General features: G+C 44.1%; 3 protein-coding genes and 1 long non-coding RNA gene across 10 annotated transcripts; 3 read left to right on the top strand and 1 right to left on the bottom strand.

The window, feature by feature from the left end:
• Positions 1-27595: 27595 nt before the first annotated feature.
• On the bottom strand, positions 27596-60951 carry C13H1orf159 (chromosome 13 C1orf159 homolog). Of its 3 annotated transcripts, none has more exons than XM_019494033.2 (11): positions 60768-60951; positions 48920-49027; positions 43726-43881; positions 43480-43570; positions 40222-40297; positions 38063-38167; positions 37075-37143; positions 35136-35270; positions 32132-32157; positions 31604-31634; positions 27596-29960 (listed from the first exon to the last, which is right to left on the bottom strand). In XM_019494033.2, exons 4-11 carry the CDS (start codon positions 43549-43551, stop codon positions 29863-29865), a joined length of 612 nt encoding a protein of 203 aa, XP_019349578.1. In that variant the 5' UTR covers positions 43552-43570; positions 43726-43881; positions 48920-49027; positions 60768-60951; the 3' UTR covers positions 27596-29862. The 3 variants fall into 3 exon arrangements, with proteins under 3 accessions (XP_019349578.1, XP_006277855.1, XP_019349579.1); XM_006277793.4 differs by lacking the exon at positions 60768-60951 and adding an exon at positions 49694-49756; XM_019494034.2 differs by lacking the exon at positions 60768-60951 and adding an exon at positions 49358-49654.
• LOC109284724 (uncharacterized) lies at positions 50002-74695 on the top strand. The gene is made up of 3 exons (XR_002092294.2): positions 50002-50065; positions 55578-55736; positions 74219-74695. It is a non-coding gene; the product is annotated as an uncharacterized LOC109284724 (long non-coding RNA).
• Positions 74696-92742: 18047 nt separating this feature from the next.
• Positions 92743-247909, top strand: TTLL10 (tubulin tyrosine ligase like 10). 4 transcript variants are annotated; one of them, XM_019493909.2, is made up of 16 exons: positions 92743-93042; positions 198286-198436; positions 198960-199166; positions 199989-200178; positions 206139-206806; positions 223238-223403; positions 225025-225143; positions 226041-226161; positions 227729-227785; positions 228267-228352; positions 229732-229903; positions 233389-233560; positions 237149-237289; positions 239564-239677; positions 245640-245733; positions 246674-247909. In XM_019493909.2, exons 1-16 carry the CDS (start codon positions 93019-93021, stop codon positions 247453-247455), a joined length of 3264 nt encoding a protein of 1087 aa, XP_019349454.2. In that variant the 5' UTR covers positions 92743-93018; the 3' UTR covers positions 247456-247909. The 4 variants fall into 4 exon arrangements, with proteins under 4 accessions (XP_019349454.2, XP_019349452.2, XP_014465581.3 ...); XM_019493907.2 differs by having other exon boundaries at positions 92744-93042; positions 239561-239677; XM_019493910.2 differs by lacking the exon at positions 92743-93042 and adding an exon at positions 155997-156275 and having other exon boundaries at positions 239561-239677.
• A 190-nt stretch (positions 247910-248099) lies between these two features.
• Positions 248100-266984, top strand: LOC102563151 (probable pleckstrin homology domain-containing family N member 1). 2 transcript variants are annotated; one of them, XM_019493913.2, is made up of 12 exons: positions 248100-250798; positions 256079-256157; positions 256423-256482; positions 256884-257030; positions 258124-258210; positions 260589-260661; positions 261037-261173; positions 263331-263477; positions 264219-264305; positions 264789-264864; positions 265593-265669; positions 266519-266984. In XM_019493913.2, exons 1-12 carry the CDS (start codon positions 250725-250727, stop codon positions 266588-266590), a joined length of 1116 nt encoding a protein of 371 aa, XP_019349458.1. In that variant the 5' UTR covers positions 248100-250724; the 3' UTR covers positions 266591-266984. The 2 variants fall into 2 exon arrangements, with proteins under 2 accessions (XP_019349458.1, XP_019349457.1); XM_019493912.2 differs by having other exon boundaries at positions 248100-250808.
• The last annotated feature ends 599 nt before the right edge of the window (positions 266985-267583 follow it).

Below are 267583 nucleotides of genomic sequence, written 5' to 3'. Positions count from 1 at the left end.
TATTTACCTTTTATAACTGGTCAGAGCCAGCTGGACACGGGGCATAGCACTTGTGCAGTGCACAGGAACCGAAGTAATTACTTTGCGGAGGTATGGACAGAATGTTCTGAGTCATGAGCCATCGAGATGGCTGGCATTACTGACAGCAACAGAATAAACCCTGCAGCAACTCCGGTCATAATTGCTCGACTATGAAAGGGACTAACAGCAGGACTAACGAGCCAGCATTGTGCTGACAATGGAAGCAAGGGTGGAGACCAAGATGGATCACTTGTTGCATTTCCAGGTGCCCTCAAGGCCGTCCCTTTAGAGGCCATGTTCTTTCAGTGTTACTCACCCCCGGGACCCATGTGGCAGCCACCTGAGCTTGGAAAACAAACTGGGAATGCAAGAGGGGAGAAGGACGTATTTTCAGGGATGCTCTGGATTTCTTATGTAATAAGCAACCTGCCACCCAGTGGCCAAAATTTTCCTCTTCACCATCTCAGACCTGCTCATATGTAGCAGGAGAGTCTGGTCCCACTGATTTCATAGACATTGGGGGCTAGAAGGGACCTCATGAGATCACTAAGTCCAGCCCCCACGCCAGAGGCAGGAAGTCAGCTGGGATCAAGTGATCCCACCAAGAAATATATCCACCTGTTTTTTTTTTTAAAGAGTCCGGAGTAGGTGAAGTTTGTCAAGTCAATGCTTTCTCTTCCCCGCCCCCTCTCCTTTTTATGGGGGCTGGGTATTTTAAACCCAAACTGATGGAAGAACTTGTCCAAGTTTGGAAAGTCAAAGGTTTTCAAACCTGCACTTTAGAAAGCAGAAAAATGCCAGAATGACATTTTTTTCCCCAAAAAGAATGGCCCTTTCTTACACCAATCACTGCAAAAAATGTGCTTCCCCTAAGCACTACTGCCATACAAATATGACATGCTAAAGCAAGGGGGGGCAATTATTTCAGGCGGAGGGCTGCTTACTGACTTTTGGCGAGCCATCAAGGGCTGCATGACAGGCAGCCAGGAGCAGATATATAATAATTTTCTAAATTTTTTAGGGACCCCGCAGGCTGGATAGAATGGCCTGGCGGGCCACATCCGGCCCATGGGCCACATTTTGCCCACCCCTGCACTAAAGGCTATGGGGGCAAGCTCACGTTAAATGCCCTGGGCAGGGAATAATTTATATTTTGTATCTCTGGAGTCTGATGGATGGGTGAGAACCTAGTAGGTGTACTTGGGGTTTTTCCTGGGGGAAAAATACCCAACACTTGATCCACTCAAGTACTGAAATAGCATCTTCCATTGTACAAGCCTATGAGATGCAAGGTTTTATTGGCATCCCCATAGCTAAGTGCAAGCATATTTTTTGTTGGGGGAAAGGAAAGTCCTACCACATCAACTCTACCTTCAGATGGCTGGAAGAATTTTAACATGGGAATCTCAGGACTTTTTAGCTCATTTTACCTGAAACATCCATGTTTGGGAGAGAAGACAAATCTCACATAAAGGATTCAATCTGGGGCTGTCTGCAGCCATTATACATCCATTTTTCATCATCGCCTACTTTCTATTGTTTTACTGAAGTTCAGTGCACTCTGCAAAATTGTGTGGATGGTTGTCTGCAGGAGTCACCATCAACCCTGCCATTGCCTCCCCCTTTGAGACCCTTGCCTGGCCATCCTCTGGAAGCACTTTTAAAGACCTTCTTATCTGAGCAGGCATTTAGCAGGCAAGGCTAAATTAGGATATTGTTTGGGGAGGGGGCATGAGGAATGGAGGTGTCTGCTCTGAAGGTTGTTGTAATACTTTATTGATTTGTAGAAGGTATTTTGTGTCTCCTTTTTTCATAGTTTCATAGTTGGTAGGGTCAGAAGGGACCTGAGCAGATCATCAAGTCCTGCCCTGGGCAGGAAAGAGTGCTGGGGTCGAACGACCCCGGCTTTTATTCTCTTATTGCCTTGTGTTATAAGTAAGTTATTTTGCTCTCTTCTGTAAGCCACCCTGAGTCTTCATTGGGAAGGACAGCATCATATAAATCTAATAAATAAAATGATGGCCTTTATAAAAGATCTAGATACCAATGTGAAGTGGCAGTTGTATGAAGCTGTTCAGCTAGAAGACCCCTGCAGCAAAAATCCTCCAACAAGGAACACCCACTATGCTTAAGCCTCTTCTGTTTTTTGTCCCAGTGCCGCAAGGAACTGCTCTGGGGATGTTGAGACCATTTGGCCCTTGACAAGCCGGTGTTTGTACAGACAGGACAATGTCTGCTTTGTCCTGTTGAACAGACCCCCCTTTCTTCTCACATGTAAATACGCCTATAGGTCTCTGCCGCCCAGGAAAAGCCAAAGCCTCAAACACAGATACAAACTGCAGAGTTAGAAAAGGCACCCCCGTTAGATGCTAGAAGAATAGCAGAGGGGGCTGGGCAGCAGCTATTTAGATGTTAAATAATGCACAACTCCCTCTTTTCTATGGAAATGTGTGCTGCACTGGCTTCAGGGAGGAAGCCTATCTACTTATGAAGGGCTTGATCCCTGCAGGCCCTCTCCAGCCTTATAGAGATCAGCAGGCACCTGAGGGCACTCAGGACATCAAAGGAGTGCTTGGAGCCTTGCATTGAGTCTTGAGGTCGCTCTGCTCAGCCAAGTACTTGAGCACATGCAACAGCACTTCGGTGAATAAACACTTGGTGTTAGAAGACCTGGACTCTAATTTGCACCCGGTTGAGTCGCATGCGCTCTCTGCAATCTCTCTCTCTGTAAAGCAGGTCTAATGCTTTGCACAGACCTGTGCAGGACTTGAGAGCCTAGGGAAATAGGGCTAAATACTTCACACCCTGCCTGCCCTACTTCCACTGAACACTACCGAGTGGCTAGTGCTAGTAATATGTACAATAGGCACAACCGAAAGTGCAGCTACCTATTAAGGGTGCCTTGCAGTCTTCATTATGACACCCTGGAAAGAGAAGCCAGGCAGGGAATGGGAATACTATGTGGTCATGTAATGGGTGTCACAATGCCTTTCCATGAGGTTGCAAAAGAAGCCTGCATAGGAAACCTCCATTTTTATTTTTACATTTCCTCACCTTTGGGGGCTTGACAATATTTAACATTCTTTTTATGAAGGGGGTCTTTCTTGGAGAGTAGGGACATAAGGGGGTTGACATATCTATAAAGCAAAAATCCTCCTTTCTGCACTACAGAACCAGATTTTCAGGCCTCAGCTGGACTCTGCAGTCCTCATTAGCTTGTCTGCATAGAAATAAAAAAAAAGGAGTATATTCTTTGTTAGCTACTACATCCTTGCTACTATGAGCGAGGGCAGCACCTTTTCTCCCATAGAGAAAGCTTCCAGCAGTGAAAAGGGTCAAAATGACACTGGTCCTTCACACCATAAACTCCTTCCTTCATGATACAACTCTCACCCACTCCACTCTTCCCTTCTCTGCAGTGATACGACCCCTAGCTCCTGCTGGAGTCCTCTCCTCGCTTCCCAGAAATAAAGAAAGGAAACCCACAAACAAGAGAGCCCTCTCATTTCTGTTTCTCCCTAGCACCCCTTCACAAAAGCAGCCTTCAAAGACCTAACCCCAAGCAGATCCTCTCCCTACTAGCTTCTGACCAGTGGCAAATCACTCTCTTTCCTTCCAGCCTCACTCTTTATACGTGAAGCCAAGTGCCCTCTATCTGCAGTAAGTAAGTACTAACTGGCCACAGGTGCCTTGGGTTTGCTAATTGTCCAGGGCAAGCTAACCCCCTTGCACACAGCAAGCTCTGTTGACTTGTTCCAGCTGGGAGGAGAATGGGCAAACAGAAAAATAGCAGCTCATTGTAAAATTGCCTCCCTACTCACACTGAGCTTCTTTCTCTAGAGCTCTTTGTCCCTGGCTCTGGATCCTTTCCACTGCTACCCTCCTGTTTGCATTGCTTTGGGGAGAGTGATTGTGCTGTTATGGGGTAAGTGCATTGGGTCATGCAGTATGCTTGCTCTCCCCTTCTCTCGCACACAAGCACACACAAGATCCTGCCTCTCTGAAAACTCGGAGACAAGCCTGTTGACTTGGACTGTGCTACTTCCCCTTGGTGTAATCGGTGAGAGCCTAAAAATTTCATAGATTTCATAGACATTAGGGCTGGAAGGGACCTCGGAAGATCATCGAGTCCAGCCCCCCGCCCAAAGGGCAGGAAGTCAGCTGGGGTCATAGGATCCCAGCAAGATAAGCATCCAGTTTCATCTTGAAGGTGTTCAGTGAAGGCGCTTGAACAACCTCCGGCGGCAGGCTGTTCCAGACCTTGGGGGCTCGGACAGTAAAGAAATTCTTCCTTATGTCCAGCCTGAAACGATCTTGTAGTAGTTTGTGACCATTCGTCCTCGTCATCCCTTGGGGCGCTCTGGTGAACAAACGTTCCCCCAGATACTGGTGGCCACCCCTGATAAACTTGTAGGTGGCCATCAGATCACCCCTGAGCCTGCGCTTTTCCAGGCTAAAGAGCCCCAGGGCTCTCAGCCTGTCATCGTAGGGTCTGCTTCCCTGACCTCTGATCATGCATGTGGCTCTTCTCTGGACTCTCTCAAGCTTCTCCACATCCTTTTTGAATTGTGGAGCCCAAAACTGGACGCAGTACTCCAGCTGCGGCCTCACTAAGGCCGAGTACAGGGGGAGAATGACGTCCCGGGATTTGCTTGAGAAGCATCTATGGATGCAAGCCAGCGTTTTGGTCGCTTTACTAGCCGCAGCATCGCATTGCAGGCTCATGTTCATCTTGTGGTCAATGATGACCCCCAAGTCTCTTTCTTCCATAGTGCTAACCAACATAGCACTGCCGAGCCTATAAGGATGCTGCAGGTTTTTCTTCCCAAGGTGGAGAACCTTGCATTTATCGGCATTGAACACCATCAGATTCTCGTCCGCCCACTTGCTGAGCCTGTCCAGGTCAGCCTGGATCACCCGCCTGTCTTCTGGTGTGGATGCTTTGCCCCAAAGTTTGGTGTCATCGGCGAACTTGGCCAGTCCGCTTCTGACTCCAGTGTCCACATCATTAATGAAGATGTTGAACAGTATGGGTCCAAGGACAGAGCCCTGGGGGACCCCACTGGTCACAGGACACCACGATGAGTGACTTCCATCAATTACTACCCTCTGGGTCCGACCCCGGAGCCAATTTTCCAGCCAGTGGATCGTGGGGGACCCAAGGCGACAATTGGCCAGTTTCTCCAAGAGACGATCATGGGACACCAGATCGAAGGCTTTTTTGAAGTCAAGATATATGACATCAATCTCATCTCCCTTGTTCAGGTGATAGGTCACCTGGTCGTAGAAGGAAATGAGATTGGTCAAGCAAGACCTACCCGCAACAAACCCGTGCTGGCTATCCCTTAAGATGTTGGCGTCGGCCAGTCCATTAAGGATGGCCTCCTTAATAAACTTTTCTAAGATCTTCCCCGGGATAGAAGTCAGGCTGATGGGCCTATAGTTAGCCGGATCCACTTTCCTCCCTTTCTTGAAGATAGGCACCACGTTGGCCTTCTTCCAGTCTTCGGGCACTACACCAGAGCGCCAAGAGTTTTCAAAGATCCGCGCTAGAGGCTGGGCTATGATGCTCGCCGGCTCCTTGAGTACCCTGGGGTGAAGATCGTCAGGGCCGGCTGACTTGAAGGTATCCAGCTTCTCAAGATGTTCCTTCACAAAGTCAGCATTAATGGAGGGCAGGGGATCACCCTCACCCGGACTTCCCGGCCCTGTAGCGGGCACGGCCGTCCCATGGGGCTGATGAAAGACCGACGCAAAGTACCTATTTAATAGGTTGGCTTTTTCCTGGGCGTCAGTTGTCAGTTGCCCCATCTGGTTCAGCAGGTGTCCAACGTTGCCCCTGCTTTTCCTCCGGCTCCCCACATATCTGAAAAAGGACTTTTTATTATCCTTGATGCTCAAAGCTAGCTGGAGTTCAGTTGCAGCCTTGGCTTTCCTGGTCTGCTCCCTACAGGACCGGACCAGTGCAGAATAATCCTCCTTGGAGGTGACTCCCATCCTCCATCCTTTGTAGGCCTTTCTTTTTAGCCTCAGGAGGTCTGCTAGGTCCCTGGAGAGCCAGGGGGGCTGCTGTGCCCTCTTGCTGCCTTTCCTCCGAGATGGAATAGACTTAGTTTGTGCATTGAGGATCGCTCCCTTGAGGAGCAACCACTCTTCTTGAACTCCCCTCTCCCCGTGGTCATGGTCCCTTAGGGCCTCACTGACAAGCCTCCTGAGCTTGTCAAAGTCGGCTTTCCTGAAGTCAAGGACTTGCGTGTTGCTGACCGACTTGCCAGCTTTTCGGCGGATGGTGAAGGTGATCAGCTCGTGGTCGTTGTCACCCAGCTTCCCATCGATCACTAGGTCGCCAACTAGGTCCTCCCCAGTAGCCAGCACCAGGTCGAGCAGCGCTTTGCCTCTCGTTGGCCCATAGACTTCTTGAGTCAGGTAGAGGTCATCCACGCACGAGAGGAAGCTCTGCGACCGCTCAGATTTTGCTGAGCGATCCTCCCACGAGATGTCTGGGTAATTGAAGTCACCCATGACAACCATGGTCCTGGAGCAAGCTGCCTCAGCCAGTTCCTGGGCAAACTCCTGGTCTAGCTCAGGACTTTGGGTGGGAGGTCTGTAACAGACTCCCACCATTGTGTCCCCTGTGCCGTGTTCCCCACGGATTTTAACCCAGAGGGTCTCCAGCCGTCCACCCTGGTCGCCAATATCGGCTTGCAGGGATGCGTAGCTTTCCTTAACATAGAGAAAATAGCTGGTTTTAAATCAAGGGGGGAAAAAACCCCCACAATTCTCAAACTGCCTACACAGTGTTTTTATTGTCAGTGTAATACCCAACCCTCCACCTCCAGTTATTTCTCCTAGAGGGTAACCTCATGAATTTAAGACCCAACTGCCCTCCCCTTTCAATCTGTAGACTCCCTCTGCCTGACTTTTCACTATGACCCAGTTGTAACGTGCACACATACTCCAATACTCATACATCCATGTGCACATGCCCCGTCCTGGCAGGTTGTCCGTATAACTTGAGAATCGCAGTTCTGGCTGGAACATGATTTTGCTGCTCCAGGGGAGATTTCCTGTCTGCCAGCTGGAAATGGTTGGTTTTGTGTTTACCTGTATAATTCAAGGGTTATAAAGAGAGAGCTCTTATCTCTTCCAACTGTTGCGGTTCAAGAGAATTCATTCAAGAACTGATGCAGTTCTGTATTTTTAAGAGAGATAAACAAAGATGAGTATCTCTGACAGCCTCTTTCCTGGGATTTAGCTGTAAACTTGTTTGCAAGCTGATTTTACCTCTTTAAGACTGATGAGCATGCTAAGCAGAGCCTGACTGACAGCTCCTGCGAGGAGCCCGGCTGCTAGCTTGGGGTGTCGATTGGTTCGACTTGGTGATGTGGGGAGCAGAGACTACAGCACGCTTGGTCTTACCTGCCATGGGGCGTTCACAAGGCACCCTCCGTCCCAGAGGGCAGCAATGGAAATGGAGGTTTGCTTCCCCCCAACCCTGCTTTCATTGCAACTGGATAGAATAGGGGAGGTTAAAGGTTATGAGTTATAGCTATTTCTAAGATAACCCAACTGATGTCACTGGGGTTTGGAGCTGACACCCTGGGCCATCAGAAATAATGAGCTGGTAGACCCAAATCTGTAGTTTTTTCCCTAAAATGATGAAGCTGGGATTCTCTGTCCTTTGCTTGCCTCTTTCTGAGCTTTTTGCAGTACTCCACTCATGTTTTCAAACTCTTTTCTGCAAGAGCTAGACACTTTCCCCACTCTAAATGAAAGCAGAGGTGCGCACTTCATCCCTTGCCTTCAGACATGGTGTGTGAAGTCAACACAACTATCTTGGGAGTTAGTAACCCTGGGAGTTTTTTGGGCAGAAAACAGACTCTGGAACCAAGGTTGTTTAAAAATGATTGGTGAATTGATTTGAAAACTTAAAAAAGAGGCCTGTATTCTCAGAGCACTCAGCCCTGCAGGAGACTCCAGCACCTTTATGGGCTCCCAAGCTGGGGTTCTCCAAAAGTGTTCCTTAGAAACCTCGGCCTATGAGTTTTGGGGGTAATGGGAATCAATCACCAAAGGGCTTCTCTCACCACTTTCCTCCCACAGCCCAGCCAGATAGATCCTGAAGCAGCAAGGATATGGATGGCTTTCTATGAGTGACTAAACATGCCGTGATTATTGACAGGAGAGTTAGTGAAATTCCTCCGGGGAGAGTGAGAGCTATTCAAAGTTCGCCTCCCTGGACTTTGGGTCAACTGGCAGTAAATAGCTTGGTCCCCTGTGTGCCGTGCAGTAAAAGAGCCCGTCAGGATATCCCTCCTCCACAAGCCGTGTTTATTGTGCTGTTGGTAAAAGCCAGAAAAATCAGGCAGGCCCTGCAGATAATTCCCGAGGCGGCGGAGACTGCATCACACAAGAAAGAGCTGCAGATGCTCTCTGCATACGACAGCAGGGGAGAACAGTCCAGGTTACCAGGCATTCGGATACCTGACATAACCTCCGCTGTTGTGGGCTCTGATTAGTCACGTGGGGAAGTGTTCGCCATGCAGAAGGTGTATTATAGGCAGCAAATGCTAATGCAAGCCAGAGGAAAATAGGCCTCCAAGAGGTGCTCCTGTTATCCCAGACCGCACTAAACCCACTCGTGCACTAAACCCAGTGGGCACACAAGACAGAACTGGCACAGTAGGACGGTTGTTGTTGGGTGTCTGGTAGCTGGCGAAGGGATGGGACAGGATGCCCAGACCTATGCAAGAGATCTGCTCACAGATGACAGAGCCCGGGGAAGAACCTGCTGCACCGGTGGGAGGATTTCGGAGAGGCAGGACAAGCAGATCTGCAAGTTCGGTGGAGCACCGCTCTATGCCCCTCTCCTCAGTTGCACGCGGGTAGGGACGGGGTACGCAGATCCCAGTGTGGACTCTGAGTGTAACATCGGTCCTCTGCGAGCGGGCACTGGGACAAGGAACAAAGTGCTTCGTATGGGGCAACAGGCAACTTAGAAGATACTTCACCTGCAGGTAAATCAGCACGGATCGGGAGGAAACCACGGGAAACGGATGCGATCCCTTCTAAAACTCCATGTTCAAACCAAAGCACAGGCAGCTCATTCGATAACCAGCTGTCGCCTGTCCATGCCAATGAATTCACGTGGTATTTGGTAGCCAAGAGGATCCTGCAGGTTGGCATTTGAAGAAATGGGCTATCTATCCTGCAAGCCCCTTAAATAATACAGTAACGTGGCTCTGTGCTGCTCCCTGGGAATCCAAAGGATTAGCAACAGCCTGCTCCTGTGACTTGACATAAATATTGAGTTGAACACCTCAGCGGCAGGATTTTCTGAGCCGAGCCCTGGCCTTTAGCTAAATCAGCATGAGGTAACATTTACTCAAGCACCGTGCCTTCTTAACGCAGGTTTCTGACAATAACCCATTTCATAAGAGCATCAAACTGCTTGAAGGGTTACTCTGAGCCATCGCGCTGTCTCGTGCATGCTCCATCAAAGGGGAAAGGGCCGTGAAGCAGCTCGTGCCATTATTGCGGGAGCATTCAAGTCTCGTTTGAGCTGGAGCTAATGAGTGTGCTGAGGACAGTCCCCTGTACAAATCTGTAACAGTGCAAGGCACTGAAAGGTCAGGTCCTCTCATAGATCAAGGGCCCTAAGAGTTCACACTGCAGAGGAAACCCATGCTTAGTTTGGGGAGGGCTGCAGACTTGAGTGTGTCCCCCTCTGAGACAAGGCTGGGTGTTTGGCTTTGTGCTCTTATTAGTGCACACGCTATGTGCTGCGCCCTTGGGTTTATCATGCGCTTTAAATTTCCTCGTGGCACCCCAAACACATTAGCGGGGATATGCACCATCTTTCGCTACCGAGTTAGCCAGGATCTTTGTGCAGAGGGGAGGTGGGAAAAGGCCTTTCTTTGAACTCTCTGCGATCTCTAAGGCACTAAAGCTCCCAAGGGCAGATCTCATGTTAGAGGCCAAATCCAGTTCAGCGGCAGAAACCCAAAGGATACAAAAGGGAATCCATTTTCTGTGGGCGATGCCTCCAAAACCAAAGGTGACCTCTGAGAGAACTGTTGTTGAATGGGCAATATCCCTGTACACCAGGGCTGGGCAAAATGCGGCCGTTGGGCCGGATGCAGCCCGCCAGGCTATTCTATCCAGCCCATGGGGCCCCTAAAAAATTTAGAAAATTAATATTTATCTGCCTCTGGTGGCTTGTCATGCAGCCCTCGATGGCTTGCCAAAACTCAGTAAGCGGCCCTCCTCCCGAAATAATTGCCCACCCCTGCTGTACACCCACCCAGCACTGAAGAAGAAGCAGGGTTACTCAGAAAGGGTGTCAATTGTATCTCTACTTCTTTTAGCACAGATAAGCAACCTAGTAAGGTGATTTACCTCTTTGGACATCCTTGGGCAACCCTGGTGAAACTGGACTCTCCCTAGAAAACCAGATGTGCTGGGTTTTGAACCAGGTCTCCTGCCTCAGCTCATCTGCAACATTATGTGCATCTGAACACCTGGAAATGAACATCTGTACCAAAGTAACTATCTGTTGTTCATCTCCCTCCTCTCGGGGTGTGTCTACACAAGACGCTTAATGCACAGCAGCCTAATAATGCTGCGCAGTAGTGTGCCGGGCCAAAACCATGCTAATATGCTACTGCGCAGCAGTATTAAGCTACTGCGCAGTAAGAGTCACCAAAAAAAAAAAAAAGTTTGCCAGCACTACTGCTCGGTAACTGTAGCCACTGCACATTTAGTTAGTACTTCCTTAAGCAAGTACTAAACTAAATGCACAGTAACTACTGCACGTTAATTAATGTAGATGTGCCCTTGGTGTCAAAATTCATTATGCCTGATGAGTCTAACTGAGGGAAAGATGTCCCAAATTTTACCTCTGACTTCACATGCTCAGAAGAAGGGAAAAGACAGAGGGAGAGAGAGAGAAATGAGCATCTAAAAGCTGTCTGAACCCAGCTAGGTTGGCCAGAATGATATCTAGCAGAAATAAGATCCACTGGGTTCTGGGTTGGGGAGTGAGAAAATGTTTCCTCGCAGCAAGATGGAGTTTGGTCTTTCAATTTGGTTAGCTGCTTCTTTGTTCTTGTGTCCCCTGATGGGGCAAAGAGCAGACACTTGTCTCCATCCTCTGTGCACCGAGTCCAGACAAGCGATTCCCCTGGTCTGCCCTGCCCTATGCTGGCAATACGAATGTTAAAGCTGGAGCCCCATCCCCTGTGGGGGAGCCACTGCATTTATTACTATTCATTTCATCTCAGTCTCTGATGAAGTGAGAGAATTGCTAAGTGCCGCCGTGATAAGGCGAGCTCGCCTGCCTGCTTTATAGATAACAATGTGGGCATTGAGTAAATTGCAGGCACTCACAATTAAAATAGAAAGGCTGCCGCATGCTCGGTGAGTATGGAAGCACCTAGGAGAAGGATACAAACCTCTGGCCCTTTGCAGAGAGCCTTGTAAATCAGGGAAAAGGAGTCAGCATTTCTGCAGGGGTAAATTATAGGCTTGCAGGGAGCCACCTGCTGCATCACTGCCCGCCACGGAGGCCCTGTCAACACACCTCCACCTCCATGCAGACCTGCAGCTTCCCCTGCTCTAGCAGCTCTACCCCTCCAGTAGCTCTAGCAGTCCAGATAATGAGCACTCCTCCTCAGCTCAGGCCCACACACAGCATCGCCAATGCACTTCATCCCGGGCCTTCAGCACAGGCCACCAAATTCTTCCAGACTTTGGTCTGCCCATTAGAGCTGCATGGATGATGACCGATGGCTTTCTGGAGCACCTTTCCAGGGAGGGAGTGTGAGCACAGCTGTGTCACACACACCATACCTTGCTGAGGGGGGCAGGGTGTGCGAGTGGGGGGGGGTCACATCAGCACCTGCTGGCTGGTTATTAGGGTTCAGCTCTGTGGTTGCAGTTCATGCACCTTCATAGGAGCCGCTATCACTCCACAAAACCCTTCAGATCCAATGAAATACCACTGTCAGGACATTTTCATCAGTTCTGCTGTCTGGTTATGGCCCCTCAGCCGTGCCCTGGAGCATGCAGTCCTGCACCCAGGGCTAAGGGTAACTTAAAAGTTGAAGTGGAGTCCTCCTCTCCAGGGTCTGCTTGTGGATCGCTCTGCTTCTCTGGGTAAGTAAAGAGGGGCACCCGCTGCTTAGGTCACACCACAAACCATCCACCCCATGCAGAAGGGTCTCCAGAGGATATCTGGGGAGAGCCGCAGCAAACTGTCTTTCAACCAGGCCCTTTGAGGAACTTGCAATGCAGCTAAAATACAGCCCCAGGGTCTGGACCGGGGTGGGCAAAATGTAGCCCGGGAGCCAGATGCGGCCTGCCAAGCCATTCTATCCAGCCCGTGGGGTCCCTAAACATTTTTAAAAATTAATATTTATCTGCCCCTGGCTGCCTGTTGTGCGGTCCTCGATGGCTTGCCAAAACTCAGTAAGTGGCCCCCACCCCAAATAATTGCCCAGCCCTGGTCTGGACTGTGGAAAAAGCTGTAGAGCCACACCGAGGGCTGCTGAGGCAGGAGGATCTGGGGCCAGTGTACAGGTAGCTAATGTCCATGACGATGACCCCGTACATCCAGTTAACTCAACACAGCCTGTTGGCTGGGGGGTGGGATGGGAGCCGGGACACACAACCTCTGCTTTTCTCAGGTAAGGCTGTGAGTAATGGCATCTGTTCAGTGGAAGAAATGGAGTGACCTGGAAGGGGAACTTCACCAAGTTCAACCTAAAGCCCCCAGGGGCAGATCCAGAGCGGGGTGCAGGGCTATGGTCTCACCTCCCTTTCTCTGTGCCTCCTCATGAGCTCTTGGCCCAGGGTCTAGCCTAAGTCCAGGGGGCGAGCGCTGCTGCCAGGTGCTGAATCCCACAGGGAGGAAGAGGCAGGGGAAGGATGAACAGCAGCATCTCACCTCCAGGCTTCAAAGCTGCATGAAAGCAGGGGCTCCAGGCAGACCCCACCTCAGTCAGCTGGTGAGCTCGGGGCTCCCCGCTCACACGGAGATCTGGTAAAAAGGAGTTGGGGTCAATTCGCTAGATCTGGAGAAGGCTGCCTGCTTTACAGTAAATGTTTAATTAAACTGGTGGTGCCATGCCCCATCATTTAAAGGGGAAAGATTCTGGCTGTTTCTGATACAGTGAGACTTGCTTTATTGTTGCCTCTATTAATTAAGCAGCAGAAGCGTTTAAAAGGCTAAAAGGCAGCGGCACGGCACAATGCATTAAGGAGATCTGCTCACTGTGCAGCTGTGGGGAACCAGGTTGCGTTTAATGGATCATCTTGCTTTGTGCATTTAAATAGCAGCATTAAAGGCAAGGCCCAGTGCTTCAACTCCTTTTAGAAGGGCCAGACCAGGAAAGGGAGCTGCGGTGAGGGGAAGACAGCTTACACCACGATGCTGTCCCCACAGCTACACAGGCGGCTTTGCTTCCCTCTGCAGTACAATCCCATCAGACCCGAGGTACCCAGAAGCGGGAGGGAGCATCCTAGGAGGAGTTTCAAGGAGGGATGCAACTTTCCTCCCATGGAGAGGAAAGCTCTCTTCCCCGCCTTGAAGATCAGTTACAGTTTAAGCACAATTAATAAGCTGCCTTTGCAGGGTTTAGGAGCTGGATTTGCATTTAAGCCCCTGCCTATCATTCTCCCTTATCCCTGCCTGTTTTTCTCAGGTCCAGGGCACGCTGCAGCAGACTCCTTACCTGGGATCTCTCTACAGGAAGAGAAGAGCTGCCCTCCAGAGAAGGGCTCTCCGCAGGCCTGACCTCCATTGTTTTCCTTACTGCTAGGATTCACTGCAATAATTTTGGCCATGGACAATGGATTTTCCTGGTCTTGTCATCAGGCTTGAAACTAGCACAGCTGCCCGCTTGCCCTCTCTGTTGGCGCATCAGCACCATTGCTGTTCCATGCTTGCATGCAGTGATGCCATGTCATGTGGTCTGGGCTGGTCCATGGCTAAGTACACATCCCCTGGGCGTGCATGAGATGCAACGTTTTGCCTGGCAAACCCCCTGGCAGTTGTTAGGGGTCAAAGGATCTTCCCACATTTGAGCCCCAACAGGTACGGGGTAGGGACCTTCACCCAGGAACCCCAAGGTCTAGGTTCCCCTTACCCAGCGAGGGTGTGAACCTGCCTCTCTTGATTTCCCAGCACAGTGCTCCCCAACCACCACACTGCAGGTGTAGGTATTATCCAGGCCCCTCTCCAGCCCTCTCTTTGAAGCTGGCTTCAAGGGCAGGCAAGAGAGGGAGATAGATATGTGGGAAGAGGGAGGGAAAGAAAAGGAGGTGTGAAGAACAAGCCAGAGGCTGGGATGGCTCAGTGAGATGGATGCGGCTCTGGAAGGGAGCAGCCCTGCATGCTAGTTTGGACCATTGCTACAGCAGAAACTCCCTTGCTGAATTCAAGAGGCTGCAGGTTAGGTTCAGAAGTTAATGCCTGACCTGGGATTACAGCACGGTGCTGGGAAACCCAAGAAAGGTAGGCTTGCCTCTTGGTGGCACAGCCCTAGATGCTGGATCTCCTGCTTCCCTAACCACTCAGCTGTCGGGATTGAAACCAGACTGGGCTCTGCCCCATATCAAGCAATTGGCTATACACAGGAAACCTCTGGTGGCCAAGGCAAGGGAGCTAACCACTGCCCTTTTCTTCCTCTCCATCCATGCCCGCAGGAGGGGATGCTCCTTGTACCCCAGGAGAAGACGTCTGGGGCGCCAGGCCTGGTTGGTGCCATGCAGTACACACATGAATGCTTGTAGCTTCAGGTTGTGTTTAAAGACACCGGTTAGACCCAGTGATAGTTTCTATCAAACAGCTCAGCCTTCCCCAAGCACATCCATTCTTTTCATTACTATAAAGTCCCCTCAAAAATCCTTTTTACCAGTAAGAATAAAATCCCAGCGTGAGTCCCTTTACAGTTCCTCATTGCTTTGCCTTTGTGGCTCCCTGAAACCATCCAGGAAAGTTACAATGGCAGCAGATGTCAGCTCACTTTTCAGGTAGTATCAAAGCAAAACCCCCCTTTGCAATCTCTCTCTCTCCCTGTGGAAATAAATTAAAGGCTGTAATGGTGCATGTTTAGAGGATGGGGCATCAACGTGGGCTTTGAATTTCCTGGTCTGTGTCCACGTGCGGCGCAATCTCAAGGAAGCGCAGCGCTAACAAAGAAGGGCTTAAAATTTAATTTCCCCATTTGAGGTTGTTTATTTAACAAGGAGGAAGAAACAAACAAAATAAAAAAAAGGATAATTCTCTAAGTGCTCCAGGTTATGAAATACCCAGTCTGGTTCAGCGCTCCCTCTAATCTGTCATGCAATTACTTCGTTAGGATCTCTGCCATTCTCTTTGGAAATTGATGAAAAATAATTAACTGTGGCTGTTCGGTTCGTGCAGCTAAAAGGTGCCAGGATGACTGACAGCTCCCAGAGAATTAAAGGTCCTTCCATTTACTGAGGAGCAACAGTATAAGCAGCACCCATTGCCTTGCCAATGCACCCAAGGCTTTGCTTTAGGAGTGAGACAAAGTTGGCATAACCTACCCCATCATTGCCAGGGCATGAGCAGGGGCACGAGCCCAACAAGGGCATGAGCTAGGGCAATTCTAGATTTTGGGTGGTAGAAAATTCATGTTCTCCTGCGGTTCCCCGTGTACGTACTGGGCAGCGATGCCCCCTGACCCGCTGTGGGCAGGTTTGTGAACTGGTGACCAGAGGTAAAAGGCTCCATGCCTTTGAGCTGTAGTGCCCAGTGCGCTGATGGAGTTTGATGCAGGCCATAACTTTCTGCAGGACACACAGACCACGTTCCCAGCCAGCCAAACCAGAGCCACAGCACTTCCACTCACCTCTGCAGGTGGAGACGGCCAAGCTACAGGACCTGCAGCTACTAGGGAGAAGTCAGAGTCAGAGGAGCGTGCAGCAGAGAGTCTGCCATCTGCATTAGATGACTCCTTTTGGCTGAAGGGCAAACCCAAGACAGCCCCACACAAGGCTTTGGAAGGACTGTTAATTAGGCAGCATTTCTATCTGTGTCTTTAATTAAGCCGCCTTGCCTTTATTGGATTTGAAAGGCAAGAATCTCTATGGGACAAAGGATCCACTCATGTGAATCCTGAGGTTAGGAAGCTAGTCGGGCTCCCACCCGCCCCAAAGGAAGAGTTTCAGTGCAGCAGGGGAAAAAATGAGTCTGTCACGATACGTTTTGCAAGGGTGAGTGCCGTATTTTCCGACATAGAGCACATCCTGGAATAAAATATTCACCTTGTATTTGAAAGGCAGAATGAAGGAAAAGAGATCTTTTCGTGTAGGAAGCAACTGAGTCACCGCAGCTAGGGAGTCAGCTCTGCTCACTCTTCTGCCGTCCGTGAATCCCGTGCAAAGTTACCTTTGCTTTTGCGCAGCAGAAGCTTTAGTGGCAGAAGCTGTTGCTACCGTAATTTCTCATGTATTGTGTGCACCGCAATTTCCAGCCGCTGGTTTTCAGCTAAAAGGGGTGTGTCGCATGCAAGAAAATATAGCATTTTACCCTTCAGGGGAGTCCTCACGCCCCTTTTGTTCACTTTTCCAGCCTGCTTTTGAGCCTGGGAATATTAAGCCGGGGTATGGATGTACATTTTCAGTTTGAGGGAAAAGATATGCCCATTCACCTGGAACGCTTGAAGTAAACTTGTTACTGTGCACAACCCAATTGGCTTCTTAAGGAGAAGGGCCCAGATTGTAATTGTCACTGGAGCCATGACCAAATATTTCAGTTTAAGTCCATTTTTTTAATGCTTTGTCTTGCAAGAAATGCAGGCACTCTGGGGAGGAAATGGAAACCTTTCCAGAGCCAATACGATCACTGAGGAAAATAGGGCTTGGACAGGGTTTAGAAACAGCAGGATGTGTCTACTTGAGATTAGAAATGAGCCTTGAGCCTTTGTGTACAAAAGCAGTAATTCATGCATGAATCCAGGCGCACGCATAAACAGTCCATGGGGAGAGATTGAAAGCCAAAAGATAGTTCAGCTGAAACACTGTGCTTGAAAGGGAAGCCACAATATTTGGAAGAAGCATGATCTTTTTTTGAGCCTTAGCATCACTTCAGAGCCGAGAGTTTGACAGTTGCATCGTGACCTGGTCCCGCAGCCAGCTGGATGAGCAATCGCAAGAAATAAGTCTCCAGAGCACGATTGTCAGCCAAATACGAGAGAAATGGGCATGGAAAAGATCCAGCCTGGGGAAGAAAAAAATGTAAAAGCACAAAAGGAGAGCTGGTGATTTTTGCAAGAAAGGGTTTGATCAACAGTTCACTGAAGTTAATGGCGAGATTCAGCCTGCTTTGGAACAGGTTGTGAGAAGCAAATGCATCCAAATACACGAGCAGGTTGGGTATCGCAGGGCAAACACATCCACAGCCATCTAGAGCTACACTGAGTTTTACTTTGACTTCACCTGGTGCTCTTTGGTACTTCGCGGTGACTAAGGGAGGCAGACTTCTTCTCCTCTTGCTCAGAGAATTTGCCCAGCAGTACAGGGCCTAGCATACACAGATGAGCATTACAGGAATGCATGAAGATGGCTCATACACATGTACATACCTTACTCATTACCAGGGAAAAACAAGGAGGAGGAGAAAGATGCCACTCAGGAAAAGCATGGCAGTGCACAAGGAAGCCCTTAAAATCTCGCATGTTTAGACGCGTTTTGCGCTAAATTGACCTCTTTGCACTTTATGCAAAAGCCACTACGTCAGTGCTCCTCGCCGAAGATTTCCAGCTCACAGATTCATGCAAGAACCAGCCAGAACCAGGCTCTTTATCTGAACAGCCCTTAATTAATTGGCATGTAGGTACAGGGCAAAGGAAGGAAGGGACAGCTTGGATGGTGTCCATCTATAGACAGGCACCAGAATCACAACAGCCAACAATTACTGCTTTTCATTCTGACAGCATTTGGTTTCACAGGCTCTGCCTAGAGGGATCGCCATGAGTCAGGCCTCACTCGGTGGTAGGTTACAGGTTCAGGGGCCGAGACAAGCTGCGACACATTCAGCACAGCGGACTCGTCCATTTGGCCGTCCGATTAGAGCACATTGCTAGCAATCCGTGAATGTACCGTGTCCCTGCTGTGTCAGGGGCCGCATAGACAAGGCAGAGGCTGCAATTTTTTTTGCTTGCTGTGAGTTTTGCTCAAGTGTAGACTGCACGACCCGGCACGATGTGTCAAGGCCTACAAGCAGTGGGAGGTTATTGAGGTATGCTGTGTATGTGGCACCAGGCTGCTCAACGTGCGAATGCATTGCAGATTGCCTGCTAACTCCCCGGTGCCTGTACTCACACCTCAGTGCTGGGATGTAAATAGCTTTGTCTTATTTCTCTCTATTAAAATAAGTATCTTCTGTTCCAGGCCAAAAAAATTCCTCCGCAAAACACTTTCTGGCTGATTGCTCGTGTTTGGAGGAACACATGGTTGTGAAAGGTCCTCTCCTAGGCAACCATTTGCAAATTAAACTTAAAATTGGCTTTTAGCAAGTCCTCTTTGTTCACAGCCATGGCCAAACCCCATCCTGGACATCTCGTGGGCAGCAAAGTGGGTCATCCTGGTCCGTGGTGTTCCCAAGAGGAGAAGCAAGCCCCAGCCATATTAACTAAGACAACCCTATTACAGCCTGAGCCCTGTGCCACAATTTGGTTGTAAGGCTTAGTTATCTATCAAATTCTCAGGAGTTAACTTCATTCCCAGGTGTACACTTCAGTGCCTAATTCTCTTAAAGCTCTCTTCAAAAGTTCAGCCTTAAACTTTACCAGCATCAGTGATGACATTTACACTGCATACAATGTTCTGCATAAAACCTAAACCCCTCAAGCCCCATTTACGTATGCAGTACTCCATATAAACTCCGAGGTTTTTCCAAAATCCTGGGCAGGAATCTGGAAAAGAAGGAGAGCCCTTTGTCAACAAGAGACCAAGAAGCTTTAAATAGCACAGAGCACGATATTGAAATGAAACCAAGTAAGAGACGTCACAATGGAGACACTATTTAGAAATAGAGAAGTTCACTGGAGAAAGAGACCATCACATCCATCTTGCTGGGATCATCTGATCCCAGGTGTCCTTCCTGCCCACATTCAGAGGGGCTGGACCTGATGATCTGTAAGGTCCCTGCCAGCCCCTAACAACTATGAAACTATGAATCACACAACCTGTGACCGGTGTCAGTACAGATTGACCAGCACCATGCGAGAGGGGCAGATTAGATGCACAGAGTAATGGATCTAGTGTGTCATGCCTGTATTACATCAAGGATAGTTTGTCTTTGTTGCTAGAGCAATAGCGATGTTGTTACATAACCATCATGCAATCCCGTACTCTCCTGCTCTGCCTGGTTCTTGAGTTACACATGCAGTAAGCCTCATCATCAAATGTGCATCAGGGTTGGTAATATTTAACCTTCACTGATTCTTCTGATATTCTGCCAACCATCCTGACTGCCCAAATGGCAGGCTGAGCCCCTTTCCTGAGAACCCAGCTGCCTTTGGCTCCCATAAAAACTTTTGTCAACACAATTTGTCATCGCCAGCAGCAGAGAGTCGACTCGAAGCGGATCCCGCAGGCTGTGCGCGAGAGGCAGGTTGGAATACAGTCTACCTGTTGCTATCTGGTCCCTTGGCCCCACTGAGTCAACACCACAATGGGACAGGGATTGTGTTCCGCCTCACTTGCCCGTAGTATAAGCTGTCACCTGCGTTGCAAAAGCAAACTCTTTGTTACTCAGGGCAACATGAGCAGAACAAAAAGCAGTGCTCTGGCTTTAGCAGCAGTGAACAAGGGGGCTTTTGACTTGTGAGATAAATGAGTTTGGAATCACAGCAGTAGAATAAATAGGGAACCATGTCACATCACTTTGCTCACTACAACTATGCTTCATTTTGAACCTGTCAAACCACTGCAGCCATAATTAAGGCTTTTTTTGAGCTCTCTTTTAGCAACAGTTGCATGAAATAAAGGCAATTCCTCTCTCTAAGTAGCAGATGAGATGCAAGGCAGCTGTCAGGAGAGGGAAGAGGAGATGCATACGGCATCTCTGAGGGCTGCCATGTTCTGTGCAGCGCAGGGCACTGAGATGCCTGCCACACGCTCCGGTACGTGGAGCCAGTAGATGGATATTTCACTCTCTGAAGTCAGGGGAGGTCCATGAGCATAGAGTTAGGCCTCAATTCAGGAGAGCTTTTAAATACATGCTTATAACACACTGTGCTGAACGTGGTCTGAATTTGTATCCGGCCCCAAATCAAAAATTGAACAAAGCCATCAACATGAAGGAGCTTTTTTTTTCAGCAATCATCCAGAAGCGTGCTTTGTGGTCTGAGCAGCACCAGTACTCCCTCATGTTAGCAGGCCCTAAATAATTAAACAAACCTGCCATTTCCCCATGGGTACGTACATGCCCGTCCGGTCTAGCCCAACTGGATTTCTTTGCAAGCGTCCTTTTATGAAACCACCTCCTCCTTTTGGGTGGTGAGCAGGTAAGGAGAGATGGTGGTGACTTCTACTCCTGTAATAAAAAAAACATTTACTGCAATTTATAAGCCAGTTACGCGGAAAGAAATTCCACGAAGTGAAGGAGGTTTATTGGAGTTAGTGACATCAATCAAATCTTTTACGGGCACCCTGAAATGGAAAGGTTATAAAAAGATGACAGACGCTTTGAACTGACGTGGTAGCTTTATTACGGCCGTTCAGCTGGATCAGATAGTTATGAAAACTACATGGCAGATCAGAAATAAGGAAGGGGAAAGGAGATAGGGTGCTGATACCACTTTACATCCCTCCTCTAAGACAAACAGAATTGCCAGGCATACGTTGGTCTTGCGAAACAGGCAGCAGGAAACCATTTGATGCTTGGATATTGCAGATGATGGCAGAATAAAGCAGAACTGAATGAGATGGCATTCATCAGGGCCTCGACTCCACACCTAGCTACCGTCTTGATTAGAGCATTACAGCTGGGGAACTGCCATGAATGCCAAATGGAAGGAGAAGGTGGGGACAAGGATTTGGGGCATTTAGTAGAGCTAGCAATAGGCTTCGTTTCAACATGATTGAATCACTGCGACTCTCTGGGTCCTGGGGAAGGGCTTAGGCCCTGGCAAACATTGGAGATAAAGCACTTAAATCTGCATTTGCTCCTCGTATAGTTAACAACAGTTTCCTTTAGTTTTCCTCTAATGCTCACTTCCTGCCTCTGTTGCAGGTTGCAGCCCTTCCCTGCTGCATCTTCCGGGTGTGAAACATAGTATCACCACATTACCAAGCATCTGTCAGCCAGCAAGCTCTCTTTGGACTGTTGACACAGGTTTTACACTGTATAGTGCAAGCTGGGACATGCTAGGGGAGCAGCGAAGGAGGCTGGCTGTGCTCAGGAAGGCACAAGTTGGAAGTCTCACTCTGGTCTGGTGTCAGGGGCTGCCCCAAGTCAACCCAGATGGTCATTCAGGCGGGACTTCGTGCCAGCCATGTCACTCGCTTGGATGCTGACAGCTAGAGAACTGTCATGCTTTAACATTGCTATGTATGGCTTGAGTAAGCCTTTATCTGATACAGTGCAAGTGCTTTATTGTAACTTAGCCGTGTTGGTCTAAGGACATAGGCAGGCGAGGTTCTTTGAGTAGATGTGGTATCTTACTATCTTTTATTAGACCAACTGAGTAGTTGCAAAAAAAGTTCTTAGCAAGCTTTTGGGTGCAGCCACCCTTCATCCGGCTTAGGGAGTCTCCGCTGGTCTCCAGCTTCTCTCCTTCCTTGGAGTCTCAGACCAGTGAGACTCCCTAGGCCTGAAGAAGGGTGGCTGCGCCCGAAAGCTTGCTAAGAACTTTTTCCCTGCTACTCAGCTGGTCTAATAAGAGATATCGCATCTACTCAAAGAACCCTGTCTGCCTTATTTCTAACTTACACACTTGACAGCCTCTCTTGCATCAATGTAGATACAGGAGAGCGAGAATGCAACATGATTTTTCTCTTGTTAGGCTCGTATAATAGAGAGGGATGGCAGGAGTGAAGAAGGAGCTTGGAAAGGATCTTTAAAACATTTCTCCTTGACCATCTTCACTCCTCTCTCTTCTGCCTTTTAGCCTTCTTTTTTCTCTGTGTCCCAACATTTTCTCCCCATGCATTGTTGGGACTGGGACTACACGAGTCCCCAAGAGACTTGATACTGAGTCGAACTCATGGAACAGAAAATAACACGCTTCTAAGGCATCAACCCTGCCAGTGGGGAGCATATTTATACCGTACATTTTCCAAATGTATAAATATATACTATATAGCTAAGTACAGCAGGTTTCCAAACATGCTTTTATTATACACACACGAAATAAACTGTATGATATGATTCTGGTTGTGTTTTATTTTGGATCTGCCTAAGAAGCTCTCTGACTCTTTATTAAGTCATTAGTCACAGCTCCGGGGATAAGCTTATCAATATTTCCTAAAACACTTCCGCATCTTTATTACTCCTCTCGCTATTAACAGTTGTGTTTGCCCCTGCCCCTTGTTTCTGATCTCTACAGCATTGTGCAGATCAGAGAAGCCAGGATGAAAAGTTCAGAAGATAAACCACTGAACCATATCTGGTGTCAAGTCATTAAATCATGGAGCTATTGTGCAACTCCTTTCTGATACAACATTTTTTGCATTATATCAGCTCTGAGATGGGAGCACAGAGGCAAGAGTCATTTGTTGCAAAACTCATCTCTAAAAGCTTTCAGGTATATTTAGCTCTGATGGACACGCACGCTGTGAAGGCCACCACACGTTAGCAGGCATTATGTCATCTGCCAGCAACGCTTTGGCAATCAGAACCTGTGCTTGCAGCATTCACTTGACTATGAGTTATGCTTCAGGGTTTAATCCACTCTTCCAATTAGTTCACTTAAAAATAGAGACTCAAATGTGTTGAGACACATTATTCCTAAAGGTATCAGTGCTGTACAAAGCACAAAAACTTGATGCTTCCTGTCCCAAAGAAAGTGACAACCTAAAGGTAAAAGCCTTAATAATATATTATGGGTTTGCTATTTTCATGATCGTGAAGGGGCATAAGTGGTATCCTTGGAGACTAAGGGTCTGCTCCTCTCCTCCAGCATTTGTAGCAGTTTAGATCCATTATGTTATTTCCCAGTTATACAGAAAGGTAGAGTTAACCTTGTTCGTCTGAAGTCAGGCAGAAGGCAACGTAGATGATATGCACCTTATAGAGTAACTGAGATACAGAGTTCACAAAAGCTTATACTTTATTTTTTTTTATCTAGTTCATCTAGTCTATAAGGTGCATATTTACTCTGGATTTCCCATTTATAACAGCATAAGACAGGCTATACCCCCTCCCCCCCCACTCTTGGAAGAGCCACCCGCATGATCAGAGACTTGCAAGACAAGCAGTGCGAGGAAAGGCTGAGGGACTTGGGACTCTTCAGTCTAAAAAAGAGAAGGATGAGAGGGGACTTGGTAGCAGCTTACTGCTACATCAGGGGAATATGTCAAGGGCTCGGTGAACAACTGTTCACCAAGGCATCCTTGGGGAAAACCAGGAGTAATGGCCACAAATTCCTGGAAGGCCATTTCCGGCTTAACACTAGGAAAAACTTCTTCACAGTAATGGTGTCCAGACTGTGGAATAAATTCCCGCCAGAGGCGGTGCAATCATCTACCCTGAAAATCTTCAAGAGGAGACTGGACGGTCACCTCGCTGGGGTCACCTCACCCCAGTTGTCTTTCCTGCCTAGTGTGGGGCCTGGACCCGATGATCTTGCGATGTCCCTTCCATCCCCTTACAATCTATGAATGCAGAAGCTGCTCCCCCAAGCTCTCAGTCCAGATCCACAGGGTCTGCCTTTCCTGATAAAAGCGCATCTTGCATTCATTCTTTGGCCGCTCTGACAAGCGTGCCAACCCAGGTGCCAGTCACAACCAGCCCTGGCGGGGAGTTGTGACACAGGTGCTCATTCATCAGGAAATTGACTCAGTCTGTCAAGCACATTTCACACCAAGCAGTCATCAGATGGCAACGATTTGCAGTGAGCAATGGTTTGGGCTGGATGCGAATCGTCAGCAGATGCTGAGGAAGGCTCTGTTTCTCATTACAGTACATCTCATTACAAATGCCTTGAGCCAACTAAGCCTTACTATTTATGGCTCATTTCCCAATGCTTCACGTGTTGGTAGCTTATTACATAACATGTAGAACAGCTTGCAAACAAGAATTCCTTTCTCTGGATAGCCATCTCCAAACTTCAGTGTTGTCAGGCTATGTGCTGTTAGACATTTTTATAGCACGCTAAATGGCCTTCAAAGTGCTTGGGAAATTGCAGCCATTTAGATGCAACGTCACCTCCAAACCTCCCAACAAAGGCTCAGAATTTCATATGCAAGGCTGGGAATTCAGAGTAGAATGGAGTGTATAAAGGCTCCATTTTCGGTCCATATTTCTGGGACCACAATGAACAATTTTTAGGAACCAGAATGAATATACTTGGGTAGAAAGAGTAGGAGCAAGAGCCATAAATAGGTTCGTGGCCACAAAAGTGATTGTGATATTGTGATGTTGGTGTGTTAAGGGAGCAAATTGAAATCAAAACTTCATAGGCAAAACGGTACAGGCAAGAACATCGTGGCATAGCCGTTTGATAAGCCGACAAAACGTCCTGCAGTGCTGTGGATCAGTCTGAGCCCTTCAGGAAGCAGTCCCCTGTTGGTTATAGCCGTGTTGGACAAAGGATAACACTCCTGCGGGGATCAAGGCAGTGAAACGGAGGAGAACATTATAATGTGATGGATGGGATGGTGGAGGCACAAGGGGCTTCCGAGGAAGCGAATGATCTATTTATAAACGATGCTCATTATACAAAGAACCCAACAGGCGTCCGACTATCTAATCCCTCCTACGTTAGTCCCATTACAAAGATACGGGCACATCATAAGTAAAGTCCAAGTTGTTCGTAACAAAAACCTCTGAGATGCACATCCACATTTATTGAAAGCTATTGTTTACGAAGTTGGTTTTTTTTCCTTTTAGCTCTTTGGCTAAAGATACATGAATACTGGGCGCTGAGCTAGGTAATGTAATTATCTGAGCCGCGTTTTATCCAATCGGCATGTAATAAAAAGCATGTCAAGGAATGGATTTAAAATGATAAAGTTTCTACCATTTCATTTTTCTTCGCTTGCTAGGGAGCATTAAAAATAAATGACAAAGATGCAAAATAGTTTTTTTGCCATGCTAACAGGCCTCACCGCACCTTGTGGCGGTAGGTTTGCCAGCATAATTCAACACGGTTAAAGATGCAAGGCATGTGCCTTCAAACAGTCTTATACCCACAGCAGCACTAAAAGTACACAGGCCCAAACGCATCCCCAGGTGTGAGTCTTATTGAAGCCAATAAACATTGCAGAGACTCATTTTGCAGCAAATATGCTGTGGCCCGCCTGCCGACTAGGCTTGGGGAGCTGCATTTGATAGCATGTGCTCATGGTCATGTCACACTCTGCTGTCAGAGCCATTCCAGTGTTACATGGCGCTTTATGAATGGGGAGGGCATTGGACCTGGTACCATCCCACGTAGATTCAGTATCCCCCCCATCCTGCCAACTGTCCATCCGCATATCTAGAATCCCATCCTTTGTGATCTCACGCAGGGATTAAGGAAGCAAGAAACTGGATGGCAGCTGTAATGAGGTGATAAGTCATAGGCATGCCCTTTATCTCATGAGACAAAGGAACAGTGACTTTAAACTTTGTCCTTTCTTTTCCCCACCTGTGCAGTCTCAAATTATAAGGATGTCTTTTTTCCCCAAAGACAACTTCCTCCCGTCCCTGAACTTTTCTGTTGAGGAAGTTTTCAAAGACCTTTGAAGTCACCCATGTTTTTTCCCCAGAAATACTCCCCAGGAAACTGTCTTGTACTTGTTCCTCCTACTGAAAGGCTCAAAAAGCCATTTCAGGATACACAAACACCAGTAACCCAGGTCCAACCTCACTCTGGGCTTTAATCCAAGGGGACGAGCCTTATCAACTTATTGCATGAGCTGCCACTGCACTTGACGATAGCTCTGTGCAATGTCATTCCTGCATTAGTTAGCCTAAGCAGCAGGACACTGGCATCTGCGTTTGCAAGAGGACATAATTGGGAATCAGATTTTAGTAAGCCACAATGGCTTATGCTTTAAAGCCAGCCAGTCAATCTGTCACATTCTCTTCACAGTGCAATGTGCACTCACCTTCAGCTGGTGTCATGTGTGTATCTTAGCAGGGAGACAGCTCCTCTCAGGTATGCAGAATATGCTGCCTCAAATTGTCCTCTGCTGTTGTACATTTGCTTGGTTACTGCTCTCCTCGGTTCACTTGCCTCCCATTCCATCTATTGAATTCAGTCGGGTGGCTAATGGCTCGGGCACTGACACTTCGTCTTCAGGAGCTGGCGGCATTTTCAATGTGCACCGTGGGCAGAGTGTGGTTAAGTGAGAAATCCTCTTTCAAACTCCTCCCCACCTCAGTCCCAGTGGAATCATTTCAGTGTCGATTGCCCTTTATATGATGCACTGTCATCTTTGCTTTGACAACACAGTTTATTGGCGTTTTCACAGTGCATAAACACCAGGTATCAGCATTTGGTTTAGCTTTGCTAAAAAACAGCATGATTTCTCCTCTGTGGGGTCTCTTCTCCATTACTTTAACTTGTGCTTTGCGAGGAAACAAACACCTTTGTGCTTTCACTGTCTGGAGTTTAGATGTCTCACAGCACACTATGCTTTCCATTTGGCGCAGCTCTTGCTGTTGCATCGATTATTTTGCAAAGCAAGTTTTAAGGACACAAGAATATCTTTTCTACTTCTGCACCATATTCCTTTGTCAAAGGAAGCTCTTTGCTACTAAGGAACAAGAGATGGGGAAAAGCCTACTTGTAGTTAAGTGAAGTCTATTGTGCAGCTGCACAACTATTGATCCGATTCACAATTAAGCAATACGCTGCACCCCTTCCTTGTGTGCGTTTGTGTGTGTGTACACATGGGAACTACTTTTATCCTACAGCCTTGTCACGTTATTTTTTGTCCCCTTGGCATGAGATTTGAACCAGCTTATATCAATGCAGGGATGTGCAACTCTACTGTCATTTGCATCAGCCTCAAATTCTCTGCTAGCATAAATACATTGCCTTCAGGAGGAGTGAATGCCAGTAGAGAATTCAGGCTTAAGTGGTTCTATCTTCCAGTCCTTGTAAATGAGTACTTATGATGGTAAGCAACTTAGAGAAGACAGAAAATTTAATGCTTAAAAAGAGATTGTCGGCTAGTGACAAGGAAGTCTGCCTTCCTCTTACTATCTCTGCTATCATAGCGCATAATTAGATGGGAGCATTATGAAGATTTTTTACTTTCTCCTGAAATCTCCAATCTGGTAGAGGCAACATGCCAAATCAGATGGACTAGCGATCTGCTTTATGTGCTAATTTTGTCCCTTTCATCCTAGGCTTGGAAAGGAAATACATACGTGACTTCACAATGGTAAAAAAAGACTCAAATATGTTTATTTTGGCACAATTTAAAAATACCCCAGTACATTAAATACCTTCCCGTGTCCTCGAATTAACCCATTAAGTTCAAGACTCAGAGAGTGAGTGTTTATTAAAGCCAGCTGTATGAGGGGTAAATTAAAGACCCAATGCCATAATATATATATAAAATAACACCATAAAGAAAGACAATAGTGGATTCTGCCTGGGGAAACAACTGGGTCAGATGCATTAATGAAATCAGAGCAGTTTCTGAACTGCCAATAAGAATAAAATTTACTTCATTTGAACAGAACTGTCAGCACTGAGAAGCCTGAACTCTTATCTTCAGAAAAAGGTTCTAGTGCATCAGATACTTGCCCACTTGAGGGTCAGGCAGGGTTCACTGGACAGACGTCTACGTAGGAATGACGTGGGTGACTTGCAGTCCCAACACGGCAATGAAATGGATGACCCAATGATTTATGTAACGAAAGAATAGATAAGCATCTATGCAATTTTAGCGACAAACTCAAGAGGAAACGCCCTGCCTTCAAAAAGATGCAATTTCTTTGCACTATATTATTGCATAGTTACTTCTTTTCCTATAAGGTTAATTCGGACTTTGTCACTTAATAGCCGTTACGTTTTCCTACCGCCTCAAACACTCATTTGTACCAGTGATAAATCCTATTGATATGAGGAGGAAAGATGACAGACTAACACTGGCAAAGCTGATGTCACCTGATCGGGAAACAGGCAAACAATACACGTAGTATTTAAGAGTGAAATCTCTCCCTCTCATCAGTGCCCCACATTTGCTGTGGCTATTCAGTTTGAGCAGATGGAACAATGTAAAGTAGGTGCAATTTAATCATAGTATGAGTCAAAGTTTTATATTTCATAATTCAGTTTTTGTGGTCAGCAGGCCCCACTCCATCACGAATTCTCTTTACCCCACTATCTTGCTTCTGGCTGAAAGCTCTTAAATAAGACTGGCAGCTCCTCCTTGGCTCTCCCATGAAATTTTACTGTATGACTTTGAACAAGTCTCTGACCTTGGGCAGAAAGGAATCTGGATCTAGAGGTTTGTATTGGCTCGAGACAGCTATTCTGGAGATAGCGAGGGTGTGCCCTTATTAACTCAAACCAAATCACTACGTTCCCCAAATCCTGATGGCCATACCACCAGCTGATGACAAAGCTGACCACAATGTTTTCATTTCATCTCTGGATGTAGAAGGCCAATTCTGGTAGTGAGGTTCAAACAAGTGCAGGTGGTGAATATGGAAACCCAAAGGCTGCCAAAATCTGCTGACTTGTAGGTCTACCACACACTAATGAAGGGCTAGTGTGAAACATGTTATGGTACTGTCCAGTATTCATGACAGCTCTGATTGAAATCAGTATGTGGACGCCCACTGAGATGAATAAGGATCATGCAACCTACCCAGGGAGATCTGCCTTTCCTTCCCCAGCCCCAGCCACCCTCAGACATGCTAGAATTCAGGCAAATTGTAGCAGGAGGGAGGGATGAAGTGAGTCAGAAATAGTAGCTTATCAACTGCAAAACCACAGCAAATGGTCTCAACCAAATTCATCACTGGAAAGTCTCCCATTAGCCTGGATCTGACCCATACCAATCACAGCCTTCGTCAGCACCTAAGACGACAGTACCCTGATAATAAATCTAGGTTTGGACCCCAGTTGAAGAACCATGGTGCTCTGTGCTTAAGAGGTTGAAGATGATGCTTCTGAAGGCATCAGTTTTTGCATTGAAAAACACTGCATTGGAAGGTACATTTCTATTTTCTTGCAGCTTTAAAGTCATGGCACTTGGTCTTAACACCGACACGTGAGTCCTTTACAACAAGCCCTCCTCACTGAGTAACCCCAATACTCTTCATTGGACTGTGGCATCAAGGTCTTCAGCTCCAAAGCCAGAGATGCAATCACACCGCAGGAAAAAGGAACTCACCAGAACAGAGTGTACCAAAAAAGGCAGATTCTTTACAGGATTTTAACATAACATCAATTAGGAGACACATGAAACCATAAAACTGAACAGTGCATTTCAAACCCAACAAAGCAGTTCACAGAACTGGATTTGGCCAAGCATCTTTGCATTAGTCTGTCTTCCTTGGTCTGCATTTGGCACACGCCCTTCTGACACAGTAGCATTTACTCAGTTGCTTGCGATGCTTTCCTGGCACTTCTGTAGACGTAGAAAGTTTCTTTGACATTACGGACACTTAAGAAGTCCTCCGGTAAGTACTGAAGGCTAGACATTGCTGACCCTGGTTTCTGCAGAAGAGATCATGGCAGCAGACGCAGACATCACTAGTGACCGATCTCGCCTGACGTAACGTGGCTTTCGAACTGAAAAGATGGTAGAAAATAAAATTCTATATATGGCACAATATTAGAAAATGAAAACAGACTACTAAATATCCCTTCTTCTGAAGAGAACACTTGCTTGAGAGATCAACAGCTCCAAATCTTGTAGATCTTTCCAGTCAGCCTTACAGTGATAGGCCAGATATTATTCACATTTCATAGTGCCCCTGCTTATGTTTTCTGCAGATAAGAGTATTGCCAAAGGGCAGGCAGGGCCCGGGTATCAAGAGCTAGAGCTAGCCTTAAAGACACAGAAATTCCAGCTTCAGAGCAAGTTAGACTAAACCTGAAGGAAGGCCTAAAAATGAATCTTATCAAAGATTCAAAATCTTAATTCTGGTACCTCATTTAAAAAAAAGAATCTACACATACAAATTAAAAATAGAAAATCAGTAATTTAGCTCATTTAGAAAGACATTTCATCCAGTTTTTGCAGTTTGTTCCGTCTCCCTTTGAAGTAGATTTGAATTTTGTCATTTTCTTCAAAAGACCAGGCATTTAGGAGTCAGCTAGTTTTTTTTTCCCCTTGTACTGCAGTGATTATACTGCTTTGTAGCCAATATAAAAGTTGCTTTGATAACTTGATGCGAGATTGGCAGGTACAGTTTTGAAGCATTTATAAGCTGTATTATGTATAACTGGCTTTTAAAAATAAAAATAAAATGTTGCTGTGTTTTCAGAAATGTGCAGAATGCGAGAGAAAGCTTATTTCTCCCTTTCACAATGAGATTGAATTCCCCTTCATTCCCATGGAATGAAGAGGTAGCCATCAGGGTCTCTGCCATTGAACTTTCTTGTTTGCATGTTAGCAACCTTGAAAACAACGTTCGTTAGTGTGTTGCTGTCTTTGGTGGCATTTGTAAGCACTTGCTTTTTTCTCCCCTTAGTGCTTTTTTTCTTTTAAATTAAAGCCATATCCCTAGAATGGATGATTTAATTATACACTCAGTGCTACTTGTATGAAGTGCTTGTTAGGGGAGAGAGAGACCAGTTAGATGAGCTCCTCTCCAGGGAACAGGTCGCAGCCTAAACTCTTCATGCTTATTAAAAACTGCCTTGCCAAAAATCCCACAATTTTTGTGTTCCAAACAGCACAAGTGTCATTTGTTTCAGGAAGGGTGACATGCTTCAATCCAGTGAGCCTGAAAATGAGCCATCCAGGAATCCTCAAGATGGTTCCAGCCTAAAAATATGTTCCAGCCTGAATAATTCATTTTTTTGAATACCTCTGAAAAAATACCATCGTGCTAAACTCTCACTCATCTACTTCTAAGCCATCTCTATCTTAGCTGTCAAAGCCACCATTAAGGAAAGCGTGCTTTTTACGAAGTAATATGGTATGCCTACGTTAATGCCTCCAGTTATACCCAATTAAGAATGATAATAATTCAGGCATTGCCAGAATTTGTACCCTCAGCTGCCTTCATGGTTTGATTTCTGGAGGGGTTCTTTTCTTTGGGGCTTGCTGACTCTTCTTGATACACCAAGTATTTCAATATTTTATGGAATATCTTTTAATTACTTTGTACTTCTTACCTACTTTTAATCAAAGGAGGAAAACAAAGAAATGAGGCAAGTCATTTGACATGAAAATATTGGTTGTAAAATAGGGAACAACTGCCTACCTGAAGAAGTAGGTGGAGGTATCATTGATGCCTGCAGAATTAATAAGGAATGAGTGAGATACAAAACACCTTTGTCTTTACAGTTTCTACTATAAAAATTAAAAGTTGATACTGTAAGGTTACAAAAATGCAATGTTCAAGAAGTGTCATAATAACTTTCCAAGATACGAAAAGCTAATGTGATTCTTAAAAAATCCATTTTCTCATTGTGAAATGCTGCCTTTAACTTGGTGTTTTTTCCCCTACATGCATAATACAAATACTAATGATGCTCTATTTTCTGATCAATTTTACTTCCAGTTTCTTACATGTTCATACAGGATAGCAACCCACTTTTCCACATCCAAAAGGGAATGTTTGCTCGGTTGACAGGATTCTTTTAAAGTAATTCAAGGACCTTTCTTATGGGTCTTACATTTTGAAAGGAGTTTCACTTTACAGAATCTAGATTTGGGGCTGACCTAGCCCTGTATTCAACCCCGTAAAGAATGACATCGGTGCACATTAAAAAAAAATGATTTTACTTACTGTTTCACTGGGCTGCAGAACAGATGCTAAGGGGGAAAGGAGAGAGAGACAGAGAGACCATCACTGCTTTAGAAGGTTAGAGCTGCTCATTTCAATTGTGTAGATACTGTAGGAAACAGTTCTGTAGTAAAAGTGAAAGAATTATTTAAATCTTTCAAACTGAATAATCAGATCAGCCCAATATGCCTGAATTGAGGCAGAAATCTCTTGCGTTGTTTTGTGGGAAGCAACAACTGAGCCACATTTGAACTCTTCATTAATAGAGCTCCTTGCCCAAATAACTTTTTCAGCATTACAGGGTTACAAAGCCCTCCAAAATATATATATCATTCTTACAGGGTTCATCCTGTTCTCAGTTTGCTCCCAGAGCTGCCAGAAAAAGGAACACATGGCAGCCTTACTATGCTTAGAACAAGCTGCAATGAAGAAAAGCAGCAGTAGCCAGCTCTCAGGAACAGAAGGCAGCGAAACAGTTTGGAGAAAGCAGCAGATACAGGATCATACCAACCTTTCTGCAGACTATGAATTGTGTTTGTGGGCAGCATGCCAAATATTAACCCCCAAAAGTTAAAAACCAAGGCACCTCTAAGAAATTCCTTCCAGGGGGCCATAATTCTCCCTCAGTGAGAAACCACTGTTTCAACTACTTGGGCTTCTTAGGACAAACAAAGGAAAAATTCTGCTCCACATACCGTTGAACCCTCTGTGCTACTTTGCTGCCCTGCCAAGATTAAAGATGTCACAGCATGGAGGCTCTTGACCCACTTACAAACCCAAAAGCGAGTCCCACGTTAACTAAATCCACTGAAAGGGACACCTAAGAGCAGCCTGCAGATTTCAATTTGTCCGTTATTGTGACATGCAGTTTCTTTAACACTAAACCGCTTAGACCCTAGGTATCTATTATTGTACACTTTATATTAAGAGGCATCACATTCACTGGAACTGCAATATATAATTAAGTTACTATGGTTATGTGGAAGATTTCTGAACTCATTTTTGAAGACCTGTTTTTCTTTGCTTGTTTGTCACTCTTATTTAGTGATTTCTGTGTGGAAAGTTTGGTTCTGAATTGGCTCCGTTTGTACCTAATTGGAGGTGAATGGATTACCAAGCTAGTTAACAAGGTACTGAAACATATACGTTTGCTAAGACAGAAGCAGCTCTCAAATAGTAACCACTGCACATGGGATTGACAAGGAAAGTGCTGGGGAGGCAGATTCTTTTCAGCTTCTTTTTTTGTCTCTAATGGTACCAAAGTTACTGATCAAATATAACACATTTGTTCCCTAGCTTTGAAAGGCTGGAGTCCAATAACATTCAGATGTGTTACGTAAATCTATTGCAGCAGAAGCAACTGAAACAAAAGCCCAGTAGATACCATAACAGCTAAATATTGGGGAAGTTTGCCCCCCTGTGTAGTACTATTGATTTCAATAGAGATACTGCAGGAACAATTTCAACTCATTGCATCTTAGCTATACAATTGAATTTCAGATTTACATTGCTTCCCAACACTGTTGTAGAAAGGCAGAAGCAGGAAAAAAAAGTCTTGCCATAAGAAACAAACAAACAACAAAATAGTGGTGGGTTCACGCTATAATTGTCAGGTGATTGATTCCTGAGAGTCCCAAGTCACCCTACACACAGGACAGGAAGATGCAGAGGAATGGTGGATTCTACCCCATTTTACTACTGCTACCTCATCTTTGGTAAATCCCATTGCTCTTCTGTGCTTGTTTTGCCTATTTGTAAGAACAAATAATGCAGCAGGGTGTTGAGAGGGTCAGTCAATGTCTGAAAAGTATTTTGAACACAATGGGATGAAAACTAGTGTTATACAGAATCACAGAAAGTTAGGGTTGGGAGGGACCTCAGGAGGTCACATCTAGTCCAATCCCTGCTCAAAGCAGGACCAGCCCCAGCTAGATCATCCCAGCCAAAGTTTTGTCTTGCTGGGACTTAGAAAACCTCCAAGGACGGAGCTTCCACCACCTTTCTGAGTAACCTGTTCAGTGTTTTACTACCCGCCTAGTGAAAAATTTCTTCCTAATATCCAACCTAAACTTCCTTACTGCAATTTGAACTTATTGCTCCTTGTTCTGTCATCTGCCACTACTGAGAACAGTCCAGCTCCATCTTCTTTCAAACTGCCCTTCAGGTAGTTGAAGGCTGCTATTAAGTCCCCTTTCAGTCTCCTCTTCTCTAGACTCAATAAGCCCAGTTCCCTCAGTTTTCTCTCATAAGTCATGTCCCCCAGCCCTTTCACCATTTTCATTGCCTTCCACTGGACTTTCTCCAATTTGTCCACATCCTCTCTGTAGTGGGGGGGCCCAAAACTGGACAAGGTACTCCAAATGTGGCCTCACCAGTGCTGAATAGAGGGGAATAATCACTTCCCTTGAGCTGCTGGCAATGCTCCTACTAACGCAGCCCAGTATGCCATTAGCCTTCTTGGCAACAAGGGCACACTGCTGGCACATATTCAGCTTATTGTCCACTGTCACCCCCAGGTCCTTTTATGCAGAGCTGCTGTCCAGCCAGTTAGCCCCCAGTCTGCACCGGTGCATGGGATTGTTCCGTCCTAAGTGCAGGACTTTGCACTTGTCCTTGCTGAACCTCATGAGATTCCTTTTGGCCCAATTATTCCACAACAACACTCTCTGTACAGATAGCATCAGCTAATAAATCTGATCTAGAATGTTTAGTGACATCTAACGTGAAGTGCTGGATTGTCAGACCCCTTTGCGAGCTACAGACCATAAAAGAACCAACGTTAACCTAGGACAAGACTGTCCTGCTGCACTACAAAAGTATGCACAGCCAGTGGAGTGCAGATAGTGTTTATTCATTACATTTTGCTTTGGCTGGACAGCTTACAACAGCTACATAAAAATAATTTAGAATGCCGAACTCTGGAAGTTATGGAAATGGGGTTGGCCTTTGCTAAATCTGCTTGCTAAACTTAAGATGAAACAGGTAATTATTTAGAGAGATTATTTACCTTTGTTTCTTCTGTAGAATATATTTGGAAGTTTATTGGCACGTTTGAGGTAGAAGAATGAAGCCACACACAGAATTAGGAATAAACTGATGAAGAATGTCCCTAAGATGAGCGAAGCTGCCACTTCTGGACCCGCTGTGAAATCAGAGGAAATAACCTATTATTCACTAGAAATTGCTCACGATACAAGGGGCAAGGCAATTTATTCTCTCATTGCTGTTATGGAAACTATGGAGTAACTCCCTCCTATTTAGAGGAGAACAACATTATCTTTGTATACCAAAATCTCTCTCATGAAAGCCTTCTTGAAATGGTTAGGAATCATCTTCCAATACTAATTTTACCACACTGCAGCCTGAACCAACAACCAATGCAATTTTGTTTTTCTGAAAACATCCATATACTTTTGTTCCAAATGTTTCTGCTTTTATGCTTTTCAAAACCAGTGTTGGCAGGCACTGAGCAAAAGCATCCAAAATAAAAAAAAGCATTTTAGATAAATTTAAGTTGCTTCATACAGAACTGGCCAAACTACAGACTACTTGTCCACTATACCTAGAAGCAGCCTACATGCATCTCCTAGGAACACTAGTAAAATTTTTCTTCCAAAAGACTTGCTCTATTTGCTTCATTTTTCTTGACTGAAGTCATTATCACATGAATAGGCAACAAATTATTTTAAGCAAAGGAATGCTGAAATTCTTGTTGTGATTAGGACAAAGAAACAACAGATACACCACCTCCAGTGTTTACTAGAAAACAGACTTTTCTGCATAAAGAAACCTCTGTGGCATCGCTCTATTTTCAATTTTCAATCTGCATTCTGAATCAGGGTGAAAGACTGTTTAGTGAGATTTCTAAACTGCAAATATTTTCCGAAAAAAATCTGTATACATGTGACTGCACCTTCCAATGCTGGTTCCCAAAAATTTGCAATGTGTTATGAAGAATTTTCTGTTAACTCTTCATTTTCCTAAGCAGGATAGCTCTTTTACACCATTTGGATGCTAACTTCTCTATGATACTTTTGTAAAGAAGGCTGGCCTCGATCACATGAAGGACTAAAAGAAATTCAGTACATGTTTGATATGCGTATGAAAACAAACTTGATTGAGAAACCTGGAATCATAATGGACTTCATACAAGTATGACGGCACATCCTACACCGCCTAGTCTCCTGAGCAGACCGCAAGCTAACAACCGGGATGTCTTGGGTAGGTTCTGCTTGAGAAGTCCAAAATAATGAAGGTGAAACGTGTGTGCACTGGCAAAGCTGTCTGGAAGGAGCCTGAGTAACACCTAACTGTATGTAGACCCAGATTAAGAAATTGCAGTTAAATCTTCCAATGCATGAGTACTAAACACAAAGTAGTTATTTTAAAACCAGCCCATGAAGTCACTTGTCTGGGATTCTACCTCCAATGGTGACCCACACTTCAGCAGTCAAATATATCTGCTTGCAATACATGTAAAACCAGTGCATGCAAAGTAACCAATCTGAAGTGACTGATGAGCAATCATATGTGGGTTACAATGGCCCCCCAAATTAAAAGTGTCAACCTTTATTCTAGGGCTGTAGTGCCTCAGATTTCATCAGAATTAGTAACATTAAAATTACATACAAAATTCCCCATGAGCCTTGCTGCAGCAAGGTTTAACACTGAACTGGCAAGCAAGCGGCATAATCTATACATCTCTCTAAACTAATCTCTTCATGATTTGCTGCAAACGGTTAGAGTAACACTACAAGAATTTGACACCTCAAAGTCTTGCTTTTTAAGAAAAGTTCTACAAAATACAGAATGAATTAAAGTTAGCTGCAAGCCTTAAGATAGGGGATCAAGCTTCTCACAAAATGTAGCAAACAGAATGATAATGGGGGGAATGGAAAAGACAACATAGAAGGCTACCCCATTATAAGACATTTCTATTTACGTACCTATATTCGGTAGGATGGGGGTTACAGTGCTTACATTCATTTGGAAATGCATTCCTCTGGTAGGAGGAGCTATGTGAGGGGGGGAAAAAAAAAACATTTTTTTAGGAAGCACCAAAACAGTGCATATTCATTAATGATTATAAGCGATAAACTTCATCATACTTGACACCAGCTAATTACTGAGAAGCTTGAAATCTGTTTTCCCCCCAGGAGATAAATGCTATTTCACAATATCACCTCTGCCACTTCCAGAGAGGGGAAAAAAGAAAGAGGTGTTTGATCACCCTCTTCTGGCAAAGGAGAGAACAATTCATTCCCCACAACCTTTTGGATCAAGGTTTTTTTTTTCCCCTTCCTAGTTTGGCTAAAAGATTTAGAGTCAAATAAAAGCATACCTCAGCGATGAAAGCAAAAGAGGGAGAAATCTAACCTCTTCTGTGAGAGAGAGTGCAGCTGAGCTTCCTGAAAGAAGGAGCTATTTGTGCTCAGGAGGGATCCCTAGCACATGCCTACACCAACTGCCTCTTTCCAACAATAGAGGATAAAGCATCCAAGAAATAAAGTGTTCATTATGTTGGTCCATGCAAGTCTTTTCCTTCTTTTAAACATTTTGGTATTTAAGAGTTTGCAAAAATTCACACAATAAGAGTTCTTACTGCCTGTAAAGATCAGACATTCTGGCATGTACACAAAATATGTCAAAAAGGAGATTATGATCTTTTGTCTCCTAGACTCTGGCCTGTTGAGCCTTACACAGTTCCACGGCAGCCTTTTATGGTTGATTTTAGGGAGACTGACAGGCTCTGGAGGGAGTTTGAAACCTCTATCCACCTCAGAGACCTTATTTTACCCTTAAGTAGCTTTGGAACAAAGAAAAAAATATGTAGAAACCAGAAACCCTCAGCCTCTTCTAGGATAGTCTTGGCTGGACGAAGTGTGTACAAATAGAGAGGCTGGCACACAGGAAACGGGGCGACAGATAACTTACTATTTTTGCAATCACTCAGATTGTAAGCTGATGTAACAGGAGTGGTATCATTCTTGCATTTAATACAGCTGCTACTACCATCCTCGTTCCATCTTCTGTAACAACCTGCACAAGAACAAAAGTGTACACCATGCAGGAAATAAGTGTGTCAGGAACATGTTCCTCTTTTTTTACAATCAAGCATCAGAAAGCATGAGCTTCTGTTCTATAAAACATATGCACCAAAGTGGTCTTGCTTACTATTATGCTACACAAAACAAAGCCCTTTCCTTTCTAAAGCTCCCATTGTAACAAGATGTACCCTTTATACAGGAAACTAAGGACACATAAAAGTTACAAACAAACAAACAAACACAAGAGGTTATTTTAAGACAAACCCATTCACCACTTAGCTTTTTAAAAGTACATTATAATTTCCTCTCTTCAATCATTCCCCCAACCACCCTTAAAGAACTACTACATAGAGAAAGCCCTGCCCTCCTTTCATTCTCCCTGCACTTTCAGACTCAGACACTGCTAAAGAAAGATTTAATACCAAGAAAAATAATTTAAACTCAGAAAGGAGGAAAAAAAAAACCCTTTGTGAATGAACAGATACATGAGACTCAGCACTGTCAGTCAGTCAGAGAGCAGGCAAATTAATAGCATCAATGTAGCCCATAATACAGATTTATTTTTTTTTTATGGCCAAGTCTTCTCTACTATTGTGTAATTTGTTTCAGGTCAAAAGGACCACAGCCTGTTTCAACTATTCTGTGACAGATGGTAGCTCTTTTATATCAGCCATTCTACCAGATAGGGGTGGAAACTGATTAAGCTTTTGTTGTAGGAAATGTCTTTGGGTTCCAAGTTTCTCAATTTATGTTTCAAGACAAAAAGTTTCTCTCTCTCTGATAAAGAAAGGGGGAAAAACGTTAAAGGCACACCTTCAACACCAACTTTATTTAATAGAATAGAGATGCAATCATTTCCTTTTTGCCTTGTGTCCTATGACATACAAACCCTGAGATTAGGAGGATATTCCTACTAGATCATATTACACTCTGGATTTTAAAGTTAAAACTCACTGTGCTGGCTAAAATCCAGTTCTCCCGAGCCTTCAGCCAAACTGGGATCAATTATCCCATAAAGCATACCATTAGTAAGGCGCTGATTTGAAAACAGCTCTGCTGTTAGGTTTTCCTCAGAGGGAAGCTGCACGTTTGATGCCCTTAGTAATAAATTACATCTGACATTTAATCTAAACACAAACAGACCCACTGTAAGGGCAAAGCCTTTCTACAGTAATGGGAAGGAAGTGAGAAAGCACTTTATCTGACACCAACGATTTTGGTAGATTAACATTTTACAATGCAATATAAGAGAACGTGATTCCATAACTTATGGACCACAGATTTGCCACGTTTCGCATCATTTAAGAACAGAAACGGAAGCAGTAATCAAGTAATGTTTAAATAAACTAAGAGCAAAGCACTTAGATTAGATGCGTTTAATTGGCATTTTAATATCTACTGCAAGGAAAAGACAGACTGCAGGGTCTGTGTCTTAGGTAAAGGGGTGATATGATTTTCAATTCTTTAGTTTTAAAGCAGAGTCAGTAATGTTTGTGCCTGCACATTCTTAAACTGACTTGGTGTCTACAACAGATTAATTTAAAAATTTTAAATTCAGCTTAAACATTAGATCTTCAACTTATTTCATAATATTATTGGAGAATGACAATAGCAGAGGGAATCAACTAGGGTTTCTTTAAAGGCCTACTGTGACAGAAAGAGAGAATGCAGCATTTCCCTGTAACAAAAAGATAACACCGTTGTATTACAATAGCCAAGTCAGAAGTCTTTCTTCCTGTTCCTTTGGCCGCCTGTTGCTGCGTTTTTGTGATACATACCCAACACCGGTACTTATAAATATTAATTTACAACACATGTTGCATCATGTAACTTGTACCAAGTGAGAACCTAAAAACAAGTATGCCAATGGAAGGCAGTGAAAATCTAACTTTTATAAGATACATATGGCACAGTGAGAAGAGAACAGCATTCCTCAAAATGCTGATATTCAGTATCTCCTCCTTCCTTCTCCAGTTAATTATATTCTGTTTTGTCACTGGCTACAGAAAAATACTTTGGAATTTCCCTTGAGCAAGATGACACTACCTGGACTGCACTGGTTGGTGACAGGACAGGTACTGTTGGCATCCAACACATCGATGCAACACTCTGACTGCGACACCTAAAAAGAGAAAAAGAGCATTTTTCCCACGGCTCTTGGCTTTACATAACACGGCTCAAATCTCACGAGGCGCATCCAGACAAGCATGGTTGTGCACTATGTGGCACCGCAAGCATGTTTTCAGCACCACATACTGCACAGTCCAGCATTCTCTGCACTGCAAGGGCATGCTGTCCGAGCGTATGCTGCTCCAGGGTTTTTTCCACTTTTTTTTTTTTTGGATCCCTGGATATCCAGGGGTCAAAAAAGAACAATAAAAACCAAACTGCAGGAAAAAAAACCCGGAGCAGCGCATGCCCGGGTAGCACAGGCTGCTGAAAAGCAGAGCCGGGATGCCTGGAGCTGTGCTGCAGCTGCCAGCAGGACTGCCGCAGCTGCAGCCCTGGGAGACCCCTGGGACACCAGGTATGGCTGCTGGGGCCCAGCTTCCCCTACCACCCCTTGGTGTAATTTGGCATGTGCCAAAGCGCACATGGCATGGGCATTCCCGGGGACAAGTAGCAGTAGTGCAAGGTGCACTGCTGCTACTTGTCCCCAGGAAACCAAATGTCCATGCATGTCTGGTTGCGCCCACTCAGTTTATATGAATGGTAAAATACAACAGCAGGTGAGACCTGTGGCAACAGTCAGTTCACCATCACTTTTTGGGATAAACAATACTAAGGGATGCAGAACAGGCTGTTTCGTTCTAACACGACACGCTTAACTTGCCCAGGCCAGGTTTTTTGGAAATGAATGTAAAAACACTATGCATCAGTGCTGACTTTGGATACAGCTTTAACGAACGGCCCTTAACAGCACTTGCTAAGCCAAAAAAAGTACAGCTATTACCAAGGATTTTTCTCTTCTTTGGTGAGACCATGGAAAAGAAATCACAGCAAGATTCCATTAATAGATTTTCCCCTAGCCGCTTTCTTTGGGGAGAAGAACAGATCATAGGAGCGTTGACAGTGGAACAGATTCTAAAGGACCCTTCATTGCGAGAGGCTGTACTTCCAGAACAGTTCTGGTCCCTGATGGCCCCAGTCACATCTCCTGATGACACAAAAGATCCACTGGAATTGTGTGGCCAGAGACTTCCCCGGGCCACGACTGCTTCAAAAACTTTCCTCACACAGGGGGAACCCCTCTAGAGAAGGGGCCCACAATTTACAGTTAAGACAATATATCGTCTACCTTGATTAGCCCAGTCCCCACCCTTTTGCAGAGATGGCAGACTAGCAAAAAGTCCGTTGCAGGATGCAGGAACCTGCTGACAAGACAGCAGAGCAAGGCCTCCTCCTGGCACAGATCTGAGGGTCTGTCTTTCTCCCTGCACTCTAAGGCAAGGCAGCCTGTTATTTTGTCTACGCTTCACACTTTTGGGTAGACTCTTAATTTCACAGAGCACATGCAGAAATAGGGATCTTTGCATTGACGTTGTAGTTAAAATAAAAAAACAAACATGTAAGACTGTCAGCATCACGGCAAGAACCAAGCTCGTGTGCGACAGCTCACTGAATTAAGCCGCTCTTTTTGACTTGTTTAGATGCACTGACAGTAGGACTCAATTATGAAAAAATAAACTTGCTCTCACTTTTAGGAAGTCTACTATAAAAAAGCACTCATTAGAAAACTTGACATTGGTGTAAACAAGCCAATCTCCATACGGGAAATTTTAAAAATAAGTGTTTCTGCAAGGAAAATGTTACTAGCAAAATAAGTGGAAAAGCCATTCTGTCATTAGATACCCATATTGCAATAAACAATAACATCCTTTTCCACATTAAAAGCAAAACAGGCCAAAGCTGAACAAGCATCTTCTTTACAGGGCTAAAATGTCCCTGAAGACCATTCTTTCTTATTTAATTATACACGTTTCTTAAAAACCAAAACAAGAAGAAAAATAAAAGACTGGTTTCCAAATGCTTTATAATGTGGGCAATTTGTCTGAGCAGAGGTGGGAGGTGGGAACTCCCTAGCTTTTTCCAGCTCTGCACAGGCTCACTACAGGCACATACCCATCTTGACCACCAGTAAAATAGGAATAAAGCTACAAAACACCCCTGTGAAGTACAAGCCTGCTACCATCTTGTAAGCTTGCTAGGTAGCATTTTGTGCAACACTGAGAATACTAAGTGTGATTAAATGAAATTCTCCTGCCAAAATAGCGAGCTAAGTAATTTACAAATCATAAAGACTGAAGTGAAATGGGTAGAAAGTAAAGACTGACTAGTACCCAAGCATGACAGATCACACAGGTGATGAGAAATAAAAATATCAGATAGTGTGTCATTCGCTCCTGAGGTAGTTGAGATAATGAAGTTTAATTACAGGGACAAACTTTACCGAGTCAGTAGAACGTGGGAGGGAAGGATATGCTACAGTAAAGAACCAGAAAGACGTATCAATGAGAAAATAGGCTGTTTAGTGCACATAAAGGCTTGTAGGTTGAATTTTCCTGGAGAGAGGTTATAGGTTTCTGTCCATTTGCTATGGAATAAAGCAAGAGGCAGATTCTTGGGCAACTTTTTGAAGTCATTATATTGCAGGCCTTAGTATCTAGCTAAGATACTACCATAAAGTGTGAAAGATGGAAAAGGTTCCTTGGGTGAATTTGATATCTTTTATTAGACCTTGGTCTAATAAAAGATATCAAATTCACCCAAGGAACCTTGTCTGCCTATGTCCTTAGCCCAACACGGCTACAACCTAAACCCCTGCAAAGATGGAAAAAGCTTTTAAAATCATGTTTTTCAGTGGGTGTTCTGCTACCAGCTGCCTTTCTTCTAGCCAAAACGTGCGTCTCGGGTGGGTTCAGTACTTTGATAGACAATCTATTCTCAGGGCAAGTTCAATCTCACTGGGTACCTAAGTTAATGGACGGATGCAACATCCAATCAAAAATGTTGTTCTGAGGGCTAGTTCTTCACCCCTGTTGGACGGGGTCTGCTCAGTTTAACAAACAGCTCATTGGCCACAAACACTGCCTGAGGAAGAACAAAAAGGGTAATGACATTTAGTGCTGCGATCCAGGTACACCAGTTTTTTTGAAAGCAACAAACACTCTGACAGCTACAATGCAAAGGAAAACACACCTACATCCCTCCTGGAAGTAGATCAGGACATACACGGGGCAAATTTGAACCCTTCCTTCAGGGCAGCATGACTATTCGTGCAGCGCTATGGCATACAATACGTACCGAACTTTCGGTGGATTTGCTAGTAACTTCAGCTACGAGTCTAGTTAAGAGAAGGACATATGGCACTGCCATGCCCAGGGATGAGAGATGTCTAAATAAAAAAAAAAAAAAAAAGGACAAAAATATAGCAGCATTAAAAGACAAAGAAAGTAGAACCTCTCTCCATCCAAAAGAAACTTCTGCTGAAATGTTATTTAATCAAATATAAAAGCTTTAGATCAAGTGGGTCTGAGGGGAAAGACTTACCTCAGTTAAAGGTACAATTTTGAGACATTCAGGATTCTCATTCCAGCTGCAGAGGGGCAGGTTCTGATTATGGCAGACGTGTGGTTGCTAAGAAACAAGGAGCCTTATCAGTCTGCTCCCAACAGGGCCATGCAGAGACTATTCCACACCCAGGATCTAAAAATCAATGCGATTGCAAAAGGAACAGTTACTGCCTGGCACCATCACTGATAAAACCTCCCCACAACAACTGACTCTGGCTGCAGCACTGAACTGGGAGGGATTGGGACCAGGACAGAGAGTGCGCAGCTCTTCAGAAAGGCAATGTCATAGTTATTCTTCCCGCACGCACGGCCCTAAAGCATAAATCAGGATGTGAAGGTGCAATATTACTGAATTGAAGGAGAGGATCAGCTAGGAATGATTTCTGGCAGCAATAATTTAATGAGGTTATTTCCAGGCTATCCATATTTAAAACAGAACGCAGTTTTTCAAGCTATGTACAGTCTCTTTTCCCCACTTTTTATACCAAGCCTCAAAGAACCCTTGTGAAAACCTATTCCGTTCTCCCCATAACATGTTCAAATAACCAAAATGTGTATTCCCCATGCCTTTGTGTTGTTCAGATCCTTTCTATGTCACCATCATGTCATCTAAACACTCTGCAGTCAGTGTAGTGTATGGCAGCCAGACCTATTTTCTCTGAACAGCTATGCCTGCAGCTTGGCTGCTTTTAAAATTTCCGCTTTCATATTAGAAGAGGAAAATTGGAAACATGAAAGACGTCCTGATTGCGGTTTAATAAGAGGAAAAAGTTAGAAGTGGCTGACTGCAGCCTGAAAGCTCCAGGTGGGCCTTCACATGTCTCGTTTCATAAACCAAAACTTGTATTGAAAAACCTGTTTTATAAAAATCTCCAATGGGTGACTTTTAAATAACTCACAACACTATTAAATTAGCATGAGTCATGTAAATGTAACCCCTGACCAAGTATAAGAAAGCATAAGGAGTCAATAAACTGTGCTAAACAACTGTGACTTCAGGTAACTTGGAGGAAAACAAAACATTTATGTATTAACTTCTGTAGACGCGGGCATGTGCATGTGCACATATATACATCCCTTAACTCCAAAAATTGGACTAGTTCAGTTTTGTGGAAAAGAAGCATCCACTTCACATTAGCAGCCTTCGCAATTTGCACCCTCCACCCCAGAGGCTCTCTCAAGCCTAAAGAGTAAGAGCTGAAGGACAGAGAAAGAAATCCTGTTTTACTCCTACATGTGGTCCCTTCAATTAGGGCTGAATTAGGCACTTTGGCAGAGCTGTGTGGGAAAAGCTTGCACTGCTTCAATACCTATTACTGTGCTTAATCAAGTGATGTCAAGTCTTTGGTCATGTCAGTCTGACACTTTGCATGATTTCCTCAGCTCAACTTTAAAATTTGTACACATGAATAAAATGACACTACTGCCAAATGATAAGCAGTCAGTGAGTTCAAGTTCATTATGCCCTTGGCACTAGGTGACATTGATAATTGAAGACTGCAGAAGAAGGCTCAGCACCTGATTAGACTCGCTATTGGTGAGGTAGATTATAGCAATTGGAGGATATAAGTGGTACATTTCTACCATGAATGAAATGGTTCTCCAGAATGAGACACTTACAGAGAATTAATGAGCCTCAAGAGTGACTGGATTAACTCTGCCACACTTGGCTTTCCCATTACAAAATGTTATTGAATATCCTGCACTGGGAAGAGAGAATTTGGGGTCATCTTAACTTAGACAATGGGCTCTTAAGATTTTGGGGGAGAAAGTTCAGAAATAAAAGTGGTTATGAAAGAAAGAGGAAGATTCAGATTTTGAGAAGTAGCTTAAAAGCAGGATGGGAACAAATGTATAACCCATAGTTAGGTTACCAAATTGCTGGTCAACGAGTTATTTAGGAGCTTGTTGGGTGTCAGAGAGCCTTTACTGTAAGTTTTATTCAAAACTGCATTTTCAGCATTCTTCTCAGATAACTGAAGGAGACAGACTGTTTCGAAATTAGAGCATAGGACCTAAATTACAGTTCTGGTTCTCCCAGTTACTTGTGCAAGACACACAGTTGATCCATGCTGCAATTTACATAATTGTAAAGCAGGGAACACACACTCCCACTCGCACACACCCACTCTGGCCATAAAAATCTGTGTAGGGTTATCACCAGAGAAAGAACAAATTTGCTTTGAGTGTTGTGGGTTCATCTTTGTTTACAGGACAGGACTCCACAAAGATGTGCTTTAAATGTCCTTCTCCTACAATTCAAATACAAATTCAGCAGCTGTACAAAAAAACCAAAGTGAAAAAGGACTGACAGTGTAGATGAGATGCATGTGGTAGTTAAGTAAAATGGCCAAGCCCCTCTAGCAAAATAGTGGAATAATGAAGATTACCTTGCATGAGACCTGCGTAAAGGATAAATGTTGCAGAGTTACACACCTTCACTGAATATATTCTAATTGAAAAAAAATTTTTGGTGTTGTTTACATACCCACAATTTTAAAAGCCAGTGGGCTTGCGATTCATAGTGGAAATGACAAATAGGATTCAAAAACATCAGATTAGAGAGAAAGTTTGTCACATTACCCAAACACTTATCAAGAACAAAAAAAACAACCCAGATTCTTTATGGATTTAAAGGAAGCACCCCAACTAGAGTTTTCAGATGACAGTAGACCCGTTTCTGGTTTCTGAACACCTGGCCTATAGTTAGAATAACAAAAAATTAGGGTTGGAAGGGACCTCAGGAGGTCATATCTAATCCAACCCCCACCTCAAAACAGGAACATCCCCAACCAGATCATCCCAGTCAAGTTTTCGTCTAGCTGGGTCTTAAAAAACCTCCAAGGATGGAGATTCCACAGCCTCTCTGGATATATCCAGCATAAAGCTACTTACAAAGGGCACACACATCAATGTTCTGTTAGAGCACTTTTAGCCAAATCTTAGCTGCTGTGAATGAGCACAGGGGAACCAATACTATTTTTTATGTTTTTTCAAATCAATCCAGCCCAGGAAGTCAGATCTAAAGCTTTAAATCATTTGGTAACAGTGCATATATTTTTAACATTTTCTGAGGCTCACAAAATACACCAAGAGAAGTTGCTTTATCTATCAATCATTTTTTACATCTCATCCCCAAAAGACAAAATATTGCTTTTATGTTGAACTAGACCTCCATTGAGAAAATGTCCTTGGTTGCTATAGCCAGGTGAGGATCAATTTTCATTATTTTGGCACTGTGTATGAGCACCTGTCAATACTTCCTTCATTAGTATAATAAAAGTTAAATATTGGGGAGAAGCAGAGGAGAAATCTATTTATTTGAACAGGTATTTTCTTGTCATCTAAAACATATTTATCTTTCAGGAATGAAAAATCGAATTCCTTCTGCAGAAGAAAACGTTCGCCTAACTAGCTACTTTCAGAATGACTGATGCTTATTCCTGTGGGACACAAATAGCTTTTCGGGATAGGCTCTACATCTCTTATATTTCCATTCCTGAAATACATTAGGCTACTAATCAACATGACCATTGCATTTATGGACAAATACTTGTTCACAGCTGCTGTAGATTGCACTGAACTAGAACATCTGCCCTGCAGCTGTTCCTGCAGAAATAGAACATGAGATTATCTGCCTCTGAATTGTCAGTGTGATTTGATCTTCCTTCCCTTCAAAAAAGGCAGTATTTTATTTTGTTTGAACCGATATTTGCCTATAGAAAAATGAGACCAAATACCAATAACTGTTTTTAAGACCAAAGATCATTTGTAATGTTCTATGCCCCCTCCACTTCCAAACTAGAGCTCAAGGCACCCAGCTTATTTCTTGTAAACTTTATACTAAGAAAAGTTTTGCAGCACTGGACTTGGGGTTAGAGAAAACCAAAAGTACTTTGAAGTTTGTGCCCTAAGAACATTCAGACAATTGAGTGATACCAGTAACCAGTATAAGGACGTGTAATGTTAATGAAAGGTGTCAGACAGAACAAAAGACTCAAATTTATCATTTGTATAAATTTGCGCATAACATATGCAAGTTTCCTAAAGTTTTGCCGGTAGTATATGGATCTGTCCTGCACTCCTGCTTTAGCATGGTTAGAGAAAGAGCTAATATAGTATATCCTAAAGAACCAGGTCACAATTATAACAGTGGTTTTGTGCTGCAGACACTAATTCACTAGGAAATAAATGAGACCACTTAACTCATTTTGCACAGGCTCCCAGTCATGAAATAGTAACAGCTTTGTTACCATCACCTTAGAAAACACTTTAAGTAGTCATTCTGACTTTAGAAGGAAAGGCTGTATGACCCTTAAAAGCCTTCTGTATGGGACACTGCACACAAAATCTCAGTCCAAAGGAGGTAAAATTTTAGAATTTGTAATTTAAACAGAAGGAGGATATAGTTTGGTCAGGATGTGGGGGGGAAATCACAAAACAATTAGACAAAACAAAAACTCAAAGCCAAGAACACAAACAAAAGAGCTCCATGTTGCATACGCTGTACATTTTTCAGGACTTCCACTTTCAGTTTAAGAAGTTAAGAGCCCCAAAGAAAACTATTTATGGTTTAGCCAATAACATATATTTATAAACAGACATAAAATAAAAGCAATGAATATCAAAATGCTAAACACATTCTTAGTCCTGATCTTGAGTACAGTAAAGCATTGAAAAGTTTCAAGTTTTTACTAAAGCTGTACGTTCCTTGCCCGTACCTGCGTTTCCTTTAAAATCAAATGACCAGACAAGCAAAACAAATTAACCCTTTACTCAAATGAGGGCGCTGTGTACGAAACTAAGAGCTAATTAAAAGATTTCATAGCTAAGAACAATCAACTGTGTTAGCATAGGTGTGCTTTCAGCATCCATTTGGTTTACAAAATTATGAAGAAACAACGTAGGCATACACTCTTATTTTTTTGGCCAGGTCTAAGCCAAAAAGAAAAGAAAGCGGAGAGAAACTTGGTGCATACACTCTAGGTGGCTTTCGTGTCTGATTATTAGATCCAAATGTGAATTTTTATTACCTTCGCTCTACTGCCAAGTGCACTTTCCATTCAGAAGTGACACTAAGTTGCTCATCGCTCTCAGGAGATCGCAGACAAGACATTTGTCCCCAACTTCATAAGCCACAGATTTAGAAACACCAAACAACTCTCACTTACCATCTTTTTCAGAGATCCACACTCAAGTCTGGCATCTTCCTTTTTAATACAGAAGTCGACAGGTAGCTGCCAATTTCTCATCCGCGCCGCAAATATTTAGCCAGAAACCTACACGGTAACAGAACAGAAACGAGCATCTGAGCCCAGCGTAGCACAGTCCCTTAAAAATGAACGCTTCGAGGCAGACTTGTTTTTCCAGCTCTCCTTAACACGCCCGCGAGGCGGCGGGAGTTGGGCCCGCTTCAAGCCACGCTCCCGCCACGAGGGGGGCACGGCTAAAACGCGCCCGTCGCCAACGTTACCCCTAAATTCGGTTTAGTTTCTACGACAGGACTTGGTTAAATGATGTTGACGTTGGCAAAGTTTTCTTCCCATAGCATAGTTTTACAAATTGGCGTTTTTTTAAAAAAAAAACTTCTAGACACAAAGGTGTTCAACCTGCGGCCCCGGGGGGCCGGGGCGTGTCAGATTCGCGGTTGTTCGGGGTGGAAGGGGCTCGACGAGATCATCGAGGCCACCCCCCTCGCATTTGGGCAGGAAAGGCTGATGGGGTCAGATGAGGTCACGGCGCTTTTTGGACATCGTCAGGCCTCCTTCTAGAGACGGGCCCTTTGGGCCCTTGGACCCCTTCCTCTGCCCAGCCCATGAGTGTCAATGGGGTTGGGGGTGTGAAGAGGAGGAGGAAGGGCGCAGACGGGGGATCTCCCCCACCCCCATGAGGCCGAGGGGTCGCCCCCCAGGGCCGCTGGGCCTCGAGCGCCGCCCCCGCCTCACCTGGGCGCGGAGCCGCCGGCAGCAGGTTCCCGCTCGTTCCCCCCGCCCTCCCGCGGCCCCGCGCCTCCCTGGGACATGTAGTCCGCCCCCGCCCCGCGGCCGCGGCGCTCCGGGCTCGCCGCACTACAACTCCCAGCGGCCCCCGCGGCGGCCCCACACCTGCGCTCTCTTCCCCACAGGTAACCCCCTTGGCAGGCGGCCCCCGCCGCGCGCGGGGCCTGCCGGGAAATGTAGTCCCCGTGCCCCGCGCTATCCCCCTGCGCCGCGAGGCGGAGACTACGCGTCCCAGGAGGCTGTGCGAGGCGGGCGGCCATTTTGAGCGTTGCTAGGAGACGCAGACGCCCCAGGAGGAGGAGGAGGAGGGGGGAGCAGGTGAGCTGATGGCTGGAGGATGGATAAAAATGGGAGGATGGAGGATATTGGGAGGGGGTTGGGGATGGAGCTGGGCCTCTTCCCCACACCCTGTCCATTACAACATGGGTGTATGGGCAGGGGGGGCTTCGAAAGGGGCGAGGGGGGAGTTGCATCAGCATGACGAGGGTCCCCAGTTCCCAGTGCGGGGGCAGGGCAGAAGGGAGCACTTCCCTTGCCCAGCTGGGCTCCACCGCCGCATCTCATGCAAAAATACAAGGCATCGCACGTGCAACGGGCCGCTGGCGCGGGGGGGGGGCAATGGCAACACCTTCTCTTTGCACCCGCTGGGCTGCGCTCGCTCGGAAAATCATTGTTCAAACCGCTACGAGACCTAGAAGTAGGGAGCGAAGCCTACGCAGGCGCGGTGTCGCAGATGGGCTCTCTCTGGGCCATGATACGCATTAATTTTGCTGAAGCTCATAACGCTGGGGTTGTTACGTTAACCCCTGCACGCTGCTCTTCACCCCTGCATGCTAGCACGTTTCAGTGGTGTCAGAAAAAAACCTTGCCTGCCTTAAGTGGCTTAAAGCACGTGCTATGTGGCTCAAAGTTACGCCACTCCAGGGCAGGATTCTCTCTTGATCCGCATTACCCAGCTCCTGTTGCATTGAGGTGGGACCCCTCCCCGCAGATGTGCCGCCCAAGTTGGAGGTGTGACTGCGAGCTCACACTCAGCCAATCGATATTTGTAGTGTAACGTATAGCACGGCCCTCAGACTGATGCCAACGTCTTAAATGTGATACTTGTCATCACCAAACCATCGCGCCGCGCAGGAAACCAGCAAGGAGAGGGGCGATCCCATTAGGTGCACAATACCGTAGACAGCATTTCATTTTGTTCCAGCGAGTGAGCAAAGGCTGTTATACTTTCTGGGCCTACCTTTCCTCCCTCATCTGACTACTGCAAAGGGCATGGTGACACCATGTTCATTTATCTTGAGCACAAAAAACAGCAGTTACCTGCAGATGGGCAATAGCACAGCAAGGGAACAAAAAGTTGTTGTCGAAGGAGACTAACTGGTACAGGAGACAGCCCAAAATCTAGGTTATGGGAGACTAGAGAAGCATTGTCCATGGGGTAATTAACAGAATTCCAGTTTGACAAACCATTCTTTAAACTTGCAAGTCCAGAGTACATATATTTAAAAGAAAATCCTGGGAACATTGCTGTCCTCTGGACGTTTATATGGGCCTTTCTAATAAAGGGAGAAATAATTGATAATAAGTAAGAATAGTGAAACTTGCTTTACAAAAAGCATTTCCAAATATGCATGGATTTCCAGTAATATTTTGCTGGCTGGGCAAATAGGAAGATAACTGGAAAGCCTAAGACAATTTGAACAGTAAGCTGCTGGTTTACATTTTAAAAATATACACCTTTTGAAGTTTCTAGATTAGTAGCTTTGGAAAGCAGCCTGGTATCGAAGCTGCAGTGCCCAAAAGCTAACGCAAAAATCTTGCAGGAAGACTCCTTCTAAGTGCACTCCCCGAGAACAAGGAAGAAGACACTTAGCACAAAAAGATGCTGGGGAACCTCCAGAGAGCACTCCTCGTGTTTCACCCACACTATACAAACCTGTGGTACCAGTCAGACTAGCTTGCCCAAGAGACATAAGGAAGGAAAGAAAAGAAATAAAAAAGATGTTCCTTGAATTTCTGCTGTCAGCTCTTTAATTCTGTTTGACGCTTAGTAATAAATATGTCACAGCTTCTCATAAACAGATGCACAAAGTAAACACTGAAAAATAGCAAGAATTTCTTTGCTAACTTCTGTTGTAGAATATCCTGAGGCATTACTTGTAGTTAAAGCACATACCTCTTCAAACTGTCTGTCTCTCTAGAAATGGACTCTGAGGTTCTCTAAAATATTGAGGAGAGGGCGTACTGTAATGACCCTGAATTTTAACTTCGAGGGATTGTCTTGTTGGTGTCATACATTTTTCCCCCTTTAACCAAGACAGCAGCCTCTCCACTTTCTATTCTGTCCATCACTATAAACTCACAGCGGACATAGGTGCTAAAATATATATTTCCTCTCCTGCTTTGCATTGTTTACTGTGGTTTGCACTAACGTTCGGTGAATATATCACTTTGAGCTTGTTCTGAAGCTTCATAAGATCTTTGTGACTTTACCATCCCCTCCCATCCAAATTTCACAAATGAAGCTCTTGCCTGAATATATATAATGAAAAAAGAGTCCAGTCACATCATAGTTCCAGATCCAGTGTATGCAAGAGCCAGTCCTTCAAATCCTTTGAATAGTTTAGCTTTTACAATACCCAAACTTATTGCATTTTTCAATAACTGGCGACTTTGTAAAACTCTCAGTGTCATTTCTATGTAACATGTGCCCGTGCTGAGCAAGATATGCTACTTTCAAGTTTGTAGATGGAAAATTGGGTGCTTTTTGAATCAGGAATCAGCAAAACATTTCAATAATTTACAAGGTAGAAGGAAATTCTATGCACTGACAACCATAGCCAGTTCTTTAAATTGTTCTGTTTGCATAATTCAGAGTCCAGCACTGCTGTGAAATAGAATTGCTGGAAAAGAATCTCAAATGTTGGCAATGTAAATGAATACACTAACTACCCATCTTGGCTGCTAGAATTCCCAAAGTCATTACTACTGCACCACTTGAAAAATCAGAGGACGGTCCTTCTAAACTAGGTTTCTGTCCATGGACACACATTTCTCAGCATGGAAGAGATAGCTGGCTTTGAGTAGATAAATGAGGCATGCAGTCCAGCCAGATTTCTGCAGTAATCTTTCCAAGTGAGGATGGTAGAAGGTCTCATCCTGTGTGTGCACTATACAAGCTAATAGACATGCTGAGACAATTAACTAAATATGGGTGCATGATTTATAGAAGCTGTTTTTGCGATAGAGCCAATGCTGATTTTTTTTAAAGGATTATGTAGCAGTATTGAAGTGTTTCCCCTGCTCCTGCTTGTTTAGCTCTCCCCATGAAATACGTCCAGGCAGCTCTCCGAGATGGTGTGGGGGGGATCATTAGAACAGATAAAAGAACATCCGATAGAAGTATGCTTGACAGGAGAGTTGTCCAAGAATGGTACATGTTCTGGAGTAGACATAAGGGAGAATTGTAAATTGCCTTTAAATGAAAGGAAGTAGCAGCTGGGAGATAAGACCCATGATAATAAAGATGTTTATCAAGCCACCAGAAAGGGAGCTATGGCTTTTCTGGACCATATTATCTGAAGTTTATCAATGGTATTTTATCACTAGGAGCCCACAGGGGGAGAGTTTGTGTTGCTAGCATGGAAAGGGCTTTTTCTGCCACTTGTGGGCATGAAAGATTAATGTCAGTCTAGTCACTTCTCTAGTATTTAAATAGATGTTCAGTTCTGGCCTCTTATTCATCTCTTTCTGCACAATACAGTTTCCTGTCATTTATGACTTCCTGATTTGGTGCACCGAGCTGTTAGCCGAGGCCGTTACTCACATTGCCTCTGAAAGTGAAAGGCATAGCAAAGCAGGTCTTGGGTATAGCAAAGAGTGCTGAGAGGAAGGTCTCCAACACAAAGAAGGGACAATTACACACAGGCTTATATGAGGGGCTGGCAAAGCACCACCATGCCCATAGGGAGACCTAATTGTGCCTTGCTCACATATGGTTGTGCATGCAATAACTTTTCAGTCCAAATGTTACAGAATGCTGCAATTACCTTTACAGAAAAGTATATATGAAGGCATGCTGTAATGCTGCTAAAGACAAACTGACATATAACCTGATTCCTTTTATCCAAGGCAGGAAAAAAAAAAAAAATCCAGCTTGCTTTATGACTGAAGAGAGGCTATGATCCTGAAGATTTATTTGATGTATTTTTGGAGGATGGCAATGAGACTGAGGGTTATTGTAGAAAGCTAGAGGTATCTGAGCATAGTCCATGCCTTATTCATTATCTTGACCAATAGCAGAGCTCCAGTGAGTCTCACCACTTCTAAGGCAAAAGATTTGGGATATTAAATCAGATTATGAGAGATGCACAACTTCTAGTCATGCTGGCATTATATATTCTCCTGGTAGGTAATTTGAAGGGGGTGCAGCAATGTTCCAGTTGACAAACTGCTGATTGAATCCCCCTCCCCAGGCTACTGCCATCCTGTGCCGGCAGTGCAATGCTTGACAAAAAGATGCAGCTGTACCATGCAACTTACAGGACCTGAAAAAGTGTCAACCCTTATAAAACACCCTCACACTACCAAATCGGCCAAGATGAGTCTCAATCTCTGGTATTTTTACTTTCTAGATTGTGTCAATTAAGTGAATGGATTAGCAGGCAAACAAATAATCAGATATTCAAAGCCATTCTCTTAAACTTATTATTTCTCATTGACCGTGTAAGGATGCCTATTTTAGATCAAACAGAGCTAAAAGATAAGCTTCAGGCTTGACTCTGTTCTGTTCTCCCTCTCTCGCATCCATTTTCCACTGTTGTAGTTCCACTAACTTCAGAGGATTACACTGATACATGGGGGGGGGAGGCAAAATCAGGGCCTCAGTGTTTAATAGCAATTCTTACAGAGTTATTTTAAGAGTCTGCAGTAGGATACATCAAACAGTACATGCCAGATAGCAAATGATACTTTGTGTTTTGCAAATGAATTTGCTTATCCTGTTACCTTCCTACAAGATTACTTTCGTGACATGTAGTTGGGCACCCATGCAGAAAGTTATCACACTGGAGTAGAATTAACCTACATAACCAAAGTACAAACACTAGTGGTTGTAATCTTTGTGTCTTGTCAAGAGAATCTGTCTCTGGTTGCTATAATTTTGTAGTCCACTATAATGGTAGCAAAGTTTCTGTACGACAACCAGGGAAATGCACATATACCTTGCTTATACAGAAACACCCTTGGGCAAACTAAATTACATATTGTATTTGCTAGAAATGGTTTTATTCTTACTGGCAAGATTATACAAAATTAGGCAGTTTTGCAGTTGTATTTTGAATTTCCTGTGTAAACTGCAACAATTGAGAAGTAGGTGGAAGATTACCTTATATCTATTGCATAAGATAGAGGAATCACAAAAAAACTTCCTAAGGCAAGTACTTCTCCATCAAGACAAAGGCATTAATGTGCTATACTAGAAATTTGAATTAAAATGTGCATGTTTATCAATTCACATTGACTGTTTCTGTGGAGTGGAGCTGCACACCTGTGGAGTGCCTGCCAGATAGATTTCAACCAACAAGCTCTTTCAAGTGGGTGATTCTACTTTAGAGCCTATAAGAATATTTCTAGACCACTTTTTATGGAACATCTGGGTAGCTTTGTTCCACTATTTCTTTTAATTATAGTATAAGTACCAAAAGGTCTTTTACAAGCAGGATTTTTTTTTTTTTTAAATGTAATTTGGTTTTACAAAGATATCATTTGCCTTCCCAAATGGCTTTTAAGTTGCAACTCATTTATGTAGCTAACTTTTTCATAACTGCAGGTCCAAAATAGTTGCCTAGAAAGAAGCATGGAAACAACAATGAAGAAATACTGCAGTTTCACAGTGTATCTTGAAGATTTAGATCAAGAGAAAAATAAAAAAGAAACAGAGATCCAGAGCATACAGGAGGCATTTCAGAAGTTCAGAAGAAAACGCCAGGTAAGATGATCTGTATCTAATCTAGAGTGGGGAACTGAGTTTAGTAATCTGTGATACAGTTTATATGACAAGCCATACAACAAAAATGCTACTATGACAGGAGAGTGGTTTCTGGCATTAGTATCAAATATGCTAATAGCAGAACTCAGGTACTTTCCTCCCTCTACAAGATGAGATTTCATGGTATTTTTTTCCTGCATATTTGTTAATTTTAAGACTATAGCAGTCTTAAGGAGATGTTTCCATTCCAAGTTATTTTTGGGTCTTCCTTTTAAACAGCTACTATCAGTACACTATCAAATATATAGCAATGGAAATTTGGGGATTGGTCCCACAAGTGTACATAAAGGATTGCACATGAACACACAATAAAAATTAATGAATGATGTGGGAAACTCTTAATCCCGTATTAAGAAGGTGCTGCTATGTAAGTGAGGGAATCCTGGTTGCCTAACAAGAGTAAGGTCAAAGCAGAAAGCATGTCACTACGTGTCTGCTGATAATTAAAACACATCTCAAAATCTGCCCATCACATTCTCAACTCCCATCCTTTTTTTGGGCATATTTGCAAGTAAGGAGGCTGTTCTGTAGAGGTGTAAAAACTTATTAATACTCAATGTAAAACTACGTCTCTAGCACTTAACCTTACTTATCCTTACACATAGCATCTGCTTGAATTTGGACAGGACTGCAAGAACATTATGCATGTGGGTCAAGTCCTCTGTGCGTTGCTAGATTTGTGAAAGGTTTTCAGAGGCCATAGCTCTACTTGTAATCAACTACATTTTCTGTAAAGTACATTGCTACTTGAATGTTATCACTGTTAGTCTTCCACGGCACTCTCTCTTTTATTGTATCTCATTGACATCAAGAGAATGTCAGGACAAACCCAGCATATTGTATTACACAGTAGGTTTGTTCTACAGGATTTTTTTTAACTGCTATTTTGTGTACTTGGGAGGTACCTTCAGGACTAGAATGGTCCCTGGTGACACTTGGCTATCTTGTCACTTCATACTGTTCATGGTTTTTTTTTTAAATGTGACACTTCTGTTTTGGGGTTTTTGAGTGAGAACCTATTTGCCATCAATTTGAGACTCTAGCTATGATGCTGAATGACTGTATTACTAGTGAAAAGCAAGAGTCAACTGTGCAGTTGAATTTACTGTTTTTTTCCCCAGTGGTAGACAATTGGCAGACAGTGCACCTGAACAGTGATGCATGAATTAAAAGTCTTTTAGATTCCACTTGACAACAAGGTTTTAAGCAAAAATCTGTCTTATGAATAATTGTATAGACAACACTGCCTGATACCCTACAGAGGGTTTGCTTGGTACATACAGTTATTTGGAGCAAATGATGATATTGGGATGTAGCTTGAAGACAGTCTGTAAAATAAGATTAAAAAAAAATCATGCAAATTAATCCTGTATTCATGTTGGTTTGGGATGATCCATTATTGCATCAAAATACACCTCCTTATTGGCAATATACTTTTAGCTTTGAATATTATTCATTTTCTTCATTTATGATCCTACTTTGAAGTGTTGACATGCATTATAAATACTCCTACAGGGGAAAAAAAAAAAAAAAAAAAAAGCTTACTTTTCATACAGCTATGAAGGATAGAGTGCAGTGGACTTGCCAGGTATATACTAGCTTGGTCATTCAGTTCTGAAGTCATGCTGACAACAGATAGAGACATGTATAATATAGTTCTTACAGATATTTGGAAATGCTTACAAGCAAGAGTTTACTAATAATTTTAGTTCAGCAATAAGGAATAGGTACATTTCTTTAGGAAGGACTGGTAAATCTGTCAAAGACTGGGAAAAAAAAATTGTAAAAAACACAGAAGTTACATATTATAGTTAAACTTTAGGATTCATCTGGCACGCAAACTCCCAGGTATAACAGAGCAATATACTTCTTAATGCTAAATATTAAAGTCTCTTCTTGCCTGGAGAAATATTGAATAAGAATATACAGCCTCAAGAATAGTCTGTAAGTGGGTACAATTTTGAATAGATTGATACTAAAATAAGAAATCCTACAGGCTCCTTGTTTTTAAGCAAAAATAGAAGAAAAAAAAATATTGCATTAGTTGTTCCACCATCAGCTGTATTTCAACTCCTCTTAATTTGAGAGACCAGAACAGTATAGCCAGGAAATTAATTCTTTTCCATCTTGCCTTTTAATACCTAATCTCTTTTTAAATACTGTAACTTTTATTCAGCCAACTGTATTGTGATAATAGTAGCTTTCCTTCTTATAGACTTCTGAACTGTAATACAGATCAAAAGCTTTGTATGCAATCATATGGGTTGGTTTTTTGTTTTGTTTTTTTTTTTTTTTGCACACGTTTCATTTGTTAATGTGCACAGCGGTCAAAAATGTAGAACTGCAGGAAATGTAATTAAACTTGATGAATAGTATTCATATCTCATGCATTTTATGATGTAGTCATCATCACAGAGGTATAATTATATACATTACAGTTAAAAGGACTTCAGCATTTCCTAGTTCTCCGGGTTTTATCAAACATGACCTATGTTCCATTTGGGAAGCATGGAGGAAAAAGAGGCGTAAGTAGATGCATTAGACCAGTGGTTCTCAACCTTTTTTGTACCAGGACCCATTTGTAAACATTGATGGCCAGTCTTGACCCAGTGCCCCTCACTGCTGACACACTGGCCCCAACCCCAGGCCCATTCCCCACAGTGTGTGGGACAGGGAGTGGGTATATAGGGCATCGACAGCCCCAAGTAGCTCTTTGCAGGCTGGAAGTCTGATACCCTGCAATGGAAAAGCCATGGATCCCCACCTTTTTCTCCTCTAAAGGAGAATCCATTTTAAAAGTTTGTTGGCAACCCTTTCATATATTCTTGTGACCCATATTTGCAACCCATGGGTTGAGAAACGCTGCATTGGACTCTCAGAGCTCTTGCTGCAAGTACAAAGGTGAAATACAAGAACATGTTTAAGGAAATATTCTAGGAGAATCATTAAAACTTTTTTAATACCTTTAGCAATATATAGGTTCTATTATTACATTGAGCAATATATTGTCTCTTATTTAAGTTTTATTAAAAAAAATAAATTGCATTTCGTTTGAGTAGTGTTATATTTATCTTGTGCGATGAGCGCAAGAACTAAATAGCAATGGAGGCACACTTGGATCATCTAAGGATGTAAAGGACCCCCCTAGGTATAGTATGTGCTGGTGTTCATTGTGTGTCTCAAAAAAAATTGAAAATGTGCAGTATCTGGTTTTGCAAGGTAAATAGCAGGGTGTCCTATGAATAGGGACCTACCTAACTCACAGCAAGAGAAAGCCATTTTCATGACTTGGTCACAGCCCAAACAGCCGATTTTGCAGTCATTTTGTGGCAGCCTCACCTATCAGCACTGGTTGGCAGAGGGGCCTGGGGTGGGGAGGAGGAATGAGGGCACAGCCAACATTTTGACTTCTGGCTGTCCTTTGTGCAGCCTTGCCCCTTGGCACTGATTGACAGAGAGGCATGACAGGGCAATCGCCATTTGGCAGCTTCCCTTTGTGCTGCCCTGCCTGCTGGCACCTTCCCAGACAGGCTGCAAGTCTTGGCGTGGTAACAAGAACCTCTGCCTCCCATTGGGGAGCCAGCATTTTATTTTTATTAAGTTTGTTTTGGGTTTTTGGGCTGATTTCCTGGGAAACCGCAGCCAATGCCTTTTTTTTTTTGCAGCGATCACAAAGATTGCCATTTTTCGTGGTTTCTGCCAAAATCGTGAAACCGTGATTTAAGTAGGCCCCTATTTATGAAGTTGCGGGTAGGAATGACTCTCTGATATCCTTGGGGAAGTCCAGAAATAACTCTTACGGAGTTTGAGCAACAAAGTATCAAAATTCTTTTGAGCACTAGGGTTAATTTTGCTCTCATATCTGATTAATTTGACAAAGTACCACTGTACTGAACAGTACTTCTTGGAAGAAACAGGACAGTTTTAACTAGATTTGCTATTCATTAAGCATACATCTAAGCTAATGACAGAAGAGCCTATAGAGAACCATTTATAGGAAGCTAGAGAGATTAGACTAATTTCATGGTCCTTCCAAAAAGGCCTAACTGGATTTAGAAGTCCTGACATGCAAGAAAGTATCCCTCAGACAGTGTCATTCTTCTGCTCCAAGATCCTTTCTTTCAGCAGCCTGAAAGAGTAGGAGCTTGATCTTTGCAGAAGCAAAGCATTGCATTTAGTTGCACCTTCAGGTGGTCTGAGCAACTCTCTACAGCTTGAGCCATGAGTCCCCTGCCTCCTGCTCAGTATTTTCCACTACACAACATTAAGGATTGTAGCTCTGCTTTCATTTTTAAAAAACTGTCCGGCTACATAAAACTTACATGAACTTATATTTTCTTACTCCCAACCTAAGAGATAGTAAGCTCTCTTTTGTAAAAGCAGCACACGCATAACATGTAATTACTGTTGATTGGCTACACAAGTGTTCCCGTATTGCAGAAATTCTGTCTTTTGCTTTTTAGTACTCTGGACCTAAGGAGAGTTAAGGTCACAGACTTCTGCATGCTGTAGAGGCTATCTTTTTATTAGAGGTATGCTATATAGTTAGGTATCAACTGAAATGTTCTCATTGTCAAGCCAGAAAGAGAGAGAGAGAAAATCATAGGTTTCTGACAGGTGAACATTGTATGGATACACATGCACAGAAGCAAAACACATCTCCTACTATGCTGCACCATAAGAGCTCAGCTTCAACTCAAACAAGTGTTTTGTCCCCAATACAGCTGAGAAACAATCAGAACAGCACACCTCAAAGTGCTTTTAGGAAAGGAAAAAAAAAAGCAAGTTTCCTTTAAGGACTTCTCTGATCTGAACTCCGGTAAACTACTGCCTCTTTGCCCTACCTGTCTACATTTACCAGGATTCATCATCCTTTTCTTTTTCAGAGTCTCCTTCACATTTCACGCTTCCCTTACAGACCACTTAATGCCTTAAGTCACAGAAAACTCAGCTTGGAATGCGAATACTTACGGATTTCCCTGAGTGAGCAAAAAGAGCACTAGAAGTGTCTGGGAGAAACTGTCTTGAACAGCCCTTGGATCTATAAAAAGGACCTTGGGAACGAAACAAAAAGTCAAGGAGCACAAAAAAAAAGAAAGTCCTTTAAGCCCTTCTCAGAGTTCATGAGATTGATTGTTTCTGATGAAAAAATAACACTGCAAAAGGAAGTAACAGGAAAACAAAGATCTGCGCAACAGGATTTCCTGCCAAGGGGCTTCTAGCAGCTACTGAAGCTGGGTAATTTAATAGCTCTCCTCTGTATGGGTTTATTAAGCATGAGGTTTCTGCCATTTATCATGCTGCCCTTGGGGTTTACTTTTTCCTTTCCTGAGCAAACAGTTGATAATCTGTAAATGCCTCTCTCCTACCCAGAACATTCACAGTTTAATTCAAATGGTACATGCGAGCTGCATACAGAATAAAGAGCATGCCATCCTTTTACAAGAATGGACATTCCCCCACAATAATCACGAGGACAGATACAGAGTGCCAATATTAATATTTATGGTTGTGCCATGAATTCACACCAGTAAAGATGAAGACTCTTTCAGCCCCCCTTGCCATAGAAAACAGAATGGGCTTTTTAGTAACCTGGTATTTCCAAGTGGAATTCAACTTAAAACCATTATGCTGAATAGTGAAGAGTCTTCTGCTACCTCCAGTATTTGCATTTGTATTCAAAAGTGGTTTAGCTTAAGATGACCCATTCATGAAAATTTAAATCCATAGTATCCCTCATTAACTTAAGAATAGTAAAAGCCAAAAAAGAATGGCTGTAAGTCTGTGCCATCCTACAAAAGGTTTTGCTTTATATGATACTTAGCGAACACTTTCAGAAACAGAACTGAGTCAGTCTGCCATGAGGGGACTGAGTAACAATAGAAATAACTGAAAGGTGGAAACTCTAGAGAGACAGAAGAATTTGGTGTGGTTTCTAAAGATGTAATGACAAGAGCAGAAGAAATTTCAGTGGTAAAAATATTCTTACAGGAAAATAATCATTTGGATGGTAGAAAGGCAGATTAAGGAAAAAAAAAAACCAAAACAACCCAACTTCTCCCATAAAGTGTATTATAGACGGTCAGCCTGCCTTTGCTGTGTAGTAAGAACACAGACTTAACTTCCCTTTTCAGTTGTCTTGCTATCATACATGCCTAGAGTGTAATATTTTCCCATCCTCTCTCATAAGTAATTTGAAACATCCTTAAATTGCTGTTAGGGTTAGGGTCCACTGAGCTTCCCTCCTAGTCTGTAGTTCCCATAAATTGACTTTGACGTACACTTTCAGAAACAGTGTTGAGAGATTACTGAGAGACTACTGAAAATGAAGCAGCAGGATGTACTTACATTTTCTTCCCATCTGAACATACATTAGAAACACGACATAGTTGAGAGAAAATCCTAGAAGGAAGTTAGATGATCCCAGATATCTATAGTTAAGACATCTTAGAAGCATGATGGACTGATGGGTAAACTGCAAGGTTTTGCAAGTGCCTAGGAAACTTGAGAATGTAGCAGAATCCTGCTACTATTTTGGATGTTTCCCAGTATTAATAAAGCTATCATAGATTCCTAAGCTTACATAATCCCCCTCTTGTCAGCCAGAATCCATTTGTAGCTCAACTTCTTGAACTTTAAAGCCTTCTAAAAACCATATGCAACAAAGCAGCACAGAACTAAACTTCTGTTTTTTTCAGTTCCTCTTATAGCTCCCTACACTGATCCTATTCCTTCATTGACCCTTACATACAAGAAAATCCCTCACCCCCACAGAGCTTCCTATATATTCTCATTTGCTAGCCAATTAACACCCTTTTAGTGGGTGCACCTGCAATAGCTTGAACATCAGCTCAGCTGCTCCAGAATGTTTAACCCTTTCCTTACATTGCATTACACAAAAGAGAGGGCTGTTTCATTTCCTCCCCGCCTCCACCCTTACATTTCTTTTTTATGTTACAGCTAGCGAATCAGCTCCATGTGCTTTTAATAGACACTGTTCTTATGTTGGATCATACCTGAATTTTTCTGGGTCCAGTTGCAACATGCTGTCCACACACAAGACAGTATTTCAACACTCCCTGAATCGCGGGAAGATGACGTTCTGGGACTTTCTCAAAATACGCAAACATCTAACTAAAGGCTTAAGTCCGAACATGCTAACAAAAGTATTAACAATGTAAACACAGAGATTCATTTTTCTCATTTATAAAGCATGGGCTCTCATAGTAATATCTGTGTTTATTTACAATTTAACAACACGATTAATGCAAGTGCTTCAATTTATAGACACTTCCTTAATAACCAGGATATATTCAGTCACCCAGGAAAAACAGGAACAAAAACTCTCACCCCTAACTTAGGCTAAAGCATATGTCAGTATTTTCAGAAGTGACTTCAGTTTTCTGGCTGTCCTGGAGCATGCTCTGTGTTTTAACTCTACAGAGTCGTTCTTGAACCAGCCGAGTTAGTGAGAGGTAGCTTTGCCTGAAGGACTGAGCATGGGACTACTAGCTAGAAACTCCTGGTCTCTAATCCTGCCTCTGAAAAACTCTTTGTGCCTTATTTCCTCTATGTGCACCAGGGGGATAATAGTTCTGCACTCCTTACTGTGGCTTTGCAAAGACTAATTGGTTAATGAGCACAAATGCTATACAGTACAAGGCAAGAAATGAACAAAGACAGCGGGAATTATTCTTGCCACCATTCATCCTTGTGGAATCCATGTTACATAACTATTATCACCAGGAACTTGGGCCATGCTTAGTCATAAACAAATTGATATATTTTTGGAGAGTGTCTCTGACTAAAGAAGCTCTGATTAAAGGTACTTCATATAAATGATAATCTTCCAACCCAAACCCTGTTCCTGTGATCACTCTGATTATAGGCTATCACTTTTTTCTACCTTTCATGTCTCTCTTATTTATTCACAATGTGGTTTCTACAGGGCCAGGACCTCTTCTGCCTGTGTGTCTTAAGAGTGCCTAATACTTTTGGGTGGTACAATAAAATGAATTGCACAATACCGTACACTGTTTTTGCCACTAATAATACTAGTGCTACTAAGGCCACTGGTAATGGAGGAGGTACTGTCATTTAAAAGAAAGCTGTGGAGATAACTTATTCTCTTTATGGACCCTTTATCTCACCTTTCTGCAAACCACTGTTGTTTTGTTCTGATCAGGCATCACAATCTTATTTTTATGACATGACAGTCTCCTCCCAGCAGAATTTTATCACCAAATCAGCACTGTGATCTCAGTACAGATGAAACACCAAAAAGAAGAATATTTGCCAGGGGTGGGGGGCCTGTGCATTGCTTATATTGGTTCAGTAAGATGTTAATTGTTAGCAAGAAATGTAGCCATAAACCCTGGGTTTGTTGCATTCTGTTTTATTGTCAAAATCTCAATGATAGAAATTGGCAGCTCTGCAAAAAATGGAAAAAAAAAGCCTTCCTTTTCTTTTTAACAGCCATAGCACCCACCTTCCTTTGCTTCCTCAGAGAGCCTGCCCTACAACTATTTAAATATACACATAACGTTTCAAAAATGAGTTGAACCTACTGTTCTGTGGACAAGTGCATGGGTTAGTGCTTTAGCCTAATGCCTAAACTGCATACCTGGCACTCCAGTAAGGAAGGATGGTCCAGAGGTAAAGGTGCTAAGTCTAGAACCTGGGGAATGCAGGTTGAATATCATACTGTCACCCGTTTCTTCCGTGATGGTGGGCAGGTCACCTGTTCTTGCTCTCTGGGAACGTGGTGAAAGTGTGCTTGTTGTGGATTACTTGTAATCTGCTATTCTTTAGACACCAGCATTATGTTGGTACAAATGAACCTGGAATTCTGAATGGTAAACTCAGCATTATCCAGATGCAGTTCAGCAAACCCTGTAGGATATCAAGGACAGAGTACAGAAAAAGCTTCCAAACTTCATACAAATTTGAGGTCTCATTTATGATCATACTTGAATGTCTTCCAGAATTTAAACAGAGGGATGAGTTCTGCTCCCTTCTCTCTCCTATATAGCACTTGGCAGCCCAAAACTGCCCCTCATCACAAATTCAGGTGTGCTAGGTGCAGATGGAGTTGATCCATATGACAGCGTGGTAGGAAGTATTCATAGATTCATAGATGTTAGCGGCTGGAAGGGACCTCTCGAGATCATCAGGTCCAGCTCCCCTGCTCTGTGCCTCTGTGTTGTGCAGAACAATTCACAGTCAGTTTTATGGAGATTTCTCTGAATTAGAGGAGTCCATTTAACCGTCCAGAATCTGCAGGTGCAAAGACTGCTTAAAACGTCCTTTTGCCCTACTTCTCACTGGCTATGTTTTCTGTGACACAAGTTCTTGAAGCACAGCAGAACTCAGTCCAAGTATTTAACAAAACAGATCTCCCTAAAGTCACTGCAGGTGGATCAGCCTGAATTTAGCTAACAAAGATACAACTCCTTGCCCTAAACGAACACAAATTGGGGCCTTTCTTTACCTCAGATCCTCGAGAGAGATTCTACGTAGTGCTACAGTGGGAAAGAAGGTAGCTCATCTGAGAAAGAACCAGTTGACATCAAAACTATCAACAATGGAGCCACGTTCACCAGGGATGCCTTCCATATGAAATGGGATTCTGGGACACATTTCTATCTCAAGTGTGGGTAATTATAAAGCCTACGAATGGCTTTGTATTTAGTCTTAGAGATATGCAGAGCATTAGAAATATATTTTATTCTGTTTCTTCCTCTTCTCCACTTGTCCTCTTCAGTAGGAAATCCAGTGAGACCTTCCTGGATTTTTTTTCAGTTTCTCTCCTACCATGATTTCTGTGTTGATCAAAGATCTTATGTAACATAGAGATCTGTCCCCTGCTGACACCTGCCACATCTAATATTTATTTTCTGAGAAGAGACTGTGTTAAACTTAAGTTAAGGTACTCACAGATCTGGGAACTTATGAAGTATCTTAGCTGGGGATATGAAAAAAAAATGAACCTCATGAGACCGTGGGAAGTTTGAAGATCTTTAAAAGAAATCATTTGTTTATTGCAGACATCATGGACCATTAGCAAAAGTGGCAAGAAAGATTACAGAAAAGCTGATTGTTTATTGAGTGTTGTGTGCTCTGCATTGGATAAGCATCTAAGAAGGTGCTTGGGGAAAACAGATAAACATATACTTAGTTTAACTGTTATTGCTAAATGCACTGCTATGACACCTATTATTTGTGCTGAATAGTGAAAATAAGCTTTAGAGATTCATCAGATTTCTTTTCCATCAATAGAGCTAGATTCTGAATTGTGCTGTCTTCAGAGAGAACTACTTACTCGAATGCACATTAAATTCAGGTGTTGGCCATCCAGAAAAACATTGCTCTGGTAGTTATGTACCAGGTAGGACAAGACCCAGACAAAGTGATCAGTCTCACAGTGTGAGCTACTGGGGGTCCTGATTCCTGGCAGAAGTGAAAGTCAGTAGCCCTACTCAAAGGTTCCCCACGCCTAGGAATTTCACAGTAGGGCACGATAGCAGGAGCCTGTACTTTAATGAATCTTAGATGGTTATAGTAGGAATCTAATGCGACTACAGAGCTGCTGGGTCTACTTTGAAAATCTTTGAAAATTCCTGGTGGTTGGGAGAGGTCCTGGACAATTGGAACAGGGCAAATATAGTGCCCATTTTTAAGAAAGAGAAGACGGAGGATCCAGGGAACTGCAGAGCAGTCAGCTTCACCTCAATCACTGGAAAAACCATGGACCAGGTCCTCAACGAATCTTTTTTTAAGCAAGCACTCGGAGGAGAAGAAGGTGATTAGGAACAGTCAGCATGAATTCACCAAGGGCAAGTCATGACTGACCAACCTGATTGCCTTCTATGGTGAGATGACTGGCTCTGTGGATATGGGGAGAGCAGTGGATGTGAAATACCTTGACTTTAGCAAAGCTTTTGATATGGTCCCCCACAACATTCATGCACGCAAGCTAAGGAAGTATTGGGTTGCATGAATGGACTTTAAGGTGGACAGAAAACTGGCTGGATTGTCAGGCTCAAAGGGTAGTAATCAATGACTCAATGTCTAGTTGGCATCTGGTATCAAATGGAGTGCCCCAGCGGTCAGTCCTGGGTCTAGTTTTGTTCAACATTTTAGTCAACAACCTGGAAGGTGAAATGGAGAGCACCCACAGCAAGTTCACAAATAACACCAAGCTGGGGGGAGTAGTAGATATGCTGGAGGGTAGGGCTAGGATTCAGAGAGGTGTAGACACATTGGAGGATTGGACCATGTGAAAGAAGAGACCCCAGAAAGGGAGGGAAACCCAGGGGTGACCCTTCCCTTTTACTTACCCCAGGCAGGAGAAGGAACACTGCCAGGGAACAGAGCACCATGCTACACTTCCAGAGCCAGTGCTCTGTCTGTATTGGCGGAGGTGGAGCCTGGAGCTGTACTTGCTGCCCTGGAGAGGTGCAGCTGGAGAGAGATGGCAGTGCTGGGAAATACAAGACACAGGAGGACTCTCAGGTCAATGCCAGCTGGCTGATACTGGTGGGTAAAGGGCGTTCAGCTAGAGATATGGGTGGTCGGAGAACCACCCATGATGTCTACAATCTCCCATGTGAAAAAGTAGGTACCTGAGTACCTGGGAGATGCAGCATGGGACCCTGCTGAGGAATGGGCAACTTGAACCAACTGGTGTGAGTACCATCTTTGGATTGATTTATTTTTCTTTTTTGCTTTTTTTGTGGGGGATTGTTTAATTAAATTGATAAAGGGGAATTACCCCCCCTGTCCCCCTGAAGAGGGAAAAGAATAAGTTGATTTTGCCCCTTTTCCTGTTGAGGATTCCTGAATGAATTTGATAAGAAGGGAGAAGCTGCAGGGGGGGGGGGGGGGGGGCGAATCAACCAACAAAGAGGGTTTGGACTTGAGTGAACTCACCTGTCTGAGTCTGCTAATGAGGCTTGATACAGGGCAGCACCCTGAATGGGAAAAGGGACTTCACCTGCTGTATCTTGCTCACCTGATGTGTGAATGGTGTAAAAAGCCTAAAGGGGCCTTATGCTGTATTTGTCACAAGGGGGTTATCCTCCAAAAGAAGGAGTCAGTCAACAACAAGGAAGTGGTAAGAGTGAGGTGTAGGGGAGAAGGAGCCCCACAAAGAAATTCCTCCAACAGGCCTGATTTATCACCCAGTGGAACCAGCTCCCTAATTAAAGTAAGATCAAAGCTGAGGCAGGAGAACAAATAACACCAGAGTGAGGCTGGGGGATAGCATCGACCCTTCCGTATCCTTACATCATTCATTGGGAAAACACCAGGTCAGAGGGGGCCTAGGCCTTAAAGCACCTACCCTGACAGACCAGAAGAGCAAAGTCCTGCACTTAGGACAGAACAATCCCATGCACTGGTACAGGCTGGGGACCAACTGCCTAAGCAGCTGCTCTGCAGAAAAGGACCTGGGGGTTACAGTGGACAGTAAGCTGAATATGAGCCAACAGTGTGCCCATGTTGCAAAGTAGGCTGATGGTATACTGTACTGCATTAGTAGGAGCATTTCCAAGAGATCAAGGGAAGTGGTTCTTCCCCCCTGTTCAGCATGGGTAAGGCCACATTTGGAGTACTGTGTCCAGTTTTGCCCCCCCACCCCACCCCACCCCCCCACTGCAGAAAGGATGTAGGCAGATTGGAGAGAGTTTCGTGGAGGGGAACAAAAACAGTTAGAGGGCTAGGGCACATGATTTCTGGGGCACCTGAGAGGGTGAGGAAACTGCGTTTAGCTAGTGTGGAGAAGAGGAGATTAAGACAGGGATTTACTAACAACCTTCAACTATCTGAAGCGTGGTTCTAAAGCGGATAGAATGAGCCTTTTCTCAGTGGTGGCAGATGACAGAACAAGGAGCAATGGTCTCAAGTTGCAGCAAGGCAAGCTTAGGTTAGATATTAGGAAAAATTCTCTCACTGGGAAGGTAGTAAAGTACTGGTACAGGCTACCCAGAGAGGTTGTAGAATCTCGATCGTTGGAGGTTTTTCAGACTGGCTAGATAAATCCTTGGCTGGGATAATCTAGTTGGGGATGGTCCTGCTTTGAGCAGGAGGTTGGACTAGATGTGACCTTCTGAGGTCCCTTCCAACCTTAATTTTCTAAGAGTCTATGATCTCTGAGATAGCTAGTTCATTTAGATTTTAAGGCATGCATATATGTATATGGAATGTATAAAAAATGATTACTGAATTGATGAATTCTTTTATGAATTCAGAATCAGCTGTCTGCTGCTTCATTTTCAGCATCCAGGACTATCTGGTAACTTGCTGGATATGAAATATGATGTATTGCTGCAAAATTTCTATACACAAACCAGAAATGTTTTTCTATGAGTGGCAATTATATTTCAATTTCAGAAGAACACATGGTACTGTTGTAGCAGCAAGTAACAGGGATTGATGTTTTGAACTCTTAGCATCAGAAGCTTGATCAGATGAGTTGTCGAATGCCCCGACTTTCTTTGAATTCAGTGGTGCCCTGGGGGAGAATTTAGCACCTCAAAGAATTAGGCCTTAAGGGAGTCAGAGTAAATATTCAATGCACTGAGGAGATTAGACCGCATGGTGCCTGTCTTTCTGGAGAAGTCTATAGTCCTTGTGCATCCATTGCAAGAAGATTTCATTTTCTGAAGCATGGAAGGAAAGATGGAATTTGCATTAGGCATGTAAACTTATGTTGGTAAGAGCCTGTAAACTGAGATCTCAAAAAGTTTCCACACGGTATACAAACAGATCAGTCCTCCCTTTCCTTAGTTAAGTGTACATGGCATTGTTACAGTCATTTATTCCCTGAGGGCCTAATGCTACTCCTCTCTCACAATGAATACAGAAGGGCCTAAGTGCAAAAGGATTCTTTAAAATACTGCGGTGCCCAGGACAGATGGAAAAAGGTAGTCCACTCCATAGATCCTGGTTTGAGGCATTTTTCCCCATTGTACAAGCAAGGGGAGTTGTCATCCTGTAGAATAGATGGATGTAGCCAGTCGGTTCCCAACTATCTGAATTAATAGCTACTACCAGCCCACAATACAGGCATAGGTCAGTAGCTGGTGTATGACTGCCCCAAGCTGTTGGAGGTGAAGATTTTGTCCTGCCCAGATCCCAAAGAGCTTTCACGAGGCCCCAAATAACTCACCTGCAATTCCAACTCACCTGCAATTCCTTGCCTGGAGTCACACTGGGATACTTTCATTTTATGGTCAGACAAGGTTCTTTGGGTAAATCTGATATCTTTTATTAGATCAACTCAAATAACTGGAAAAATTCTTCTTATGGTGGCACCCAGAAGCTGCTTTCTTGACTCTTCCAGGTGCTATAAAAAGCAGAAGAAAATACGGTCTCTGCTACACAAAACTTTTAATCTGAGGCATACAAAGATATACAAAGGATGTGATAGTGGGATACAATAAAAATAAGAACAAGGAGGGCTTGGTTTTTTGTTTTGTTTTTTAAGAACAATAGATGTGCACACATGGAGAAAATATACAAGATGCGTCACTCTTATCCAATTGTCTCATCAATCGTCAGCCTATTTTGCACAGTGAGTAAAGTCCAAGATACAGATCCTCAGCTAGTGTATATCGGTGAGGCTCCATAGACTACAGTAGAGTTACATGGATTTACACGGGCTGAGGGTTTGGCCCCTAAAGTCCTATTTTTCACTCTCTGGTATCACCATCACTGAACTCCACATCACGAAAACACCCCATGCTTTTCTATGAAGCCACCCTACAGTACCCTCTAACCTGACATTAGCCATTGAGAAATGCATAGGCTTCATGGGAGCGATAACCCCAAAGTGTTTTGTTATCCTAATCTACCAAAACAGGACAATAAATACGTATCTGAAAGGTAGGAGAAATTTATTAAAAGGGTGTCACTTGTGATTGCTCTTCCCCCTTTGGCTCATTAACTGAACTGATGATTCTTGCCAGCACTCCAAGACAGACACTGTTTCTCTAAAGGAGATCCGTATGTCAAAAAGCATTTGTGGGTAGAACCAGACCCTACGATGAAGTTATAAATTAAGCTTTTATGAAGGCACAAAAAGCATCCTGATGTCCTTTTTATAGCTTCATATAAGGGTAATGGCGATAAATTATTTGACATGCTGCAAGGGCATTTTACCCTTGTGCCAACCCTGATTGCTTTTTACTTTGCCGCATCTCATTGGGGTTGAGTTTATACCAAAATGTTTCTTTACACATTTATAAACTCAGATTATGGTATGATTTGCTTAGTTTCCCAAATAAATTAATTAAAATTAAAGCCAAACGTCTCTCAAACACAGATATCTCACCGATATTTTCTTCTCGTGTCCTTCCTTACCAGCATCACACCTAATTTTAGTGACGTTGCTGAAATGCGGCTTTAACAGGTGAATGATTAACCGTATATTATGATAACACAAATGAATATCAAATTGGAGGCATAATTGCAGGAACCAAAGCTATGAATTCTTTTGAGTTATGTACTGGCCATAAAACTAAAGTGTCACGGATGAAATAACACTGAGCACCACTGTGCATAGAAGATCAACTCTCAGTATTTCAGAGCTCAAGGAGTGCAAAACACACACGCACGTATATATATTTGTATAGTGGGCATAAAAATGACAGCAAGAACTGTATTCTCTAAATGTCTCCATTCCATCCATCATTTCTATTCAGGGCAAGTAGGAGGCAGGGAGGGGGCAATCTCTCTTTGATATGTCTGGGGATCTGGGAAAATCAAACAAGAAGCACCTCCCTGCTTCATGTTTTAGGAAACTGCTGTTTTTGAACAGGCTAGAGCCAAGCCGCTGGGATGAGATAAGGGAAAAAGAAAGTGCGTAGCCTGTGTAGTGATAGCTAAGAGCATTATGTCCACTCAGTGCAGAAGTAGTGTCAGTAAGGGAAACTGTGCTGACTTGTGGTGATTATTACTGTATCTATATAACAGGTGCAGGTTGCAGAGAGTATGTCAGGGGGGAATCACAAGCATTCCTCTCATCTGAGGTTTCTATGGAAGTACCAACCTGTCTCCCATCCTTGCTTTCTGACGTGCCAGCAGCCAAATAATATCTGCTTCCTTCTTAAACCACGGAGAAAAGGGCTGCTTGTGCCCTTTTGCCTTCCAAGTTGCCCTTACAAAGAGGCCATAGTCTGTTCCTGTGGTTTTTAGATACACTCTGAGCCATTTCCTAGCATCTGTTTTTCTAAGCTTCATAATAAAAAGGTTAAGGATGGTACTTCCCTGCTACTGGAAACAGAAAGTAGGATTCTGTATGATAAGTAGGCACCATAAATACCTGTGCAGTCAGTAGGAGCCGAGTCACTGTGTCTTTTAATGGGCACTCGGCACCTTTCAGGACTGTGCTCCAAAAAATTAGAGGCAGGAAATACCTATTACTGGTAGGTCATCTTGTCTAGGTGTGTGTGCTAGTTCAAGATATATCCTACAGTAGGGTCTCATATGCTTCATTGAATCTAGTAGCAAAATGAGTCAGACATTGAAGCTTCTGCCTCTTCTTCTGAGAGAGAATTCTTCAGGCAAATAGAGCTCGTAGTAAGAAAATGCTATCTGATCTCTAAGCTAGCGCTCCTTTTCTCAGCTTTAATCTCTTGCTCTTACGTATGCCACCTCTGATCACCCAATACAATATCAGGAGCTTATTTCAAACCCATCTCCAAGCCAAGAAATTTTTTGTATGGCTTGGTCGCTTTCTTGGAAAAGATGCTTTGCTTTTGCAGATAGAAGCTCTAAATCAATCCATGTCAAGGGCAGGGTTGAAATAGCCTGGCACCTGGTTGCCTGATTTTTGGTGGCTTCTCTGTGCTACTTTTGGGTCTTGTAGAATGACCTTAAAGGGAAACGAAGTTGTTCTTAATGGCCAAAAATCTTTCCCTGCTGCCCACTCTGATTAATTCAGCAGGGCACTGGGGAACCCCATGGGTGGCAGCAGAAGAAACCTAAACTGACTGATTTCCTCCTACTGCACAGATAAAGCTTTAGTTTCCCCCTCCTCTCTCCTGTTCTTCACCTGTAGCAAGGTGGAAGGTTTTTAACAGAGTGCTTTGTGGATGTAGTGGATTACAGGGGTTGGAGTAAATGTTCTTCTGGGCCCTCTTGGAAAATTGGTTGCCTACGAATGCTAGGGACTAGATTTGGTAGCCCAGGAAACCCTTTCTGGTGCTGTGTTCCTATGTTCCTCATCAGGCAACTGAGATAGGAGTAAAACCACCCCAGGGCAAGAATAGTTTCCAAAGCCCCAATAGCTTCCTGTGACGTTTCTTGGCAGGATCAACAAGAAGTAGATTTCTCAGCTGCATCCCTCCACCATGCTGGTCCTTTCCCCATCCCAAACCACAGCCTAGCACAATCAGAGCATTAATGGACTGTTTACCCCCCTTCATTCCTTCTCCAAATGATGCCTGGGGAGCAAAAGATTACACTAGTTGTACTGTCACGGGAACAGCTATGACTGTAGTAAAGAGAACAGGGAAATTTGGTGCTTTTTGTGGTCCGAGGGACAAATAAAAAGACCTGTGATCTATGTAGATTTGGGCTCTAATGAAGGAGATTCAGAAACAACTCAATTTTCCAGGAGGCTGCAAGAATTTCTGCTGCATGAAGGATGCAAAAGCAGAAGACATCCACAAACAATGTGTTGGGTGTAATCTGAAACAATAATACTATAACTGTATGATAAGCAGACTCTTTGGGGTTGTGCAGACTTAAACCAGATAGAGCAAACGCAGCCCTGAGAGTATCAAAACTTTCTGCCCAGACGCTTCAACCAGATGACTCATTCTGCAGGGGTAGGCTGGAATGGTTAGCAGTGCTGGAGAGACCCCTCGTGGTAGACCTCTCATTTACAGACCAACGTGCTAAAAATTGTGGCATCATTTTCCTATATTTTGCAGAACGAAGACAGACACAGATAGCTTATGATTCTTTTGGTTGCTTGTGTTTCCAGACATATCCCAGATAATCTTCATCATTAAAAAAAATAAAATAAAAATCCGTGAGTCAGAGTCTCCCCTCAGACCAGTGTAAATCAAGAAGAACTCCACCCAAGTCCGTGGAGTTACAGCTGTGTATAACCAGTAAGAAAATCGAGCTCTTTGATTTTTGGATGATTGGCTACACAGTCCATTATGAATCTGTGTTACTTTGCATCATATTGTAGTGCAAAACTGTTGTGAAATGACACGGTGCGAGTTATTAGACATCAAAAAGAAAATCAATCTTTTGATTAGGTGTCTCCAGATGACATTTATAGCAGATCAAGAATTAATTCAGCAAAAGTGAGTATTTGAAATTTTAATTGCCTTGGTCGGTGAATAATTCTGCATATGTGCACTACAGATATAAAATAACTGAGGTTGTTTTATTTTTCCTTACAGATGGTCTCCTTCATCTACAATGCAATTTCAGTAAGGAAATTTATTTCTGATTGAGAGCGAGAGTCATAAATAGAAACCTATTATCTGCAGTGATGATAGGAGAAGGGCCTTCTGTTAAAATGATCAAGAATGAGGAGAGAAAAGGCCTAATGTTGCAATTAACTTCAGTTTGCGACCTGTCAAAAGCCTCCTACTTCATGAGAAATTCTCCACTGTGTAAAGGGAGGATGGGTGGAGGAGATACTATTTGAAAATCTAATTCAAAGCACATGCTGCCCTCAGATAACACAGCAAGAGGTAATCTGGTTCTACAGGTAAATATCCTTTCAAGAGATTCAGAACTGAGCTATGATTAAGCTAAACAGAGCGTATAATTTCATGAATTATCCACATTTCCCCTCATGATTCAGTAGCGAGGCTGCTTTATCTAATTCCACAACCAGAGGTAAATAAATGCCTGTGAACTTCTGTCGTACAGATCCTTCGTTGTTTCAGTTATTTATTTTTAAAGGAAATGTAGTGCTCAAGAACGGTGCTAGGACTGACAGCTCTGAAGACCTCTAGTTACTCACAAAGCGCTTGCTACGTGGTCAGTGGAGCATATGTTCCCCCCTCCTATGCGCCAGTTTGCTTTTGTGCCTCAGTCTGTGTCGCTGTTGTGGACACCTGTCCACTAGGAACTGAGACTCATCAACTCATTTCACATAGGCTGTTGAGCAGCTATTACTTGATAATGATTTTTTGTTTAGGAGACTGACATGGGCTAGATACAAATTGGTTACCTAGAGCTGAAATGTTCCATATCCCATTATCAACCCCTCAGAGAGATCCATTCCTCTCAACTAAAGAATTTTCCTATTGCTATCAAAAGTATAGCAGAAAAAAAGGACACAGCCACTAAAAACTGTCCAGTGTTTAATAGCCAATAAACATTGATTTAAATTATTGTTACCTGTAAAACACCCAAATGGAGACTTGTTTTGATACAGCAACCTGACTGTAGAAGCAACAGTAATAGTAATCTTAGTAATGTTCAGATATGGATCTCAAATTGCTTTTCAGAGCTCAGTAAATATTTTCTCCCACATTTTAAAGACAGAGAATTAAGGCGCAGAGGAATTAATGCTCAAAACGTTGATTCTGCCCTGAAAACTCAAGCTCTAAGTGTGTGCTCAGGTAGGGAAGCACCCAAAAATGATGGTGTAAATGTAAAGAATGACATTATTTTCAATTACATGGACCAGGCATTTAACGGACATTTTTGGAAAGTTTGGGCTTTGCTCAAGGTTACACATTATGTCAGTTTTAAAGCTCAGATTATATCCCGGACTTCCTGATTCTACTCAAGTGCTCTGCCTCCTATATGACACTGCCTCCTTATCTTCTTATTGCACCCTTATTCTATGAAGACAGTCTTCTACTGTGAACTTGAGCTGGTGATGCGAGAGAGCCTGTATACCTAATAAACACGCTGAAGCAAAACTTAGGTAAGGTTAGTATGACCCTATACTGTTCAAAAGTCAACTACCACGGCAAGAAAACATAAAACAAGCAATGACAACAAACAAGATCTACAATATGTAGATTGTGTTTAAATTAGTTCTCCCTATGCAAGGGCTGCCGTAATTACATTTTTATGAGGGAGTAAATGTTTAATAACATTGTTTAATAGTGCGTCATAGGCTGGTAAAACCCGCTTTAGAGACTGCACGTCCTATTGCTGCTTCAGTTCTTTTCAGCAATGATCAGCACAGAGGGGTTCCTGCTGTAGTTCTCTGAGCTGCTTTTGCTGGGATTTGCAATGATCTACCTACTAGTATATACAACAGAAGGTAAAAGAGAGAGACTCCGTGGGTGGCTACTTCACGGCTGGTAGCCCCCAGATTTCACCTCCATTTCTTGGCATGCACTGTCCATGTAGTCCTTTAAGGTCACGAGCCCGTGCCACTGATGTAAAGAGGAATTTTGTCAGTGACTTAGGGATTGGGCCCTAAGTTCATTTCTGAAGTTTTCCTAGGCTCAGCATGATTTCCCATCAAAGCCTTCCTCAGCTTTACAAGAAACTTGTGGTTTTTCATAGTTTTTCAGTCCCTGAATAGTAACTGAGCCATCATAGGCAAAATGAGCCCATGAAGATAATGACAAATTGCCGGGCATCTCAGACACTTAGCCTATAGACCAAATCTGATAGCCCAGCCTCCCTTGCCCTCTTACTTGTCACATGTCCTAAAACCAACTTTGCGCCTGCAAGTAGAATCACACTAATAGGGTAACAGAAAGGAGAAGTGATATTATTAGGCTGACATGAAGGAGGAGTGGTTGCCCTTTACTTTCCTGCATACTAGCCTGCATGAATCAAAACCGTCCCCTATGTGTCCTCAGTCACTGTTGCCCTGGCTAGCGTTTGCGGTTTTGAGTTGGAAAATCCAATACATTGCACTCATGATCAACCCTCCGGCAAAAACAAATCCATACTTGGCATGGGACTGAGCTGCAGACTTCAGATCTGGATGTCAAACCCCTGTAGCTCCTGGGTGTTTGGAGTTCTGTTTGAATATGAGGCCATCCCAAAAGGAGTACTTTATAAGGAAACAGATTTCAGTATAATGCCTGCCAGTGGGTCCCTGGAAGCAGGGAGGAAAAGGAAGGTTTTAAACATAGTGACTAAGCCCTTTTAAATTATTGGCTGTCATAGAAATCTGTGCAAGGAAGACCTTACATGAAACAATACTGTGTCCTTGTTCAGACCAAAGCCATCATTTTTAATTACCACTAGTTTACTTGTTAAAGACATGGTGTTACACAACTGGGTTAACCCTTTGAAAGAAATATGGTAGGAGAGAAAAACAGCTCTACAAAATGAGTAGCTGCACTTAATTAGCATAAACATGTGAAGAGAATGCATTTTGGAGACAGCAAGGTGGTTTTGTATGTAAAATAAAATGAAGCAATTAACAGTACATCCAGCAGTCGACTGAGGATATTCAAAAGTGAAGGATCAATGACACTTGAAGAGAAGCTCCTTCTAAATTCTCAGTCCTTTAATAGCATCAGTTTACATTCTTCTGCTAGATTAACTTCCTTTTTCTGCACACTGCAAGTCATGCTGAACTGAGTCTAAATGATTTGTGGCATGCTCTGAAGATCAAGTTGAGACAAATAAATCCATTGCCCCTCTGGGCTGCAAGTGAATTCAGCTGCTGCCCACTGCTCGTTTTAGTCAGACCATGAACCCAGTGGTAGGAGAATGCAATTACATAGCCCCATTCTCCAGAAGGATCACAGCGCACTTTACCATCTATGTGTTTATTTCCATTTTTCAGGGTGAAATGTGGCAGTAGTTTTAAAGCAATAATGTAGCAGTTTATATCAGGAAATGGCAAATCATCAGTGTATCCTTTGAAACTAGAGTCAAGTGTCTAGGTAAGGAAAGTATATCTACCAGATGTCTTAGAGTCAAAAATGAATGTTCAGGTTCTTAGGAAGAGCTTCTTGAAGTTTTTCTCAGAGGTTTCCCAATCAGATCTTGATCAGGCCTAAGTTTGAGGAAGTGATCTAATGAGATCGTAGGGCAGAGTGGTTTGGCAGCCATCCATCCAAGCACAGGAGGAATTTTTAAACACTCTGACCAAAACATGGAGAGAACACAGGAACTCATTACGTGGTTTTACCCCAGGGTGCTTTCTCTTTTACTATAGTATCCTTCTCTGTCTATGACACGGAGAACCAAAAAATACCAGTGTAATATATGAAGAACTTATTTTAGTTATCACGACTCCTCAAAGCCAAGAGTACACCTTTTTGACAATGGTGCTCTACATGTTTAGTATAATGTCAACTGTTGAATTTAAAAGGAAGCCTATGTTAAAAGAAACAAATAGGGTCAAACTGAGTCCTTCAAGCCCTGTTCTTGGAAACATCAAAACTGATTTCAGTGGAGCAGGACTGGGTCTGTAAGAATCAACAAAATCCCCTCATGACATCTTACTGTCATATAATGGGCTAAAAACTACATTTGGGAAAGAGTGAGGCTCAGGGTCAGTTATGTGTAATATGGACAATATAAGATGTGCCCCAACAGTTCCCTTGTCATATTATCTTTAGTTAACCTTCTCAGTTCCCTACTTTAGCTCTCCTTTGGAAAAAAAATCTACTACTACCTGTCAAGCATAAAGATAGCAGTTAAAGAGTGAATAATAATATTAATAATGATACATATGCAATAGTGGGGGAATCTGAGAACTCCACCTAATGAGCAGGTGAGGGGATTGATAACTCTCCTGAAATAAACCCCAGTGATTATTTAGGGGTTGCAATAATGTAAAGCTTGTAGCTCAGAGGGTGGTTCAATTATATAGTATACAGTACAATTAACTGCTTGCAATTAGAACAAGTGCCTTAATTACTGTGTTTACATTTTGTAACCTCTTTGCTGAGATCAAATAGTGCCTTCTCTGCATATAAAGTTGCACGTAAACATATTTTACTTTCCACCGCTGATTCCTTACCATATGCTAATTTAAAGAGCAGAGATTGAGTTTAGGGAATGATAGTTATTTGGTTTGGCTGAACATAAAGCAATAAAAGCAGCAAAGTTTTGATAAAGGCAAAACCCAGACTGAAATGATTTTATGCTTAATAAATATATATTATGATTTCTAATCTTTTCACACAGACACTCATAACTATTCCTTCTGTTTCTAGAGGTTCATAAAATGGACTTTATAGTTTAAATCCTCTCAAACTATGTGCTTTCTGATACTAATTTCTCATCCCTATGCATGTTGGTTAAAATATAGCTTTATCTGCCAAAGGCATTTTTGGCGATGCATATAAAAATTGCCTTTTAAGATTTGTGATATCACGTCACAGAAGTAATGATGCAGTATTTCCAAATCTTGTGAAGCTGCTTCTGAGGTCAATAGCAGAGCTTCCAAAAACTGTAGAACAGTGGTTTTCAACCTGTGGACCACGGACCCCTTGTGGTCCACAGACTATATCTAAGGGGTCCACGAAAGCTGACTATGATCAATCAAAAGTATGTGAATACCCACATTTACAATTCAAAGGGGTCTGTACCTCCACTGAAAAATTTTTAGGGGTCTGCAAATGAAAAAGGTTGAAAATCACTGCTTTAGAATATAATCTACTAAGCCTACTTGATCATTTGAGGAATACACTCCTAATATGCATTACAAAAGTTAGGCACCTATACCACGTGTGAATATCAAACTGGACAACAAAGTGCCAAAACAGCAGTTTTAGGTACTAGAGTACCCCATTTAGCACCTGAATGTAAATGAAATGGCTTATGCTTATGACCTCACCTTTGAAAACAAGGTGCATTTCCATTTACTCAAAATTACTTTATGAACATAAAGGAATCCAGCAGTTCAGAGAAGGCAACTTCCATTCCACATTAGTTATACAAGTGGTTTAGAGAGAAGAGCTCCTTTGGAGCCCAACTCTACTGCGCCTTTTATAGAATAGCACTCAACATGGCCAGATTTTGCTTAGCAGCTTTCAAGGAGATCCTTACAAAGAAAGTTGTGAGGTCTTAGGTGACAGGCAATGGTCAAGTTCCATTCGCTTTTATTTTCTTATGCACAGGGTCATATTATTACCTGCTGCATTTTCTGTTAGAACTTGGCCATACAGAAAAGATCAAATGGGAAACCAAACGTTACAATAGGGTAGGAAACTCAACGAAGAAGTGTCTCTACGGAATACGCACCCGAGGTTCATACACCTGACCGCTAGATGTCACCAGTTATCAATAAAGCTAAAGCCAAAATGGCTGTCCTTAAGCAATTTCAAAAACCACCTTTAAGATGTCGTATGAGCATAACCAGGGCATAATGTGGCTATGTGAATTACCCAAGGTCACATAAAAAGTCAGTGGAAGAGTAGGGTAATGTCATAGAGGCCTTCTGCTCTAACCACTAGACTGACAATCCTGTCTCTCTCTTTGATCCAGATATGAGCTATTACTTAAAAGCTTTATGAATATCCAGAGAGGTACATTTTACTTTTTTTCATGTGGTTTTTCTTTAATTTTTTTTCTTAAAAGACATGAAAAAAATGACTGTGACCTTGATTCACCTGGGTTTCATACAAAGAAGCCAGGTGTTGGCTCTGTCCTTGTGATTGGAAATGCACTAATAACCTTTCAGTTTTGTATGCTCACACACTGGAAGATAGCTAAGTTCACTCAAGTTCTTGGATCTGGAGTGTAGTTAATGGGAAAGTGGGCTGGAAAAACAAGACTTGGCTAGAAAGTCACTCTTCTTATAAGAGGAAAGTAGCTTGGCATTTAGACCTGTTCAGCAGGCTATAACATAATTTGCTTTTAGAAGAAATGTTACTACCCTGGAGCTTGTGAATTAATGTTACTTGGCTGTTTATGATTTTTTCATGCAAACCGGCTGTTTCAAAAGCAATTTTTCCCCCAAAATTCTGATTGATCACATTCAATTTTACAATTGTTAAAGACTCTCCTCAAGTACCCCTAGTACTGTTGTTGTTCAATATATAGATGCTGAAGCATTATGGGCCAGCTGCTCAGTTAGCTCTAATGAGGTCAGCATGCTTATACTCACAGCCTGTAGTGACAAGGCAGACAGAGGTAGCAATAATAAAAGGCATTGCCCTCCATTTCACAGCTGGGGAACTGAGGCACAGAAAGATTTGTCACAGTTTTCTCAGAAATGCACGGAGGACCCAGGAAGTAAATCTAGACTTCCTAAATTGCAGTCCAGTACCTGAAACACAAGACACATTTGGATGCATGAACTAAAATGCTGGGGTACCTACTCCTCCCTGCCCTGCCAATGGACAGGCCTGTGCAATTTTAAATTCAGCCCAATCCAGAGATCAAGTCTGGTTCTGAACTTCCTTATGGTTCAGGGATAGCCATCCCTGGGGTTCATTTGACTATTATATTACATATGATAAAATCCATTTAGAGAAACTGTTGCATTCTCAGAGAGAGAGTCATTCTGCCCTACTCCATTCCTTGCCTGTGGCTAGCTGATAGAAACACATTAGATAGAGAATCACATTGCATGCATCAAAAGTTCAGTGGTATCTCAAAGTTTGTGGGGAAAAGGTGAAGTGAGATGATGTGTCCCACCTTTGGTGCTTCAGGGCAACAGAAAGTGAAAACCAGTCATGTTCCCATGAAAAGGCAACAGGTAACAATGCAAGTATGTTTCCTGAAGACACATTGAGAAATACAGAGAACACACCTTGTACTTAGTTTAATTAGTTTCATACTTTTGTCTGTACTTTGTCAGGTCATCATATGGCCACCAAGATTCAGTTTCAGGAATATCTTTGCCTCTTTCATCAGATTTAGCTTCACTTGAACTCCTGGCTGCATCATACTTTGCTTATCACTAGAACTGCATCTGTTAGACTCTAGCCCTAACCTCCAAAATACTGATTCAGAGGTTCCAAGGTATTATGATCTGACCTCCTTCATAACACGGACCATAGCAATGCACCCAGCCATTTCTGTTCCTAACCTCAAACTTCTGTTGGAGTTAGGTTATGCCTTTTAGAAAGACAGCCTGTCTGGATTGAAAGATATGAAATGATGAAGAACCCACCACTTTCTCAGGCACATTGCTTGGGTGACCTCTGCAGAACTGTAGTGTGTGCAAAATACCTTGAAAATTCAGGAAGGATGAAGAATGACCTGTTTCTAACTGACGCCCTTTGTATGCAATCCCAATACCTAACCGTTAGCAGTGGATGATACCCACAGGGGCAAATATTTACTTTACAAATTGGGTTAAACAGGATGAAGATACAGAAGTATTTCATGCTCTAATTGGAGTAAACTGTCAGATTATACAGGTAAACGGGCAGATGAGAGGTTACTTATCTATTTGCCTTATCTTAATGCATACTCACCAATGGGGAAGAGTGGTGATAAGGATGGCTTGGAAACAGGGGGAAAAGCAGGAGAGGAAGAGGTTAGAGAGCAAAGGGGATGAAAGTGAAGTAGGTTATATCTGAACGCCCAGAGTCTTAAGGTTCGGATTAAACCTTCCACTAGCTTTAGACATGGGCCCAGTGTTTGAGCCCCTTAGATTTTGAGAGGAGTTTGGATCCAGACCTGAACTGTGGAGGTTGGCCTCAGAGTTTATGAACACAGATCTATGCTCCCAGAAATGAGTACTGATTGTTGCATGCCCAACTTGTGAAGCCTTCAAAGAACCTGATTTTCAGAGTGTGCCAAGCTCCTGCTTTCTCAGGATCAGGCCCCTTCAACATGTCTTGAGCCGCTGAGCCAAAAATCGAGTCATCTAACATAGTTGGTTCTAAAAATGTAGGTTAGCATTTCTTTCACTGATGGCACAGTGTAGAGAATAGCAAATGTGTTACCTTTCTCATGTTCTTGCCTTCACTGAACAGCTCCTGCTCTGTAAAGCAGCTTTATATATAGCCAGAGTTCAATGCCCTCCTAGCAAGAACAGAGAAACTGGGCTTTGTAGAGGGATGAGTGAATGTGCTGATTGCTTCTATGACTTTTTTGTTTTACTAATCTGAGTTGAGGCAGCAGGTCAGAGAACCCTATCACATGCACAATCCATATTCTTTTTCCATTGCTGAAGATGCGGTATTTTTGGAGACTCTGTGACAAACACATTGCTGATGTAACTGCGAATCAGGGATGGACGTGTCCTTCTTAGAGAGATGGCTGTGATATAAGTCATGAGAACCAAATGTCAAGGACATATAGTTTGTGCATTACTATCATGTTATTTATTCTTTGTATTAGGGGAGTTTCTGGAGTTCCAAATGAGATGAGGATCCGTTAGGTGATGTACTCCCATATAGTGAGGGAGAGCCCATGCTTCAAAGACCTTATAGTCAAAATAGATAAAAAATAATGGGAAGGGAAATAAAGGAACAGAGAGAGATCAAATGACATGCCTGGGGTCAAACAGCTGATCCGTGGCGGAGCTGGAAACAGAACACAGATCTCATTCCACATTCACTGTTCTAGCCATATCTGAATGCTGCCAATCTAAGAAATGATCTTTGAATATTTCTGGAATATATCTTAAAAAGTAAAGCACTACAACACTCTTAAAAATGTTGGATCAGCTGGTACAGTATTGATCCTCCTTGGTAGCCACCACAGTGGTATTGCAGCTATTTAACCTTTTACATTAAACAGAAGATTATCACAATATATTTCAGGTCTCAGATTACCTCTCTTCATACAGTTGTCTTGCTTAGGGAGGTGTTTGCACATAACTTCTACCAACCCTGAGGGGAGTTACAGCATGCACATACAATTGGCCGCGTCTACACGAGACGCTGACCGTACAGAAACTGTGCAGTAGCATCACGTGGCACAAAATGTGATGCGATGCTGCTGCACAGTAGTAACAAGCTACTGCGCCATCAGCATCACCTAAAAGCCATTTGGCAATGCTACTGCACAGTAACTCTGGTTACTGCGCGGTCATCTAGTACTTGTGTATTCAAGTACTAAATGACTGTGCAGTAATGACTACGCAGTCAGCATCTCGTGTAGATGCAGCCATTATTCCCCATTTGTTCTGATGGGATTTTACAATGACACTAGTAAAAAGGAACTGGCTACTTGGTTCAAAGTGCATTTTCCATGGGGGTCTCCCACTGAAACGAATTGGAGAGGTGATCTCTTGCTTCTCCTCCAGCTCCTTGAGGTCTCAATAGTTCTTCAGCAGTATTGTCATCATGTCTCCCCATGTATGTAGAACTAGCACTCCACTGAAATCAGTGGATTTCAGATTAGAGGTGGGGATCTAGCCCTGTGTGTACTGGCTCAGGACAGAGAAATAGGTCTCTGAGCTAGTATGGCACCCACCTGGGCTAAATCAGCTCTGCTGAGACAGGGCTGAGTGATTAGCCCAAGCATAGCCCTGCTGTAATGCAAATATATTGCTTCCAGCTTCAGATCCAGTGTGCATAGTGGCAGTTCAGGCAGATTCAGTGTGGGTTTCAATCCACTTGGTGAAGAAAGTGTCTCACTACAGGTTCAGAGATGCAAGTTGTAGCCTTGCTCTGCGCTCATGGCAAAGGCCACCTCCAGCTGTAAATGCGTAAATGATCACTCAGGTTGGGGAGTCAAAGGCAGCTAGATGTGGTACAAGGCCCATCACTGCCTTGTGTTCCACAGAAACCTGCGTGATTTAACTTACATTTGTCTGATAGGCCAGCTAGGCTCTGGGGGACTTCATACTTTGATCACGTTGATTTGCAGATATGACAAGACAAGCCAAATTGTGTAGTAGAGACAGAGAGCTTTGTAGTACTAAGGAGCCATTTTCTAGCAAAAGGGCTCATAAAACTGATGAGAGCAACCAAAAAGGGAAATGTGTGATTTAAAATAGCATAGCTAGGAGTGGGTGACCATCAGCCCTGGGTACCCACTTAGAGGGGCACAAGAAAGGTGGGAGCTGCCACTTCTGCCACCATCGCTGCTCCTGCCATAGCTGCCTCCCTGGGCACAGACCCTAGCTGCTAACCCTTTGTGAACAGAGCTAAGGAGAAGCATAGCTGGCCTTGCTCAGCACAGTTTGCACTACAGTATAAATCATGTAGGTCTGATTTTCCCTTGTGAGGTGCTTATGCCCATCCTTTCTCTAGTCCTGTTCTGGTGCAGCTTGTCAAAGACCTTTGAGTCCAGTGTTTCCAACCACATGCTACTGATTCCCCTCCAGAAGCTTTCTTGACATAGTGGCTCAGCTGAAAGGGAGGTCCTCTGAGTTGAAGCTCCTGTACTTTTTGCCCATGTCTTCCTCTTTTTCCCCCCTATCTCACTGTTCTGTCCTTCCTTTTGCAGCAAATGCACTCGCTGCTTGTTCCCTGCCCTCATGCACATTTTTGGCACTTCTTGTACTGACCACCCAGGGGCACCAGTGTGCAAGGTACATGGCCCTCCGTCTGTCCTGAAAGACCCGGAGTGGAAGCAAGGTACTAGAGATATGCTAAAATGGGGGAGGACTTGCTTCCTTTATGGTTCAATTTGCATAGCAGGTTTTTCAGCTCGCCGTATTTCGGAGAACGTTCTGGGTGACCTCATGGCAAGCCGGTAGAAGCAAAGTGCAAAAGAAAATGAGCTAAATGCTTCTCAGCTGCTGCTCCAGTGAAGTGAATGAAACCCAACGTCTTTCACCAGGCTGGCTTTTCTCCAACCTCTTTACTGCCTGGTTTGCAGCATTATCTGTCCCTGATAACAGGCGACAAAGGCAGGGGCTTGGATTGCAGCCAGAACCGTCTTGTCTTGCTCTGGTGTCACATCCTACTTTTGAGCAGTCTCCTCCACGATCTGAGGCCCACTGGGATGCTTTCCCAGAGCCATTTGATTTTCTCCTGATCCACTACCTGCACCCAACCGACAACTTAATCTCCTTGCCCCATCATTTATGCACGCAGGACACTAAAGTGGGTTGTTAACTGACTGCTGGTGTTTCCATTTGCTTCTCGGGAGGAATCCCCATCGCTTGCTCAGAGGTGACGGCAGAATCAGAGTTCGATTGTCAAAATGAAAGGCCCTGGGCCACATTCCTGAAAGGCAGTGATCACCCTCAGCCTGGGTGTCGTGGGACCTTAGCAGCTCACAGGATTAGGTCTTACAGTGGAGTTACTTTGTATGCCCTATCCCAAGGTAGTCCTGGAATCAAAATGCAGATGAATAATATGCAACTTGGCTAACTTGAATTGGAGACTGGGGCTGGTGAGTCAGGGACTCTGGGGTCTATTCCTGCTTCTGCCTCTGACTTCCTGTGTGAGCTTCGACAAGTCAGTTTGTTCTGTGCCTCAGCTTCCCTACCATGACTTGGTTTATCTACTTAGACCAGGGGTGGGCAAAATGCGGCCCGGAGGCCGGATGCAGGCTGCCAGGCCATTCTATCTGGCCCACAGGGCCCCTAAAAAATTTAGAAAATTAATATTTATCTGCCCCTGGCTGTCTGTTGTGTGGCCCTCGATGGCTTGCCAAAACTCAGTAAGTGGTCCTCCACCCGAAATAATTGCCTGCCCCTGACTTAGATCATGAGCTCTTTGTGCCATACATGTGTATATACAGCTCCTAACACAGTGGGGTCTGATCTTGGGTACAGCCTTTTAGCTCAGCAAGACACTGGTAAGAAGTAACTCTTTGGAGCATTAGAAAATAAGACATCTCTCTCTCAACCCCCCCTAAAACATAACTGCCACTTTAAGACATTACTCTGCCTCTGCCACTACCACTCCCTGGCCCTGGCAGCTGTCAGTTTATACCCATTTCCTCCTTGTTAATAAGGCTCTGGAGAGCAGATTCGTTAATGTGTTGATTGCCAGGCTGTGCTTTAATGAGCCCTTTCTCAGTGCCTCTCCTATCTTATCTGAAGTACAATAAGTACAAAAGGTCCCCACAAAGTCATTATAAATCATATTTTATTGATGCATCCTTTCATGCAAGATGGCTGCTTGCAGTTTGGCTGCGTGTGTTTGCTTTGGAAGAGGCGGCAACGAACAATGACTGTTCTCTTGAGCCCTGATGGTGACATGGCGTCTGGGAAGTCTCTGGGGAAATAGTTTCCTCCTAAGGTGGGTGGCTTTTGCATGGATTGGAATTGCGCAGTGAAACGCCACTAGATGAGAGGGGAGAATGGGAATCTTCCCTTCCCTTCCCTTCCCTTCCCTTCCCTTCCTAGAGAATAGACCGGCTCTATGTGGTCAGTTGTTGCCCTAGGTTAATGCTTAGCATCAATTTAATGCTAGGTGAGTACTAGCATTCCACTTCTGGAGACCTCAATGTAAATCTGTCTTAAGGCTAAATAAAAATTAACTGACTGCTTTCATCTTAGTCCTCCTTCGTGTACATACCTAAACCACCAATTTAATATAGCCTGGCATGACTGATGAGACCAGGTCAAGATTAGATACCTGTACTAGGTGTGAAGTCCTGATCCAAATCCAGACTCTACTACCTGAGCAGTGGTGAAGCTAGAGGCTACCCCACTGTGCAGCCTTTCCTTCTTTTCACTGGTTCAACTCATATCTAGGACAGGTAGAGCACAGCAGTAAGGCCAAAATGAGTGAGACAGGAAAAAAAATACAATGTAAGAAAGGTTAATACAATGTGAGATCCAAAGACCACATTTGCTGTGGCCTCTGCTAAGCAAGAATTTACCCAGTTTGTGTGAATTTACCCAGTTTGTGGTTATTTGAGGCACAAATTAGGATTACAGTGAATGGCATTCAAGAGATCAGTGTTGTCTTGGAGGGGCAGAGGCAAGAGGGAATCTCTCCTTTCTCCCCGGTACATCGCTGTAGCAGTTGGACAAGCTTTCATCCTATTCTGGCCCAATGTGCTTGGTGGCTCTTTGTACGTCTTGTTCTAATCTGGGATAAGCATCAGTGCTGCCATTGACAGGAGAGGTCGGGAGCCGGGAAGTGCCCTATTCCTTCTTGGAGTGGCTACAAGGACCCACTTCTCAGAGGTGTCCCCATCTGATCCCACTTGGTGCTGGTTGGATTGCTCATGGCTCTTCCATCTGGCCACAGCTCGTTGGCCCCATTTCCCACGCGCTGAAGAACAGCAAGGGCCGGGTTCTTTCTACACGTGGTATCAAGCAGCCTGCACAGATACCAATGTCAACCACTCCTGGCTTTAACAGTCTTTCCCAAACACATTTATTCCACGATTTAGAAAAGGAAATAGAAATATGGAAACTAAAAGACCAGAACAGATGGAATAAAAGATGTCAACTTCTCTTGAGATTAATATTGGGATTCATTGACCGAAGAGGTAAATATTGACGGAGGGAAAACAGGCAGTAATATTTGGACTATGACCATTCTTTAAACAGTATTAGCATTACAGCAGCTTGCCGGCATCCAGCTTTTAATCTGTGCTGACTGCCATGGCAACCAGCAGTTGTACCGAGACCCCCAGCATTGCTGATGTCCTAATATCCCAATGAGTGTAATGCACAATTGCACGTGTTCTCCTCATTCCTTAGTCCATCTTCCACATATTTGGCTGCTTACAATGTAACTTCCTTCACTGTGCTCCACACTTCTTGGTCAAGATTTCCAGGCTCTTCCAAGGAAGCACCATGGAAATATGTATCGGGAGGACTGCCGGGGGTTCTTGACCTATAAAGAGAGCAAGGTGCAAGTAAGCAAGCATATTTGTTTCATCAGAAAGAGCACAGGCAGGGTTAGGGATTAGGGGTCTCCTTAGAGCCACAGGCTTAAAACGAGACAGCTGCTGGCAATCAATTTGGGATGATTCTGAGTTTGAGAGTCCCTGACAGAAAGCAGAGGAGAAACCGTTCAGCAGCTGCCCCTCTATTCATCTGTAATAAAAGCAGAGCATGGAAACGCTTCAAAATATTCCAGCGAGCTTTGCTTCTCCAGAAGAAGGGCTACAGCAGGTTGTGAGAGGGGTGAATCATCCCTCCAGTCGGCAAATATTATTTCAATCAGAAAAAGTCGCACTTCATCTGAAAAACATAAAAGAGCTGTAGTAGCTGCTGAAACTGCTCTCAGCACAGAGTCCCCCTTTGGCACATTTTTATTAACAGCACAAAAGCGGAGGGATTATAGCATATTGCTGGATTGTGGTAATAGCAATACCAAGCAGATAATAAAGTTCTAGTTTCCACTTTGTTTGATTGTAACTCAAACACATTTCAGGTGAAGCGAGCAGTTGGGGACATACTCATTCTCCAGAATATTTGTACATGGGCCTGCCAGACAAATACGCAGTTAATTTGAGCTCTGCTTAATGTGAGAATCAGAAAGAAATGAGGGGCCAAGATGATTTTATAGCAGATGTGCTTCTCCCATACCCAAGACTGACCCAGTACATAGGCTGCCCTAACTCACAGTGGCCTGCATCCCCTGGCCGTCACCGGAGTGCAAGGTTTTCTAGCCACACTTTGCACTCTCTGACATGATAAGAAAGACAGCAATCGATTCTGCTCGCAATGCCAGGTAGCTACTTAGGCCATATTTCTGCTTCCCTGGAGTTGCACACAACAGCTTTGTTGAGATGGGGGATCTGGTCAGACGAAAGCTAATTTCCAGATGTGCCATGATAGTCCACTTCCTATGGTTAAGTGTTCAGGTTTATTTAAATACCTGCCAGAAGTCTTCTGTACCCATAAGAGAAACCTAGAGAAACAAGAGCTTCTGCCACCCCATCCACCATGACAAACGAACTGTAATTTTGGGTTGTTCACAATGGGTGTTGCTTAGACCAGTTTCCAGTTGTTAGAGGCAACATCTGTTAGGAAAGCACCTGTGTGCTTCTTACCAAGCTATAAGCAGAGACAGGTATGACTGGATTTACCCTAAGCAAAGGCAGTCACAAATGTTTCAGGGGTTTTTTGTTTCGGTGCTTACTCAACCCATACACATTCTTATTCACGATGACGACAATGCCTCCCTACCTGAACAACAAGCCAGCCTACAGTTTGGTCTTCCCAAAAGTGGTGTTTATTTCTAATTAATGCAAATCCTAATGGATAACAGGAAGCGGTATTTTAGGAGGTTTGTTGTTTTGGGGATTCAAGTTGACATGCAATGAAAGATTTGCCATTTGCATAGCCACTTTTACCAATGAAAATTTGCATGTGCTTGCATGTGTATGTGGGAGAGGGAAAGAGGAGGAGAGAAAGATTGTGTGCTTTAATTTTTTATAAATGGGATTTCAAAGATAATGGCATACACACAGCTCTGGGTATATACAAGTCAAATTGCACTGTTTCCATTAGTCCCATGTTCCTGAGATTTCATGAACATGCATCATTCTCATACTTTCCCTTTATTTGCATCTTGATTGAATCTGGTTCTTGTATGCAATTTAGACACTGTATTATGTAAAAAAAGTTACATTTATCTAACTGACAACATTTTGTGGATGGTCAATACAGTCCTTTCCCAAAGCTTTTTGAAATCAGTAGGATTTTTTCTATTGATTTCACTGGTGATACACTTCATTTGAGTAATTCCCATCGTTTACTCATAATCCCTGAGATTAGAAGCAAGTTCCATGCATCAATCTGCCAAAGGAAAAACAGCAAATTTCAACATGTTGTCAGTTAAATGACAAATTCAATATCCATCTGTTCTTCATGGTTTCTGACGCTGAGGGTGCGTCTACACACAATAAATCCTGCAGTTTATTGCTTCCGGGAAGTTCCCAGGCATGTAGTTTACACACGCGTCCAGACTGCGGTACATTGAGCCAGGTTGCAGCACCCTTGGCTGGCAGGGGTTTGGGGGGTAAACCTGCCACCCTGGGCTCAGTGTGCTGCTGAGGGGCTGGCAGGGGCACAAGGGTGCTACAATGCAGGGCTAGCCAGCAGGCATCCCTACGCTAAAGCACACTCTTGCCCCAGCCAGCTGGGACAGCATCTACACATCTGCTGCTGCGCACAAAAAAACTCCACAGCAGGGCAGTACTTGCATTTACAACAAGTATTATCCTGCTGCAGAGTCTATTAGTTTTGCGCACCCTTATAGGGGTGCATGTGTAGACACTAAGCCATTTACTGAGCAGTTAATTAGTGAACTGTGCAGTAAACATCTCATGTAGGCATGACCTGAGAGATATTTTTGTTCCCTTCACTTTGGGCATATAACTGACAACATCCAAAAAAGTCTGCCCACATTTTACAGAAATATATCATTTGCATTTGCAAAATGAGACTGTGCCTAACTTTGCAGGGGAAGCAAGCTATGTGTGCGCAAAACTAGGTTACAGAAATGAAGGTGCATTTGGGCCTAAATTAATGGACTTGATCTCTGAAAGTTTGTATTTTTCTTCTCTTGTGCAGTGTTTCTGACTACGTAATTCCCAGTCCATACAATATGCAAACTCATGAGTGAAGGCAGGAGTGCCTCTGCTTTCATTTTGCTAAACTGTGGATGTTCCTTGTGCTCTGTGCAGAAAGCGACCTGAGTTCAAAATCAGAGAGATTTTCATTTGATTAATTTCTAACTAGTCCAAGGCTCTAATTTAACTGAATGTTCTGATCTAACATGATGCAATCATATAGAAAATGAATAATTTTAAATGGTTATCTTAATGGGGCTCATATGGTAATTATTGAGCACCTGTATTTCACTAGCCCTTGAGATGTGGAAGAAGGTAGCTGCTATCTTGAATTTAAAGAAGAGATAAATCCTGGATGTAATATAAAATAACAAAGGGTAATGCTCTATGAAAAGACCAGGGTTTTGCAATCAAGCCTTGACGCTGTTTTATCGCTGTGAGTGAAGAGGTAGTGTCTAAATCAGGTTTTGTTGAGAGAATAAGCATCTAATAGCAAGAGGACTCATGAAATATTTTGAGTCTAATTACGAAGAATTAAGGAGTTAGAAATACGTGAATGAAGTTCTCTCTTCTTTTTTATTCAGACATTAAATCATCTTCTTTGTCAGCCTGCTGGGAATTTGACTGTCAAAAAGCATGCTTGAGAAGCAGCCTTGGGTTAGTGACATGTGGGTCTGGGGCTCAAGGACTTCTGGCTTTGATTTACTGGCTTGCCACTGAATTGTTGTGTGACCACGCGTAACAGTCACCTAACCTCATTGCCTCAAGTTCCCTATCTGTATAACCAGGATATTTTTACTCATTTACCCACCCGGCCAGCAGGAAGTGGGGGTTAAATACTAGCTGTGCAAAATGCTTTGAACATGGGGTGGGGGGGGGAGATTTTCAAATGTGTTGCAGCTCAAACTCCAGTGGACTTTTAATGGGAATTGGACATTGGATAGGCTTGATCTTCTGTAAACATCATTAGGATAATGATTGTGTCTAAAATGTGTGTTTAAGATTAAATGCATGTTACAGAGTGAGGACATATTATCATTGCAATAATTGTACTCTATGCTGGTTTAGTTCTAGAGGCAGCATGTCCCTTGGATAGGGCATCAGACTGCAGTTTTGGCCCTTTTCTGCCACTTACTTGACATGTAACCTTGGGCAAGTTACCTCACTTCTCTTATGCCTCAATTTCCTATCCCAAACATTGTCTGCCTGGCTTATGTAACTTCTAACTCTTTGAGAGCAGGCACCATCTCTTACAACCTGTTTATACAGAGCCTAGCACAGTGGGACCCTGATCTCAGCCAGTGTCGCAAGGGCTATCATAAAAATAACAGCAGCAGCAATAATAATCATGCTAATTCTTAAATTTTAAGTAAATCGTATTTTATTAGCTGCGAATCAGTGAAACCAGCAGTACTGAATGACAACCGGGAATCCACAAAATAGTCTACACTTGTTAAAATCTGCAATCCTTTGCAGTCCGTGTATCTGTTTTATTTTCCCTGAAAAGTGAGCATCCTATGTTAACTATTTATTTTGGGGGGGGGCTGATCGGATGGAGTGATGCACCTTCCCCTTTATTCTACAAGTCCTCTTTGTGTGAAGCATCTAACTGAGTGGACAGTATGTGCAAGACCCTGCTTTGCCTCCCAGAGCTGAAGTTAAAAATTATTCAATGTAAAATTCCTGGCCTGTGAAACAGAGGCTCCGTACTGTACCAGGCAAAGATTTTCACCAGCATTCTCTTGCTTAGCCAAGGCTGAGATAACAGACACAGTAAAGCACTTGGTGGAATAAATCTACTCTCCTGCGATTCCATCGGCGTGTTCATCTTCTACCTTGTTTTTCCTTTGGTTAATAAGGTATTGCCTGAGCTTAAGGTTGAAGTTTGATTTGACTTTTTTTTAAAGGCACTCGAGCCTAAGTGAAGCCAGCTCTTTTTTTTCTTTTTCTTCTTGCATTGAAAATGACCAGCACGATGGCAAAACAAGTAAGTGGATGGCGGGTTCTTTTTAAAAGCAAGGTTGTTTTTTGGAAGCCAGAAAGTAATTGTACTTTGCAATGTACAGTTGAAGGTTTGGGAAGTGTTTAAGGGGCAAAAGACTGGAAATGACTCTACCCAATGTGACATTCTTAGGTATAGTGACATGGGGCTGAATTCTAAGTTTTTTATGGTCCAAGACGATTTGCTTGGGGCAATGATTAGTGGCATGGTGATTGTGGTCACTGGCCTTTGTGAATAAATGTTCTGCCCAGAAGTTTTTTTCTGTCTTTTTGATTGCTCCTGGAAAGGGTCAGAGACAGAGACGGTTTGCCCACAGAAGACTCATCAAGGTACAGAACTGAGGGAAAGGACTGGAGTGCTTCTAAAACAAACGCTTGTTTTAAGTAGAGCTGATGTGTAGAGAGTATTGATTATAACCAAACCTTTGCTATTTACTTTGTGAACTTCTAGTAGCAGCTTATTACCTCAGTCATCCTGTGAAACCTATCCCTGTTGAGTGTGGTCTTATATTTCTCAGATTTAAAGTTTTAGCAGAGAATTGCAGTGATTTTCACTGCTGTATATATTTTAGGGACAATGTTCGGCAGTGCATCCTATTACAAAAGGAGAATGTGCTAATTTAGCAACTGTATGCCATACGTTTCATGAGAAAAAGTTATACATCAAGAAACCTGGTTGGATGCAGAAGTGTAGTACATTTCTTCTTTGGCCCGACAGTAAAAATTTTGGAAGTTGTAAATCTTGTGGATGTTTCCAAGTTTCTGTCTGGAAACCAGCTGTACTGTGATTTACCAAACTTTTCTCTGTCTATCGGGCAGTTTTTATTTGTCTGAACCAATGAGCATTGTGCTGTGAGGTCATTAAAAAGCATCAAAAACTACCAAAACCAAATAGCTTTCTAGTTGATCAAAAAAAAGGAAAACAGATTCAAAATATAACTTGGCAGGAGGGAAGAATCTGAATTCACAGAGCCTACAAACATTAGGAATTACTGGGACAGATCGGTAGAGCAGCAATGATTTAGGTCTCTTGAAGATGTGGTACCAAAGGTTTAGATGCAATCATTCAAAAAAGAAACATGGCATTATATTAATTTTAGAATGATCTGAAGAACATCTTAAGCATTTGGCATGTATTGTATATCACAAATAGACAGTTCAGAAGTCTGAGGCCTTGCCTCATCCTATTCAAAAGTAACATGCGCCTGCAAAATCAGTGCCTGCAACAGTGGACCCTAACCAATTTCCTTGTGCCTCGTGACTTACAGTCCAACCAAGGAAATTAGGGGAACCAGGTTGTTCTCGCAACTAAAGTGAAGGGGCAGATTTTGTGGCTGTAAATCGCACTGGCATCTCTGTGTTGTCAAATCCTTATTGCATACATTTAATATTTAAAAATTAAAGCATGCAGAAGAGAAGTTTTCAAGATTTGTGGGGCCTGTCCCATTTCTATTGTCTTAGAAACGTTTCCCCAAGTCCTTGTGCTTCTGGTCCAGTAGCATTTCTAGACAGCCTGTCCCCCAGAATAGAGGACTACTCTCTGATCTGCCTTGTTAACAAATCATGTGCATCTTCATAGCGGTGACTGTGACCAGGATGATGACAGGTTATGGAGTACACGAGGAACATCATCTTCTTAGGATTCACCAGGCCATATTTAAATTTCAACACATTTGGCCAGAATCAATGTGAGAGTAAGGGGTCAAAGCTTCACACCAAAGATGGTCGTGTACCTATTCAAACCGAGTTAAATTGTAGCCTGCTCAGATTATCCTTACCTCTTTTCATTAATCAGCCAGCTGGTGTTGCTCAGGAGTCTTTATAATTGCATTAAATTATCAGACGGACCCTGATCCAAAGCCAATGGAAAGACTCTCCTCAACTTCAGGGGCACTTGCATCAAGTCTGAGCTGAATATCTGTAGTCTTTCTTTTTTCCTCAGAAAAGCAAGATATTTTGAAATCCTTTGGAGAAGGTATTTTGAATAACTGTTTTATGCAGCAGCAAGAGCTGAAGCAAATGCTTGTGTCATGGAAGGATTTTGCCTTTTTTTAAAAACGTTCCAAAATCCCATATGCAACAGTGTGACTGCACCGAGTGTGTTATGAAAAGGAAATATGCTCCTTTCAGCCTCTCTTGTTGGACTGGTTTGTGGACATCCACATCCATATGACAAAGTAGCTTCACTGACATTAGCTATAGATCCTTTTCTCAATGATGGGACGTTGATTGATTACATGTCCTATACGCTTATAACCTGTCTCTTCCAACCAACCTCTCTCTCCTCCTCCTTTTACCCTCACCATCTCCCTTTTCTCTCTTTCTCTCTCATCCTTTAATCTCTGATTGAGCGTTTGGATGGTTCTTCAAACTCAGAAATTTTTATTGTTGCTACATTTTTCTGACATGCAGCCTCAAAGTTTTATTTCTCCAAATCCGGACTAATTGCCAACAGCTAAACTAAACGGTATGCATTTCTCTCTCTTTTGTTTAGTATCCTTTATTTCCATATTGGTGCCTCTATCCCAGGGGCAGGCAATTATTTTGGGTGAAGGGCCACTTACTGAGTTTTGGCAAGCCATCAAGGGCCGCATGACAAGCAGCCCAGGGCAGATAAATATTAATTTTCTAAATTTTTTAGGGGCCCTGTAGGCTGGATAGAATAGCCTGGTGGGCCGCATTTTGCCCACCCCTGCTCTATCCCCATCTCCATAGGTACACATCTGTGTATTCATCCATCCATTGTCACAGAGGTAACTTTTCTTTTTGGTTCGCAGCGGTGGACATCTCCTCACCAAACTCCATCCCTTAAAGTGCATCAGTGCTGAGCTTTCTTTGATCCCTTGAACTTGCTCAGATGTAGGCAAAGGGAAAATCTTTTTACAGTACAAGAAAGAAAATCCTGATGCTTAATGAATGCTATAGCTTAAGTTTTGGTATCAGCTCCACCAGTGCAAATTAGGAATAACTTCAGTCTTCTTGTTAGAATTTATACCTAGGTTGTGTTTAGCTTAGTCTTACCGTCTGGAGCATCTGATGACCTGCTCCAAAACTCATTGAACTTAGTAGGGGTCTTTCCATTGGCTTTGATGTAGTCTCAATCAGGCCATAAATGAAAATTTTTAAAACTAGAATTTCTGAGGATAAAAATTGCAGAGAATAAGCAAAAAGGGACTTTATTCCTAGGTGTACAAGAAGCCTTTTTTAGTTTTCATGACCTCTGAATTTTATTGGGGAAAGCAAAGTGGTGTCAGTGATTGGAAGCAAAAACACTGCCTATTCCAACAGAGTGTGATTACACTTTAACTGACCAGGGATTGCACTCCAGGCCAGTCACACAATCTCTCATGATATCATCCAACACTATGTCATTCAAGATAGCTGAGATGTGTGTCAGTAGGAATTAATAAGTTTGTTTTGACAAGCAGCTCTTAAAAGTAGAGTGCCCTTTTCACTTCAAAACAGAAGCAGAGTGTGTAAGCCCCTGGTTTCCTTGCAGTGGATGTACCCATTAAAGTCAAAGGGAGCTTCTTTAGGCATCTTTGAAAACCCCAATCTCTACTGTACAGTCCTGCTTATTAATTAATGCAGAGCATTTGAGTCTATCCTCATGAGTTGTGTCTGGTCATGAGAAGGTGACAGTGGCCTCCTGTCTCCCTTAGTTTTTCTAGGATAGAAGGATGTGTTGTAGGTATCTGCATATTACAGGTAGACTGACAACTAGTATTGACAGAAAGAAGATAAGGGATCCAAGGTGCCAGGAGTCATTTCCCATTATAGTCCCATTGCCAGGCTGAAAGAAATAGGCTGGCAGCAAGTCATTTTCTTGCTCACCAATCCAGTTGTTGGGAAAGCAGAGAGTACCAGAACATAATTTGCAGATCTCCCATGGTGTACCTGGCTCCAGAAATGTTAGGCCCAAGCAGCCACATGCTCTGTTTGTGCTTAAAGCTACCCTTGTATGTATGTGTGCATGCACATGTATGTCACATAGCATTTCCAAATTCTCCCCTGGGTTTTGAGCCACAGATGTCTTGAGAATTTCTGTGTCTAGCAGTTGGAACCACAGGGTGTTTATGCACGTGCTTTGGGAATGCGAGGGAGGCACTTTAATTAGAGCCACTCTAATTACAGTGCTTGGAGTGTCACATGTATCAGTGTCATCATGCTGAAAAATGGGCTTATTTAACTCAAATGAGCTGTCTCATTAACCTAATCGAACCGAATCTCCTCTGAATCGAATCACCACCCGAAGCTTCGCACAGCCCTAGTGTGTAGGTGCCCAGAGAGTACATCTGAGAAGAAGAGGAAGGTAGCAGTGGCAGGGAGACAATACAACAGTGGTTCTCAACCTATTTGGACTCGAGGCACCTCTCATTGTACTCGAGGCACCCACTTCCTAACTTTTGTGAATTGAGTGGCACCCAATTTCAAAAGATTATTTAGGTAGTACAGTGTTTTCCTCCTTAAAAAGGGGCTGGACAATGGGAGTGGGGGATGGATCAGAAGGACAAGCCTGACCCTGGCATATCTGCTAAACTTATTTCCTCACACTCATGTCCTCAGACCTCTAGGCATCCTTCAAAGGATCTGGTGGCACCCCAGGGGGTCCAGCATCCTGGTTAAGAGTCAGCTGGAACAGAGTGACTACGGGCGCGTCTACACAAGACACTTACTGCACATTAACCTAATAACACTGCGTAGTAACATGGTGGTTAAAAACCATGCTAATAGCTTACTGCGCAGTATTATTAGACTAATGTGCAGTAAGTGCCACAAAATAACTGTGCGCCGGTTATAACTAACTGCGTATTTATTTAGTACTTTATTAGCAAATACTAAAGTAAATGAGCAGTATCTAAGGCACACTAATGAACGTGTAGATGCTCCCTGTGGCAACTAATGCAAAGCAGGTAGAGAGAGGTGTATACAGGAGTATATAAGGTGACTGGAAGCTATAATACAAGTCACACGGTTGCAGCCCTCTGAAGTTGGAAGGCAGAGCTGGCTGGGTGTTTGGGCAGCCAAATGCTGGCAATCGAGTTAAGGCTTTTGACCACAGAGAAAGACCAGGTCAGCTCCTGGTAGAAGTATCCGACTGAACACTAGAAAGGGGAGAGGGAGGACTCTGTAGGTGGCACCTTGACTGCACTGCACATGTGATATGTCAGCTTGAAGAAGTTAAATGCTGATGTGGTCTCTTGTGCAGTTGTGTAGCAAGGGAGCAGAGAGATCTGAAAAGAAAGAGAGCTGGGGGGGGGGGACAAGATCACTTAAGGATCCTCATGAAGCCAAACCCTCTTGTGCTGTAAGGCCAGACATACATTTCAGGCTGCTTGCTCCTTAGGGGTTAACGCAATTACATTGGGAAACTCTGCCTCCAACTTAGTCTGCTCTCTGCCAGACATTCCTCCACCCTGGTTGATAACTCACTGGCATGGCTTATGTTTCCCAGGTGCTCGGCCAATAGGCGCAGAGTGCGTGTCAGCTCTGAGTCAGCGAATGTCGGTTTGAAACCTGACGCTCGCTTCAAGCGTGCCCCAGGTGCACAGGCCAGCCTGGGTTATTGCTACTCGAGCAAGATTTCTCCCCCACCACAGTGAAAGCAATTCCACGTGTTTCTTCCTTGAAACGTTTATGATCTCAGGTTTTGCCTTTTAATAATCTGGCCAGTATTAATATGGAGAGGACCCAGAATTCAGCCTTGCAGTGCTGGTTCAAGGGAGAGGTGTTGAAGTGACTTACTTCCTTATAACAGGCGCAGGCGAGCAAAATATATAGCCTAGATCCTGCGCGGGCGCAATGCAGAAGAGCCGTGTTAAACTCAATGGAGCTATGTTGATTGACATCATTGCATGCATAGCATGCGGTGTGGCCCGAGTGGTCAGGGCTTAAAGAACCTCTGCACAAATGGCACGTGTCTGGCTCCTACACTCATTTCAGGACTCTAGGTCCAGTCTTGCCTGCACCTTGGAATCAGCTTCTTTCTGTGGTTGCCTACAGCAGTCTTTACGCAGGGTTGGTTCATGTTGTCCCAGGGCATAGGGTTGCTGACATAGCTATGATGCCCAGTCACACTGTAATTCCTTCCTTTGGGAACTGCCTTTCAGCGTGAGGTCATAAGTAATGACCCGTGGAAGGCACAGAATATTTGAAAAGAACATTGTTAGTGCTTGCACCTATACTGGTCTTCTTTTTCTGTGAATAAAAAAGGCAGATCCTTAAGCTAATACCAACTTGAGTCAGTGGAGATACATCAGTGCATAAGCCAGCTAAGCACATAACCCCCAATTTGATAGCTCTCCATTTCCCCTTCTGATTGTGTATGTATTTACGAAGCATTCACATTTAAATGTATAAAAATGGTTACAAATGCCGTGACTTGCAGAAAGCTGTGGTCGCGTTTATCTGAAGTGCTAGAGCTGCAATTGATTTTCTCAGGAATCAGACAGTACAAATTCCCCATATAAAAACTGGCTTTGCAGACAGAAAAGTTTCCCAAGAATGCTGGGCTCTACCCTAGGTGCTGTTGCAAACAGCCACGACACAAGGCTGTTACTGAGTGACATAAACACTTTTCTAACGACCTGGTATCCACCCCTTACACGTTCAAAGAAGGGAATTAATACAGACACTTTAATTAATAGAAATTGTTTCCCAAAGAGTAAGATGGCCCAGTTTTGCCCAGATAGTCACTTAATTATGATGTGCAAAAAAACCGGCAAACATATATTTTGAAGGCTAACAGTCTGATACGCATCTGCAAAGCATGAGACTAATCTAATCGTAGATCAAAACAGCCCCAGACAAAATGATGTGCTTAATGTGCTGAATACAGTGCAATGAGGAATAAAGGGCTGATAGCTTGGAGTTATATGGATATAGAGATGTTAGTAATTTTTTAAAATCCATATCCTGTACATTGGCAGAAACTGAAAAATGTCACTGAAACTTTCTTATTAGTCATTCCTCCTATTTACCCTGACAGATCTGTTTGTACCAAGGGAAACATCTCCAGGTTACACCTATGTTATTGCCTCTCTAAAATCCCACATGTCCTCCAGGGGGTTTCCTCCCCTAAGGGATGAATTCCAATGAATAACACTGAGTTCCTGTTAAAAGGCACTCCTTTTTTTTGTAGGACACACAACATTTCAAAGGGCCAGATCTGGTACCAGCAGTGATATCAGGAAATCCACCTGGAATTTATCTATATATTTTTACCATTGGCGGTAGATTTGGACAGTGGCAAAATCTAAATCTAGCATGATCATTTTGTATGACTCGCTGTTAGTCACAGATCACCCACACTGGTACAACTGCCCTTCCTGTCCGCACAGAAAACTATAGGGAGTGTGCTGATGGCATCAGTGGGCCCAGTGCAAAGTTACTGGATGACCTCAAAACAAGCAGCCCATCATAGGGAAGTGTTTAGTGTTAGCAGTACTAACAATACAGCATAAGGAAACCTATTTCTAGCTACCAGGTCAAGTATCTGGAATAAGGGATGTCTATATTTAGTAGCATTCTGGGGGCACGGACAACTTCCAACCACTTTTAACAGGGTTCAAGTTGCAGCAGTTTTGCTACACTTGTGTCACTGCTATATCACACCATAACCTTGTATTGGCATCCTTTGATATTGATATAATAATGGCTAGGTGTGTCTCTATCCTGGTAAATGCAGGTCCATTCTGGAAGAATCAGTATTTGTAGTAGCTAAGGCAGACACCAAATTTGTTTTGGGCTCAAGCCAGGTGTGAAGCCCAAGGTTGGTGCCCTAGCCCACACAGCTCCCTCCTGTTTACAACTGCAGCATCATCCCTTTAGAGGGCTAGATATAGTTAAACTAACTCCTACCGTACCCTGCTGGGTCTAGCCTTATCTGGCAAATTGCAGGTGACTCAGACCAACTCGGGGCTGTTTGTTTGAGGCAACATTGCTGCAAAATACGTTTATTTGCCACCTCTTCTCCAGCCCGCCCCATCCCCAATTTCTGCCTTGCCGCTCAGAGTAGAGATTAGGTAAGCATTGAAGCCTGACCTTTTACCTTTGAGAATGCCACGGTTAGAGGGATGGAAACCTGGTTGGCTAACGGGTGTTGAAGGTTTATTATGCAGTCTGATTTGAAACAGAGAAGCCCCCAGATAGTTGCTTTGTCTCGTGTCAGGCGTCTCTGAAACAGAGCTGCTCATTCCCAAGGGCAGCAAGGGATTTATTTATGAACAAGACAGTGCAGGTGCTCTGTCAAGTCTCTGCTGGCCATTGTGGAGGTGGCAAGCCCTCTGAATTGCTCTTCCTTATCAGCATACGGGGAAATCTGGGTTGGTTAATGCCCCTGAGCAGAGTTTGTGCAGCCTTATTTTAGAGTCAAGACTGAAGAACTCAACCTCTCCGCCCCTATTTCTCCTTGCTCCTAATTGTTCTGTCTAACAGGCGTAGAGGCTGCAGGTGCTTGGGTTAGGATTTTACACAGAAGGCTGAGTTCTCTGATCTGTCCAGCTGCTATGGACATATGTACTGCAGGGTTAACTGGGCTATGGACATTAGGAGTGTGCGAAGGCGGCCCTATTCAATTCGGATTGGGTCCAAATGAGGGACAGTCATTGATTCAGATCACTGTCCCTGATTCGATTCGGCTGAATCCAAATCTGAAGATTCAATGCTGGTTCAGAGAATCAGCATCGCGTGACTGATTCGCAGGCGCGGTTTGTGATTGCTGTGATGCTGGGGCACGTGGAGCGTCCCACAGGAGTGTGGGGGGGCCCTCCACGTGCTTGGCAGTGAACCTGGAAATGGACCGGAACTACTTCCAGTCCACTTCTGGGTCCTCTGGGAAGCATGCTGGCCGTCCTGGCCCCCCCCAGATCGGCGATTGGCTGCAGGGGGACCCTGGGTGCCTCCCCCGCTGCAGACCCAGGAGGCACCGGTCACTGAGCCGGTGGACCCAGAAGTGGACCAGACGTGCTTCTGGCCCACTTCCAGATCTGCTGCTGAGCATGCTGGGGAGCCCCCTGCGCTTCTGTGGGACGCTCCATGCACCCCAGCATTGCAGAAATCACGAGCCGCCTGGTACCTTGAGGTATGTAGAAAAAACATTTAAAGCTGTGTCTATGTCCAAATCACCAAATCTTTACAAATGGATTCAGAGAGATTGAAGAGTCCTCTGATTCATTTCGGATTTGGAGATTCAGCCACCGAATTGGGCCGAATCTCTACCGAATCGAATCAGGGATCAAAGCTTTGCACAGCCCTAATGGATATATGTAGTGCAAAGTCTAAACTGGGCCTCATGTGTGTGTGTATGTGTGTGTGTGTGCTTAGTCACCCTTTGCTCACTGCTTTATTCTCTTTTTCTCCTTGACCTTTCAACAGTTCTTAATATCAGGTATTCGCTACAAATATAACAATAGATTTTGGCTGCTCAGATAGTGGTTGTGTCCCAGGCCTTGTCAACTTCTTAGAGGTGCTTCCGTTCTCATATCTAAGGAGAGAATGACATATTCAGTGAAAAATAAACTTAAGAGTAGACCTAACTCACATTAATTGTCCAGGTTCCCCCTGAGCAAAGTGAGATGATATGCTACCCTAGGCCATGCTCATAGCCCACCCCTTTGCCTTGTCCTTCCCAGAAGTGCTTTGGACTCTGTGGAGAGCTCCATTATGAGATGTTGGAAGGAAGGAAACTGGAAGAAAGAGATCACCACATACATAGAGTCCTCTCTACATACGAGTCAGAATGGAGTGATCTGGCCTATTATTATTAAATCCCTGTGGAGATGGACTGTAACTGAACTGATATTTCATAGCACAGTTATTTTATTGCGTATCAGTGGGCTGGACAAGGTACAACCGTATGAGGAATGGTATTATGAATCCATGCTTGGTCTGTCACCCCAGGACATGGCATACAGAAGTAGTGTGCTTCACACCACATTACTGATCCCTCCAGTTGGCTCAGGAGCATCCAAAACTCCTGGAGGAGTTAAATCTAATTGTGCAGAGCCGGGAAAAATGCTGGTTGGAATATAAAAGGATAGACCTAGGGAAGAGCAGGTTTGGACCACTGCAAGGGACTGGGAGGGAGAAAAGATCTGGCTTCTGTTGACTGTGACTGCCTAGAAAAAAAGCCTGAATTTTCACAAGAATGATGAGAAATTACAAAAGAATTAGATTAAAAAATACTAAATGAATGTATCATAATTAACCTTCTTGCCCTGATCACCAAGGAACACTAATTGATACTTGTTTGCTATTTAATGTAAAGTGCGGTTAAGCAGTTGAAAGAGGAATCATAATTATGAGGAAATCAAAGTTTCATTGGAGATACTTTGCTATCATAATTTCTGCAATATATTACATTCAAGTTGCTATTTCTTTTTAATATTGTAGCTCATTATGCATATATTTGCTTTTTCAGGATAATTGTTTTGTTTGGAGTGTGTCTGCTAACAACCTTGCATTTTGAGTTTCGCTGCTATGATGAGTTAATCATTTGCAGAATTAGATCTTCCTTCAGCAATAAACAGCAGCTTTTGCAGTACCATTCATAAAAGGATCCTAAAGTGCATTACAGTGAACTTCAGGTTGTGGGCTTGGAGCATATTGCCAAGAGTTTTCTAGACTGTTCAGAAGCAGGTACAGTAGGGAAGGCAAAGGTGTGAGTCTGCTCTTTAAGAGTAATGAAAATAAAAGCAGCATATAAAACATGGAATATTTATAAAGAGTCTTATCCCCAAAGCTTTCATCACTATTTTTTAGAGAAAACAATGACTGAAGTCAATGGGAGACTTGACTGAGGAAGGGCTTCCGAATGAGGCCCAAATTCAATAATAGTAAATTATAAATACAGTTTGGAAATAAATACAATGGATAATAAGATGAATGACAACCCTCCACTGACTCTCATGACCTCAATTTCATACTAAAGTGTTAGCTTTCACAACTGCTTGAACTCAGATTACAAATGAAAATGAATTCAGTTTATGATGTTTTAGTGAATGTTTGACCTTTATACATAAACTTTCAACCAAATGGAGACCTAAAAAGTTCACAGGGCAACTCTGAGACGTTTCATGGAAACAGCTAAATTAACACTGCTGATCTGCTCATGTTCACTGGGTATTGGGGCATGCGAAGCGGACCCTATTCGTTTCGGATTCAGCCCAAATCAGGGATAGTGATTCAATCAGTTGATTCGGATCACTGCCCCTGATTCGATTCGGCTGAATCTGAAGATCCAATGCTGATTTGGAGAATCAGCGATTCGGCCATAGACACGGCTTTAAATGTTTTTTCTCCGTACCTTGAGGTAGCAGGTGCAGCTTGTGAATGCTGCGATGCTAGGGCACATGGAGCATCCCACAGGAGTGCAGGGGGCTCTCCACGTGCTCGGTGGCAAACCCAGAAGTGGACCGGAAGCACTTCTAGTCCTCTTCTGGGTCTCGTGGGGAGCACAGGGGTGTCCCTCCTGCGCTCCCCTGGCTCGGCGATCAGCCACAGGGGGACCCTGGGTGCCCCTTCAGACCCAGGAGGCACCAGTCACTGAGCCGGGAGGATGGGGGGGGGGCCCTGCGCACTCCCCAGTGGACCCGGAATTGGACCGAACATTGCTTCTGCTCCACTTCTAGGTCTGCTGCTGAGTGCACTGGGGACCCCCCCGCGCTTCTGTGGGGTGCTCCACGCGCCCCAGCATCTCAGCATTCACGAGCCCCTGCTACCTAGAGGTATGTAGAATAAACATTTAAAGCTGCGTCTACGTCTGAATCTTTCCGGATCTCTCCGAATCAATTTGGAGGGCTCCAATTCGATTCGGAGGTATTAAAAGGTCCTCTGATTCAATTCAGATTTGGAGATTCAGCCACCAAATCAGGCTGAATCTCCACCAAGTCGAATCAGGGACTGAAGCTGTGCACAGCCCTACTGGGTATTTCAGACGTCTTTTTAAGATGTGTATGTTGTGTGCTTTTGGCCTCTTTTAGGTTATAGACAAATCTACCTTTCATCTACTTTAAAAAGGGAAAGAAAAGTTCCTACTAGGGATCACACATCAGCTGATAAGATTTTAGTACTTTTGCATCATCTTGTAGCAATACAAATGAGTTAAAAAGCTCTACCTTTGATCTTGAAAGAAGCAGGGTCATAACTTAAGTGGCTTTTGTCATACTTCTATCCTTACAGAATCAGATGGATGCAACAGTCCCCTCATAACAGCTGATATCAGTATAATTTGATATCATGACACTTGTTAAGTCTCTCTAAACCCTTTTCCCAGATCATCTAAATGTCTTTCCATAATTAAATAAATCACTAATTTTGCCCATAATTAATCTCTGCTTGTGGGTATTTATGGTGTCTGTTTCTATGTTATATTAGTTTAAAAAAAAAATATAGAATATTTAAAAAATAAAACTAGTCAAAGTATCCATAAAAGCAAATATTCATTTATGTAGTATAATGTCCATGAGTGATTGCCACTTTCACAGTAGATAGTACTATAGATAGGAACATACTTAAATTGTGGTTTTGCAGTTTTTGCAGAAAGCACAGAAAACAGCGATCTCCACAATTACCACAAAAAATGTCATTGGCCGTGATTTCCCAGGAAATCAACCAAGATAATAATAATAATAATAATAATAAATGCTAGCTGTCCAGTAGGAGCCAGAGGTCCTTGCTGCCACTGCTGCTGCAGCCTCACAGCCCACCTGGGAGGGGAAGGCACCAGCTGGTGGGTGGCACAAAGGGCAGCAGCCAAGATGGCGGCTATCCACTTGTGCCTCTCTGCCAATCAGTGCCAAGGGGTGGGGCCACATGAAGAGCCGCCAGCAGTCAAGATGGCACCCACCCCCTTGTCCCTTCTCCCTGCCAGGGTCTCTCTGCCAATCAGTGCCAAGGGGTGGGGCCACATGAAGAGCCGCCAGCAGTCAAGATGGCACCCACCCCCTTGTCCCTTCTCCCTGCCAGGGTCTCTCTGCCAGTCAGTGCCAAGGGGCAGGGCCTCCCCATCACTGAACTTGAGGAGTGGGGCCATTGTTAAACAACCATGAAATTGGCTCTTCAGGCTTCGACCAAGCTACAAAAATTGCTTTCTCTCTCTGCAAGTTAGGTAGGTCCCTAACTATAGGTAGGCTAATAGAAAACTGGATTGTTCTATGTCTAGTAATAACAATGGCACCTTTGCAAACTTTGGTAATAGGCTTTAGGGCATAAACTGGTGACCTGGAAGGATTGGGAATAGCTCTTCCGTGTACTCTACAGCATTGCGCAATGGCCGCTTGCATTACAGATCTCTTCTCAGACTTCCTCAAAGGCCTCAAGTACTGGCCACTGCCTAAGGCAGCGTACCAGACTTAATGGGCCAATGATGGCATCCAGTCTGCCAATTTCTATGTTTCTTGTACACACCAACACCTAAATCTTATGTGGTTTATTTGGTTTGATTGCTTCTTTTTCAAAAGTGATTCCCCTACATTTGGATGCTTATTTCAAGGTGTGCAGTGAAATGTAACTGAATTTAATGGATCTAAATCTAGAGTACCTGCATGACTTCACACTACATCAGCTTTTCTAACAAAAAAGCAATAAGGCCCATCTAAGCTCACGCCTGTTCTGTTGCATGAAGCTCTGAAATCTGAAAGCTTTTTGTTCCCAAATTCTGCCCTTCGGCTAACCTACATGGTCCTCGCTCGATTTTGGAGTGTATCAGAAAAAAATACCGGGCCAACTGAACACAAAATGTAGCCAAGGAGAGCAAGACAATGCAAGGCAGGGCTATGCAACTTTTCTACTCCCTTGATCCTGAATTGATGAGAGTCAAAATGTCTCCAGGGTAATTTGGGACATGCAAGTGTTTCTCCAATTTATGCCAGTGGTAGTAGTCCCATAGAGGCCCCTGTGCCAGGCAAATCTCCTGTGAGGCTTGGTAGTATCTTCCCCATTGGCACCACCCTTCTTGGCATGCCCCCACTTTATGCCCTCCGTGGCTAGGGGAGGTGTTGACCTAGAACACTAGCAAATGCTTGACTGTCCCTTTCAGGCATCTTTTGCTGTCTTGGTAGCAAGATGGCGCATTGTGGATCAGAAACAGTTTGGAAGCTGGCATGAAACAAAGGAAGAGACAAGCTAATGATAACTGGTAGTCTGTATTTCTTAATAAGAAGGTTAAAGCTATTCCTTTTCCTTGTATTTTTACACCAGCGGCTACAAAAATAGCTTCTCCTTCTTCCACTCCCCTGAGCAAGGTCAGGCTTCAAAGGACGTCTTGATTTGATAAAGCAAGTGCAAGACATCACTGTTGCACAAAATGTCTGGTACATAGCTGTGTAATGGCCAAACCCTTAGACAGTTGGAAATGAAGGGCTGAATCTCAGCTGATCAGCCCTGCCCCACTGAAGTTACTATTATCATCCTGATTTACTTTGGCTGAGACTATAGAATTAGGCACTTTCAGTACTTAGGGAGAGCAAGCTTAAAAGTACATACAGCTGGGATAACAAAGCCAGGTTGTGGGTAGCTACGGTAAGATTTAGAAGTGAAGGGGAAACATTTCTAACCGGGGGAAACAGGAAAGAGTTAATAAGCTCTAGGGTTTTGTTTTGTTTTTTTCCAGTTCTACCTAAACTGCCAGTGGATCCGGTTCCAGGGCTTGGTTAAGTTCCTGTACAAGCCCTGATTAAACAGGAAAAACCTGTGAACTGTTGCTTTTGAATCCTGGATGGGGGGCAGGGTGCACTCAGGTAACACACGTGTCATGTTTCATTTGAGTTTCTAAAGACTCCCAAGAGGGAAAGGGAAGGGAAAATTTGGATGTTGCTATAAGGAGGAAAAAAAGATTTAATCTGTTTACACCCTGCATTCTTTACATTCCTTTGCTAGCCTGATACCGAAAAGGACCGTCAGACCCTCATACAGTGCAGGCTGAACTGCTCTATGGCAATGTTAAACTTTTCTGTAAGTGCAAAGCTGCAATAGGGGTCTCCTGGGGCTATGTCTGCATTAGACTGAAGTTCATCTAAGTGTAGTAAATGATAATTCAGTGCTCTGAATAGATCTAATTTCTCCTTTAGACGGTGCACATGTACCTACCTTATTTCAAAAGACTATTTTCCCTGGTAAAATCTATAACAATGTCCCAGTACAAGAATGTCCTTTTTGGAATATCAAGCTCATTTTCTTCTATTTGAACATGATGATTCAGAAAACTGGTACAAATCCAAGACAAAGAAAAGGTGCAGGCTTCTATGGCTGGTTAACTCCTTGAGGCCCAGTGACTGTGCACTATGCACACAGGCACGTATTCCTATATTCTCTCCTGAGACCCATTTCAAACTACTGTGATCTAGGCATGTCTGTCTGGGGCATGGTGCTGAAGGAGTTAATGAGAACTGTTAATCTGCTCTTGCTTTGGCCATTGTAAATTCCTCTCCCCCGAAATGTGGCATGTTAGAGCAGTAGAGGAGGATATAGCAGCCTATTCAGTGAATATTATCCTCCTCTCTCCACTACTCTTGGATGAAGCAAGGGCAGGACTGCTTAAACATTTACATTTTTCATAATTTAAGACCCGATTCAATTGCCTTTGAAGTCAATGGAAAGATGCCCATTGAAATGAGTGGGAACCAGCTATTCTGGGAAGTAACTCCTTAGTGGGGGTTGAATATTTGTATTCGGCACTGTGAAGACAGGAAGGCCTGCATTTTGAAAGAGACAGCAGAGTGACTAAAGAAAGGGCCCATGCATGAGGATCCTCTGTGATAGGCAGGCCATTAATATATTCAGCATATAAATAGGTTATTGGAAGAATAATATCCATGCCATGTAACAAGGATGAAATTGCTCAGAAAATTATGGTTTTTGAGATTGCTACAATCTCAGAAACCATTTGCTAACAGTAAATCAGGATACAGGAGTTAGCTGTGCTATAAGCAGAGAAATAGGAGCCAAGCTAAATTAACAAAGGGCTGCCTGAGCCTCGCAGCCCTTCTGGCTACCGGAGTTCAGACCAGTTTTTACAGCTAACAGCACGCAGCATTTTTGACACACCAGCCTTTATGACCAGGTACCTATTTGCATGTGGATTGACTGAAAGCAGCAGCCAGCAGGGCTTAAACTTGTGCTTCTGGTGCTACAGCAGGATGTTTTAACTGCCTTGCTATTGTACCCCAGCAGCACAGTTATTAGATGCGTCTTACGCAGATATTCACATTGGGAAGAGGAGACCTAATAGATGTTCCTGGCAAACCTGTCCTGCTCAAGAAGTCTTACATCATCTGCTACTGAAGTTATAAATGCAGGGAATGGAGTGGTCTCTTATTCATTCATAATGGAGCTTTGTTCACATCACAAAAGCATCACACTCTTTGCAGGTGGCACAGCCTCTGCCCATAAGAGCCACTGGAATGTGTACAGCGGGTCAGAACCGAACGACATTGGCAGCTCTATATTGACAATGTTTGCCCTATCTATACTGTGCCGGATAACAGCCAGTGTCTTCTGCCCTTCACTTTTGCTTAGAGTTATTGAAATATTTCATCTATTTTCCAGCAAATTTCAGTGCTCCCATGCTAATTAAAGCACATCCAATATCTACCAGAGACTCTAGGACAGGCCCGGCAGGACTGACTAAGAAGTTCAAGTGTACCTATCCATAGTTTCATAGATGTCAGGGGCTGGAAGGGACCTTATGGATCCTCAGGTCCAGCCTCCCATCCACTTGATCAGGAAAGACTTGGGATCAGATGATCCCAGCAAGATGGGCGTCAAGATGCTTTTTGAAGATCTCCAGGGTGTTACTGCTTGGGCAGAAGCTAGCAGGAGTACCTCACATTGCTAGTAGTGTTGTCTAGACATGCAACAGTGAGGCTCGTATGTACTGGAACATGTCCTTTCTACAGCCGAGTAAATGATGCTTAGATCATGGAGTCATCATTTATCCATTACACAGGAATGGAAAAAACATTCAATCATTTGCTTAGTCCTTGACAAGGGCCCATAGTACATTTGCCACTGCTTTATTCAGTCTTACGTTTAATGCTGCGCTTAACCAACTAGTGTGGATGTGAAGCACTGCCCTCACTTGGATGGAGTTGAAACTGCTTGGGGCGCGTCTACACAAGACGTTTGTGTGTGCCCCCATTAGCCTGAGGCAAACTAATTTACTCCGCAGTGGGATAGTACTTGTAAATACAAATATTATCCTGCTGTGGAGCTTTTACTCTGCAGCAGTGCACATGTAGATGATGCCCCGGCTGGCTGGGGCACAAGAGTGCTTCCGTGTGGGTGCTGCCTGCTGGCTAGCCCCACGCTGAGACACCTTCATGCCCTGCCCAGACCCCTTACAGCATGTGAACTGGGGTGGGGGTAGCCCCAGGCTGGCAGGCTGACCCCTTGGACTCCCTGCGAGCCGGGGCTGATCTGACCAGCAATCAACGTGCTGTGATCCGAGGTGCATGTGTAAATGCGTGCCTGGGAACAATAAACTCCAACGTGATAAGCACCAGCGTTTATTGTGTTGCATTAATATGCACGTGTGGATGCACCCCTTATAAGCTCTACATTCTCAACAGCCAATGGAGATTCCCAGCTAGATGGCAAGAGCTCATGTTTTAGTAAAGCAACAGCAGCAGTGTCATGAGTATGAACCTACAAGTCCCCATGGGTATAGCATAGGCACCACTGTGAAGTTTCTAGGTGACTAGTGGTTGCAGTGATTTCATCCCATATTTTAAAAGGCAGCAGTACATTATGTCTTTGCTAGATTCACTGGAGCACAGAGATTGCCTTTTACCTCAACACAAGGACAGAAATCTCATTTACCTTTTGCTTTGCTTCCTGGGAGCATATTTTCTCATTTTACTTTTGGAAAGCCATTGTAGAAATCAGCAACTCTAACAATTAACACTGGAAATAGAACTGCACTTTGCATAACTAAACATTAATATTCTGTCAGGTGTCTCCGAAACAAAGCCAGTGAATGACAAAAATGCCAGAAGAATATCAACTGCTTCCATCAGAGTTAATCTATGCTCAGTGATCAGCATTTCATAACCAAAAAGTAATTTGAATAGTAGAGCTTTGAATCACAGCTTCCTTCCCTGGGCTACTTGCAGCTTTGATTTTATTTGCAAATTAAGGCACAGGTACAGCAATACTTGTTGCTTTAATATTACTATTTGCAGGAAAACAACCCAAGTATAATACAGCAGATCCCCAGCTGGTGGGAATCATTACAGAGCCATTGACTTGAGTAGACCTATGTCATTTTATTCCAGCTAAGGTTCCTGCTCAATCTCTTCTTATTTCAGGTAATTAGACAAGAAGGTCACAAATGAATTTGCTTTGAGACAAGGTTGTTCTCCCTCTGCCCCCGGTACTCCTGTTCCTATTGGATGTCACTACCAACCCATTTTGCCAATTGTAGTCTAGCAGGTCAGATTCAAGGCTCTTGAGCTTTGGCGCACAACAGCAGTTCCCTATCATCTGATATTGAAAGGAACTGGAAAAAATGTACTTGAAATGTGAATGACAGGGAGACCTGCCCTCCACCCACACTATTTCTCAGCTGTCAACATTAAGAAATGAACTTGCTGCGTAAAGGGCTGCGCAATCATTCCCATGTAAAGAATGCAGACCGATGCACTGATAACGACTGACGGCAAGGGGCATATTCTCTAAGCTTTGGGCAGAATAGCTATGCAGCTCCCTTTGACATTAAAGGTAGTCATGCGACCACATTCCCACACTCAGTGCTTTGAACACTGACAAGACTGGGGCAGTCACACTGGTACAGCTAAGATTGTGTGCCTGAGAGGTTTCTATTTGTTCACTTGATGTAAATCGTTGTAGCTCCATTGATGCCCAGGGAGATACACTAGCTGAGAATCCAGTTCTAAGAGCCTAACAGCAAATCAATCTTTATTTCTTGGGAGGAATGTAGGTGTCCCTTCAGGACTGTGGGTTTACTTTCTTGTTCCATGTTCTTACTCTGTTAAGCTTCACAGGGACTGCATTTCCCTTTCCTTATGCTCAGTGCACTGGTATGATGTACATCTAGGGCTTCACCCCACACTCCTGCTCCACCCCAGACAAGCTATGATCATAAGCAGGTCGCTGGGGTGGAAACCAGAGCTGAGGTGGAGGCATATATGTTCCATGTTGCAGGCCCCACTGTGTCACACAATCCTGGGGATCAGCCAGGTTTTGGGGTCAGGCCTTGTACCCACTGCAGGACAGTAAGAAGGTCCACGGAGATTTCCTCCCACAGAGCTATGTCATAGTGGTTTGGGGGCAGTTTGGTATTTTGATTTTCCTCTAGCGCAGCATTTCTCAACCCATGGGTTGCGACCCAAAAGTGGGTTGACATAATATTTCAAATGGACACGAGCCGAGGCAGAGCAGAGCCGTGGCAGAAAGGCGCCTATGCCTGTCCCTGCCCCTTCTAGTGGGGGAGAGGGGTAGGGGAGAGCTGCATGGCCGACCTGGTGGCCTTGAGGCAAGTGTCCATGCTCATGGGGGCAGGGAGTCTGGGAGACACTGCTTGGGGGGCCGGAGAGGCCAGGACCAGGCTGCCTGGTGCAGTGTGGCAGCCCTAGCCCAGGGCAGGGAGGGTGCCACAGGTCTCTCCTCCTCCCTCCACCTTGTGCTGGGGCCAGACTAGCTCCACTGCTGCCCGCATAAACTGGAGCCACCACCACCACTACACTCCAGCCTGAGCGGGACATGGGCAGCTGTGGACCCTCCAGCAGGGCTGGGGGAGTAAGGGGCAGGGGTCATGGTAGGGAAAAGGTTGAGAACCACTGCTCTAGTGGTAACTCCAGCTATACCTCCTCTTTGAACTAGAGGACTGGGCTACACAAAAACCTTAACCAGAAGTTGGCCGGGTCTGTATTTGGGCAGCTGGGGCATGTTGATAAGGCAGTAGGAAACTTGTAGTGGTCTTACCCATCCACTACCTGGGATTTTTTAAAAATTGGGATTGAGTGTTGTGCTATTTTGCACTGAAAAGGATGGAATCAATGACCAGGGGAAATAAAAATACATATTCATTGATCCTTGATTCCATTGTTCAAGTCTTCCCTGTGGGTGATTCTCTTAATGGTACAGCTCTTCTTCCTAGTATCCAGTGTCGGGAATGATAAGGTTCATTAAGAACACAGGGAAAAACAGCTTGTTCTCTTCCCTCCCTCTCCCTCTTTCAATTTTTCCTTCATGGGATCAGATAGCAGCTATCACGTTGGGTACCAAGTACCAGACTGGAATGTTTGGCAGGAGATAGACACGCTTTTTGGCCGCAGTCTGCCTGATGGAGTACAATTTTGCTGCCCACATGTTTTCAGAAAATAACCCCGGAGTCAGGAAAACCCAGAGTTGTTGAAATTTGCACTGTGGGTGGTTTTTGTACGTTGGATCAATGTCTACCACAATCAAAGCTGAGTTCAGGAGACTTATCCCATCAAAATGTGGCCTTCAAAGGGGGGAAAGAAAGGCCCATTGAGCTATCCTAGGTCCTCAGACTCTTTAGATTTTCTCAGAGTTATTTATGGCTTAAATAAATGCAGGTTGTTCACAACATCATCAATTAAGCTTCAGCTTCCACTAAGACTTAGCTGATTAATGAGCAAAAGGGAGCACATTTAAAATTCTGTCCAAGACTGATGAGAAACCCTTTAATTTCTATACATTAAACATTAAGCCTGCTCCAGTCTCAGTGCAGGACCTTTCATTCATAGTGCTCTGGCTTAGGACAAAGCAACAGTTTTGGCTGCCTGAACTCCCTGAGCAGAAGGGCAGAATTGGGGACAATGAGGCAATGCCAACAACATTGGCAAAGGTGACATGCCAGGGAAAAGCAAAACCTTTCATTGGTTTCTCCACTGTGGAGATATTGAGGGGAAGCCTATGATTCGTGGCAGTTAAGTGCGTGCTCTGCCGTGCCCTATATATAGAGTGCCTCCAACCTTTGCCAATTGATACCAAATGAAGCAATAAGTCAGTACATCCGTCTAGCTCTCTGCATTGTGGATGTCTGAATTCAGCTTAGGTTGATGATGAGTGAGTTTATTGGGTATTTATCTCAATTGGGAACACTAACTCTAATGTGTATGTGTCAAAAAAAACTAGCACTCCGGACAGATGGGTATAGCTGGCAGGACATTTCTCAAGAAAGGCCTCGGACTGGTTTAATATTGCCAATGAGAGGGTAGCACTGAGAGTACTGAGTATGTACATACTGTACTGGGGTGCAGCAATAAAGTAGTTGAGGTGCTTGCTATCAGAGACAACTTCAAAATTTTGTCTGGACATTTGCCACAGGCTGCCCTCAAATAGCTTATTGCAACTGGGGCAATGAAGCTGGCGTATCAAAAATAGCCAGTCATGATGCCAGCTGTATTATACCTTTGTGAGCTTCTGGTGATATACCTACTGCACCTTCATCACGCTAGCCTGAATATAGTCTCAGGCTTGGGCAGACCTTTGCCTTTGCTCATCATGTTGTGCCGACTGCCTGCCCTGATATTATTTGTTGCATTTTTATGAGAAATAAATTCACTCAAAAATGTTAATGACTAAAATTTATATATTTCTTTATGGTCTTTTGATTGCTTAATCTGGAAGAGTCTTGGCCAAGATGATAGTTAATTACTCACTAGCAAATGGAAAATGTGACTAGTGCATTATTAACCTTCAGCTGGCTCCAACGTGCTGTTTGGCAAATATAGTTAACTTTTTATCGGTTTTACTCAGAGTTGTTCATTGTGTAGCTTTAAAGAAATAACCTGGCATTGTAAGCTATTCCAGGAATCCCACAAGAACACCCCACAGGAGACAAGCCAAGTTTTAGTAATGTTTTTATTCGTATAAGGTTTGTCTTTTTCTTTCTATCTTTTTTTGTCCCTGACTGCTCCTGTTGGGCCTGTGAAAATATGGTTATTCCTTCTTCTGGCATGTGTCCCATTCTGATGCCAACTTCACACCCAAGCAGGGCAGGTAAGGTGGGGCCAGCTTCCCAGTAGAGGAGAAAACAATGACACAGAGTTTGGGTATATTCTAAGGGTAACTTGTAGGGCTGTGCAGAGCTTCGGGTGTTGATTCAATTCGGAGGAGATTCAGCCCGATTCGGTGGTACTAGGGGCGGGAGAGCGGGGACTGGGAGAGGGGACCATCGGGGGATCCCTGCCAGCCCCCCCAACCGCCTCCCACTCCCCCAGCACCCCCATGGCTGCCCTCACCCACCGCAGCTTTTCAAGAAAAGCCCCGGTGCTCTGCAGGTGCTGCTGGGTGGGGGGGGCATCCCTGCTGCCCCCCCACTGCACCGTGCAGCATGGTGGGGGGATCTACATGAGCTCCCAGCCCCCCCATGCGTGCCCTGCCCAGGCCAGCTTCAGCTCTTTAAGAAAAAAAAAAACAAGAAAAGCCCTGGGATTCACCTCTTATGCAGTGGCTTCAAGGCTTTGGGGGTTCATGCAGAGCCCCCCACGTGGTGCAGGGCAGTGGGGAGCAGTGGGGATCGCCTCCCACCAGCAGGAGTGGTGAGTCTGGGTGGGGTTTTGGGTTTTTTTTCTTAAAGGGCTGGAGCTGGCCTGGGCAGGGCACCTGTGGGTGGGCTGGGGGAGTGAGGTGGGGGCCAGGGGCTTGTGCAGAGCCCCCCATGCAGCCTGGGGCAGTGGGGGCCAGCAGGGATCACCCCCTGCCCAGCAGCACCTGGTGAGCACTGGGGCTTTTTTTTTAACAAGTTCCAGAGCTGGGGCAGGTGGGGCAGCCATTGCTGGGCTGGGAGAGGGAGTCAGGGGATGGGCCTGGCCTGGCTGATTCAGAGATTCAGCAGCAGCCAAATCTCTGAATCAGATTCGGCCAAATCGAATCGGGACACTGATTTGAATCACGAAATCGAATTGCTGTCCCCTGAATCAGCTGAATCCGAAGCAAATACTAGTCGCTTCGCACAGGCCTAGTAACTTGTGTTATATCTGTATGCTGGACCTAGATCAAACACATGCAGGAAATCTTTTCTTTGAGAATCTCAGGTCAAGACCAGAAACCAGTACTGCAGAGATTGTCATATCCTAGAGTCCTGCCCCTCATTTTATTTAGACTTTCCTCGGATGATGTCTGCAACTATGAACCATTGTCTGTCTGCTCTCAGGTCACATCCAGAGACCTGTTGTGATCAGCACATACATACCCAGGGTCCTGCAGGGATACATCCTGTTCAATAATCCATGTGAAACCATTAAAAGGAGACAGTGAAGCAGTATGCATTAAAATGATATTCTCTATACTCTGCCTAATCTTCTTATAAGACTATGCCACTCGTCTTCTATGCCCACTCCAGGCTGCATACATGCTCTTGTATCACCAATATGTCTGAACCAGCCTCCTATTAATTCATAGATTCATAGATGCTAGGATCGGAAGGGACCTCAATAGATCATCGAGTCCGACCCCCTGCATAGGCAGGAAAGAGTTCTGGGTATAGATGACCCCAGCTAGATGCTTATCTAACCTCCTCTTGAAGACCCCCAGGGTAGGGGAGAGCACCACCTCCCTTGGGAGCCCATTCCAGATTTTGGCCACTTTAACTGTGAAGAAGTTCTTCCTAATGTCTAGTCTAAATCTGCTCTCTGCTAGCTTGTGGCCATTATTTTTTGTAACCCCAGGGGCGCCTTGGTGAATAAAACCTCACCAATTCCCTTCTGTGCCCCCGTGATGAACTTATAGGCAGCCACAAGGTCGCCTCTCAACCTTCTCTTGCGGAGGCTGAAGAGGTCCAGGTGCCCCAGTCTCTCCTCATAGGGCTTGGCCTGCAAGCCCTTAACTATACGAGTGGCCCTTCTCTGGACTCTCTCCAGGTTATCCACATCCCTCTTGAAGTGTGGCGCCCAAAATTGCATGCAGTACTCCAACTGCGGTCTGACCAGCGCCCGATAGAGGGGAATTATCACCTCTTTGGTTCTGTTCGTCATGCATCTGCTGATGCACGATAAAGTGCCATTGGCTTTTCTGATGGCTTCGTCACACTGCCGACTCATGTTCATCTTGGAGTCCACTAGGACTCCAAGATCCCTTTCCACTTCCGTGCCACCCAGCAGGTCATTTCCTAGGCAGTAGGTATGTTGGACATTTTTCCTCCCTAGGTGCTGCACTTTGCATTTCTCCTTGTTGAATTGCATTCTGTTGTTTTCTGCCCACTTGTCCAACCTGTCCAGGTCTGCTTGTAGTTGTTCCCTGTCCCCCGGCGTGTCCACTTCTCCCCACAGTTTTGTGTCATCCGCAAACCTGGACAGAGTACACTTCACTCCCTCGTCCAAGTCGCTGATGAAGATATTGAAGAGTATCGGTCCAAGGACCGAGTCCTGCAGGACCCCACTGCCCACACCCTTCCAGGTCGATACCGACCCATCCACTATGACTCTGGGTGCGAACCTCTAGGTGCGGGGGTCTGTAGCACAAGGACAGCCCAGCTTGAAGAAGGAGAACATCGGGAACCTGCAATCCATGGGGCAGCCAGCAATACAGCACAGGTAAGCAATAAGCAGGTAAGCATGCTGTACACCAAGTACCTGCCCCCACAGCCTGCCGGAGACATCAAAGTGCCCTTTGGCCTTGTGGAGTACGTTGGGTGAAGTGACCATCCAGCAATCCAGGTGTGTTTGTTATTGTACCATAGCTTGCTGTACCTTTAGACCTGACTGTCTTTCAGGCAAAATATCCAGCACTTGTTTGACACATTTTGCCGACTGTATGTTGCTATGAATAAGAATAATGATGATGTTAAATAAACTTGCCCACAGCTAGCCCCAAACCACTTTTCTACACACATCATATTCTGATCCCACACTTGTTCGCCTTTTCAAACATATTAAATTAGGGCTAGTGTTAAGTAACACAAACATGATATGACATATTGTGCTGCTTGAGATACAGCATATGCACATATGCACACTTCCCATTACAGTGGAAGTTGTTAATGAGAGTCACCTAAGGGATTGTTGGGTTTTTTTGGCCATTGTGTCTGCCTAATGCAGTGGGATTATTTCTCCATTTTATTTTTATAGCAATCCCTCATGTTGGGTCACTTTGCACCATTGTTAAAATGTATCATGAAACACTAAAAAAATTCGTTATGAAAAGTCCATTTTCTTCAATAAACAAGTGAAGAAAGCAAAATCCATACTGGGCTTCTTATTCTGATCTTTGGTTGACCGAATTATCTTAGGTTTATATCTGCAGAAGTAAGAGAAGAAGTTGGCTTCAGGAGCTCAAAATTAAGTTGGGGGCTACTTATCATTATTGTTAATATGTACCCTAAAATATTTAGGAACACATATTCACTGCCATAAGGAGATTACACTTACTGCATAACATGAGATAGCAGCAATCAGGCTTTTAATCTACTTTCATAGTGATAACCATATATTTTATTTTGCTTCTCTGAGTGCTTAAGATCAAGTTAAAACATTAACGTTTTTGCTGTTAATTTAATGTTCCCTTTTAGTGACATCATTGACAGGGTTAATAACTATGACTGGCATCAGACAGGATAGTTTGGCTGTTCTTTTTCCCCCTGCTGCGGTTTCCTGAGAAGAACAAAGTAAATCTTAGGAGTGAAGGATGAGCTAATCTATCGTTAGGCACTGAAGGATAATATTTTATTCAATTAATCATTTACAGCATGACTGAGTTTGCCTCAGTGGGGTGGAATGCACTATCATTTTTTTTAAAAAGAGCGAATGTTCACATTTGATATGAATTTCTACAGAATATTTCAATGAGCAAGTCTGAGAGAGACTAGCATGTTCTGTACTGCGTCCTGAAGACACATCATCTCAAGCAAATACTATTTGTTAAGTAACCTTGGGTCTGCAGAATTGTGGGTATTTCTTAAGATAAAAGGTAGGCTGGAATTTTCAAAGGAACCGTATGATTTAAATGGCAATTAGAATGGAATCTGGATGCCTGAGTGTCTCAGATTATTTTGAGACTCCAATTTATAATGCCCCAGAGCTGTCTCCTCCGAACCTTAACCAGGACTTTAATCAAAGCAAAGACCTTCCCAGAGAGGCCTTGCCTGGCTTTATCCTGAACCCGCAGTGTGCAGCACCATGAGATTAGCTAGTGTTGCAGGGATGCTCAAGTAGAGCAGTAATGGTCATCAATAAAGCACAGTATGGACCTTTCAGCCAAGGGGCTGATACATAAAGTTTCGGCCCCTTGATTTACAGAACTACCAGTCAACCAGGGCATAAAGCAAGGCACAGCAAGAAATAAGTTTGTTAACTCTTTGATTACATGAAACAAAGATTTATTTTCATGAGGAACTTATGTGGAACACCAGCCTTTCTTCTCCACAACTTGGGTTCTAACCACATAGAAACGTCCACAAGGGAAATATATATCTTATTTCAATACGATCATGAGACAAATGCCGTGCAAAGCAATAAAAAAATATAAAATATACTTAGGGTGCTTTGAAAAGTCTTTCAGTAAAATGCTGTCCATTTGTCCTCAGAGTTGCTGTAATCATCTAAGCAACAATTTGGTTTGATATTACCCCTTTGGTGTGATATTACCCCTTCACCAGAGTTTTAAATCAGGTAGTGTGAAGCCATTAGAATATGCACAATGCCATTTAATTTAATTTGAGAGCACCTGCCTTCCCCAATAATAGCCTTCAAGTCGTTCTGAAATGCCAGCATCTTTTGAGCGCCGTGTGGAATGGCAAAAGGATAGCGGGTGCTCCACTTTTCCAGGTAACCAATGTGACACGGTCCTGTGCTGCTGAGTAACAGTTGTGACATGGATTGTTCACAGATCACATGGAAACCAAATTGGATGGATTTTAACTGAATCATTTGATGCATTTCGTTTGCAATTATTTTTTACAATAAGATAGAAAATGCAAAACTTGGAAAGTCCCTAACCGATGTTATCATAGTTATTTCAAGAGGCTCATTGTGTGTTAAAATGTTGTAACCCCCTTCCCGATCTCATTTGCCTGTGAGTACACATGCACCTGCACGTGTGTTTTCAGGTGAACCAAACAGAGGGAATTTTACGCTGGGATTTTTAAAAAGAACTGAGGCAGAAAAATGCCTGGTTCCCATTGAAATGAAATAGATTTTAAATGCCTTTAATACACTGACAATCTAAAGCTTATTTATTGAAATTACATCAGCATTTTAGGAGTTTTAGAATTCAGGTCTTCAAAAGCATCTAACTCTGATTTTCAGAAAGCTCACTGATTTCAATGGGAATTAATACCCTTGATGGTCTGGGCCCATATAAGTGACTAGCACTTTTCAAAACAGGACACAGGCTCCTTAATCACTTAGTTACTTTTGAAATATTCCCCTTAGTTTGGGGGATTCATTTGTTCCATTGCATCCTTTGTGCAGTGCCTGCCTCTTTGCAACATTTTCAACTTGCTGGTCTGGGTGAAAAAGGAATTTCTGTGTTTTCAGAAAATAGGCTGTAAGAGCTCAGAGAGGCCATAAAACAAATTACCACAAGGCCTCCAGGCGTTTGCTCAAAACATTTCATTCCTTCGAGATGAGGCCCCTCTGGGGAAACAGGAGCAGCAAACAAATTATAAATGGAAGTCAGGAGATGAAAATGATGAAATAAAAACAGAAACTGCAGGCAAGTAGACAGTATCTGAGCACTGCAATTGCACTGTACAATGTCTCTTCTCCCATTTTTATTTTTCTTGCTAAGCAAGGATTAGACCATTGTTACTGAGTATGCTCAGCATCAAACATATCTAAAAGCAGAAAGTGCTGGTCCTAAAGGGTTAATTGCATAGTTTTTCCAAAATCCATTCAGATTATCCACTGTTCTGTGGTGAGCCAACTCTTGAAAAAATAACCTTAAAATTCATGTCGGAAATCAACAAACTTTGGTAACTACCCCAGAAATAAAAATAGTTTATTTTCAAAGGTGTCTAGACCATGACATGGTATGGTGTTTGATCGTATCTCTTTCTTGTCATCCTCCATTGTGTGAGTTATCACAGGCAACCTGAGTGTGCCAAATTGCCCAATGCAAAACCTGTCCTCCAAGTGAAGACTGAAGGGGGAGTACAGTTATGGGCCTGATCTTGTTCTAGTTGCTGCTAGGGATCAGATTATAAACCACTAAATATAGATGGCGATTAGTCATGAGAGGAACGCTGACCTCTGCTCCACAAGTCTCATGAGATTAGAGACCTGTAATCAGAGACAAACAAGGGGGCGCATCAGCTGAGAAGGAACATGGTGCCTGCAGTGGCATGGATGCAGCATGGGGCAGAATGCCAATAAGCCAGTAGTGGGGCTGCCCAGCTGTTTCTAGTCAGCAGGCTGTGTTCCCTTGGTCCAGGAGTGTAGGAGTCCTTTAGACAAAGTAATGCTCGACAGCTACATTTAAATCTTTCCATGCTGTTGCATAGACTGAATGTTCTCATAGACTCTCTGCATCTTCTAAAACATGTGCACAACCCAGGACAGGATCTTTCCTCATATACAATCATAGAAAATGAGGGTTGAAGGGACCTCAGGAGGTCACATCTAGTCCAACCCCGTGCTCAAAGCAGGACCATCCTCAACTAGATCATCCCAGCCAAGGCTTTCTTTGTCTAGCCTAGTCTTAAAAACCTCCAAGGATGGAGATACTATCACTTTTCTGGGTAAACTGTTCCAGTACTTTATTACCCTCCTATGAGTGAGAAAGTTCTTCCTAAAATCTAACCTAAACTTCCCGAGACTATTGCTCAAGTTGCAGCAAATACTCAAGTACTTGCTCCATGGTCAATACTGCCTATATGAGAAGGCAAATGCAGCCTTTTTGTGCAGGTAATACCAGGATGTTTTGCACATGACTCAAGTTTTTCAGACTCAAAGGGGTTATCACACCATTTTCGGTGACATTAGTTGCTCAGGCATTCTGTATGCTTTAAAGAGATTGAAAAACAAGGTCATAATTGGACCATGGTCTCATCCCATATAGTCCGTTTTATGGGGAAGTTAATAGGAAAACAATGAGAGTGAGAGAAAGAGAGAGGGAAAGAGAGAGAGGGCAAGAGAGATCTGTTTAATGAAACATCATATTCTGAGCTTCAGAAAGCAGAAAAAAAATATTGCCTACTGCCCCCCCAAGGGCATAGCTCTTCTCATCTCAGACTTGTGGGGGAAGAAGGCATGAGCTCAGAGCCCAATTAGGAGGCCTCCACTGAGACGGTTGCACTGCAACAGGTGATCTGACTCCAAAAACAATAAAAGGAAAATCGGCAAATACTAGATATACAGTTACACACCCTCCAGGCTTATCAGCAGGAAAATCAGAAAAAAAATAAAACCCAATGGATTAGCTACCTTTGCCATGGGAAAATTCATTTTCTGACAGCGACACAGGAATTACGTTGGGCAGGTAGCTACTGATTTCCACCTAACTGTAACTCCTTGAACCATTTTGATTTGGTTTAAAGGTTGTGCCCTCCTACACATTCCCCCTAAAAAAAAAAGAAAAAAAAAGGGCTTTTGTTCAAAAATACTGAAACAGAGACAGTTCATCCCAGGTGTAAATGAAGTGACTGCACTGCATTTGCTCCAATGATGTACTTGGCTAGTAAACTCTTTGGGGCTGGGGCCATATTTGTTCTGTGCATAGCACCCAGGACAAGTGGGGCCTGATCCCTGGCTACGGCTTCTTAGCACTTCAGTACTTTAAATAATTAATACCAACGATGAATTTTGGCCAATGATGAATTTTGTCCTAATTCTGCACTGACATCATGAAAATTTCTGATTCTTCACCAGGATTGCAGAAAGCATAAGGCAGGGGTGAATTCGGTCTTATCTACATAAGGAGTTACTTGTTTTTATTTCAGCTGTACAAACTCCACAAAATGCAGGTTTTCCTTTCAGCTGCAGATACCAGGGCCTATTGTATATGGAAGACACAGACTATTTTATACAGCACTTGATACCGCTCTGACAGTGGCTTTACTCTGGTGTAGCTACATTGACTTTAGTAATGTTGTTCCTGCTTAATGCTGATGTGAACACAGAATATGGTCACCTTCTAGGCAATATATATAAGACAAATTTCATTCAACCCTTGAGTAGTGACTGAGAATAGTCAAGAGCAATATGTTAGTACCTAAACACTTTTAAAAAACCCTCCATCGTACTTCTGCAACTAACTAGGAGTAGCGTTTTGAATTGAAGTTTTCAGAGCCAACAGGGCCAGGGGCTCCCAGCATGGAAGTCACAACCCAGAAGGGAGAGTAACAAAGGGTGTGAGAAGGGGAAATGGCCACTTGGCCCTTTCTGCATTGCTAAATTAGGAGATAAGGAGGAACTTTCTGGCTAGGAGGGTGGTTACCCATTGGAACAGGCTATCTTGAAAAGTTGTGGAATCTGCATCCTTGGAAAATTTTCAAGAGCAGGTTGGACTGATACTTGGCTGGGATGACCTTGCCTTGAGCAGGGGGCTGGACTAGAGGTCCATTCCAGCCCTACTTTCCTATGACCCTAAATGAGAAGGTAGGGAGGGGATCCTGGCTGGATGAGAGGGGTGTCTCAGGAGGTTTGTGGAAGGGAAACAGGAGACAATATGGAAAAGCCTGAGGACCTCTGGACTAGAGCCACATATCTCGTTTTAACTTCACTGAGAGCTTTGGCTGCTGAACCAACTATTCAGTCTTGAACATATCCTTACTCTACACATCACTGTGTTCAAATCAGTGACACTGTTCATTGCCAGATTCTGGCTCGACAGAGTCAGGTCAAAATAAGTTTCCTCTCCACCCTTCCCACCCCCATCGACCCATTTCCCGATTTTCTACATGCTGCACCTTTTATTATAACAAGACATCAAAATTCAAATGAAACTGGGAGTCTCTTTACTTTCAATTTAAAGTCTACGCATTCAATTAGCTCAATAGCTCCTATCACTAACGGCTGGCTTTCAAAAAGAAATAAGCTGGGAGGGGTAGCAGCACAGAGCCTGGCTTGTCTAATGAACTCGGCTAAGCAAGGGCATGCCAAGGTTATCTAGGTATCGTTGTGTTTGATAATGACTCACCCAGGGAGCTTCTAAGATGGCCAACACCCTCCCTTGCTGACTGCTCTAAAGAACAAACTGTGATTCCAGCTGCATTATGTAGCCTGCTGCTGCTGGAAAGGGAATTATATACCAGCGCACCTTTCTATAGGGGCCATATGTAGACAGGCAACCAAGTGAAAGAGGCATGTTCTAACAAGCTGCATTTCCTGAATGAGGCATTTATGAAACACAAATCACTTTTGTTTGGTTAACATACAGTTGGAAAATAAACCAGGAAATTCAGAGTTAATGACGATGCTTTCTTCTTAACCAAACCTCTCTTGTTTTTGTTGAATTTTGTTGTTAGGCTGTTTCTTAGCAGAGCTTCCTGTTGACTTCAATGGAGAAGTCTGTGGAGAATATCCCTAGCACAGCATGGCCCGTCTTATTTTATCGGTTCGGGATTCGTTCTGGTTTTAGCTAAGCAGAGAAGAAAACTGAAGTAAGGGGAAAATCCTTCTCACATGAGTACACGTCCCAATGATCTTTACTCTGGATTTACACAGAACAAATCCGACCTTGAGCTGACTTCAAGTGTTCATTGTCTTATTCCCGGCCCAACCCTGAGGTTGTCTGTCCCGATTAAAAGAATACTGGACTCAGAAAACACAAGTCCTATTCTTGGCTCAGCTGATGGCCACATAAGTGACCTTAAGGAAGTCATTTCTTAGCTCCCTGACTCAGTTTTCTCTTCTGTGAAATGGGAGAAATGCCACTTACTTCCTTTGCAAAGTGCTTTGAGATGTACATGCGAAAGTGATGTACAAAAGCTATTGTTATCCCACTACTGGATATAAATAATCCCTTTTGAAATCAGTAAGGGTTGCACATGTGGTCTGAGGAGGAAAAAAACCTAATACTATACCCATACTCATCTCAGCTATGCTAAAGCAGAATTTTAGTCGCAGTGGCAGACTTTAAAGCGGTTTGCTGTAATTCCAGAGCCGTGCAGTCAGGACTTGCATTAAAAGTGCCTTCAGCTGACCAAGCTATGCATGAGTATCTAGTCATTCAGGCTGGGGAATCAAAGGAAGCCAGATGTGATGCTCACCACATCGCTCCCTTGTGTGCTGCTAACTACAAAAGCTGGTGTGTTTTCACCATGTGAGCTGGAGGGGCTGCCTAGGCCTATGCAGACCTTCTGACCTCAGTGTTAGGTTGCAAGGACCCTGTTAGTTCAACACCACCAATGAAGATATTCAGGGAACGATTTTAAGAGCATGTGGTAGAAATTCAGTTGTGCGTCTCAACAGACTATTTTGATAAACGTTGAAATTAAACAGCAGTGAGCCAGCTTGCCCACCCCTTTCCTCCAGCACATCTTGTGAAGTGCTATTAGACATTCCTGGCACTAAATAATGGGTTTTCATTATCTTCTTATAATCAGTGAAAAATGGAAGGCTCAAGCCTTCACTTTTGGATTAAGTGCGTTGCTTCTGGGTTTTCCCCATTTGTTTTTCAGATTCTGTTTGGTCTTGCTTGTTTGTTTGTCTGCCTGTTTCCTTGCAAGACCAGATGACTACAACATTTGCAATAAAAAAAAATTCTGTGAAATTTGTTAATGCCATCTGCTGTACTGACTTGGCACATTGATGAAAACTTAGATGACAAGATGCCTGGCATTCTGGCTTAAGATACAAACTGATTATCCCTTCTGTACACCACTGGGGGGTTTTTTTCCCCCTAAATAAAAATTCTGCCATCTCAGATCTCTACTACAGTGCCAACAATGATTCATTTCCCCACTTGCTTTAGCAGGAGTTGTGCATTTTCATATCCAACGCTCAAAACTTGCCTCTGAAATCCATGTTTATTGGAGGGCAGTATTTTGTCCTTGTGGAAAATAAAATCGCGCTTATGAGATTATAACTGTTATTATGATTAACCTAAAAGGTTCCATTATTGCACGCTGAAAAATTAGAGGGCCTGAAAAATCACCCTCTTGGCCAGCTTAGTGACAGACACTGAAACAGTTTGTTGCCTAACATATGTTTGCCTATGCCGGACTCTAAACACAAAGTAAAATCTCTACAAGAGCCTACAAATACTGCCAAGCTGATTTTAATGAAAGGTTTACATTTGCCAGTATGTGAGGATGAGTCCAGGGCATAATGGATAAGACAGTTTTCATGGAGAATGACTGGAAACAAAAAAAGCATCTAATCCAAGCCCCTCTAAAGCTGATGCAGGTGTTGACTACAATGGACCTGGACCACGCCCCAGCAAGTGATTCAGGGAAAATGAAGGGCTCGGTTATTTTTAACCCTCTCTTCCTACAAAATAGTCATTTGTAGATTCAGTGTTCATTTTTTGTGGGGTTTTTATTGCCCCTTTTGCACCCTGTGACATCAGAACTGCAAAACAGCCTTTGTGTGATAAAAGAAAAATCTGTATGCAACCACCACCTTGACTTACTGTTTGAGCTGTGCTGACAAGGGACAGCCCTTAGTTACCATGAATACTCCCATCCTCCCTGCCCTGTGAAACGGGGACGGGAATGCCCTGAGTTGCACTCTGAAAGGCACAAGAGCTGCCTTTTGTGAGCTCAGGCTGGTGAGTGGGTGCTCTCTCAACTACAAATGCTTTGTCACTGGCAGTTTATGGGGTGGCAATAAAAGATGCAGCAATAGCATGTGGACTTAATGAAAGGACAGGCTGTGTTTGGCATCTTCTAAAGGTCAGAAGTGGAAGAGATTCAACAGAGAAGCTTCCCCCTTCCATTGGCTCCTGTGTCCAGTAGCAAGATGTAGTAGGAATAAATGGAAAACTAGTTATGGCAGCAGTGCTACCATTATTCTTCCCTTAAACTGAGCAGCAGAGCAAGCCTTGTATAGGAAGACTGCCCCTAGCCACCTGTAAAAACACACAGCAAGGGCTGTTGTGATCAACTCAACGTCTCCACGAGATCTCACTTCAGAGGGTGTATCCTCATACCACATGTATAGGTGTAATCTAGACCTAAGCAGCCAGCAACGCAGAAGAGGCTGTCTGCTCATTAGCCAGACCAGATCTGCAAAAAAATGGTGAGTGGGGGTAATTATCTGAACCTCACACAAGCTGCTGTTTGATTTCAGGTAGGTTGGCTCTTATCTTTGGACTGAGTTGCTACTCCTTTGGCAGAGATCCCTCGAGTGGTATGAATTTGCAGCCTGGCTTCATTTGGGCTCCGCTGTCAGTTTTTCCGCAAAACGGGTTTTCATCAAGAAGTGCTGTCAATTTAAGCGAAACCTCATCTAAATATTTTATTTACGCAATCTGCTGAAGAGGGTCTGTTTACATGACAGAGGCTGGGAATGAACGGTCTTCCCATCTGTTTGTTTAAAACATAAAGCCCATTTGACAGCTGATGTAAAGCTCAGCCTCTGTGCAGCAATTAAATTCATCAGCAGAATGGAAAAAGAATTGGTGTTAATTTTCTCCACTCTCCATTCCTTGCAACCCAAGGCAGGTTCATGCCGTTCTCCCATCCTTTGGAGACCAATTACCTCAGGTGAAGTCAGACGCAGAGGCAGCGTTGCTAGGAGTGGGAAAAGGGGACCTGGGGCTTTGAGCATCTTCTTAAATCTGGCAAGATGCAGAAAGCTGGAGTTAACCCTTTGTCAGTCACAGGAGGAATTTGTACCTAGGGTTTGTATTAGTCTTTTTTAATACTGTAAGAACATACTACCTCACTTATATAAACCCTGTTGGTGACCTAAACATAGCTATCTGCCCATGGGGATTCAGATGAGTAGCATCTGGATGAAGATCCAAGGTTGCCTGTAGCTTGTTAGGAACCCAACTTCTCTGGTGTAATTCTGGAGAGGGACACTGAGTAGGAACTCACATGCTGGAGAGGTATGCTGTTGGGCTCCTTAATGCCTCACTTTCACTCTTGTGAAGCTGTTGGGCTCCTTAATGTTTCCAAGCTTGTGAAGCTTGGAAGATCTGCAGCAGCAGAGCTTAAGTTTTTGCAGAGGTCCTGTGATCCTTCTGGCAGGTTGTTCCTCCAAAAGCAAGAAGCTCTGGATGTCTCTCAGTTCAGCTGTCCAGGGCACCTGGAGGACAGGCTCCACAGCACGATCTCCCTGATAATCTGAAGGATCTGTGATTGTCCTACGTATACATTAGGCCTGTGCGAGTAGGCAGCTATTTGATCCGGCTTTGGATCCATCCGTTTCGGATGCCAGGGATTTGATCTGGAGCTCCGGACCGGGTTCCTAGTTTGATCCGAAGCTGAAGTGTCCGAAGCTTCTCCGGATCCGAAGCACGGTCCAAAGCCTCGCACAGCCCTGATATACATGAGTGTGCAGTGAAACCAACTATTTGCCTTTTGGAAGGCAACACATAGGGCAGGATCTTTTCCTGTAAAGACAATTCTCCTACATATAGGGCCCATTCTGCCCACCAAAAATGAATGCTGAAGTTCCCATGGTCTTTAATGAGCCAGCATTGGACTTCCTATGAAATAAATGACAGATAAGAGTGTGCACCAATTCTTAGCATGTTTTCATAACCCTCAGACAGTGCTTTGTATTACCATTTTCACAGGCAAATGGATGTTGCACACGGGAAATGTGACATGACAGTCTAATAGTTCAAAGTGTGGGCAAGAGAAAGGTTTTGCGTTGAATTCTTTGCCTCGTCTTTCCACTTCTTGCATCAGCAGAGACTTTGTCTGCTGGTAGCAATAAACACTGCTCTGAGGTTCAAAGCACTGAGCAAATGCCGCTCCTCCTCCCGTAATGGCACACCTAAAGCTACCCAATGACAGCCAGTGGAGATGCATGTGTTCATCCTCCTCTGAAAAACCTTGAAGGCCATCCAAGCCCAGCCAGGGCTTAGAGTTAGCAGCATGCCCAAATGGAAACCGCTAACTTCCTTACAAGAGAAGGAAACTTGGACCCTCATGCCTCATTCAAGCAGCGTGCCAACCTTGGTTGTCTACTCCATTTCGCTTCTCCAACCCCACCTTTGCCCTCAACTTCCTGAGCTGACATAGCCCATATTTTCATTTTCATTAAAAAACAAATCTTATATACAGGTCTGAAAAGATGCTCTGACACCATGTGTCCGCTTTCCTGTCAGCTTTGCAGGGAAGGAGAAAAGCAGCGACTGTGAAGAAAGGAAAACAGTGACGATGTCAGTTCTATTATCTCTCTTTCTTGTTCCCTTTTTTCCTTCTTAGTTGTCTTTGTCACAATCTTTTCTTATTTAGGCAGTATGGGCACAATTCCCACTGGCGGCACAATGCGGCTCAGGCTCAGCCTGATTCTGCGTGTCTGCATTGCAACTTCTTTCCTGAGAAAAGGCCCATTTTTTTCCTGCTTTGTTCCTTGTAATTACAGTGCAACGCAGGGTAGATTGGGAGAGGAGGGCCATAATTAGGATTTTTCAAAAAAACATTTCCTGTGCCGATTACTAATCTCCTGCCAACCCTGCCAGCGTTGCCTCCTTTATAATACCTGTTCCCTCTCTGTGTTTAAAGCCATTGATGAGGCCAGCTGCCATTGAGACACAGTTTACATCCTCCCTTCTTCATATACACAGCAGATTCCCTCTCGCCCCTTTTCTGTGATGATGCCTTCAAATACAGAGTATTATAAAATAACAGCACTTTCCACTCCACTAGCACATTTCAGCCCAGACTTCAAAGAGCCATGTAAACATTAATTAAATTTGTGTGTGAAATCTCTCTGCTTTGTTATACTCACCTTGCAGATGGGAAAACTGAGGCAGGGTAGGTTTCAAGGTGACACAGTGAGACCCAGGCAAAGACAGAAGAACAACTCAAGAATCTCACAATTCATTCTCCTTCATGCCATCCTTAGGCTTTGGGTTAAATCAGGTCTCCTGACAGCTTCTGCAATACCTTTATGTGAAATCGGGCCTCTTGCTTTCTTTCAGGAATTAGCTACATGCTAAGAAAACATACTTTACTTTGTGTTTTTTCAACGACTGTCAAAAGTGACTGCATTAACTGGGAGCAGAGGAAAGATTTAGGGGCAGAAGATCATTTTATATCAAAGGTACAATCCTCCAATCTTCCTCTTTTGAATATTTTTATTACAGAGCCCTGCTGGCCCTGAAAAGCTACTAGCTGGGGATTTCTTGAATGTACTAGTAGTCCAGCCACGGCCTCTGCCCTGAGCCAGGACCAAATGGTGAGCTGAGGTGTAGGCGTTGTGGCAGCTCTGTGGCATGCAGTCAGGTTCATCCTACACAGGTGGGTTTTCCTGATAGCTGGGTAATTAATGGTAATTTTCCTGATAACTACATAATAGTTGAATTGGATGCATCACTTGGACTCCTTTGCACAAAATGCAACACAGAGACAGTACCGAGGCTCAGGGTCCAGATACCAGCTGGTACCTAGGCCCTTTACTTTTCCAATGATGTATTCCTAGAGAGGGGTGCTATTTGCATCGTGTACATTTTCCAGGATGTTGCAATGAACAACAGGGCAATCTGACATCTAGCATTTATGAGACTGATGTACAGTTCTCCACAGCATTATAAATCATTCTACTGCGAAGTAACAAGCACTGTCTGTCCATTCCCAGTGAACTCAGGGATGTTACCCTTTCTCCTGCCAAGTGTTTCTGAAACTGTTGATTCGTTCAAGCACTAATTGCAAACTTAGAATTATCCTCTAATACACAAGTAGCTCAGACAGTCTCCTCCCTAATTTTTAGGTCAATTATTAAGTTTCACTTAGCAGTTTTCACAGGCTAAGAGGGCAGAACGCAGTGCTCTCAGTTAGCCTGTAGGATACAGTTTGATTTTCTGTTATAACTTTTAAATCTCTGCTATTCTAAAATACACTGTAAAAGACCGTGTTTGACACCAGTGGGAACAGCGCAGAAAACCAAGTAGCTATTGAGTCCTTGACAATACCTCACATACAGTCTTTGACATTCGTACGGTCACTTTCTGAGCCAGGGCGTTGGTCCAGATACCAGTGTTATCTCCATTGGGATCCTCCCTTTCCACCTGGAAAGATAAAGTCATCTTTGCCTACATCCCTTGGAGAATCAATCATGTTCAAGTCATGAGCCAAGTGCCTTGGCGAGGTAACTCGTGCGTCAGTGGGAGTGGGGCCTGGGATACTACAACAGTATGAGTGATGCTCCAGTATGCTCCATCTTAGATTAGGAAAGGATACTGGGTCTTTGAAATGCTTGGATTGGATGCAGCAATAAGACTCTTAGAATGATTTTTTAAATTTTTTTTTCCTGTTGACACTGAACACTTTAGTACAACTCTGAAAAAGTCAGCATCCGTCAGAACATGATGCTTACTTTGCTTAGTCATACTCACATGATAGTTACTTGCCTTTTCTTTGCACTATACTGGGAACCTGTCTGCCTGCCTGCCTGCCTGCCTTCCTCTCTCTTTTTCTCTCTCACTTTTCTTTTCTTTTCTTTTCTTTTCTTTTCTTTTCACATGATTTGGCATTCAAATATATGCCGTCAACAAGGCACCAGTCAGTTTCCTCATTTGAATTAGCCATGCAAACCTGATTTGTCTGTGAAAAGTCATTTCACTGCCTTTGTTTTTGATTTGTTGGTGGTTGATGACCCATTGCATGTTAGAAAATGTAATTTTCCCATGGGGGCTGTCCCAAATACATGTTTTCCAGACACCAGAAGTTTACAGGAGAAGTCATGAGATATAACAAGACACAGCCATTGCTTCTGCCATCCTTGATTTAGGCCAAGTGGTCCTGCATTTGCATCCACATCAATGATACTAAAGATAACTTAAAATCTAGTCACCCTGCTGGTATGTCCCCACCACAAACCATAAGAGGGGAGTGAAAGCTAATACCACATCCTGTTTCTTTCTGCACTGAGCCTGTCATAGCAAGATTTTGTATAGCATAGTCCTGCTAAGGAAAGACAGTGCCAGTGAGAGAGCGCTCTCACTCTCTTTGTTCTTGTCATCATTACTGTTTACTGCTGACAGTGCGCTCTGGGCTGTATTGTGCACAAATACAGACAAACCCTACCCCAAAGAGTCATGCACAGATAACAAAACTAGTATCTAGTTCCTGCAAACCAAAACCCCAGGTACACACACATGGCTATCCCTAGGGGCCTCCTCCATTCTATTATGTGGGTGCCATGCAGGCAGGCATCAGATACACTCAGGTCACACTGGGTGCATCTACATGTGACCCTACAGCGCCGTTGTTACTGCACCATCATTTAGTACTCTATTTTGGAAGTACTATTTCTATGGTGACATAGCGTCTCGTATAGACAGGGCCAGTGTCAAGCATTTCCTTGCATTCTTAAGGCCTTGAAATCTAGTAGGAAGAGGAAACCGTTGACCCTCTGGATCATGGTATACATGTAAGAGATCTAGTCAGATGCCTGATGAATCCATTTGTGGTTGACAAGCTCAATTTGAGAGCGATGCAGTTTGTTACAAGTTTTCCAGATCCAGGTGTTGTCTGAGTCGGAGTCCAAGTTTACGGCTAGCTCCTTCCTTCTTTCTCTCTTTGCTTCCATCCTCTGGACCAAAGCTGCTTCATGTTGAGCTGCATCCAGTGCCAGATGTTCCTGCCAGATCAAATGAGGTTTTCTGTGCTCCTCCCATATTTCTACATTGATGTTGATTAACTTCCTATAATATTTGCACACATCATGGTACCGCCAGAGAGGGTGGCCCCACTATATAGAGTCATCTTGCATCTCGCTACACAAAATATTCTTGGAAATATGGTCTTCTCCCATTCTCCTGACATGATCAATCCATCACAACCTTTTTTTTCTTGATAGTGGTTTCTAAGTGCGTCAGTACTGTGCACTCCAGTCCCTCTGTATTTCGTATGTTGTCTTCCCACTTAATGTTCAGGCAGTGTAACAAAGCTATCAATAAGGCCAATCGCACCTTGTCGTGCATTAGCAGATGCATGACCAACAAATCAAGGGAAGTGATGCTCCCCCTCTACGCGACACTGGTCAGGCCACAGTTGGAGTACTGTGTCCAGTTCTGGGCGCCGCACTTCGAGAGAGACATGGAGAATCTGGAGAGGGTCCAGAGGAGGGCCACTCACATGATTAGTGACCTCATGAAAGACCCTACAAGGGGAAGTTGAGGGGTCTGGATCTCTTCAGCCTTCACAAGAGACGTTTGAGGGGAGACCTTGTAGCCGCCTATAAGTTTATCAAGGGAGGACAACAGGGAATTGGAGATGTGCTATTTACCAGTGCACCCTGAGCAGTAACTAGGAATAATGGGTGCAAATTAGCGGAGAGCAGATTCAGGTTAGACATTAGGAAGAATTTTTTTACAGAAAGGGTGGCCAGAATCTGGAAAGGGCTTCCAAGAGAGGTGGTGCTATCAACTAACTTAGAGGTCTTTAAGAGGAGGTTTGATAGTCACCTGGCTGGGGTCGTCTGACCTCGGTCCTCTTTCCTGCCAGGGGCAGGGGGTCGGACATGATGATCCATTGTGGTTGGTCCTTTCCAACTCTACAATCTATGGATCTATGAATCTTATGCAGACATCTCATGTGGAAGCTGGTCAGTCTCTCAATGTGCTTAGCATATGTAGTCCACATTTCTGAACGATAAAGCAGGGATGAAGCACAAAAGTCTCATAGATTTGTATCTTCACCTTAGCTGGTAGTTTGCTGTTATTGGATGCACATTTCTGTACTTGCCCCAAATTCTTAGCTGTTTTTCCAATTCTGGTAGGCAGTTCACTCTGAAGGCCGTGAGCCCTGCTGGGTGTAGAACCCAAGTAGCAAAAATTGGCAAAGACAACAAGAGATTTATCCTCCAGAGTGATGTCAGGTATTGGTTCTTTCACCCCTTGGTACATGACCACAGTCTTCCTGAGACTAATTGCCACCCCAAAGCTCTTGCATGATTCAGAAAATCTGCCCAAGAGATTTTGTAGGGAAGATTCACTGTGGGCAACCAAGGCCACATGATCTGCAAATAGCAAATCTCTCACAACCAGTTCTTTCACCTTGGGTTCCACTCTGAACCTTGCAATGTTGAACAAGCTTCCATCTAGTCTGGTTCGAAGATAAATGCCATCACTGCTGACTTGAAACATAGTTTGGTTTTAAAATGAAAGGTATTTCTGGTCGCATCGCAGGACCTCAGGAGCTGAGATATCAGGCACAACTCTAATGCCTTGGCCTTCACTGAGTCCTAAGCTGAACATGATGGGAACTACACTGCTGGAGATAACATATTCTACATTTATTGTCCTGCTATTTTGTGGATTTATAATACTTAGAGGCTGACAGGACCATTTTTGATCCTTTCGTCTGATCTTGGCATGAGACAGTCCACAGAACTGTTGCAAAGGATTGTGCCCATAATCAAAAGGGAGGGCTTTCGTTCAAGATTTTGAATGTATTTCTTCTACCCGATGGGTCAAAGAAAAGCAAAAATCCTGAAGCATATTTGATGCATTTTCATGGAGAAATTGTCTTGCACCTTGTTTTTGCTAGACTGATGGTTATGTCCCAGCGACTTAGTAGGAGGACATTAATAAAAGTGGTAGTAGACCACCACCTCTGACTGAAGAACTTGAACAAAGGTCTGTTCTGTATACGGCAAGCTCCGAAGGGCATATGTGCCAGGTCATGCACCTTTTAAAGGCTGGTTTCTCACTGAAGGACAAGGAGGCCTGATTATGTTAAGGCAAGTACAGTCTCCATCCAGGGACGATGACAGTGATAATAAAAATTACATAGGCAGCCCATGCAGGTAGCATTGATCAGGAATGCTGTGGTCACAGCAGCACAAAACAGTGAGCAATGGTGCTTCTAAATGAGCTTCAAGCACTTGGAAATGCACCTTATATAAGGATTGAGTCAGAAGCTTAAATTAATTGTGCAGTGGGTGGGAGGAGGATTAGTTAGCTCCCTTGGAGTTTGGAGTCACTGTGCTATAGATTTTCATCCACTGTAGCCTCACCACTTTCTGGGAAGGAAGTAAGGTAGCAAGGTGTGATTCTCCTTTGTCTTGCGACTTAGGCAGCCATCCACACTAGGGCAAAATAGATACAAAAAGCTCCCATCCTAATGTAGTACTGTTTGAATCTCATTGTGCAGCTGTTTTGCCTATGTGAAAATTAGAACCTAGCATTCAATGCAGGAGAAATGTGGCTTTTCAGTCTTTCAAGGCCCCTGTGTACCAATTGATTGAGGGCTCCATCCAGTGCCTTTTGACACCTATGGGAGTCTTTCTTTAGTTTTCAGTAGGATTTGGATCAGGCTTTCTGTTATTACTCTAATATGGACATTTCAGATGGTCTTTGCAGAACAGTGTTGAAGAAACTGAAAAGTTTGGGTCTGATTCTCATCACACTATTTATGATTGCACTACTACTACTTATGATGATCCTCTGACTTCAGGAGATTTACATCTTATTTGCATTGATGTGACTGAGTGCAGAATCAGACCCTATGCAATTTGAATTTAACAAGAATAGCATGACAGAAGCATTTTCATGAACTCTTCTTCACTCCCTAAAATTGCCATAAATACTTAAAAACAATCTATTGTGTGGCCAAGGCAAGGAGGGTGAAAGACCCAGCAAAATAACACGATTTCCTTTTATTTGCTTTGTTGTGTTGTGCTCCGGAGACAGTAAGAGCTAGTTTGGAGAAACCAATGTATTTGTATTGTAAATGCAGATGGCTGAATAATCAAACAAGGGCTTCAGCTTTATTGTTTCCAGTACACCTGCAAATAAAAAAAAAAAAAAATAGAAAAAAAGAGGGAGGAGGCTGTATTCTTCACTACCCTATTCCAGCTTCCTTTTATGTTTGCTCATGTAACATTATATGTGACTTATTCAGCTACTCTGTGAGCCTTTGAAACAAAACCTCCTGTTTGCTGTTGAAATAAGACAAGCACTTTCAGAGTGTCTGAAATCTGTGCACCAAGAAGACCTGTGCTACCCTCACCTTGGTAGTGGCATCAGTCAATGCACCCAGCTGGACAGGCACATGCATTCAGGCCAGGAATTCTCGAGGTGGCTGGGTTCAGCAGATGCCATTGTGAACAATATAGGCAGCTGTGGGGTAAATAGGTGTATGTATCCAGAACCAGAAACTTTGGGTTAAACTTAACAACTGGTCAGAGCTGGAATAATAGCACAGAGAATGCTCTGCATAAGGATTTAGGCTCGTGTTGGTCCTTGATCCTACAACATGATGAACCCGTGTAGTCAAGAGTAGGTGACAGTACTTAACACCTTACCAAACTAAGGCTGGGGATCCTCACCCCACTTCAAGGCCTGCATGCAGTCTTATACTAATGGGACTTATTTTTCCCCTGTGAAAGGATGGATCTCTGGGCACTGAAACAATCACTAATAGCATCTGAGCATTTCAATTCCTACCTCCAGGAATTGAACCGAGCCTGATTTGTTAGCAATAGTTTGGGGATGCCAGGATTTGGTGGCATAGGGTGATGCTCACAATTTCTTATGCCCTTTGCGCACAGTACTTTATAAGCTTGTAATGAGGAGGTTTCCTTTGTCTGGACCTGGCATCTCATTTGCAGTTGCATGTTAACCCTCACCCACGCCCTCACCACTTGCTGTGATTTGAATGAGTAATCCCTGACATTTATTTTGAAGCAGGTGGCTCCTACACACCCTGACTCCCACATTCAAATGCCATAGGGAAATAGAGGAAGGCACATAGACTGTAGTGCATTCCACGGGGCTGAATAGAAGTATCAACCCAGCCACTTAATATGAAAAGTAAATGTAACTTTGGAAAGGTAACATTTACTCTGAATAAATGTGCTTTAAATTCACAGTGAGACCCAAGAGACAGTTTGCTATTGAAAAGGTTGATTGCTGCAGAAATGTTAGGTTTTCACCTGATCTTTGTCTGTTTTACATTAAAAAATGGGGTCAAACCAAAACCTTGGATTTTAACTCCTACCCATTTCAAAGAGATATAGCATCCTGCATCTGGATCAGATCTAAATGTTGCCAATGGTCACAAATATAAACTCTCCATTGGGGTCTCATAGTTGGAGATGTCCAAAAAACCCAGAAATGGATTGAAAGTTCAAACCACTTTTAATGGGCAGTTAGAGTAGCACTTAAGCTGAAGCAAAATCATTGCCCCTTGAAATCACTGTGCTACGTTTTGTTCCAAAATTATCTCTAAGTGAATTAGTAGTGACCTACCGAACACTGCATCAGTTAGTTATATGAGGGTGAAACGAAGCAGAGCAGATTCAAGTCACTACTTCAGAGTAGATGCAAACTCAATATAAAGTGATCTAATTGACATCTTGTAGAAGTAGTCTGGCAAACTCATAGAGATTAGAAAATAACAATGATTATGAAGTAATCTAGACTACTTTTGCACCAGTGCTAGATTGCTCCCTGTCATTCATCTCCTCAAGTTCTCAGCAAGGCCATTCCCATTGTTACAGACCATCCCATTTCATGAAGAATCCCAATTCTGGCCTCCAGTCCAGTGGCTGTAGGGCTGCAACCTCCACCTTAGGATTTGCAAGGTCTCTGAAGCTGGTAGCTTTAGAGGCGGAGGGGGAAGGACCAGATAAATCTGGATAAGCCCTGCATAAATACTTCTTCCCTTCGCATCCACTCTGCTACTGAGAGATACAGGATGCTGGGCTTCATAGACCTGGGGTCTGACCCAGAATGGCATTTCTTATGTTCTTAATCATTGCACTGCTCAGGGTTCCCTCTATATACTGAGATTGCATAAGGCTGCCACAGTAGCGGTTTTGCTTCTTCCTCTCCTGTCACTTAGTACAAGGAGACTGGTGTGCATGGGGCATCCTCCAACCTCCTGATGGTTCTTCAGGTTCTTCAGGCTAGGGCAGCAGATAGAATAGCCTGCCGGCTGCCCTAATTTGCACCTAATTTACACAGAAGCCAGCCTCCCTTCTGCCTAGTCTTGAGATCAGAAACACAGAAAGGTAGCTTCAAGCCACTTTGGCTCACACATTCCTGCTGGTCCTGTGCCAGTACAAACTAAGCTGGACCATAGGCTCTGAATCACAGTCAGCGAGAAGAATGAAGGAAAGCAGCATGCAATCCCACCCTGTGCCTAGACCTAAGCATGGAAAGTGTATTTCTCTACCCAAGGCTAGTAATCAAGCAATCCAGATGCATATTCAGCCCAACCCAAAGAAACAATCTGTGCAAAATAAAACAGCAATTGCCAATCCAGTAGGACAAAACAGTTGTTAACTCTGAAGGGCTTACACAGTTAGTCAGTGCAACGTGTCCCAGATCCTTACTGTTGGAAGCACAAACTGAATTGGACTTTTGATCTGTATTTCTTAGGTAGCCAAATCTTTTACTCAAAGGTGCCTGTGCATATCAGGCTCATGTAAGAAGCTACCAGGAAATAGAAGTTTAAAAGCTTCTTAGGGAGGGGACCTCATGCATACATTTGTTTGTTCAGTGCCGTGTGGTATTACATGCCAGGAGTGCCAGAGTTAATAACGCTGTATGTGCCCTGCTACCCTATCCTACCCTACCCTTTCATTAAATGAGTCCCAAATGAAACACTCTGAAAAGATATTTTATAGTGAGCTGAAAGTGCTGCTTTGGCCAAGTCGTTTTAAACCTGCCAATAAGCCAGACCGTGTAGTTTCCTTTAATTGATTTTGCAAGGATTTGGAATGAGGGATATTATGTCAACCGATCCCCTTTGTTTCTAGCCTTATTTTACACAGGGCATTGTGTTTAGTGCAAAGCAATTGTACCTGCTATCCTGATCACAACATTTTGAAAGCAAAATCAAGCCATGTAGTACTGTGATGATGGCCTGGGTCTGGATACTAAAAAAAGATCATATGATAAGAATCCTTGTCTCGTGCTGGTTAATACAAGACCAAAAGCTTTACTATAAAGAATAAGGGCTTCATTTTGAAAGAAGCCTCAACTCAGCCTCCCATTTTACTTCTAAAAATTTGCAGGTAAAATGTACCTGTGCAATTGCTGTTACTGCCATGAGGATAAGAACATTAAAGATTGTGAAGTGCTCAGCTGATGGAGCTGTGCACATATCTTTGGCAGGTAGACAAAACAGCAATAAAAGCTCTTAGAAGCCACATCAGAAATGGTTTAACTGTTTACACCATTAATTGGGTCATAGTCATTCATATACGGTAAGCAACCATATGCCTTCATTCTCAGTAAAAGGAAACAAGAAAAAATGTCAGTGAAGTTTCTGGGGGGAGGAGAGAGAGAGCATAGTGTATGCATCCTCCAGTGACATGCTGCACTGATTCTGCATCCCAAAATGGCAGGACTCCCAGCAGGAAGGAAAAGATTCAAGGGTGCAGGGCATGAAAAACCAAGCAGTAAAAATATGCATCAAGAGTAGGTATATGCCGGTATGCTACAAGCACATTTAATTTGATTTCTTTCTTCCGTTAGTGGGTGTAGGAGTTATAAGAGAGGAGCAGTGTTAGCTCAGATCAGGTGTTGACTTTTTTTCTCAGATTTGGACGTTTGAATGTAGAAAGGGGATAAACCACTATAATAGATAAGGCATTGCCATGGGCTGCTTACCAAAGGCAGTTCTAATGGGAGGGGAATGGCAGGCATAAATTGCAACAAAGCCAAATGACTCAGTAGGCCTAAACTTGCTTCCCTTGAAGTTGGTGATAAAATTTCTGTTAGCTTGAATGAGAACAGGATCAAGCCCAGCGGTGTCAACAAAGACATGGGAACTGAATACAGTCCACAGATGAGTAGATTGCTCCAGGATTTCAACACTGCTTGGTGTATCGTGCCTTTCATGACATAGCCTCTGGTTCTGCAGCTGACACGACTTTACAAGAATTCAGTTCCCTCGGCCAGTGCATCCCTAATCTTGATGTGATCTGGAGGTTGTATGCTCTTGGGAGTAAAAGCCATGTTCATTGTTGTAATTTTGTATTTGTTTACCTTGTAACACCGTGACCCGAGCCGCCATGAACCTGTTCTAACTGCAGAGCTAATGGGGAAGATTTTTCAGAGGGTAAGGTGTGTCCTACTGATTAGCAGAGATGAAAGTCACCTGACCCCAAACAAACAGCTAGTGACCTGAATTTTACTTTAAACTTATTTACTTAATTTAGAAATGTTAAATCAGGCAATAGCAAACTGTTTTAACTGCTTCCCCTCCTGGGCCATTCACTGCTTTACAAAGATTAGGTGTTGGGTTTAATTCCCTAATGTTTTTGCTGAGAAGTGTTGCCTGCTGCAAAGATCCCAGCTTCTTTCTGCAGAGAAGGTGGGTGCATAATGAAGCTGACCTATTCATTGAAGAATATTGAGTGCTGATGATTCAGACTTCTGCACGTCATTAACTCTGTAGCATGAGCTGCATCTCACTGGCAGACCTGGTGTGGCGACTCTCTGGCTTATATGCACTTCTGGCACTGGAGGCTGGCAGTCAGGGCGATGGTTTCAGAGGAGATCTGCTCCCCCAGTGACTGATCCTTGAATGTTTAACATGTACGTGGTATACCACCTCTATATGGGCAAAGATCTAATCATAACCAGTTTCTTATCAAGTAGGTGCTCCATGGCCTGAGTTATCTATGCAATTGAAATGCAGACTCCATCGCTTTCTTTGTGATCATGGCCAAATCATTTCACTTTCTGTGCTTCCCTTTCTCCATCCATAACATGGGAATAGGGATTTTTGCTTGCTTCAGAGGGGTTTATAAAGATTAGTTTCTGTCAGGTAGTCAAAGAATCTCAGCTGGAAGGTACTAGAGAAATCCCTACTGTTTCATCATATCAAACAAGAGCATAGTGTGGCCTCATTTATCCTGCTCTGTTCCATGTAGGTCTCTTTGTTTTCCAAAAGACACTCTTGAAAACTAAAACGCCTGTTTCCCATCACTTGACATTTACATCAAGGCTTGATGTCTTCCTATAAACTATGCTATTGCTCAAACACATGGTTGGCCTTGATGCAGGAAATACTGGATGAAACTCAGTGCAAGATATCTAAGCAAAACGATCATGAAAGTTCCTTTGAGCCTTAGGATTTAACAGCTGTGAATCAATAGCACTTGCAATTACATTAAGCTAAGACAGGGGTAATCAAATCTCTTGATTCAGCGTTACTACCCAACCAGCACAATCTACCAAACAGAAGCTGAACAGGACACAGAAAACGAATGGGGTTGTAGACAGGCAGAGAAAATTAATTTTTGTATTAGTAAGAGAGCAGGGAGGTTTATGTGGTTAAAAACTCCACTGAAGCTTGAAAGAGCTGACATTTTATTATCAAATATGGTCTTTTCTGTTGCAGTTTGGGTATCTCTCCCTCTTCCGTTCCTCATGAACATGATGAATGAAAAAACAATGAGAAACACCTAGCAATCCTGGAAGTACATGGAAAGCTCACCAAACGCTACTTTTACTTTGCCAATTTTGAGATCCTTTTGGTTCCCCAGTTCATTCTTCTCCTCACTAGATGCTGTGCCTCAGATTCCCGAATCCTCATCCCTAGCCTCCCTGATTTCCTACCCCTGAAAACTAGGGCTTTGCAAAATGTTTGAAAGAAAAATTGGACCTGAGTGAAACTTGTGTGGTTAGGAGTTTCCTTACCAGGTTAGTCATCAGAAGATTCACTGAGCTCACAGGTCTTTTAAATGATGTGGCTTCACTTACACCGGTGAGAGTTTGCCCGTTTACAACAGCAAAATACTTGGTTCTGTGTGGCCACTCATAAATGCCTGGGTGCATGGATATACATAGAGCCAATGAGCCAGATTGGCTATAGGTAGGTGCTTGCATGGCCTTGCTGGGCCTATTCTTATTTATGCCAGTGTAAATCCATGGCAGCTCCACTGACTTCAGTGGAGTCATTTTATACTAATTAACTGAGAGCAGACTTTAGCCACGTGTCTTTGAATGATACAAATATCAGCCCCCCAAAACTAAGTTCCATCTTAAACTAAATGTTTATAATAGTTGGACAGAAAAAATTCAGGACAGGAAGTGTAAGATTTATGCATTAATACAGATTTAATGCTAAATTATTACAGTGATATCATCAGACATTCGTCCCCACTTGTTTTGACAGATGCATGCTTTGCGAATATGATAATATGCAAGTTTTAGACAGGAGAGTGACATGTAGGGCCAGACAATATCTAATCATACATAATCCAGGGTCCAGCAGGCCATGCCATGCTGTCTGGAGATCTAAAATCACAAATGTGTTACCAATCAAAGTGCTCTATATCTATAAGATATAATTCCTTCCACCTCTAGATCACTGGCTTAAATCCACCTAAGAATTATCATGGTGAAAAATAATTGCCAGCTGATCAGTATCTTATGTTCAAAAGATATAGTGAGTCTACCAACTTTCTAGTGACTAGCTCTCCAGCATTGTTCCAGGTTGCCAGAATCTGGAATGGGCTTCCCAGGGAGGTGGTGCTCTCCCCTACCCTCGGGGTCTTCAAGAGGAGACTGGACAAGCGCCTAGCTCGAATCGTCTGATCCCAGGGCTCTTTCCTGCCTGGGGCAAGGGGTCAGACTCGATGACCTACTGAGGTCCCTTCCGACCCTAATATCTATTAATCTATTGTTCACCACAATTGAAGGTGTTGCCAGATAGAGGCTGAATAGATTGGGACACTGAACTCTACTCATCATGGAAATGGTTCCTCCAGAAACAAAAGGAGGCATGTCAGTAGGGACATATGTACTCCTCACAGCTAGCCGCCTTCACTTTCCAGGCCTCTTTTAATCGGTCAACTTCCTCCTCAATAGTTACATATGGGGCTTTCATCAGCATGGTCAACTTATTGCCTGCAAAAATATCACTCCTTAAGTCCTTCCAAGCTGATTTCAAAGCCCTGAGACTTTCTTATTCTAATTTGCTTCATTTAGAAACAGCTTTGTTTTATTTTTTTTAAAAAAGCTTTATGAAAGTGAAATAAGGGGTTGAAATTTCCTGCAAACTAGGGAACACTGAGCAGGGGCTTTATGTAGAGCCACTGCCTTCCACTGCAGCTAGGTATCTGGCTCCGTTTACCTGTCTGGGACACAAGAGCTTTTGCTGGGACAATGCGAATGTACAAGAGATTAGCAGCGTAGGAAAACACCTGCTTCCACTTAAGTGATCAGAGGGGAAACAAAGGGCAAGAAAAGCTATAGCCGGAGCAATGCTGGATTGGATGAAAACTAATACAAAGCCTGAGATTGGCAGTTGGCAGCCCTAACCCCCAATTTAAAGCGGTTGAGAGCACCAAGACTTTGGATTGGAACTTTTGCTGCTATGAAGATAAAAGACTTTTTCCCCTCCTCCTTTTCCACTTGACTGGGAGAAAGGAGAGCTAAACAGGAGCAGGCAGATGGGAGTTAGGAAAACCAAGGTGCCAAGATGTTATGGTTTATACCAGGCAATTAGGAGTTGCTGATAATGCAGCAGAAGAGGAAAGGGGGCAACATTCAAATCATAGCTCTAAAGTTCACTGAAGTCCTGTCCTCATTTTGAAGAGAAGCCTTTCCTTAGATGCTATTTGAGCTATTTGAAACATGAAGCAACTGCAGCGCTTTGGGGGGCTCATGGAAGAGTCCCCCCATGCAGCATGGGGAAGTGGGGGACAGCGGGGATTGCCCCCGGCCTGGCAGCACCCGGTGAGCCAGAGCTTTTTTTGCCAAAGAGCCAGGAGCTGGGGCAGGCAGGGTAGCTGTTGCTGGACTGGGGGGGGGATTGACCTGGCCTGGCTGATTCAGAGATTTGGCAGCAGCCGAATCTCCGAATCAGATTTGGCCGAATTGAATCGGGACAGTGATTCAAATCACTGAATCGAATCACTGTCCCCTGAATCGGCCAAATCCAAATCCAAAGTGAATACTAGCCGCTTCATACAGGCCTAGTGGACTGATGTGCCCCAGGTATCAAAAGTTTAGGAAACACTGAATTAGAGTCATTGGTGCTCAGCACCTCTGAAATTAGGTCTCATGTGAGTATCTCAAGCTGAACTCCAAACCAGTAAAGTGTGTGTGTGTGTGTGTGTGTATGTGTGTGTGCTTTAAATTTTCTCTTCATCCGCTTCCCCATCTGTAAACTTGATATAAGATTTTGACCCTCTTTATGAGGCTTAATGAATAAAATGGTTTGAGATCTTTGCAAGAAAGTGGCTTTAGAAGCACAAAGTATTTTTAGGCTTCAGTGTCCTCTCTTGAATGTTTTGAGCAGGAACAGCATGTGCTGCTGGCAACAAGCTGGCTGTACCAACAACACCCACCACAGTACACCCGACCAGGTCCCTTTTGGGATACTGTACGTGGGCAGGCCACTAGCACATCAGGCAGTGGCCTCCCAGAATAGTCACTTCAGTGCTGTGACAGGGTCTACTCCCGGTGTAGGCACAGAGGACCAAAGCTGTTTTTGCCTTCTTACCCCTACCTTGGGCTCCAGGAGAACACAGCTCAACTGCACGCCCGACTAGTGGGTTTGCCAGTCTTACTTCAGCATTTATGAAAGGCAAGTGGGCAAACCCCTTCTGTCGACAGAATTTCAATGTTCCTTTTTCCTCATTCAAGCAACCAGACATCGGCTCAACTTCCCTGTTCCCTTACTAGCTGCTTGTGCAGCCTGTGGGACCAACCAGGAAACAGACCCCAAAGCTACCTGTGACCTTATGCTACAACCCTGGCAACATGTTGGAGCTCTGGGCGTTTGATTACATGTACTCTTTCCCTCCAGGTTATCGCGCCTCTTCAAACACTGTAAAGATCATTGCGTCTCTCCCCTCCTCCCTTGCTTGCCTAACATGTTAAGACACGGAAACCAGTTGCTGCAGTGACTCTGATACCTGACCTGACAGGTGGTGCCTTGAATTGAACTTTGCTCTCACAAACACAGTAAGGTTTTACATACAAATCTCCCATTCGGTTGACTCACTTGACAGCATAGAATTCAGTTCTTCTGGAAATCCAGATGGGTGCTGTTGCCTTAATGTTGTTAAGGATCTTCGTTCATGTATGCAAGCCCTTACGCTCAAGTAGAGTGCCCACAAGAGTCCATACTTATTACTCTTAGTATCATACCTCTGCCATAAAACTTGGGCTGGAGTCTCATACCTTACCACTGTTTGGATGGGAGATGACCAAAGAAAACTGAGTTATTGTAGGAAGGAGTTCTAGTGAATTTGTCGCAGATAGGAAGTTGGACCAAATCCTTGAAGTTATCAAAGCAGCTGTGTGCTTCTTTGCAGTAGGCCAAGGCTAGGAGCATAGACTTATCATGCTAGACCAGCTGTCCAACCTGCCTGCTAGTCTTTCCCCAAGAGTGGCCAATACAAACTGCTTCAGGGGAAGGTCAAAGAACCAGTGAGAAGGATGACTATGAAGCATCACCCTGTTGCCATTTCCATGTCACTGGATGTCACTCTGTGTTTTGGGGAAAGGGTAAGATGAGCCATTCTGCTAAAGGTGCCATCTGTTCTATGAGTCTCTAAAGATCCTAGAGCACTGTTCCTTCAGTACTGGTTTTTAACCTCAGTGTTTCACCTGTACTGGAAGTCAAGCATTTACACTGGACAGAATCCAGAGACCTTACCTCAGTGCTGTTCATGGAGAAAGACTCTCAGTGATGTCAGGGTTTTACCTGAATAATGGCTGAATATAGACTTCACGATTTGGCCTGCTGTTGTTTAACTTTGATGCAACAGACAAAGCCAATGTCTTTTAACAACATCAACATTGAATTCATTTCACTAGCAATTGTAATAGTCTCCAAGTTAAACCCAGTGGGAACCTCTAAGGTCAACAATGCAAAAAGTTTATATGTATAAAGCTTTTATTATTGTAATATTTGGCTGTTTTATGGAAGCCAGAGCCAGGGTCTTTAGAAGAAAATGTAATACGACAATACAGCTTAGGCCAAAGTTCATTTTATGGAAAACCCATACTTCTGAGGCCAAAAAGAAAATCCAGTGAGAATATTGCTCTTGTACAATGCAGCATTCAGTGATGGTTCTTGCTGGTATAACGGCAAGTTTTTAACAAAGGCTCTAAATCTGCATGCCCATAAGCACGTCAAGGTTTTAATACATCCATAATTTGCACGTACCTGTACAAACTCTTTCTGTACGCATAAGCTAGCTAATTAGGTGTCTCATCTTCACAATACACCCTCAAGTGAGGGGGTACAACTTTGGGTATGGACAATGGAAATCTGAGGCTCATGCCACTTACAGCTTTTTCTATCAAATGTTTCAGGAAGGGTCTCTTGAGCTTGATATTTATTAGGAAAAGAAGGAAAGAAACCTGAAACAGGTTCCCGGGAGTTTTAGAACAGCACCTAAATCTCCAGTTTGAGCCCAAGGCCTTCTCTTTTCAGTCTGATGCTAGATCGCTGCTCCTCTAGCTGTTGGCTAACCAGCTGATTGGAATGACAGAACTTTTTCAGGAGCCTGATGTTCAGGGTCATCAGAGGACATGCCTCACCTCATCAAAGAGAGCAAAAGGATTTATTTACTATACTTGTCACTGACCATGTGAGCTGGCAACTTCAGACCGAGTTGGTCCAAATCCGATCCTTATGATCATGCCTTGGCATGTTTCACTGTGTGTATTCCTTGGTTGTGTATTAGCATATCCTGTGGAATCTTGCTTTTCTATTTAGTCTTCCCATTTCAGAAACTGATCATCCGTAAACTTTAATGACGCTAATACATTTCCTGTTAATTGCCTCATTGGCTGTTTACAGCTTAAAATAATGAAGGAAGATTTGAAACGAAGTCACATAATGTCTAGCAATACAATATGCTAGCTGGCAAACTAGATTTAATACAATGAAAGAAGCAAGTGGTTAAGAAGATGAAGAATGGATGGACAGTTAAAGCATTGGCCTGAGACGTGGGATTCCTGGTTCTCCCACTCTTTTCTCATATGACTTTTGGCAAGGCCCTTAGTCATTCTGTGCTTCAGTTCCTCAGCTTTAAAAATGGCATAAGTACTATTCCCCGAATCAGAGGCTTGGAAGCCAAATTTGTGAATGTTTGCAGAGTGCTCAAATTGCACGGTGATGAACATCATTAAAAAGCCTACACAAGATCAACAGCGGCTTCTGTCAGAATGATTTCACATGGCCAATTCTTTTATTATCAAACCTGTATTTCCTGCAGGTCCAGTTCTTAGGGAAATCGTTAGAGATTTCCAATGGACATTTCAGTTAGAAATCTCATCAGTATCTAGGTGCAGCTTCTGATCAGGAACTCTGCTCACTGAATGTATTGTGGTTTGCAGATACATTTTCATCGTTTGAGAAACAAATGACTTAAATGCAGAACTTTAATCAGCAAATAAGTGGGAGCAGCATCATAGAGACATTTTCAGTTTGGCATGTGTAAATACACTTTGTTAATAAACAGGAACCATTTGATTGCACACAAAGTCTGAAGACAACATTTCTGGTTGATAAGTTAGGAGTGGTGGAAAAACAAAAACTGATTTATATGAATGTCATAACTGATTTCCAAAGGAGATAAATAATTATCCTATCTTGCCATTGTGAGACTAAATCAGTTCTCTCCTAATTGATTCACCCTAGTGGCCCTAATACCACTATAATGCGATAGTAAATTAATGTAGGGCACGTAACTGAAGTGGTAACAAATTTGAACACTGTCCAGATCCAGTACTCACATCACTCACGCTAAATCACTCATGCTAAGTTGATTTGCAGTAGTTCAGTGTCTCACTACCAATTCGAGTATGTTATCCCACTGGATTCTAATATCTAGAACTTGTAAAATATATTTCTTCTATTACTGTACTTCACTGAAGACCTCTTTGCAATGGGTCTGGGCAAGGGAAATCATTCCAACTCTATTCAATGAAGGTTCAAGTCCATGTATGTTATCTTAATTGTGATTTACGTTGCCTAGAGCCTGTCTAAATTAGGAAAATGAAATGCATTTATAGCAGACATGACAGCTAAAGTTTTAATTAAATTGGTTCTAAACATCTAAGGTTGCTCATGACCTGCTAACACAGTTTTAAACACTATTGGTTTTGTCTGAAGTACACACGCTAAGCACAGTTTAAAACATGTTTTCTCTGCACACCTGCTGGAATCAGTGCTGTGCCTGATCCTCCAGTGCTTTCCACAAAGCACTGTGATGCTGGGATGCTCTGCTTACAGACTCGGCCACTTTGAAGATTATACATGGGATTCAGAAAGGAAGTGGGATGCTGACATGATTTCAACTGTGCGTTCGGCATACAGTTTTAAAGAGCAGCCCTTGTGGGCCATATTTTACATCTATATTTTTAAACCTGTGTTGGCAGTTTTTGCATGCACAAATTCAAAGGTTGGGCTGAGGCAGCTCTGAAGGATGTGAGTCTCCATGCCTATGAGATTTGGTGTGTCCCATGAAATGTTCTGGCTTGATTATCATTTTTAAGATAAATCCTATTGTTCCTCACTACCACGCACTCATCCTGCTCATTCTATGCAGAGGCAGAAGGCCCCAAAGACAAAATACTTTGTATCACTTAGTAAGATAATTTGCATGGAGGTGGCATAGGTTTCTGAGGACCTTGAGGACTTTGAATGGGAAGACAAGTAGCTTATGTCATTCACATAGAGACAGTAGTTGGACTTGTATGCAGCCCACATACTCTAGTTGTGTGTTGGGAACAGGATTCATCTCTGCCGGGCACGTTTACACCTGCGCTGGACTGTTTCCACAGCTTGTGCGTGGGTTGTTTCCAACGCTACTGCGCAGTAATGGCGGCATCACGGTTTGTGCTCGCCAAAACGATGTCATCTTAGCAATAAGCTACAGCGACATAGCTCATTGCTACGGCAGCCTAGTGTTTCATGTAGACGTGCCTGAGAATTAATCTGGACAGATCTTAGGCTTTAATTACTGTCATTTTCCTAAAAAAGTAAGCTAACAAATGCTTTACTGGGTGGACAGGTTGGTTGACAGAGTGTAAGACCATTACTTAATTATAAAGAGAAACAGTGTATTAAGAAACTAAAAAAGGGAGAAATACAACTCCTTGGTGTTGTCAACAGGTGTGATTGTCTCCGGTAAGCCTATTTGAATGTTTTGAGTAATCGCACAGATAATCTAATGATGGGTGCCTTAGAGACACCAGAGAGCAAGATTGCTATACTCGTGGTTTGGCGTCAGGCCCCTGCTCCAGCCTAATACTAAATAAATACCATTGCTTGACTGCTGTCCTTTAGCCAAGCCACTTGGACAATCAGATTTTGGATATATCTGCACTGTGATTGGAGGTGTGAATGCAAAAATGTGTAGACTTACCCAGCCTAGCATTAGTCAAGCTAGCTCAGATATAAATAGAGGTCAAGGTGCAGTCGTAGTACAGACTTCAGCTAGTAACCCAGGTACCAGCAATGTCCAAGTTCTTTGGTGGCCTATGTACTGTTGGGATTACGCATTCAGAAGAGTAGCTATCATTTTGCCCTCACAAATAGAAATAATGTATTTAAGAGCTCCTCTACTCAAATTTGCACCTATAAACCTTGTTACTACATATACACTCATGTGCAGATATTTCAGGCCTCAGCTGATCCTGAAAGAGTGGTAGGATTGGGCTTGGTCAGGTGAAAATGTATTACATAGATTCCAGCTTACGTGCCTGGCAGGAAAGAAATGCAAACCTGATTTGCTGAGATACAACAGCCAGAGGCTGATATGATCGCTAAGCCCCAAGCTGTATAATACTCTGGCTGGAGAAATCAGACTTCTGCAATTAAAGGTTTCCAAGGTTTCTGCCTGAGTAAGTTCTGTGCATAAGTTGTGTCTTAGGGGAGCTTTTCTGCCGGTTGGACTAATTAGCTTGATAATTTGTCATTTCATTAACCACATCTTCCATGGGAAACAACCATGTTTCCTTCATAACAAGAAGTAAACATTTGATTTATTTATTGTTGTCTTTCTCTCTCTTTTTTTTTTTAAGCTAAATTGCCTAAATAAATAAATAAATCCCTTGAAATGGCCCCCAAGATTAGATTTTAAAAAGCCATGCCCTCTATCTTTTGTTTTGCTATTGCTTCATGTTTTGTGCTGGTATTTTACCCACTTTTATTTATGCAATAGAATTGAGATTCATCCCTGCTTGGGCACTCCCACCCCAGTTGTTTCCAAGTAAACACTGTCCATATTTTTCAAAAAGTCATTCAGCCATTAGTCACTAGCTTAGTCCACAGTCCACAGGAAGGGAAAGCATGATGTATGGATATAGCAATAAAAAAAATCCGTGTTGTAATGGCCAGACATGTCTACACAAGATGCTAAAATGCACAGTAGACTAATTCTATTGCGTATTAGAACGTCATGGCAAAAGCTGTGCTAATACGCTAATGTGCAGTAGTATTAGTCTACTGTGCATTAACATCACTTAAGAAGTGTCCGCCAGTGCTACTATGCAGTAGCACCAGTTACTGCACATTAATTTAGTACCTAGTAATATAGGGCATTTTTACATATGCTCTGCAGATTGGGGAGAGGGGGGTGCTTTAATTCGAGCAGCTCCAAGAGCCACTCTAAAGCACCCACAGCATCTCATGTATCAGTATCCCTGCACTTCAAACTGGTGGCAGGGGCGCTTTAACTAAAGTTCAATGAACAAACTTTAGTTAAAGTGCCTCGATGCCATTTTGAAGTGCGGGAACGCTGATACTCGAGACACAGAGGCTGGCTGGAGCGCAGTAATTAGCACGCTTCAGCAGATTTGATTAATCGAGTTTGCTCCAATTAATGCACGGTAATTGTAGCGTGTCGGAGCAACCTCCCTGTACGTCTACGGGCACCCACAGGTACTTTACTTAATACACAGTAACTACAGTGCTTTAATGAGTGTGCAGATGTGCCCGCTAGGGGTAGAATTTTTCAACAGCACCTGAGTAATTAGGATTAAAAGTCACAAAGGTCTATAGGCTGTGTTGAAGCTTGACAGCCCTAATCCTACCTAAATATGGAATTAAAAGCGTTTCCTTTTTTAAAAAAGAGAATGACGGCTTATTATTCTAGACAGTTTTGCCTGAGATTTTCAAAGGCACATAAGGAGTTGTGGCTGAAGACCTGCTAAAACTAAGTGGGAGTTGATGAGTATCCAACTTCTGTTCGTGCCTTCGAAAATCAATCTTTTCTGCTTGGGTCTACCAACAGATTTCTGACTTCTGGTCTGACTTTGACAAGTCACTGTATCTCTGCTTCTTCCTAAGATTCCCTCTCTATATGCAAGATATATTAGTGGGAATTATTTGAGATAGGCATGCAGCAAACATGGGTATGTTGCATAGGTGGAAAGAGTCTACATCAGTTGAGATCAATTAGAATAGTTCTAACTAAATAGCAACAGCCAACAGCTTGTCCAATAGGTATCATAATCCTACTGGCTTAATGTAGTACAACACTCCTTTGGCTCTATAAATATCCCATTCTCTGGCATATGGTATTCATGACAGTGGGAAGATAGAAATGATTTCCTAGCAGTATTGTTTGTCTGAAGATTGTCATAAAACCTTGGTCACCGGTTGGTCTACATTCTTAGGCAAACTTGAAGGGTAAATGGACAGAATTTGACTAAATTTGTACGATATGAAGAACTGGATCTGCCCATCTTAAAGACTTTGTTCTTTACTAAGCCAGCAGTAGAGGCGGGGAGACTACAATGCCCATTGAGAGTCCCTTCTCACGAAAAGCGTGCCTGCATCACGAGGCAGTTTCACTTCTGGCCTATCCCAAAACTTCAGGACACACCTGTTAATGGCTAGAGGCAAGGAGATTGGTCAGATGTAAAGAATGCACCTGCACAGGGAGGGGTGAAGAACTACATGTAAGCCGAGCTCTTAGACATTCTCTGTCTCTTCTCAATTCCAGCTTAAACAAGCAACATCGCTCTGGGCTGTGAAGACAACCCTCCACGTTTTGAATCTTTGCTTTCCATATTTTTTTAGCGTTCAGTTTTCTTTTTCTTTTTTTTTTTTTAAAAAAAAGGTAGAAGTGTTTTACTTTCTCATATCCAGTTGATTTTTGGTTATTTTTGCTTTTAGTTCATTTCGTACGCGTCATGCCGAGAAAGCCGCTCACTCCAAGATCGTCTTTGCCAAGACACGGAACGACCCGAAGACAAAACTCCTTGCGTACTTGCCTGATGATCGTTACGTCCTTTTTGTTACCCACTTGAAGGTTGATGATCTTGGTTTGGCAAAAGGTTACTGTGCTTCCAGTACTGAAGTTACTTAAATGTATGTGTTTTCATGATCCTGTATGCCGTAGCGTCCAGGTATTGTTGGGTAAACAGATCAGACTAGCACTACGTATGATTTTGCAACTGTGTACATCAAAATTCTCCTTCCAATTGGTTGTTTCCTTTAGGAGCCTGTCTGACTTTCCTCTTTTTCCAGGTAGTCTGAAAGGGGTTTTGTTAAATGGTATCAGGTTTTGTCTTTTCAGAGTTGTGGGGGAAGGGTACAAAGGCACATGAATTCAAACGTTCATTTTACAACTAGCCAAACCAGTTAGGGCAGGTGAAAGCAGAAGCAAGAAATTCAATAGGAGGGAACCAATGGGAAAAAAGCCAGTTTCACTGAGACGTTATGGCGAGCTTTGAAAAGAGACGTATTTTAGAAAAGCGATTGCGAGTGAAATGCAGTGATTGGTATGAAATGAAAGGGGAAAAGCAAACTTTGGTTGAGAGATGAGGAACCAGAAAGACGCAAACAAGACAACCCTTGTATTGGTAGCTACTGCTGTATCTCAGATATGCTTCTGCTATGGGCTCCCCTGTTCAATTTATTTTTATCTATTTCAGTGCTTCAGTTGGTTTTAAATTAAGGAGGGGTAAGTGGTCTTTTAAAACGTGTTGTAACAGTGTTGCAAAGAACCGTAGCACCTCAGCTTTAGATGCCCAAATAATTATTTTAATTTTTTTTATTAATTGACATGAACGCACAAAGGGTTGCATAGGTGATGGATGGAATGGGGTTGAATTTTCCATTTTTATTGCTTTTGCTCAAGTGAAATGGAAGTAGTCATCCGTTCAGAATCCACACTTCTAGCTGAAGGAGCCATTTTGGGTTCCCTTGTTTATTCTTTTCCTTCCTGGGGCTTTTTTCATACATGACAAAGCGAGCGTAATTGAGTCTTTCTGTTTCTTTCCAATCGTGCGCTAGTTTGCTCTCGTTAAAGTGGGGTGCCTGTGCCAACCCAGACTTGTCTTGACTTGTGTTGTCTAGTTGGACTTGAGAGAGATGTAAGGCAAGCAAAATTAGTTGCTTGAGTTTGAAGTCTAAAGCCCGTCTCTGGATCAAAATGGGATGGGAGGTCCAAGAGGCTTTGTTGGGGCCCGAATCAGAGAGTCGTTGAAACAGCAGCATCCCAACAGTCCCGTTTTGTGTTCGCTTTGGCCCAATAGCTGTTGGACAAAGCGGTCGTCACAAAAAAATTCGATGAGATGTGTGTTTTTTGCAAGCGAGAAGGACTTTTCTCGTTTTTCCAGACTCATGAAGAAGTGGTTAGTCTAGGTTTGTGGACACTGGCGAGTAGGAGGAAAATGTTTGCTCAGGCTTTTCCTCCACCCCTTAGGAAAATGGCCTTCTAGAAGGTTCCTCCATTGTACAAAGCTAGGCAGAAACCTTTTTAAAGGGTTGAACCTTTTGTAGAAACACAGCGCCAGAAGCTGGCCTGATTTAAACACTCTCTCCCTTTGATTTCAACAAGGGGCTTCACAGCTTCTCTCTGAAAACTGTTGTCCTGAAAAGAACAAATCTGGGCAATTTTATAAGTATTTTTTTCTTCTTCAAGTTCAGTGAGTCCAGCTGATTAAATTGTGCCAACATTTTCCTCTCGCAACTGGAGGCATTTCTAAGTCCAGCTGAACGATATATTTTAAAGGAAGAACCGCTTTGTCTGGACTTCTCTTTAATACAAGACTAATTTGTGCACACTTGGATCCCCCGCTTAATATAGACATTTTTGGGGGAAACAATTATTTGCACCAGTATATACATAGAAATGTTCATTCATAAATTAAATAACAACTGTGCTTATTGGTCGCTTCATTTTAATTTGAAAATGTATGCCAATTTTAATTCGTAAATTGATGGACGATCTAAATCTTCTCAAATTTTTGATAGATTTGATATATATTTGTTTGAAATTCAGCAAGACTTTTCTAAAACGCCAACCTGAAAGTTCATAAATGACTAAGTCCCTTGGAATCTGGGCTCCTAATTCACTTAGATGCTTTTGACAATGTTATCCTAAATCAGCATTTAGGTCTCCAAAACTAATAGGTGGCTAAAATTCAGATTTATGCAGATAATTTTAGGAACTCCACTGGAAAAACTAGACCTCTTCAGAATGAGAGAGACTAGAAAAAATCATTTAATAAAAGGCTCAGACCTTGCAAACACTTATGCTTGACTGTCCCTTCTTGACCAATCCTACTGACTTTGATGGGGCTACTCACCTGTATAAAGTAAGTTTTCAAGATTTTTCCTAGATTAAAAAAAAAAAAGTTTTAAAATCTCATTTTGGAAGGGGGAAAAACATCTCCAATAATTTGATTTCCCCTTACAGTTAATGACCATTATATCTGATGCAGAGCTTTGAAATTCAGACCTGAAAGTATAGACATAATTATATTATTCTAGCTTTTAGGTAGAGCAGATATTTGTGTGTGGTTATACCACACAACCCTGATTGTGATGGTCATCCCACCAAGGCTAGGAAGATATTTGATCATCTCAAATTCACTGACTTTATAAGCTGATCATTTAAGTGAAAGCAAAATTTGTTCTGATGAGAGCCTTCATTTATACAAGTGAAGGTTATATAAAGATGAAGAGAGTTTTTGTATCTTAAAAAGGAAAAAAAAAGTGCTGATTGCTGCTATTTCAGCAAGAGACTAAAATGAATTAAATTATAAATTAAAATATGCTTTAATTATTACATGCAACGTGCTGGTGAAGTGTTTGCAGATTGCTTCAGTATTATTTCCCAAAAAGAAGCCAATTTGCACTCCAAACTTTTCTTAGATTTCCATTTCCTTTGGAGGTTTATATCCTAGTGGTCCTCCCCCGCCTTAAAATGTCCTTAGACAAAAAAAAAAGGAGAAAGGGCACCGGAGTGACAATTTAGTGTTTCTTATGAAAAGGCACATAATGAGTTTTAAAATTACAAAAAATGCAAATTGGGCATAAAATATGGATGCAATCAGATGCTAATTTGTTTCATATTTTGTTTGCAAAATCAGTTCATTAGCGTGTTCTTAACATATTTTGGGCAGGTGGATGTGGCTTGAGGAAATTACGTCTTACAATTGGGATACACATTTTGCTTTAATTAGATTTTTTTTTTAATGGCGTTATCGCTAGAATCAGATGTGTCAGTTCACAGGTTTTTAGCCAGGATTGAAAAAAAAACATCTCCAGACAGTCAATAAATAGTCTGAACTTTAGAAACAAAACATAGCTTGCATTCAAGCTTTTAAGCTTACAAACAAGCCTGCCTGTCCTTTTAGACTCCAGGTATAGCTTATCTGATGGAGTGCAAAGATAAAGGCTTAAGTTTCACATGCTTTGTTCTTTTCATAGTCCCTGCCTATTGATTAAGGCTCAACCACACAGGTTAACTAACAAGTTAGTTTTTCATGCTAGGGAAACATTCCTTTCCAAAGCTGCAGCTACCTGGGTACAAACTGGAGTCTCCGCATTCCCAGTTGGAGGGATAATTGATACCTGATTGTTTTAAAGCTGGTGGAACTTTGCCTGACTCTGTATTTGAGAAAGGCGGGCACGGGGAAAGGTGAGGGAGTGGAGGAGGGAGGAGAAAATAAAGGTAATGCAGGTACAGTAGCTAATTACTAAAAAAAAAAAAAAAAAAAGTGGGGGGGAAGGGAGGGGTTTGTATAAAGTTCCTTGTTTTCTGCTTCTCTCCAGTCATTCTTTCCTTTTTTCTCAAGGCCTGAGGATTGGTAATAATGGTGATGATTAACTAAATGAAGTCGGTAACCTGGGCGACCATTAGGGTGGTTTTATATTTCATGGGTACCGAATGCCCAGAGAAAGCGCACTATTGAGGACTCAGAAAACGGAGAGATTTTTGGGGGGGTTTTCGGTGTGTGTTTTTAGCTCTACGGTCTATGCCTTGATCTTTCACCATGGTAAGGTTACAGCCATGTTCTTATTCCAGCAACCCCCTTCCCTTTCTTTCTCTCGTTCCTCTCTCTTTACAACTCTGTTGCCTTATTTAGGTAATAAGGAGGGGCTCTTCCAGGTTTCCTCTGAATATAGGCCAACCTGTAAGAGGTACCATGTTGGGGGCTGGGGGAAGGGAGGAATGATTTATTCCTCAATGTATTTGCCTGATGTAAGTTTATTCCATTTGGAAATTTTTAATTGTGTGTCTTGGATTATGACTGCTTCTGCCCTAGCCATGCTGTGCTATCTTTTCAGGGAGAGGATTTATTTATTTTTTTTGCTACAACCACATTTGTGTTCAGGACACTTTAACTAAGCTGCGTACTTTGTGGAACGAGAAAATTCACCCTGCTCTTAGGCCTCCGATGGCCGTGAATTGCTTAATTCACTGGCAGTGTTGAGAATCAGAACAGAAAGTTGGTTCAATATTATTTTTCTTCTTTGTCAGTACTGATAACTTTATGGGCTCTGTGGGTGTTAAATGAGACACGCTTAAAGCAGAATTTTGTGGAAGTCTGGAATGAATTCTGTTATCGGTCCAAATGGAAATAAGTATCTTCGTAGTTTTTGAACAGATAGCAAATAGGATACAAATAAATGCATGCAAAATTTTAATATAATAAAACTAACGCTTTAGGGTTCCTCTTTGGTGTGAAAGAAGGCTTCACCTGAGTAATGCGTACATTAAAAGTGGCGGCTGTTTTCATTTTACTTACTTTCCTCCAAGCTGAGTTGGTTAATGGAATCCATAATTCATGTGTATAATACTCCACACCTAGTGGGAAGGTCTTTGCCTTTTAGTTTGTCAGTGTAGGGCTGTGGCTAACAGGAGACTATATGGCGTGCTAGTCATCTAGTAGTGCTCAAATTACGGTGTGCCCTTCGTAGGGAACATTAAGCAGGGCAATCTTTCAGGCAGTGGAATTCCTGGCAGTCTCTTTAAACAAAGGACAATCATTGCAAATGTTTTTATAACATTAAAGGAGGGTGGATTGAGTTAAAATGAAGATCAAACCATACGTAATTGCCCAAGCAAAGAAATAGCATGACAAAAGGATTCTGTGTGCATATCCAGTAATTATAAATGCATCCAGTGGTTTATATTATTTGCCACTGAATTTACAACCATTAGCAGACAGACTGCTTACAACAAGAGTGAAGCATTCTCTCTTCTATGAGGGGTCTGATAAAATTCTAGGCATATCTTCTAATCTCTGTTGCACCGGTATAAATCCTGTATAACCCATGGGAGCCCATGCAACTTTATTAGAGTTAGTTTGGATTTACAGCAGCAGTGCAACTCAGATCAGACCTTGGTGCCCAGTCCTTTACCTCTTTACACAAACAACTTAAAAATTGCTATGGTTTTTATTTTCTCTCACAGCTGTGCTAGCATTTTCCCTATAGTTATTATTCCTTCTATGGAATATCTCTCCAATTGTGATGGCAATAGTAGGGAAAATATGGTAAACAGGTACAGCATTGTGTCGAAAGAGACTCAAAATGATTTTTTTTTTTCCTCCTGCCATGTGTCCTACTATTGTCTGCAAGTTAGGCAAGACCATGCAAGGATTATTCCTTGAATGGATTAGTTGTAAAATGGCTACAGAAAGAGCCCGGAGAAGGATTCAGGCTTCCTCTGAAACCATTTCATGCCTGTTGTCTCTTACAATAATAGATTTCTGCAACAGAAATCACTTTCCATTGTAGAACACCAGTGAGCAGGCTGTAATCATTACAAGGCTTCAAAAGAAAATTCACCAGCCATTGTGCAAGTGAATAATCATTAACACAACAGCAAGGTATAAGGAACACTTTGTTTGCATTGCAGAACATAGTTAAGAAATATATACGTTTCTGTAAGCTCTTTGGCACGCTAGCATTTTCCAGCTTAGACATGAAACATGTTTGGAAACTGCTTCTTCTTTTTTTTTTTTTTTTAATGACTAATTCCTTCTAAGTGCATCTAGTTAGTTTAAACTCCAGATGCTGAGTTCCCATTGAAGTCAATGGAGGATAAGGCCCTAAACGTAGATTCGTTTTAGTTGGAACAGACTAGGTCCGTGTAGATCTGCTGCAACCTTATGTCAGCTTTGGGAGGAAGAGTTTGTGCCTCTTTTGAGTGGCAGATGAGCTGGAATGGGCAACATTTTGCTACAATTTATTCTCACCTTGCTACAATTTTGTTCCTATCAAGGATACCTCTTCATTGATTTCATTGTGGATGTCACCAGGCCCACATTAAAAAAAAGAAGTAGGATGGCTACATAGCATATGCTTTTCATTAAGAGTATGGTGAACTTTAAGAAGTGCTTGTGGCATTCCCCCCATCTCTAGGGGTAGCTCTGGTTCTTTTAAAGCAGGCAAACTAAGATAGTGTGGTTTTGTGGGCTAGCTTTGATGAGGCCCAGGAGGTATCTTCCCATTAACTTCTCTGAGTGTATAATATGTTAGAAAGGTACCTCCCCTATTGTGGTGCTTTCCCCAAAGTGTGGGATGTTCCATCCCAAGCTAGAATAAGGCGAATTCTGCACTCATGAGCAGATCTAGACTCTTTTTGTCACTGAATTGCATCTTGTATGACCATTTACACTAGGGAGTAGGCAAATAGTGCTACCAGATCACAACTCTCCATCCATTTGCACCAAGGAAAACCTTATATGTACCCTTTTAACACTTCCTTTGCACAGGGGTGAATGGAGGTGTAAAGTGAAGGGCTAGGAAGAATCAGATCCAGAATCTCGATAGATACAATAAGATTAATGCATTCTGAATTTGAGTGTTACAATGAAGAAAGAAATAAAAACAGAGGTCAATACTTCTCTTTAATTTTATATCATTGCATTGTTGATTTTCCATTGCTATAATGAAGTATGAAAGTCCCAGGGGACTATGTAATGGGCGATGGAGCCTTTTTGCCTCTCTAACTGGCTTGAATTTAGATTGGCAGTTACTTAAAGACATTGCCTGATGATGTTCTCTTGTGGCCTGTGTGTAATGAATTGGTGGGTTACAGACAGATGCGTCCTGTCACCATCAGTAGTTATTCACTGGCTTGTTGTATAGAAAGGAAGCTAAGGAATGAATGGGCATTATGTTTAAATGGGCAACTAAATTACCCTTCAGCTGTTTGAAGTGGCGCTTCCACATTTGAGTTGAGGGACACTGGAAGGAACTGAAAAAATTAACATATTGCCCGTATCAATAGGAAACTTTTTGCTATTTATTTTTTACAAGCCACACAGCTGAAACATCTTCAGTACACAGAAAAAAAGATCCTCTGGCTCCAAGATGAATTAGCTGTGGAGTATTTCCGATGAAAGGCAAAATTATGTTTGGGGGTTAATTTAACTGCAGTTTTCCCTACTAGGAAATGATTGAAATACAAGGCCTTCTCTGTTATGGACTTAGGACCACACTTTCATTTTAGCAGAGAAGAGAACAGCAGACATTTCTACAGTTCCCACCCTTTGAATCTTGTTTTTTTTTGCCAACAGATCTAATAAGGGGTGGGCTTTCCAAAACTGCACCAGAGTCTGTGTTTAACCAGGCAAAGAAGGGTCTTTGGGAAAATGTGATAGCTTGTATTAGACCAACTAAATAGTTGGAAAAATTGGGCTTTGCAAGCTTTTGGGCACAAACACCCTTCTTCAGGCATTGGGAGAGTCTGTTTAACCAGCACACACTATAGCACCATCTGCACGTTTTTCCTTGCAGATCTACCTTTAAATATTTTTTGCTTGCAGATCTAGGAAGAGGTTTCTGATTTGCTGGCCATAAATTTAAACTTCAGGACCCAAGCATGTTAGTTAACATGTTTAATATGAAGTATGAGTCAGATATGTAATATATGCATACAAAGTCGCTGTTCCAAGTCTTCGATTTTTATTCATTGCTCTTAGATTCACAAGCCCTATAGAGCCCAGAATATGATCAATGTAGATATAGTGCAATTTTATACCAAATGTCACTTCATTGAAGTCAGCAGGGTTGCATCAGAGGTGAGTCTGGGCCATTCTATTGAAGCAGTTTTCAGCATGTTATCTGAACAGGGTGTTTGGCAATACGAAGGATGAAGACCAATTCATATCATACCTATGAATGAACTGAAGAGGCAGTGCAGCTCAGATGCAAGAGCTGAAGAGAAAGAAGCTCACAGTATCACCGACACCTAGATATAAATGCGGGGCGTGCAGAAACAAATCATTGGTTATTAGCCATGCACCTCTGCAAGATTTTACAGAGCAGTTATTGCAACCCTGAGTTGTCACAGTATCTCACACATGTTAAAGTGCCCCAGATCTGTGTCTTCCAGATGGTGACAAACATATCATTTTGGGATTCCCGGTCTGACTTCATTCTAGTCGATACTGGGGTGAACAAGGAGTAGGTCTAGTCAATGAGCCAAATCCTCAGCCTGTGGGGAACAGCAAAGCTCTGCTGGGTTCCCAGGAATGATACTGATTTGTGCCAGCTGAGGAGCTATTCCAGAGACATTAGATGAATAGAAAGCCAGCATTAGTGGTAGCATTGTGTAACTGCCTGATCCGCAGTACAGTAGGCAGTAAGCTGTTTGATCACTTAATGGGATCTTGCTACGATTGTCTTGTTGTCACTCTCTCCATGGTGAGATCTGTCACCTTTCAGCTAAGCCCAGGATTTTCAATTTAAATATCTTGTCCCCAAGTGCAATATCCTCCATTGGGCAAATTGCATTTGACACTTGCAGAAGTGGGGTCTATCAGACCGCCAAACCTACTGTGCCCATCCCTAGGGTATCAAAGAAACAGCGCTCAGCTTCCATTTTCCTGGCTGAGATGGCACTACTAGAAGCTGTAAAGCCCTGGGAGTGGGCATCTTTATTTATGGCAACATGTTCAAATGGGCATTTGGGCACTTGTCTATCTGTTTTGATGAAAAGAGTTTGTAAGCTCTGCTAGTGCTATAGTTGACATTTTATAGGACAGAACATCAGGGGCCTGCTTAGACCTGCAGAAGTCACCATTAAACAATATCCACGTTTGTCAACAGTTAAGACATCCTAGTTATTTCTTACCATGAGGTTAAAGGGGTGTCTTGGATACCACAGTGGGATAAATACAAACAATGCACAGATTTCCTAATGGTGATGTCTGTTCCTGCACCAGCTCTTATTAACTGCAGCAGGGAGGAGGCAAATGCATTTGAAGCCAATTCATGGGAAATTCAAAGTTCTGGTTCCCACAGAAATTGGTCCTCAACTGTAAATTGATCACGTTGCATATACACTATGTAGTAGGTAAATGGTTACATCCCCATCACCTGCGCACAGCCCAGCAAATGAGATTTTGGTGGTAAGACTGAAGTTAAGTGAACATGGGACTACACCTAGTATCAGCTCCTGAGTTTTGCAGCTATTACATAAACCCACAGGGTAGAGTATCAGACGAAGGCCACACGTTGCTACTTATCTAGGCTGTTGCATTTCTGGCCCACAGTTTTCCGTAATCTGTTCACCTATTGACCTATCTTTCTCTGTCAATAGTGTTTCTAAGGCTCTTATAAAACATGTAGCCAATCTGATGTCTTGAGTCTAGAACCTGATGCGGTCTAGCCCTCCCTTTGGTGTCTAAAGCATTATTACATATCACTCTGCCGACATTTCTCTGTTTCCTCAACCAGCATAACTGTGGCAGTTTAGCTGTGTTTAGGCTTTTTATATCACTGCAAAAGAGGAATGTGATTTGGCTTCCAATAACTAAAAACAAGTCTTCATAGCTATAACAAATTGTATAGTCAATCAAGTTGCATCAGTTTATAGAGAATTTGGCTCATTTTGCACGAATAATTTCATTGTGATCAGTTCTTAGTGCTTACTGCTCATGCATAGCATCTTCCTAATCTTGCAAACAACATCAGGTGCCAGTATGACATTTCACAGATATCACATGGTGACCAAAGACCATGCACACCATCTGATATCATGGAGAATTTCTTGTGGCATTTAAGAATTGGGACATGCATGCAGGCTTTTATGATGCGATCTGAAGCACATGTAAATACAACCCAGTCAATGCTAGGTTTGTTTTCATGCATTGGCACTTATGCAATGTCTCGAGAGTGCCACTTTTGCCCTCCAACCATACAGAGGCATAACAACCCAGGAAATAAAGGGAAAAATTTGATGCAGTCAGGATCTACACTGAGCCACAAACATAAGGAAGTTTAAGCTTCAGGCTGCCATTTCACCACTTTCCCAGCCCATTGGGCCTATAACAACAGAGTCACAAAAGAGGTGCTTCTCAGTACTCGAGCCTTTGCAAGATATAATGGGCTGTATGCAAAACAGGGGAAGCTATCCAAATTCTTAGCTATCCCTAGAATTGCTTTTGCCACAGTGTTAACAATATTTCCTTTGGATTTCCATTGCAATAAGCTGACATTTCTATTCCCATTATAACAAAATACCATGTAATTTTTTAAACCGTGGTCATTCTAGCAGATCATTTATCTAATATTACATGGATAATAGCTCCAGATGCCATGTATCAAAACACTGCGCAATGCACCTTGGGGTTTTATTTTTTTACAAATCCTCCATAATAATTACACTTTATTTGAGACACAACTATCACACCTACCATCTAGACTATTTTATACACAGCATTATTGCCTAACATTCCCTTCTGTTTCTTTTTTAATTCCATGAATTATTGATGGGGGGAAAAAAAATGAAACCATCTTTTGTAGAGGCTAAATGGAACATGTCTATCTGTCAGCTGCTTTTGCTCTGCTTTATCTTTCTTGACAGTAAGCTAATAGCGCGAAAGAGATGGGGTGCAATATGTTCTAGGAAAAAGGCAGAAGTTCTTCTGCAGTTGACTAGTTAACCATTTGCAGAATGCCGGTGTGAAGTAGAGAAAAGGATACGCAGGTGGTTTTCCATCTCTTTGAGGATGTAGGAGCCTGCTATACAATGCAAGGCTTTAAAAGGCGTACAAGGAAGGGCACAGGAGGGCAAGTGCGACATATGTATCAGAATTTATTGGCTGGAATTTTTCCCGATCTGAAAATCTTTGTGAATCTGTGAATTTTAATAACTCATACTCTCATTTGCAAGTAGTAGTGGGTAAAGTGCACACTGTCTGCACACAATAAGAGTGTCTAGAGTGGGTTTTTTCTGACTTCTGTGGTTTGAAAGTTTAAGAGAATTCAGTTGCCAGTGGTTTTAATAGTTGTTTCACAGGTCCCTTTTGATGCACCTCTCTTTATGACTCCTGTTGAAATAATCTGTATTCATAATGTTGTCCCCTGATGCTTTAAAGGGCATTGTACAGTAACAAGAGCAATGGGGTTTGGCTTTCTGCTCATCAGGCATTCAAATTTGCTATAAAAGCAGAGGCATTCAGGGTTTCTGTTGATGCCGTGGTAAATTAAAACGGTAGAGCTTGCATTCAGGAATTCAGCCATTCTCCCATGATTTGGAGTCGGTTCGAATGAAATGCTAACTCTTCTTCCCTTCCCCCAGCCCTACCTGCACATTTTGCATCCTTGCATGCTTCCTGAGCTAAACCTGGAGGCCATTTTACTGCTGCACCTAGTCACTGATCAAAATGGTGGGGGCTTGGCAAAGGCCTTAGCAACTGAGCAGGGAACAAGTGGAAAAAAAAAACAAAATCTCTACCACCGCCAGTAAACTCTGGCAGCTTTATCTGTCAGCAGTGTCTGGCAAACAGGGATTTCCAGCTTGTTTCAGAAGGCAATGGAAGGCATGTTTGTCAGGTTACAGGTCTTTACTTTTCAAGGGTATTAAATGTCAATGTTGAGCCTCTTTGTGCTGGACAAATTGCGGTAATTTGTTTAGCCGCTACACAGATTTTTTTAAATGACCGCGTTTTTCTCGCGCTCTCTTGTCTCGAGGTGTAGTCGGGGGCTGCTGATGGTTACAAAGACCCCCGAGCCCTTGGTGTTAAGGATTCCCTTGTGACAACTTTAGCATTCAAAGTTTTCTTTGAACTTCAAGAAAAAAAAAAAAGGGGGGGGAACCTCTTTTATAAGATGACCCAAGAGATCAGCAAATATCAGTAGTCTAATCCACGCAGAAGTAAAGGTCAGGTGGAATTGCATGGCGAGAGACTTCAAGACAGTGGGACCTGACAGTCATTTGCCCGTTGAAGTTGGGCCTTTGTGAATTTTTATCATAGTGTGAGGAGCAAGAGTTTATTAGGTCTTGCATTTCATCATATTAACTTACAATAGGAGACAGAATGAATTACAGTGTCTGCGATGCTTGGCCGTACCTGATTTACCGTTCCATTATAGTCATGCTGCATTCAGATGCGATCTACCTGACATGATCTATCAGGACAGGAGGACACTGAGGTCTGAGATACAGTTTGAGAAAGCTCTGATTTAAAATGATCTGAAAGCAAAAATAAATGCATGCGTGTGTTGCATTTTTAGAAAGTTAGCATTTAATCCGCCACTTCCAAGCCATTATAATTCGGTAATTATTAAAATCAACAGGATGGCCATTACCGGGTGGTATTCTCTTCTTTCTCTCGCTCTCTTTTTCTCTCTGTCATCGTTTTCTTCTCCAAGTAATCAGGCTTTCAGGCTAGCGGTTTATCTGCTGCTTGTACGTTACGATCCTGGGATGCCGTTACCATCTTACTGGGCAGCATTGGATGTTTTCTGTGTTTCTAATACTGCCTGGTAATGATGATTATGGTGTCTCGCAGACAACGTGGAAAAAGTTCAACCGCAAATTTGGAACCAGAGGCTAGTGGCCAATATGGAAACTAATAGAAAGAAAAATGCTCCTTGACTGAAGATCCCCCCCCAGGCACAATAAACCTAAAGTAACAAGCTTTGGGTATCTAGATTGGAAGCTAAAACCAAGCTTTGTCTTAGATTAGGTTCTGAAGATACTTTTACACCGAACCTGTAAATGTGTACCCAGGCAGAACATATGAAGCGGAAGACACTTTTGACATAACAATGACAAAGTAAATATTTTCAGACAAAACCAGGAATGCTTGCAGCTGCAAGAATGCCTATTTAATCTTTTCTGCCATTTAAAAAAAAAAAATTCATCTAGTCTGTTGAAATTTTACAGCAAGTGCATTGTGTACAAGTAAATACAGATTTATTAGCATTAAGAATGTGCGTTCCTTGATTCTAACTTGGCTTCATAATCAAAGTGATGTTTGCCAGCCAGCACAGAATGATTAAAAAGGCCTCGCAGCCTGTCTCATTGGGGAGAGCAAATCTAAACACCATTAATTTTTTAAGCCTTGTTTTTGTAGGTTGCTTTGTGTTATCACAGCAAATCACAGAGATCTTTCCTTTTTACATTAGTATGCTAAGTCTGTGACAAATCCCCCCGCTCACCACCCCCACTTTGTATGACATTTCATTTCATTAGCTGTCGATCAGAAACATAATCTTGTATCTGGATCAAAGCTGCACAACCTAGAGCCAGCCACAAGTTTTTAAATAAACTGATTTAAGGTTTCTCTGAGGGCTACTTTATTATTTGGGAGACTTATGATATAATAACACATTAAATAAAGGAAACCATGAGTGTCTCTGATTCTCTTTTATGCTAAGGTCCCTTTGCACCACTCTGGAAGCAAGTGGGTACAAATTATATTACACCTGCTTGAAACTCTTAATTGCATTGTAAATGGGCCTTAATGTAAGAAAGAATGTGATCTAAAGAAGGTCCCAGGTGCCTTTTGACCTTTTATTGAGAACTGAAACAATACAGGAAGTCTACACCTTCTTTCAGTTATCAGTTATTAAAAGGGACTGTAAATAATGATTTACAGGGATATCCTTGAGAAGGTATTATTGCTGTTAGATATTTTAATCTTACACATGGCTTTGTGGACAGGTGTTTCAATACACCTGGAGGGTGGCAAGCACTCCAAAAAGCAGTGGCAACTCCAAAAAAACAACTACAAAAAATAAAAATAAAAAAACCCTATAAACATCTTTTACACATATACTACGGGCCGTTAATTTTGAATACTTGGACTGCCAAGTTATGTCAAAGAAGGTATAAAGGATGAACAGAACTGATTCGTTCATTAAAATGTACATTGAATGATATTTATTTAAGACAGGTTAAATATTATTAATTTTGTTACGATCGGGTGTAGAGGCTTCTCCTGAGATCAGAGCTCTGTTGTGCTGGCATATAGAGAGAGGCTGTTCTTGCCCCAAATGCCATACAAGCTAAAGAGACAAGACACGTGGTGGGAGGAACTGAGGCACAGAGAGGGAAGGTGACTTTCACCCACTGTCAGCAGGTCAGAGACAAACCCTCAAGAATACTCCAGAGCACTACCTACCAGTCCATTAGCTGTGGTTGTTGATGTGGAAATGTATGGCCTAAAATGCAGACTATACTAGCATCGACCTTCTCTTCCTATTGCCTCCTGAATCTTCTACCATTGGCACTCTGCTTAAGACCTGCAGTTCCCTGCATTCCCCCATCTCAGATTTCAGATCATAAATTTTTGATGTTGGAAATGCCACTTGCACAGTTGAAGTGCTGGAAAGCATTAAGCCGCCGGGCCGTTCTTGGAACCTCCCTCAGCAATAGTTTCCTTGTGTCTTGTTCTTCCGTGCATCTTTCAACCTGCTGGGGAGGTTGAAACCCTGGTCCTTACTGTATTCAAGGGGAGGGGAAAAGGTAGCAAAAAGGTTGTAACTGCTTTATACATGCAAGCAAGGTGGGACTGCAGTCATGGATTTCTATTTTGGCCACCAACTTCTTGATTTTAAGGTCTCTCTCGTCAACGTAAGATTTGTTCCCAGAATTCCACATTGCTTCTGCTTTCCATTAGTGCCAAAAGTTTATGTTCTTACGCTCACCAGATGTACAGGACCTGGTTTAAATGGCTTCCTATTCATTTAGGGGAAAATTCAGTAACTCATTTCCATTGGGACATTTGCGTCCTGAAGAATACAGGAACATTAAAGGATGCTCCATTTCTCCGTGGCTGGACAGACTATGGTCCTCTGTGGGCATCTTACTAGACAGTGCTGGATATTTTGGATCTACTCTAACACTGTCTGGTAACGATGTTTAAAGGGTGAACCAAACAACTACATGCATCAGAAGAAATGCTTCCAAGAACAAGAGTTTGCACCGTGGTTTAGGCGAAGGTGGAACCCGTGGACAAATGGGGTAAGATGTTAGCACTAGCATTACAAGTCTTTGACGGTACAGCAAAAGCCTAGTGATTAACAACAATAGGCATGATTTCTTATGTATAAATCCTTTAGAGGCTTTGTAGGAAAGCACTCCATGTGCTACAACAGAGAGGTTTGTAAAAGAATATTCACAATGGTGTGTGGCATAATAGCCGTAGGGTTTGAATGTGGGCTTCGGCAGTAGAATGACGAAAAGTGCATTTGTCTCCCATAAGAGACACTGAAATGCATTCTCAGTTAACAATAGTGGTAAGACCTCTGAAGTAATTACACTGCACTTCTCCTGTCTATCATGCTGAAGGGTTTGCTTGTGCATTGCCATTCTTGGCCATTAAAGGTGGACAAGGGCAGGGCGCTGGCTGTAAAGGTCTGTCTTCCCAATTATGGCTCAGTTATCTCCACGGTTGAACTTGCCGTGAACTCTCATTTTTATTGCCACCTGCCCCTGGTAGAGGCCCTGCTTTCCATTTATGGAGTAGAAAAACTTCTGTTGCAGGTGGGTTAATTCTTCTTATCATTCCATGTAGAAACAAGCCAGTTTCATCCAACTGAAGAGCAGTTATTATAAACTCTTGCCTCTACTGTACATAACAAAGTGGTAGAAGATCAGGAGCCACTCCTTCCCAGGAATTCATTTTAATTGCGTAGTGACTTGAGCAGAAATATGTTATTGCATTCAGCATGGGGTGGCATAAGTTTCTGTTTAGCAGGTGATGCCTCTTCTGCTTAACAAAGGGAATGGCCATTTTAAAAGCTGGCTACCATGCTGTTTTATGAAACAATCATCGTGGGCGGTGTAGGAGAGGGGAGATGATAAAGAAGACTGCTTCTGAATATATGTGCTGAATACTGATATACAGTGACCTACTGAGTCATGCTCCTGCTCACATCTCAAGTGGGTGTGGGCCATATTTCACTGTCTCTCCCCAGGGGAGTTATTAGATTCAGCTATGAATAGACAGGGCCCCACCCTGCTTTAGATTGAGAATGGCTGCCGATGACAAAGCTTCCAGCTTGACTTCTGGCAGATGAATTCAGTACAAATGTGGGAAGCGAAAGCACCTAGGACCCCACTGTCAGCATCCAGATTTCAGTTTGTCCATGAATGCTGTGAGCTGGCTCCACACTAACCTCCAAGGCATCCTTTTCGGGGACTGGTCCATCAAATTGTTGCTGCCTGTAGAATTTTTGTTTTGTTGAAAAGAAAAAAAAACTGAGTTTTTCATTTGCTTCACTTTACCAATAAAGAGACTTTAAAAAACTTGCTAGCCTAGTGTAGTTGGATAGTCAATAATTCAGAGGAAAAAGGCCATGAAAAAGCACCATCAACCCAAAGGCTAGTTCACCCCACTGGCTTTAATGAGCAACAAAGAAGTGTAAATACAGCCCAAGTAATGAAACGGTTGCTTTGAGGCCCTGATCTGAATGCCTAAAGCACTGCACTAAGTGGGACTATTCGCATGCTGAATGCAAGGCATGAGGCTTGCAGGGTGGAAGTTTAATTAGGAACAACTAGCCTCCTCCGGGATTGTGGGGGTGGAGTGGCATGCATACAGCCTGAAGGCACATTTTGGCCCTTTACTGTGGTGTGCCACAGTTCACAGTCCTTGTCTGTCTTCCTGGGTTTATGTAAGCAAGCCTATATTTCCTACATTTCTGCCCCATAAAAGCACAGCCCCCAAGGACTGGAGGTGATAAACCAGCACTTCCATTTCAGATTTTTCTCTCACTAGATAGAAGCACTTAGTTTATTCGCCAAACCCTCAGCTAGTGTAAATGAGTATAACACTCCTGAAGCCAAGGGAATGATCCCAGCACACATTAGCTAAGAAGTGAACCCTGTACTTTCAAGTTCACCAATCCCCCAAAGTTGGATTCCAAACTAAGTGTCTGTAAGAACTGTGTCCACGCACTGAGAATAGACTACTTAGCCGATAGCAGAAACTCGGGACCTAACTTCTGCATTCTTGGTGTTTTCCTGAATTTGGAAAATACATTGGAGCAGATGTTCTGTTAGGGTCTGTACTTCGTTACTGCCTTGAAATCAATGGAGGTCCGTTGGCATAAAACTGATGCAGTGGAATGGTGAATTGGGACAATTAAAGACAGAAAGTCACCCAATAATTCAGTCCCTGAAGCTTAGAGGAGGGTCTCAGCCAACAAGCCCTTAAACCTTGGCAAAACCTAGGTTTACTTCATACTTTATCCTGCCTGTGTCTCTTTGAGATGTCAAGATTGAGAAATGGATCCAACCAGTCTAAAAGTTGTTGAAGTTCAGTCCACATGTGGAGGAACTTTGTGGTTTGGGCCATCTGGATTACAAAGGAGAAGAAGGCTACAAGAAGTTCGTATCTGAGGAGGCTATCCTGTCTGTGTTGTAATCTTTCTATAGCAGTGATTCTCAACCAGGGTGTTGCACCAGCCTGGGGTGTCACCAGATCCTTGAAGGATGCCACGAGGTGTGAGGATATAAGTGAGATTAAGAGATGTGAGGAGGGTGAGGTGTGAGAAGCGTGCCAGGAGGTGTGAGGAGATAAACACATTAATACAGGCTCAGGCTTGTCCTCTTCTGGCTGATTCCCCTATTCCTACTGCCCAGCCCCTTTGCAAGGAAGTAAGCACTGTAATATATATAAAAAAATAAGTTTTTAAAATTGGGTGCCACTCAATTCACAAGAATTATAGAGGGGTGCCTGGAGCCCAGTGGGGGGTGGGGGGGTTCAAGTCCAAAAAGGTTGAGAGCCACTATATATAGTAAAATTCACTCTGTTCACAGAGCCAGCCATGAGATTTATGCACATTTAAATTTCACACAAATCTCTCCAAGTTTAGGACATTTGGATCCTTCCTGACTACATTAGCACAGTGGTGCTTGGGCTCTTCTGCGCAAGGATGAATTCTACCCCTTGATTTTACATAGTCTTTTTAGCCAGCTGCACCATACTCCTTCCTCCATCATACCTTTAAATAAGCGACCCACAAAAACCCATCTTTTTATACATGAATGCAGAAGCATGGAATCAAACCCAGTATGAAACCCTGCATTCTCTGTCCTTTGGTCTGATGCCCTGGAGGCCTCCAAAGATATTCAGTGATATTACAACAGATTGGGAAGCTGACTCCATGCCAAAAACCATCTTCTCTGGAACACAAGACCAGTGGAAAAAGTTTTTTCAACTTTTGCTGTTGAAACACTTGCACATCCAACAAAGAGAATCTGCCTGGACTGAAAGGGCCTGATTGTGCCTGCTTTAAACACACAGGTTGAGTCAAACCTGGAATCAATTTGTACCCCACTAAGTGGTGGGGTCTCCTTTGTGGGTTTATCGCCTGTAGTAAAATAAATTAAGATGCAGGAGAGGTGGGCAGTGAGAAGTACCCTTTAGCAATTAGCCTCGGTGTTATTTATTAACCAGTTTGCAAGCAACGGAGGAAATGGCGTGAAATGTGAGCTGAACCTGCAAATCGGCTTTTAACAAGCATTTAAAGGAGACAAATTGTAGAGCTAACCCACCCTCCTTCCTTATTAAAACAAACTCAGAAGGGTGCTAAACTGGGATTGATGGGACTATGTCCCAAAGGAGATGACTGTAGATGGGAACCCACTGAACACACAGGTGCCTGCTTGAAATGAATGCGTTTCTACTTCCCCAAAAGCTGGTTTAGGTCTAAGAAAGCCTCCAATTGCTCTTTTCCTAGAGAGGCTATTATAACTGAGGGTGATGCATTGCAAACAGTAGGAGAAATCATGAAAGTCCCCATCCCTCATGTGTTCTGGGCTCCATTCTCCTCTGGCTCGTGTTGTTTCACAGTCGAGTAAAATGCTTTAAGCACGAGCCCCTTGTCTATGCTAGGCTTTGTTTCCTGAAAAAAATCCCCACTGTTACCAACGCTGATGGGAACTTTAGCCTGGACAATGCACAGGAGACACATGGTGTACTATTCGCTGTGCTGTGAGACGGACTAGGTATGCAGGTAGGATCTTTTCTATGCTGGACCCCTTATGTTGCAGCTGCACTGAACTCAGTTATGGAGGGAATTTCCTGGTAAAACAGTGGCGGCGGGTACAGCAATTGTCTCTAGATAAGTTCAAGTTCTTCAGTGTTTTCTTGGGAGTGGTACGGTCTGCATACCAGTTACCTGGTAGAAATCAGATTTTTTTTTAAAGGGTTTTACCTTTTATCAGAAAACACATCAAAGTTAAACATTTACAGGATATTTGTGAGTCTGTGTGTCTCAGTCCTTCCCCTCCCTGCCTTCTGAAACAATCCCATTAACGTTGGTTGCATTTCCTCTAGCCTGAGTGCCTGCTGATTGACGTCTTACCAGACAAAGTTAGATCTAGCTATTTTCGTCTAATACTGTCTGGTAATGCCGTTGATCGCACTGGCAAAATCTTCGCCTTCACAGAAACATGGAGAAAAAGGTTGCTTGTGGTTTGTTTTAGAAGGGCTAATGAAGTCTGAGCTCTGGGCCTTTGCACTGGAGTTTGGGTGTATTTTAGAAGCCCGTTCAAGTGTACTGGTTCAAAGTCTGCCTTTATAACACCCTGCATTGTAAAGTCTCTACAGGTATAAAAGACTGATAAGGATAAACTACAAAACTTGCATGCCTATATTGCATAAGTACGTAATGGTTACCTTGTTAGGCTGCTTACCTGCACTGACCCCCAACACATTTCGGTATGTCAAAGAAAAGACTATGGTTTCAGTACCAACTTGTAACCAACAGAATTCTGCTAAGGGGATCACAGCCGGGGAGAGAAGAGAGTCACAAGAGAGTATAACTTTTTTTTTGGTTGAAAATAATCATTGCAATAATTTGATTAAGAGCTGGGGGACACAGGGAGAAAACAACTCAGTCTGGTCCAAAAAACCAGCGCTCGGAGGCTGCATCTACACAAGACGCTGACTGCACAGTTGTTACTGCGCAGACATTTAGGACATGCATACACAAGTACTAAATGACTGTGCAGTAACTGGAGTTACTGCTCAGTAATGTCCCTGAACGGCTTTTGGGTTACGCTGACTGCGCAGTAGTGTCACATCGTGCTTCATGCCACGCGGCACTACTGCGCAGTAGTAACGAGCTACTATGCTGCACTAACGAGCTACTGTGCTGTACTAACGAGCGACTGCTCAGTCAGCGTATTGCATAGCCGTGGTCAGAGATATCTTTCAGGCCAGATCCTTGGCTGGCAAAATCCAGCATAGCATGTCTGACCAACAAAACTAAACCAGCTAATGATCTGGTCTAAATCTGTATTGCTTTCTTGGCAAAAATGAAGGTCTGAAAACAGACGAGTATCCCAAGGCAACATCATGGGAGGCCCACGTCTACGACCTTAAAGTCTTTCTCGTCTTAAGGACAGAACTGGTCCGAGAACGCTCTTTCTTTAACAAAGAGAACTCTATTGAGGGTTTTTAAAAACAAGGGGAGCTGTGTTTCCATTTCATTACCCTGCCTGGTCAAACAAAAATCACTCCTCTGAGTGAACTTGGGCCATTTTGTCATCCGAGATTGCTCCTGGTTTCATGTAGCTGCTGTTATTTGGAAATTATTTGTTAAATCAGCAAAACCCATCAATAGGCCAATGGATCCTGTTACCGCATTGTGACTTTAAATAAGAGGTATTTTCTTTTCAACTTGAATAGAAAGGTGGTTAAAAAAAGAAATGCACATTTTTTTTTTTATACAAGGGGGATGTTCTTTCCAGCCTGCAGCTTAGCAGGTCGTACTGTTTTAACAGTAACTGGACATACGATAGAACTTGAATCCTTGTAAAAGTGTAGTGGCGTTAGGTAGAAAAGCTCTGCTTAAGCAGTTTAGTGTTATCCAACTAATCTAATTTCTGCTGCCTCCCACTCTGTATTCAACCTGCTCTTCTCTGGTAACAAATAGGCCAGCCATGCCAAACTGCGTGGTGCTTTTCTGATGCAAGAAGAAAATGGAAGGCACAAATGTTTTGCAAGTGCCAACCATATAGTTAGATATGTAATGTTTGTGTCTTGTGCCTGCAATTTCCTTGTGGGTATATTTTTAGGATATATTAGGAGGCCAACTAAGGTAAACAACCTAAAGACCAGACTGAGATAATTTTTTTTCTGAGGTCACCCATGGGGCTTGATTAAGCCAGATCTCTGTTTAAATGAAAGGCAAGCGCATTTACTCATTGTCCCAGCACCTGTAAGCTAATAGTTATGGAAAGGTGCTTAGAAATTGCCATGCTCAAAAAATAAAATAAAATAAATATTCCGTCTTGTTGTAGATCCTGTCGACAACAAGAATCAATACCAGATTATTAACGTTTGTGTGGTTTAGTCAGGTATGATCCTGTGTTGAGCAGAAGGCTATAATAGATGACCTCAGGGGTCCCTTCCAGCCCGACTTTTCTATATGATCCTATAGTCCTAAGACAATGCATCTGTTATACTGGAAGGAGCAGGAGTTGTGGATGGAATATGACAGAATTTCTTCCTGGCCCCATTGAGAGGTTACTTTATATGTCCTGAAGCAGGACGATTGGGAATTCATCATTTTTATAATATATCAGTGCAGTCTTACTGAATTATTATAACTACTTGCAAGCTCACAATACCTCTTTGTCTGCATTTGCAATGAAGGAAATGATGACAACTATGAAACTATGAGACAATGCAAACAATGGCGATATTTTACTCCCATTTTGAAAAGATAATGAACTCATTGCTGGACAGGCAGAATTTTGCCCAGATGATTTTGTGTAACCGCAGATGCTTTTTCTCTTTCATTCTCTCTTTTTTACATCTTACTACTCTCTCTCGCTCAGTAATACCCTGAGATTACATTTTGCATAGCATTTTACCAATCTACACGAATGTGTTATCTTTGAACTTTGAGTGAGTTCTCACTCATTTCTTTTCTATCCTTCTTCTGTCCATCCAACCATCTGACACTTACCCACTGGATTTCACTCAGGCCAGACTCTCCTAATCGGATCTGTCCTGTTTCTCTTTCCTGCTGCTCCTGACCTAGCTGTTCGACGCGACTCTCAAATGCCTTTGAAGTAGAAAATGAATCTCAAGTTGAAGCAAATCTGACATTTCACTGACATAGCTCTTTACCACGTTCCTACAGGAAACGTACATGTCTTTCAGCAAAATGTGTTCTTGGGTAAATTACTAGTGAAAATCCTGTGTTTGCTATCTTGACCAGCCAATTTTCAAGGGTGGGTGTGCATGAGCAGTGCTTTAAAATTTTTCAGTAAAGGAAGGAAAGGAAACTGAAATTTTTAGAACGCCACTCTCAATGCTCCGTTACCATTAATTACTGTATTTACTACGGCGACTATTCTGCTGCCAATGTTTGGTCTCCACTTTATCACCAAAAAACCACATGCTTGGAACAAACATGTTCTCATCAAGATTTTTTTTTCCCTGTTCCCCCAAAGAAAGCGTGATTGCCTTCGCTGCTATTGTATATGTGCATATTTATATTGCTGAACTTGTTGTAACACTGTTTTTGCATTTGGATCCTTATTTTTAAACCTTCAATTAGATATGCAAATAAAAGAAGTCAACTGACTCTCCATCCAGTTCTGAATTTATTTTTAAGCCATGTAGATTGTTGTATGTGGTTAAAAAAGAAACGCTCAAGAAAGCTGTGTTTCACAGATGTGCAAATTTCAATTGAATACATGCAGCTCAGAGGTGCCGATAGCTCTGCTGCTTTTCAAGGACTATGATTGGCTTTGTCAGGAAGTTTCAAAAACTGCTCCTTTCTACAGCTGAGGTCAAGATGCGGTCCCAGTACTTGAGATCATGCTGAATAGGACAACGTCTAGTCACTGCCACTCAAAGTGATGGTCCGTATCCTGTTGCTTTAAAACATGAGTTCAGTTTTAGCAAGATAATTTTTTTTAATGAAGACCCTTCTCATGGGACCTGATCAAAAGCTTGCTGAAATAAAAGAGGGAAGTCTTTCTGTCATCTTCAGTGAGGTTTGAAGCAAGTCCCCGGTGCTAAGTATCTCTCTGTCGAACATGTCATTTGATGTTCCAAAAGCAAATTCATTTAACAACCCAGCCTAAGTACTTTAAAGCAGAAAAAAAGCCTACACTGCAGGCTTGGACCCACAGTGCCTTAACAGCAATGAGTTCATAAGGATACACTGGAGGCAGGTAACCAGGAAGGTCTGGGAGGAGGTATCCTGTTCTGCCAAATCTTCCAAAACTGAGCCCTGTACAAACTCCCCCAGCGACCATCTCAGGAGCTGCAGCTGCAGCACAATTTACACAGCCAGGCTTTTGCTCATGATAACCTCTTGCTCTCTTGGTATCCACATGACTGGACATAAGCAAGTCCTACAGGAAGCTTCATGAGCATGTGCTGCCTCCACCACACCCAGTCCACAGATTTAACTAAGCACAAGCACTTCATACATAGACAGGGCAAAAGTAGTATGCAGAATGCACTCCCCAGTGACGCAGGGTGAATGCTCCTCCACTGATGACTGCAGAGGGGCACCATTATACTGTGCATTAGCCCAATGTGTGATATAACATTTAAATAGAGGTGTAATACAGAAAGGCAACCAAGTTAACATCAAGTCACCCTGCATGCAGCAAAATTGGACTGCCTGAATCCCTTGGGTTATGATTACTACTAGTAAGATATCCCATTTGCAAAGATTTATAGTGTGGTAACACCTGACACAGTTAAAATTGTCTTAACATAGTTGGAACAAAACCTGCGTCTTGCATCACGTATAGGCAGAAAGGCATTCAAACACTTTCATCTATTAAAAAGCAAGTCTGGAGCAACATCAAAGTAATGTCACTGCCGCCTCTCTAAATGTGGTTTTACACTTGGAGAACTGGTATTTTGTATCACTGCTGATCTTGCCCCATCATTTTCAGCCCATTCAACAAATTCAAATGCTAAGAAAAAGGTGGGACTGATCAGCATTGCAAATTGTTCATTAGAATCTATTCTCAGTATCGGGGTTATCCATATTTGCCTAAAGAATACAATTCTTTTTTTACAAAATTGTCTGCAGCTTGTAACCTGCGGCATCTTCTTTATTTTTCAGCAGAGATAATGCCTTTGCACAGAAAAATGCACCCATAATGCAGTTTGTTAAGGCATATTATTACCTACACATATTATTACCTGCACACAATCTTAGCCCACAAGAGGCCGAGAAGTGAGAAGTGAAACTACATTCAAACAGAGACTACGTCCCTTATAACTTTCCAATATACCCATTTATTTTCATACACTGCAGTATAAACATGACGGCTTCCGAGTCTGCAATCAGGAATAAATCAAGGTGAATTTGCCTGGTAACTCCAGGATCCTAGGAGATGAAGCGAGTGCTCATTTTCTTCACACAATACAGACAAGAGGCACTCCAAAGAACCTCCTTCTGAAGAAATGGTTTCCAACTTTCAGCAAAACATCTGGTTCCACTTGATTGATTAGTAAGGCAGAGGGAGCAAGCAGACACGCACCGCATGGGTTATTTGAGTACAAATAGCAGGCAGTGGGAAGGTGTATCTCCATTAGAACAGCCTGCCCACACAGGGAACAAACTGAAGTCATCCAGGTTTCTTGCTGGTGTAATTATACCTTCCATTGTTGCTCAAGGACTTCTTGCAAGACAGCAGCAGGTATAATAAGAATCTCTCCAGTGCGTGTGTCCTACTTTTCCATCTTACTTTCCATAGCACAGAAAGTTAGTGAAGTTTGCAGCTACAGCGAAAGGGCTTTACATTTTGGAGGAAAAACCTTTGCACCAAGCATGGAATTAGCTTTGGGCGAGACTTCCTAGGTTAAGGAGGAAAGGGGATTCCTCTTTTTGAGCAAGCAGATGTAGAATAATTCATACACACCTGTGCCGAGTCAGTCCCTTTGAGCATTTTTCTTTCTTTTGAGGCCAGACACAGCTGTAAATATTTCCTGTGTCTGCTAGAGTCTCAACCTCCTATGACAGTGACTGATTTAGAAGTGAACCACCTGTAATGCTTTTGGCAATAAACACGCCAACTGCACCACACCACTGCAGAAACAATCTACAATTACCTGGTTCATCTGGGAGAGGGAATCATCTTATACACACACCTATAAAACTTTTTATTAGCTTCAGTGCAGCCAGCTTGTTTTAAAATTAATGCTTTAAAATTTCAAAATCACAACTTTGCAGGATACACCCTAAACTTGTGAAAGATCTGACAATTTTCCTGATAATTCTGAGTCAGATCCTGAGAGAAACTGAGGACCTGCCATAGGAAAAAGGGTCAAGGAGACATGACAAGAAATTATTGGCCTCCATGCAAATTATAGATACACAATGTCTATCAGGAGCTAAGGCTCTTAGTTATTAAGTACAAATTCTTTATCCTAGATCTCTGGCTTTCCTCAAGCCAGATGGATTTTTTTTAATGAAGTTAGTGACTTTCTGGTGTGTGTATATATATATATATATATATATATAAAACACAACTTCTTCTTGTGAAAAACTTTCACTTTTGTCAAAGTTTGCTTCTATTTTGGTAATAAATTAGAAACAGAAAATGTATCACTAAAATAACCACAGTTCTTCCTGATTATTAATAAAATAAATTATCACTAATTTATCATTTATCTCCTTGGTTTGGGAACTGAAAATGATTTTCAAAAGAAAACAAAAACACTAGAAACAAGACACATCTATTGGGAGGGGGGAAGAGAATGCAGTGTTGCCTCTTCCTACCAAAATGGGTTTTTTCTTTTCAAATCAGTTCTAGTGTTTTGACATCTCCCTTTTGCTGTCTTCAGAAGACGCTTCCTTGTGCTAAAGCAGTGGTCTCCAACCTTTTTAAGGTGATGATCACTTTTTGAAGTAAAGGGAACCCAGGATCTACCACGGCCCCCCTCTGCCCCACAGGTTAGTCTGGGAGGGGGGCAGATCAAAGCCCCCGCAGTGAGGGAGGGAGTGAGGCAGGGGCAGGGGCAAGTTGGGCCTCGGCCAGACCAAGCCGGGAGAGCACAGGGGGGCTTCTGCCACTGCATGCACCCTGGCGGAGGCCCGGGGGGCACGTGCCCACCTTGATCTGCCACTGCATGCTGAGCTTTGCACCCTGAGCCCCGCTGCAGCACACCTGGATGAGCCACATGGGCTCCAGCCCTCCTCCATCCAGGCCCCCAATCACCCTGGTGGCAGGAGGCACAGAGGGGGATTGTCCCACTCACCCGACCCAGTCCTAGCGATAGTCCCCCCGGACTGAGAGCGACTGTCAGAGGCTCCCCAATTGACTAGTCTATCGTGATTGACCAGTTGGTGACTACTCTGCTAAAGCATCCGTCAGTGCTGTATTATAGCTAGTATATGACTTATTACAAAGCCAGTGGCAGAATTCCCATGCCCCAAATACAGTTACCATGGACTGCCTTATTTTCCATTCATGATTCACATCGGGAAAATGCTCACCTACACTCCGTAGAGCGTATCCTCATCATGTATAAAGAAGAGTGTCCAACATCATTTACTGAAGATAGTGTTGTTCTGAACATTGTCACCGAGGAATGAGGAATTTCCTGCTCACTGACCTACTGTGAATGCAACCACTCACTGCTTTTGATTCATGTTCCTGCCATATCTATCCTGGCAAAAGCTTCAGAGCTGGTGTTGTTTGTCTTCATAATGCTGTACAGCAATGGGGATGTGCACTTCTACAGCTCCTTGCCTCTGAGGAATGCAAAATACTTTGCAAATATTCATTAAGCATCACAGTACCCATAGGAAATAAATTACTATATACATTACCATTTTTGTTTGTTTGTTTTTACAAGTGGGGAAATTGAGGCATGAGTTTTCACACAGGGAAGAGATTTAACCCAAAAATTTCATCCAAAATCACATAGGAAAGAGATAGTAGACTCAGGCCTGGAACTCATATTGTCCAGACATCTAGGGCACCTATGCATGTGCTTGTGGATGTGGAGGGGGGTGCATTTTAATTAGAGCGGTTCCCAGAGAGCCTAATTAAAATGCTGCAGCATCATGTGTATTAAGCTGCCATGCATTTAAAAATGGCTGTGAAATGCTTTAACTAAAGCTCACTTGACAAGCTTTAATTAAAGCACCCCAGAAGCCATTTTTAAACCCGCAGGGGCTTATACATGAGATGCTGCGGCAATGCTATAGCGTGCTAATTGGAACACAGAGCGGACTCAATTAATCAAGTTAATTATAGACATTCCTAGTCTTTTGCTTTGACTGTTTGCTACTTCCAGCCTACAATTAACATCTTAAAGAAAGGTTGTTTTTGTTAAAAACTGAAAACTTCCTGTTAGTGTTAAACCTGACTGTAGTCAGGCACTGAGATTCCCAAAAGCAAAACATGGGAAAAGTAGACTTTGCCGTTCTTAATTTTCTATGGGACAAAATGTTGCAGGGGGAGGGCAGTTTAAATCTCTCCAAACTTCCAGGCTCTACTTATATAAGCCTAAAGCATAAAAAACCTTGCAGATCACCTTCAAGTGGGTGGAAAGTATAATCAACAAAAGAATGGGGCCTTTTTTCATTGTTCTACAAGCAGGTTTTATGACATCAGCTTTGATAGCAATACTGGAGTCTACAAGGAAACTCCTGGGGGAGAAAAATCTCTTCTAAGGAAAGGTTCTTTTAATATCCTTTTATCAATTTATTTTAGCTGAAGACGGACGAGATAGGGTTAGCTCCCAAGGCAGTAAATTTAACAAGTGGCTCCTGGCACCACTGCTGTAATCTAAATTGACTCAGAAACAAAGTTCAGGGCATTTCGATTCTCTGAGAATTTGGAATATATATTTTGGTCACTTTGCTCCCTGGAATGGATTTATGTTTAGAAATAACTCAGTGAATAATACTATTTTCTGCAACTGTATTTCTCTCTCTAAGTGGCAGAATGATTTCTCTGAATAATCAATGGCGAGCAAACGGGTCAAATTCACCAAATCATTCCAGCCAAAAAAAAAAAGGCAGAAAAAATTCTGAACGTTGTTATATCATTGTGCTTGGACATTTGTAAGTGAAATGTTTCACTTCAGCAAAGCTGGGATGTTTTGTTTCAGCACTGACCTGCAAAAACTTTTGAACGTTTTAGATAAAAAAATGCTACCTTGAAATGAAAATTGACTTTAATTGGGAGAGGGAGGGTGTGAGGAGGGCGGGGCGTAGGAGGCTTAACACATCTGGAAGTGAAACAAAACATTTCGGTTTTGGTCAAACAGAATGCTTTTGGTTTTCTCACTTGATATACTTCCCCTGTCCCCACCAATAACCAATTTTGGTTCAAAAGGAACCACTATTTTCTCCCAGTTTTCAGCTGAGGCACTAAACCAGTGATTCTCAGTCTGGGTTCCCTGGCGCACACCTACTCACGAGTCACAAAATAAACCCAAAGGGCACCTACACACAAGCAGCAAGGCTGCTCTGACGCACTGTAAATATAGCATGTCAGAGCAGGCTTGCTTAATTGAGTCTGCTGGAGCATGGCAATTACTGCGCTCCAGCAGACTCCAACATCTCATGTATCAGTGTCTCTGCGCTGGGGTAATTTAACTAAAGCTCATCAAACGAGTTTTAGTCACAGTGACCCTGCCACCATTTTTAAGCGTGGGGACGCTGATACACGAGATGCTCCGGATCCTTTAATTAGAGTAGTCTCAGAGCTGCTCTAATTAAAGCACTCCCCCCCCCCCCCCACCAGCATGTGTATAAATGTCCAAAAGTTTTACCTAAGAATCCATAGTGTCAAAACCATTCTGACCTGTTGAGGTCTTTCTGAGTTCTTTGCAATAGAATAATTGCTGTTTTATTTTCCATAGTCAAGAAGCAAGTGAAAGCTAAGAGCTGGCAGAGTCTAAAAAAGTTGAGAACCACTGGAACTAAACTAAGGCATACATTAATCACCCAGATCTGGATTCACTTTGTTTGTCTCCCCCTGTTTCTCTCCCTGGTTCCCAGTTTAGCTTACATGGCCTGTTAGGATGGCCCAAATCATAGAATCATTGTTTCATAGAAAATGAGGGTTGGAAGGGACCTCAGGAAGCCATCTAGTCCAGCACCTGCTCAAAACATGACTGTCCCAGCCAAGGCTTTGTCTACCCAGATCTTAAAATGACAGACCCTACGATGACAGGCTGAGAGCCCTGGGGCTCTTTAGCCTGGAAAAGCGCAGGCTCAGGGGTGATCTGATGGCCACCTACAAGTTTATCATGGGTGACCACCAGGATCTGGGGGAACGTTTGTTCACCAGAGCGCCCCAAGGGATGACGAGGACGAATGGTCACAAACTACTACAAGATCGTTTCAGGCTGGACATAAGGAAGAATTTCTTTACTGTCCGAGCCCCCAAGGTCTGGAACAGCCTGCCACCGGAGGTCGTTCAAGCGCCTTCATTGAACACCTTCAAGATGAAACTGGATGCTTATCTTGCTGGGATCCTATGACCCCAGCTGACTTCCTGCCCTTTGGGCGGGGGGCTGGACTCGATGATCTTCCGAGGTCCCGTCCAGCCCGAATGTCTATGAAATCTATGAAATCTATGAAAAACCTCCAAGGATGGAGATCCCATTACCTCTCTGGGTAACCTGTTTCAGTGCTTTACTACCTTCCTAGTGAGAAATGTTTTCCTAATATCTAACCTAAATGTCCCTTGCTACAGCTTGAGATGGGATGGTCATGGGAGGGTGGTCATTGGACAGATAAAACACCCTTCTTTAAGGGCATTTCACAGGAACTGTTCCAGTGCAGCTGAATCTGGCGTACCTATTTCATCTATCTGCTCCTATCATAAGTTAAAGTTAAACCTCAGTAATTTAATGCTTCATTCAGGAATAACTTAGTGTGGTTTAACTTCCACTTACTGTGGGTTAAGAGCAAACAGATGAATCAATTGATCAATCCTCCTGAAGAGCAGGGCTGCACGAAATTTGGCCGGCTGTTTCATTTCGACACTGTTTCGACCAATTTCGAGGTCAAAACAGCAAAATCAAAACAAAACAAAAGCCCTCGAAACAGCCTCAGAAGAAAACGAGGCTGGTCAAAATGTTTCGAAAGTCAAAAGGCTTCAACCATAGGCTGGGGATAGGAAATCAGTCCAGCTGGGCTGACTTCCCATCCCCAGCACAAGATCCAGTAGGGGACAGCGAGGCAGCCCAGCTGGGCTGCTTCCCTGACCCCCGTGTTAGATCACTAGCTGGGCTGCCTCCCGCCCCCCGGCCGGATCTAGCGCTGGGGATGGGAAGCCAACATAGCTGATCTGACTCCCCATCCCCGGCAAAACTCAAAACAGCTTTTGTGTTTCGATGGAATGGAACAGCTGTTTCGACTTGAAATTAAATTCGAGACGAAACACTGTTCCGTCGAACTGTCGAAACACAAGGTGAAACAGAACGGTGCCATTTTGCCCAGCCCTGCTATAGAGGCAAGCCCCCACCCCCTACTCTTTAAAACAGTGTAATTGTACATCTTCCCAGCCTCTATGTGATGCAATGGATAGAATATCTAAATCTTATTATCAGGCCAGAATGAGGTTGGAAGGTATGGGCATGTCACTATAATTTCTGGAAGAGAAAATGTTTCTATAGTGATTCATGCCAAGACTTTTAGGAAGTCAATGGTCTTAAAGGGACCTAAATTGTTGTCTTCATTTCAGGGAGGTTGAGGAATGCTCCTAGAGGTGTACTGAATCGACATTCAGTGGGAAGAGTGGGGATTATTCATTACACCCCAAATCACTCAGCTGGAAGAAGTGTTCGTTACCATTTGAGTGGGAGGGTAGGCATTGTGTCCAGATCTCTGAGAGCATGAAATGTGCTCTGAGCTCAAAGCAAAGCAGGCCGGAGGACTAATATGGGGAGGATGCCACTATAAAAATGTGCGCAGTCAGATGTCCTGCTTCCACAGCAGGTTCAAGCTCCCAGCACGTAGCTCTTTAGCACAATGTTCATGCTACACACAACAGAGTCCCATGGACTTTCAGTAGGATGGGTGCATCTACTTCCATTAGGTGCTTCTGAAAATCACCCCCTATTCAACTTTAAAAACCCTATGAGGTTTGGATGAAACTAACCCAAGCATTTCATTTGTGATCAAAGCCACATTTAAACCTTGGTCTCCAAAGGTAAATCTCTTAATTGAGTATATTAAGGCATTACTGTCTCTACTCTAGCCTCAGAACCAGGGCCAGGGAGAGGCTAAGCAAACACTCAGTGGAAGAATAGCTTCATTTGGATTGCTAATTTTATTTGCATACCAAACATCCACTTTAAACAGACCCACTCCTTTTGTAAGCTGGGATCATTATCCCCTCTGATATTTGATGTGTGTGCGAGTGTATCGCTTTGAATTGTGGATAAACAGATGTAAAGGGAGAAAGAAGGGCGTATGCATCAGTGACTAAGGTAACCCTAGGACACTAGGATGGGCTAATAACATTTGGCTTTGGGAGCTCTGTTTACTCTTCTTTGGTCGTTATCCCTTTTGCACTCGGGCCTAGAAGCCATTGTCATTTTAGAATCACCGGAGAACAAGGGTATTGTATATAGAAATATAGTACTTAATAACAAAATTATAGACCAGTGGTCTGGAAGTCGTTAAACCAGCTGTGTTTGTAGGGTAATCAAAGCAGATAAAAGGCAGCCCTGGTTTCAAATCCTGTACTGAAGTTTTCCTATGGTCATGATTGACAGGTGCCCAGCCCCTCGTTACTGGACTAGAGGAGAGCACAATGGTATTGACAGACTTAGCTATCACCATCTCCCTTTAGGTGGTACATCTGATTTCCCTTCCTTTTGTCTGTCTTGTCTGTTTGATTAACGTTGTCTCTCGCTGTGCACCTGTCTAGCACTTAGCAGGAAATAGGCCCATCAATTGAGCTGGTTCCTAGTAACAACCTTAATATACCTGATTATTAATAATCAGGAAGAACTGTGCCAAAACTTATTGCAAGGAAACCAAAGCTCTTATATTTTGAGCAAGCCTAGGTCCAATTTTTGAATGGCTATGGGCTTATTTATAGTTCTATCACAAACTTACAGAGTGAAATTCCCCTTCATGCTGAAGGCCAGCACTGAAGTCCTATTTAGACTAAACTTTGCGGCCTTAGGTTGGGTTTGGGTATATAAGGACTTATATGTCCTGCATTACAATAGTATCCAGGCATCTTGCACTCCTTAGCGTGTTCACCCTCACAACACCCCATCAGAAGCAATATCCCGTTCTATCAGCTGTGTCCAAAGTGCAAGTCTTGGCAACCCCACCTAACCCCCAGACACTAACATCTTCACCAGTAAAAGCTGCCTACACTCATTCTGAAAAGCCAGCTGATGTTCTTATCATGCAAATCACCAACAGGAATTCTATACAGGAAGCAGCAACCAGACCCCACCTTTACAGTCACATAATGTGCGCAGTTAATCATTCCCCCAGCGCTGTGCTCATTGGTCTTGATGAGGACATACAAGGCTGCAGTTGTAACTTTAAGATGTTTCATGATAAGTCACCAGCCTTCCGGGTGTTTTCATGTATGAAATGCAGTGCGCTGAAGTATCAAACCACAAGATCTGTTTTAATCTGTAGTGAACAGACCATGGATGACATAAACCCACTTTGCATCGGGAATGATTCACAGAGCATACACCCTTCTATTAAGGGATTATTGTCTGGGCCAAGGACCTGACAGCCATGAGCAGAAGTAATAATAAAAACCAGGCCTTGCCTAGAAAACATCATAGAGGTGCTGAATATATTTCAAGTCATCTGTGCGGAGGACTAGATGGCTCATGGATATAGGGCCTTTTTACCTCTGGATCATTGGTTCACAAGTAGCTCAGTTGATGGAGACCTTATCATTGTTACCTCTTATGGCTGTCTATGGGCTTGCACAAAATGAGTTTCTCCTTAACCTAGACCCCAGAAGGCATTCACATGAACAAGGTCCACAATACAACTCATGCTAATAGGTTATTTTGGCTGTCTCAGAAGGGAGCAAAGGACCAAATTGCTAATTAGAAGTGGTCTCTCCTCCTTAGACCCCCTTTTGCTTGTCCTAGCTGGCTAAAAATAACCCTTCAGTTTACAGGGCTGTGCTCCATTCACATACAGAACACATGAGCAATGTGGTTCAGATTTTCTAAGGTAGGCCTTTGTGCTGTGTAGCATAAGTACAAATGGCAGCCTATATGATTTGTCACCCTGAGTAATGTAAAATTACATTACTCTGCATACAGATTGGACAGTCAATGACCTCAATTAAAGCCATCAAGGACTGGGGGAGGGGAGAAAGGGTAGTTTTGTGCCTGCAGCTAACAATGTTGGCAAAAATGGGGAGCCTGGTGAAGATTAGGAAAATGTGGTCTGTTTTGACACTCTGAATTGACTCCTTTTTGAACCGCATTTTGTGAGGAACTTGCAGTCTTTGCGTTGGGCTCTGGATATCCCAATTGCTTAGGGAGTACAGGCAGCTCTAACTTGGGAATGACATATATCTAATAGCGATGTGTTTGTTTGCCCTTGACAGCACGCTGAAGTGATTGTACTGCAACAGCCTTAATAAAACTACAAGGAATTTGGCTCTAATCAAAGGTTTCATCCCAAAAACATGAAGGTGTTGCTCTTTCCTGCCCCACGAGTGCAGGCTGCCAAGCCATGGGTGGAGACTCCTTATTTTACCTTTCACTGACATGACTCTAAGATCCAGTATGCGTCCAAGAAACAGGTTCAGACTTGAGGAACTGTGGCTTGTCAAGTGAACCCAGGGCATTTTTAAGGAGGATCCAAGACTAGTTAAGCCTCAACGGTGTAGCTAAAGGGAAGTCTGGTCCCTATTAAGCAAGAATCCTATCAATTGTTGATTTGTATTCTCAAAGCTTATGAAAACCTCCCAAAGCATTGTACAAAGCAAGGAGCACAGTGATACCAGACTATAGATATAAGCCTCAAAGCTGTAGCTACGGATGTGAAAGGATGTGTTACAGTGTGAACAGTGCTTGATTTACATAACTAATTTTAATGCAAGGAAGCAAACGCAGGACTCAAGCATGCTAGCCCATAATACAGGGGCGGGCAATTATTTTGGGCAGAGGGCCGCTTACTGAGTTTTGGCAAGCCATCGAGGGCCATATAACAGGCAGTCAGGAGCAGATAAATATTAATTTTCTAAATTTTTCAGGGGCCCCACGAGCCGGATGGAGTAGCCTGGTGGGCCGCATCTGGTCCACGGGCTGCATTTTGCCCACCCCTGCCATAATACCTTACAGTATCTGGCCAGAGCTCCATCACTAGCACTAATAGGGGTTACCCACTCACATTCATCCAGCGTCAGGTTGAAGAGAATATGCCAGAGGATCAAAGTTGGGTCTCACTGGCATCAAGTTGAACCAGGAGAAAATTCAGTGACTTCCCTGGATGCAGGGGAGCACAGGAGGAGGAAGAGGTGCACAAGGCCGACATTTTTGAAGGAACCGAAGGTAACTAGGTGTGTTCCAAGCACTCTGAAATTCATTGGGTCCCCATCTCAAATGCAAGCCTAATTTGCTATGGGGACACATTCTACAAATGATTCAAAAGCCTGCACACCTCATCGCTGGTGAGCAAATCCGGCTGATGGTCTTATTACAGCTCCATCCCAGCAGTCTCTCCTTTTTGCTGGAGTTTGATCTTATGCAAGCAGCTAAACTCCTAAGCAGTCACAGCACATGGAAGAGAACCCGTGCAGCGTGGCTACTCCTCTAGACCAGTTGCAGACACGACCCACGCCACTGCAAATAACAGTGTTTCTGAAAGGTTATGTCCCTGGTTCACAACCGATCCTTGAGTTTCTTGGGTCAGATTCTGAACTCAGCTATTTTGGAGGACGTTCACTCACGTACTGGTGTGCTCTTTGTTTGCACTGGCATTACCTGAGATAAAAAAACGCCACCCTTTGTGTCTTTCACTTCTTTTCCCACCCTGATGTACATTAAGTCACGTTGCCATAGTACCCAATCCCTCCCTTTCTATGTCCTGCCAATTTTCTGGGCTCCACATTTCTTAAGGTGCAATATTAAATTCCTGTGTGCAGATAGCTGGTACATTGCCCGGTTTGTACGAGAAAGGCATTCATAAAACAGACAATGTCTGCACTGAAAAATCTGTAACCAGCAGCCAAGGTATTGTCCATTCTGTAGTTTGGGGTTATGGCTTTCTTAGTCGAGTGGACGGCACTAAAGTCAATGCTTCTCAAGACCTGCCCAGCAGTTTGCAAGATCATATCCCCTCTTTGCAATCCTTTTGGATACTTGTTGAAGGAAGCTGTTCCTGTGCTACCCAATAAAGTGCCCTGCAAATACAATTAGAGCTCAAGCCTTTGGGGCACCAAACAGCTTTAGTTTCCAATCCACTGCATGAGGAATCATATAGGTTTGCAGCACATCACAGGGTCAGGCCCAGAGAGATGCCTTTCTGTCTGTACTAAGGATCAATGCTGATAATATCTGAAGGCAGAATTTAAAATTGCTACAAACATTTCTAAGCCACCTCCCCACATCAGATCCAGCTGCCACCTGACTCCAATTCTGACCATGCAATCCAAAGTAGATCTTTCCTGTTGTTTTCAGGGGGAGAGGGGTGGAGGGAGGGGATAGCAGTCTTTTAAGCCCTTTGCTCATAGTGGGAGTAAACGTAAAGGGACTAGGCAAAAAGCAGACCATTGGGCTCTATGCAGCAGGCATAGCTGTGAGTAAAGTCAGGGGCAAATGATAAACTGGTTCAATAGGACATTTCAGGCAAAAGTTTCAGACGTTTCTTTCTGAGGCAAGTTTCATGTTTTGTGTATTTGCTACCTAATGGCCACTTTCAAAATCAAGGCTTCTGAAATGAGGAGTTCTGCACCCTTTGGTGCAGCATCAGCACAGAGTTAATGCATCACTATGGAAGAGCAGCTCAGGGTTTGAGGTTGTGACTGGAACTTAAATAGCACTTTGGCCTTATAGTGTGATAAATGGTACTAGAAAAAGAGGGTAAGATCTGAGGATAGATCTAGTTGTTTACTCCATTATTGGCTTATGAGTGTAGCCCGAGCCAGGAGGCTACCAGATACACACAGGACCCTGTGTCATCCCGTAAGGCTGGCGTGTGCTCAGTGCCTATCTCTGTCCTATAACTGTGGGATGGCTGTGACACTTACTGATGATAAAACAGGCCTTACCCTGGGCTTCTTCCCAGGGATGAACTTTACCCAGTGGCTGTTAAAAGCAGAGCACAGCCTTGCACCCCAAAGGCGAGAATCAAGCAGAGCTAGAGTTTTGCAGCTGAATATCTGCTCTTTTTTCTGACTGAGTAGGAGAATTGATGGGGCTAATACAAAACAATCCCTTCCTCCCCTTGAGAGTGTCAGCATCCAGTTGCTCCCATCCCCTGCTAGCCTTGGTATCAAAAGGCCAGGAATGGTATTCAGATGTGGATCTGACATACGGCAGCGCAGCATCAACCCCTGCGCAGCCTATGCTGCTGTTTAAACATTTGGCATTGTATGTAAATAGCAGAGTTCTTGCTCAGCTTGGAAGGGGATGGGTTTACAATCTCTGGTACTGGACCCAGCTGTAAAAGGCACGGCCCTGGGAGGCCGATTCAAAGATTGCAGGGTTTGTGAGCACAAATAGAATACACAAATGCAAGGAGCTTTTTTATGCCCTACGGAGACACCAGAAAATAGGTCCTCTTGGCCTCTAGCTGGTTTCCCCACAGTCAAAATGTAAGCAAGAAGAATACTCGGCATTAAGAGTGAAACTCTACCACAAACCCCTCTGATAGCACATCAGACTGCTGCAGTTTGGTGTCCATCTCGATGGGTTTCTCCCCAGCTGACTGAGTCAATGAGAAGGCTTTCATGGATGCCAGCGAGCTCTAGTTCAGGACATGTCAGAGGATATGGCAGAGGCCTTCTTAACAATACGCAGCCCCTCACTAAACACAACACCTGGGCTCCTGAGAACAGATCTCAGAAAGCCAGGGTCTATAGAGATAATGGGCATAATCAAAAGCCTAGAAAACCTGTCAAACTGTGGTGCTTTTTGTTTTCTGTGCCCTTTATGTTAACATTTCCAAGCACATTCCCAGTAGGCAGCTTGCAAATATAGCTACTGGTACAGAGCCCCGTATGCTTCTATCATGAAACAACCAAGATTTTTTTTTTTTTTAACAGGGAATCTGATTCAGATTATTTCCTTAATGCATCACAGGCCATTGAGCATGCCATTAGGTTCTTTAAAGACTTTTTCCATCCTGCTTGGAACTTGGAGCATGGTGCTGATAGCACCAAGGCTGCAGGTTTGATCCTAGGTTGGACTAGATGATCACCTGAGGTCCCTTCCAGCCTTACTTCTCTATGACCTATGACACTGCTTGATCATCAGCATTAGCACACTACTAGTCCTGTTGGCCATCTTTTAACTGCTCAATATTCACATGACCAAGCTTTATTACATCGGCCCTGTACAGAATGATCTGTGATCTCACCTGGCAACTGGTTTTCTCATGAAGAAAGCATGCCTTTCCCAAGGGCCACTCACTCATTGGTGGCTCACCATGTTCTTGACATTTCTGAATGGCTTTTTTTCTAGGATTTTGTAGTCCCCAGCAGGCCCCCATTGAAAGGCACTGCACAGCCCTAGTTCTTCTGGACCTATTCTGCAGAGCAGAGCAGAAAATTTCATCCTCTCCACTTTCTTCACAAATCCTCTCTGCTGAAGGAAAAATGCAGGAGCATTTCAACCACCCCCCTCCATTGCCAAAGATTGTTTTACCCCTATACATAGTGCCAGGAGGAAACTCAGATAGGCAGGCAGGCTGTGAAGAGGCTGCAGCAGGGGGTTGGACCTGATGATCTACCAGGTCCCTTCCGACTCTAGAAATCTATGACTATTTCCTGGCCTCACTCAAGTGTCACAGATTGCAGTGACTCCTGTCTCATTGCAGCCACTAGTTAAAGTGACTGCTGTTAGCCATGTAAAGGGTTTGTGAACCCTAGGCTTTCACAATAGAGCTGCTGCAACCCATGGCTCATCAACCATAATAACAAGGTGGAGGATGTGATTATAAGGCCATCTCAGCTGAATAGCTGAAACGTTAAGAAATCAAAATAGTCATTGACTGTTTAACTGAAAGATGTTGTGTGCATGTGTGTGCAAGAGTTAGATGTTGAATGAGGCACACTGTGACCTTTAGCAGCTGCTAGAAATTGCTTCTCAGTGGCACCTTTACATTTCCATTGCAGCTAGACTCCTTTAAGATGGCACCAGAGCTTCCTGGAGAAGCTGCATATCGTAGGTGAGCCCTTATGAGCTTACTAATAAAGAGTTCAGAGACATCCTGCAGTTCACTAACTGTCCCTTATGCAACATGGCCCCGAGAGCACCCCTGTTTAACAGAGTCCTGGGAGTACTATAGCAAGAAGGGTTACAAATTAGGACAAAAAGACATTAGTAAAAAGTTGTGGAGGAAGTCAGGCAGGACTAGTAGAGCATGAGCATTACAAGCTGGATCTGAGATACACGGAGAATTTTGCAGGTTAGAATTGAGCCGCGTTGTCAAAGCTGTGTAGGCTGGTTGGAGCTGCTCTCTCACAAGTGGTGCAAAGTAGGAATCCAGTGACTTAGCAAGGATCTGAGTAAGGAAAGAGATGTATATGAGGGTTAGAGGACTAAACGTTTCCTGCCTGCGATTCCCAGTTCAAGTATATCGGGCTCGGCCCAAATTCACCTCTTCTTCCACACAGCTCCTGAAGATGGAGCATCAGGTTGTTCTTGATGAGCAACCAACTTTCTGTACTCATCCACGGTGGACTCCGTTTGTATTGAAAATGCCCTTTGCCTTTGTTCTTTCCCAAGCCATCTGTTCTGCAGAGAGCCAGCCTCAGGAAAAGGCGGATTCAGTGCTCTTGAGAGGTCTCTGTGTTTTGCCCACCACTTGCCAAAAATGCACCTGCAACAAAGTCGAGCCCAAAGCCCTGCCAAATGTGGATTGTGTTAAATCACCTGAAACAGTGCTATGAGCTCCTGACGGTCCACGCACAAACAAAAGGCCTGGCAAGCTTTGCTCCGAGCCTGGGGACCGGGGCAGGGCAGGGTAGCGATGTTGGAGACTGACTGGAACATATCATTTATTTTCTTGAAGAATAAGATGTATCCAAGAGGGGGAAAACCGAGTGGCAGAGAAAGAAGGGAGATGTTTGAAAACACCCAGCTGTGAAAGACTAGACCGAAGGTAGTTAGGAAGGGATGGTCAGCTTCATCCTTCGTTCTTTGCCAGCACACCTTAGTCACGACCTACGGCATTTCCAGTTATTCCAATACTGATGCCCTGGCATCTCTCACACCCTGGCACCTTTCTTACCCTGGCACTTGCATGTTCATGCTCAGCACCTTTTGCTACTTCAGTCTGGGCCCCTGACCACAAGTGGTAATACACTTTAGCACTGAGCTCTACCCAGTGTCGCATGATGACATGCTGAGGCCCCAAGCTATGTCCAGCTTTAGAGGCTCCATATGATAAAAATAATCCACAAAAATGGGTTTTCATTACATTTTAAGATGAATTATTGTTATTTCTGCACAAATTTATGAACTCAAGATGAATAATAACTGTACAGCTATATATACATATAGTTTTGCCATATTAGAATGAAAACATCCAGGTTTTTTTTTTCTTATTTAGAGGCCCCTCATATTGTGAGGCCCCTAACCTGTAATTTAAGTAGTTTAAGCCTAAATCTGGCATTGGCTCTAACTGACCCTAGCTGTTCCACTCCTGCTACCCCCAAATCTGTCTATGCGTCTGCTTGGCAGTTCTCCCCAGGACTGCAGATGTCAGCCACATGTTTCCAATCAACTGCTTTCATAGGGTACTCATCACTCCACGATCTGAGGGCCATATCGTCTATGAATCAGAACAGTGCTCCATGGTAAGCCAGTCCTGGGGTTTGCAAACCCCCCCAGGGGCCATATAATTCCATTTTTGGATCCTTCATGGCTCTACTGAACATTTTCTGTCCTTATTCATAGGCAATGTCGGAACAGGAAGCTTAGAGAAACCTCCCTGGTAAGAGTGCAGTCCTCTGCCATCACTTAAATTAACCAAGCTCCACCTTGAATTTTTAGGTAGATTTTTTTTTTTGTCCTCATGATCACCCTTGTTGAAAAACCGTTCCAGGATCCCTGAAACCTCCTTCATAATGACATGAAGGAGCCATGATTTTACATGGAGGTGCCCCAGCTTCCTGCTCTGTGAACAGAGAGAGGAGGAATGAAATAGTGAATGTGGGGAAATGCCTGAGCTGATCTCTTTGCTGTGACAACTGAGTTGAATAGAGAGGACCTGGAAGAAAATTGCCTCTTTACCACTATATCTCTGAGCCAAATCATTCACTGAGGTACCACCCAGCACAAAACTGCGTGTGGAGACCACAGGGAGCAATCTGCGATTGCTCAAGGCACTTGGAAAGATCAAAGGGTTTGCTTGCCAAGAAAGCTTTCCGTGCTATTTCCTGCTTTGCCCTGCTTGCTGCCCAAGACTGCATTTTAGTTCCTGTAGTTCCCAGTTATGTGTGCTACAAACCAGACGTGGTAGATCCAGTTCTGATCTCAGCTGCAGCAAAAAATCTAGGGTAACTTCAAGAAAGTCAGTGGGGTCATTTCAGATTTATACCAAACACAGAAGAAGTCAGATTTTGGCCCTTCATCTCCAGGATAGGAGGGGAAAGGATCAGGGTGAATCCAATATAGGTCACTGCAAAGTTCTCCATCAGCTAAATCAGAGACCCAAAGGGTGCTGAGTATCCTCCAGCCAGACCTAGATGTACTCAGCTGGTCACCAAGGGAAGAGGAGTTGGAATGAAGTTACTATGTGGTAGAAACAAAACGATTTAGCAAATCATGCAGTCCTGCTGACCCAGTTCCTACATCCAGACCTGTTTTTGCTCGGGACTTACTGTGGCAAAGTGTCACAAGCATCACTGGAAGCTTTGTGAGAGTCAAGTTTTAGGGTGCCGGCCCTGCAATAACGATCATCATCTTTGCAGTACCTGTTGTCTTAAGAGATCAAAAACCTTTGCAGATTTATGATGCTCACAACACCTCTGAGCAGCAGGCTTTGTGCATACTAGCATGCCTACTACGTGGGAGTTAAGGACCTGCAGATCAGAGTGACTTGACACACTTTCCATGGATGCCTATAGGCTCTCTAGGTACCCAGACTCTCTCATGCTTACAGACTTGCTTTCACCCTCACTGAAGTCATTGGGGGTCTTTCTACTGAGTTAAGTGCATCATGTCTTTTTAAAGGCGATGCAGTGAGGCAGTCTCAGGGATTTAGAATGAGGTCCTACTCTTATCTGCTGGTCTCCTTCCTGAAGCACGGAGTTGTTTGCTGGTGGTCTTGGCTCCTTGAAAAGGATGCAGCAGGATGGTGAAACACTCATAGGGCTGTTAGAAACCTATTCCCTGGAAAGTATGCTATTTTTGATAAAAGGCATGTGTTTCCTTTCTTTTTTCTGGATACAGGACTGACTGACTGGCCCAAGAAATCATAAAACTCAATCAGCTCGATATGCAGTTTGCTCTATCCTAATTTGGGAGTGCCCCTGGATGGAGAATAGCTAGGCTACTGCATTCAATATAGGGTCTGGGGGCTCACTATTAGTCATTGCCAGTGCCCACCAAGGGGGATGAAACCATGATATTCCTGAGGTTAAAAGCAACCCCATCTCCAACTACTGGGGCCAGGTTAGCCCATAATTTTCTCCGTAGGATGTCCTGCACTCTCTGCTGGAGCAGCTGGTTCTGGTCATTGTCAGAGAGAGGACACTGAATTTACCGGGGTGGGCAAAATGCAGCCCGGGGGCTGGATGCGGCCCGCCAGGCCGCTCTATCTGGCCCACGGGCCCCCCGCCAAATTAAGAAACTTAATATTTATCTGCCCGTGGCTGCCTGGCATGCAGCCCTCAATGGCTTGCCAAAACTCAGTAAGTGGCCTTCCTCCTGAAATAATTGCCCGCCCCTAACTTAGACTATAGTTCTGAGCAGTTTGGCAAGTGCTCTGCCTCTTCCCTAGCAAGCCAAGTTGCTAAGAAGCAAATGACTAAAATGCGCTGAGCTGTAGCTGCATAAACCTCTGTTGCTCTACTTCTGGAGGAAAAGGGGAGTCCAGTGCCTTAATTACACAATGTCAAAGTGGGAAGGGGGGAGTGTCATGAGGTCCTTTCTTAGCTGGTGCAAGGACCCATGGGCACATGCTGGAAGTGAACCATGTTTCTGGAGAGACACCTGCCTGGCTTCCTGCGTGCTCAGCCCTGGCTGTGTGATTAAAAGCACTACAGGTGACGTGCATCAGTTGCTATGAGGATACACCACATAGGAATAGGAGCCTAAATGTGTATCTGCCAGGAGAGGCTCAGGCAGGGCAGGTGACTCCCACATAAACAATGCTACTGGGATTTTAACCTCTAGCTGCCAGAAACCGGAGCGCTGGGAAAGGCAATACACAATAACTGTTGGCTTTTTTTCCGTTTTCTACTGCCACACCTCAGCCACCGATTTTGATGCCATTTAAGCTGGACTGCTGGGCTGAATTCAGCATTTCTCTAGTGACTAGCTAGTGCTTAGGTTGTGGTCTAAATTCACAGGTTCTTTTTGGGGCATGCAAAACAGTTCAGAAAACACAGGGAGAAAAGAGAGAGAGAATTTGCTAGTCAAAAGCCCTGTGTATTTCAAAGGGCCTGATCCCAGATCCATTGAAGTCAATGGGAACTGTTCCACTGACTTTGCTGGGCTTTGGATCAAGCCCTGATAGTACAAGGATGAGTACTGCTATTAAAATGTCTTCAGCCATGGATGAAAAAGTCTCTATTTGGGATTGATTCTGACAGCTGCTGGGTCCGGAGTGGAGTTCTGGGTGTTTGACAGCTCTGAAAATCAGCCCCATGGTGATAAAGCTGGTTTGGAGGAACTTGGACTAGGGATTTCAATGCCAAGTTCAGCTCAGAAGTGAGCTGATCTTAGTGACATGGCACAAAGTGAGACCCTCTTCCCACTGCCAGCAGCAAATGCTTGTGGGAAGGTGGTGGCGCACATTTCTTTCCATACTCGCTTTCTTAATGGGCTCTGTTAGAGGTGATGGGAAAGGTATGTTGGAGTTGAACTTGGCCAGTGCACTAAGGCGTTCATATCTGAGGTTTTGGATTGAAGCCACCTTGAGATTACTGCCAAGGTTACTGTTTCTGTGTTAAAAAGGGACACTCTTGTAAGCACATGTGCAGTTGCTATGCATCCTGGCTACAAAATATTTCAAACCTTGGATCAGGGATATATGGAAAAGCCACTCTGGTAAACTTGATACCCATATTCTATAGGAAGAAGACACTTTATGCTCCTCTAACACTAGAATGTAATTTAAAAAAGTCCCTTTACAATTTTTGTGAGTGCATTCATCTCCATTGTACAGATGGAAAAGTTGAAGCACAGAGGGGTAAATGGCTTATCTTAGGTAACTCAGTACATTGGTTACAAAACTGAAAAGAGAGGTTGGGGTCCCAGCATCCTCTCCTCTGCTTTAGAGCACACACCCCCTTTCCTCCAAGAAGCTGACTTTACTCACCTTCCAAAAACTGCATTAACTTCATTAAAAGGCATGATTTGGACAAGATTTGCTGCTGTCAGACAATGAAAATGCAGCACCTCAAAAAATAAAATAAAATAAAATAACGCAGCCCAAGAGATATCTCGACTATTCTTTTCTTGTGTGTGGCCGGTTTCCAAACATTATTAAAGCATTGTTTCCGGAGAAACATATTGTACTGACCCATAGGTTAGCAACAAAAAAAAGGGGGCTCTGAGAATGCATGAGCTACCATCACATGAGTCACTAATAAAAAATCTCTGAATGAAAGAGATTCTCTAGATAGTCCAGTTCTTGCAGGGCTAGTGATAAGAAGAAACTCTATGCTGTCACCCAATGGCTTAAGCTGGTACATTTCTATCAGCCCCAAATGGTCTTTGCAGCTAGCTGCATGCTGAAATGCTGATGTTCATTTAAACATAAAGATGTAGAACTTGCTCAGACCTCTTACATAAGCAACCCAAAGAGCAGTGTTTCATCCTAGCATTGTATCCCTTCAGAGTAGAAAGCACCAAAAAAAAAAAGCATAGTGTTTCCACTGAAGATTTAAGCCAAAAAAGAAGTGCTGATCCTATCCAGGTGTTGTCTTTCCAGCAGAAAAAGTTACTACGGGGCGATCACATTGCTTGCTCCGAACAGAAACATTCCATGAAATCAATCTGTCAGGCCGCTAACGGAGTAGAGAGGTATGCAGGACACCTGGGTCCTATTTGCATCTCTGCTACCTGCTTTCCAAATCTGCTTCAGCAAATCAGTCCGTGCCTCCACACCTTTGTTTCCTTATCAACTTAATAGGGGGAGAGAGGTGGTAGCAACTCAATTCTTTACAAAACATTGTGATCCTGCATGAATGCTGGTGAATATACCCAAAGCAGTATATTAATTTATCAACCTTTAAGAAAATGTCAAGGAATCCTTCAAATGAGTAATATTTTATTGGAATTTTTGTTTTATTTGGAGTATTCATTTTGTTTTGGACCAATGCTCTTTGCTTTGGACAGCTTATGATTTCATGAGAACCCAGAAGAGAATTATAACCATATTATCGTATTTGCTGTGGAGGATATGTTATTCTTGACATAAATCTCGATGACATGCTTTGCAATCAGAGAATTAGGATATAACACTTCTGTTTCATATGTTGCAGCCTTAGCTCCCATAAGACATTGTGAAACATAAATAGACATTTCACATAGAAACACTGCAGCCATAAACTTTTAGAACAACTAATAATCCGTATCAGGCATCCCCATTGCAGGAGTCTGCAAACAAACTACTCAGACTTGCTTTTGAACCTTATCATGTCACTAAAAAAACCCCTCTCATTGATGGAATAATTTCCTTGAATTCCACATTTGCCGTTTTTACTATACCTTTTATCCTGTTTTTCCTGTTGCTGTGTCTGTAATATCTGTATCCAATTCTTTCCGTTTCTTATTATTTTTTGTACATGCATTTATACGGCGTGTTTTTATACAGGATCTCAAAGCACATTCAAATGAGGGGAACGCTTTGCACAGATGCAATTTCTTAGTTGTGTAGGTGGGAAAATTGAAGTACGTGATATTAAAGGGAAAGGCAAACCAATGCAGTAGAACCCAGAAATCCTGACTCCTCAACCCCTCCTGTGCTCTAATTATTAGGCAATATTTCCTAGAAGGTGTGGCCCCCACTGGAAATATTTGCCCTATCACGGCTTGCAACACCGCTGTCCTCCCACTCTGTGCTTTTCCTATATGACTGCCGAGATTAAACTGAGGGTGGGTTGACCAGGAAGTCGGAGGTTAAAGCAAGGACAAGGCCCTGGCATGGTCTTTATGAGCCAAGCACTGAAGCTAATCAAATATATTGTGCATGAGAAGGAAACTACAGAGAAGGTTCTTGAAGGTCACCGTGACCTCCAGGAAGGAATGTCAGTGTATTCACACCAGCCTGGCATGCCAGTGCTGCAGGACAGGGGGCCAAGCCGGAGTCAGATATTGGGTTTGGGCCAGTTTCCAGCATTCACTGACTCTGTCCATTCTTTCTCGAAAGAAAAAAAGTCATCTTGGGAAACAACAGGTGGGACTGGCTGCTGGGTTTTCACATTGCCTTCCTTATGCTTGGATGTAGGAAGAGCTGCAGATGCTCCAGGGGTGGAGACTAGCTGCGCAGAGCCGACTTGGGGACCCTGACTGCCGGTGGCAGCTGCGGATGAAGTTTCTAGAGCAGGCCAAGTGCTACATCGGAGTGCCTTATGCTAGGAAGTATCACGAGCCTGGCAGTAAGTGCAAAGTGCAAACCCTTTCAAGCTTGTTCGCACACTCTTGGCCTTCTGCAGCAGGCATTTCACCCCCAGAAATGAGCTCCTTGTACAGGCCCACCTCACTTAGGCTGCAAACCTAAGTAAAATTCTCTTCCTCTGCTAGTCACAAAAAATAGCCAAGGGGCAGAGAAGGGAGATGTTCACCTCTATTCACAGGCGAGATAAAGAGGAGCCTACATTAGCCCTTTAACATGTATATATTGTCCCAGTTAGATTCCATTATTATCACCTTCATTTGCAGTGATATAGTGGTAGAGGCTTAGAGTCCATCACTGAGCTGAGTAGCATCATGCTAGGTGCTGTACAAACATAGTGGAGTGGCAGTGGGACTTGTGCCTGGGAATCCTGATTTTGTCCACATTAGCTTGCCCTGCCTCGTTTCTCACTGAAATGATTCTCCTCTCCTTGTGCTGAACCAGAGAAGAGGGATTCCTTTGTCAGCTGATTCCTCTACTGGTGTTGCACTTGCTTTGCTTCACAGCTCCAGAGTACAATTCCCCTCTCTTCCTGGATTGCTGTGGACTGATTCGGCGAGTAGTGCGCAACTTAAGCACAGAATTCGGCTTTCTTATCGGCCCTGGAAACCAGGCGTATCAGTACGACACGCTCCCCATCACTCTGCCCAGCAAGGAGCACATGAAGCCAGGAGACCTCGTCTTTATTTCAGGAACATACTTCAACACAGAACGTAATGTTATCAAAGATACCGTCCTTCCTTCCCCATGCTCCCTCTCCATCCATCACACTCCACCTGCGAGCCACCCGACCAGGCAAGACGCACACATGGGGAGGTGTGGCTGGGCAGTCCAGCTTGTATAAAATCCCAGCCATCTCAAGTTTTCTACACGTTCTTGGAATCAGACTTGAAATGAACATTTTCATAGATTTCATAGACACGAGGGGCTGGAAGGGACTTCACTTGATCATCGAGTCCAGCTCCCCTGCCATAGGCAGGAAGTCTGCTGGGGTCAAATGGTCCCAGCAAGACAAGCAATTTTTGGAGATCTGAAGCTGTCATTTGGGATATTTTTCACTCCCTGCCCTCTCCACCGCCATCACCTGGGACAGGACCCAAAAATTTCCAGTCCCAACTCAAAATTTTCTGCCCGTGTGTGAGAATGAATTGAAAGCCTGCTACCTGAGGTTGTTATCTCTAGGTAGCTGTTGGGTGGCCTTAGCATAGTGCATTTACTGAGCCACATTTAATGGTCCTCAAGGTCAGGCTTCCAGATCACAAACATCAATCCGTGTGGCTTTCTTCAGCCTTTCCGTCGGCAGGGATGAATGACTATTTAGACACAGATACTGAGTAGTCTCTCAGTGGCAGAAGTGATCTCTTTGGCCCAAGTTGAGATGCACTGATTGAATAGTCACTCTGTACATCCAGCCCGCTCTGGGCCTCGCCGCTCTCCAGGGCTGTCAGCCCAGTACCTTCTAGATTGCTAAGCACATCCAACAGGTTTTTAAGCACTGTCTTAGAGACTATGTTGTCATGCCCTTCTTGTTGCAGGAAAACGGCAGCTCCATGACATTGTCCATGTGGAGATCTGGCTAGGGGATGGTGAGCGCAGCCTTGGAGCCAGGTGGAACAGGGGCAGACTGCAGATCTTTGATTCCTACAAGTTTGTTTCTACCTCCTATGGAGACATGGAATATCACTTCAAGTCCATTGAGACATGGCTCCAAGGCACTTGTGTCAGGTAACTAGTATTGCTGGTTCCTAGTGTTTGCATAGCACACGCTACCATAGGACCTTGAGTCTAGGGATCTTCCAATGCTGTCTCACAAGGGATGATCCTGAGGTTCTTCTCACAACAGCAACTTGATAAGAGGGCTCCATCTTTCCCTGCTTGCTGGCTTCCTGCACCACTTGCTCTCTTGCATTGTGGCCCCTTTATTCAGCTCTGGCAATGCAAAGGAGGTATTATAAGGGATCCAGCTGCCTGGGGATTCTTTGAGTGGCTTGAAGTAGCTGGATCAGCTCTACCCTCATCTTCTTTGAAGCATCCTGTGTATAGGACATGTCCCAAAGAAGGGGCAGAATGTGGCTGGAGCATGCTGCTCTCTGGTTATTTTTGGCTGGCTGAAGGAGGTGGTTGGGAAGGGACTCAACCTGATCCCTCCTTCCCTTTTTATTTTTTAATTTTTTTTTATTTTTTGGCAGGAGTGTGCCAGCCCCCTGGCAAACCCTACAAATTTGGTCAGTGCTGGGCAATACCCTGAGAGTTATTCCAAGACTTTCCAGTTGTTTGACCATGCATTGAGGCCAGAGGGTTCAATTTACCAATAGCACAAATGGGCATGCCATTGACCTCAGCAGAGAAGCTTGCTTTCCAATGAGGTGAACATAAGAAATAATGTTCAGTCAGTAAAATTCACCCTCATGGAAGCAGAGTGCATCAAGGTCACAAGCAGCATGGCTTGCTGGTCAAAAGCTCAATCAGAAATGACCCATATGGAATGGCTGGGCAAGGTCATTTAGTTAAGATCTTTGCTATCCACCCTGATTTCCAAAGATCTCTTTCTTTAAAGGCTTTATGCTAGCAGTAAAATGACCTAGTAGGGAATACTTACTTAGGAGTAAAAGTGCTATTTCTGCTAATTCATTGTAGGCTATAGGATAGATGGTGGTCCAGAGCTTTTTGATCACATTTCTTAGCTGGAGCTTTGTAGTGTCCTATAAGCAGCCTTTTATAAATCCAAAGCAATTGTTGCTATTCTCCTGGTGCGTGCTGTATAATTCTGCAAAATCCCTGAGAGAGACTGTACACCCAGTTGTCCTCTTTTTGATGTCTCACCTTGCAGCATCCTGGGCTTTATCAGGGGATTCAAATCCAAAGGTGTCATTATAACTTCAAAGACCTTGGTTACTATTGAAGGATGTGGTTTAGCTATTGCTACACAATTAGGTAACAAATGATGATGTGAAATTCAATTGAAATTAAATTCAGGTGGGTCTATGAAACTCATAATAGCTACTCCTCCTCAAACCTTAATTGAGAATGCTTCAAAGCACAGTTAGAAGAGCAGTGTTTCTTTTTTTTATTTGAACTTTGGGAGATGGAGATATTAATCATTTTTTGGAAAAAAATAGTAAATGTTCCATTCTTCTTCAAACAATATTTAGTTTCTACCAATTGCTCATTTCAGCTGCATTCGTTTTGAGGTCGCCGAGTTTCTCTGCATGTTGCAAGCCACTAATTCTCTTTCTTTAGTTATTGTAACTAGGAGAAACGTATGACACATGTCTCTTCACACGACAGGGCTGGATGAAATTTGAGGTCAAATATTTTATTGCACTGAAAGAAATGCAGATTCAGGCTAACTGAAAGTATTCAGGAATTCACGACATTCACATTTTTTTTTTCAGCTGCAAAACTGAGAGTGAAACATTTCAGCTTGGCATTTTAAAATGCTTTGCTCTGACATTTATGAAAATTAAATTTTTTAAACAGGATGAAAGACACGCCCCATCCCTGAAACTCCCCCAAATGTTAGGTTAAATCAAAGCATTTTTTGGCAGAAAAAGCTAAAAACGTTGATCTTGGGTTAGCCTGAAATACATTTTTCTTGCAGCTTTTTGTTTCACCCAGTGATCCAAAAAATAAAAATAAAAAAATCAGTTATTCACATCGCTCTCATGATCAAACATTGGTGTGCCCATGAAGTTATTCATGTACTCCGGCAAATCTAGGCATTGCAGATCTTTTGACGCCCACTCATATAATCTCAGTGTGTCCCACATTGGCTCTGTGCCTCCATAGTGTTAATTTTGAACTGTATGTACTCCAGTATCCTGAAAAGTACTGGCAGAGAGACTTCTGCGAAGTTGGGAGAGGTGAAGTTTTGAGCAATGGAGTTGCTAACGCTGCACAGGATGGGAAGATACACTATAATCAAGCGGCCTGTTTGCAGCCGTTCAGCGTCTAGGTCTGTCGGGTGATGAGTGAGTGGTTGTGCAGTGGAGAGGAAAGGAATTAGCTTTTGCAGCTTGCTTGCAAGTAACCTCGAAAACGGGAGGAGTGTCTATCAGCGGAGACGAGGCCTGGCTTTTCCACGGCTTGAAGGCGACCGTGGAAGACCGAGTGGAAACAAAACCAGTCGGCAGAAGTTCCAGCAACTGCACTGGTTTCCCTATCTCTCGGCTACACACCTGCGCACCCACTCGCCGGGCACCCCTGCTCTAGTGCTTTATCACCATGGAGCTTTATCTAAAAAACACACACATTCGAAGAAATCGCTCCGCATGCTAATACCGGAAACCCTTCCACAATTAGCAACCGTAGCTAGGCAGCTGTTGCTAGGAGACAAGCTCTTGTTTATAGAATTAGGATTTTTTTTCCCCCTTTTTTCTGAACCTGCCAGACAAGTACTGTAAACCTGGGTAAATACAGTACAGGCAGGTTCGATTTCAGAGCCAACCCTTGCCGTTGGGAAGTCATTGCTCCTTCTGCAGTGCGACTGTTCCCGGGATGGTTTGGTTTCTTTAGAAGCGTTTAATGGCACGGCTAGGAGCCAAGCTCTTGAAGCAGAAGGAAGGAAAAGGGGCCCGTTAAAGCTTTGCTAAAGCATTTAGTGCCTGCTGAGCGAAGGTTAGACTTTCCATTATTTTACTGCACTGTAAGATTTGTTTCCCTTGAAAGAAACAAACAGGCAGCTCTGTGTGTAGCTCTTCTAAAATCAAAAGCGGAGATAAGGAAAGGGACTGATTTACAAGGCACTGCCTGGGTTTTCAATTAGTGAGACAGAGCGCGTGTGATCCAGAAGCAGAGCGACAGCAAGGAACGGCACAGAAATTTTCGTCAATATTTTGATATGCAAAATGAATGCTCCAGGAACAGATCTCACCGGTGTTGTGGCAAAGCTCTCCGAGCCTATTCTCTGGGCTGCGTGATCTTGTCAAAACCTCACGAGCTAAGCCGGCAGCTTTGACAAGCTAATAGTCTTTACTTCCTGTCTTAAAAAACTGTTGCGTGGTGTTGCAGAGATGCTGTGCATCACCCCACGCATGGCAGAAATGGTCCTTAAATATATTGTGCATCAGGTGCTGAGCAGTATCATGGGGCTATGTAAAGGCTGGGTAGGAAACTATGGAAGCGTCTCCCCTTTTTTGATAGCTAACGTCATTGTACATATTTAGGACATGTTATTTCTACAGTGTCACTGATGTGTATATTGCCGGGCAGACAGAAGAGACTGTTTATTAAGGCTGTGCGAAGCTTTGGTCGCCGATTCAATTCGGCGGAAATTCAGCCCAATTCAGTGGCCGAACGTCCGAATCCAAATCGAATCAGCAGACCCTTTAATCCCCCTGAATCGATTCGGAAAGATTCGGAGATTCAGACATAGTGTTTATGCCTACCCTGCTTTTCCACCATATCGGCGGCATAAAGGGGCTTTCAAGTGAATGCAGTCAGGTGTAATTTTCTACCGCTTTAGGGTCCTTTACCCTACAAGAGCAGCATAGAAAAAAGGCCCTAATATAACTCAGAACCTGGGTCCCAGACAAATTGTGGGGCGCACCCGCCTGCGGGGACATGCGGGAATGTTGGGGTGGGGTGTGCAGGCAAGGAGTTTGCAAGGAGCTGGCACCGCTGCAGTCTCGTAGCGGGATGCAGGGGTGGGGAGCCCCGGACAGGCTCTGCCAGCGGGCTGCTGCATCTCCGGGAGTGTGTCACAGCATGTGTGCAGCCTAGAGCCATGGCAGGGCCAAGGCAGGAGGCGCTGGAGCCGCGACGGGTGGAGCCCACCCCGCCGAGCCGAGCCGAGCCACAGCGCCTGCTAGAATGAGGGGCGCCCCTTCGCCTGGCTGCGCTGCTCCTTTGCAGGAGCACTCAAAGGCACTCAAAGTGGGGCTCAGCTCAAAAAAAAATTGAAAACTGCTGCTCTAAGGTCTGCAGTTAACCAAAAATGAAAGTATTGCAGAAGGCTGGGAACAGGAGGAAGAGCAGATGCCAGTAGGGGTGGCACCAGCCTTTTCCAGGTGTGGGGGCTGAGGTGGGCTAGGCAGAAAATTGGGGTGCTGCATTATACACCTTCTAGCCAAACGTATTTATTCAGCTGAGCCGGGAGCACTGCACCTCTGCTGGGTGTGGGTGGGAGTGGGGCAGGCTCAGGTGTGCGGGGAAAGTGGTGGCAACCCCGAGGGGAGGCAGGACGCTGGGAGGGGTGGCTACAGGGGGGCTAAGGTGAATTTTGGGGTGGCTATAGCCCCCCCCAAAGCCTGCCCTAGTGCCACCCCAGGATGCCAGAGGTGGTGGGCAAGCTTCTCCTGGCTAGTATCTCTGTTTTGATGTTTGCCATGAGGGGCAGGAGTGGGGACAAAGGCAGGAGTGTGTAGCTAATGGTCTCATTAGCACAGCGAGGATCTGTTCACGGGTGTATCTTCACTGACGTGCCCTAATGGGCCTGCGCCTTGTGCACGTGTGAGCAAGGGAATGTGTTCATGCCCAGGGGACTTGAGATTTACTGTTGCAACATCTAAAAACCATGCCTTGTGCCTAACACAGCTTATTTCCTCTTCTCCCTCCTAGTGCAGTTTTTTCCTGTTGCGTCCTACTATATACCACCCCAGGACTCACAGAATTGAATCCCTCGTAGCTCCAGGTTTCACTGAAATACTTTCCCATATTCCTTTCATAGTAAATGCTGCTTCTTAAGGGATCTTAGTGCTTTACCTACTGTCACTGTCAACATCCCCTGAGCGATATCCTTCGAGTGCCAGTCATTATGATTAATGCCAGCTCACTCACTACCAGCTTCCACTGGGGGGCTCTGAAGTCCCACTGTTTTCGTTTTTTTCTTTTTAAACTATGTAGAGGTAACATAAGCAGAATGGAAATGGTTCAATTTTGCATTGAAAGAATGCTTTGCATTAAACGTTTTTGAAAAATTGAATCTTTTTCAAAAAAGTCAAAATCTGAACAAAAATAAATAAATCATTTTACTGACCCAAAAGATTTCCACTGACCTAAAACCATTTTGTTTTAAATGTTATTACGTGGGAATTACCCAATTTGGTGTAGAAACACACTCGGAAAAAATGAAATTTCCTGCAAACTAGAAATTGCCGTTCCCATTTAGCTGCAATTATCATCACCCTAATACGGGTGGTGAAGCTGAGGCACAATGTGGCATTGTGACGTGGCAAAAGGCACATGATGAGGCAGTGACAGTAACTTCACATTCAAGAATTGCAGGTCTCCTTATGAAGAAACAATTTTAACTAGGTCCTTTTGAAGGCTTACTGACATTGTCTTACAGCCTACTGTATTATGACCAGCGATACAAGAGCACTTAATACAATGAACACATTTCCCATCAGTCCTGCCTTTACACTTGAGATTACATAATGTATTTAGCCATGCCATTTACATGTTTCCTGGAGGAACTGTATATCATTTACTGATCTCATGCTATTTATTACCCTTGCTTGGAAAAGCTGTATTTTCCCTCTTGTTCCAATCAATGTTTCATCTGTTCCTGGCCTTTCTGAAGCAAGCACATTTTCATGAAAACCTCCGCTTCTGGGCTCGAGTCTGTCCCTGCTCAACAAAGCATGGAGACTCACTAAGATTATTCTGCCTATCCATAGCCTGGAGAATACTCCTGATTATGATGTCAGTGCCATAATGAAACATCTCATTTGTTGTCTTCACAGCCATTGCACAGAACATAAATGGGCCTCGGCTAGCGCGCTTCCCGGAAAGAAGTCTGTCTTTTGTCCTGAGGCTGAACGACAGCAACCTGCTGAGGAAGATGTAGATGTCCCAGAGATGGCAAGCAAGACTGAACCGAAGAACGAAGGGAGAGTTTGCAGATCACAAAACGTAGTTCCAGATGGGCCGAGCAGCCAGAGACCAGGCGAGAGCGCTCAGATGGATTTACGTGGCATCGCAAGACCTACATCTACTGTCCCCAGGGAGGATGAAGTAGAGAAGGGGGGTGATGCAGAGGCAGGTGGCAAAAGCCAAGGACAGCTACTAGCCAGCACATCACTGGAGACCAGCCTTAGTAACTTGGACTTGGAAAGTGAGAGCTGTATCCCTCCAGATAGAAATCTGGATCAAAGTAAAGGTCCTGATGAACTTAAAAAACCAAGGACACCAGAAGTCGTTGAGTTCAAAGCCAGCAGAGTGCTTGATGGCAAAGTGAAAAACATAGGTCTCCAGCCTTCCCTGACCACTCACAAATCTGGCAAAAATTCTCCTTCCAGTTCCAAAATGAACTTGAAGGTGGCCTTAGCACCTATCAAAAGGAAAAAGAAAACCAAAGCCATGACATATGGAGAAGATCAGCAGCTGGTTGGATCTTCAACAGCTGACACAGGTGAATCTTGAAGCCTTAAATGTTAGTATTGAGTCCTCAGTTGATGTGAATGCTGATGGAAATGCACCATTTACCACAACCGAAGATCCAGCCCCTAGCGTATAGCAGGCTGGCAGTCGCACTACATACAGTTATTACCTCCTGCTAGTAACAGGGGCATGTCACCTTCATCTTACATTTCCCATCAATGGTTCGTAAACACCTAGTGAAATTAAACTAATTTAAAATTAAGCTTTAAAGTAGGAAATTGGAACCATGGAGAGAAATATAACTTCCCCATTAGCAAGCCATTTGTCTGAAGAAAACATACTCTCCCCATTAATAGGTCATTTGCCTGAAAATGCCACAAATCTGTTGGCAACACAAACAACTATCAGCTTTATTTTCTGATATTTTCACTGTTAAAGGCGCGTAGCTTTGCTGGCAGTAAAAAGTATGTTATGTTCATTTTAACGGGAAACACTTCAAATCAAGAGAGAAAATCTTTAGGGGTATTTTTGTCTCTTAGAAAGATGGTTAGACCATTTATACTGGGTGAATAAGGATCACAGATAGATTCAGACTCTGGATTGAATATCACAAGCATTTGGATATCCTTTTGTTAGACCACCCTTCAGGTGCAAGATTAAAAAACAGGCCTTGTGTTATCAGCAGGGATTCTGGTTTTCTTGGATTTAAAAAAATCCCCAATTTTTGGAATAAAAAAAGTAACCCCATATCCACATTTTTCCATGATTAAAACGAAACACCACTATATATCTATAGCTAGATATCTATAGATATCTATAGCTAGATATCTAGCTATAGATATCTTTAGATATCTAGCTATAGATATCTATAGATCTCTCTCTCTCTCTATATATATCTATCTATAGATATCTATAGATGTATATAGATATCTATATCTATATATGTATCTATAAATTAGTGGTGTTTCATTCTAAATGAGGGGAAAATGTGGATTTGGGGTTACTTTTTTAAATCTGAAAACTAGAGATTTTTTTAAATCAGAGAAAACCAGGATCCCTGGTCATCAGTTCTTGGGGCTGTTGGATTCTTGTGATAATAAGTTTAGCAGAATATAAAATACATCTTAGCTAATTTTAGCCTCCACAATGAGTACATGCAAGGATGGACTTGCTGACACTGAGTTGCATAGCAGAGACTACCAGCGCCTACCATTCCCAATGATATCATTAAGCCAAATTCAGAGGCCAGTCAAAGGGTGTCTGAAATAGCATAATTTACTAACCCCCGTGTAGAAATGATTCCATTTTATGTTCTCTGAGTCTTCACACCCACTTGCTGACATATCTATTTTTTCATTCTGTCCTTGGAAATCTGGTTTCGTGAATCAGCAAGTGATGGTTGGTGATGTGCACAAGGGCCAAAAAACCAGAGGCATGTTATAGCAGCCTAGTCTTGCCTTAGAAAATCTGACTGCTACTCAGCATCTCAGCCAGTCAGCCATGGTCAGTTCAGCAATGTCCCAAATGTAGTACTGTAAAGGGCAGTTCTTTCTGGGAAGGACGTGGTCTGCAAGGAGACTGTCACCCATCACGTTGGAGAAAACATGGGGAGACCAAATGAATTGCCTCACTCCTTGGCTAAATTAAAAAATATCAAGAAGGATCTCACTTCTCTTGCTGAATTTTGACTGATCTGCAAGAGTTAGCAGGCTGCTTGAAAGCTTCTGGATTATCATAGAGGTATGGTAATTAGAGGAGACCAGGATGAAGCGTGACACATTAAGGGCCTTAACCAAACTTACTGAAGTCAGTTAAGCATTTCTGTTGACATCAATGGGCTTCATATCAAACCCTAGAGCAGGGGAGTAGGAAACCTGGATTCAGTCCCATTATCTGACATCAAGCGTATTTCTTAACCTCTCTGTGCTCTCCTTGCCCATGGGGATAGTATGGGTATTACTATCACTCATCCCAGAGTATACATTCGACACGTGAATTTGAACGTCTAAACTGCACACAGAACCTGTGCAAGCATTTGTCTGTGCATTTATAACCCACGTTTGCTTAAGTTTCTATGCTAAATAATATAGATCCCTGCATGTATCAATATCCTTTTTAGGGGGCTATGCCTTTGAAGATGTGTGAGGCACAATTCAGAAGACCCTCAGGTTTCTGTGGCAGCTGCACAGGTCAAGAGAAGAGCTAAATTTGGCCCTTTGTGTATCCATCTGTCTGTGCATAGGGCTTTTAATGAATATCTTGGATAAATTCGAGGAAGGGATCTCTTTCATTATCCCCTTTAATAATTAGCCATCCAGAGAGGCAAAACACAAATAAGGGGAAAGCAAAGGGACTTAAGCCTAAATGTTGCGTGTCAAAAGATTCAACGAGCATGAAAGTTCATCTTTAATCTTTATGCAGAGACCCAGGGGATGGGATTCTTTGATCTTCTTTCTCTGTGTAATTATGGAATCTCCCAGTATTAAACAGAGACAGGTACGTGTTCAGACTAATGGAAGCGTATCTTTATCTATACTTCAATCATTGCACTGTATTTCATGAGTTCGTGTCTCAGGATAAATGGGATTGTTTAAAATTGGTTAATTTCTTAGCAACCCTGGGAAGGAAGGGGAGGATAAAAGAGCAAATGGTTCCACAGAGAGGCATGAGTGAATAATTAAATGATAAAAATAGACATATAAATATTTACACCCCCAGTTCAAAGAGCAATAGTCACAATACTGCAAAAGCACGCCTGGCAGACCCAGAGGGAAGGGACCAGCGTTCACGCTGAGGTCTGAACCTCCTCTCTGTGTCACGGCACGACCGTCTCTGCACCCACTGGTCACGGCACGACTGATAAAGCTGCCCACGTCGTTGCTGCTGATAACACTTCCCCTCCAGTGTTCCTGAACCGCATTTACAAGCACAGCTCCTTGCATCTGTGCTGTTCTGATAACTTGCCCACATAAACTCTGAAGTCCTAGTGAAAGGCTTAATACAGAAGATAAAGGAAAGCAAGAGAGATAAGAGATTAAATAGATGGAGCTGCGGTTCAGCTGGAGATCCTAGGGGTTAGGATGTTAGCCTAGGGCTTCCAAGACCTATCTTCAGGCCCCAGTTCAGGCTCAGACTTTCATAGTGACAAGTAAGCAAGTCCCTTCATTTCATTGTGCCGCCACTCATCTACAAATGGAGGCTATTTTGAGGAGAAATGCACTGAAAAACATTGAAGCCGTGACAGTACCAGACAAGTACCTCAGATAAGTGGAGGAGATGTTTTTGTCTTGCTGCTGAGCAGAGCAGCTCACTCTCCGCACTTATTCTTTCTGTATTCGTTTGCTCCCATTGACATATGCTGGTGCAAAGAAATCATCCTCTGCGTCATTCAAGAAACATGTGCAGTAATGTTCTTGTAGGTGATATGGATGAGCCGTAAAGGCACGCTTACCAACGAGGAGATATAACCTGATATTCATTCTGTGTTCCTATTTTTTCTGGTTTTAGCTAAGTGATGAAAACATGTTCTTATTCCACCCCCAACAGACTTGCACGTGCATATTGGTTACACCACTAGATATCTTGGTCATCAGAGACTGGTTGATGGAGATGGTTTCCTATGGGCTTCATAGAGTGAAAAATAAGCTATGTTTAATTCACTTAACTCTGTTCCTGAAGAGGAAAAAAGTTCACATCTTGGTGTGTAAATTTAAACGCTTGCATTTGAGAGTGAGCAGACACTGGTGTTACTTTATTCTCTTTGTGCTGTACCATGCTGTGATTTATAACGATGTATGTTTTGTATTTGTGTGAATTTTGTATTTTTCGAAAACCCAAATAAAAGTAACAAGAAAAAAAGTCAAGAGAGTTAGGTAGGCATGCAGGGAACACTTTCGGTATTAAAAATACCTTGCTGTCCTAGACAAGGCACAGGCCTCATTTATGCAACAAACTGTAAAGAGAAAACAGTTAAAAGATGGTTCTTGCACCAGATATTTTGCAACCCATTTCTTTGACCCCAAGAAATGACGCACGTAGTCAAGTGAAATGAAACAGTAATAAACAGCAAGGACAAATCAGACAATTTGCTGTGGATTTCACTTGTGCTAGGAGATAGAGTCCGTGACAAGTATCATAGAAAACAGTGGTGTTCAACCTCTGGCTTATGGAGGCATGTCATCTGGCCCACAGGGCTCCCCAGGAGTCCAGAAACTTGGCGGTGGGGGAGCAGTGGTGATTAATGCTGCCACTGCTCCCTGCCCCCATTAAATTCCAAGCCATGCAGCCAGATGACTTGGCCCCATGCACTGGGTCAGGCCAGCACACAGGATAGGGGTAATGGACCCAATCCAACATGCAGGGCCAGGACCTGGGTTTGCCCTATCCAGCATGGGGGGGGGTCAGGCATGGAGCCTGGGGCTCAATCTGGCACATAGGGCTCAGGCCATGCACCAGATTGCACCCGCACACCAAACCCATGCGGGATTGGGCCCATCAAGCCCAGGCAGGAGTCATGGACACAGCAGGGGCCACCATCCCTGCAGCTTTCACCCTGCTGTGCCTTAACCCACGCAGGGTCACCCATGGCACGAGTTTGGCTTGTCTGCAGCTTGAGGTGCAGTTTCCCCCAAACCCCTGCATCTATCTCCTTGAAACTTGGCAGGTTTTGTGGCCTCACCAGGGACTAGCACGCCTGCAGTTCTGACCCTACTGTGGCTTAACACATACCCATGACATTAGTTTTGCTTTCAAGAATTTGGGGTGCATTTTCTTCTGAACCCCTACATCAATCTTCTTGAAGCTTGGCAGGCTTCATGCTCTCAGTAGAGGTGACCATCCCTGCAAGTTTCATCCAAATCAGACAAAAAGCAATAAAGTTATAGATATTTCATTGATTCCCCATTATACCCTATGGCCAGATCTCCGAGGCAGCTCCGAATCTTTGGAGCTGCTTCAGCCGGATTGAAGCAGCAACCCAGTCTGGAGGTCTGGACTGGATCCCTGGCATCCAAAGGGCCCGGATCCGAAGCCAGATCAAATAGGTGCCAACTCGCTCTGGCCTAATGTACATGCTTACAAAAGATGAATATTAGAAGCCAGTGGGTGACATCTTGACCCTATAGAAGCCAATGGCAGTTTCCATTGTCTTGGCCAGGATCAGAATTTCATCTCATACAAGTATAAGTGAATTGTAATGCACCGTATACAATGAATATGGTAATGATCGGTGTCACAGGAGAACAGACCACATGCGTGACAGAAAGCCTTGTCTTATTATATAGCCTGCCTGTTGGAGTTTGACTTCTGGCAGCCTTGAGAATAACACTGGCGCTTGCTACGTTCCTATTAGATAAGCCTTTCTGCTCCTTTGCCCTCATGCTCTCCAGGCTAGTTTTAATTTGAGGCCAATTGATACAACTGCAGTGGTTTCAGTAGAAGTTTCTTAGATTACACCAGTCCAGGATTTGGCCCTTGATACTTGGCTTTACTGTTGCTCTGGTTTTCAGCTCACTTTGGCGCGATATTTTCATTCTCCTCCTCCGCGCCTGCTGCTTTGGTTGCGGTGGAATGGGAACCCGACCGTGTCTTAGTTCCAGCTGAGCTTTCCAAGCCACTGTGAGCAAGGGAGGTTGAACGTTGGCCACATTAAGCTTACCCCTCCCTATTAAAGAGCGCTTCAGGAAGTGCTGATAAAAGAGGGTTTCATCTCACTCCGATTAATTCACTGCCTTTCAAGTGAGTTGGAGCAGACTCACAGAATGAAGCACTAAGTGCTGTTCAAAAGGGCATGACCCTTAGTCTCATGAATCATCAAGCTTGTGAGAAAAAACACAAGGCGGTCACACACCCCGTGCTTTACTGTAAACAGAAGCAATAGCCATTATTCAGTCAGAGCACTAGACTGACCCCGTCCAGATATGCTGATTATAGGAGGCTGAGTAATAGATATTCTATTCAACAAAATGGTCTTCCTCTTCCAATAAAAGAGATCTTCCTTTTATTGAAGAAAAATGCTTTCTAATGTGTCGTTGAGGACAAGTTGTCTTTTTTGTGCATCCCTGCAATAAAATGCTGCTTTATCTGTTAGCCACGGTTTGGGAGACTGTACAAGGCGTTGATTTTGGTCATAAACTTATAAATACCATCAGGAATCTTGTAATCAAATGACGCTACGTGGGCCGTTGGAGCATAACCAATTCCATTTGGCATGAAAGGCAAACAAAAAACTTCTAGATTGGGCCCCTTGCTCAAAATATTTTGCAGACAGGTCTTTATCTGGAGAATGGAGTTAAATAAATAAGCCTTCTCTGTGGAAATGTTCATCTTTTTGCATTAAGCCATTTCCCAATTCCAGGCATTTTGCTGATCAGTCCTGTTTTCACAATCTCTGTCACATGAAAAACTTAGGAGGCTTTGCAGCGTTGCTAAAAAATGCCACAGCACTCTGTGTTCTTCCTTTCCCTTCCCTTCTCACATAAAAACCCCGGATGGTTTGGAGGCGAGGTCATGGCTCATTTAAACAGGATGGTATGACCGACTGAACCGCCATTGTCCTCTTCAGAGATGCTGGCTTACGTGGAAATTAAAAAGATTGGGTCAGAAAGATCTAAATTGGTACCACCATACTCTGTCATCTTGTGATGGATACAGCAGGGGGACAGAAGACCATTCTTTATGCTCCTGTCTGTGCTGATGACTCCTTATGTGATCTGGTGAAAAACCTCTCTCTGTTTTCTCATCTCTAAAATGGGAATTATTATTTCCCAATCTCAGAAAGAGAGTTGGAGGTACTGAGGTTTACTTAACAGATGTCTGCTAAATGGTTGAAGATCTTTAGAGAAATGATGCAAGGCTACAGCAGGAGATAATAATTATAGTAACTAGAAGTCTTCCGTTAACCTCTTGACTAGGTACGGGAGGGTGAGGGAAGGTTGTGAAACCCAAAGAGGAAGAAAATTGGCAGAAAGGAAGAGTCCAGAAATAGCCCCCAAGAAGCTACCAAATATATATATAAATATATTTATATATATATATATATATAAAATATATATATATATTTGGTAGCTTCTTGGAGGCTATTTCTGGACTCTTCCTTTTTGCCAGTTTTCTTCCTCTTTGGTATGTGTGTGTATATGTATATGTGTGTGTGTATGTGTATATATATATATATATATATATATATATACACACACACACACCCCCCGAAAATTAGGAAAGAGAGGGGAGCATCATTTTTGCAAGAAAAGAGGCACTGATTTTGTCTCAACTCTGCCTAGGAAAACCTACTTGCCCATGGAGACAGCATATTCATTAAAGAGCCTTCTGTAAACCAACACCTTAAAACAAAGAGGCAAAAATGTGCATTGTAGTCAACGGGTGAAATTCTGGACCTATTGAAGTCAATGGCAAAATTCCCACTGGTTTCAGTGGAGCCAGTTTTTCCCCCAAACAGATTAATATCCTGACGTCTCAGATATCATAAGTTCCATTATAATATGATCTTATTGTGCGAGTGTAGTTGGAGTCGTATTCACTATCATCTACCTTGTAAACACACAGATGTTTAACCTCAGTACAATTTATCTTGGTGGCAATCTCTGTAAAACTCCTTTGGAAAAGAGGTGTCGGTGTCCCCGCCCCGTGCTCAATTCTAGATTTCTAGGCCATGCCTGACTGATGTGGAAGATAGCCGAAGGAATTATTCATATCGAGATTATATAACTCTGCATGTTACAGGGAGGATTTCAAGTGGTAGCTTTCAAATAAGTGATACAAAGAGAATATAGATCATTCAATTTTTTTTTCATTTTTCATTAAAGTTTTTTTGGCTCTGACAGAAGCTGACAGAACTTCAAACTCTCAGCCCCCTCGCAAAATCAAGCCTTTTTATTCTATTTGCAGGGATTTAAAGGGTAGGGAAGAATAGTCACCTAGATCTTAAAGAACTGGGGCCTCAGGTTTTTGCAACTCTGGGAAAAGAAATTGAGAGGGGTAGCCAACTGCAGGAAAAGGCTGTATGACCCTAACAGTCATTGGGAATGGAAACCCAATGCAGTACAGGTTCAGGATAGCCCAAGATCATGGTTGAATTTTGCAAGAGGTCCGAGCTGGATCCAGAGTCAAGTTTCATAAAAAATACCAAACTCTTCAGCATCTTCTCATCTCGGGAACCCTGACCTTTAGCTGCGTTCAGACCAACATAGGCAGACAAGGTGCTTTTGGTTCAGACCAACATCAAATTTCACAATTTATGCACATCTCCAGCTTGGTATAACCTGGCTGTTCATGGAACATGCGGTCACCATGGCCTATTCAATCCTTGGTCTTTTCTGCCAAGAATAACAAGAGCGACAGGGCAATGATTATTTTTTTGTGATGTGGACACCTGGGCACCATCTTCTAATGCTGGCCTGAAACTCCCAACCCTTTTCATTTAAAATATATCACTGCTGGTAAAGGCTTTTGGACGTCACTGGCCCAGCCAAGATTCAAATCAGCTCCTCAAAAGATGAAAGAGTTCAGGTCTGAATACATCTAAGCCAATGAATCTCTAAGCATACAGAATAGTAGGGCTAGTCTGTTTTGGGGAGTGCATTTTGGGGAGTCTACTATGGGAGTGCAAGGTAAGGATTGGTTGCATACAGAATAGCAGGGTTAGTCTATTCTGTATGGTAAGCATGCAGAATAGCAGGGCTGGTCTATTTTGGGGAGTGCAAGGTAAGGATTGGTTAAATCAGAAATTGTTCACTTAATGAGCTGTTTCTTTGTATTCAAGTTGGTTGGTTACTTTTTGTTGAAAGTGAGCACATTGCATTTGGTATTAAAAATGTTCCTTTATGTTCAGGTTTGCCTGTATTCTCAGTTGCATCACTTTATCTATAGCCATATAGCTACAGTGGTACACACACATACCTGTACAGGTGTCCTTGTCCTGATATGGGAATAAAGGCATCCTCACCAGAATATATTATTCCATCAGCTCTGTTAGAATTGACTAGAACATCTTAGTCAATTCTAATAGAGATCTAATATCAGGAACCTTTTAACCCACCAGCTCTTTCCCACCTTTTTCATATCACAGACACCCAGCAATATTATGTGAGAGTCATAGATGACATCACACTTAACCTTATGATGAGTGAACCAACTTTTAGATGCTATGGCTTCAGGGGGAGATGCAGATGCACCATCCAGTCCCTTAACAAAAAGTGTCTCCAAGGAAAAACTGCTCTGCTTTCCACCCTCCTTAACAATCAAAAGGCCCACATACTTCTCAGGTAAGAAGGAATGAATAAGCTTAGTGGTAGGGTTTAACGTTAAAAGTACTATGCAGGTGAAACACTGGAGTCACCTGTGAGCATGCTTTTTTTCTAGCATCACAGTCAAATAATTCTACTCAAGTCAGTGAAGTTCCCCCAGCACAAAAACTGGAGGGCAATAAGCTCTAATCATGAAATAAATGGTGGCGTCTTACTGCTTGAGGTATAAAAGGAAATCTTTTCCTTCTTTCCTTGTTAGACATCGCTTGTTAAAGAAAGTGCATGCTCTTTGACCAGGAGGCTCCTCAGAACTAAGCAGAAAAAGACAATGAAGTTAGGAGGGAAAGCATTACAGACTTGTTTGAAAGGTCTTTCCTGTTCAGCGTATGTTCTGCCAGACCGGTGGTTCTTGACCTTTTCGGACTCAAAGCACCCCACGGAAAACTCCACCTCCGTTTTCACTTGTTTCCCGACTACAGAAAAATACTAGGGCAATTCTTCTGTTGCAAAGATCTCAGAAAGACCACAACAGGGCTGAAAGGGGTTTTTTTTGACACTGTGGATTCTTATTTGAAATCTCTTGAGTTTCTCTTGTGAATCATGTGTAGGTGTTTGCACACCTAACAGTGCTAATATCATGAAAGTACCCAGATTGAGAATCACAGTGTTAGAGGTTCTTGATTTGTTTATTGCACAGGTTGCCTGATGAACTGTTTAGGGAATTCAGAATTTCAAATGACATCTCTATCTTAACTGGGATGGGATTTCTACTATGGAGCCAGCAGGGTTGTGACAGCGGGAGTGGGAGCATAGCCTGGTTCTGGAACCAGCCTCAGTGTATCACATCCTTTTCTTGTGCCAGCAAAGTTAAAGGTTATGTTGACCAGATCCTACTCCATCTATTAAGCACATAATAGGATCTATCTATCTAATATATAGATATATTATATTATCTATATATATTCAACAACAAAAAAACAGTGAGGAGGTTAAAAGCATTGCCAGGATTGGAGCAGGGTGAAAAACAGAATCACACTTCAGCATCTAATAGACTGAGATCTGACTCCCTCGCCCCCAAATCAATAATTCTCAGACATCTAAACACTTGATAATGCCAACAATAAGGTACTTTGCCAAATGCCATTCAGGTGACATTAGCTGCATTAAAAAAAAATTGCAAGGTGAAAAAAAAAATTAACCAGAGGACCACTCTATGGCTAAAAAAATCCAATGCAGAGCACCTCTTTCTCCCCCCTTCATTTCGTATTCATCTTCTCATGTCTCCACACCACATTTGACCATTTTGGCTGCTTACAGACATGAATAAAAAAATAAATGGTGCTTTACTTTAGGCTCAGCGAGACCTGAGCCCAACACATGCCGAAGAGAGGCATTGTATTAATTGGACCCAGCCCACCCAACCTCTGTATAGATTGGGAGCTTCAGTGGGGCTTTTTGGCGCTTTTATCTAATCTTTCCCTGAGTGTGTAGAAGAGCCCTGAATTCTCACAAAATGAACTATCCATGAGGCATACAACCCTCTCCTCCCCTGCACAAATACACTTCTGAGCTGTGTCTTGCATTCATAGATTCATGCATTGTAGAGTCGGAAGGGACCACAAAGGATCATTGTGTCCGACCCCCTGCCCCTGGCAGGAAAGAGGACCGAGGTCAGATGACCCCAGCCAGGTGACTGTCAAGCTTCCTCTTGAAGACCTCCACATTAGGTGATAGCACCACCTCTCTCGGCAGCCCATTCCAGATTCTGGCCTCCCTTACTGTGAAAAATGTCTTCCTAATGTCTAACCTAAATCTACTCTCCACTAGTTTGCACCCATTTTTCCTAGTTACTCCTAGGGGCACTCTGATAAATAGCGTATCTCCAATTCCCTGTTGTCCTTCCTTGATAAACTTATAGGCAGCTACAAGGTCTCCCCTCAAATGTCTCTTGTGAAGGCTGAAGAGATCCATAACCTTCAACCTCCCCTTGTAGGGTCTTTCACAGATGCCACTAATCATGCAAGTGGCCATCCTCTGGACCCTCTCCAGATTCTCCGTGTCCCTCTTGAAGTGCAGCGCCCAGAACTGGACACAGTACTCCAACTGTGGCCTGACCAGTGCTGCATAGAGGGGGAGCATCACCTCCCTTGATCTGTTGGTCATGCATCTGCTAATGCAGGACAAGGTGCGATTGGCCTTATTGATGGCCTCATTTCACTGCCGGCTCATGTTCATCTTGGAGTCAATTATGACTCCAAGATCCCATTCAGACGCTGAGCTGCTGAGGAGGTCATCCCCCAACCTATAGGTGTGCTGGGGATTCCTCCTCCCTAGGTGGAGTACCTTGCATTTGTCTTTGTTGAATTGCATCCTATTTCATTCTGCCATTGATCCAACCTGTCCAGGTCGGCCTGTATCTGCTCCCTGCCCTCCGGTGTGTTAACTTTGCCCCATAACTTGGTATCTGCAAACTTGGAGAGGGTACTCTCCACACCCTCGTCCAAATCGCTGATGAAGATATTAAATAGCACCGGTCCAAGGATCAAACCCTGCGGGACATCACTGCCCACCTCCCTCCAGGCTGAGACCGACCCGTCCACCACCACTCTCTGGGTGCGGTCCCTTGGCCACCCACCTGACTGTGTAGGTGTCCACTCCACAGCCTGCTAGCTTCCCTATAAGAGTAAGATGAGAAACTGTGTCGAAGGCCTTCCTAAAATCCAGGTAGATGACATCAGCCTCAGCTGCCATGTCAAGACAATGTGTGACCTGGTTGTAAAAGGCTGTAAGGTTTGTCAGGCAGGATCTACCTGTGATGAACCCATGGTGGTTTCCTTTCAGCATCATTTCCTCTGCTGGGCCTTCACAAATGCATTCTTTGATGATTTTTTCCAGTATTTTCCCAGGGATAGAGGTAAGATTGGCTGGCCTAAAGTTACCCAGCTCATCCCTTCTCCCCTTCTTGAAAATGGGTACCACGCTGGCCCTTTTCCAGTTCTCAGGGACCTGGCTGCAGCACCACGAGTGCTCAAACAGTCATGCTAGCAGCTCAGCTATGACACTGGCCAATTCCTTCAGCAGCTGTGGATGGAGGTCATCCGGGCCGGCTGACTTGTACCCATCCAGCCCTTCCAAGTGCTCCTTAACTAAGTCAGCACTAACCTTTGGTGATCTGGTGTCTTTTGGACATCTATGTTCTAGGTGGGGGAATTGTCTCAGTCATTCTTATTGACCTGCAGCCCCAAGCAGAGCTATCTGAACCAGTCATGGTTGAGAGGAATGCAAATACTCTCTGCAGCAGGGCATGTGCCCAGGTGATGGTCACTCCCTTGGCTGACATATCTATTAAGGTCTCCAGAACTAAAAGGCATGAGCTAATATAACTTAAGGCAAAGCTTTGCAGACCAGGGCTGTAAGATCTCATATCATCTGTGTGGTAGCATGGAAGGGAGCTATAACACCCACCATCCAGTTATGCATAGAAGCTATTAATGCAGCAGGAAGGGACACATACATGTACCCATACATGCATACCCTGCACACATATTATGCACACACCAGACCTCCTGATTTCCAGGTCTCAAATGATCCAATGAAGTAGGGAGGAGTTCAGGATTTGGTTTGTAATGATCTAGTATAGCCATTACTTTGGCCAAATTCCCTATTGCCATACTTTTGCTCAACCCTATTTAAATTAGTCATTCCATGCGCTTGTAAGCAGTTTCACAATGTTGAGTAAGGAAGCTGATTACGGAGCTGTGGACCAGAGATGTTCCAGAAGTGGAAGCCGTTAGTGTTGATGACATTCCTGACCATAGCCCCAGCTACATCCAAAGGGCTACATGGGAGAACATTTTAATTTAGTGCTACTTCCTAGTACCAAAGAACCTGAGAAGGGTCAAGCTAAAGCCCAGGATTTGAGCAATCTTGGACATTGCAAAAATTCAGACCGGGTTCATGATCTGAACTAGGAAGGCTATTTTCATGGAGGTTACCAAGAGTGCTCAGAGATGGTTATAGGTGGCTCACCCCCAGATTGTGGTCATTAGTGGTGAATAGCAGTTATTGCATTTCTTTTATTTGCAGCTTCCACGTGCTTAGAAATCAGCAAGGACCAGCTCAGGTGCATATTTGAAAAGGAACCACCAATAATCATGGGTATGAAAATAAGCAGAGGCAGTAAACAGCCTTCCCCTTTTCATTCTTCTGTCCTTTCCTTAGATAACTTGAGAATATCAAGTTATTGATATATTCAGTAATATTCGTTGTGCCATCCTCACAGCTTCATTGTGCCACCCCCACCTTCATTGCGCCATCCTCACAACTTCCGGATGCACTTGATATGGGTCATTACTGAGAGTCCTTAATATTCTCAAGTGGAGGAAATAGTCACCCCAGGAGAGAGCACAGACACCAGCAGACTCTCCCTATGCCTGAAGAAGGGTGTTTGCGGCAGAAAGCTTGCACAGAACAATTTTCCCAACTATTTAATTGGTCTAGTAAAAGATATCACATTTGCCCAAAGAACTTTGTCTGCCTCAACCCAAGAGATGCATTTCTGTATACTCTTTGCAGATAACTCTACACTTCAGAGCTTATGGTACCAGATTGCAAGCGAGATGTAAAAAAAATTAAAATAAATGTGTATCTGAATACTTAAATGTAGCATTAGCATGGTTTAGATAGGTCTTGTCTGAAAACATGGCATCTAATTAACCCATCCAGATCCCGTAGTGAGACAAACACTTGGACACAAAAAAATAGACATTGGTTTGCCCAAGTTCTTCTGTGAGCATCCAAATGCAGACATCTGTATTTGAAAACTAGTCTCAGTCCTTTTTTTTTTTCCAAGCTGTCTCATAATGCAGGGCAAGATTGAGGTTTTTATGCCTATGTTTGTGAAGGGTCACAAATTCATTCCAGTCCTCTTCTCAGATGATTTAGACTATTCATTCATTTTATGCCTTACCACCTCCAGACTAGCTCACTGGCCTTATTTATGGTTTTATTGCAGTTGCAATTACTGTTTTAATCTCATAGTCTCTTAGGCTCAGGCCCTCAGCCCGCATAAATCAGGAAAGCTCCATTAAAGTCAATGGAGTTACATGGATTTACACTGACATAACATCTCGCCATCAGTCTTTAGATTTATTGGAGAACATGTAGAACCCTTTGGAGGACAGATGCTTAGACTATTACCCCTCCATCCTTATGCTCCCACTGAAGTCAATCTCAGCATCCCTATTGACAGCATCGGGGCCATTCGGGATAATCATCATACACATTTGCATTTGGCATCTCGCCTAGCAGCAGGGTTTCTGGAGAAGCAAGCAATTGGCTTTGGAGACTGCAAAGGCATTGAGGTTCTGCATGTGGTCTCTATGGTAAAGTAACTGGTCAATAGCGGTCCATAATGTGGCTGAAAGAGCATTGTCTCCTATGTGTGCTATAGAACGGCTCACCTGTAATAAGAATGGTTCTCATGAGGACTGTGCATGGTAACAGCACCTAGAAAATCATAGCTGATATTAAGGTGGTAATTTAAAACCTCCAACTGAGATCAAGGCTTCCTTCTGTTAGGATGCTGACAGCTTCTATCAGACACTTTGAGATCTACAGATGAACAGTGCTAGGAAAGCCTCGTGTTAACGATGCTGAGTGTATAAAGTTTAATTAACTGAACACCAACCACAACCACCAGCATCAGAGAGTAGCATAATAGCAGGCATAGACATAGGAGGTGGCTCCTGTCCCAGTGAATATACAGTCTACATCAATGGAAGATGGGGGGAAGAAATCATTATCAGCCTCCTTTTGCAGATGGGAGGCAGGGCTCCAAGAACCTTGCCCAGATCGCAGAGGGAGGCTGCAGGAGAGGCAGGGACCGACCCCATATTTTTTGAGGCCTGGTTCAACCCTCTCAACTACACGTTTGTCATACCTAGTAGAGGCAAAAAAGCTAGCTATCTGTCTCCTGTTTGCTGAAGCTGTATGTTGGCCCTGTCCTTTCCTCCAGAAATCAAACTGCAGCCCTTGAAAACGAGGCAGATCTCATTAGCTTTGTTCTGAAAATCATTATCATCCTCTGCAAATTCATCAGATTCTGAGCCGTAGGATCTCAGAAAAAGTAACAGAAGCATGACAAGGCCTGACCTGATTAGTTACCAATCTGAAGCAAGCTGAACATTTCTCATTCCCACTTACGTACCCACTACCGCTGTCGTCCTCACAATTAAATCTGTACCGTTCCATTTCCCGGCTGCCTGGCTCTGGAAGAGGGACCCCAGGACTGTCATATCCTGCATGCTTGGCAAAATTTGAGAGGCTCTAAAACAGACACACAAACATCTGCTTCCAAATGTGATTAGTCTGAGTGGAGCCGCTGGGAAAAGAGTGGCTTCGTCTGCCCTCCCTACCCAAGCCAAAAACTCCTACAGACTTCATAGTTTTGCATTTCTGATAGGTGTGACTTACTGCTAGGCATTTTACAGCCCTGTCTTGCTAATATCTATGATCCTGCAGCAATAACAAATGTATCATGCAGCCCCCCTCTATCCTCCCCAAGGGATATAATAATTGCAACCAGAGAAATTTGGGTTGGATATTAGATGTGGGTGGTTCGGCATGGAAACACATTCCCCGGGGGGGCTGCGAGATAGTCATCACTGGAAGATCTAAAGCTCGGGTTTGGCAAACCTTTGCCTGGGCTGGTTTGGGCAGGGAGGATCCTGCCTTCAGCAGGAGATTGGTGACCTCCTTGAGGTACCTTCCAGCTCTGTTCTTATCCCCGTGTACAGATAAGGACCTGGGGCACAGAGGTGAAGTAAAATCGCCCAAGGAGTCTGTAGCAATGCCAGTCTCCTGAATTTCAGCCCAGTGCTTTAACTGCAACCAAGTCCTGCCTCTGTTTCACGCTGGACCCTGGCTAAGCACCATACTTAAAACAGACCAGCAAAGATGTCTTTGCACATTTTTCCGGTACATGTCCATCCTATCCTAGTGCTGTTATCACACCCAAGTATCTGCTCTCAGAAGAATCTCCAATGCCTCCTCTATCTGGAAACTGTGCTATACAGATTAAGTGGCATCACATTGCACAAAGTCTTCGCCATTTCCAGCTTCCCCATGGTGGAGGTGGCATGACTTCATTAGAGAAGTCCTCTTCAAGTTGGCTGAAATCTCCCCAATTCCAATTCTTACAGTTGCTTCCAATACATCTGAAGTGAGGCTGGTGGATGAAGCCAAGTGTAAAGGGAATAAAGGAAATGAGAAGACAGTCACTGAAGCAGATGAGCCAGAAGAGAGGAAGCCGGAGCCTCAGGGACCGGGGCCATTCTTTTACATTGGTGGTGCTAATGGAGCAGGGTTGTAAGTAGTTCTTCTCCTATGGTACTTCAACTACAATCCTCTGACCTCCTGTTTAGGACAAGTTCTTCCTGGATGTCCTGTAATATTGCTTTCACTGCTAAGGAAATAGTCATTTATTCTTTTCTGGCTCTGCCTGGCTTTAACTTCCAGCCTCCAAATTCTGTTGTGTTGTTCAGAAATCACTGAGCCAAGCAGGGTCGGTGCCCCGCAGCCACCCTGGTTTTAACCGATCAACACTGTATAACATGAGCTCCTGCACAACACGGCTGGTGTCATCTGGCTTTTGGGAAAGCCTCTGAAAAGTATAGTTCCCCCCCATTCATTATCTGTTTTTTCCTGCTAACTGCAAGAGCCATCTGTTGTTATCAGTGGTCTGTTCTGTAGGTGGGCATTGACAAACTGTAGCCAAACCATTGCTCAACATTGTCTTTAATAAACTTCATCATCCCTATTTATTTATGGTGCCTAGGGAACCAGGCCTTGTTATTTTAGATGATCTACAAACACACAGACCATAACTGACTGAACTTTTTAAATCTTTGCCTTGAAGGCATTTTTCCCCCAGCCGTCACATCATTCCTGTAACCTGTTTTCTGAAACCTTTTTCATCTACCAAGATCTGCTTTGACACATGAACCTAAGAACCTTACATAGTCTAGATGCAAACTCTGGCAGTGGGGATGTACCAGGCTTCATATTTACTGATTTTCCCCCTAACTACCAAGATGCCAGCTCATTCTACAGGTTTCCCTCGCTTTATGTTGTACGTGTGATCCTGCAAAACGGTGCATAATTCGAATTGGCTTAGAGGAAACCCACTTTACAATGTAACAAATAGAGATACATTCCAAGATCTCGACTGTGCTGACCCCCTCGACTGTACTGATGTGGCGTCGTGGTGCTCCTGGGGCACCTGCTGCTTTGAGCAGTGGCCGTGGGTGCTGCTGCCAGGAGGCTTCATGGCTCACAACTACCGGGGTGCCGTTCTGATGGGCCCGGGCATCACCACCCACCGCAACCCCCCACCAAATAATTTTTTCTTCCTCCACCTATGGCATCAATGCAGTGCACAAAGCAGCTGATTGTCGGCTTCCGCCCCACCGATCACATAAGTGAATTTACCTCGCATAGAACAAATTTTTGGTATAAAAAGGGTCATCGCATAAGATTGAATTCGCACATACACAACCCGCATAAAGCAAGGGAAACCTGCCACGTGTCTGTACATCCCGTGACAACTTCATCCCCTCTTTTTGAGGTCTTTGATAGGTTTCTGGCCAAGCCTGGCACTGTGCAAAGGAATCCAGGATCCCGTGAGGACCACTTCCACCACTACAATAACCCTATTTGATATATCAGCCTTCATTAAAGAGGCTGTTACTTCCCAGGAACCGTGGTACCACCCCACTTGCTAAGTGTGAAGTGACAATCCCACCAGCATACACTCTAATTAACTAGAGAGGAGGGAGAGAAATTGTTTCCCTCCTTCTCTCTTCACCTCGGGGCTTCTAGGTGTTGTTGAGTCAGCCCTCCAAGAGACTCTCGGGGAATTTAAGGCCTCTGAGCTAATTAAGTCTTTATTAACAGCAGAAGCTGCTTTGCTTTTTTGTTTTCCTTGTAGGGTGAGCATCTACTGCAGGAGCAAGGGCTGGCAGCGTATCTATGACAACAAGAGGGAGGATTACAAACTGAAGTGGTGCGAGACCAAGTGTCGGGAGACCTATTACAACTTCAGAGAAGGTAAGGAGGTCGAAATGGGCTGTAAGGGAAGTGGTGACTCAGAGAGGCCATAAGGAGAAGATCCGTTCTCCTGCTGGGCAACAGCCTGGGCATCTTTGCAGGAGGGTAGAGGGGGGCAACACACACAGAGGTGAACTCAGACGAGGGTAAGCTGGTTTAAATGGGCAAGTCGAGAAGATGCCACTATACTGGCTCAGATAGCAAGATGAGGCCAGTTGTGTACATGGAGAGAGACGGAGGCAGCGTCTGGGTTGTGCTGTCATGGGCAACTTCTGCTCTTAGCCATAAAACTGCAACCCAGCTTAATAGTACATGACACCAAATGACTGAGCCATGCCGTACATCTAGACTTCATGGTACCCCCTGCCCGTTCCTTACATGCATGACCCAATACAGAGATCGTTGAAATGGTCAAGTGATGTGTGGCTGTTGGCAATGTGTATATATGGCTGCAAATACTCCAAGATCAGCTGTTTTGGGATGGATTCGGCATAGTCCAAAGACAGTCTGCAAGCTATTTCATAGTAACAACATTTTTCGTTTTGCTGCGTAGTGTTTACACAACGGTTTTAGCAACAGGGAACTGAGGCAGAGAAGAGCTAAGCTGGGACTTCCTAATGTGTTTGCCCTGTTCATTCAGAAGGATGGTAGGAGTTTTGAAAGAGGGGGAGTAGGTGCTCATGTTCAGCTGATGGTTTCCTACCTCCTCCTTTCAGCTCCTTGATAAGTCCTTTGTTGTGCTGGGAGTCCAAAGTGGTGATTTGCTTAATGATAGCCTGGGAATAAACACAGTGGGCTCAACTCAATGGCCCAGGGCTCCCTCCCTAGGTTTCTTTTAGCAGACCCAGACTGTGCTGTGCAATCCATTAAAGAGAGGGTTTATTGTTTTTAATACAGGTGAACAGCTTCTCTACCAGATCCCCAACAATAAAGTCCTTACTACCAAAATTGGCCTTCTGTGCAGCCTGCGGGAGTATGAGCGGGTGATGAGCAAAATCAGCAAGACCTTGAACACCAAGTAAGGCCTCTCCATCCCATCAGATGTGGCCATATTAGAAACCTATACTAATTGAAAGGGGTACCCTAAGCATGACCTGGCTGGACAAACAGCTACCGCTCTGGTTGGGGGTCACCCAAACGTTAGAGCTGGGCTTGGGAGAGCTCCCACAGGAATTCTTGGGTCATCCATTATTTTTTGGCTAAAACAACTCCTTCCTCCTATTTGCCATGATTCGGGGTTCCCTCTCTCCTCCTCAGGCATGTGGATTATGCTCTAATGAAACTTCTCTGCTTTGATCTTATCACATTTCAAAATCATTAAGCGAGTGATTCAGCCCAGGGCGTACAACTCCCCTGAGGATGGATAGCGCAAGGATTGGCTGAAAAGCTACCCAAGCCATTGCATTTAGCCTTGATTTCACTAGGTAGCGTGGTAATCATGGGGCATATCCTGCCAAGTAACCCAGCACAATCATATCTAGTGTTTAGTGTGGTTTCTCTTCACTCGTCTTCTCTTTTCTCAGGTTCTTTAATCTTTGATCTTTCTTCCCTGTTGCTTCCTTTTACTCTGCTTTTAAACTCAACACTCTGATCCCAAGTTCAATGGCGGCAAGGAGGGCCTTTCTACCGACTGCAGCAAGTCCTGGACCAGGCCCATGGTGACTTTGAACAGAACAAAGTAGTCCGCTTCTTGCACTCAGCAGCAATTTGATTGCTTGGTTCAGATCTTCTGCTTCACCTCATCTGATCTAACCTGCCCTAGATGTTCAGAGATACATGTTTTACTGGGCCTTACTTTGGTCTGCAGTTTTGTGGGCTCAGTTGTTCCTTCTCCTAAAAAAAAAGGAGCATGCATTTTGCTGTCTTTGCTTGCAGCTGTGCTAGAAACCACCTTCCCCCCTGCTCTGTGAGCTCAATCTGTTTGGGTATGAAAAGGGAGACAACAAAAAGGCACTTCTTTCTTCATTTCTTAAATTATTTTTGTTCCTGAGCCTCAAAGGAGGGAGTTAGGGAAAAAAAAACAACCAACCCTTCTTTTGTATGTCCCTGGGGCTCTAGAAACACACGATCCCCAAGGTACCCGTTGCCGTAACCCCCTCACGTGCTGCAGGTGAAAGATGAGATGGGAAGTCTGGAAGCTGTGGAGCAGTGGGTAGATATCAGACAACAGCACATTATCACCTCTGCTCCTGGGCTACCCGATCTATCAAAAAACCCCTCTGCCATGGTTACCTGAAACACCCTCAGTGTACAGCAAACCTAGCATATAGAGCCATCATCGAGGCCAACAGAAATACTCTAGAGCTTAAGGAAATAGTTGGTCCTGCAGTAGCACATGCTCTACCCCGAGCCCCAGAGACGGCTTTTTCCACAACATGAATCTATCCCAAGTGCTAGTTTTGCTCATACTTCTCCTGCCACTGATAAAGTATAGAAAACATTTATTCACCATTGCCCCAAAGCCAGAGGAAACCCAGGATAATATGCTTCTAGAGGGGCTCTGAGTTCAGACCCAGATTTAAACTTTGCTTCTTTTTCTTCTACGTCTCATGTCCTTGTCACAAACTAGATGTTTTTTTTTCCAGAATTTTGCACCAGCAGTGGCTCTTTCCAGTGCTGCAGCAAGGTCCTCCTTTGTACAGGTCAGCAAACCAACAGGTGCTGCATAGTCTGTCCTTCATCACATTCACAAATATTTGTGTCATTAGAGTAGCCCCATTTGATCGTGTTTGGTTTTGATCTTCCAGTTTGCATCCACATTCAGATTCAGACATCGCCATGTCGGCCAGTCTAGATCAGCCCCTCTGGAAAAGTCCTCCTGGGGCTCCAGGTCCATGGCAGTGCACCTGATTGCACATAATAGGCTACATTTCACTAAAATTTGGAGGGATTTAGAGTCTGGAGTTTAGACTTAGGTTTTTCCTTCAGCAGAGAAGGAAGACAGTTGTTAGGAGCAAGAACACCGGGGAATGCAACTGCAAAAGGGAAAAAGAAACAGAAAAAGCCATAATCCAAAGTTCTGCACAGGTGCATCAGCATCCTCCCTACCTCTTCCCTAAGAAGAATGCAAATGGAGATGGGGGACTCACACGGGTTTGTGACTTACCCCCATTTCTCCCACAGGATCCTGAAAATGGAAGATTTTTTTCCAGAATCCTATCGGCTGGACATAAAAGATGAGAGAGAAGCCTTCTTTGAAGCCTACAAAGGTGAGTAGCCTTGGCCCTGTGAGCAGCCAGTGAGGAGGTCAAGAGACCTCATGCTGGAAATAAGACTTCAATTTAGCTATCAGGGTGATTCCCAAGAGCAAATGTGCATTACCAGAGCTTCCCTGACCCTTTTGCTCCCCAGATCCCATACCATCCACTGGAGTCCTTGACATCACTGGTGCATTGTCAGGGTGCCCCTGTACCTCGCCAAACTGCCCCCAAGTCCGCAGGGAGAAAACGCCCTGCAGATAGTCCAGTTTCTGTTCTGTTCTGACTGGAGCCTGAGTAGTGTGAATATCCGTGACCTATGGCAGACAAGGTTCTTTGGGTAGATGTGATATCTTTTATTAGACCAACTAAATGGTTGGAAAAAAAGTTCTTTGCAAGCTTTTGGACACAGGCTTCATCAGGCATAGGGAGACTCACAGCCAACAACCCAGTGACCTACAGGATATTCTTCCAAATGCTAGCACTCCTGATGTTTGGGCCATTTAGAGATCATGACTTGCTTACCCCCAGTTTCTCTGACTCGGAGGATATTTTTCACTGAACATAGAGTCTAACTTCAGGTTGCTGGCCAGATCCTGGAGACTGACTTGCATCTTGGGACTCTGACTGTCAGACCCAGGCTTCCCACCTACTTATGTCCTCAGTGGCTTCCTTGACTATCCTCGTTAGCACGTCTGGTCGGCTGCTTGCTTGCTTCTCCACCCACCCACCCAGCCCATGCATCCTGGAGGCCTGTTGCATACATATGCATAGGCCCCACGGCCCTGCGGCTGGAAGCAGAACTCCCTTCAGGGCGTATTCTCTATTCGCTGAAGTTAGTAATGTAAGAAGGAAATGGGTGCAATTGAGGGCAGGTTTCCTGAAAGTGGGCAATGCTATTTCCTTAATATTCTCAGCTGCTGGTTGTTTAGACCAGTACTGAATTTGCAGCTTGAACCCAGAGCCCAACACTATGACAGATCACCCACAATCCAGTAGACACAAATGTAACCTCCTCATTTAATGCATGTAGCATTACATTAAGCTAATGTAATCTAATGAGTTTATCAATAGGTTGTCTCAGCTGTATTATGAGAAGTGGCCCAAGTAGCAAAATTCACTTCCAGCTCCCTCTCTCAAGTGATGCTAACACTGGGGAGTATTCACAGCCCCAGATCCCTTCGCTAATTGGGGTAGACAACATTTAGATGAATATCCAAGAAAGCATATTAAAGCAGTGTAGAAAAATGGGTGCTGTTTTTTTTGTTTTTTGTTTTACTTCCCCCACTAAGTTGGCACCCAGGGCACTTGCCCCTACTGCTCCCCACCGCTCCCCCACTTACACCACTGCATTTCAAAGCTCAGTACAATAGACTCTTTCTTTTCCGCAGACAAACAGATCTGGATCTGCAAGCCAGCATGCTCCAACCAAGGTCGAGGCATCTTCCTGCTTATGAACCAAGAGAGCATTGACTCACTTCAGGCCAAGCTGCAGGGCTTTGAGGAGGATCCCACCTACAAGAAAGTGCCGTACAAGGCTCCCCAGGCAAGAATAGTGCAAAGGTAGAGAACGAGGCGTGCGGACGCGCTGTTGCCTTGATCTGCAAGCCATAGGGAAGACATTTTCTCATGATCATGGTGCTGAACAGGAGATGCGGAGAACTGGGTTCTCTGCTGGAGTCTGCACCATCCTGGGGAAAGCACTTCTCTTGGTCAAATCCAGAGCCCCTTTTCTCATTTTCTTTTCAAGCCTTGTTGATTCAGGCTCCGACGGGCTTCTGCAAGGGAATCACTTCTGGTTTAACTGTCTGTACCCCATGTCATCCATTGCCATGAGAATTAGGCATCTCTCCAAGCACAGACCTACTGGAGATCATGGCTCTAGGCTTGTTTCTGAATTCAGTGGAAAAGCGCTCATGGATCTCCATGTGAATTTGATCAGACCCTATTGGTGTTACTATCCTGAAGCCTTTCACGGCCATTTAGTGTGGTTCTTACCACATCTTCTCAATGGCTTGCAACTTCTCACATTTCCTATGCAGAGGGTATTTCTTAGGGCAGCATCACAATGCCCCCACGTCTGTCATTTCCAAACAGACCTTTTCCATCAAAAAGGAGATTTGAGATGATCTCTGTCTGCAAATTTGAGAATGACTTCAAAAGACCAGATGCCGTAAGCTGCATGCATGACAAAAGCATTGTGCAGAGCCATTTGAATGAGGTATTATCCCAGCTTCTTATGCTGTGCCAAGTTTTTACATGTCATACAGCTGTAGCATCTGTTCCACCCAGGCTAGGCCAGTCTAGGCCTCCAGTATATCTGTTGAAGTCTGCCTGGTCAAATAGCATTTTTTCCTACGAATTTCACAGCCACCAGGTTTTAGGGCAAATCCTAGATGTTTACCAGCTACCCACTGCCTTTGCTTTTTTCCTCTGAAGTTTCTGCAAATGCCCTACATCAGGGTCATGCAGCAAGACTCTATAGCATCTTCCTCACTGGCCACATCCCCAAATGCTTTACAACATTGACCACAGAGGGGGCAGAGTGAAGCCAGACTGCAGAGGTTTTCAGAGCTGATGTGCAGAATAGACCCCACCAACAGCACAAAGCAGCAGCAGTAGCAAGACAGCCTAGACACTCGTGGGTCGAGAGCCTATGTGGGAACACAAGGCATGGAAAGACCCAAACAGAAATCCAGGTTGATAGTGACCCTAGGACAAACAACAGGCAGAAATCAGTCAGGCTTGCAAGGTACTCCAAGCATCTCAATACTCCATGCCACATCCTCATGGCAGGACATAGTATGATTACAATATCAGTGATACATGCCAGGTGGTTATCATGGTGCAATCCACTCATGGCATCACCAACGCAGCCCAAAGGGACATCAGTGTGGTCCAAAGATGATGATATGTGCATATGCCCACAACAGGATTGGTTCACCACTCCAACACTTAAGATATTACGACTTGGCAGCTCTATCGCAAACGGAAAACAATGCACAAAATTCCCCCCCCTTTCCAGAAACCTTCCAGGCCAAGTCAAGCCATTATTTAGACCATGCAAGAGATAATCTTTCCCCTCTACTGGGTCCCATCCTGATCTCCAAAACCTAGAAATCGGCTTCAACCCTGAAGTCCAAGCTTTATTAGCACTTCCAAAAATATTGCTATTGTCCACCATTATATTATAACCGGGTACCATTATTCACAAAAGCATCTAAGTACCTGCAGTGAAAAGGGAGGACATCATGTTGCACCATGATGTTTCTCAGGAAGTCACTGCCAGGGGCAGAGTATGACGGGTTCTCTGTGTTCACACATACACTTTGTCTGCTCTGTAGCAACGACAAGTAAACTTCTAATTCCCCCTGACTGCAGGGATGTGGCAAAAGCTTTTATTCTTCTTTGACATCTGCCTTCTCCTCCTTGCATTTCACTTTGCTTTCCAAAGAGTGCCCTCTGCTGTCACTTGTCTCCGAAGACGCATCATGTTCGAACAGAAGAGACAAATAGATTTGCTTTGTGATGTGCAGTGAGCCCAGGGTGTCTGCAAACCAACTGGCAGGCCCATCGTGGCCTGCAGAGCTCAGCACCTAATGGGTGGAGGGTGATTTGATTTATCTGAACGTGTCAAGAAATGTAATATTTGCTCCTCTGCTTTCTGCAATGAATCAGCAGCATCCAACAGCAGAACCAGGATGCAAGGAAATGATCTAGTATTACCTGCTGTCTTAAATTCCCCTTTTGTGAGCTGCCCTGAGTGCTACAGCAGAAGCAGGGAGGGAGGGAAGTTGAAAAAGCAGTGATGATGGTTACAGCATTGCTCCATTTAGAGGTGATTCAGTGGCCTGTGCTGAACACAGTCAGTCTGTGAGATTTTCCCGTTGCCCAGCATTGTACCTTGGCACCCTTAAGAACTGCAGGAGCACTTAGTTCAGGGAAGTCTGAGCAAATTAGATTCTGCTTTCATTTAGCCCTTATTTTTCTTAATGGGACTTTCTGGTGTTCAGAATTTCTCAAGATTTGTCCCAGGGGAGCTGTAAGGCTGTTCCCGCTACACTACAGAGTTATTTGGGGAATCCAGGAAAGTCCAGACTTTGCAAAAATAGTCAGTGCAATGAGAGACTGAATCGTGCTCTTTCTGTAAATGATTGCAGGCGTCAGGAATAAAAACTCTTGCAACTGGGGGAAAGGCACAGGAAGAAAATTAAAGCGTGGGGGTCTCCTATGAACCACAACTTTGCTTAACTGCCCCAATACACTTCTTTAACCACTCTGCTCTATTTCAGCTTATAAGAGGAAGTGGGGACGAGGGGAGGAGGTGTTGCTGTCTGCCTACATTGCAAATTCAACTCAAGATGTAAAAGCCAAGCGGGTTCCTTTGTTGACACTTCTCTTAATGATGCTTGAGTCAGAAAAGGATCTAGATCACTCTCCTTGTTATGGCTCCTTGTGGCTGAAATGAAAATAAGTTACCACTTCTGCTTATCAGTAACGTCAGCAGTTGTGCTGTAATACCAGATGCATACCCTGGCAGTAGACCTGTACTGAGTAAAATGATGCTATGCTAAAACACATTCACTTTCAAAGCAGACATGCTCTTTAAAGGGGCAAAGCTATTTCTACGCTGAGGGACCTAGTGTGCACTCCTCATTCGCACCACCCTCTCATTTGATTTCTCTGGGAGTGTGCCAGAGTCTGGAATGAGGCGCTAGATCCGCTTGTCAGGACAAGTGCTAGGAAATATAGAAGTTGTAAGTAATGGGTCTCCACAAAATGCCCTTCCATTTGGGTTTCTTAATGTACTCCTGTTGAATAGCAGTGCACAACACCAATAGTGCCCCTGATTTCATGAGGAATATTTCTGGAATAAGGAAGTGATAATTGCGAATAGCCCTGTCCCCATTTGGCCTTTCAGGTCTGATTCATAACCCACCAAAGGCAATGCCAACCTCCCTGTTGACTTGTAGAGGATGTGAGTGAGCCTTAATTTCCCATTTTAGAGCTCTGTTGTTGAGTCTCATCTTGCCACATTGCTCTGGCAGGTATATCCACAAGCCTCTGCTACTTGAAGGGAAGAAGTTTGATGTCCGTTCCTATCTCCTCATTGCCTGCACGGTGCCTTATGTGCTGTTTTTCGGGCATGGCTATGTCCGGCTCACCTGCGCCAACTATGATGCTGCTTCTGATGATCTCACCGCTCATCTGACCAATCAGGTGAACTGAAAAAGTAGCTATTTAGCTAATCTAGATGTGTAGCTAAATGCAGTGAACCTTGATTGGTGCCATAATAGCATCCAGGTACCCCCCATCCTGGCTGAGTGACAGACTACAGCAGTCAAGGTCTGTATGGATGAAGTGGGGAGGGGTTGGCACAGGGGCAATTCATGCAGAGATGGTGCTCCCCCAATCTCTCCGAGGGTGCAGTCATGCAACATGAGTGAGTGATCGTTGCACAGTTGCTGGCTGGGGGATCAGAGCTGTGCACCATGCCTGGCATCATAATCTAATGGATAGGGCACTGGATCAAGTCCAGTTCTATGCCACAGTCCTGTGAGACCTTGAGTGAGACAGTTTTCCATCCCTGCCCTTAGTCCTTCTTGTGCCTCTGGGTTGTAAACTTTATGTTCCCATAATACAAGTAATGGACTGTGCACAAGTGAGCCATGGCTCTTGAAATTATACCTTGATCTTTGCCAGCTTTACACCTCCCAAGTGAAACCTGGGAAAAGGCAGCCTTCTTCACACCTGAGCTCCATCCTCTTGGTCAAACATCCATTTTGCCCCCTTCTGCATTAATATTAAAACTCTTGTGCCCCAGATGTACCAGGCAGGTGAATGAAGTCAGGCAAAAATCTCCAGCTGAGCCTATCCATACAGAGTACAAAGCAAGCAGAGGGAAGGGAACTCTTTTGCTCGCAATGTGTTTTCTTCTTCCGGTATACCGCTACAGTCCTGCTGGCTCGAAGAAAGAGGGAGCTATCCCCCGAGCCGGCCCGCTTTGGTTCTTGCAGGAGTTTTATTGCTGCAGCAGCAGGGCAGTTCAGGACAGCGTATTGTACCCGCTTCCTGCAATAGACACTATTATCAATGTGCCACTTGTTTTCCTGGAACAGAGTTGTTTGCTCAGCTCTAGGGCCATCCACGGGGGAATTCAGGTGCTCAGGTGAGACCCCCCTGGCACCAGTGACATCAAACAAGGGACAGGTGTTTATTAGCAGAGCATAAATTACCGAGAAACCTGTCGGGAGGTGGGGAAAGGAAACTTTCCAGAGCAGCTGGCAACAACTAGGATTGTGCAAATTGCACTCGACTCTCCCTTCATTCCCTTTCCTCCCCAGCCCCTGAAAGCAGCTTTTTTTTTTCCTTGTATGCTTCAAATCTAAAACTGATCCAGTTTCTGCATCGCACTTCTATTCCTCCTGCCTGCTGACAGGTAACAGGGTAGCAGCTTGTTCCCATTCTCCAGGTAACATCACTTCGCCAAATGCTGGCACCATTTGGGGCCACGTGTTTAGCATTGCTCACCAAAGAGGTTTCCAATGTATTTTTTTTCTTTGTGGGTCTACACATTGCCCTATGCCTACTTTGGAATGAGTATTACATTAATTTGACAAACCTGTCTCTGGTGTAAGTCCGCTGAGGCTAATAAGCCTACACTTAATCAGAGATATTTGGTCCCTGTAGTATCGAGATAAGCCAAAATCCCCTCCCTCTCCCCCCACCCAGCTTTGTGTCCAGAAATCTGGTCATGATTCAGATTTTCTATCTTAAATTGAAACCTAACTTGCTTTGGCAACTCACCTTTGTCTGCCTTCGCAGCTGAGCATATGTCTGGGGGAGTAGGGCTCTTTGTTCCAGGATAAATCTTCCCTTTTCTTATATTACCCTAGTAGTATGTCCCCTGCCTGTCATTGTTCAGTGACTTTCCATGGCATGATTCAGGAAGCAGCCGATAAACAAAGAGAGTTTTTTTTTATCCCCCTTCCCTCCCCACCCTGCAACTATGCACAAGTGAGTCTGAAACCGGACTGAGGAAGCTTGAAAGCTGCTGCTGCTGAGGCCATGCCTGTTCCCATTGTCAACCCGGGTTTCTTTGTAGAGCTCTGCAGTGTCTTATAACCCAGCTGGAAGGGAGGGATGTGTCCTCTTTGGCTCGATCATTGACAAGTAAGATCTAAGCCCCAAAATAAGTATGTGGTTATTGGGCCAAATGATTAGCTAGCGTAGACCAGCGCTGCCCACTGGAGCAAATGACTCCAGAATCTATTGACTCTTCATCCACTCGTCTTTTCTTTTCACATCATGAATTTTGCTCCTCCCAAGGCTTGAAGCTGGGAGGAGCAGCTGAGGGTCTTCAGCAAGTTTCAGGTTGGGCCTCTATTTTCAGCAGGCTCACACGGCCCAAAGGCAGCATGCCTTGATCCTGGGGAAGGTTAGGAATGGGAGGAAAAAGGACTCCCTACGTGATGCTTAGGGCTCAGCAAGGGTTAGTCCTCATCTGCCTCTTGACCAGCTCAGTGCCTTAAACTGGAACCATGAGAGGCATCAATGGCAGCTCCACCAAGCAGAAATTTTGCAGCTTAGCACTGATTCTGTTGCAATTATCCTTGCAATCCAGGCTGGCTGCTGCGTATGGAGAGCTCCCCAGGCTCACTAAACTCTTACCAGGGGATGAAGGAGGGTGTGGAATGGAAAATCCCTCTCCCTGGGTCACTCTGGAGACCCACACAAGGAGAGGTTTTTTGTTTTTTCCCAGACATGCTCCCCTCTTGCCTTCTCTGGCCATCAGACAGATGCTACAGCAAAGAGTTACCCCAGGTCTGTGAAAGGACCTGACCCTGCCTGACTTATGTTGGGCTGGAGGCTCAGTGCACACACATAGAAACAGCATGGTTTTAAGAAAAGTGCAGCTTTCTCACAACTGCGGGGTAACAGACCCTCTGCTTGAGAGGTCTCGGCTGGACAGTGGCAGACGATGGCATAAGGAGAACAGGAGTCAGGGCTCTTGGTGGCTGATGATTCATGGTCGCTGTTGTAGTGCCTGAGCGGAAAATGGGAAGGGGGCTAACGATGTTTTAAGCCGCCCTTTCTGGCCTGCAAACACTGCTCTAACCTAGCTCCTGGTTTTCGTGGACTTGGATTGCTGAAAATGGCTGAAGTGCAGTGCGCTCTGCCCCATCCCTAATGGGACCCCCATGCATTGCAAAGTTCGGGAGCTGGAAGCAGGCCTGGGGAGACCACTTGCACAGTGGGACTTCTCAGGGGAGAAGGGGGCATCCCTGCTCACTGGACGAAGTCACTGGGAAGGAAGTTCAATGTAACTGCGAATCAGGCCTATAGGTTCTGTTCACCAATGCATCGGTTGCCCTTGGTCAAGTGGCTTCTCTTTGTTATTCACAACTTCTTGCGACACTTGAAGTGTTGGGGGAGCCTTGTGTGCAAGGTGCTGTAGGAATACGAAGGATTATAATCATTCATTACTAATGAAGCTCCAGGCTGGGCTGCAAGTGGGCTGCGGGGCTTGCCTATGTAGAGAGTTGCAGTGGGACGTCTCTTCGCTGTCACCATATGGAGCGTGAGGTCAGCTAGTGTAACTGCCCGAAAGCTATCCTGCTGGGCAAGCTAGGGCCGCCAGCTCCAAGAGCTAAACCCTCTGAGAAAGTGTGACCACCTTCCTGGCTTTGCCCAGTGTGGGTCAAGTGGTTCCTCGTTAGCATCCCTCTCTCACCCTCTCTCCATTCCCTGCGGAGGGGAGCAGGGAATTTAATCATCCCTTTGCTTTCCCCCTCTCTCCCCTCCCAGTACATGCAGAAGAAGAACCCCCTGTACAGCCAGCTGAAGGAGGAGACGGTGTGGCGGATGGAGCGCTTTAACAGCTACGTTAATGAGAAGTTCAAGCAGACCAAAGGCCTCCCCAAAGACTGGGTCCTCACTGTGTTCACTGTGAGTGTGTGGCCAGGGCATGTGTGTAGTGTGGACCTGGAAGAGAGGGGAGGGGGCAAGCGTGATTGCTTCTCAGGAGCCCGAGGGGAAAGGCAGGAGTACTGAACAAAGATTTAATAGTTTCTAGGGTAAAAAAGAACCTATTAGATCGAGTCCAACCCCTTGCTCTGGGCAGAAAAGAGCAATGGGGTCAAAAGACCCCAACCAGGTGCTTGTCTCACCACCTGATGGGGTGTCTGATAGCAGCAGAAGCTGAAGGCAGCAGCTACGATGCAGGGAGTTTGGTGTCACCCATCACAGCCCCTGCCAAATCCATGTGGAAACAAAAATGAAGTGAGGTTTTCATTTTATTCATGTCAGTCTTGACTTCTGGCCAGTTAAATGGTTCACTTTAAACGTGCTTTGGGGTGGATTAACGAACAAGGGCAACAGGTAGCAGTACCGGTGCTCTAGCACTCTTCACATTTCCAATCCAATGTTATCGTGCTCCAGTGCATTAAGGACCTGCCCTAGATTGGCTAGTCTCAATCTGCACTTTTGAGGGCCTAATACTTTGTGGTGTGATTCCTCCCCATTCACCCTTCTCTCTGTGAACCGCTGAGGTAGCCCCTTCTTCCGCTGAAGTGGAGGCAACCTTTTTTTCCTGCCATTTTCCTGATGGCAACACAAGAAGGAAGGAAGAGCCTCACTCTCTGGGTCCCTGCAGCTCATCAGCCTGATGCTGATGGTATATTAAGGCTGTACTGCAGCTTGGGACACCTGTTGTGGGTAGAAATGAAGGGGGAAGAAGGCAAAAGGGCGTTCAGGCTTTAACTTTGGATTGTTGACTAAAAAGCAAGGGAAATTAAATGCCAAGAATGTTAAAATGCCCTTTGGCTTTTCACCCAAACTTTAGGAAACCAGGTGGGAAGCATCTTAGGCTAAGCCTGAGTTTCACTGAGATCTAGCAACATTTCACCAGCCTGCTTTCATGTTATGGTTTCAGGCAGAAATAGGAACCACACTCATTTCCACTGCTGCAGTTTGCTCTGTGTTATTGCAGCTGGTAGCCTACACCATGCAACGCAGGGAGGTGGTAACTTGTTAAAGACAGAAATTGCCATATTTCACACTGGCCACATCCCCAAATGCCACATTCACATGTCAGTCACTAGTAGTCTCTTTAAATGCTCACTCTGCAGAAGGATCTGGGGCTCCAGTCCTGCAGGGCAGCATGACAGCAATATGCAGAAGCAAGACGCAGGACCGTCTCCTGGCAAGGAGGTACCGCTGTTGGCTAATGGGCCGTGGGGCCTCACATTTCCAACCAGAGAAGGAGCACAGAGGGGATAGCTGTGTGTTTAGAGAAGAGAAAGTCTGCAAGAGAAAAAACAATGCTTATAACCCAACGGGGCCTACGAATCTTAAGACTTTCACTGGAGCGGCTTCTCTTTAGAAGTAGCAATAACGACATGAAGCTGAGAACATCCTGCATTGAGATGTGGGTTTTTGTCCCATAGTCAACATATGGTTTGTTTCCACGGGTGGATCTAGGATTTTGAAAAAGGGGGTACAGGTGTCGTGGTGCATCATCCCTATAATTCATATCACACAGCACATATATTTTTCTCCAGGTAAAAAGAAACTAGAAGCTTTACTAATATGCTGCGGGGGATAGGGCTACATTATTCAGTTCAACGTCAAAGCAAAACTAAATACAGCTTTATTGGAAAGTGCGCTCATTTGCTATATCCTGTATTACGTATTGAAAAACACAACTAGGCCAGCAATTCAAAAGATGTTGTTTCTTTAGTGCTGGAGTCATCAGAATTGAATGTACACCTCTTCCAGATTCATAAAGCAAAATCAAACCTTCTCAAGCATCCTGACAGTGTATCCAGAGCTTCACTGAAAGTTATTTTTGCACCTGGGTTAGTTAGAGTTAAAAACAGCTTGCAGAGCTGTGTGATAGGAGCTACGTTACCAGAAGCAGCCAACAGACAGGGAATTTGCAAAAGAAAGAATAGCTTGATTAGTGGAACATTAAGACCATTGAAAAAGGAAAGAGGGTTATATTAACACCACTGCACACCCCCCTGGAGCCACCTCCATTTGGTTCCCAGACTCTCAATTTGAAAATGTAGGAAACCATCTCTATGGAGGCAGGGAGGAGAGGATTTGCTGGCCCAGGTGGCTCTGCTGAACTGATAGGTCACTGTCCCATGTCTTATCATGCTGTGGCCCTGTGTATTCAACACTGGTCTTAAACTGCCTTTCTCCTGTGTCTTTCAGAAGAAGATGCAGCAGATCATGATGCAGTGCTTCCTGGCTGTCAAGGCCAAGCTGGAAGGCAAACTGGGCTACTTTGATCTCATCGGCTGCGATTTCTTGATAGATGAGAACTTTAAGGTATGAAGCAAGATTGTGTTCCCTTCATTCGTGTAGCCACCTCTGAGAAGCCAAATATTTAATAACTCATAGCCGTTCTGGGTTCATACTAATTCTTGAGCAATTTAGGGAGGGCATTGCATGCTCTATGAAGTGTACTTCATCTGTTTAAAACTCTGATTGAAGTTTGGATAAGAGTGGGATTAACAGGGAGAAGTATCATGAAATCGGTAATTGCCACAAACTGTCTGGCCTTGATTTTGCATCCCACCTGAAGGCAGCTAAACGCAACTGCACAGAACCTCCTGGCACATCGTGCTGGGGCGTCACTCTCAGTCCTGGGTCAGGGGTGGGGGGAAGGCATCACGAACCAGAAAAACAGGACCATGTTCCCAATAGCCCCAGTACATTTGCCATCCAGGTACCAAGGCATCCCAACCTCATGTAGCTTGTGGGTTTTGACAGAACAAAGCTGTGGAGTGACTAAAAGGTAAGAGAGGGAGACGGTCTTGTTAAGAACAGATGAAACGATGAACACAACAATCACATCGCTTCAATGCAACAGCATCCCGTGGAACCACCTGGCCTCAGCACAACGGAAAGCCATCTGGTTGATTTTCCTTTTGTGGACCTGTCGCTAAAGAAGGAATTAAATACAAACATATTGCAGCAAAAAAAGCGGAGGGGAGCAGCAAACCCTACCGCAGAAGTAAATGTATGCAGCACAGGACATGGCCCCCAAACAATAGCCTCCTTTGTGCAGGAAGTCAATGGTGAGAGAGAGTAAATGGCAAAGACAGAGAAACTGGCACATCTCAAGTTTCAGCAGCAATTGTCTTTTGCAATGTTGGCATGCAAAGCCCCGGCTGTGTAAACCTGAACTAGAATGGGAGATCCAATATCACTCTATTGTGGCAATCCCTGTGTGGTTAATTAAAAGCTTTAGCTTTGCTTCAGTGCAAACATGGTCCCTGGAGTCTGTTCCCTCCCTATGTATTTTATAGCGGGACAGATAAACAAGATACATTTCTTTAGCATTATTTGATCTAAAGCCAGAGTGGGGGTTTCAGTGCTGAGAAACTGGAGACTTAGCAATGTGGGACCTGGTTGGGAATTGGCTGAAGTGCATGGGAAAGGTGTTTGTGAAATGTGTGCGCTTATTTGTTTGCTAGAGACTCTTCCTGCCCTGAACCTGGTTCTTCTTTCACTTGTATCACTGGAAACAGGAGACGGTCCACTGGGGTCAGTGGAGGCACCTCAGTGTTGAACTGGTGCAAGATGCAAGAGATGCAGGCCCGCTCGTCGTTCCTACAAGTCTGCCACAGCATGGTAGCTGGGCTGATTTCACAGGGCGCTTGTACATGTTACGAGTTCCTGACTCAGCATCTTCTCGTGTCTGCTTTTGTGTCTCTAACATCTTTCCAGTCTTGGGGACAGTCCCTCCAGTCTAAAAAAATACCACTTCTTGTGCGGTACCTGCTCTGTAGGGTCTCCAGGGGCTTCCTCCCCACAGCTAACTTAAGACAGGCACGTGAAAGGGTTGAAAAGTGTCTGTGGGTAACTCAAGCCCTTCTTTCTTCCCTTGTCTTTTGAGAAACAAATGCCTGAATCCTTCTGAACTGACACCCCAAGAGGGTATTTGCCTTGCCCAGTCACTGAAAGGCATTTTCTTTTCCAAAGCTTTAATTGAGATAGCCCATGTGTGTGAACAGGACCTGAGAAGCCACAACCCCATTTAGCACTGACTGTGCTCATGTTTAAGCTGTGAAGAGGGGGAGTGAGGGCAGGCAAGGGAGGAGGGAAGTGGAGGAAGGGCTCGTTTTTCACAGCCATTCTGTCTCCTCTTGAGTCATCCTGCAAAGACCCACAGACACAGCAGGCCTCCAGGCTGGTTTCACGTGAAATGGTCTCCCACCAAAGAACCTGTTTAGCAAAAGGATTGCATCAGTCTTACAGAGGGGCTCTGGGGAGGCTCAGAAGACAGATGTGGACTGGAGGTCTTTTACTAGCAGTAAAAGGATTCAGCTATCCAGCCAGGGGGGAATATCAGGTTGGCTAGTCACCTTACAGCAGAGGGGCACGACGTGGATAAAGGGCTAACTTCCCTCATCATAAAGCTATGCAGTTCCACCGATTTCAATGGCCCTGCTACCTATTCTCCTCAGGGGCATCTGAATCCCAAGACCTCCAGGCTTGGGCCTGCATGTAAGATGCCTGCCAATGGATTTGGGAGTATCTGGAGTCCAAGGGTGAGAGCCTGGGACAGAGGATGCTCACCGGTTGTAGCGCACGAGACAGAGGATGCTTGCCGGTTGTAGTGCACGAGACAGAGGATACTCGCTGGTTGTAGTGCACGAGACAGAGGATGCTGGCTGGTTGTAGCGCACGAGACAGAGGATGCTGGCTGGTTGTAGCGCACGAGACAGAGGATGCTGGCTGGTTGTAGCACATGAGACAGAGGATGCTCGCCGGTTGTAGTGCACAAGACAGAGGATGCTCGCTGGTTGTAGCGCGCGAGACAGAGGATGCTCTCCGGTTGTAGTGCACAAGACAGAGGATGCTCGCCGGTTGTAGTGCGCGAGACAGAGGATGCTCACCGGTTGTAGCGCACGAGACAGAGGATGCTCGCCGGTTGTAGCGCACGAGACAGAGGATGCTCGCCGGTTGTAGCGCACGAGACAGAGGATGCTCGCCGGTTGTTGCGCCGTACATGGTTTTTAGAACGGTTGAGTTCTGCCTGCTCAATCCATATAGTTTTTGGAACGATTACGTTCTGTTCAATCAATGTGATTTGGAACTGATTTGGCCGATTTCACCCGGAACACGAAATATATTAATAAAAAAAAAAAAATTCTCCGCAGACATTTGGGGTCCATACAGAGATGGATGGATCCACACCAGACCCCTGCCAGGAGCTCAGTATAAAACCTACTCATTAGCATCTACCTCACTGGGACAGTGAGAGGAAGGAAAAGTCCACCAGTTAGGTTTGTGACTTTTGACATTAGCAATTTGGGGAGTCTCAGCAGAGTCATTTCAGTGACTGAGTGCCACCCTCAATAGTCCCTAGAGCAGGTGAGGTTGGGCTCACAATTTCAGGCACATGGGTACTGGCACAGGAGAATGAGCGGCTTTATCATCATCTTTCTTTGCATTGCAGCAGACCCACAAAGTCTAGTCATGGAGCCCCAGAGCAGTAGGTGGTGTACAAACCCAGAGCATAAAGACGATTCCTCCCCAAAAAACATCACACTTGGGTTTTCTCCACACCTCAGCAGTGCATTTGAGATTGCAATTGTGGCTAGCATCTTCTTAATGATGCTGTCTACATCTTTTAATTGCTACATTCCCAAGTGACCCTGATAAATCTGTGTGTGTGGGTGTGCGCGCGCGCACACTTGTGTGCATGTATTCCCCAGGGTATGTACTGAGGCTATGCAGGTAAAAAACAAAGCAACAACACAGGCTCTGGGGGTGCTGCAAGCGGTGGGAACACCACCACCCCTTGTGCAAGTGCTGCCTTTCACGGACAAAGCCACTGGCTAGAAAAATATGTCAGGGTGGGAGTTATTCATACCATAGGAAAACAGACCTGCCTTGAGGACAGTAAATTGCATCACCCGCCAGGTCGGCCCCGAAATCACAAGAGAACAGGGCAATTAGAAAAACAATATTAAGAAACAGAGATTCCTGCTTGATTCCCAGAGAGACAAAGACAATTTGAAAGAAAAGAAAAAAAAAAAAATCGTATCTTGGTTTGTGCTGGTGTTTTCCTCCTTCCACAGCTCATTGTATTAAATAGTTTGCACTTAAATAGCAACTTATATCTTCAAGGCACTTTACCAACATTATCTAACTAATCTCCACCCCCGCCCCTTCTTCTGAGGCAGCTAACTGGTGTTATTCCTATTCCACAAATGACAAAATGGAAACTCAAAGCAAAATATAAAAAAGGAGCACCCAGTTAAACACAAAAATAAATCTCCAGGTTTCTAGAAGTGTTGACGACACTGGGTGCCAGGCTGTTAAAGATCTGGCTTTTATTTAGGTGCTAATAAGAGTCTTTTTATGTTATTATTCAGCCGCAGGGGGTGAAAGGACTTATTTGTTTAAAGCAGGGGCGGGCAATTATTTTGGGCAGAGGGCCGCTTACTGAGTTTTGGCAAGCCATCGAGGGCCGCATGACAGGCAGCCCAGGGCAGATTAATCTTAATTTTCTAAATTTTTTAGGGGTCTCGTGGGCCGGATAGAATGGCCTGGTGGGCCACATCTGGCCCGCGGGTTGCATTTTGCCCACCCCTGCTTTAAAGCTATTTAGGTACCTAAAAGATGCAAGTGAGCAACTAATGCAAGGTGTTTAAAAAGTGCCTCCAGTCTAAGCCCCACTGATTTCAATGAGATGCAGATACGAAAAGTTGCTTAAGGTGCTTTTGAAAATCCCATTGCCCCATCTGCATGGCACTTAAACCAGGGTTTTTACTCTGCTCCATGGACTAGTCATGGGGACCCTGATCCCCTAAAGGAGCCTCACTTCCATTGACTTCAGTGAGAATCCAGTGCCTAAGTACCTTGGTGCACTTGGGTGTTGGTCGCTCTGCCCCCCTGTAATGCAGGGCAGTGGTGAGACTGAACAAGTGACAACTGGGAGGTGATGATTGATTAGCCACCTCAGCCACAGGGGACATTTAAGAGTGCAATGGATGTGCACACACACACAGAGCTCCTCAAATTTGCTCATGAGGCTGAAAGAGAAACTAAACAGCATTCAAAACATTTTGGGGGGTTCTTTGCCAGCACAAAAATCATGCAAGTTTGCCGTAGCTGAGCAAAATTTCCAAACAGCACAATACACATTTTGCGGAGAGCTGTCAATATGGCTTAGGCGTCCTCTAGTGGCACCTGCACCACATTTCCATTGAAAGAAGAGCTCATTTGGCTTCCTGAAAGGTCTCCCATCTTTTTCCAAGTCCCCTTCTGTTGGGCCTTTTCATTTTCCTAAACAAATTAAACATGAAAAGAAAATGAAAAATAATTGGCTTGGTTTGTTTTCCTCTTAGTAAAACACAATGGAGAAGAGCAGATAAAACAGTGCACCTGATCCTTCTAATTAATGCAATTTCCAGAGAAGAAAACAGAAGCACGCATGGAGGCAGGGCACCTTTCTCTACAGCATTTAAACATCAGAATAAACAGCTGTAGGGCACTTATGTCATTAAACAGCCCTCCTGAAAAAAAGCGAATGCTTCCCAGCATGTTGTATACGTGAATTGGAGTGCCCTATGCCAGAAGCGGAGGGTGAAGAGGTGGGTTTTTCTTTGAACCTGTTGAAGTATTTAACAGACCCGCACAAACTTGGCTGTTTTATTGCACAAGGATTTGTGCAGCTTTTTTTTCTTTAACAGTTCTACTATCGTGCTGCCTCAAATTGGGACGTGAGAGCTAAAAAGGCCTTGCATTTCAAAATGAAACTGAGCCCAGACATACAAAACTCGGTGTATCACATGGTTTTACAATGGAAACCAAAACTTTTCAAGGAAACTAACGCCTTGGGTTTGCTTGAAATCAGGCCCCCAAAAACTTGATGCACTCACTAGAAATAAGTCTCCCACAAACCTGGACCTGAGCCTCCCTTAGAGACCTCAGCAGCCCCACTTGCTAAGTGAGATGGGAGTAGCCACGCAAAAAAAGTGACTCATAAGCTTCAGGAAATCTCATAAGTTTTTGTTTTGTCATAAAAATCTCCAGCTTGATGCATTTTACCTGGGTCTTAGGAAGGGTTTGCTTAAGTCTAGTCAGAGCCTTTGGTCTAAGTGGAGATAGATCATCCACTGGTAGTTGAGCTGGGGAGTTTACTGGATCTATTCAATCATCTCTGCTCTCCAGAAAATCCAGGTGGTTGTTGTGCCCCTGAATGGGCACTAGTACAGGTCTTAGAGGGCTCAGACTTTGCTTTCAGGCTCTTGTCTGTGCCTGTCCTCTACAGGTCTGGCTCCTGGAAATGAATGCAAACCCTGCTTTGCATACCAACTGCGAAGTCCTGAAGCACATCATCCCCACCGTGGTTAACGAGACTCTCGGTAAGTAGGCCAGCACTGTGGTGCCCGCACACCAAGCCGTGCCCTTTTCAGCACCTCCCATGAGAGGTGCCCGCAGGGACCAGAGGCACAGCAGTGGGTCCCTGTGGCCTTATGTGTTATTTGAACCAAATCTTAGCTCTGTTATATAAAACAGAGCAGGGAGAATCTGGACTCACTCTAGCCACTTTGTCAAGGCCCTTGAGAACAATAATTGTAGTTTAATGCCAATTACAAACAATAGAAAGACATCTTGGCATCAGTGGATGCTGCTATGGCCCCATCACAAACATTTAACTGACTTAGAAATCAAAGGAGCCCTGGATCTTCAGTGAGACTTGTACCTCTAAGGCATTAAGGTACTTTGGAAAATCCCACCCTCACTTGGCCCCATTAGAAATGTCATTGTTTTAGCCAGCTACTCATACAGGGCAGAAATCTGCTCAGGCCAGACCTTGGAAGTGTTTTTCTCATACCTTTCTTTAAAATGTATGGGCTGCATTTTCACACACATCCCCACCTCCCCGCACATATTTGGAAGTGCCCCTTGTCCCCTGCATATTATTTTGCATGCACAGAAATTAAGAAATGCTCATGCAGTTTGCATCTATGCACACTGTGTGAGCACTTGGATGCCTGTTCACCCCATTAGCACATGAAAATATTAATGGCTTAAAAAAGAGTGAACTCGATGCCAACGGCATATGTTATATAGATGCTGTCTATGGCCTGGTGTGCATGTGTATGTTTGCACAAGTAACGTCATGGATTTGTTTTTTTTCATAGATATATGACTTTTGTGTATGCATGCATGTGCGTGCAGGTTCATGTTAGGGTAGTTGTACATGTCCCCATTGCTTTTCCTTCCCTTGTGCACTGTGCAGTGTAGCGTGCATTTGTGCAGAGATGTGTAGCCATGTCATGCTCATATCTCCCCTCGCAGATTTGGCTCTTGAGATTTTCAAGAAGTGCTTGAAATGCCAGAGGATATTACCGCTGGAGACACTCTGCCATTTTGTGCTGCTCTACAATGGGGATGCTTCTGAACCTGGATCCAGATCCTTAAAGACGAAAAATGCCATGCGTCCCACAAAAAGCCAGAAGTCATTTGCAGAGAGTACCAGCCCGCCCACTCAGACCCCTACCAGGGCAACCGAGAAACCTCCCAAGAATCCCGCTTCCCCGTCTACCAAGTTTTCCCAAAGAACAGTCTTAAGCATGCCACAAGTGCATCTCTCCAGCACGCACAGCCTGTATTGCTACCGCCCAGAGAAATCCACCTTCCGGCCTGGCCAGGTGAGCGGTACTTGCCATAAATACGTTATCAAGCCTGCGGGGGTCTTAGAGAGCCTTGTAAAACCCAGTGTGGATGATGGTTTTGACAAAGACAAAGCCAGCACCATCGTTCCTACAGTGGCTGCTTCAAAAGATACCTCCTATAGCGCCTGGTTACAGCAAACCTTCAAGATTCAACCTTACACTGCCATCAAAGAGGACCTGAGCACTGTCACCTTGACCAGCTCCCAGATGGTGTCTCTGCATCTCCAGTCCATGGTCCCCAACAGCTCCCCATGTCTGAAATGCTACAGCAAGCCCCTCCATCAAGCCACCACCCACTCTGTAGCCCAGGGGACACCGCTGACCCATGAAAGCATGGCAGCTGCTGCGCCCCAGTACTCTGAGTCACCTCAGGACAACAAGAAGGTGTCCCATCGCGCGTCTTAGCCTGAGATTACTGTGTATTGAACATGTGGTGCTTTCCTATAAAGGACAGAGCCCTGCTCCAAAACACTCGCTATCTGTGACATATCTAAGCATTTTATGGAATCGTTTGCTGATTTTTAAATGCTAATTTTTTTACCTTAAAAATTCAAAAAGGAGAGATCGTTATGCAACGCATTGGTAAGTGACCTGCCATGTAACGCTTACTCCCCCAGTCACTCGAATTCCTCCTCCCCTCCTTCCCAGAGCCACAAATTAAGGAAGAAATACCACTGTGCTTTGGTTGCTGAAACAGTAATAGTGTGCTATAAATCCCTGGAACGAGATTGAAAGCCCCAACTCTGATGTCCTCTTCTAGAGCATATATTTTAATGTTGGGAGAAGCCGAATCAGCAATACTCTTGTATCGCATTGTGTGTCCCGTATCATTATATTTGCAACATGCCGTTTAATCATGTGTTATGCTGTATCTGTGCTCATGTGTTATCGTTTATACACCACGCACTCGTGTCCTTTATTGACAGTGATGAATATAATAGCATTGCTTTGGCTGGCAAGATTTACCCACCCTCTCTTGTATGGGGTAGGAAATAGTTCTGCAGTGGTACTTGCAACTTCCACCTGAATTGTACTCTACCTCCCACCCGCAGAGGTGGATAGAGGATCCTTGTACCCTCCTGTCCTGCAAGTGGAAATGCAAAAAATAGCCATATAGAAGAAGGGAACTTCCTTGCTGTTCTCCATCACACACGCACATAAATCACTGCTTCTTCTGGCTGTAATGCCTCCCTCAGCAGTTTGAAGGTTATAAATCTAGCATTGACTCCATGCCAGCTGAGCAGAGGCACTGGCCTGTCTTCCAAAAGCTGTGGAAGGAGCTTCCTTGGTTGTTTCAGAGCTGGCAGGCTTCCTCCCCAGGGGCTAAGATCACTGGTGTAGAGCAGGGTCCCCAGTCACCTTACTGCCTAGACCTGCTGCGAGTCATCTTGGTTAAGACAGCCACGGTTGACCTAGAGCAGACGTCCCATAGATTTCATAGATGTCATAGATTTTTAGGGTCGGAGGGGACCTCGGCAGATCATCGAGTCTGACCCCCTGCCCCCGGGCAGAAAAGAGCACTGGTGCTGCTGAAGGACCTGCGCCAGAGCTATTTTGACACAGAGATTTTTCAAGGTAAGAAAAAGTAGTGCATGGAAAAGGAATTTGCCATGAGGGGAGGGTTAGTGAAAACACTCACTTCATGTGCACTTCAGTGGAGGGAGAACGAGGGGTTGTAAGTGCCCGAAACTGCCCATCCCGGAGCATATATCATGGGCCCAAGTCCTGTGTTATTCCCATTAAAATCAGCGGAGTCACTTCAAAGACAGAAATGAGAAACCTTGGACAGCAATGGCTTTAAAAGACCTGCGGAGCGGTGGTGGGCCAAAGAGAAAGAAAGAAAAATCAAGGCCTGGATGCAGCCATCTGGAAGTTGGGGGCTGAGTTTGGATTAGACAGTCCCACTTCAAGGCTGGAGTCTAGACTGAAAGGCATTTGCATTGCTCGGGTTTCAATTTGGTAGAAACGAGACCACTGGAGGGAGAGCACATTGGCTGACATGCTGCAAAAATAGCAGCGTTTCCACCCATGAGATTTCAGCACTGTTAAATTTGCACCCAACAACTTAGATCCAAATCCAAGCTCTCATTCATCTCTCATCTCTGCTGAGCCTGGGTTGACCTCTATTCCTGAATAATACTAGTGGGCTGGTTACGGAAAGACAATGCAATAATAACTCCACATACAGCAGTAACTCTGCGGTGCGAGGTAGAGTTCAACAGGGCTCTCTTCATCTTTCGGCTGCTGAGTGACTCTTACAGCCCAGGTCAGCTGCAAATGACCATTTTGCAAATCTTTTCCACATTTCTCAGGAAATTTGGTGAAATTCAACAGAAACCACGAGGCACTGCTTGCTGCGACTGGAGAAACCAGATGTAGTTTGCTCTGGGGGCGGTTGGTATCTCTTCAGAATATCAGCAGACCGACTTCTGCAGCTGCATCCTGCCCTTTCAGTTCCTCGAATATCTATCTGTGCATTAAAAAAAACGCTGCTTGTATTAACCCCTTTTCTTGTGCACAAATGCAGGTCTCAAGGTACATTAAGTAAGCAGTTTCCTGCTGGTGAACCGTAACGAAACCCATATTTCAAGGCCCCCAGACTTTGAGGGGTGCCAGGCCAGGTTGCACAATCCCCCTCTGAAACAGGTCCAGGTAAAACCCAGATCCTACCAGGACTGCTTCAGGTTCACATCAGAGCATTGCACCTCAGGCCCATCTGTCCTCAGAGCCCCGAGAAGAGTCCAACAGACCCATCTGCCGGATTCCCAGATGCAGGAAGACAAAGGCCAAACCAGCTCAGTGTCCATCCCTTTCTTCTCCCCTCTTCCCCTTCCACAATAGCCCCACTCTTCTCTTTCCTTGCCCTATCCCTCCTTCACCCATTGCTGTCTTGAAAGAGGCCCCCTCCCTTGCCTCACTTGCCCACTGCTCAGATGCTGAGAGATGACAACTGGCCCCTCACCCTCCATTTTCCTCCTCCTGCCTCCAAAAAACCCCCGTATCTAACCAAGCTAAACCAAAACCAAGACCCAAAATAAATTAGTTTTCTACAGTTTCAGAAGTTTGAAAGGGAAGACACCTATTTAATTTATTCAATGCCCATCCTCCACATTGGAGACCTCACTCTAAAGTAGACGTGGTCCAGTCCCATTTCAAACTGGTGGAGCGATGGGCTTCCCACCATGCTCCGGGGAAACCTGTCCCACGCCAAGATCATGCTGGTTGGAAATGTGTCCGAAAATCTGCCCTCTTCTTGTTTTTCCCGGCTATGCACTGTCGGTTCAGACTTGCGAGGCTGCATTGCGCTTAAGTCATGTACTAAAGACGTCTTTTTCATTCTTAATTTTGATGAGGTGAAAACTAAATTGTGACATGTACTTATCTGGCCATCAGCTCAGCAGGAAGCAGTGACTCTTGGGGAGGGAGAGGGAGAGAAAGGTTTCAAACCAACAGGAAATGCTTTTACGTGTCAGATGCTGCTGCTTCTAAACCAAAGAACAATTTTCACAAGCCATACGGGGCCCTCTCCTTCCCTTCCTGTACTTTCTCCTTCCTTACTAAGTGCTGTTAAAGACACTGTGCGCATGTGAGCCTGCAATTTAAAGCAACATCCTGGAGGGCTGAAGCATCCAGTCGCTGCTTGGAGGATTGGGAAGCCGGTGAGAAGAGATGGGATGTTGCAACGTGTGCGCCAGACGGGCTGGATCTGCAGGAGGTGGCCAGGATGTGGTAGAGCTACTGAAGATAGGTAATAGCAGGTAGGAAGCAGCATTTTCTGGGTCTTGGGCGTAGTGTTTTGGAAGCAGGTGGGTGCTTTTATCATGGGGATCTTTGCTGGACACAAAAAGGTTTGAGACTCTTAGATCTAGGTCAGTCCCTATCTCAGTTGAAGCTGCTTCTGCGTTTCGTGGCACTATTCTGAGCATAAAATGGACCGCAATTCTCCTTTCCCAGCCACATTTAACAACTGCGAACAAACAATGCTGATAACACTACATTTCTGATACCGGTAACCCACCTAACTAACTAAACTCATTAACAATACAGGGTTTGGACTGCCTCGGGAGGTGTCTTTTGCTGTTGCGTTTCCTTTGAAATATCAGCATTATTGGTACCCATTTGTTCTGACCGTAACTTGTCTCAAGGCTCATTTGCCTTCAATCAGCTGTGGCTGGTGCCCGTCTAGGATTTGCTCAGCCAAAACAGACGGCTCTGTGCCTCATTCCTCTTTCTTTTGGAAGCTGGAGGTGGTATTGCCTGTTCCTTCCTAGCATCCCTTCACGTCAGGTGGACTTCTAAAATCACAGGCAAACCTCGAAGGACGCCACTGCAATTTATGCCCCTGGATTCTCATCACACCGCATTATTTTCCTGAAGCAGTGGCAGCTCCCAGGATCCCAGAGCATGCTGTTTGACTTTAATCACTTTATTTCATGTAGGCCTTGCAACCACTGTCCACATTTTGTCTGAAACTGGTCATTTAAAAAAAAAAAATGCTTCCTGTACAATGTCTGCGTAGGGCTGGGCTCTTCTCTAGGGTTGTTCTGTCAAATGCTAGAGAGAGAGCGTCTGTGACCACCAGATCTCGCTCAGATTTGGTTTCCTTTTAATGTTTATACTTGAAACAACAACCCCTGCAGCCTTAGACCCTGGGGTGTTTTCTGAGCCTCTTTTGACAATGGTAAGAAGTTATTTAAGGTCTGTCTCAGCTAATGTGAAATTTCCATAAACAACGGGTCAAACCTTTTTGCGCACATGAATTGAAGCAGGGTTTAAGTTGCCTTCATTAATCCCAGCTCTGTGGAGGACCCCTTGCAAGTTATATTTTCCATGGAGGGCCACCATTAGTAGCAAATGTTCTACTTCTTCTGTAATGTCATCCCAATGCTATCAGGCTGTTCCTGAGGGACCCGACTGCCCGCTCTGACCCCTCTGCCCCATATCCCTGAGCGAGCACTGCCCACCACAGCCCCCAGTGGTCAGGGATGGTCTGGCCCAGCCCCTCATGGGAGTCAGTGCAATGGTTGCAATCCTGGGTCTTGGGGCTGCTCTTGCCCCTGTGCAGATGTGGATCAGGATTGTTCCACAGCTGACTAACGAAGGCGCTCTGCCACCCTGGTGGGCCACACGTGGTTCCCTGGCTGACATATTGTGAACCTCTGAATGCAGGGCATCACTTCCTTCTCTATTTTGGGGATACTGCTTTTCAATTCCTGTGCTCATAACACCTATGTCATTGCACTCCAGTTTTGACCAAACTGCTGCAAAAATGTGCACTGCAGAAATGCCGTCCTTGGAGGCATCGCTGGCCAACTGAATTGTGCACACACTGTCAGAAGAGTCCGGGACTAGGGGCTTTCAGTTTTTCAGACACTGTTTAAGGTTTGCACATCATGGTCTGTGCCCAGCAGTGGTCTCTGCTTGCTGGTTTAGACAGCTAGGTACAATGCATCCCTTCCTGGTCTATGGACAGGTATGCTGGTGATCACCTCAATCTCCCCGAGATCTCCCTGCACACTTTGCAGTAGTAATTTTTCCCCCTAAATTTTTTGGTCATCCTGAGTTTACATTTTTATTCATTTAGCTTTAGCCCAAAGTTCTTTCTAAAGTTGCCCAAAGCCTCATGTTCTTCTGTTTTCCCCAATAATATCATCTATTGCACCCCACCACTAAAATGCACTGTTTTCTAGTGAAATACAGTAAATGCCAAACACCTCCCGAGTGGCATAAAATCATGCTCCTTCCTTTTCTAATGGCATTTGCAGAACTCAGTTGTTGCATCCAGCATAAAAGAAAAAAAATTACCATCAGACCTTTCTTCTCCATCACTTCTGTCCCTGTCAGTAGTGAGAAATGTTTCCTTTTTACCTGGTTTTTTCCAATTCTTTTGGGTCTCTACATAATCCTTTTTTCTGCAATGACCCCAGAGTATTTCCCACTCTGTTGTTTTTTCCACTCACTCATTCCAAGAGCAATGAACCCATATATCTACTTTTTTGGTCCGTCCTTTAAATTGCAATGGACTCTCCTAGAAGAATGAATCTGGGTGTGGCTGCATGCTTTCATTGCTATGCTATGGTATCTTGACAGCTTCCCTATTTCCTGAAGTTGCTTTCATAACTTTCAAATGTTTTAATTCCTGCCTATCAAATGTGCTTGCTCTCTTGCCCAGGCCAAGGGCCTGATACAATAATGAGCTCTCTTTTCAGGTTGCAATTCTATATTGCATCTTTTCCAGTTTGTGACTTACTGTATACTAGGGCTGTGCAAGGCTTTGGACCCTGATTCAGATCCAGAGAAGCTTTGGACGCTTCGGCGTCTGAAGCAGCACTTCCGGATTGAAGTGCTGGCGTTGTGAGGCTTTCCGAAGAGCTTTGGAGCCACTTCGGAGATCCGGCCATAGGGTATAATGGGGAATCAATGAACTATCTATAACTTTGTCATTTTCTGTCTGATTTGGATGAAACCTGAAGAAGTGCTAGCCTCTTCTGAGAGCACGAAGCCTGCCAAGTTTCAAGATCAGTGCAGGGGTTCGGGGAACTATGCCCCAGATTCTTGAAAGCTAAACTCACGTCACATCTAGGTGTTACACCACAGCAGGGTGAAAACTGCAGGGGTGGCAGCTGCTGCTGAGGCCACGAAGCCTGCCAAGTTTCAAGGACTTCAGTGCAGGGGGTTGGGGGAAACGGTACCTCAAGCTGCTGACAAGGAAAACTAATGCCATGGGTGACAGTGTGTGTGCTAAGGCGCAGCAGGGTGACAGCTGCAGGGGTGGTGGCCCCTGCTGTGACACCTGCCAGCTGTCGAGAGCTTGGTGCAGGCGGGCTCTGGGGCCGGATCGAATAGCTGCCAACTTGCACAGGCCTACTCTATACCTAAGTTCCCACACTTTCTAACTGCATAAGCCCTGAACTTTACTTTCCACTGTTTGTGGGTTTGAGGCTTAACTTGATGTTTCTGTTAACACACTGGCTTGTGCACTGGTGTCCTACTTATAAGTCATAGATGTCCCATTTACTTCTAGGTCAATAGTCCATTCACATTCACCTTTTACTGCTTCATTAGCTGTTGCTCTTTGGTGAATTCATCTGCACCAGATGCGCTGTCATCACCCTGCGTGTGCTCTGCCAATGCTGACAAACTCTTGGAAAGCAGCATGATCCATTGCTTTCTTGCATGTGTTTGCATCTGCTGAATGTGCTCCTAGTTGGTGCTGGTTGTCTCTGCGGGGGTGCCTTGTGTTGCTCTTGTCTCTCTCTGGCTGAGTTCTGCATTTCTTTATGGCTCACAACTCTTCTGGTTGTGTTTTTTGGATCCCAAAGGTCACATCCAATGAGCCACAACACTCCTCTACCCTGTAAGATTCAGTCTGAACCAGGCAACTTACAGTGCTTAGCACATCCTAAATGTTTTGCTTCCTAAATGGGTAGCACTGGACTTTCCAAAGCACTCTGGTCTCCCATCAGGGAGTCAGCTGTCTCCCCAAGAAATGCAAGATTGCCTCCTCAGGCTCAGATCAATCACAGACCCTGTATGGTTTCACCTTCTTTTGACAACCTCTTATTAAACATATCATTTCCAGGGTTACATTTTTATATGGCATGCAGTACTCCTCAAATTTTGGTGCTACAATTTCATGCTTCACTTCCTCTGCCAGGGCTAAATGGCAACTATTAAAGGGTGTCAAAGTCCTTCAGCCCAGATGCCTTCAAAAATAAAGCTGCCTTCAGTCAGTGTCTCGCTTCCAGCTACCACTGTGTTGTATCTCTTCAGCCTCTTACAGGCTCTTACATCCCACCAGGTTTACATCTAGCAACCCTATGCATCTCTTTTTCTCCAAAGTTTCATCACAGCCCAAAGACAGTACAATTCAGAGCAGCACTTTAAGGTGGGGGCAGGGAGATACACTGTAGAGCAGTGAAGTCAAGAGTTTCATTTTTAACTTGTAACTCCTTATTTTAGGGATTTTCCAGGTATCTTTTATTACAGAAGCTTTCCTGTTGGATGTATGTGCATCTATTGTAATAATGGTATTCAAGCCCCACAGCAGAAAACCCTCATTCTGGAATATTTGTATGGATACAAGCTGCAGTTCAGGTGTGCTATTCCTAGATTTAACTAGTACATTCAACAGCAGTTCAGACGTACAGTTTTGGCATTTTTACCTTCAGCAGTACAGCTTTTGCATTTCACCTCAGCTTCCCAGGATTTTTTTTTTAGCAATCCAGTTGAAACAGCCTTATCAGATATTAGTTTCCTGCCTAAGCATTAACTCCTTTGACGGTGTAACAACACACACAAATGCCATAAAATAAACTAATAAAAGAGAGCTACGTGGTGCATCACATATAACACAATATATATTTTTCTCCACTCAAAAAGGACCTAGAAGCTTTATTAATATGCTAGGACCCTGGGGCTATACATTCAGCTTAAGATTGATGCAAAACAAACATAACTTTATTAGACTGTACATTAATTTACTATGTCATCTATTACACATTAAAGAAGCACAACAGACTAGGCAAAAAATAATCGAAAGGTGTTGTTTCATTAGTCCTGTACCCTTTAGAATTAAATGCACGTCGCCTTTTCAGATTCAGAAAGCGAATCTAGCCTTTTAGAACATCTTGGCAGTGCATCCAATGCTTGAAAGTTATTTCTGCACCTGAGTTAATGTTCACCTGAGTTAACACTTCTAGCTAGTTAAAAACAGGCTGTGAAATAAGGAGCAAGGAAAGTCAGAATACCATTCAAAGGGAGGGAGGGTCATTAACACCTGGGGAATGAAGAGTTTAGAAGGAACGAGGTAGATTATAATGAATGAGCTCCGAAGCCAAGTGGCTCCATCACCGCTGCACGAACAGCGATGCTGAGGCCACTGCCAGGCAGTTGTTTTTAAACTTTGGCTGGACCAAGAATCGAAGAGGGCTGCAACGGCACCGCTGCATCCCCCCGGATCTGCCCCTGAATACTCAAACGTCACCTTGTCCTCTTTCTTTCTGTGTCTTCCCCACCCCTGCTTCAGAAAATGGTCCGTCTCAGAAGCTCAAAGTGAAAGCTCCTTCCATCCCAGGGAACCTGCGACCACAACCGATACAGAAGAGGTGAGTCGAGTATATGCAGAATCACCCAGCCCAGATTCACACGTGGAGTCAGGGGGGGAATTCAGAGCATACTTGTTTCAACGAGTTACGGCGTTGTTGCCGCACGGATGTACTTCTGCTGCAGCAAAGTGCCTGACACGGTGACGTGAAAACACACTTGGCTCCAAAGAGTTACAAGCCCATTCTGATGTCATACGGTTTAGGGGATGATCTTATCCTTCCAGTTTTTGCCTGGTCATACAAACCCATATGCTATTCCTTACAGAGCCTGGCATTAACCGAAGAGGAAGATTTTCATGGGAGGAGCAGGGAAGTAGACCCTCAGGTGAGTCTATCATCATCACCTTTATTGCTGCACCTCCCGGAGGCTCCAAACACACTGAGGGTCTGGGCACCATCACAGCCGCAGACGTATGTATCCTCACAAGACCCTTGCAAAGCAGCGAAGCGCTGTCATTTCAATCACACAGATGTGGGTATAGATGAAGTGATTTTTTCAACTCACATGGGCATTGGGGGCAGGAACTGGGAACTAAATCCAGTTTCAACCACATGACCAACACTTCCCCCTTATGAAGCACAATGGTACAAACACCCACCAAGCATCAAGAAGTTTGGATGTAGATTCAGGGCGGTTCCACCTCAAGTTTCCCTTTGGTTCAGGTTGCCCCATCCTAGGCAATAAAGAGAAGCATGTATGTGTGTGTATATGTGTTTTGCTTCCAGGGAGCAGTGCTATGGGGAAGAACACAAGAGGAGCTCACGAACTTCCTGATCACACAGCCCGTGCAGGGCTGGGAAGGGAGGAACATCCAATCCCTTGGGGAAATAGTGTGGTCCTCCCTGGTTCTCCTGCGCAGCTGCCACATGGAGGTAACAGTCCTTACCCTATGGGCCCTCTGACTCTTCAGCAATATGCCTTACACACTCGTGAGATGGAGAAGCTGAAATAAAACTGGGTCAGCCAAGCCACGAATGGTTCTGAGAGCAGAGATCGAAAGAGAAATGTGTTCATTTTCCTGGCAGCAACCAAAGAGATTTCCTGAGCGGTTGCACCACTGTCCTGCCATGCTGTTGCCATGTCCCATTGACTCAAAGTCCATTCGATGCAATCAGTTCATGGCGGTTCCCAAAGAATCAACTGTACGGGGGTTATTGAGGCTCCTGTTTTCCCTGCACGGACTAGAGGCAGGATATTCTTCCAATAGAGGCAAAAACATGATGTACATATTGTATATCCAGACAGCTGAGAGTCTGATCCAAGGACCTGAAGGGCGGTGGCAAAGGAGTTCATTATGTTTCATTTTGCCATGAATGGGCTGATCCTCCCCCCAAATTTGGTGCATAAAACATTGGGCTGAGCCAATGGCTGGGAGACAGAACCCAAATCTGACATATTAGGAGGGGCTCATTTGGATTTCATTCCAGCTCTGCAGTTGCCCTTGAGGTCAATGAAAGTTTTCCATTGAATTTATTAGTGCCAGGCTTCCAGATTCATGTTGTGACCTTTGGCAAGTGATTTCAAGTTATTTTAAGTGTCTGTGCCTCAGTTTATCCATCTGTTTAATGGGGATAAATATAACTGTCTTACCGGAGCATTGTGGCTACACCTCATTAGGGTTTGCAAAAGTACCTGGAGAATCTCAACAGAAGGTGCTAGGAAACGGCAAAAAATTAACAACAAAGCATTTGCTGAATCCTTACTCACTCCAGGATAATCCGTAGCTAAATACCACATAGCTCATTGCTATCAACCAGGCTTTGTGCAAACCAGCCTACTAGGACTGTCTGCACACAAAGGATGTACTAAATTATGCAGAAGCAAAGAAGAAGTGTGTGTGTGGGGAGGGGGGGGGGTGAGGAGCTTGGGGAAATTTTGCCTTACTGTCTTTTATTTTAAAAAGCTTAAACATTTAATGTTTTGGAACGATGATGACAATACCAGTAATAAACCTTATTTTAACAGGAGATGTCGGAACGCTACCTCGTGCTGTTCTCCTTCCAGCTGTTGATTCTGTCTGTGGATCACAATAAGAAGGCATTTGTCTATGAGGTGAAGAGCCAGATTCCCTGCAGATTGGACAACATGCCACTTCTTTGGCCTCTGGCACCGATAGAAACCAAAAAATAAGGGAGTGATCTGCAAGGGGGGGGGGGGGGGGGTGTGGGCTATGCCCCAAGGAGGATGCAGCAGTCCCTGCTCACTGCGACCCAGGAGATGTGTGTGTTTTTGCTGGGGGTAGGCTGGAGCTGGAGAAGTGTGCATGGGGAGGGGATAGTTTTAGCTGGGCAGAGGTCCTGATGCTTGGAGGTTACGGGCCTGGTCCCAGTGTCTGATCATAGCCAAGCCAAGGTGGGGTATGGAGCTCATTTCATTCCAGGACTAGGGGACACCTAAAAAATGGGACAGCTTGAGTGGAAATCTGGTGTGGTGTTAGGTGGGAAGATTGTCAGGATAATCATCCTGCAACGTGGATCAAACAGAAAGATGATGAGATGCAGAAGCGGTGGGATGTACGCCATCCTCCAGTGGCTTGCAGAGGCAAGCTATATTTGCACAAGTGTCCCCTGAGAGGGCTCCTCAAGGAGAACAAAGGGTGCGGAAAACGTAGCTGAAGACCATGGAGCTAAAACTGGATTTTGCCGATGTGGTAAAGGAAAGGTGAATACTGGGGACACTAAAAAGGACCCAAGATCCAACAGATGGTGAATAAATTTAGATCAGAAATTAGAAGAAAGCTCCTAGCCAGTGGTGGAGTGAGGTTTTGGACCGGCCTTGTGAACAAGGTAGGGAGGACAAGGAACTGAAATTGTATCGCGGTGGCACTTGATGAGTGCATGAACCGGTTAGGATGCCAGGGGCGAGGGTGTTCTTGGAGCAGCAAGTGATGTAGTACTTCTACTACTAGGTATCACCATGAGGGGGAGTTACAATCACTATGCAGAAAGTGTCTAGTGGCATAGGGCTTGTTGAAAGTGCTGGTGACGAGGACAGGATCTGGGGGCAGAAGTTGAAACTAGAAAGAGCAGGCTCAGGGTGAGATGCAGCCCGTAATAGGAAGTAAAGCTTTGGGACAATTTTGCACTGCAGTGATTGACTTGCAGATATTTAAGACAAGATTGTGTTCATAGATGTCTCATCAATTAGATTTCAAAGAATCTAATTTGGCACGTGCAAATGAGAAAGCGTTAGCTGGTTAGTGTGGACAGCCCCAGCTGAATTAAGGTTCCTTCTTTTGTTTATCCTCCTTCCCTCTTATTTTTTTTTTTTTGCCAAGTTTACAGTACTTGTTGCACCACATTACACGTGGTATGAGTCCTGCATTTCAGTGTATTTGCTGGTTGCCAGTAAAAGCCATGAAGGATTTCCCACCCACCTCCCGTGGGCGGGAAATAACTAATACATTTATTAATTGACTTCTGGGTGTTTTTACACCTTCTGAAGAATCAGACATTCATTCGCCACATGAAGAGGTGGGGGAGTTGGCCAGACTGTGCTAATGTTCCCGAAGACACAGAGGAACTTATGTGCCTGGTAGGTGTGTGTAATGCTTGAGGCCTCAAAGTTAAAGCAATTAGCAGAGATGAGGTCAGGAAGGAAAGTTTCCTCAGGTCAGACTGGCAAGGACTATCAGATGGGTGTTTTCACCCAGTCCGTTGATGCTCCTTGCAATATTGGGTTTCACACACAAGACCACCAAGCTATCCCTTCTTTTTACCTCTGTGGAGCAAGCAACTAAACATCAGTAAAGGGCCAAACTATCAAACTTCCTAACTATAAAAAGGAGGGTGCCCTGGGCTGTGGAAAGCCAGTCCAAAGGACATTAAAGGGTATCTGCCATCCAGGGCCGCAATACCCAAGCTGTATGGGGTGCACCACCCTGGCTGGGGTCAGAGGACAGACACATGCACATTAACGTGGGTGAGGTTTTCCTGCCCGTGGCAGAGGTGAAGAATAACAACATGAAAGACAGTTCCTGGAGCTCACCTAGCACTCTTCAATCACAGATCTCCACACACAGATCTTCAATCACAGATCTCCGTAGGTAAATTCTCAGACTATCGCAACCAACTATTACCAACATGTAGGTAAATTCTCAGACTGTTGCAAAAGGAGATCAGTGTCATTATCCCCATTGTACAGATGGGGGAACTGAGGCTAAGGCAGAGGGCATGAGCTGCCCATGGTCATTCAGCAGGTCAGAGGCATAAGTGGAAATGGATCCTAGCTCTACTAAGCTGCCACCCACCCTGGGCCTTCCCGTCAAAGAAGCTGCCCAGCTGTTTTCATTGTCATGAATAAGGGTAGCCGTCCAAAGGTTGGGGAAATGCTGGGGTAGAAGAGAGTAGAACGTGCCAGAGGGAACAAGAGAAGACAGGGAGAGAGGTTATTCACACGATTGCTTTCTAACCAGGATCCCCTCCATCCAGGGCCTGCTTCCTCTTGCTGGAATGAATGTCAGAGAAGTGCAGAGGGATGGCAGCGGCATGTTTGAAATCACTGGTAAGCCTTTCCCCTAAAGTCCACAGACACGTGCAGAAGGCTGACCAAGTGGGATCTCCCCTTGCAGTTCCCACCCGAGGCAGACCAAACAGTCGATCCTCCTGACTTCCTGTCCGAGGGAGACGAGCCCACAAGTCAGATGCAATGTCTCTGCACGTAGGTCCGGGCAGAGACCAGCTCAGTGCCCACCACCACAAAACACATGAGTTTGCTTCATCCTTAGATTCAGATGTGATCCCAGAGGAAAAGTCTGCCAGCAGGTTGGCTTCCAGCTCTTGGAATAAGGAGCACCCAGGAGGAATCTGCTTATCGGCTTCAAAGGCTTTCCTTTGTTCTACTTCCTCAGATCCCAGAGCTGTGTGTTTCTTTGCACAGGGCCCATGATAGAGTCCAGGATCATCTCGTGCCTCGCCCCAGCTGAATTCCACATCTGGGTTTTCAGCATGCAGCACCAAATCAAGATGGCAAACGCTCAGTGTCCACCCAGCCCCAGCAGCAATATTCCTTTTCTGGTGAGTTCACCCCGGAGGGGTGTTATTCCAGGGTGAATGGGGCTGGAGCAAAAACAGCGGTAGAGAGACTGGGGTCCTTTGCGTATTCCCAGGGTGGAGTAAATACCACTCATGAAGACGCTATGGCTGGGGACAGACCTTCAAAAAGCATGAAGCAGAATCAATTTAAGTTACATGGTGTCATGTAAGAGGGGTAATTTCAATTGGTAGCCAACAGCACACATTCGCCCTTTGGTGCAGGGAGATAAATCTTAGACTGGGCTTTGCCCCTTTAAACCAGTCTGTGAGCTGAACTTCTGGCCTGTTACATGCATAAACTGGTTTTGTGTGCCGAGCTTCTCTTCTGTAACAGGTATAGACCACTTTTGGATCACTTATACTGTAAAAGTGTAATGTCTGTACCTGGCCTTAGCCAGAATCATCCTTACCACCATGAGACTTTGCTGCCAGAGTGAAACCCATTAGGTTGAAAGAGTCGGGTGGCTGGAGCCCGACGCTTGATAAGATCTCATGCAATCATCCAGTGTATAAAGCGGAGGACACTGGAGATCTCTTATAAGTACAACGTAAAAGCCTGCTACATGGTCTGCTTTACTACTGGCATGTAGTTTTGATAATTGATCCATGCACAGGAGGCCATTCTGCAAAAACACTGATTTTCTGGAGCCCCAAAGGGCTGTGCTGTGATTGACAAGCCGTAGGGAAATCATTAATCGTGTCAGAAATTCGCCTTCCCTATCCATTACTGTCACAAAAGGAAGACTTGATCTTTGGCGTGTGCTGACCTGTCCCTATACATGTCCTCGAGTGACGGAGTGAAGTATCGTCTCGTGTCACCAGAGGGCAGGATTACATTGAAGTTGACGTTCATGCATTTCATTGTAATGCTAAGGAAGCCTGGGAGAGCTTAACGCTCTCAGTCATCTTAATCTTCAATCTTCTTATCTTCTTTCCGCCATCTTCTACCCTGCACATTTTGTCCTGCACTTTCTGACCAGGAAAGTTTCAGGGACGAACCAGCCTGGTCCTTCGCTCTGGCCTCGAGCCCAACTTTCTGAAAGTTTGGTTCAGATGCCTCTTCTTCCACACGCTTACTCACCAGCTCGCCTGCACTGCAGTACTCAATGGAGAGTAGCTTTTTCACCCTGACTTATCTATCACAAAGTCTCACCCTCCTGCCCCATATGCACGTCCAAGCAACCCCGTGGCTGATCCTACCGTCCTTATGACTCTGCCATGAGGCTGTGTCCTGGGGGTCTCTCCCCTTTCCACCCCCCTGCCCCTTTGCCTCCTGGATTGAACAGAACAAGGGAAAAGGGAGCAGGTGCTTGGTTGGTGTGAGAGGGACTTGACTCGAGGGGATTTTTTTTGCAAACCTCTCTAAAGAGGCTGGGGGGGGGGGGAGAGTGGAGGGAAGAGCATATTTAAGCTTATTCTCTGTGTCATTTAGGGCCTGTTTCCATTACAATCCAGAAGTGCAATTCTGCTAGTGTGGACCTGAGTTAGCTTTAACACACTGCACAGCATAGAAAACAAAACTCACTAGGACTCAGGGTGCCAGGTCAGGCAGCTAGTCCCTGTGGAGCAACGTGCTTTGGAGGCTATGCTGCTGGCAGGCTAGCAAAGGTAGGTCTGGCTCGGATGGGCCTACCCAAGCTGCTGTCATGCCTTTTAGAGGCTGGCCTGCATCAGAAGACAAGGCTCAAAGGTCTCATTCAGATGAAGCCTGTTAACGTAGCTGGACCAAAGCAGAGTCTTGCACTGCAAGAAACATCCCTCCCAAGACTTGAGGGGCTGGGGGGAAAGAGAGGGGTTTAACACCACCTGAAACCTTTACCCCAGGGACTTATATTCTCACCAATTGTAGTTCTTCACTGCCTGTGCTGTATTTATTCAGACAACACCCCTGAGAGGTAGACAGCAGTGCTATTATGCCCATTGTACAGATGGGAACTGAGGCACTGAGGCTAAATGACTCCCCCCACAAGTGATACAGGAAATGCATGGCAGATTAGGACTTAACTCTTGGTCTCCCAATTCCTAAACTCATGCCCTCACCAACAGGCCATTCTTCTGAGCTCTTTAAACCTATACGTAGTTGCCACATGCTCGGTGCTTTTCCACTCTGAAACGTGCTGTGATCTGTCTCCAAAAAAGGTGCCTTGTGATGAGCAGTGGAAGAAACGGGAGCTGATGAAGCACCTGCTGTGCAGCCCCATTCTGAAGTGGGAAGGGACTCCCATCCAGCACCTGGGGAGGATACACTACGTGGCCATGGTGCAAGTGGCTAATGCCTGCATGGGGGTAACGTACAGCACAGCTGCGCCTAAACCTCGTAGAAGGCCCCAGGAGGATCGCAGTCACTTGGGGTTGGGGCTCACATGGGGCGACTGCACGAGGCAGCCCATTGCAGCTCTGCGAGCCATAGCTACACGAGTGGATATGGAAACACATCACTAGGCCACACACACACACTATGAGAAAACCAGCATGACCCTGAAACATTCCCTGAAAATAGAGTTCCATAAGACTCTTGCTGGGATCCTATGACCCCTACTGACTTCCTGCCCCTGGGGCAGGGGGCTGGACTCCATGATCTTCCGAGGTCCCTTCCAGCCCTAATGTCTATGAAATCACAAAAGTGCCTTCCTTTGTGCCTATATAGTAACTCCTGCTGGCGATGCCTTCAAACACCCCAACGTATATGAGATGGGCAACCAACAGAAGCACATTAAGTGATTTGCTCTAACAGGTGGCTAGACCCACGCAGTAGGTTTTAACACTGGCCAGTTTCCTAATCATTCATGCCTTGCATATCTTCCTTCACATTTACAGTCCCGTGACTATATATTTTCCATACAACAAACAAGGGAAAATTACTTGTGGGAGGTGTGATTAGATTGACTGTCACAGACTGCTAGAAAATGGCTCTGCGAGTTCTGGTATCCCTCCATGCCCACGTAACTGCAGGGTTTGCCTTCAGCCGACAGCGATATTCTGGGGGGAAAAAAATTAACGGCTGTGCTCCCATCCTCTTTTCTGCAGGACTTTGAAGAGAGGCTGCTGGTCTTGTTTTCAGAAAATCTGGTTTTCCTCTCCGTAGACAGAGAGAGAACAGGAATTGCATACGAGGTACGTACAGATGTGGGCGGAGGGTCTGACGGAAACAAAGATCAAAGAGTCTCACTAGCTTGTTATAACAGTTGTTAAGGGGGAATTTAATAACCACCCAAATGTGGCAGGCAGATGCTAGGGATATGAAATGACTCTGTGCCCCTTCTCCTCCAGTTCCAGCTGTCAGAGTACTTGGAAATTAAGGTGTTGTATTGAATGCCCTCCGACCTCCTTCTCCCAGCTAGTCTATGGTTCAAGGTACCCACAGGGCAAGAGCATGCTTAAGAAACATCAAAGCAGATGCCCTATAAAATGGCATATTTCCTGCTTGCATTGGGTCTTCCCTAACTGTGCTACTACACACAAGTGCCAGGCCTAGCTACCAGCCTCCTGCTGCTTCCCAATGTGGTTTCCTGATGAGAAGCACTGCAGAAGAGCTCACAGCTTATTCAGAGGAGTGCTGCCCTAATCCTACACACATTTTCCTCTTTCTTTCTGAAGGGAAAACTCCCCTTACATTGCATCCAGGCAAAGGAGAAATCTGCTCTGCTGGGGAGGCTGCAGTTTGAAGTTACAGGTATGGTTGAGAGAAGCAGGCAGCAAGGAGCTGAGTAGCTTATCCTGGATCTTGCATGGGGTTGACCATATAATACATCACCAAGCTCTCTCCAATGCAGGGGAGTCATCCACCTCTATGACTACCTAGCTCAGACCCAGATTAGGAGACCCCTTTGCAAAAAGAAACTAGACATGCACCTTGCTGGGATTATTTGACCCTAGCAATCTTTCCTGCCCAAAGCAAGAGGGCAAACTCCTGTGAATCTGTGAAAATGCCCTTGCATTTCAGGCTACAACCAACTCCCTAGAGCAGTAGGAAGGTAAACCTGCAATCAGCTAGCACCCCCTGCATTTAACTAGTAAATCAACACGTGTCCCTCTCCTTATTGATCACAGCTGAGTCCTGTTCTTTCTCCATCACTAGACACTTGAGCTATATAGCAGTCTCTTCCTTTTTTGCCCCAACATACGTCTGTGTATAAGCACACAACAGCACCCTCCTTATGCTGCTGGCTAGGAGGATGTTATAGTCTCCTGCAATCCCTAATTGGGCCAATCCCTGCAATCCTGCCTCATTGCCCTGCCCTGAACACCTGGGGAAGATCAGAGCTGGGTGCCTATAGGGAGGTTAACCCTTTGCCTGCTAGGATGAACCTAGGGTCCACACCCTGGTGTAGGCTGGTAACCTCTGGGCTGTGACAAAGCTTGTGTATTGTTCCTACACCCATCTCCTCGCTTTCTCTGCAGGAAGCCTGATGGACCCCATCCTCATCACTTGTTCCACTGCAGAGGATTATGAAAAATGCCTCTTCCACCTACAGAAGGTACTTGTCAGATATTTCTCCAGTAGGCCTCCATTGCCTTGGTGGTGGTGGCGGTGGTGATGTGGGTGCCCCGCTGTCTCACCCAGGGACTTTCCTGATCACACACACTCCTCCTCCCTCCCTCGGCTCATTTGCCTCCTGCCTAGGAGATCTGCCTCCTCTTCTCCCCACAAAGGACTGGCGTGATTCAAAGCTGAGCAGGGTAACAAACAGCTGGGTTTCCAACCCACAGGCTTCACACTCTGGTTCCACAGACCATTTTGCCAATTAAAATATGAATGAGCTCAGGAACCCATCCTCTTTGAGCCTTAAACCACCAGCCTCTGGGGCTGAGAACAGAAGCCTCTACAGCCTGAGCTAAAAGCCAGCTCTGAGGTTTTGCACCTCTTCTCATGCATTTGAATGCCAATTAAGTTCCCAAACACCTTGGAGTATTTGGGCCAAACTTCCTCCCATAAAGGAGTGCGGTAGAGTCATTGGCTTTGAGGAGCGGGCAGAGCACACACAGGACACAAAGCACCAGCAGACTCTCCCTGTGCCTGAAGATGGGCGTTTGTACCCAAAAGCTTGCAAAGAAGACTTTTCCCAACTATTTAGTTGGTCTAATAAAAGATAGCACATCGACCCAAAGAACCTTGTCTGCCAAAGCACACCCATACACCGACCAGCATTTGGGACTCGGGGAGGGTGGGCTTGTCTCCCGGGAGAAGAGTTTTGGGCACCCTGGCAACCTTTACAGCCACTCCTGATCAAGCCTGGCCACAGCAATTCTAGCTCTTGAAGCTTTTCTAGCTCTTGAAGCTTGCCACTGACTCAAGGAGTTAATCTGCTGCCTCTGTTGTATTCCAGCCGGAGCAAAACATAGAGACGATGACTCTCCAGCCACCGCCCATGGTGCCAAAGAAATCACGGTGCCGTTAGTACTCCAGAGCTGATGGAGAATACCCCAGCACTGAGTGGAGGAGAGGAGTGTGTGCTGAGGAGGAATCCCAAATTGTGGATTATGGCAGAGAAATGAGCCTTCGTGCCTTCAGTCCAAACTTCTGCCAACTGAGGTTGGAAAGCAAAGGGTTGGTCAGAAAGCCTAACCTAAGCTGGACTAGTTCTTTTTTGTGTATAGATCGGCTGCTGTTCTTCTCTCTGGGCTGCTGCAATGAGCATGGTACCTCGTGGATGTAATGCTAGCTCGACTGCGTCATTGGGGAGCGATCCTTTTTGACGGGGTCCCTTTATTTATTGTCTGTGTCTTTGTGGAGGGAGAGAGACACCCTATGAGATATTGTGTAAATATGACAAATAAAACCCATTAAGCAAATTCAGGTACAACTGCTCTCTACTGGACAAAAATGCACTAAAAGATGCCCCCTTCTCCTGGCAGATCTCCTGTTATGAGCTAGCGGGAGACAGCCCTTGAGGACCAGTCTATGAGAGGCCTCCTGTTAGAAAGTTAGCAGGTATGAGAGGCCTGGCTAGTGACACCACCCTCTATTTTGTGCTGTTGAATAGAAGGGGGGTGGTCTCATCTCGTGGGTGGAATGGGATGTCCCTAGAGCAGATGTAGTGGGAATATTCAAGGGCCAGAAGCATCAGCTGCTAAAGCAAGTGGGAAACTGGTGCTTGTTTTTTTCCCTTAAAAAGTCTCAACACTTCAGCATTTCTTCCCCAGCCCCCATCCATCAATCTTGCAAAATTTCATAGATTTCATGGACATTTGGGCTGGAAGGGACCTCAGAAGATCATCAAGTCCAGCCCCCTGCCCCAGGGGCAGGAAGTCAGCTGGGGTCATAGGATCTCAGCAAGTTAAATGTCCAATTGACTCTTAAAGGAATCCAGAGTAGGTGCTTGCACCACCTCCGGCAGCGGTCTGTTCCAGGCCTTGGGGACTCGGACTGTAAAGAAGTCCTTCCTTATGCC

The sequence above is a fragment of the Alligator mississippiensis genome, chromosome 13 (assembly GCF_030867095.1).
Source record: "Alligator mississippiensis isolate rAllMis1 chromosome 13, rAllMis1, whole genome shotgun sequence".
NCBI lineage: Eukaryota > Metazoa > Chordata > Crocodylia > Alligatoridae > Alligator > Alligator mississippiensis.
The sequence above is the reverse complement of the archived record's forward strand: the minus strand, read 5'-3'. Positions and strand labels throughout refer to the sequence as shown.

Excerpts from the sequence above, each read along its gene's own strand:
- C13H1orf159 (XM_019494033.2), bottom strand. The coding sequence starts at position 43,551 with ATGGCAGTGCCATATGTCCTTCTCTTAACTAGACTCGTAGCTGAAGTT. Across the intron at positions 37,144-38,062 it reads TCTGAGTGATTGCAAAAATA|CTCCTCCTACCAGAGGAATG; the intron begins GTAAGTTATCTG and ends CCCCTCACATAG. Across the intron at positions 29,961-31,603 it reads ACCTCCACCTACTTCTTCAG|TTCGAAAGCCACGTTACGTC; the intron begins GTAGGCAGTTGT and ends CCATCTTTTCAG.
- TTLL10 (XM_019493907.2), top strand. The coding sequence starts at position 93,019 with ATGACCAGCACGATGGCAAAACAA. Across the intron at positions 228,353-229,731 it reads CTTCTTTGAAGCCTACAAAG|ACAAACAGATCTGGATCTGC; the intron begins GTGAGTAGCCTT and ends TCTTTTCCGCAG. Across the intron at positions 229,904-233,388 it reads CAGGCAAGAATAGTGCAAAG|GTATATCCACAAGCCTCTGC; the intron begins GTAGAGAACGAG and ends TTGCTCTGGCAG.
- LOC102563151 (XM_019493912.2), top strand. The coding sequence starts at position 250,720 with ATGGGATGTTGCAACGTGTGCGCCAGACGGGCTGGATCTGCAGGAGGT. Across the intron at positions 250,809-256,078 it reads CTGAAGATAGGTAATAGCAG|AAAATGGTCCGTCTCAGAAG; the intron begins GTAGGAAGCAGC and ends CCCCTGCTTCAG. Across the intron at positions 264,865-265,592 it reads GCTGCAGTTTGAAGTTACAG|GAAGCCTGATGGACCCCATC; the intron begins GTATGGTTGAGA and ends CTTTCTCTGCAG.